Source organism: Leguminivora glycinivorella, chromosome 8, assembly GCF_023078275.1.
Source record: "Leguminivora glycinivorella isolate SPB_JAAS2020 chromosome 8, LegGlyc_1.1, whole genome shotgun sequence".
Taxonomy (NCBI): domain Eukaryota; kingdom Metazoa; phylum Arthropoda; class Insecta; order Lepidoptera; family Tortricidae; genus Leguminivora; species Leguminivora glycinivorella.
The window spans coordinates 22,819,918-23,108,275 of NC_062978.1; the positions used below are offsets into that span (position 1 = coordinate 22,819,918).

A 288,358-nucleotide genomic window follows, 5' to 3' on the forward strand; every position below is an offset into this window, starting at 1 on the left:
TTGAAAAGTTATTTCTATAATGTAGGTGCATCAACTTGTTTACAGAGGGTCTGTGGCCTGTGTTGTATCAACTACGTTTGACGTATTGCTTCCTCTTCATCGGAAAAACTGTCATTTCATAGAAATATTGTAAAAACACTAAACAGAGAATGTGTCGAAGAAACGAGAGCCATAAGCAATATTTACGCGTCTAGCGACCGTCATGATGCAGAAATTTAAGGTTTTTGATTAGTAGTTTACGTTTATTTGCCATAATTTGTTAGTTACTAAAAATACCGGGATTCCGATTACAAAATTAAATATCGGTTTTGAAATCTACCCCAAAAATCCCGAGATACTGGGATCCCGGTATTGGAAGCCCTAGCTGGACGTTGGTAGCCGCTGGCATCGCGGCGGCGCTGCGCGGGCGCGGCGTTGGCGCGGCGTCAACGCCGCGCGGACGCCACTGTGACGTCGACGTTCGAGAGGCGCCGCAACGTCGCGTCGGCGCTGCGGGAGCGCGGCGTCGTCGCCGCGCCGGCGTTGGAGAGGCGACGACGTTCGCGAGACGCTAGATGTGGGGGGACCCTAAAATGACGGACGGTCCTGATGTCGTGGGTTCGATCCCCGGCAGTCGAAATGAACTTTTTTTGGTTTTTATTTTTATTTTATTTTTCTTTTACCGCCTTTTTACCCCCTTTATTTAAAATATTGTTTTTTTTTGTTGTATATAACATTTTATTTAATGCTGTGAGTAATTTAGGTACAGTCAAGATATTTAATTCCCTGCCATTTTAAAATGTTATTAGACACATGTAATGCAATAAGGTCGAAAACTGTATTTCAGTATTAGTATTGATTGAAGGTAACCTAAGGTTCAACATCGTTTCTCCCCGCAACCGCAATACTCTGCCTTAGCTAACCATCGCTAGACGTTATGCCCTTGTAATAAGGATTACAAATGTACAGTGACAGTTGTCCGGTATGACTCATAGATTTATATATTATTAAGCTAGATTGAGTTGTTAGGCCAAAAAGTGTGTCCACATGAGAGGGTAAAGTTGGGGCTGGTGTCCCTCTCGCACTTATTGCCACTGTCAAAATTATTTGAATGACGTCATCACTGTCATTATTTGGCGATACCAGTCAATATTCAAAGTTACTACCAAATCTACTAATACCGAAATTAAAGGTTTTTTTTAATTGCGCAAATCTTTGGTTTTATGGCTTCATAATAATGACTTACCAATTTGCTACAAGGTATTAATATCCTTGCCTCGATATAATACAAAAATCATTTAAGAAGTTTATTAATTTAAAAATCGAAAATAAGATGTCATATATTAAAGAAAAAATGACGAGCACCACCAGTGGTGAAGGCCGGATTCGAACCGGCGTCTTTTAGCAATCCGGGCCAAACGCCATCACCCCTAGGCCACCTCGCCACATGCGCCTCGCCTTTAATAATTTAGTTATCATACAGGTAAAAACACTACTACTATAGTAATCTCTTTAACACTGGTCACACGTGCGAGAGGGACACCAGCCCCAACTTTGACCCTCTCATGTGGATACACTTTTACTATCCTAATAAGAACGTTTTTCTGCACCGGTGATAAAGTTCAATTTATTATGGCAAAAAAAGTGTGAGCTCAGTCCCTATTTTCAATATGGTCCATGGTATGACTCAATGAAAAATTGCCTAAATAGTAATCGGAAAACAAGCAAAAAGGGTAGAATATATTTCTATAAGTTATTTCGTTGGATTACATTACAAAATGAATGTATAATACATTATAATACTCGTTGTAATTGTATAGATTTAAATAAATAATTTTATTAGTTCAAATTAATGACCGTCAAGGAACAAAAACTAATTGAGTCGCTATTAGACCGTTTTCACATTATCCGATCCGATAACGGATGTCGGAAGGATATCAATAGATGAATCCAAGATTCCGCCTGTAATGTATGGGATATCGGTCCGACATCCGATATCGGATCGGATAATGCGAAAACGCACTTAGGTCTACATTTTACCCTTTTGAAAACCAAGATTAATTAGAGTCAGTTGTATGTTGTATGGTCGGTATGTAGTGTAAATAAAAAGTCGAAAAGTAGTAGGTTCTTTCTGTACTTTTTGCTATGTATTTTATATTTCAATAGGCAGACTTCTGTACCCATATTACAGTACTTTCAATATGTGCTGTCCTATAATTAAATTCGGACACTCGCGTAGACACTTCTAATATTATTTGAATGGCATTACCAACATTAAATCTCCTTTTGAAAATAAATTTTAAAGAATATCCCACTATCAGATCAGAGCCACTGGTATTTAATTTAAAACAAATGCCTATAATAAATAAATCCGATTAACCTTTGGGTTGTCTGCTGTCGAATTTAATTATTTTCATAGAAAATATTTTAATTTGTATCCTTCCAGCTCGAGATTCTTGGAAGCCCTGTAATTTTTTCTTTGTGACAACAAGATATGACATGTCAGGAAATTTACACATACATACATTACATACATTTATTGTAATAAACGTAGTACAAGTGACCAAGATAAAGATGATACAGTAGGGTATTTTTAAAGTTTATGTAATGAAGAAGTAAAATTGCGGCCTTTTTTAGGTATTTCTATTTATGGAATAAATTGGAAATATCTAATACCTACATACTTATTATATATTGGTAGCGGCTCCATTCGTTCAATATTCGTTCGCAATTCATTTTGACATTTAAGTCATTTGAGCATATTATGACAAAAGGTATTTTGATACAGAGTTTTTAGTGTGTCGCAGTTCCATTTGCAATTTTGATACCTAGGTCTTTATACACTAAGTTGGTTATGGCATGAACGATTTTTTTCCTAAGCAGATAAGAAGTTAACGTTATTAGCATCAACAAGAATGTTATAAATGCAATTTAGACCCAGATTTTTAAAACATTTTTGTTATGAATTGTGCGTCCTTGTATTTAATGTCATTGCAGTAGCTTGTACTTATCAACTTATAATATAAATAAAACATAAAAAAATGAATTAAAAACGCTGGAATATCTACGACCTACGTATGCGACGACTGAGATTTGAACCCGTGACCTGTGGCTTGTAAGTCTAACGATAATCGCCGGGGCTATACCTGGCCGTGACATATGGGTCGAAATTAGACTTTGCATAGCTTTCGCGTGTTTGTCACAAGCGTTGCTTCAACGATTCTGAAGAATGGAAGAATACATTTCACAAGATGACGGAGATCTGTCAAATGGTAGAAGAGAAAAACGTGAGATAGATGTATGTACTGACAAGTATATACTCTTTTCGACGACTGTCAAATCGCATGCCTAAAATAAATATGTAATTTTTTAAATTACTTTGGACTTTATTATCGGTGGGAAACGTCTGTTTTTAATCTACCTAAAATATTACTTATGTAGAAATAGGCATATAATGAGGAGGAACACTCAAAGGATACGACAGATGGCGCCACCCTATTAGTCCGTGAGACGTGAGAGCGAGAAGCTGATAATTATGTTTTTTTCTCTCTCTCTCACATATGAATGACAGTGACATGCCTAGACTCTTGCATAGGCGCCGCCTGGCGGGGTAAAATGTCAAGTGTGCTTCCTCATTTACGTTAATGTGTAATAGAAGAACAGAATAAAAAGCATGCGACACGGCTCATCACCTACTCTCGGCCCAGCTCCACTGGCGTGGTGGTTTGCCATATGGATTCCTAAATGTAAGACACTAAGGTCCAAACCAAACCACGCAAAAAATGTAAATATATTATTAAATTAAAGTATTAAATAAAGGTCAAACTTATTGGGTGGATTATCATGCTGTTAATATTGTTAAATAGGGACAGTAAAAGTCAACCTCGTACTATTATCTGTTCCTAATTTGCCCGGTCAAATATTTAGATTTTTTATTTCCATATAAATATATTGGTGGTTTTTATATGCTAAATATCTGAAATATTATGTGCTATTCATTTCTGCTTAAAAATATCTGTTGTTATATTTGCTCTAGAGCACGTAAGAAAAAATTCAAAAATTCTATATCATTAAAAAAAGTCTTATTTCCCGTCATATATTTAGGTGGCTTCGGGTTGTAAACCTTAAAACTGATTTTTTTTTACATGTGTCCACCATTAAATTACTGTGAGGTATTTTGCTGAAAGAAAACGCTTATTTTTTGGGCGTAGTTTTTTTTAATATCTTCCATTCCAAACTATTGGTGGATTCGAAAATATAGGTTTTTTAAATTGCGATTAAACGCTGTATATGAAAAAAAACTACTGTTGTAGAATTATTTTCAAAAATATGGCACCGTTCTTAGGCTACTACCTAAATGCCGCTGAACAAAATGTTGGACAGTTTGAAAAGTGCCTACAGCTTACACTCGGTACCTATACACTCAGTTCAACCTTACTTGTCCAATCATGTATACAAACACTGCTGGAAAACATTATCTCACTTTTCTCTGGAATTGCACATTAACCATCACTAAAAATGTTATTATACACTTAAATAAACTCACAAAGTATTGAAATCAATCAAAAAACCACTGAAAAATATCATTTCTAAAACGATTTTCATCAATAATTGTAATTACGAACGGATGACATCAAAAACTCCTGACATTACGAAGTCTAGATTGTCTATGAGTCATAATGTTGGGATGACAACTTATCGTTATGAACGATCGATATTAACGTTTGAGTTTGTATAGCTTGGAAAAAATGCGTTGATATTAATTACAATAATTTTATCAGATTTATTAATCGACTTCTTTACGTTTAATTTCCTACCAATAATTTACATCAATATTTTAGTATCAGTATATTTTTTGTTGTATTAATTAATGTTAATGTTAGGTACTATAAAATGAAAACTGTACTAGCCTTTTCCATAGGATTGTTGCAAATGTGACGAAACCTACATAATTAAATGTTGGTTTATACATAGATATTGTGTGACGTAAAATTGAAAATCCTCTGATGACGTTAGCAGCGTTTATTTACAAATTATCGTTAATACATCATTTTATCGACATTTCCAATCACTTTGATCATATTTGACGTTTCGTTTGTTTACATGATAGGACAAGTAAAGATGAACCGACTTTACAGGGGTATACGTAGGTGGAGGTCAAATAACGTTAAATTAAACTTCAAACTCAAACAATCCATTATTACTAGTCGAATGATTTCAAACAATTTAAACCAGAGTGTATACACTGAGAGAAATTTGCATTGTGAATTTAACAAGTTCGACTTGTTGCGGTTTATCCGTTTGAATCAGCCAAACGTATGTTTAAAACAATATGTATCAGGTTGTTTTTATAAAATCGACTTGTTGATTCAAATATATTGCCGATTCAAATGACAAGTAGCTTGTTGTTTGAACCAAAGAGCACGTAGGCGCTATTTTAACCAAAAAACTTGTTGAACGAACATGAAAACTGGTTGTATTTTTTCTCAGTGTAATTTTCAGTTTAATTGGAATGGGGAACTTTCCTGTATAGTGCGGGCGGAAACGGCGAATTAGTATGAATGTATAATCCCTGCTGGCAGAAAGCATGAAACTTGGCATGATATACCTTATAGGTTTATAAGAAAAAATAGAAGTAGAAACACGCCGAGGTGTCAATGTTTCCCCTCTTTCCTCTCATTTTCATATCCCTCTTTTCAGTTTTTAAACATTTTAATGAAAACCGTAAAAGCTACAATAATAATGTCTAGGAGAAGTATATTTTTCATAAAATTCTCTACAATATTGTCGTTGGAAATATAGAACTTATAATTTTCAAACTATCCTCATTTTCGATTTGCAATAATTGCGTTTGGTGGCCAGTAAGATAAGTAAGAACAGCGACTTTGCTCTTTTGCCTGTGGTGATGCTGCTTCGCAACATTGTTCCTTGGGTCAAACTAATCCGATTTAGCTTATTAGTTATGATATCGCACGTGACTATTCCCCACAAAGAGAAGGGGAAAGGGCCAGTTCCCTCGGTGAAAACTATGCAATACTTCTTCTTGCTCTTAGCGACTAGGGCAAATCGTATATCATTTTCGTGTAATGTAGGGACGAGTTAATCATTTCTGAAAAAATCGTTGAACCTTTTCATACAAAAATAACGATTTTGTAGCAAAATAATGATTTTTTATGTGTTTAATTGCATCAAAAAAGTAGTCGGGAAGCGAGGCGCGACTGAGGTTACGGGGTGGCCCAAAGTGAGGCCTAAGGTCACGATGTTACCTTGCTGAATTCCATCTAGCACGATTAGATTTTGAAATATTGAAGTGGTCCAATCAAAGCGCTGGTCCAATGATCGCAACCTTCCCCTACTCGTAATAATAATTCAGTATGGAATCAAATCGGGGACTACTGCCAGTCACCGAACATCAAATGCTGTAAAAGGTTTCATTCTGCATATGGAACCTGTTACAATATCTCTCCTCTTACTAGAGAGCTCCCCATGGCTCCCCAGGTTGGGGAAAATTCGAAATAAATTACCATTCCGAAAAAAATTAGGGATAATAACTGGGCGACTACATGTCGCACGATATGTTTGTGTCACCAGTGTCACCTGGAAAAGTACTTTGCCCTATTTATTTATCTAAAATGCCTAGTGAGAGCTAAGTCCAGTTTGCATTGATTTTGACAACTCCGCTAGAGCATGCGTTATTTTAAACATCCACCCTCTATTATTTTTATTAAAAGCTTTTATTCTACTTCACTTGTTAGTATGTTAGTGTCCATCAAAACGTAGAAGCTAAATTTGACCCACTTCCCGATTTCTGATTAAGCTGAAACTTTGCACACATATCAAAACCCGATGACAATGCAATATTATGGTGACTTGAAGCTGATCTGATGATGGAGACTGGAGATGCTTATGAGTACTCTGTGATAAAATAGCGTAAACGTACTATGTTTGGGGTTTTTAAAAAACGTCTCGATGAGTATTTGTTGCTCGTGGAAAAAAAAGTACAGTCAGCGATAAAATGAATCAACCATTTCTACCTAACCGATTTCGAAACAAAACTTTAGATCTAAGTTTGACCAACTTCCCGAATTCAAATTGAGCTGAAGTTTTGCATACATAATTATGTATATTGGATGTCAATGAATCGTTATGATAAGTACAGTCAGCTGTATAAATAACTGACCATTTCTATTTAACCGGTTTCGATAAAATTTGATATGAGTGTAATTACTGTGTCATTTGAATAGTCTTGACAAGCACTCTTGTGCTACATGACAGCCAGGGTCTTAAGATGGAGTCGGAAGGTGGCCATAGGAACTACTAAACTAAACAAGAAAACCATCGAGTTTGGACTCGTTGGAATAGTCGTGACAAGCACTCTTGTGCTACATGGTGGCCAGGGTCTCAAGATGGAGTCGGAAGGTGGCCATAGGAACTACTAAAGTAAACAAGATAAAACCGTCGAGTTTGGACTCGTTGGAATAGTCGTGACAAGCACTCTTGTGCTACATGGTGGCCAGGGTCTCAAGATGAAATGAAATGAAATGAAATGAAATGAAATGAAATGAAATATTTATTTTCCAAGTAGGCATATTACAATGCGCTTATGAACGTCAAATAAAACTACGCCGGCTCTAACCCTACGCCTCAGCCTCGAGAAGATTTCAGTCCCCCCTCAGTTGGAGGAGGGTATCCACTATGGGACCGGCAAGAAACTCGGCGGGCCACTTCTTTTCAAAACATTACATCTTATATTTAACATGCATTAAAAAAAAACAAGATACAATTTAATAAGCAAAAGTATTCATAAAAAAAAATATTAACACAAGAAATTATACAAAGTACAAAGCTATTATGATTATTAATAAGAGATGTTAGAGATGTATAGAGTCTCTAAGTGTCAAAGTACATCTAAAAAAATTATACATGAAGAAAAAAACCGAATAACTAAAATAACTTTAGAGTTGTAAAAGACTCTTGTTGTCTTAAGCAAAGGAAAAAAAAAAAATATATGTATACTTAATCTACTTTTTTCCTTGGAGATGTATATGGTCTCCAAGAGTCAGAAAGAAAAATAAACAAACAAGGACCGAACAGAGTGCCTCAACGTAATCTCATTCAAAATTAATGTTACATAGAATAGCATAGCCCCTATTAGCTGAAACAGACCGGTCTTCACAAACAGCACCCGTTCACGAATATGGCGCGCATCTCGTTGGAATAGTCGTGACAAGCACTCTTGTGCTACATGGTGGCCAGGGTCTCAAGATGGAGTCGGAAGGTGGCCATAGGAACTACTAAAGTAAACAAGATAAAACCGTCGAGTTTGGACTCGCTGGAATAGTCTTAACAAGCACTCTTGTGCTACATGACAGCCAGGGTCTCAAGATGGAGTCGGAAGGTGGCCATAGGAACTACTAAAGTAAACAAGATAAAACATTCGAGTTTGGATTTGTTTGAATAGTCTTAACAAGCACTCTTGTGTTACATGACAGCCAGGGTCTCAAGGTGGAGTCGGAAGGTGGCCATAGGAACTCCTGAACTAAACAAGATAAAAACGTCGAGTTTGGACTCGTTTGAATTATCTTAGCAAGCACTCTTGTGTTACGTGATATTCAGGATCTAAAGATGAAGTTCTCAAGAACTCTCTCGTAGTTACGAAGTTTTGTAAAGATCGGTGAGATAGGCGTCGATAGCATTGGTCTGCAACCTGTCTAGGAGAAGGAAAACTCCGAAATCAAACCCGGACTCGAATTTCCGTCAGGCGCAAGTAAGGTCCAACCAGAAATAAGCGGCGATATGAAAAGCACCCAAGTGAAGGTGAGGCCGTGCTGATGAACTGAATGGCAATAGGGTGTTAAATAGTATATTGTTGCGAACGAACCACCTCAGGGAACCGGGGCGCACCCTGTTGTAACGAAGCCCTTGCCCTTCCATAGGAGGGTTGACGGTTTAAAAAGTATGATACTCGTGGGAACAAAATGTCCTAAACCGGGCGCCTCCTCATACTTAAAGAGTCGGACGAAGCCCGACGTACGTAGTCCTAAACTCATTCTTAAATAGTCGGGCGAAGCCCGACGCACGCGGTCCTAAACCGGGCGCCGAAGGTGCCCTCGTACTTAAAGAGTCGGGCGAAGCCTGATGCACGCGGCCCTAAACCGGGCGCCGAAGGCGCCCTCGTACTTAAAGATTCGGGCGAAGCCCGATGCACCCGGTCCTAAACCGGGCGACGAAGGAGCCCTCGTAACTTAAGAGATTTAAGAGTCGAGCAAAGCTCGACCTATACTGTCTAGTCTAGAGCCGGGCTACGAAAGCGATTTCATAGTTAAAGAGTCAGGCGAAGCCCGACGTGCGCAATTACAAGACGGAAGCCGGGCCGAAAGATTTCTCATACTAAAAGAGACAAGCAAAGCCCAACCTCCAGTCAAAAGCTGGGCGCCAAAGGCACTTTCATACGTAAAGAGAAAAATCAAGAATTATGAAAAAAAGTTCGCGCTCGCTTCGCTCGCGGTTGTTTTCATTCTAGTGTCCTGTAAATAGCTTCTTATATCAGATCGCTCAAACAGTGTGAACATTTTCGTAATCGCTTCGATCTTATCGTTCAGATTACGTGATAATTCTAGAACAAATTACGCTCTCACTTCGCTTGTGGTCAGTTTCATTCTGGGGTGCTGTAAATCAAACTTCTTATATCAGATCGCTCAAAGAATGTAAATATTTTTGCAATCGCTTCGATCTTACAGTTCAGATTACGTGATACTTATGGAAAAAAATTCGCGCTCGCTTCGCTCGCGATCATTTTCGTTCTGGGGCGCCCACAAAAGTATTTCATTTCTACCTTAGACAACTAAAAGCTAGAAAATAAATTAAATAAAAAAAGTTTTTTAAGTTAAAGCTTTTATTTCGTCCCCAAAATGAACCAAAAAGTAGAAAATAATTTTAATAAGTTACTAATATTTTAGAGTCCCATGTTTGAAGACTGGTTGTAATGTACTCTTCTGGAGTCGTATTCTAAACACCACTTTTTGACACTATGTCAGTGGATTAAGTACTAATGGGAAGCTTATCGCGGACTAAAATAAAAGCGTGGGGCGTTAGTATTCCAAAATATTGCGAAAAACTAAGTTAAACATATAATAATTATAATGCAATGTGAAGCTTTCCAAGGCATAGAGGAGAAAAAGTTACCTATAACTTTATAATTTTCAACGATTATGTATAATTGTTTATGTCGCGCCCCACGCTTTTATTTTAGGCCGCGATAAGCTTCCCATTAGTACTTAATCCACTGACATAGTGTCAAAAAGTGGTGTTTAGAATACGACTCCAGAAGAGTACATTACAACCAGTCTTCAAACATGGGACTCTAAAATATTAGTAACTTATTAAAATTATTTTCTACTTTTTGGTTCATTTTGGGGACAAAATAAAAGCTTTAACTTAAAAAACTTTTTTTATTTAATTTATTTTACGTTTACAGGCGCGTACACTGTAATCACTGTCTACAATGTCTACATACCGGTCAGTATAAGTCAAATCTTGGTTCAAAATATATGTTTAATGGCAAAATAAGAGTACTGTAAATATGCAATCCTATATATAGCAATCCTATCCAACTCTTACGGAACGCGAAACGCCGATAAAATTATGGGTGTAAGCCGGAAGTTGACCAAGTCATCTAAACTCACTCATGTCATGGGTCCCACCGTCTACAATACGTTGCCAAAAAACATTATAGATATAGATGCTCCAAGCTTGAGCAGCTTTAAATTCCGCCTAAAGCAGTGGCTTATCCAGCAGTCATTTTATAGCTATAATGAATTCATAGCATATAAGGCATGATACGTCCAGCGTGAAAATAAATTTGTAACTTCTAATTATCATACATTTATATTGTATTGTAGTTAATTACTAATTATGTATTATTGACGTGTAAATTGGTTTTACAAATAAAATATTATGATTATGATTATATATAGGTACAATATTAATATTATTCGGATACGGTAGGAGGTAGGGCATAGCGAATGATATTCTGCTTTGTGTGGTAGGGCACAGCACAGCGGATATCGTCTCGCTCGAATCTAGAGTAGAGCCCAACTGGGGTAGTACCTCCGCCTTACAGAAGACCGCAGCCAAATAGCACTAGACCCTACTCATAGTGTTGTGTTCCTGCCGGTGAGTAAGGCTGCCAGGGCTCAACGAGGGTGTGGTGTGCTGACGACAGGAGGACTTACGGAACTAACTTGTTCCGTCTGTTGTCCTTTGCGTCGTTGGCAACCCGAACCCTCCTTAGAACTTGTACACTCCTTTTTGCTGTGTACTTAACACAGCAAAAGTGTACAAGTTTCTAATGGGGTGGCAACGCGCATGTGACACTGTTTGAGTTGCAGGTGTCCACAGGTTACGGTGTCCGCTTTACATCAGGCGGGCCGTATGCTTGCTTGCCACCGACGTAGTTAAAAAAAAAAAATATTTAAGCAGAAACACTCTTTATGAATGCACGACTAACGAGGGATTGGATTACCATTGATATGAATATCAATGTTTTTGTTTCATTATAGCATTGTGGATTCATCACGGCTGATTTTATGCTGACTTTCATTAATTCACAGGCTTATGAAATCAAATTTGCGCCACGTAATACACTGAATAAGAGGTAATTTATTTTGACACATTTTTAAATTAAAGGATAAATGGAAAAGTTCACACCTCCGTCAGGAGTCGAACCTGCAAGATTGCCGGTCTTGCAGCTCTGACCAACTGAGCCACGGAGGCCTGCTGGACGTGTACGAATCTTTCAGTGCCTTCCCTCAATTTTTAAACGCCTTACGGCTTATAGCGACATCTATACGGCATCTAGGCACTGGAGTTTCTTTCATTGAGTTTTCGTCAGTAACAAATGTAACAATGTGCTAACCCGTACTAAATTAGTTTTAACCCCCGACGTAAAAACGAGGGGTGTTATAAGTTTGACGTGTCTGTTTGTCTGTCTGTGGCATCGTAGCTCCCGAACGGATGAACCAATTTAGATTGTGTAACACCACTAACATAATACCACTAGCGCCATCCTGTGCTGAGTAGCGGAACTTCACCTTAGAAACGCACATCGCGAATATAAAGACACCGAGAGATGGCGCTGACGACTAGATAGATGCCGCTAACGACTGTGCAACATAGAATCCATAAGTAGGGACGGCGATTTTGTTCGTCATTCGATCTTCAGCTGATCTCTAGTGTAGACGGTTTCCCGGCTCTCTAGTTTAGATCTTACCACTGAGTGTTGCGTACGGTTCCCGAACCTTCACTTAGTACCCGGTGTATCTAGTTATCTCGTTAATTTAAATAAAGATACGAACTTACTATCCCGGTTCGTTTTACTACTCTCCCTACGCCCGAGCCCCGGTTACAATTGAGTTTATTTTGCTTAAAAACTGAATTAGTTAGTCTGAGTCACAGATGTCATATATACCATAGATCAAGCAAACGTATCTACTTAGCGTGTCAAATGAACTCATGAGTTGTCCGTCTTTACTCGCAGCTTGCAGCTTTCGGGCGTCAATTTTTGTAAGTTGAAGTCAACCAAAACATAAAAAATGCCTCGTTACGTGATATTCAATTGCAACAACACAAAAATTATGAACAATCAAGAGCCTGAAACATATTTAAAATTACAGGCAAGAATCAACGTCAGTACAAAATTTGACACGCTCGGCCCCTATACAAATATATGAATTTGTTTCTTCTATCTAAATTAAGTTCTGTGGTCTGAGTGATCTTAGCTTAATCGACGCTGGAAAGGCTAATTGACTAACGTGCATTTTGCAAACTTTACAGGAGAGCCAAAATAAACTTTTTTTTTTGGAAAAAAAATCATAACTTTTTATTTATCTATTATACAATAAAACGACGTACTACGAAGTTAGAGGTCTTTGTGTTGTTTATTTGATCAATATGATTGTATTCCGATATATGTACGTATTTACGAAATAAAGTGCACGTTAGACAATTGTCATTTTTTCAAAGCCAGGATAAAGTTCTAACCACCATATTCATAGTATCTTAGGGAACGGATACTTAACTTATGCAACTATTAGCTTTAAAACCCCACCCCAAAAGAACATATAATAAGACTATAAAACTCCCGTGAGACTCATACATATTTAAAAATATTTTAAGCGGGTTACTCACGTATTAAGTCGATATAGCGTTCGACATGTTTCGGTTCAATTTCGAGAACCTTTCTCAAGAGTAGCGACACCCCGCCTTTACATGTCGAGAGCGCGACGCATACTGCGGGCGCTTGCTCGGTGCGCGCGGCTGCTGAGGACAGGCGCAGGGGGGGTCGGCGGCGCGGGCGACGTCACCGTGGCGAGATCGGAGCTACCCACTATGTTACTTTTGTCAAAAGCAGGATTGCACACAACACTTATTACGTCACTTGTTAAGGGTGCGTTTACACTGGGGACCGACGTAGTGCCTAGAACTGTTTTCCAACTAGGTGGCACCGACCAACCACTGTCACGATTGAAATTAGGATGACGACTAATTTCTATAGCTTCCCGTATTTTCCGCTGAACGAAGAACTTTTCTCGCGCCAGTACGGTTCTGTCACCGCAGAGCTGTGGGTGTCCCGGCCCTTCATACTACGTATGTGTTCAGAAAGCCTTGTCGAGATGTTCCGGCCGGTCTCTCCAATGTATGACTTCCCACAGGAACACGGGATCCTGTACACCCCGGGAACATTTAAGGGCTCCTTGTCTTTTGGCGAACGCATCCATTTCCTGAGCTGCGTGTGAGGACGGAAAATCGTCTTGATGCTATATCTTCGGCGTAACAAGTGTCCGATCTTATCCGTCACTCCCTTGATGTATGTAGCTTTATTTGACGTTCATATGCGCATTGTAATATGCCTACTTGAAAAATAAATATTTCATTTTCATTTTCATTTTCATTTACGGCAAGTATAAGGGCAGCCTTTCCACCGCCGGTGGTCGTGGTCGCGCGGATGCATTCGCAATTCGATTACTATGCCTCCAGTTGTAACCGTTACTTTCCAAAACACCCCTAACATGACTCAATTCCCGGTTTACGTGCTGAGGATCACACAAACTCAAGGCGCGGTTGATCAATGTTCTCGGTACAGACGACAAGTGAGACGGGTGGTGGTGTGAATCTGCCCTTAGGTATCTGTCAGTGTGAGTTGGTTTTCGATACACTGTAGTATGTAACCGTCCCCTGGGATCTCGCATGACCAATACATCCAGAAAGGGCAACTTCCCATCTAACTCCCTCTCCACCGTGAACTCGACTTTAGCGTGCAAGGTGTTGATGTATGCTGTGAAATCATGTAGGCAATCCCTTGAGACAATCGCAAACACGTCATCTACATACCGCCACCAACATTTTGGTGCTATTGGCGAGCTATTTAATAACTTTTCCTCTAGCCATTCCATAAAAATGTTGGCAGCAACGGGAGCTATCGGCGAACCCATGGCCACTCCATCAACCTGAAGATAATAGTCACCATGCCACATCAGATATCCAGATTTCAGACACAACTCAATAGCGTTCAAGTACACAGTAGGTAAATCAGTAGCAGCCAAAAGGTCTGATATTATCTTAATAGTCTCATCCACTGGTACGTTCGTGAACAATGATGTTACGTCAAAGCTCACCATAAGTTCGTCTTCACACAGTTGAATATCCCTCAGCAAATTAATGAAGTGCCTCGAATCTCGTATGTAACTCGCGGTCTTGCCCGTGAAGTCCTGTAATATCGACGACATATGACGGGCAAGCTTATAAGTGGGCGAGTCAATCTGACTCACTATCGGCCTTAGTGGCCAATCAGGCTTATGAATTTTAGGCAAACCATAAATTTTAGGCGACGTAGGGTTATGTGGACGCAGTCGTGTTGCCATACATTTATCTGGTAAATTCTGCAATAGCTTATTAACTTTGGCCGTCACTCTCGCCGTAGGATTATAATTAACCTTATGGATGCGTTCGCCAAAAGACAAGGAGCCCTTAAATGTTCCCGGGGTGTACAGGATCCCGTGTTCCTGTGGGAAGTCATACATTGGAGAGACCGGCCGGAACATCTCGACAAGGCTTTCTGAACACATACGTAGTATGAAGGGCCGGGACACCCACAGCTCTGCGGTGACAGAACCGTACTGGCGCGAGAAAAGTTCTTCGTTCAGCGGAAAATACGGGAAGCTATAGAAATTAGTCGTCATCCTAATTTCAATCGTGACAGTGGTTGGTCGGTGCCACCTAGTTGGAAAACAGTTCTAGGCACTACGTCGGTCCCCAGTGTAAACGCACCCTTAACAAGTGACGTAATAAGTGTTGTGTGCAATCCTGCTTTTGACAAAAGTAACATAGTGGGTAGCTCCGATCTCGCCACGGTGACGTCGCCCGCGCCGCCGACCCCCCCTGCGCCTGTCCTCAGCGGCCGCGCGCACCGAGCAAGCGCCCGCAGTATGCGTCGCGCTCTCGACATGTAAAGGCGGGGTGTCGCTACTCTTGAGAAAGGTTCTCGAAATTGAACCGAAACATGTCGAACGCTATATCGACTTAATACGTGAGTAACCCGCTTAAAATATTTTTAAATATAATAAGACGTTTCAAACAAAAGTAGAATCGAAGAAAATGCATAACAGCCACTAGCTAACATTATGAAACACTGGTATAACAGCTTAAAAGGCACTTCACCAAAAACTAACACCTGTTTTTAGAAACTGTCATACTGAAAACTATTGTATTTGTCATGAAAGAATCTTTAATTAAGTTAAACTTATTTGTGCAAAATATTGTAAGTGTATTTATGCACTTTTGAAACATAATACAACAATTTCACTTAAAAAAACAGCATTGTGTCATACATTCAAATTATTTATTAAAAAAATATAAAATTAGAAAAGTGTTTATGTAAACCACCTAAGCCACTATTTCGCCGGTTGGGATAAACGACTAACGTGCAGTTTTTGACTGCCGCGGTTCTGGTTAAACGGCTAACGAGCAGTTCTTTACTACCGCGGTTCTAGAAAAATGGTTAACGTATAATCATAACATTTTTTGATTCCGGTAAAATGCCTTATAAACTAAAACATATAAAATTACACTAAACGTAATTGACTAACATCCAAACAAGTGTTTTTGGCTTTAACATAATTCGATACCTTTGGGTTCAATTGGCGTAAAGGACAAAATGCAGGTTTTCAGGAGAAGCAAAAAACAACTTTTTTTTAGAAAAATGTTTATATCTTTTTTGTTTTTTGACCTATATTTGTGACGTATATAGAAAAATATGTAGATTTTTAGTATCCTTAACCTAGTGTAGCAACCGTAGTGATAATCTAAACGGTTTAGAAGTTAGATGGTTGTAAAGGACACGTCAAAATGCTATGAACGTCCTTTACACCCACGATTTTTTTGAACAATTAGAGTTGATAGGGTCGTAAATGACGGTCTTAGATGATTTTTATACAAATTCGGGGCGTAAATGTAACCGGAATGGTACAAATGGCAACTGTTTTTAGCTTAGTTTACAATTGAGAAACTTGAAAAATGTATCAAAACGTAGTTAATATGGCATAGAATAGCCACAATAGTGTTACAGTGTATATTTATCTAAATATTTAGCAAAGACAAAGAACAAGACTATTTTATATCCAGTTTTGCAATAAAGAAACAACATTTGCTTAAAAACTATCTAATATTTTGGAAAGTTATTATTTTAGTACTCGCCGCTGTCTCAATAAGTTACGCATTCAGTATTTAATTCTAGCAGGGAAACGCTTTCGTAGTTTAAGTAAATATAAAAACACTAATGGTAATCACGTAAACTTTAATCAGCAACTGTGAACAGTAGACTATATTAATACGACAGTAATTTTAAGTCTAAAGTAGAAAGAAGTTCTAAGAATAACTAAAGAGTTAAGTACCTATTTATAAACGCAAGTTAGGACACGTATACAAACTGTGACCAACTAATAAATAATAGTAACTGTAGTCAAGACTACCTACTATGTTGATTCATATTTTTGATAATTTTAAAACAGGAGATTGTTATTTAGTCTAAAACCTGTTAAATAAGAATAATCTTAATTATGAGTTCAATCCTAGAAATATTATAGTCAATGCTTTAAGTGCCTGGGTACATAGCCAAGTCACTAAACGCTAACGCTCATTCGCTAGCGAAACGCACCTGTTATTGTCGCACTAAATGTTAGTATAGTCTACTGTTAAAGTTTACTGCCGGCGTAGCTGAATGGCAATCGGCGACGCCAGACGCCGACAAAAATGCAGTCTGGTGCAATACGCAAAAGCGATAAAGATATATAGCTACGAAATAGATATTATCGTGAGCGTTTGTGCATTTGGGTACGTACCCTGATTACCATAGTGTTTTTTTTATTACCTACATCTCGCCGCAGTATAATAATACTACGAAAGCGTTTCCCTGCTAGAATTAAAGGCTGAATGCGTAACCTACTGACTATTCAGACAGCGGCGAATACTAAAAAAATAACTTTGAATTTGTTGCCAAAGTATTAGATAGTTTTTAAGCAAATATTGTTTCTTTATTAAAAAACTGGATATAAAATAGTCTTGTTCTTTTTTGTTGCTAAGATAGCTTAGATAAATAATACACTGCATTAAACTAATGTAGCTATTCTATGCCATATTAAGTACGTTTTGATACATTTTTCAGTTTTTAATTGTAAACTTAGCACAACATTTGTAGTACCATTTCGGTTACAATTACGCCCCGACTTTGTATAAAAATCATCTAAGACTGTCATTTACGACCCTATCAAATCATGGGTGTAAAGGACGTTATAGCATTTTGACGTGTCCTTTACAACCATCTATCTTCTAAATCGTTTAGTTTATCACTACGGTTGCTACACTAGGTTAAAGATACTCGTAATCTGCATATTTTTCTTATACACGGCACAAATATAGGTCAAAAAAACAAAAAAAAGTGGGTTTATCTTTCTCTTGGAAACCTGCATTATATGTCCTTTACGACAATTGAACCCAAAGATATCGATTACAGTTGCGGATAAAATATTTTTAGTGCTGGTCGTAAAGGACGAAGAACACAAAAAAACTTGTCCTTTACGCCCAACTTTACCACACTACTATAGAAAGTGATCCTTAAAAAGTAAGGGCTTAAAGGGCAACAATATATATCAAGGTGACATACGACTATATTTTTATTTGTAGATTTACTTTACGACACAAATAATTTATAATTAATGACTTGATATTTACGCCCCTTCAGAAAAGCTATTTTTGCAAGTCCATAGTAGAAAATCTTGGTCGTAAAGGCAACTTTTTAAGAGATATCGAAATTTTAACTACACAGATCGATAGCGCTTGAAATTCTGAACAAAACTGTATATATAACTCATTTTCGCCAAAATGTCCTTTACGCCAATTGAACCCAGAGGTATCGATATAGCCAGTATCTCAAGAATTTGTCAAAAAAGTGGCTTGTTAGAGAAAATGTTTTTAGTAAATTGCCTTTTTCCAAATTGCTAACAAGCCAAAAAAGTCTTCAGATCGTTTTGAAACCCGGCTCGTTAGACACAAAAAAAATCGCTGATTCCAATGATGTATATAACTCAATATGCCCAAAAATGGTCTGTTAGTCAATTAGCCTTTCCAGCGTCGACATGTTTGATGCAAATCGGTCCAATGAGTCGGGACTCGTGGGTTTTTCAAAATTTAAATTTTGTGGTTACTTCTGCGATGTTACCTGAGATGTATGTAATAAAAACTTGCCAACAGGCAACAACGTTATGAACTACATATACACCCTGTTTTTATTGAATTCCGTTAACTTTAAGGGAAGATTCTTTAGTTCAAATACAATCAGAATCAGAATCAGAATCAGAAATATTTATTGTTTAAACTGTGTAGGTACAGGAAGTAACACAAGGTACATTTTTCAGTGAGAGTATCAACAGTTTTACCCTTTTCGGGCATACAATGTATTTGACTTAAACTAAATTTTTAACTTATATCCTATACTAAATTTTAATTTAGGTTTACATAATTATAAAATTCTTTTAAATTATAGAAAACTTTCTCTAATAAAAAGTTTTTTAAAGATCTTTTAAAAATATTTCCTTCGAGACTTTTTATATCATTAGGCAAATGATTAAATACATTTATGGCAGATATGAGAGTACTTTTTCTATAAATGGAGGTACTGGCTCTCGGAAGTACCATATTGTATTTATATTGTGATCTAACATTTTCTTTGCATGAACGCTTTGTGAAATATTCCGGATGATTCTTTACAAATAGGCACAATTCTAATATATAAATTCCGGTAAGTGTCAGAAAGCGCTTTTCCTTAAACACATCACGGAGCGAATCATCTATGTACATTCTAAACATAGTTTTTAAGCATCTTTTCTGCAGTATAAATGTTTTATCAACATCAACAGAACTGCCCCAAAAAATTACTCCATACGTTAATAGTGGGTACACTGTTCCATAATATGCACTGATAACTATGTTTTCGGAACAGGTTTCTGATAATATTGATAAAGCATAACATCTGCTAGAAATCTTTTTGTTGATCTCATTTATATGCGCCTTCCAGTTCAAATGCGTATCTATTTCAACACCGAGAAAACGAACATGGCTTACGTCATCTATTGTTACATTTGAATTTGACACTATAACAGATTCTGGCGCAGCTTTATAATTTCTAAATTGTATAAGCTTAGTCTTTTCTAGGTTAACATGAAGGTTGAGGCTATTTAGCCAATTTAATATAGTCTTTAACACCCTACTTATATGTTCTTGCATGCTTTCAGAGGTATTTTCATTTGTGAACAATAAAGTAACATCATCTGCATATAGGGTACATGGTACGTCAACTATGTTTGGAAGTTCATTGAGGTAGATTAAAAACAGGAGTGGTCCGAGGATACTACCTTGGGGAATACCAAAATGAACTTTTTCAAAAGATGACTGTACATGTACAACAGCTTTTGTGTCAGAATTAAAAGTCACAATTTCTACAGCTTGCTCTCTGTTGGACAGATAAGTATTAAATAGTTGAAGAGCAATCCCTCTTATTCCAATATGTTCTAACTGTTTTAGAATGATGTCAAAGCTTACACAGTCAAAAGCTTTTGACATGTCGATCAAAAGAGAAGCACAAATGTTTTTCCTATTTACACTCTCCCAGACCAGCTTTAACGTTTCGAAAATAGCTGTCGTGGTAGATTTTCCCCTTTGAAAACCAAATTGGCACGAGTTCAGTATTTTATTTTGATTCAAAAATTTAGTTAATCTAATGTGTATCACCTTTTCAAAAATCTTGGAAAAACTAGGTAATAAAGCTATTGGTCTATAGTTGCTCATATTGGTTTTGTCTCCTTTTTTAAAAAGTGGTCTTATTATCGCTTTCTTAAGGTCATCGGGGAATATCCCAGTTTCAAGCATTAGATTTACAATGTGCGTAAGGGGGTCTGAAATATAATCTATACATGACTTAATTACTTGAGTTGGTAAATGATCATAACCCGAGGACTTTTTATTTTTTAAAGAGGTTACAATGTTTTTTATTTCGTTACGATCAGCCGGAGCTAAAAAAATACTATGTGGGATACAGTTCGATTTATATTTATATTCTTTGGGGTCAAATGTATTTAATATATTTTGTGTTGTATAATGTTTATTAAATGCTTGCGCTATGTCCTGGGGGTTTTTTACTATTTTCCCGTCTTTTTCTATTTCCGTTAACGTATTCGGTATAGAATTCGTGGAACATGTATTTAATTTTATTAAGCCCCATGTAGCTTTCTGCTTATTTGTGCTATTCGAAATGTATCTATCGTTTGATATAATTTTAGATTTTCTAATAGCATTTCTTAATATCTTAGAGTATTTTTTGTACTTTAACAGAGTGAGTCTATTATTCTTTGTTTTCTGATTGGTGACGTGTAACTTTCTTTTAGTTTTGCTGGATTTTAATATACCTTTCGATTTCCAGTTAGGCTTTTTCACATACGTTACTTTAGTTATTTCTAGTGGGATACAGAGATTAAAAACCAGCGAAAACACTTCAGCAAAAAGTCTGTAGGCTGCGTTTGGATCTGTTTCTTTATAAATTTCCTCGAAGTTAATTTGAGCAATATATTTCTTAAATATGTCAAGGTGATAGTCAATTCTTCGTCTTTCAACAAACCAGTACTTTTGGTTATAACTATAATTCGTTGGTAATTCAATGAGTTGACCTGTGTGATCTGAAATTCCTAAATTCATTACTCTAGATGTATATTTGTGGGAGTTTGTCAGCAGATTATCAATGCATGTTTCTGAAGTAGGAGTTATTCTTGTAGGCTCATTTATAAGAAACTATTAGCCTCTTAAGTGCGTTTTCACATCCGATATCGGACGTCGGACTGATATCCCATACATTACAGGCTCCATCTTGGGTTTTTTCTATTGAAATTCTTCCGACATCCGATATCGGATCGGATAATGTGAAATCGGCCTAAAACTTGCGGTTATCGAATTATTAAAAAAAATACTGAACACGTGTGTGGCATCCCTTAGCACTTCCTAATGTTATTTGTTTTGACATGTGCCGTCAAACACTTAACAATGACATGACTTTAATGTTATGATTAAGGTCCTCTCACACTAATTAATCCATTTATTATGTATGGAAACAAAAAAAAACATTTTTCGAATTTAAAAAAAAGCGATATACAGGGTGCAGGAACCACCCTATGATGAACCTAACTGCGTGTCGAATATACCGGAAAACACAAAAAAAAAACACTGTGTATATACCAGCGGATTTCGCTTTGATGCAAAACTTCCAATAAGGTCAAAGTGTTTCCTTAGAATGTCCATCAAATTAAGGCGAAGACGTTTTTGTCGACCCACATCCACGTCGAAGGTTCGCCGCACCTGTCAAACTATACCCTTGTGTGATTACGACCCCAGGGTGCGTAGCCGAATGGCACAAACGCTCACGAAACGAAACGCTAGTAGATATCTATCCCTATCGCTCTTGCGTATTGGCGCGACAGAGCCGGATTACGTTTCGTTTTCGTTTGGCGTCGGAGAAATGCCATTCGGCTACGGGGCCTGAAGAGGAAAGACACTACCAAACCACTTTAAGACGCTACAGGGGGCCGATTTTTGAGTCTCACTGTCACTAAAATACCGGTTGAAAACGGTGAATTGCCTATTATTTTCAGTGACAATGTTCTGAATTCGAACGCCGTGAGACTCAAAAATCGCCCCCCGGAGCGAAAATATTAAAATGGAAAGGAGGGCTCCTTTCAATTTGGGAGTTTTAGTTAAATATACTAGTGTTTTTAACTAGATTTATCGAAAAAAAATTGTCCATTCAGAACAACTCAGTTAAAAGATATTGCGAATTTTTTTTTAAATCGAGGTTCCGCTCTCAACTGTTTCCTCCTTCATAACTTAATCAATCGTAATGAAATTTGAGAATCTCAATAACAATGAAATATTTAATTTAATCTGTGTCGGACCGTTAAGTTTTTTTTTGGATAATTGTTACCAATTTTGAATACTACACCTTTTTTTGCGCCAAAATCATAATCAATAAGGTCGATTTTGGAAATGCTTGATGGGCTCTAGCGTCTTTAAAAATAAAAATATCAAAAAAATCAAAATGGTCCGACACAGATAAAAATAATAATAATCTGTGTTGAAAAAATCATTGCTCTATCTTCAAAAACCAGGAAGGAAATAGTCGAGAGCGTTTGTGTAGAAAATTTACCCCTCCTGTATCGTCTTAATAGAAAGTAGTTATACCCCATTTTCCTCTTCGACAAACATTGATGACCAGTGAGGCAAGGGGTGCGATAAACTACTGGAAACTATGGAAAGGAGCCCCCCTTTTAACTTGCTACTACAACTATGTTTTTATGATTTAGTGGATAACTAAAACTTAGTTAAAACAACTCTGAATTCTTCTCATCTCAACTCATAAACTACGTTTTTTTAAACTTTAAAAAAAATAATTGTATTTATATTTTGACGCATAGGTTTCTCTTTTTTTAGCAATTCCTTAAAAAAACTATTAAAATAGGAGCTTATTATCCAATGGAATACGTAAGATCTTCATTAATTATTTACTTTGTTTATTCGGTAAATATTCGGCAATGCAACCGAATAATTCGGCCGAATACGAAAAATTAAAAACTTGCCGAATATGCCGAATACTCGGCCCATCTCTAGTGTCAACGATTGTCAGGTCACTGGGAGTGAATGTGTTAATAGGTATTTACTATATTTATGTAGTAAATACCTATTAACACAATTTAAATAAAAAAATCTACAACAATACATTATGAAATAACACGGCTCGAAGACCCTCGTGATTCCCGCTGGGAAAAATAAATTAAGTACAAGATATGCAATGCTCGTTGTTATTAAACTGCATACTTAGTTAAATTACTTTTTATATTACGCAATTTAACCAAGGGCAAATGTTATAAAAAGTACACACAGGGCAAAAAATGTTGTTCAATTATTCTAGTTCATCTGCACTAGCAGCGCTCATTAATCTGAAACTTCGCTAAAAACAAAACAGTAATCGGATTTGCAAGTTAAAAATGTAAAATGTATGTTACCTTTAAATAAAAAAAAAAAAAAGTGCTAAGCCAATTCGAACGCGGATATCACATATACCAACACAGATAACGTAGGTATGTAGGTATCAGAATGAAATAATATTATTTATGTCATTTAAAGCTAGGTTTAGACGAAGCCAGTGCTGGCTGCCAGTCTCACGCCGTGTCTTGCGTGGGCACAGACCAACCCCTATAGACATCTATTACAAGACGACTCGCGGTGGCCAGCCTTCCTAGTATTTGCACTGATATAAGCGCGGGCACTCGCCGTGCCCGATCAGTATCGACCAAGTAACAGACCCGAAAGCAGCGCGTGTTTTTCGCACTAAAAAATTGGAAAAGGGTATTTTGATGCCTTAAAGATGTCCACCTGTAGTGTGAAATGGTGTGGAAAGGTAACAAGAAGCTCAAATTTAAAAACAGACGGCATTACATTCCACAAATAAGTCATATTTATAATTTATTCAGAGCCGGCATAGGTCAACTTACATTGGCCACTTACGCGTCAGTAGAGGGACAGTCATACTTCTGTCCCTTTTCATCTGGCGCGACTGCCCGCCGTCCTTGAAACGGCCAATCACAGCGCGCTTAACACATTCCCCGCCCGCTCCTCGCACCCCAAACACTGGTGACTCGTATCGCGAACCAAATATACAAGACTGCCACTCTATAGGAGGTTCTCTGTGTGCGTGGGCGACGGTCGCGCGACCGTCGCCGTCGCGTCTCATCGCATCGTCTACTTCCATATCGATAAGGTTTGATTTCGTATGCCGTCGCGCGACCATCGCGCGACTGTCGCCCACGCAAGCCACGGCGTCACTAGAAGCCAGCGCTGGCTGCCAGCACTGGCGGGAATAGAGCGCCAGCCTATTTTTCAAACCAGTGACCCCCGCCCGCATGCCCCGCAATCAAGTTAGTTCGAACTTCTCCGAACGGCCCTAAGTCTTCCAAGCATGACAATAAGATTTTCGCAAATTTACGCCTGATTACATCGAATACGGACCAAGCTACGCGATTTCATGAATGACATGTCTTTAATACGTGGTATGAAATTAGTTCGAACTCTTCGAACGTTTCATTCAAGCATGACAATAAGATGATTTTCGCAAAGTGACGCCAGGGTGCCGTAGCCGAATGGCATTTCTCCGACGCGAAACGAAAACGAAACGCCGCGAAAGGTAGTCTGGCTCTGTCGCGCCAATTCGCAAGAGCGATAGAGATAGGTATCTACGAGCGTTTCGTTTCGTGAGCGTTTCGTGAGCGTTTGTGCCATTCGGCTACGCACCCTGATGCCATAGAATATGTACTAAACCACACATCTTCACGAATGGCCCAGTCTATACGTCGTAGTAAGTTTGAACTCTTCGAACGGCCCTAAGTCTTCCAAGCATGACAATAAAAATATTATGATGAGCATGATTTCCGCAAAGTGACGCCTGATTCCATCGAATATGTACCAGACCACACGTCTTCATGAATGGCACGGTTTATTTATACGTAGTAGTTAGTTCGAATTCTTCGAACGTTTCATTCAAGCATGACAATAAGATGATTTCCGCAAAGTGACGCCTGATTCCATACAATATGGTTCAAACCACGCGTCTTCACAATTGGCACGGGCTATACGTCGTAGTTAGTTCTCTTCGCCCTCGCGGCAGTCTTCCGCCGAATGCCGCGCTGAGAGGACGCGCGCCCGCCGCCGCATGTGACTTATCGAAACTTTTCACTAGTATGCCATGTTCGGACTTTGAGGTGTTTGCCGAAAAAGGTACTGTGTTTTAAGGTTATTGACTAAGTTGTAAGTGATAGTGAGACAGCGACGCATTTTTTACGTAACTGTATCTGGGGGCACGGCAGTGCCCCCGCCAAGTCGAGCAAAAAGAGGCACGGCCGTACCTTTAGTCTTTTAGGGATGATTAGGAATAAATAATGAATAATTTTTCACTAGCCGACACGGCTCCGATTAATCTTAATAATGAGAATATACCTATTAAAGTTGGTAACATTACTGTCTTGAAAAGGGTGACACTATTCGTTTAGGTAATAGATATACTACAATAAAATAAAATGTTAGTAAAAAAATAAAAATCCACCGCTGAGAGCTACAAAGCGTAGCCGGCAACAGGGATTTCTCGGAACCTTACAAACAAAGCTTCGTAGAGGCAAGGCAAATTGACAAGGAACATGTCGCAATCAGTAAAGGATTGAATTGACACATTGAGTGCCCGCGCGTGCTACGCGCTACGAACGTAACCGATAACACGCAAAATCGTGTAAAGGAAAGATCTAAACAAAAGAATTACGCATAAAAAGTAACAGTAGACATTTTTGGGTAAACATGCTTCCTAGACTGTATAGGCACTTTCCATAGGTGAGATAGTGGACAAATTATTTAACACTTTCGAAACCGGGCTCTACGCGGCGCTACGACATTTTCGCTACATACGGGGAAACCCATGTAATCGGCTACGCTTCTACGAGCGGTGTACCCGACAGTCGGGTTCTTGGTAGCGAAAGTGTTCAGTTTTCTATAAACTGTGGTTTTTTTGTTTTCCGTTAAATTCGACACGTCGTTGGGTTCGCTATTTGGAACCACCCCGTATATCACTTTTAAAAAAATTAGCCAAAAAAAATTTTTCATCCTTTTTATACATAATAAGTGAATGTCTTAGTGTGAGAGGCCCTTAAGAATTACATTCTCGCTAGTGTCAAGTGATTGACGGCACATGTCAAAACAAATAACATTAGCATACATCGGGGTTTTGGGAGCGGGAATGATTTACACTAGCCCAAAAAGGGTGAAAACGATGAACAACAGACATTACTATAACATTTCTAGGTACATTTGGAGCCAGATACATAGTTTAATCTATATTTCAGTAATTCAAGTTACTATAAACAGAGTTATAAATACACAAATTCATTCCCGCTCCCAAAACCCCGATGTATGAACATTAGGAATTGGTAAAGGCTGTCACACACGTGTTCAGTAATTATTTTAATTTTTTTAATAACTCGATAACCGTAAAAGTTAAGACGCTTGTTTCTTAGAGAAATTAATTGTAATTAATCTAAAGAACCTTCCCTAAAAGTTAACGGAATTCAATAATAACCACAAAAAAAAAACCCCGACTGCATCATAGCAGACCGATTTTCATGAAACATGGCTAAGAACACTCCCGACTAACTCAGCTTTCAGACAAAAAAAACTAAATCTTAATCGGTTCATCCGTTCGGGAGCTACGATGCCACAGACAGACACACAGACAGACAGACAGACAGACACGTCAAACTTATAACACCCCTTCGTTTTTGCGTCGGGGGTTAAAAAACAGGTATAAAAAAAAGTTTCTGGCGGTGAATGTGTTAACACGTTTACTGCTGTGCTACGACGGTTGTATCGTACGTCGTCGTACGTCGTAGGGGGATAGCATTAATTTTCTTGGTATGTAGCGAAAATGCTTCGTAGAAGCAAACCGTGTCATGACTCGCGTTTAGGTACTAGTTTTCTAGTATTCTAGAAAAATAGAACAGCGTAATTGTTGCAATTAAAGGTCTGCTCCATTGGCATCTAGAAGTAAAAAAAAACTGCTGTCTCTAAACAATAATACTAATAATAAATAAATATTATAGGACATTGTTACACAGATTGACTGAGTCCCACGGTAAGCTCAAGAAGGCTTGTGTTGCACAGGTACTCAGACAACGATATATAATTATAATATACAAATACTTATTATACATAGAAAACATCCATGGATCGGGAACAAATATCTGTGCGCATCAGACAAATAAATGCTCTTACCGGGATTCGAACCCGGGGGACCGCGGCGTAGCAGGCAGGGTCACTACGCGCTAGGCCAGACCGGTTGTCAAAATTTAAAAGAATGGCATCGAAATGTTTAATATGAAATTATGTAAGTGCTTTCTTAACGGCCTAGCCACGACAATGGTCTAAGGCGTCTTGCGGCAGCGGCAAGCGGTAAGTCACAAGAACAAAAACGCAGCGCGCGCGAGGCATGCCACGACCTTGCCGCTGTTCGAAATCGCGCGCAGGTTTTTACGGGCCTACCCGCGGGAGCGGCGCGCGACTCAAACAACTGTAGCGCGCCGCGCGGGCACCGCCACGACATTACAGCGGCGCGACCGGCCTAGGCGGCTAGATGGGGCTAGCGATTCCGCGCGAAACAAAATATTTTGTTTTTATTATGAGCGTCTTGAACCCGAAACCTTTATTTAATGAAAATTGAATTGTACTTTCGCGTATGTAGTATGTAATAATGTTTTCAAACATATTTTTGTATAGTATTTATTCGTATTTACTGTTAATTTTTTTCTAAGTGTTTATTTATATTAAGTATCATTTAACTAGCCATAAAATAAATTCCATGTACTTAGTCATCACACATATTCTCTTGTATAAGACGTAATTGACTAATTAAAGCATTCTTATGCACTTTAGAATCATATTCGACAGTAAAAAACGTTTTTAAATATGAAAACGTTCTGGCCGCTCCTAGCCCTGCCGCCGCTTCTAAAAGTACGTGGCATGGCTAGCGCCCGCGCGCGTTTCCCGCGCAGCCCAGCCGCCCCGCTCGCCGCCTTAGACCATTGTCGTGGCTAGGCCGTAATTGTACTTTTGCTTGAATATCATTGCAAAACAGTTTGGTAAATAAAAAAAAAACGAAAAATTAAAAATCTTAACGGATTAAAGCCCAATAGCCTGGAAAAAGTTATTAAAAATTAAGTCATAGAATTCATTCAGAACGGTTTTAATATGCGCAGAATAATTTAAAACAGAAAGAACAACAAAAATACCACAAAAAGGAAGTTTTTATTTTAAAATCAACATACAAACAATACAATAGACACTTAAATTAAGACTTACCTACAATCAAACTTATAAATAGAAAATTTGGACCAGGTCTTGCTCGTTGCCCCGCTGGATAGCTGGATAGCAATATTGACCAGCCATAAAAGTAGATACACATATTTACCACGAGATTGTATTATTATTGCCTCGGTTCATCCGTTCGCAAGCTACGATGCCACAGACAGACAGACACGTCAAACTTATAGCACCCCGTCGTTTTTACGTCGGGGGTTATAAAACACGGCAGGCGCACTGTGCCACTAGTAAAATTACAGATGATTATGATTATTATGAACTTAAAATTGTCAAAATGTGCTGATCACGTCTGTGTCCCAAATATTTCACGCGCAGAATTTTTCATTTCTTTTTCTCAAAGGCCCTTTATAAACCAACGAGCCTCAGGGGCTTTAAAAATGTGATAAAATCGTTAAAATAACTTGATTGACACTTGAAATCTTTTGCTCATTTTATGATGAAAATGTTCTAATGGCAACAATTTCAGTTAGTAGATATTATTTTCATAAAACTGGTTAGTTTTTGGCATATTCCAGCATCTTACAAGTGTCTTGAGTTACAAACTGAAATAGATACAATACACGAGAGAAAAAGCGACCAATTCCACCGATGATGGCGGTGACAGAACCGACCCCGGGTCTGGTGAAGACCCGGGTTCGATTCCCGGCTTAAATCTCAGAGCACAAATTTAATAACACTAGAGAGGGGACAAATCAATATCATCGGCAAAACGAAAACCCACAGACTGCGACAGTTCGGTCACTTACTTAGAATGGGAAACGATCGAGCTGTCAAGAGAGCGTTCTTGGGTCGGCCGGCTGGTGGCCGTCCGGCGGGTCGACCCAGGTATCGCTGGGAGGACAGTGTGGTGGCGGATCTGCATCGGCTTCAAGTCAGTGACTGGCAAGAGGCTGCGCAGGATCGGGGCAGGTGGCGATCTCTCGTTTCGGAGGCCAAGGTTCACTTTGAATCACTGAGCCAAAATAGTTAGTTAGAGGGGGAACAAACCGCCGGCGAACATGTCACAGTTGTTAGCTCATGATTAAACATACAATTGTTGTGTATACAATTGTAAACCTTGAGTATTGCGTAAAGACTGACTTTATTTCACAGTTCCATACCAATGATACCTATTTAAGTCCATAATACTTAATACAGATTTTTTAAATTATAAATTTCAATCTTAATTTTAACTTAAATTTTTATGTGTATGACATTATTTTCGCATTTTTAATTATTAGTCCATATATAGTCCAGCCCTTTTTTTTTGTTTTGTAATTCCTATGACATGTTTATCCCTAATTTGTAAATAATTTTGATGTATAATTGTATAGCCTCATATTGTAACATTTTATAATAAGTCTCTTTATATGTAAGTTTTCTGTAGTATGGTGAAACTCTATTACTATTAGTAGCGAGCCAAGCCAATATACAGTGCATTGTACACCTGTATAGGTAGAATCTTGGAGATTCGAATATAAAATATTGTACCTAACACCTATTAATGTAAACCCAATATTCACATGCAAATAAATAATTCATTCATTCATTCATTCATACACTATTTAGCACAAATATAACTCCTCACATATGCTTTGTGTGGGTTCAAGAACTTCCGACAGGCTTATTCAATAAAAACGCCAGGTAGGCCGCCTTACAGAAGACCGCAGCCAAATAGCACTAGACCCTACTCATAGTGTTGTGTTCCTGTCGGTGAGTAAGGCTGCCAGAGCTCAACGAGGGTGCGGTGTGCTGATGACAGGAGGACTTACGGAACTAACTTGTTCCGTCTATTGTCCTTTGGAGTCGTCGGCAACCCGAACCCTCCTTAGAGCTTGTGACACTCCTTTTTGCTGAGTACTTATCACAGAAAAAGGGAATGTACAAGTTTCTAATGGGGTGGCAACGCGCATGTGACACTGTTTGAGTTGCAGGCGTCCATAGGTTACGGTGACCGCTTTACATCAGGCGGGCCGTATGCTTGTTTGCCACCGACGTAGTATATAAAAAAAAAAGGTATGTCTTCTTCCTTCCTTCCTACATCTATAAATAATATCATTATTTACACACCTATCAGTTTGCCAAAGTAGAGTAGTTAAACAATTTTAACAAACACATTTAGATTGGGACCGTGCGCGACGACAACGCCACGTGACAGTGACAATATTGTAACCGCTGCCAAGCGAGAAGCATGTAAACATTGTGAAAAAATTAATGAAATCTTGTGCTATTTTACTACATTAGACAATTTTAGACGATGGTGGTTACAACATTATCGCCAATAACATTAAAATCGTTTTTTTTCAGTGAGAAATTAACAAACTGGTGACTAAAACGGGGTTTCGTGCCATCGCTTCGAAATAATTTTCCAACCTGAGACGATGAATAAAGGCAATAAATTGGTGCTAGCTGGGCATTTTCTACAGATTGAAGACATTATTCCACCATTTGTACCTATGTGCAATAAAGTATAAATAAATCATTGGCTTTTGAAATAGTTGATCAATTCACTGCTATCCTGTCATTTTCATAGGCTAAATGTAGGTATTATTAGGGTACAGGGTTTATTGTAAAATAAAAACAAACCAGCTATAATAACGTTTAATTATAATATACATTACAAAAACTTGTTCATTTACTTGAAAATATTGGAGGTTTAACAGATATCACATCAAATACAATGAATGCGATGAAATAAGTTCTCAGGAATTTTATTTAAAATGTGATAAGCCTTCATTGGATGGACTGCTTCTGCTTCTATTGTTCTCGTGCTCCTTCTTCCCATTGCATTGAAACCTCGATATTTACGCATTTTCGTCAATCCGTTTCGATTTGTAAACAGGAGCACAGATGAGGAAACAAATAAAATGATTTTCGAACATAACTGGGATTGGCTTCCACGTCGGCTTTTCTACCTCCAATAAAATTTGCACTACAAATTCACCGTAAATTCAATTCAATACTTGTATCAAATGATTACGCACTTTAAGTAAAACTTCAGAGATTGGACGACACTTTTCTTCTTACGGCAACTATTCACTTAAACGGTGGTTTCGTTTCCACCACGGTCTTGGAAATAGCTAGAATTTAGTCGCTACTTTTCTTGGAGTTATTACAATTCACCATAACAAATTTTACTGGGCCCGTATTAAATTTATCTCAAAAACGACTTGAAAATGTTTACTGCAATATGGATTTGACAGCGCAAGTCAGCGACTAAGATGTCAATTTTGGCCGTAGTGAGCGCTGTGATCGTTTTAGCTACCCCCTCCACCCGCTTTGCACCCTGCCAATACCATTAACGTGTTTACTTACCTCAGCCAAGGACGCGACTTCTCAAAATATTTACTTGTAACTTTATAATTTCGGCGAATTCGTCCCGAACTCTAATTTGACTGAAACAGTACAAACAATTTTAATTTGACAAGGTATTTTGTTTACTTACGTAGGCGTTTTAATTCTGAAATGATTAATGTTTGAAAACTAAATAATACGAATAATAAAGATTAGATCAACAGTTTTGTAAAAACAGTTTTTATAATCAATCCTTGGCAGCTTCACAATGCATCTATCAGTAGAATTCTTATACTTATTAAAAAAAACCGACATAGTTGACCGATTTCCATCAAACATGACTAAGAAGCTAAGGAACACTCCCGACTAATTAAGCTTCAAAACGAAAAAAAAAACTAAATTTAAATCGGACAGACACACACAGAGACACAGGCAGTCACGTCAAACATATAACACCCCGGTGTCTTTGCGTCGGGGGTTAAGAACTAAGAAATTATTTTCTGAAATGTTCATGTACCTACTTGTATTAAATTTTTCTGAAATTGAAAAAAAAAAATGTTCTACTGTACATACACTATATTGACCCCTAATGAACGCATAAGAAACAAAACGTGTAATTTTCCGGAATTCTCAATAAGACAACACCACGTGTACTTAAATCAGCCTTGGCGTGTACTTTAATCGTATTGACAGCCTTCGCCGCGAGTTTTTGGCAATGAATATAATTTTGCGTGACGTTGAAGCTATCGAATAACAGACGTCAACTACGCAACGAGTCTCAAAAATAGTTATTTGTTTTACAAGAGGGCAAAGTTCGTACTGTACGTGCAAATATTGATACCCGAGCAAGCGAAAGATTCCATTATTTAACTGCGAGCGAGTGTTTCAAAAAGTGGAATCTTGAGCGTTGCGAGAGTTTCATGGCACGAAGATTAAACACACTTTGCCACCGAGTGAAATACAAAATTTTTCACCACGCCAACACACAATGGAACCCATTGTCCACAGTAGACTTTTAAGACATCTACGGGAAGATAAAGATAAACCCCTTAAATTCATAACGTGTCACTACACGAGGGTCGTTTATGTCATGATCATTCGCTTTCTCTTATCCCCGTCACTTGGGGTCGACGCAGCATGGTCTTCCTCTTCACATCTTTATCAACCGTCATTTCATCATTACTGTTTATGTATGTATGTAAAAACCGGCTAAAAGCGTGTCGGGCCACGCTCAGTGTAGGGTTCCGTAGTTTTCCGTATTTTTCTCAAAAACTACTGAACCTTGATAGGTTCAGTGGTAGGTGATAGGTTCAACTTGATAGTTAAAAACAATTTTCCTAGAAAGTGTTTATAACGTTCTACTTTTGTGATTTTTTTCATATTTTTTAAACATATGGTTCAAAAGTTAGAGGGGGGGGACGCACTTTTTTTTCCTTTAGGAGCGATTATTTCCGAAAATATAAATATTATCAAAAAACGATCTTAGTAAACCCTTATTCATTTTTAAATACCTATCCAACAATATATCACAAGTTGGGGTTGAAATGAAAAAACAAATCAGCCCCCACTTTATATGTACGGGGGGTACCCTAATAAAACATTTTTTTCCATTTTTTATTTTTGCACTTTGTTGGCGTGATTGATATACATACTTGTACCAAATTTCAGCTTTCTAGTGCTTACGGTTACTGAGATTATCCGCGGACGGACGGACGGACAGACGGACAGACATGGCGAAACTATAAGGGTTCCTAGTTGACTACGGAACCCTAAAAAGCGTCATTCACATATCGTTAACGCACACATTGACAGATAGACGGACGCCCACACGAGTCCGCGGGATGACATCAAAGCGTTCATTTTCCTTAATTGGTGTGAAATGGGACTTTAAGAGAGCGGAAAGCGACCAAGTTTGTCAAAGCAGGTGTAGAGGCGCCATTGATCACCTCACACAGATTCCGTTTGGTACATTTAAGTGACCGGCCACACCAGAGCGTCGCGTGTCTCGGGGCGCGCAACGGACGTCCGCGCCACGCCGCCTCAGTGTAATTCAAAAAACGTGTACCCATTTTTATGTATACTTATGTGAAAGCATGAATAAATGAATATGAATATGAAAACGTCTCCTCAGTACATTTTGTATAGGAAGGACGTAATACGCGCCCCAGGTGGCGTGGCGGCGGCGTGGCGCGCGCCGCGCCGCTTGGCGGCGCGCCTTACGTCCTTCCTATACAAAATGTACTGAGGAGACGCTTTTTGAATTACACTCAGGTGGCGTGGCGCCGACGTCCGTTGCGCGCCCCGAGACACGCGACGCTCTGATGTGGCCGGTGCCTAAGACGTTACAGGAGCGAAAATGCTAAAATGGAAAGGACCCCCCTTTAAATTTGGAATTTTAGGTAAATATAATAGTAACAACTCAGTTAAAAGATATTGCGAAATAGTATTTTATGCAACTGGTGGTTAAAAGAGGTCAAAAAAGGTGAGTGGCGTGGGTAACAATTAGAGGAGAAGCCGAAAATTGTTAATAAAGACGCCACAAGCATTTTTTTGACTCAGTTAAACACTGTTGCATACAATACTTTTTCTACGACCAAGCACTTACTTACTTAGAAAGAAAATTATAAATTCAACAAATACCTACTCTATAGCCGGAGCAGCCGGCGTATCATGCTTCTATTTTTATCACTTATCTATCTGTCACGCTTTGGCAAGTATGTCAGTGTGAGAGTGACAGATGTGTTTATCCACGTATATTAGTGATAAAATTGGAAGCGTAACACGCTGGCTGGATGCTCTGTCTACGGTAAAGTGGTCTGTAGACTTGTGGAGGCGCTAATTACAGACTAGGCCGAGCTCCAAAACGCTTCACTCGACCTGAAAAGAAGTTTTTTGCTTCACTTTTCTTGCTAGCTTTTTGAACTTTCAAATTCTGATCTTGATTAGACAGCTGTTCGCAAATACGTACAAAAGCAAAGTATAATTTCGGTCTTACATTCGACATCGCATCGGAATGTTAAAATGCACTAAAAGTACAAAATGAGCTCCAAATTATGTTACTCTTTTTCACAACTCGTGTGGTGACAGGTTAAGATATTCATCACCCCCTTTCCTCCCGTGGGTGTCGTAGAAGTTGACTGTGGGATTCAACTGTTGTGTGGGCAATGATCTGGCATGGGTCCATATTGGCTCATATAAAATTATTTGTTATAAAATTATTGTTTATACCGATTTGTGCTCCGAATGATCATTTCTCATAATTTTACTTATCATAATTTTGTTTCATTATTATCAATAGTACTACTATCACTGTTCATAATAATCATTTAGTCGAAATTTTTTAATCATAAATTCTATACAAATATTTAATAACATTCATAATTTTGTGTTTAAGAAAATCATTCATCATAAAATTATTTAAAAAGTTTTGGGGAAGTTCTATGAAAAACTTGTGCCATTTATAGAAGCGCGCTTGAAGATTTTACAGTGACATTTACAATTTACATTAAAAATTCGTTTCTGGTTCGCTCACGGTCAACCTAACACGCTCCTCCTCGCTACGCTCGTCGTCGCACCTAACTGGACTGTCACATGTGATGTCTGTTCTGTTAACAATAATATAACGATAAATTATATTACTCGCAATCGTTATGATCAATAAGTATATAAACATAAACATTAGTATAAAACGTATTTATGATGAATGACATTATGAACATAAGTCCTTCGAAGTTACGATAGTTATTAACATAAAATTGTTATAAATAATGATCATTATAATGTAAAATTGTATGAGAAACATTTTCGGACTACCAATAATCTATATAACAATTTTATATGAACTTTGGCGCACCCATCTGGCATCCTGTCCCTATAATATCACAATTAAATAAAGCCTGTGTACGTAGCCGAATGGCACAGACGCTCTTGAAACGCTCGTAGATATATATCTCTATCGCTCTTGCGTATTGGCGCGACAGAGCCAGACTACCTTTCGTGGCGTTTCGTTTTCGTTCCGCGTCGCAGAAATTCGGCTACGGCACCTGATCAGAAATATATAACTACTCGCCATGTTGCGGAATTTCATAAGAACCATTTTTAACCCCCGACGCAAAAACGACGGGGTGTTATAAGTTTGACGTGTCTGTCTGTCTGTCTGTTTGTCTGTCTGTCTGTGTGTGTGTCTGTCTGTGGCATCGTAGCTCCCGAACGGATGAACCGATTTCGATTTAGTTTTTTTTGTTTGAAAGCTGAGTTAGTCGGGAGTGTTCTTAGCCATGTTTCATGAAAATCGGTCCACTATGTCGCGGTCGGGGGTTTTTTCAAAATTTTAATTTTTCTTCATACTAAACTGAACTGCACCCACAGAGGTGGGCAAAAATTGCCACAGTCTGGGTGCCGCAAGACGGGCGAGGATCTGGCAGACCTAGGCGGAGATGGCGGGATGACCTGGACGCATATCTTAGCGACTGGCCGGAGATTGCTTAAGACCGTGACGGATGGAGATCCATGGGGGAGGCCTTTGCCCAGCAGTGGGACACCATGTAGGCTATTAATAACTAAACTGAACTGTCACCCCATACATCAGAATAACAGTGCTCTACTGACAGTAGTCATATATTTCTGGTCAGGTGCCGTAGCCGAACGGCATTTCTGCGACGCGAAACGAAAACGAAACGCCGCGAAAGGTTAGTCTGGCTCTGTCGCGGCAATACGCATGAGCGATAGAGATAGATGTTTACGAGCGTTTCGATTCCTGAGCGTTTGTGCCATTCGGCTTTACGTTTTATTTCAACCCTTTCAATAGCGAGAACTGGAAAAAGGCAGATGATTCATTCCTTTCCCAGTGTGTGGTGTGTAGGTACATACTCATAATCTTCAAACGTCCTCTAAAATATAATAATTTAACCTTTCCCTTCGTTTATTTTAGACGTATTACAAAAGTTAGACTTTGATATCCAACTTTGCTTTTTACGTACAGATGTAATGAATTTAATCCACTGAACATAACAAACTTTTAGGTGTGTTGACATTAGGAATAAGCCTGTATCATTACCATGAGTTTACGCTGACGTTACTCGCTAGCGTTTGCGTAAATGATTTCTATGGAGAATAGTACAGCGCCGTCGGCGGTCACTCATGGAAGTAAAAAAATAAAATTTTGAAAAACCCCCGACTGCGACATAGTAGACCGATTTTCATGAAACATGGCTAAGAACACTCCCGATTAACTCAGATTTCAGACAAAAAAAAACTAAATCTAAATCGGTTCATCCGTTCAGGAGATACGATGCCACAGACAGACACACACACACAGACAGACAGACAGACACGTCAAACTTATAACACCCCGTCGTTTTTGCGTCGGGGGTTAAAAATCGGCACACCGCCGGTAGTATGAGTTCAACGGTAGCGATTACTTTTGGATAGGTATTTTACTTAGCTCGCTAGCGACTAACATTTTGTAGGGGTTGAGAAATCTATTCGAATCGCGTTTAGACGCTAGCGAGCGTAGTAACGTAATGTAAGTTTTCGATAGCAACTCATGGTAATGCTACTGTTCCATTTGGGAGCCTAACGTATCGCCGTATTCGAAAAATGTTTTCACAGCGGTACCATACCGATATGTCAGTGTCAAATGATGTTTCGTTAAACAAAACTTTTGGATTTGGATGTCGGTGTAGTATAATTATTGTCTGAATGGATATGATTTGTCTCAAAATACGAACTTGTGATGCCAGAGAGAATATTCCAAGGAATATTCCTGGTGGGAATATTCCCATTCCCCCGGCACATCACTAGTTACAAAGTCGACGTCCGTTGAAATTGTATATCTATTTTTTTTTTCGTTGTTTTTATAATAACCTCTTGTTTAAAAATAACACTGTAAACATCTTCAAATCTGTAAAACCTTTCAATATTTCTAGAACAAAATAGGAAAAAGTTTTATATATTTACAAAGGATTTTATTTCTCCAATCATGAGAGGCTACTTAAAAAGGGACAGTCAGTTGTAAAAAGGTTGAATTTTCGTGATCCAAAAAGGACCTTAGGTAAGTGTATATTTATTTTTGTAACTAGATTGATCACGTCCTTTGATAATAAAGAAGGAGAATATTGAATTATTATAATTCGCGGTAGGGGTCACAAAACCGTAAGTATTTTCTAAAACCGGGTTTACGGTTTTCGTATAGCAGCAAAACCGGTTTTCCGGTTTTTTCGGTGATTTTTCGGTTTTACATATAAAATGTAAGAAAACTGCAAATTATAAGTTCAAACTTTAATAGAGATTCATTTAACGACATACAAGGCATTTCTTATGAATCTAATAAGAACTTATCAAGTCTAGCAACGAAATAAACACTGTAAAAACAAAACATTCCTCTTCTGGAAATAATACTGCATTGCAGAATTTGCAGATTTGTTACCCAGTAAAGTAACCATAGAATAGAAACAAAACGTAATGTTAAACTTTAAAGAATATTAATTGAGATCAGTAATCATTATTTCTAAATTAGAGATCAAGAAAGTTATTATATTCCCAAGAAAGTTATAAGATTTTAAAAATCTCAATTTTTCTTGGGAGATGTATATTGAGATCGTAGCATCAAGAGAACGTCTAAAGTATCATCACTCAGCGAGGTTCTCAGATGATGGCATAATAAACCTGCTGACGAAAACACTCTCTCACACTCTACGCTCGTGGGAGGAACATTTAACAAAGTGTTGCACACTTGTAAAAGGTACTTGCCCTTGACACCTTCGTTCTCATACAGAGCCATCTCCACTTTGATCACAGAAATCAAATCATCTTCAAATTGTCAATGTGTCAAAACAGAGTGATTGACGTTAATGGGTCCGAATTGTATTGAAATAAAAACTTGATTTTAACAAAAACACTAGAAGTCATGGTAAAATTATAAAACATGATGTAAAACAATACTAAACTAAGTTAAGTCCAAATTCAGTAAACTGATTAAAATGGGCATGTTTCTGTGTCAGTTGCCCGTGAACACCGAAACTGGCCTACTACCGTGAAGTACTTTGATTTGATCGTTCGTTCGTCTATCTGCCTCTTTATCGCTCGCATAGAGTGATAGAGAGGTAGACAGGACAGACAAACAGACGGTCGAAGTGCTTCGCGGTAGTAGGCCTGAAAAGGTTTCGAAACGTCCGGTTTGAACTAATTAAATCATAACGCGAATGTATTAAATAATTATATTTTAATACATTTACCTGATTTACCCAATTACACGCTAGATGTTGCTGTACAGGGCACAAACAAATCGTACATACAACGCGGTGTTAAGATTTTTCCTGAGATAAGGACCCAAAAAAATATTGAAATAATTTTATGCTATATTTGTATAAATATTAAAATATTGATAATAAATACATTAAATACAATAAAGATCTGTCTAATACATATATTGTCTTCAAAAAATTGCTATCTAATCTACGTGCGGCCACATATTATCTTATTCAGAGTCTGAATTAAGATCTTCAATTCTTCATCGTTCGTAAATGTATGAAACTGACAGTCGATAGATGACAGCTATCAACTGTCAGTTTCATACATCCACGATCTTAATTCAGGATTGGATTGAGAGGATAGATTGATGTAGATGACCAACTCAACGATTTATATATGTACAAGTCTAAAACCGAAAAACTCGAAAAACCGGTTTCCCTAATTTGAAAGCCGGTTTTGAAAATCGGCCGCCAAACCCGGGTTTTCCGGTTTTTTCGGTTTCGGTAAAACCGGTTTTGTGACCCCTAATTCGGGGTATTGAATTTTTATTAAGTAGCCCTCTGTAGCCTTGTCACGAGTTTGATACAAATTTGCTAGCGTCTGCGTAACCTTCATTTTTAACCCCCGACGCAAAAACGACGGGGTGTTATAAGTTTGACGTGTCTGTCTGTCTGCCTGTCTGTCTGTGTGTGTGTCTGTCTGTGGCATCGTAGCTCCCGAACGGATGAACCGATTTCGATTTAGTTTTTTTTGTTTGAAAGCTGAGTTAGTCGGGAGTGTTCTTAGTCGTCGGGAGTGCCATGTTTCATGAACATCGGTCCACTATGTCGCGGTCGGGGGTTTTTTCAAAATTTTAATGTTGTGGTGCGACATAGTGGACCGATTTTCATGAAACATGGCTAAGACTCCCGACTAACTCAGTTTTCAAACAAAAAAAACTAAATCGAAATCGGTTCATCCGTTCGGGAGCTACGATGCCACAGGCAGACACACACACAGACAGACAGACAAACAGACAGACAGACAAACAGACAAACAGACGGATAGACAGACAGACAGACAGACACGTCAAATTTATAACACCCCATCGTTTTTGCGTCGGGGGTTAAAAACTCTTCCTTCGTTCGTGTTTTAATTTATCGCCACTCGTTTCGAACCTCTTTTCCGTACTTGTATCATAATGTACTATTCCTTGTTTAAAAATATGTACTTAATACATATATGGCGAATATCCCCTATTAAAAACTCGGAGCGGTCGTCGGGATATAGGGAGCAATTTAGAGGGATTTATTCGATACACTCTTAGGGACCTCTAGTTCTCATTGATAACATGAACGCAAGGTCAAATTGGACTTATTATTATGCGACTAGCAATGGACCGAAGAAGTTCCTTAAATTGCGTATGTTCCTATGGAAAGTTCTTAATTTTGTTCTTTGCACATTTATTGCCAATTTTTAGAGCCAATTTCAATGGCATTAGATGAGTTTGGTAACAAACGCCAGTGTGTAACTCAAACATCATATGAAGCGATCATCAACTATAAATTGAAATAGATATCATACACGAAAGAAAAAACGGCAAGGCCCACTTGTAGCCGAGCCGAAAAACGAACCCGGGTCTTCAGCTTACGCGGCTAACGTCTTTACCACTAGACCACACGCCCGCCCATCAACGATCATCAACTGTTGAGAACATCACGTAAGATACAGCTGAGTTTATACGTGTGTATTATATTCTTTGGTTTACACCAGCAAGTTATTGCTGCAAGTTTTGCGAACGCAACTATCGGTAAGAGTGAGTGGCAAATATCTGCATCTCTTTCTTGCATATACCTCTGTTTCAAAACTTGCAGCAATAACTTGCAGGTGTAAACTCAGCCAACGGGGCAAATCTCGACTGCTCGGCAATTGTAACAGTTCCATTTTTTCTATTATTACACTATTTAGATGAGTTTCACATGTACCCCGCGGTCCCGGGTTCGAATCCCGGTAAGGGCATTTATTTATGTGATGAGCACATATATTTGTTCCTGAGTCATGGATGTTTTCTATGTATATAAGTATTTATATATTATATATATCGTTGTGTAAGTACCCACAACACAAGCCTTCTTGAGCTTACCGTGGGCCTCAGTCAATCTGCGTAAGAATGTCCTATAATATTTATTTATTTATTTATTTATCCACTGAACACGCGTGTCATATAATATAACCAGTGGACATTCTAATTAATAATGCTCCCCGGGATGTCCTACTCCCCGGGATGTCCCCTCCTCGGGATATCCCCGGCGTTCAATTCTTGTGGATAAAATAGAGGATATATCTCTAAATTCCCAATCCTCCGACCAAAAAAAAAATGCAAAACATGGAAAAAAATTGATCAGTTTCCCCCAGTCGAAACTATCCCGCTGTGCCTTAATGCATCCTAATCATGAAGAGAATGTTCTCAATGGCAACTTGCATAAGAATTTTGACATTGAAAGTTTCCAATAGGTAGGTAATTTGCGGATATTATGAGAATGTTCTGCAATTTGAATATTGCTAACAATTTGTGTCACAAAACCTGATGCGAAATCGGATTCAATAACTATTATAAGCTTACAGGTGTTGTGAGCCCGCTCCATGGACGCTTCTGCTACGCAATACACGCGCATCATTTCCATGTCTGTGTAGGTGTACATGCCAGCGACCAAGGTGCGTAGCCGAATGGCACAAACGCTGACGAACGCTCGTAGATATCTATCTCTATCGCTCTTGCGTATTGACGCGACAGAGCCAGAATACCTTTCGCGGCGTTTCGTTTTCGTTTCGCGTCGTAGAAATGCCATTCGGCTATGGGGCCAGTTACGTATATCACTCGTGTCATCCCGCACGCACACAACGACAACTGTTAGCTCAATGAGTTAGGCACTGGTCGCACCGCGAGCTAGTCAGCTATGAGCTATCGGCTATAAAAACGAACAAAAGGTAATCACTCCCACAAAGAGACACGGCGATGTTTATAGTTACTCGCTCAGCGGTGAGCTATCAGAAACGCCGTGTCTGTTTTATTTGCACGGGGGTGCTTATCTTTTGTTCGTTTTTATAGCCGATAGCAGAGCTCATAGCTTACTAGCTCGCGGTGGGACCAGCTTGCTCTCTCTATTATTAGATGCTCAGAGAGTGTGGCCTTCTGCCACACGCATTAATTCACACTTTACCTACGTGGTATCACTAAATGCCCCATACCCCTGCAAGCGATGTAAATAACGCTCGCAGCAATCGACCCTCTCTCTGACGGATTTACATTTACTCTACACGGTTGACAGGGGGTTTTTACACATGGGCTTAAAAAGGTCGAATTAAAATTGTTAAACGGGAAGAATACGAGATGTGGATAAGGTGGAAGTGATGGGTCCTTTTTCAATGTCACTTCACATTTTGTTGATTTAACGCAAAATTTGACAGCGTTTCTGGTCTTATGTGCTTTTCAAACGTTTTACTCTTTTATATTGATTTAAACTAACACGATCTTCACTCATATTATTAAATTAAAACGGGACTTAATCGCGTAAAACTTACGTTTTATATTTAACCCGACGTTTCGGACATGACATTACGTCCGTGGTCACGGGTAGACTGGCTGGGAGTTGTATCAACATCTTCTAGCTGTACGAGTTTTTCGAACTACCCGCACTTGATTGTCATCAGTCACTTTTACGCTAGGGTTGCCACTCTGCCTACATACAACACTCACGACATCCGATGGTATGAGACGGGAAGTTTTCTCACGTTTACACTTGCCAATCACTGGATTTCACGAAGATGAAATCCCTTGCCCTTCATTTTGATTGAAATTACGATGTTTCCGATGTGTGTTGTAATATTTAAGAAAATAATTTGATTTGTCACATACTTATTCTAATTAAGTTAATCTTAAAAAAAAAACATAATGTAGGTACTGGAGTGAAAACTGAGTGTCTTGGTAATAGCCACCTACACACTCAGTTATATGTGCCTTGGTAATAGCCACCTACACACTCGGTTATATGTGCCTTGGTATAGCCACCTACACACTCAGTTATATGTGCCTTGGTAATAGCCACCTACACACTCAGTTATATGTGCCTTGGTAATAGCCACCTACACACTCAGTTATATGTGCCTTGGTAATAGCCACCTACACACTCAGTTATATGTGCCTTGGTAATAGCCACCTACACACTCAGTTATATGTGCCTTGGTATAGCCACCTACACACTCAGTTATATGTGCCTTGGTAATAGCCACCTACACACTCAGTTATATGTGTCTTGGTAATAGCCACCTTACACACTCAGTTATATGTGCCTTGGTATAGCCACCTACACACTCATTTATATGTGTAAGTGGCCACCACACCACAGAGTATGCACTCGCATTCTAGTCCAGTGTATGAGGAGCTTAATCCATATCCCACAGTCGACTTCTATGACTCCCACGGGAAAGGGTGGTAAAATTCTTAATCCGTCAGTCCGTCACCACACGGTGAAAAAACACGATGAAGGTGTATCAAAACCGTAAAATGTTCTAAGAACAAATTAAATTATTTTCATAGGAAATATTTTAATTTGTGTTTTTTTAGTAGACACACTAATAATTAACTATAAACTGAAATAAATGTCATATACAAAGAAAAAACGACCAAAGCCCCTACACTGACACTGCAATTGACACTTGTAGCATTGGACACTTGGAGGCCTTGGTCATTTTTTCTTTGTATATGACATTTATTTCAGTTTACCGTAAAATGTGCTCATTAAATCTGCCTCTTTATGTGTTCGTTCTTGAAGACTTCTTTTGAAACTATATCTGTCTCTTTCTCAGATGAAGGCGTGGACTGCGACAGAGCAGGACACATCGTTGCCCTGCTGCCGCACGCTGCACATCAAGCATGCAGCGTATGCGAGCGCACTCTATACTTTGGTAAGTTCTTTACTAGTCTTTATGTCACAATATAATAAAGAGTACTATCCTACAGTATGGCCTCCACGCTGAAAGTGCCACCCACCCGCTCTCGGTTACCTAACAGTTACCGTTTGTCAAGGTACGCCTTCGCTTACACGAGCTTAGACTGTTTCGCGTTTCTTTCATATATTGAGGTGTGCTTATGTAGTGTTCTCCCGGGCAAAAGGCCTCTTCTAAATGTAACGGGTACAGTGAGCTGCAAAATTGCATGAAGAACTTATGAATGAATTCATTGATAAATTTGCCATGCACTTTTGCAGCTGATAGTACTCAATCACCTATAAAAAAAACATATTTTGCTGAAAGCGTCAAGTTTCGACACGGTGCACTAGACCAGAAATCGCTCCGTTGACGAGGAAAAAATGTTGAAATAATGTAATCCTCAGATCTCGTTTTATCAAATGATAACTGAAACATTTCTTACTTCACTCCCTGTAATGTACCTCTAATCCAGACCACTCTAAAGAGAATAGTTGATTATGTAATGTCTCATTGCGGGGTAAAAACATCGTTTTTTCTGCTCGACTCTCAAGCCACTGGTATTTCAGAATTTCGAGTAAAATACGCCCACGGTATACCGGCATCTCATCGGACAGACCAAAAACTGCCTGCACCCTGGCTTTCACCATCTCAGCAATTCCCGAAAATTTTGTACATTTGGATCACGTCTCCGATTTTGACCAAAATTGGTAGGCTGAGAAAGTCCATGATGCTGAGCAAGATCCACTAGAAAATGTCCTGGGTAGTTTGTATGAAACTTTCCTTTTTTAGGGTTCCGTTGTCAACTAGGAACTCTTATAGTTTCGCCATGTCTGTCTGTCCGTCCGTTCGTCCGTCCGTCTGTCTGCGGATAATCTCAGTAACCGTTAGCACTAGAAAGCTGAAATTTGGTACCAATATGTATAATTGTATATCAATCACGCCGACAAAGTGGTAAAATAAAGTGTGATATATTGTTGGATAGGTATTTAAAAATGAATAAGGGTTTATTAAAATAAACTTTTTAACAAAAAATAAAACCGCCTTCAAAAATAAGCGCGTTACAAAACACGGAGAAACTAAAAAGCCAAAAATAATAAACCTTTCAATTCAGATTTCTTATCATATTGCAATAAGCTAAACATCCAAATTATAAACAAATCAATTATTTTTGTAGTCGGTACCAGACCTATTCGTCGCCTTGCTATTGCCTGTTTGCCCCACCCAACCATACACAGGCTGGTACCGACTCCAAAAATAATTGATTTGTTTATAATTTGGATGTTTAGCTTATTGCAATATGATAAGAAATCTGAATTGAAAGGTTTATTATTTTTGGCTTTTTAGTTTCTCCGTGTTTTGTAACGCGCTTATTTTTGAAGGCGGTTTTATTTTTTGTTAAAAAGTTTATTTATTTGTTGATTTTTAGTGGTTTAATATCACTATATTATATGTATCAGTCCGAATACATGTACAGTAGTGAAAGAATTATCCTTTAACTCCTAACCATTGAGGAGTTGACCTTCCATCATCAGCTCAGCCACATAAAATTATTACCATCAGACGTAAATACTGGTGTACCTTTGCAAAATAGACTAAAAACATTACATGTGCCTATAACATTTGAAGAGTTCCCTCGATTTCTCCAGGATCCCATCATCAGACCCTGACTTGGTGCCAATGGGACCATCTCGGGGTAATACCGGTTCGATCAAAAAAAAAATTTTGAAAATCGGTCCACGATTCTCGGAGATATCGAGTAACATACGTACAAAAAAAAATAAAAAAAAATAAAAAAAAAAATTCAGTCGAATTGAGAACCTCCTCCTTTTTTGAAGTCGGTTAAAAATAGTTTTTTGATAATATTAATATTTTCGGAAATAATCGCTCCTAAAGGAAAAAAAAGTGTGTCCCCCTCTAACTTTTGAACCATAATTATGTTTAAAAAATATGAAAAAAACCACAAAAGTAGAACTTTATAAAGACTTTCTAGGAAAATTGTTTTGAAATTGACAGGTTCAGTAGTTTTTGAGAAAAATACGGAAAACTACGGAAACCTATACGGAGCGTGGCCCGACACGATCTTGGCCGGTTTTTTGTTACTAAAAAATGTATAAAAATCTGGTAACAAAAACTGCTCATCTATGGTATTCCATTGGCCCCCTTAATCATCATTCTAGCCCAGTTTCCCGAGTGCATCCCTATCTTAGATCAAGATCTTACATCAGATGTAGATATCGCAACTCAAAACCACTAATTGAGATTAAATAGAACCTAAACTTTTAAACTTCGGACCGCAGATTCAGCAGTTCGGAAGTTTAGTTCTATTTCTAATTCCATTAAGTTGGTTAACACTTAAGTCGTAGTTCCCTTTAGTCCTTCTGTTATAAGATCTACACGGGAGTATTTTCAATAATTATAACATTCTAATAATTAAATATCAACAAACGAAGTCAGGTATTTCAATTCCAGGTATTTAATTATTATTGTAACTGAATCAGTCAATACAAGCTAGTAATTATTGTCGTTTGGCTTACGCTTAACCTTGTTATTAACTTCCGGTGTTTCGGGTGTCCATGGGCGTCAGTGATCGCTTACCTTCTTTGTTTGCCTCCTATCGCATAAAAAAATGTACCTTAAAATCATCCATTAAACATACTTCTTCACACCACACCACAGTAATTTCGTCAAAAATTCTCGAGTGGCACATACTAGCGCGCCGGAAATTTCAAGTTTAAGCTTGAGCGACTCGGCCCTCGCGATATTTGTACATGCCTTGGCGTCTAGATGTAGGTACAGCACAGACATATTGTGACATTGCACATTTTAGCTTAACAATTTAACAACGGCAGTTTTAAATTTGTCCCGAACGTAATTACTTTTTGCGCATAGCAAGGTCTTTATGTGATCTAGCAACTGGATCGATACTGGATGACAGTTCGATTATCCAATCAGAATCAGCTGTCAACAAAGGGTGTTGCCAGAATACAAATATGCACGATTTTCACAATTATTAATTATTTAGAATTTACAATTTAAATGTAATTAATAAATCAGAAAATAGTCACTTAATTGTTGGGAAATTATATGGAATTTTGTGCACTAGGATTTTCAGTTGGTTGAAATTTATTTCCGCAGAGGACTGCTGAGGTGGTCATTTTAGATGTTATCCCCAAGCCTCTCAAGGTCGTTAGGGCTCCTGAGATCATTTCCTGCACTTGCTAGCTGTCTCCGGTCCTGTTCAGGCCTCCAGTGCCTGCTTTTATTTATCGAGTTTCATCTTCGATCCAAAAAGTGATCAGATTGATGGAGTGCTAGCGGTCAATCCTTGTGTAGCCTAAGGGCATTCTGGAGGAATATTTTCCCACCATGAATTGTAAGTAGAATATTATGGGTGTATTAGGTTGATCACATTATTGTTCCTTGCCTCAGTTTAATTTGACCACGTGTGTCTATTTCCAGTCTTCTGGTGGACTATGTGGAGGGAAGGGTCGTCAGAGCTGAGAAAATGAGCTCTCTCAAGTTCCAGCTGGTAAGGAAATCAGAATAGTAATTGTCCACATTTAATAGGTTAGACCACATTCACTTTTCTAATGATGTCTTGTTTTCCTTTTCAGCTGACTGGGAACTAAAACTACAACTAAAACTGTGTTTAGGCCTACTCCAGGCGAAGAAGGTGCTCTCAACTTGCTGATGCGTCGGTTGCGGTTGTGCTTCATTGTGTCACAGCACCTGGGGCGACCAGCTTCAGCTCGCAGAAGGAGGGCTTACACATTGTATTAGCGGTAACTTCTGGCTTGAAGGTTGGTGTCATTTTCTTTCTTCATGGAAGGCAAGATTACTTAGTTTAGTTAAGAAGAATTCCTATTATCTATGTTGGCACTGATAACTAGGGACTAACAGAACTTAGGAACGCTTGTAAATCATTTAGAATTGAACTATTGCACGGCCCAGCTCTACCGTCTGGCAATACATATTAAGGTGCTAGCTTAAGCTTAGAATAATGATTTACTGGCTATAACTTGCTTTGTGTCCATTAGACAATAAAACTGTGTGTCACAATCTAACCGTTTTCTTTCCACCCAATTAGAGACCTGAAATCTTGAGGAAATCGTAGTGCACCTTAAGTACTTTTTTGATCTTTGTCGTGGCGGACGATCCGCCAAAGTTTTAAGACTCATTTTGTGTAAATTTATTGTCTGGGGTTTTCCCATACTTTCCCCTTTTGCCGGGCTGGGAAAAGTCGACCATGACATTTGGGACGAAGCCGTAAGTGTTGTTGTACAATGCTGTTCTTACTTGAGGCTTGAGGCACTGGTCCCACCGCGAGCTAGTAAACTATGAGCTATCGGCTATAAAACGAACAAAAGATAATCACTCCCGTGCAAATAAAAGAGACACCGCGATCTTTATAGTTACTCGCCCAGAGGTGAGCTATCAATATCGCCGTGTCTCTTTTATTTGCACGGGTGTGATTATCTTTTGTTCGTTTTTATAGCCGATAGATCATAGCTTACTAGCTCGCGGTAGAACCAGTGCCTGAACCAAGATTAAAAGTCGAGATTGCCCCCTTGTACGTTGAAGACTAATGTTGAGAGATCGAAACTCTAAAATGATTATTGGCAAAATGCGAAAGAGAAGTGGCACTGTCACAGACATGGCGTAGTTTAATTCCTGTGTATTAATTGTAGAATTCCCCCAAAAATAGGACAGAATCTGTAACGTTTATGAAAAAAAAAACCGGCCAAGTGCGAGTCGGACTCGCGCACCGAGGGTTCCGTACAAACCTTATGAGGAAATGGGTAGTAAGGTTAAAATTATTTAAAAAAAATATATTATGTGATGTAACTAAAAATTTATGGTTTTCGTAATTTTTCCTTTATCTATGCTATAAGACGTTGCTTCGTACCAAATTTCAAGATTCTGAGTTCACGGGAAGCACCCTGTAGGTTTTGATTCCCTTGCAAGTGTCGAAAATTTGCGGCATAAACGGCTGTATCTTTTGATTGCGTTGGCTTAGAAGTTTGATTTTTTCACAGCTTCAAGGGACAGTAGACCTGAGTAATTGATATAAATTTCAGCTTCATACCTCCACGCGTTCCTGAGAAAAAGGGTCTTGACAGACGGACGGACGGACGGACAGACGGACAACAAAGTGATCCTATAAGGGTTCCGTTTTTTCCTTTGAAAATGAAAATGAAAATGAAATGAAAATGAAATATTTATTTTTCAAGTAGGCATATTACAATGCGCATATGAACGTCAAATAAAGCTACGCCGGCTCTAACCCTACGCCTCAGCCTCGAGAAGATTTCAGTCCCCCCTCAGTTGGGAGGGGGGTATCCACTATGGGACCGGCAAGAAACTCGGCGGGCAACTTCTTTTCAAAACATTACATCTTATAACTAACATGCATTAAATAACAAGATACAATTTAACATGCAAAAGTATTCATCAAAGAATATTAACAGACTAGGTACTCTATGGCAATTAATTTCAATAAATTATATTATTGCTTAATAATACGTCGTTCTTCTTCAGAGAAAACATATGAAATTGTCACAGAAGAAAAAGATAATATGAATCTCAATATTATTAAATATGTAATTTACCTACACAACATAAAATATAAAATATTTGATGTGCTTTCTTATCTGAACTGTGTCCTCTATACATAATACAATTATTTTAATTGCTATTCGTTTTTTGTAGTTTCTGGTTCGGGCCATGCATGTTTGTCTGTCAAATAGTCCTCGACTCTGTAATAAGCCTTTAACATCAATGATTTTTTTAAGTAGTTCTTAAGAGCTGGGAGGGGTAATCTCAAAGCAGTGTCAGGTAACTTATTATAAAAATGAATGCATTGCCCAACAAATGACTTCTGTACTTTACGGACACGAAACTTCTTTATGGCAAGCTTATTTTTGTTTCTAGTGTTATAATTATGGATATCAGAATTCTTAGTGAAACAGTCTAAATTCTTAACAACATAAATTATACTATCATAAATGTATTGGGAAGCTACAGTTAAGATATTAATTTCTTTGAAGAGTTCTCTTACTGATTCACGTGTTCCTAAGTTGTAAATAGAACGAATGGCTCTCTTTTGTAATACAAAGATAGTCTGTATGTCAGCTGCTTTGCCCCAAACCAGAATACCGTATGACATTACACTGTGAAAATAACTATGATACACTAGGCGAGCTGTCTCAACATTAGTCAGTTGCCTGATTCTCCTAACGGCGTATGCGGCTGAACTTAATTTGCTTGCTAGTTTCCTTATATGAGGACTCCATTGTAGATTTTTGTCCAATGTTAAGCCAAGGAACAGTGTTGTATCTACCATCTCTAAGCATTCATCATTCAAAAGTATTTTTGTATCGATTGGTTTAACATTCGGCAGAGAGAATCGAATACATTTGGTTTTCTTAGAATTAAGAAGTAAATTGTTGACAGTAAACCACTGCAGTACATCAGCTAACGTGCTATTAATTACATTGTAATCCGTAGATTTTCGGTCAACATTAAAAAGCAGTGATGTATCATCAGCAAAAAGTACTATTTCACAAAAGTTTTTTACTATACATGGCAAATCATTTATATAAACCAAAAACAGGAATGGACCTAAAATTGAGCCTTGTGGCACTCCTAATTGGACAACAGTCCCGCTAGAGCGAGTTTTGTTAACAACTACTGTTTGTGTTCTATTGCTAAGGTAAGAAGACATAAAGTTTAGGGCATTTATAGACAAACCATAATGTTCTAATTTCAAAATGAGCGTTCCATGATCCACACAATCAAAGGCTTTTGAAAGATCACAAAACACCTTTTGAGGTACGGAACCCTAAAAAACAATAGGTATTTAAAACACAATGACAACCGTTAACCCTAGACGCCGATCGAAACGCAGTCTGTCCCTGTCGCGCCAATACGGAACATAGCTACGAAAAAGATATTATCGTAAGCGTTTGTGCATTAGGCTACGTACCCTGTGGTTCCAAATAACCTGGGGGCCGATTTTTGAGTCTCACTGTCACTAAAATACCGGTTGAAAACGGTGAATTGCCTATTATTTTCAGTGACAATTTTCTGAATTCGAACGCCGTGAGACTCAAAAATCGGCCCCCTGCACCAAAGTCTTTCATTCTGGCAAGGGCGTGATACAAGCGTGTTCTATTAAGATATACACCTGTGTGGGCACACTTTGTACTTACCTATTTGATTTTATCTCTGAACGCGTATTCCGGGCGTGGCAATTGAAATCCATGCATGAATGAGTTTAATAGCTTTCGCGAGTAACGGTAGTTTAAATTAAACGGTTATTACCTTTGTGAGAACTGAGAACTTGTATGTAGGTAAATGTATAGGTATTAATATGTAAGGGACCAACACTCTCCTGAGGGTGATTGCAGGAAGGGTTGATAGCTTTCTTATTACTCATTGGATGTCAATGCATGTTCGAACCAATGAGCATTATGCTTTCTACTAACATTAGCGTAAGATTTTTTTTAAATTGTTTTGTTTAAATATGGATACCCGGTGTTTGAAATAAATATTTTATTTTTCATTTAATTTTTCATTTTCAATCAACAATGTTCTGCCTTTTGTTGCGCAGTTGTAAACGAAGTAGTTGTCGCTTTAAAGCTCCGTTGACGAAAAATATTAAACTCTAGAGCAGTAACTGGAGTAATTAAGTCTCAGATCTAAAGTTTTATCAAAAAACTGATGTGTGAGATGTTTCTTACTTAACTTCCTTTAATATATTTGAAAACCATCCACAAAAGAAGTGTCAAATATTTTTAACAAGTTATTTGTGCAAGTTTATTAAAAAACTTTGAATCTTGTAAAATTAATCCTATCCGTTGAATAAGTATCGATAATGTTGGTCCATTTATTGTAAGCAATGTCAGTAATTTTAATTTCCACTGCCAGGAAAATGTTAAAATTGGGATGATGATAAAAATGCCAATGTAATTGCACAAATGCCAAGGGATTTATAAAAAACAAAAGAAAGAGCTTTTGAATTCCGGAGCAATATTTCCTAAAATAATTTAACTGAAACAAAAACCGATATTGGATTCCTCGAAAATTTGGGAATAGAACGAATATTGGAGCTTTTCCAAAAATGAATGGCACCATACAAAACGATATCGGAATGAATAGTCAGTAGGTAGGTATGAAGGGAACAGAAATGACTTTGATTTTGAACATCTTCTCTAAAACTATCTCATCTTATCTTATGTCTGTGCAGGTTTTTACGGATACACTTCGACCCATTGTAATCTTTTGTAATGTTTTGTTTTAATTCAGGAGCTTCTTGACCATTTCCATTCCTGTCCCTCGGTTCCAGGTTATCTGTTCCAAAGTTCTTCATTCCTTGTCGGAGGATGGTGACATTCGCACATAGGTATTTAGTTGTCTCTTCGTGCAAAACTTCGTCAGTTTTCCAATTTTTTACCCCTAAAGTAATTCCCAAATTGTAAACAAAGTGTACCCAATTTTGTAAAACAATAGATTATTATGCGCCATACTTTTTTAAATAACTCAGTCCCTGCAAGTGATCCAAAGTTGGTGTCATACAACAAAATAATGCTATTACCTAATAAGCTCTTTCAAACGAGCCATGTCCCATCTGTATACATTAATGGGACAAAATGCCCATTCTCCTTTAGTGCCGATGCTGAATGGAAACTAAACCAAACGTATAGACTTCCATTCAACTACACATTCAATAGCTTGCTCTAGTAAACCTTTTCACACCTTTCGAGGCTAGCCTTTGGAAAACTAATTTCATTTGAGCTTATAGTGGACGCCACGTGTTGACTTGATTGGTTACGCTACGTGGTATTTCGCTCGGTCAAATATATAGGTATTAAAGGACATTCTTACAAACTAAGTCCGCATTAGTTACCATATTTGTTATGGTCCACGATAACTGTTTAAGCACAGTATAATAAAGAGTACTATCGTACAGTATGGCCACACTCGCTCCTCGCTGAAAGTGCGGCTCACCCCCTCTCGGTTACCTCACAGTTATCGCCTGTCAAGAACGCAAACACCAAACAGTCGACCTGTTATATTTCACTGATACAAGCATAGTACGCGTTCACATACACGAGCTTAGACTGTGTACTTGGAACGCCCCTCTTTCACATATTTGATCGCCAGTGTCCGAGGTGTGGTTTAAGTTTAGTCTCTTAAGTCAAATACAAACCTATATACCTTCCTTTCTGGGATAAAACTATCCTATGTTCTTTCCCGCTACAAAAATCTCAGTACTAAATTTCATTCGTTGATGCTTACAAATTTCCACCGTTTTTTGAATAGGTATTTTAAAGAATGATTCTTGATATAGGAACCACCCTAACTCGTTCTACTTCGGGACTCGGGAGGTATACTTTAACAAAATTGTAATTAAATTGGGTTCCGGATAAAATCTACCCGAGCAATTACCACAGAGTAAATAATACACCGTTCAGTAAATAATAATACATATATAGGCATGTACTATTCTCGTATCCCATAAAGTAAAGGAACATAAATTTCCTGCGCCGTCAGCATTCGATAAGCGTACATAGACGTATTAATTAAGGTAGGCAAGTCAAACGGTTATCGCTAGATGTCGTATCTGGGCAGCCATTTATTATGTACATTCCGAGCGTTAGGTATTTGAGGTACCGGGATGATTTCCCGCCTTCGAGAATTGGAGCGCACCTTAGTTCAAAGGTATTTGAAGATTGTATTTTGCAGTTAATTTATAGGTAGGTCTATACAGCGCGTAAACGTAATAAGGGCGATAAATGAAACCAGGCGTATAATTCAATATTGTTATCATTAATTAAGAGGTGTTTTTGATTTACTCTTAATTTTCACCCCATAATGAATTTTTGCAAAAAATCTCAGCAGCAATGTACTGTAAACGTGGTTGCGATGACAATCAATGACAACTGTCAACGAGCGTTTAACGGGAGTGTGTTTGCATTACGTTGCGGGCCGAATTAATTTGTATGGATAAAAAAAATATTTTAATTTTAAGTAAAAGTTATCTAATTACATTTTATACGTCCTATACTCACCACCGTTAAGAAGTTCGCCCGTATTAGGTTTACACCCTGTATAGATTAACCCTTTACCGCATGGATTTTTTAATCTCTACGAATTAAATATATGTGATAAAATAACATAAACGTAATAAAATAAAAAATATGAAAAAAATCTAAATTCAACCTAATTATAAATATTAGTAAAAAACCACGAGTTCCAGATTAGGAATTATATGCATCAATGGCTACGCCGTGTCCCTGGTCTAATTTGGAACAGTATGCGGTAATATGTATGGGAACGAAGATGACAAAAAAAATACAGTTTCAAAAAACGTTTTTTACTTTTAATAATTTCGCGTGAAAAAGAAAACCAAAGCACTTGAAGACAATATAAAAATAAACTTTTTACATGAAAAACAATGTCGTCAATAATTTTACGTGAAAAATCTGGAAACAATTGCGGTCTTTGTTTAGGCAAAAATAACATCTGCATTTGTGGCAATATATATGCGATTTCAGGCTACAATGTTTGTAATACGATACCTAAACTGTAAATTTTAAATTGTTGATTTTTTTTGGAAATAGACTATTTTTTATCTTATTTTAAAATACTTTAAATAAAATAATATATGTACGAAACACTGACTGCATGAAGTTCCATATTTGTCAAACTCACAAAAAAACCACTAATGCATACAGTTCCACATTAGTCTAATCTATTTTACCTATAACGCATAGTGTTCCATTTTAGGAACATACTTTAACGACATCATACATAGTAATTTAAATATAAATACTTATGCGTTTTACCATAAAATCATGCGGCATCCATTGTTTTAATAATTACTACTTAAAATATATTTATTACACTGAATACAATCACGAAAATCGTATATCAAAGTTGTAGATCGCACTTGCAACTAAAAATTGCCGAACGTCGGTAGAAATGAAAACGTTTCATGGACCACTAACTAGATAGAAGTCATAACGAGTACAGAAAATGTTCCGTAATATGCATACTTTATACCCGGTAGAAGTTGAACAAAACAAATGACATTTCAATTGATTTACGAGGAAAATAACATTACGTTCCAAATTTGGAACCATATGCGGTAAAGGGTTAATAGATCCAAATTAGTACAGAGTGAAATCCAGTGTTTAAAATGTGTTCATTTAGTGAGTAAGTACTTAAAATATTTCATGAGCACTTTTTATAGGACCAAACTAGAAATCGCGGAAAAAATGTTTCTATGTCGCAATTTCGTTTTCTTTCAACCCCTCAATTGCCAAGAGTGGCACTGAAACTTGAGTAGTTTCATGAGCTTTGTACAGGCGAAATTGTATGTATATTTTCCGTGGGAAAGTAAATTTTCAGGTCGCGTTGCGGTTCGGTTGTGTGTTAGCACTATAGACAATTGACAGGTAATTGGTTTGATTTCACAATTTGTGCGTAGGTACCTAAGTAAAGTCAACGGTAGGTACCTACACTTTTGCATGTCGAACAGGGGGCAGGGTAGCCATCAGTCCTAGTATAGAGGGAGCGTCCGAGTGGGGTTTCAGTTTTAGTCCGGGTTTAAAAAGGTAATGGGTTTTCAAATGTAAACCAAGACATTTTTTACTGTTTTTTATAACACTGACTATATTAAAAGAAACCGGTTGACTTATCCGAGTTTTGGGCTTTAAAATCCGGGGTTTTGGCGAGTTTTGTCCTGGTTACCAAATTTTAAAGATGGCAACCCCAAACAGGGGTCGTATACATAGATTAAAACGCTACTTGAAACTTGAAAGCTCATTAAGAGCGTTCCGCTCGTAAATATGCAATAAAAAGGCCCTCCCGCAAACTTGTGACAATGACCACGACGTGCCAATTTTACGAGCCCTGATAACCTATAAAACGTACACGTAATAGGCGGGTCCACTTATCACCAAGGGCACACCTCGGACACTGGCGATCAAATATATGAAAGAGGCGCATTCCTAGCACACAGTCTAAGCTCGTGTAGGTGAACACGTACTATGCTTGTAGGAGTGAAATATGACAGGTTGACTGTTCGCGTTTTTGACAGGCGGTAACTGTAAGGTAACCGAGAGGGGGTGGGCGGCACTTTTAGCGAGGAGCGGGAGTGGCCATACTGTACGATAGTACTCTTTATTATACTGTGCCAAGGGCGTACTTGGGTTGACCAAATGTACTGTCCTGTTGGTCATATTTAAATATAACGTTAGGTAGGCATAGAGGTAGATTTTCGTTAGCCTGGCGAAAGCTATAGTCTGTATTGGCGTTTCAGAAATGCCACTTGGCTACGGGGCCTGGATCACTTTGTGGTTACGAAGGCAAACTAGGTATTTGAAAAAAATTCGCTGGAGTCGGGAGGCTCCACGTTCGCGTTCCAATCAATTTTGGATTCAATGGGAAAATTGGAGATTGATCAAAAAGTAGAAATTTGATGCGTTTTACATATTGATGTTTGTTCCGTCGAGGAACAGAGATTTTTAGTTTTTAATTTCTTTTCTTGATATAGTTAAATAGTTATTTCATTTTCATACATACAAGGCAACACAATTTTGAGAAAGAAAACTTGTTTCCATGTATATGTAGCACAGTTTTTTGGAGCTGGCAATTACAGAAGTCCCAAAGCGACTTTCCGGTGCCCCACCACGCCACCTGGCGGATATATAAAAAAAAACTCTCTCTTCGACCGTGCGAGCGCCATGATCTGCGCTCCCGTTAATACGAATTAAAAAATAGTTATCGGTGCACCGGCGCGACATAAACGTGAAAATTGACATTTTAAGTGATATTCCGACCAGTGACCTAAGCTTCCGTTTATATGTGACAATCGTTTTAGTGTGAGGATTTTCCCAAAGTGTTTCCACGTGGCCCCACAAGCGCCTCTGGACAAATGTAAGTAGCCTCACCAATTAAACGCCGCTACATATAGTTTTTTGATCCGTTCGATCCGGATTTTTCTTTCTCACGTTGTGTTGCCCGTGTATTTTGCGGTATTACGTACCCATCATTCCAATTACATACGTTTGTAGTTCAATTTTTCATTGTAATTTCCGCCATCTTTGCTCACGGCAAAATGGTACCGAATCCTACAGACGGTGTCGAAACCGACACATCGTGTATGACACAAGATTTATTCGAGCGAGATCTAATTCTCGACGAATTAAAACGAACATTACAGTTCGCAGCAACGAATATAGAACAATTTCGTTCAAGAACTTCCGATTTAACAGCGCACCAGCGAAAGTTTACCAAAATTCAAACTAAGATCGAAAAGGCATTAATTAAGTCTAATAGCTTCAACAAAGAAGCCAACATTAAGATTCGAAATGATTTCAACGATTTATATTACGCGATAGTTACGCATTTAAATAACCTAAAGGAGGTAGATGTAGAAAAGCGGCGAGCGAGCCGCATTCCTGTGCCTAGCCAACACGACACGTTTATGAACGACCGTCGAAACTTGCCTAAATTGTCGCTTCCTGAATTTCACGGTGAAACTACTGGCTGGCCCGCCTTTTTCGACTTATTTCAATCGTTGGTCCACAACAACAATGCCTACACTGACGCGGAAAAGTTTAGGTATTTACTACTTTCGGTTAAAAACGAACCATTTAATTTAATTAAATCAATTCCCATAACGGAAAGTAATTATTCAATTGCGATCGATGTTCTAAAATCCCGTTATGACAACAAACGCATTATTGCGTCACAACATCTAGATAAATTATTCGATATCGATTCTTGTTCCGCGCGCTCATCAGTTGTTGCTATGCGAAATTTGCTTAATGTTTACCACGAAAATATTAAAGCACTTTATATTTGGAGTTTCCGGTTAAAGAATGGGACTTCGTTCTGTTAAATTTATTATTACGTAAAATTCCCGTTAATACGCGAAAAGAATATGAACGTTCTTTAACCAACCCAAGTGAAATACCTAAAGTCCAAACCTTAATAACATTCTTAGAGCGCGAACTTACGGCGGAACAGATGATTACAGTTTCCCATATACAGTCCACAAAAAATAATTCCTTAAGTACAACAAATAAAAATAATTTAAATTCAAATCAAATTACACCTAAACGGGTTTTAATTACGAATACGTCAGACCAAACTCGACCGTATGTCGATACGAATAAGGTTCGATCTTGCGTGAAGTGCAAAGGCTTCCATTCACTTCACAAATGTTTAGAATTTTTAAATTTGTCTACTAAAGATAGATTCACATTTGTTCAAACAAATAACATTTGTTATAATTGTTTATGTTCCGGACATGACTTACGTAATTGTAAATCAAGTTTTAAGTGTCGTAAGTGCAATAAGAAGCACCACACCTTAATTCATTTAGATTCGGACCTTACGCGTACGCGACCCTTCCCGGCGAACAATGAAGCCGCGGAACTAGTTGCCGTCTCGCTCGCTCTAACGGAGCAGTCGCAGCCCGGCGCGGGCGCTGTCCCGAGCCCATCAGCTGTTCACGGCGTGAATCAAAATAATCTAGGTTTAGGTAGTGAGCCTCATACGGTGTTACTGTCAACTGCGTTGGTTGACCTTTATTACGAAGGTAATAAAATTGCTACAATTCGTTGTATGTTAGACGGGGGCTCACAAGCAGCTCTTATTACTGAATCGTGTATGCAACGATTAAATTTACCGCGACGAAATGTCAGCGAGCCGTTGGTAGGTGTCGGTGATTTACCGCTCAACCCTAGGGGTACCTTCGTGTGCTCAATTTCGCCCAAGGGCAAACAAAGTCCAAGTATTCCTTTGGAGGCTACTATTTTGTCAAAATTAACCCGTCAAATGCCTAGTGTACCACTAGCACCGTACGGGGAATGGCCTCATTTGCAAGGGCTCGCTCTAGCCGACCCTGAATTTCATAAACCTCAGCCGGTTGACATGATACTTGGCGAGGACATTTTCATGGATGTCATTCGCGAGGGTATAGTCAGGGGTAAACCTGGCACACCCACAGCAATCAATAGTGTATTTGGTTATTTACTAGGGGGTAAAGTCAACTTTACTTCTAATATTTCGACTCCACGCCATACTTGTTTTACGTCGTTCGACAACGACAATCTCGAGAAGTTTTGGGAGCTGGAGTCAGTTCCAGAGATGCGGAGTTACACTCCCGAAGAAAAGCTATGCGAATCCCTTTTCCAAAGGACGCATACGCGCGATGAGACAGGGCGATACATAGTTGCTCTGCCATTCAAGCCCGATGCACCGCCCCTCGGCGAGTCTCGGCAAATTGCTCTAGCACGTTTCCACAAACTGGAATACCGTCTAGAACGAAACCCCCAGCTGAAGGCGGAGTATCACGCGTGCCTCCAGGAGTATGTGGATCTTAACCACATGGAGCTCGCGGACGATAACCCCCCCGCTGGCGCGAGTTATTACATCCCGCACCACTCGGTGTCGAAGATTTCCGACACTACCCGAACTCGTGTTGTCTATGATGCTGGTTGTCGCACAACGAGTGGCTACGCGCTCAATGATGCGTTGCTAAAAGGGCCTAAGTTACACTTAGACATAGTAGATGTACTTCTTAAATTTCGAGTACATAAAGTTGCATTTTGTTCTGATATTAAACAAATGTATCGGAATATTCTTGTACGTGAGAGTGATAGGGACTTTCAGCGCATCCTGTGGCGCAAGTCGCCAGAGGAACCTCTGCGCGATTATAGGCTGCGTACCGTTACTTTTGGTATCAGTAGTTCCCCTTATCTCGCCTTGCGCACAATTAAACAGCTCGCGCATGACGAAGCCGAGCGTTTCCCGCTCGCCTCGCCAGTCCTCCTAAATGACGTGTTCGTCGACGATGTGGTGACCGGCGCAGATACCTTAGCCGAAGCCCTCAATCTGCAGCAGGAGCTGATAGGTATTTGTGCCACGGCCGGGTTCGAATTGCGAAAGTGGCAAAGTAACTCGCCAGCCATTCTCGCTGCCACGCGACCGACAGAGTTTCATGGTGAGCGGCGCGAAAATGTTCATTTTGCCGAAATGGAAAATGACAAAGGGGTCAAGGTCCTTGGACTTCAATGGAATCCAAGATCTGACGCATTTAGTTTCAAAGTTCAAAGTTCTTCGCAGGCCTGTACAAAGCGGGCGATTCTTTCCGAAATTGCAAAAATTTACGACCCCCTCGGGTTATTATCTCCGGTGACATTGTTTGCCAAACATTTAATTCAATTGCTATGGTTAGCCAAAATTTCCTGGGACTCAGAACCCCCTATCGATATTATTAACTCATGGACGAGTTTTATTAACGAGCTACCGCTCCTATCGCAAATTTCTTTTCCTCGTCATATTTTCAATACTGACGACTTCGATTCAATCGAAATTCACGGATTTGCCGACGCAAGCAAAATTGCATACGCAGCATGTGTTTATATACGTCTGACGGACAACACCGGGCGAGTTCAAACCTATTTAGTCATGGCTAAAAGTCGCGTTGCACCTCTTCGGGTATGCCTTACTATACCTAGAATGGAATTGATGGGTTGTGTAATCCTATCAAAATTAATTGAAAGAGTTATGCATCTTTACGGTGGTCACATTCACCCCGATCAAGTGTACGCATGGTCTGACAGTTCCGTCGTGCTCGCGTGGCTTCAGTCACCCCCGCACGAATGGAAAACGTTTGTCTCGAACCGCACTAGTGAGATTTTGTCCCGTGTCCCGGCGCGCTGTTGGCGTCACGTCCCGTCAGCTGATAACAGCGCTGACCCGGCGTCTCGCGGTCTGCTCCCCGCCGCGCTCGTACAAAATGACTTGTGGTTCCATGGTCCTACATGGCTCCAACAAAGTCGCGACTCCTGGCCTATACCAAAACCGGTGGTAAACACGAACGAGGAAAAACGCAATACACATGACTCGGCAAGTCTTAGTTATGCATGTGTGTCCACATTGCCTCCTTCCCCGGACGACGACACTCTTATAACGCGATTTTCGTCGCTAGGTAAATTAGTTCGCGTCACGGCAGTCATATTTCGTTTCTACAATAAATGCAGGAAACATAAACAAACATTCCCAAAGTACGTCACCGTACCAGAGTACAATTTTGCATTAAATCGACTAATATTGATTACACAACAAAAAGTGTTCGAAGACGACATTAAGAGGATTTCGTCAAATAAACTTCCGTCAATTCGTTTGCGGCGTCTCACGCCCATTATAGATAGGGATGGTTTGTTACGCGTCGGCGGACGTATTCACAAATCACTTTTACCTTTTGAATCAAAACATCAATTGATTTTACCTAAAAGACATCCTCTTACAAATCTTATCATTGACGATGCGCATATAAAGGAACTACATGCCGGTTCGCAGTGCGTGCAAAACTCGCTCTTACAGCGATACTGGATTATCTCTGGTCGTGATATTGTTCGCCTCCGCGTACATCGTTGTATCAAATGCTTCCGCGCTCGACCGACTCGCTGCCAGCCGCGCATAGGAATGTTACCCTCGGTTCGGCTACGCCCCGCACGTGTGTTTAGTAAAACGTCTTGTGACTTTTGTGGGCCATTCTACGTACGCGCTAATAAGGTTCGTAATGCAAAAATAATAAAATGTTACGTTGCAGTTTTCGTATGTATGAGCGTTAAAGCTGTACATCTTGAGTTAGTTTCCGAACTTTCCACGGAAGGTTTTTTAGCTGCGTTGCGACGTTTCACGTCCCGTCGAGGATATTGTACGGATATATATACCGATTGCGGACGTAACTTTGTTGGTTGTAATAATTACCTTCAAGAGTTATATACTTTTTTACGTAATGATTCGGTCATGAGTGCCCTTAATCAACAAACTTTAAAACAAGGATTAACTTGGCATTTTCAACCACCTTATGCTAGTCATTTCGGTGGATTATTTGAAGCAGCTGTTAAGAGTTTCAAAACTCATTTACATCGCGTAATAGGTACACAAACGCAAACATATGATTGTATGCACACTTTGACGTGTCAAATCGAAGCTGTATTAAACAGTCGTCCGCTCTGCGTTCTAAGTTCGGACTCCGCGGATCCTTTACCTCTTACGCCGGCCCATTTCTTAATCGGTGAGCCCTTAACGGCCCTACCGGACGTTTCTCTGATAGACGAGAACCCTAATCGTCTTACACGTTGGCGCTGGATACAGCAAGCTGTCCAGCATTTCTGGCGTCGATGGAGTCGTGAATATCTCCATCAACTGCAACAAAGTACAAAGTGGCTGCAAGACCGCGGTCCCGCCGTTCGTGAAGGTACTGTTGTTGTGGTATGCGACGACCACCTGCCGCCGCTGCAGTGGAAACTCGCGCGCGTTCATGCTGTCCATCCGGGCAGCGATCAAGTTATTCGCGTCGTAACATTGAAAAGCGGGAACACGTTGTTCAAACGACCTGTTGTGAAGGTCTGTCCCTTACCTTTAGAATAAACTTATACAATCGTTACGACTCTTAATGTTAAGTTAAATATAAGTTTCATAAAATATTTTGGTATACTTTCGTATGGTTTCCTTTTTTATTTTCTTTTAAAAGTCACTCCGTGTCTTTTAAGGTGAGCGGCATGTTCCGTCGAGGAACAGAGATTTTTAGTTTTTAATTTCTTTTCTTGATATAGTTAAATAGTTATTTCATTTTCATACATACAAGGCAACACAATTTTGAGAAAGAAAACTTGTTTCCATGTATATGTAGCACAGTTTTTTGGAGCTGGCAATTACAGAAGTCCCAAAGCGACTTTCCGGTGCCCCACCACGCCACCTGGCGGATATATAAAAAAAAACTCTCTCTTCGACCGTGCGAGCGCCATGATCTGCGCTCCCGTTAATACGAATTAAAAAATAGTTATCGGTGCACCGGCGCGACATAAACGTGAAAATTGACATTTTAAGTGATATTCCGACCAGTGACCTAAGCTTCCGTTTATATGTGACAATCGTTTTAGTGTGAGGATTTTCCCAAAGTGTTTCCACGTGGCCCCACAAGCGCCTCTGGACAAATGTAAGTAGCCTCACCAATTAAACGCCGCTACAATGTTTTATTTGATATCTGGCCCCGTAGCCGAATGGCATTTCTACGACGCGAAACGAAAACGAAACACCGCGAAAGGTAGTCTGGCTCTGTCGCGCCAATATGCAAGAGCGATATAGATAGATATCTACGAGCGTTTCGTTTCGTGAGCGTTTCGTGAACGTTTGTGCCATTCGGCTAAGTACCCTGTTGAGTTCGTAAAGAACATTCCGTTTTGTAGATCGAATGTTTCCTGGTAGACGGGTATTTTAAGAGTTTTGTTAATATTCGAAACGGAAAACGAAGCTAACAAAAAAAGTAAGTGACATTTACTTCAAGTATAAGAAATCTGATAGCAGATTCAAAAGTATGAGGACTCACTAGATGTGGTTTCTGATGACCAGCTTATCAAGGGCGCCGCCAATACCTCGATAGTTGGTGTATAAATGATATAAATCCATAGTCTGCATGGCATGTTTAAATGTTCTTGTGATACGACTAATGCAGTACCTATTATTCGGTTTTGAACAATTAATATCTCAAGCTTGCTCAAGGTTCTTCATCAAGCAGCAACATCTGCAATCTGCAACATCTGTAAAAGAAATCAATTCTCCCATATCTCTCCCAAACAATTCTTTTCCGCTATTAAAGCTAACCATTATGTAACTGACTGTCCAAGACGCAGATCGCAGCGATTTCATCCGAGTACGCAGCGTATTCGTTGCGCGCTCGCGACGAAATCTCCCTCGGCGAATTCGTTATGGGGTCACGACATACCTATTCGTACTCGCTGTAAATCGCGTGTGTTAAGGCCAGAAGTAATGACCAACATAGCACACTTGTTTCAAAATGTATTATTACATAGGTAATACACCTGTCAGATATTGTAATTACTAAAATCTCTGCTTACTATGCAAATATATGCATGAATACGTTGATGTAATTACTATTCAATAATAATATATGGTGATTTGCGTTGAAATAAGTTCACGCCCATATTGAAATTCGCAATGTGGGGTAATGGCACTAGTAATAAAATTGAGTTTCGATACGAGTAGTAATGACCGTCATTTTGATACTCATACTCATACTCATACTCATTTATTTATAATATTGTTACATATTACACGTCACAATTGATTTAGGTACATAGTTATTATATGGTATATTAAAATTAGTATATAACATTAGTTTCCTTTTTTGTTTATTTTAGAGAGCAAAAATCGTATTAAATACCAGAATAATAATATATCCCGTGTGGTGACGGGTTAAGAATTTCACCACCCCGTTTCTTCCCGTGGGTGTCGTAGAAGTCGACTGTGGGATATGGGTTGAATTGTGGTGTAGGCGAGAGGCTGGCAACCTGTCACTGCAATGTCACAATTCGGTTTTCTTTCAGCCTCTATTTGCCAAGAGTGGTCCTGGAAGTCAGTAGTTCACTATGGGGTACAGGCGTGATTATATGTATTTATGTATGTAATTATAATATTATATACTTACAATATGCAGTGTGTAAATATAATACGAGCAAATCTCTTAACGGTGGTTTGTATAGGACGTAAGAAATGTAGACAATTAGATAACTTTTAAGTAGAATTAAAATTTAATGCCAAATCCAAACACAGGCAGTTACTTTTAAAAGCATGCAATGTCAATATCTGTCATCTCAACCATGTTTACAGTAGGTACATTTCTGCTGAAAAAAAAAAAAATATGGGGTGAAAATTAAGAGTGTCTTAAAACACCTCTTTGGTAATATTGATAACACCAGGAACGATTTAATACTAGACTGACAAAGCCCATACAAAAAAACCGGCCAAGAGCGTGTCGGGTCACGCTCAGTGTAGGGTTCCGTAGTTTCCCGTATTTTTCTCAAAAACTACTGAACCTATCAAGTTCAAAACAATTTTCCTAGAAAGTCTTTATAAAGTTCTACTTTTGTGATTTTTTTCATATTTTTTAAACATATTATGGTTCAAAAGTTAGAGGGGGGGGACGCACTTTTTTTTCCTTTAGGAGCGATTATTTCCGAAAACATTAACATTATCAGAAAACGATCTTAGTAAACCCTTATTCATTTTTAAATACCTATCCAACAATATATCATACTTTGAGGTTGGAATGAAAAAAAAATCAGCCCCCACTTTACATGTAGGTGGGGGGGGGGGGGGGGTTCCCTAATAAAACATTTTTTTCCATTTTTCATTTTTGCACTTTGTTGGCGTGATTGATATATATATTAGTACCAAATTTCAGCTTTCTACTGCTTACGGTTACTGAGATTATCCGCGGACGAACGGACGGACGGACGGACGGACGGACAGACAGACATGGCGAAACTATAAGGGTTCCTAGTTGACTACGGAACCCTAAAAAGCGTACCTCGGAAATGTGCCTTTTAGGCTTAAATTAAATGATGGCGCTCTTTCGCAGCCTGAAAGTGACCAAAGTCATATATTCCCTAAACATTTTTGCGTGTTTTTATTTTTTATAAGAACAAATGACATATTTAAAGTCACACACAGGTCGAACGCGATTAATTAACATTATTTTTACCTTTTTTCCCAACGTTTCGGCCAGGTTGCACTGGCCGTGGTCGCGGAAGACTCCCGTGTACAAAGCGCGAGAACTTAAAGTGTTATATAACAAATGACATATTAACACGCTTTTATTAGGTCGTCGTGTATGTAACTATGTATGTAATGGAATCTAAGGAAGCTAATTTAACCATCTTCCAGGAGTCGTAGCGTAATGAAAATTGGCAGCTATATGTAGTTCCGATGACAATACAATAATATGGTACTGTTGAGCTGATCTGATGATGGAGTCGGAAGATATGAACTGGAACTACATGATGGAACATCGTATCATAGCCGTTTTTGGGTTTCTTAGAAAAGTCTTGTAATGAACTTTGACTACAATTAGGTTTCAAGGTCTGATGATGAAGCCGAAAGATATGAACTGGAACTACATGATGGAACATCGTATCATAGCTGTTTTTGGGTTTCTTAGAAAAGTCTTGTAATGAACTTTGACTACGATTAGGTTTCAAGGTCTGATGATGGAGCCGGAAGATATGAACTGGAACTACATGATGGAACATCGTATCATAGCTGTTTTTGGGCTTCTTAGGAAAGTCTTGTAATGAACTTTGACTACAATTAGGTTTCAAGGTCTGATGATGGAGCCGGAAGATATGAACTGGAACTACATGATGGAACATCGTATCATAGCTGTTTTTGGGCTTCTTAGAAAAGTCTTGTAATGAACTTTGACTACGATTAGGTTACAAGGTCTTATGATGGAGCCGGAAGATATGAACTGGAACTACATGATGGAACATCGTATCATAGCTGTTTTTGGGCTTCTTAGAAAAGTCTTGTAATGAACTTTGACTACGATTAGGTTTCAAGGTCTGATGATGGAGCCGGAAGATATGAACTGGAACTACATGATGGAACATCGTATCATAGCTGTTTTTGGGCTTCTTAGAAAAGTCTTGTAATGAACTATGACTACGATTAGGTTTCAAGGCCTGATGATGGCCCCCCGCATAAAAGAAAGATTAACGTTGTATTTAAAATAAGTTGGGTTAAGGTTTTCTTGTGATCCTTAAGAGTAAAGAAAAGGGGGGCTCGGGGGGCGAAGCCCCCCGCATGAAAGAAAGATCAACGTAGTATTTAGAATAAGTTGGGTTAGCGTTTTCTTGTGACCTTTAAGAGCAAACAAAGGGGGGCTCGGGGGGCGAAGCCCCCGCATAAAAGAATGATCAACGTAGTATTTAAAATAAATTGGGTTAGCGTTTTCTTGTGACCTTTCAGAGCAAACAAAGGGGGGCTCGGGGGGCGAAGCCCCCCGTATGAAAGAAAGATCAACGTAGTACTTAGAATAAGTTGGGTTAGCGTTTTCTTGTGACCTTTAAGAGCAAACAAAGGGGGGCTCGGGGGGCGAAGCCCCCGCATAAAAGAAAGATCAACGTTGTATTTAAAATAAGTTGGGTTAGCGTTTTCTTGTGACCTTTAAGAGCAAACAAAGGGGGCTCGGGGGCGAAGCCCCCGCATGAAAGAAAGATCAACTTTGTATTTAAAATAAGTTGATTTAGGGTTTTCTTGTGACCTTTCAGAGCAAACAAAGGGGGCTCGGGGGCGAAGCCCCCGCATGAAAGAAAAATCAACGTAGTATTTAGAATAAGTTGGGTTAGCGTTTTCTTGTGACCTTTAAGAGCAAACAAAGGGGGGCTCGGGGGCGAAGCCCCCGCATAAAAGAAAGATAAACGTTGTATTTAAAATAAGTTGGGTTAGGGTTTTCTTGTTACCCTTAAGAGTAACGAAAAGGGGGCTCGGGGGCGAAGCCCCCGCATAAAAGAAAGATTAACGTAGTATTTAAAATAAGTTGGGTTAGCGTTTTCTTGTGACCTTTCAGAGCAAACAAAGGGGGGCTCGGGGGGCGAAGCCCCCCGCATGAAAGAAAGATCAACGTAGTATTTAAGATAAGTTGGGTTAGCGTTTTCTTGTGACCTTTAAGAGCAAACAAAGGGGGGATAAAAGAAAGATAAACGTTGTATTTAAAATAAGTTTGGTTAAGGTTTTCTTGTGATCCTTAAGAGTAAAGAAAAGGGGGGCTCGGGGGGCGAAGCCCCCGCATGAAAGAAAGATCAACGTAGTATTTAGAATAAGTTGGGTTAGCGTTTTCTTGTGACCTTTAAGAGCAAACAAAAGTATTTAAGATAAGTTGAGTTAGCGTTTCCTTGTGACCTTTAAGAGCAACCAAAGGGGGGCTCGGGGGGCGAAGCCCCCGCATAAAAGAAAGATAAACGTTGTATTTAAAATAAGTTGGGTTAGGGTTTTCTTGTTACCCTTAAGAGTAACGAAAAGGGGGGCTCGGGGGCGAAGCCCCCGCATAAAAGAAAGATTAACGTAGTATTTAAAATAAGTTGGGTTAGCGTTTTCTTGTGACCTTTAAGAGCAAACAAAGGGGGGCTCGGGGGCGAAGCCCCCGCATAAAGAAAGATCAACGTTGTATTTAAAATAAGTTGGGTTAGGGTTTTCTTGTGACCTTTAAGAGCAAACAAAGGGGGGCTCGGGGGCGAAGCCCCCGCATGAAAGAAAGATCAACGTAGTATTTAAAATAAGTTGGGTTAGCGTTTTCTTGTGACCTTTAAGAGCAAACAAAGGGGGCTCGGGGGCGAAGCCCCCGCATGATCAACGTAGAAAGATCGACGTAGTATTGAAGATAAGTTGGGTTAGCGTTTTCTTGTGACCTTTAAGAGCAAACAAAGGGGGGCTCGGGGGGCGAAGCCCCCCGCATAAAAGAAAGATAAACGTTGTATTTAAAATAAGTTGGGTTAGAGTTTTCTTGTTACCCTTAAGAGTAACGAAAAGGGGAGCTCGGGGGGCGAAGCCCCCCGCATAAAAGAAAGATTAACGTAGTATTTAAAATAAGTTGGGTTAGCGTTTTCTTGCGACCTTTCAGAGCAAACAAAGGGGGGCTCGGGGGGCGAAGCCCCCGCATAAAAGAAAGATCAACGTTGTATTTAAAATAAGTTGGGTTAAGTTTTGTTGTGATCCTTAAGAGTAAAGAAAAGGGGGGCTCGGAGGGCGAAGCCCCCCGCATGAAAGAAAGATCAACGTAGTATTTAGAATAAGTTGGGTTAGCGTTTTCTTGTGACCTTTAAGAGCAAACAAAAGTATTTAAGATAAGTTGGGTTAGCGTTTCTTGTGACCTTTAAGAGCAAACAAAGGGGGCTCGGGGGCGAAGCCCCCGCATAAAAGAAAGATAAACGTTGTATTTAAAATAAGTTGGGTTACCGTTTTCTTGTGACCTTTAAGAGCAAACAAAGGGGGGCTCGGGGGGCGAAGCCCCCGCATAAAAGAAAGATAAACGTTGTATTTAAAATAAGTTGGGTTAGGGTTTTCTTGTTACCCTTAAGAGTAACGAAAAGGGGGGCTCGGGGGCGAAGCCCCCGCATAAAAGAAAGATTAACGTAGTATTTAAAATAAGTTGGGTTAGCGTTTTCTTGTGACCTTTAAGAGCAAACAAAGGGGGGCTCGGGGGCGAAGCCCCCGCATGAAAGAAAGATCAACGTAGTATTTAAGATAAGTTGGGTTAGCGTTTTCTTGTGACCTTTAAGAGCAAACAAAGGGGGGCTCGGGGGCGAAGCCCCCGCATAAAAGAAAGATAAACGTTGTATTTAAAATAAGTTGGGTTAAGGTTTTCTTGTGATCCTTAAGGCAAACAAAGGGGGGCTCGGGGGCGAAGCCCCCGCATGAAAGAAAGATCAACGTAGTATTTAGAATAAGTTGGGTTAGCGTTTTCTTGTGACCTTTAAGAGCAAACAAAAGTATTTAAGATAAGTTGGGTTACCTTGTGACCTTTAAGAGCAAACAAAGGGGGCTCGGGGGCGAAGCCCCCGCATAAAAGAAAGATCAACGTTGTATTTAAAATAAGTTGGGTTAGGGTTTTCTTGTTACCTTTAAGAGTAAAAAAAGGGGGCTCGGGGGCGAAGCCCCCGCATAAAAGAAAGATCAACGTTGTATTTAAAATAAGTTGGGTTAGCGTTTTCTTGTGACCTTTAAGAGCAAACAAAGGGGGCTCGGGGGCGAAGCCCCCGCATGAAAGAAAGATCAACGTTGTATTTAAAATAAGTTGGGTTTAGGGTTTTCTTGTGACCTTTCAGAGCAAACAAAGGGGGGCTCGGGGGCGAAGCCCCCGCATGAAAGAAAGATCAACGTAGTATTTAGAATAAGTTGGGTTAGCGTTTTCTTGTGACCTTTAAGAGCAAACAAAGGGGGCTCGGGGGCGAAGCCCCCGCATGAAAGAAAGATCAACGTAGTATTTAAATAAGTTGGGTTAGCGTTTTCTTGTGACCTTTAAGAGCAAACAAAGGGGGCTCGGGGGCGAAGCCCCCGCATAAAAGAAAGATAACGTTGTATTTAAAATAAGTTGGGTTAGGGTTTTCTTGTTACCCTTAAGAGTAACGAAAAGGGGGCTCGGGGGCGAAGCCCCCGCATAAAAGAAAGATTAACGTAGTATTTAAAATAAGTTGGGTTAGCGTTTTCTTGTGACCTTTCAGAGCAAACAAAGGGGGGCTCGGGGGGCGAAGCCCCCCGCATAAAAGAAAGATCAACGTTGTATTTAAAATAAGTTGGGTTAAGGTTTTCTTGTGATCCTTAAGAGTAAAGAAAGGGGGCTCGGGGGGCGAAGCCCCCCGCATGAAAGAAAGATCAACGTAGTATTTAGAATAAGTTGGGTTAGCGTTTTCTTGTGACCTTTAAGAGCAAACAAAAGTATTTAAGATAAGTTGGGTTAGCGTTTCCTTGTGACCTTTAAGAGCAAACAAAGGGGGGCTCGGGGGGCGAAGCCCCCCGCATAAAAGAAAGATAAACGTTGTATTTAAAATAAGTTGGGTTAGGGTTTTCTTGTTACCCTTAAGAGTAACGAAAAGGGGGGCTCGGGGGCGAAGCCCCCGCATAAAAAAAAGATCAACGTTGTATTTAAAATAAGTTGGGTTAGCGTTTTCTTGTGACCTTTAAGAGCAAACAAAGGGGGGCTCGGGGGCGAAGCCCCCGCATAAAAGAAAGATCAACGTTGTATTTAAAATAAGTTGGGTTAGGGTTTTCTTGTGACCTTTAAGAGCAAACAAAGGGGGGGGGCTCGGGGGCGAAGCCCCCGCATGAAAGAAAGATCAACGTAGTATTTAAAATAAGTTGGTTTAGGGTTTTCTTGTGACCTTAAGAGCAAAAAAGGGGGGCTCGGGGGCGAAGCCCCCCGCATAAAAGAAAGATCAACGTAGTATTTAAAATAAGTTGGGTTAGCGTTTTCTTGTGACCTTTAAGAGCAAACAAAGGGGGCTCGGGGGCGAAGCCCCCGCATGAAAGAAAGATCAACGTTGTATTTAAAATAAGTTGGGTAATGGTTTTCCTGTGACCCTTAAGAGCAAATAAAGGGGGCTCGGCAAAAAATAAATACTTAAATTTTGTTTGAATTAGTTGAAATGTGACAATATTTTCTAATCGAGTCAAACAAAATCCCACTAGCTGAGAGCTTCAAAACAATGTATGGCGAAAGTATGTCTCTCTAATGTCTTCAAAAAGTCCGCGATGGCACATGTCTATATTGTCTATCTTTTACGGATAACTTACTAGGTATAAACATTTTTATGATAATACCGTAATAAGAAGGTAGCCGCTAGTTATTATTAAGTAGCAATTAGCAATAAGTACACGTTAAGCCACAAATGGCATGTAGAATCCGCCTACTTGAAATAAATTTATGTATAAATGTTAAAAGTATTTCATTATTAATGACTAAAAAGTATAAAATAAATTAATAGTTTAAAAAACACTATAAAACACGCTTTTATAAATGCACGTAAAAGCCAAAAATAAATTATGGATCGTTCAAGTTGTCTCTATTTGTTAGCTGAAGTTTAAAAACTATGTGCTTTTAATTATAATATTTGATTGTAAAAGCGTGGGGCGCTGGAACAGGAAAGACTTTCTTGTAAACAAATACTAATCCGAACTTCCTGGCGAATGAAGTTGCATAAGAACATAACGTTTACATATGCCGCCTAAGGGTTACCAAAGAGAACCAAAGATATCTCGTCCACGAACAAGAACTCTGCATCCTGTCACTGTAGACACTTTCCCCTTTTGTACTTTGATTACCGGAAAAAAGCGGCGTTCTAAGTGTCGGTGACTGTCGACTCTCCTCGCTACTAGCGCATATTTTGTCTGAGTTCGACAAACTGGTACCTACTTTGAACACTGACTTTTAATTGATTTGACTGTTTAATGTAGAACCTACTAGTCATGCTGCAACTCCAGTTAGCGCGTCAATCTGTGTAACCTCCTTCCCGTAACATAGCATAATTTGATTTATCAGCAAGTTATACAAAAAGTCTTTCCTGTTCCAGCGCCCCACGCTTTTACAATCAAATATTATAATTAAAAGCACATAGTTTTTAAACTTCAGCTAACAAATAGAGACAACTTGAACGATCCATAATTTATTTTTGGCTTTTACGTGCATTTATAAAAGCGTGTTTTATAGTGTTTTTTAAACTATTAATTTATTTTTAACACGCTTTTATTAGGTCATCGTGTATGTAACTATGTAATGGAATCTGCGGAGGCTAATTTAACCATCTTCCAGGAGTCGTAGCGTAATGAAAATTGGCAGCTATATGTAGTTCCGATGACAATACAATAATATGGTACTGTTGAGCTGATCTGATGATGGAGTCGGAAGATATGAACTGGAACTACATGATGGAACATCGTATCATAGCCGTTTTTGGGTTTCTTAGAAAAGTCTTGTAATGAACTTTGACTACAATTAGGTTTCAAGGTCTGATGATGAAGCCGAAAGATATGAACTGGAACTACATGATGGAACATCGTATCATAGCTGTTTTTGGGTTTCTTAGAAAAGTCTTGTAATGAACTTTGACTACGATTAGGTTTCAAGGTCTGATGATGGAGCCGGAAGATATGAACTGGAACTACATGATGGAACATCGTATCATAGCTGTTTTTGGGCTTCTTAGGAAAGTCTTGTAATGAACTTTGACTACAATTAGGTTTCAGGGTCTGATGATGGAGCCGGAAGATATGAACTGGAACTACATGATGGAACATCGTATCATAGCTGTTTTTGGGCTTCTTAGAAAAGTCTTGTAATGAACTTTGACTACGATTAGGTTTCAAGGTCTGATGATGGAGCCGGAAGATATGAACTGGAACTACATGATGGAACATAGTATCATAGCTGTTTTTGGGCTTCTTAGAAAAGTCTTGTAATGAACTTTGACTACGATTAGGTTTCAAGGTCTGATGATGGAGCCGGAAGATATGAACTGGAACTACATGATGGAACATCGTATCATAGCTGTTTTTGGGCTTCTTAGAAAAGTCTTGTAATGAACTATGACTACGATTAGGTTTCAAGGCCTGATGATGGTGCCGGAAGATAAGAACAGAAAAAAAGGGGGGGGGCTCGAGGGGGGAAGCATGAAAGAAAGATCAACGTAGTATTTAAAATAAGTTGGGTTAGCGTTTTCTTGTGACCTTAAGAGTAAACAAAGGGGGCTCGGGGGCGAAGCCCCCGCATCATAAGAAAGATCAACGTTGTATTTAAAATAAGTTGGGTTAGGTTTTCTTGTGACCTTTAAGAGCAAACAAAGGGGGGCTCGGGGGCGAAGCCCCCGCATAAAAAAAGATCAACGTAGTATTTAAGATAAGTTGGGTTAGCGTTTTCTTGTGACCTTTAAGAGCAAACAAAGGGGGGCTCGGGGGGCGAAGCCCCCGCATAAAAGAAAGATCAACGTTGTATTTAAAATAAGTTGGGTTAGCGTTTTCTTGTGACCTTTAAGAGCAAACAAAGGGGGGGCTCGGGGGCGAAGCCCCCGCATGAAAGAAAGATCAACGTAGTATTTAAGATAAGTTGGGTTAGCGTTTTCTTGTGACCTTTAAGAGCAAACAAAGGGGGGCTCGGGGGCGAAGCCCCCCGCATAAAAGAAAGATCAACGTTGTATTTAAAATAAGTTGGGTTAAGGTTTTCTTGTGACCCCTAAGAGTAACGAAAAGGGGGCTCGGGGGCGAAGCCCCCGCATGAAAGAAAGATTAACGTAGTATTTAAAATAAGTTGGGTTAGCGTTTTCTTGTGACCTTTCAGAGCAAACAAAGGGGGGCTCGGGGGCGAAGCCCCCGCATGAAAGAAAGATCAACGTAGTATTTAAATAAGTTGGGTTAAGGTTTTCTTGTGATCCTTAAGAGTAAAGAAAGGGGGCTCGGGGGCGAAGCCCCCGCATAAAAGAAAGATAAACGTTGTATTTAAAATAAGTTGGGTTAGCGTTTTCTTGTGACCTTTAAGAGCAAACAAAGGGGGGCTCGGGGGCGAAGCCCCCGCATAAAAGAAAGATCAACGTAGTATTTAAAATAAGTTGGGTTAGCGTTTTCTTGTGACCTTTCAGAGCAAACAAAGGGGGCTCGGGGGCGAAGCCCCCGCATGAAAGAAAGAACAACGTAGTATTTAAAATAAGTTGGGTTAAGGTTTTCTTGTGATCCTTAAGAGTAAAGAAAGGGGGGGGGCTCGGGGGCGAAGCCCCCGCATGAAAGAAAGATCAACGTAGTATTTAGAATAAGTTGGGTTAGCGTTTTCTTGTGACCTTTAAGAGCAAACAAAGGGGGGCTCGGGGGCGAAGCCCCCGCATGAAAGAAAGATCAACGTAGTATTTAAGATAAGTTGGGTTAGCGTTTTCTTGTGACCTTTAAGAGCAAACAAAGGGGGGCTCGGGGGCGAAGCCCCCGCATGAAAGAAAGATCAACGTAGTATTTAAGATAAGTTGGGTTAGCGTTTTCTTGTGACCTTTAAGAGCAAACAAAGGGGGGCTCGGGGGCGAAGCCCCCGCATAAAAGAAAGATCAACGTTGTATTTAAAATAAGTTGGGTTAGGGTTTTCTTGTGACCCTTAAGAGTAACGAAAAGGGGGCTCGGGGGCGAAGCCCCCGCATAAAAGAAAGATCAACGTAGTATTTAAAATAAGTTGGGTTAGCGTTTTCTTGTGACCTTTAAGAGCAAACAAAAAGGGGGCTCGGGGGCGAAGCCCCCGCATGAAAGAAAGATCAACGTAGTATTTAAAATAAGTTGGGTTAGCGTTTTCTTGTGACCTTTAAGAGCAAACAAAGGGGGGCTCGGGGGCGAAGCCCCCGCATGAAAGAAAGATCAACGTTGTATTTAAAATAAGTTGGGTTAGGGTTTTCTTGTGACCTTTCAGAGCAAACAAAGGGGGGCTCGGGGCGAAGCCCCCGCATGAAAGAAAGATCAACGTAGTATTTAAATAAGTTGGTTTAGCGTTTTCTTGTGACCTTTAAGAGCAAACAAAGGGGGCTTCGGGGGCGAAGCCCCCGCATGAAAGAAAGATCAACGTAGTATTTAAAATAAGTTGGGTTAGCGTTTTCTTGTGACCTTTAAGAGCAAACAAAGGGGGGCTCGGGGGGCGAAGCCCCCCGCATAAAAGAAAGATAAACGTAGTATTTAAAATAAGTTGGGTTATCGTTTTCTTGTGACCTTTCAGAGCAAACAAAGGGGGGCTCGGGGGCGAAGCCCCCGCATGAAAGAAAGATCAACGTAGTATTTAAAATAAGTTGGGTTAGCGTTTTCTTGTGACCTTTAAGAGCAAACAAAGGGGGGCTTCGGGGGCGAAGCCCCCGCATAAGAAAGAACAACGTAGTATTTAAATAAGTTGGGTTAAGGTTTTCTTGTGATCCTTAAGGCAAGAAAAGGGGGGCTCGGGGGCGAAGCCCCCGCATAAAAGAAAGATCAACGTTGTATTTAAAATAAGTTGGGTTAGGGTTTTCTTGTGACCCTTAAGAGTAAAAAAGGGGGGCTCGGGGGCGAAGCCCCCGCATTAAAGAAAGATCAACGTAGTATTTAAAATAAGTTGGGTTAGCGTTTTCTTGTGACCTTTAAGAGCAAACAAAGGGGGGCTCGGGGGGCGAAGCCCCCGCATGAAAGAAAGATCAACGTTGTATTTAAAATAAGTTGGTTTAGGGTTTTCTTGTGACCTTTCAGAGCAAACAAAGGGGGGCTCGGGGGGCCAAGCCCCCCGCATGAAAGAAAGATCAACGTTGTATTTAAAATAAGTTGGGTTAGGGTTTTCTTGTTACCCTTAAGAGTAACGAAAAGGGGGGCTCGGGGGCGAAGCCCCCCGCATAAAAGAAAGATTAACGTAGTATTTAAAATAAGTTGGGTTAGCGTTTTCTTGTGACCTTTCAGAGCAAACAAAGGGGGCTCGGGGGCGAAGCCCCCGCATGAAAAAAGATCAACGTAGTATTTAGAATAAGTTGGGTTAAGGTTTTCTTGTGATCCTTAAGAGGTAAAGAAAGGGGGGCTCGGGGGCGAAGCCCCCGCATGAAAGAAAGATCAACGTAGTATTTAAATAAGTTGGGTTAGCGTTTTCTTGTGACCTTTAAGAGCAAACAAAGGAGGGCTCGGGGGGCGAAGTCCCCCGCATGAAAGAAAGATCAACGTAGTATTTAAGATAAGTTGGGTTAGCGTTTTCTTGTGACCTTTAAGAGCAAACAAAGGGGGCTCGGGGGCGAAGCCCCCGCATGAAAGAAAGATCAACGTAGTATTTAAGATTAGTTGGGTTAGCGTTTTCTTGTGACCTTTAAGAGCAAACAAAGGGGGGCTCGGGGGGCGAAGCCGGGCATAAAAGAAAGATAAACGTTTTATTTAAAATAAGTTGGGTTAGGGTTTTCCTGTTACCCTTAAGAGTAACGAAAAGGGGGGCTCGGGGGGCGAAGCCCCCCGCATAAAAGAAAGATTAACGTAGTATTTAAAATAAGTTGGGTTAGCGTTTTCTTGTGACCTTTCAGAGCAAACAAAGGGGGCTCGGGGGCGAAGCCCCCGCATGAAAGAAAGAACAACGTAGTATTTAAAATAAGTTGGGTTAGCGTTTTCTTGTGACCTTGAAGAGCAAAGACAAGGGGGGGCTCGGGGGCGAAGCCCCCGCATGAAAGAAAGATCAACGTTGTATTTAAAATAAGTTGGTTCAGGGTTTTCTTGTGACTTTTCAGAGCAAACAAAGGGGGCTCGGGGGCCAAGCCCCCGCATGAAAGAAAGATCAACGTAGTATTTAAGATAAGTTGGTTTAGCGTTTTCTTGTGACCTTTAAGAGCAAACAAAGGGGGGTTCGGGGGGCGAAGTCCCCCGCATGAAAGAAAGATCAACGTAGTATTTAAGATAAGTTGGGTTAGCGTTTTCTTGTGACCTTTAAGAGCAAACAAAGGGGGGCTCGGGGGGCGAAGCCCCCATAAAAGAAAGATAAACGTAGTATTTAAAATAAGTTGGGTTAGCGTTTTCTTGTGACCTTTCAGAGCAAACAAAGGGGGGCTCGGGGGGCCAAGCCCCCCGCATGAAAGAAAGATCAACGTAGTATTTAAGATAAGTTGGGTTAGCGTTTTATTGTGACATTTAAAAGCAAACAAAGGGGGGTTCGGGGGGCGAAGTCCCCCGCATGAAAGAAAGAACAACGTAGTATTTAGAATAAGTTGGGTTAAGGTTTTCTTGTGATCCTTAAGGGTAAAGAAAAGGGGGGCTCGGGGAGCGAAGCCCCCCGCATAAAAGAAAGATAAACGTTGTATTTAAAATAAGTTGGGTTAGGGTTTTCTTGTTACCCTTAAGAGTAACGAAAAGGGGGGCTCGGGGGCGAAGCCCCCGCATTAAAGAAATATTAACGTAGTTTTTAAAATAAGTTGGGTTAGCGTTTTCTTGTGACCTTTAAGAGCAAACAAAGGGGGGCTCGGGGGGCGAAGCCCCCCGCATGAAAGAAAGATCAACGTTGTATTTAAAATAAGTTGGTTTAGGGTTTTCTTGTGACCTTTCAGAGCAAACAAAGGGGGGCTCGGGGGGTCAAGCCCCCCGCATGAAAGAAAGATAAACGTTGTATTTAAAATAAGTTGGGTTAGGGTTTTCCTGTTACCCTTAAGAGTAACGAAAAGGGGGGCTCGGGGGGCGAAGCCCCCGCATAAAAGAAAGATTAACGTAGTATTTAAAGTAAGTTGGGTTAGCGTTTTCTTGTGACCTTTCAGAGCAAACAAAGGGGGGCTCGGGGGCGAAGCCCCCGCATGAAAAAAAGAACAACGTAGTATTTAAAATAAGTTGGGTTAAGGTTTTCTTGTGATCCTTAAGGGTAAAGAAAGGGGGCTCGGGGGCGAAGCCCCCGCATGAAAGAAAGATCAACGTAGTATTTAGAATAAGTTGGGTTAGCGTTTTCTTGTGACCTTTCAGAGCAAACAAAGGGGGGCTCGGGGGCGAAGCCCCCGCATGAAAGAAAGATCAACGTAGTATTTAAGATAAGTTGGGTTAGCGTTTTCTTGTGACCTTTAAGAGCAAACAAAGGGGGCTCGGGGGCGAAGCCCCCGCATAAAAGAAAGATCAACGTTGTATTTAAAATAAGTTGGGTTAGCGTTTTCTTGTGATCTTTAAGAGCAAACAAAGGGGGCTCGGGGGCGAAGCCCCCGCATGAAAGAAAGATCAACGTTGTATTTAAAATAAGTTGGTTTAGGGTTTTCTTGTGACCTTTCAGAGCAAACAAAGGGGGGCTCGGGGGGCCAAGCCCCCCGCATGAAAGAAAGATCAACGTAGTATTTAGAATAAGTTGGGTTAGCGTTTTCTTGTGACCTTTAAGAGCAAACAAAGGGGGGCACGGGGGGCGAAGCCCCCCGCATGAAAGAAAGATCAACGTAGTATTTAAGATAAGTTGGGTTAGCGTTTTCTTATGACCTTTAAGAGCAAACAAAGGGGGCTCGGGGGGCGAAGCCTCCGCATAAAAGAAAGATCAACGTTGTATTTAAAATAAGTTGGGTAATGGTTTTCCTGTGACCCTTAAGAGCAAATAAAGGGGGCTCGGCAAAAAAGAAATACTTAAATTTTGTTTGAATTAGTTGAAATGTGACAATATTTTCTAATCGAGTCAAACAAAATCCCACTAGCTGAGAGCTTCAAAACAATGTATGGCGAAAGTATGTCTCTCTAATGTCTTCAAAAAGTCCGCGATGGCACATGTCTATATTGTCTATCTTTTACGGATAACTTACTAGGTATAAACATTTTTATGATAATACCGTAATAAGAAGGAAGCCGCTAGTTATTATTAAGTAGCAATTAGCAATAAGTACACGTTAAGCCACAAATGGCATGTAAAATCCGCCTACTTGAAATAAATTTATGTATAAATGTTAAAAGTATTTCATTATTAATGACTAAAAAGTATAAAATAAATTAATAGTTTAAAAACACTATAAAACACGCTTTTATAAATGCACGTAAAAGCCAAAAATAAATTATGGATCGTTCAAGTTGTCTCTATTTGTGAGCTGAAGTTTAAAAACTATGTGCTTTTAATTATAATATTTGATTGTAAAAGCGTGGGGCGCTGGAACAGGAAAGACTTTCTTGTAAACAAATACTAATCCGAACTTCCTGGCGAATGAAGTTGCATAAGAACATAACGTTTACATATGCCGCCTAAGGGTTACCAAAGAGAACCAAAGATATCTCGTCCACGAACAAGAAACAAGAACTCTGCATCCTGTCACTGTAGACACTTTCCCCATTTGTACTTTGATAACCGGAAAAAAGCGGCGTTCTAAGTGTCGGTGACTGTCGACTCTCCTCGCTACTAGCGCATATTTTGTCTGAGTTCGACAAACTGGTACCTACTTTGAACACTGACTTTTAATTGATTTGACTGTTTAATGTAGAACCTACTAGTGATGCTGCAACTCCAGTTAGCGCGTCAATCTGTGTAACCTCCTTCCCGTAACATAGCATAATTTGATTTATCAGCAAGTTATACAAAAAGTCTTTCCTGTTCCAGCGCCCCACGCTTTTACAATCAAATTAAAAGCACATAGTTTTTAAACTTCAGCTCACAAATAGAGACAACTTGAACGATCCATAATTTATTTTTGGCTTTTACGTGCATTTATAAAAGCGTGTTTTATAGTGTTTTTTAAACTATTAATTTATTTTATTTTAAAATCATGATATCACGTATATACAAAAAAACGTAAAGTTGTAGGCATTATCACTGTATTTATGATAGTATTTAATAGGTGGCGCTAAAAAATCGAGGTCCGATTCTTAGTATGAAGTATGTAAAAATATATATATTTTTTTATACTACGTCGGTGGCAAACAAGCATACGGTCCGCCTGATGTAAAGCGGTCACCGTAACCTATGGACGCCTGCAACTCAAACAGTGTCACAAGCGCGTTGCCACCCTATTAGAAACTTGTACACTCCCTTTTGCTGTGTTAAGTACACAGCAAAAAGGAATGTACAAGTTCTAAGGAGGGTTCGGGTTGCCGACGACTCAAAGGACAATAGACGGAACAAGTTAGTTCCGTAAGTCCTCCCGTCATCAGCACACCGCACCCTCATTGAGCTCTGGCAGCCTTACTCACCGGCAGGAACACAACACTATGAGTAGGGTCTAGTGCTATTTGGCTGCGGTCTTCTGTAAGGCGGAGGTACTACCCCAGTTGGGCTCTATACTAATAATATAAATGGAAAAGTGTGTGTGTCTGTTTGTTTGTCCGTCTTTCACGACAAAACGGAGTGACGAATTGACATGATTTTTTAAATGGAGATAGTTGAAGAGATGGAGAGTAACTTAGGCTACTTTTTGTCTCTTTCTTATTCGAGTGAAGCCGCGGGCAAAAGCTAGTCCTATATAAATAGTCCTTGATAAAATGATAACACTAATGAATTCTATGTCTGGTTTAATTTATCGCCCGTATACGGCATACATAGTGTATATCTAAAAAATAATGTGGGTATTTCAGTCTTCAACCCATATCCTCTTAAATTAGGGATACAGGAAACCAATTCAACTCCATTTCAAATCACAGAAAGTACTATCAACAATAAAATTCAAATAAATTTCGTTTATTGTCGAAAGAAGGGCTCTCAAATAAAACGCAAATTGTAGATAGCATCTGAATTAGGCGGAAAACCCTCATGATGAAACGCGGAGGCACAAATATCTCATTATTAAAAGTGGCTGCGTAATAAGCTTAATATTTAGGTTTTTTCAACATGATAGCAATTTGTGTCGCTGCTCGCATCTCATATTATACAGAAAGATTTTTATAAAGATTAGAATGTTGAATAAACCTCCGACTGCGACATAGTAGACTGATTTTCATGAAACATGGCTAAGAACACTCCTGACTAACTCAGCTTTCAGACAAAAGAAACTAAATCTAAATCGGTTCATCCGTTCGGGAGCTACGATGCCACAGACAGACAGACAAACAGACAGATAAACAGACAGACAGACAGACACATCAAACCATCTGCCATCGTTAAAGCGTTCGTTAAATTTTATTGTATGGGAAGTTTCATAGACATCTGCTGCGTGACGATGATGTGTCTAGCAAATGCGGTTAAACTGACAAGCATTTGTTAAATGAATTTAAACAATGTGAAACCGGGTCATTCACGTAAAATTGTCGAAGATCGCTCGACATGTCCTCGTTACGGATCGAAACATGAAGACAGGAAGCCAAAAAAGTTAAATTTGGTAAAAAGCTGCGTAGTTACCTCATAAATTGCGTATAGAAATAGTTTATTTTATAATATAAGAGAGTAGAGACTGCACGATCCCACAGTCAAACCGTGGAAACTGTTTTGTGGGACGCTGTACTTGTATAAGCTGTATACGTTTATTTAATAAAAAAAAAAGCTTCCGAAAATCGATGTTGTCGTTGTCACAACTTTCTTCTGTCACCACTCACCTCGGTCTCCTCTACGCATGGTCATAAAATAGCCGAGGCAAAGGCATGTTAAATGACTGAATCGAATCACATTTTAAAATCTGAATACTCATCCGTTACAACATTTTATTGGCTTTATATTTCCTCGTCCAAATACCGGTATGTCATTCGGAATTTCAAATGTGCTATCGTATTATCCCTCTCGTTCATCTCCTTAATTATTATAATTTATAGCCTTAATTGTTCTTTTATCATTTCAGCGCTTCTCGCAATTTACGTTATCTCATGCGGGAGGTGAATTTATTTTATTCAATTAAGATTCGTAATTTTCACTGTGGATGATTTTAACTGTAATTGGAAGTAAGGTCGGTATTTTGGTCTAATAATTTGTGAAAATTATACCCTTCCAACTCGTCGACAAGTGGACCACTTGTCGACGAGTGCCTAATAACATTGAGTGATTGATGAAGAAGCTAAGAAAATGGAACTAAGTACTATTGATAACAGATTTATCTTACCGATGTAGGGAACGAAGTAGGGCGGTCGAGGTGGTGTAACGGTTTAGCACGTCAGCCGCGGTAGCTGTAGACACGGCTTTGCCACCAGTGGGCTTGATCGCTTTTTCTTTAGTGTATGGTACCTATGTCAGTTTAGATTGATCTTAGTTTGAATAAATGAGCCCTTTACTGGACAGTGCCGCGGGCCGGGCAGATGTTTACAGAGTGCATAATGTTTTACCGTCGTATTTTCGAATACGTCTACTGTTAGTGCTTTTTTCTACTCCCGAACTGTTATTCGTCATTTACGGGGTCGTGCATAGATCTTTAAGTCAATTCCCCAAATCCTGCCCCCGCCGGCTTCCCGCGCATTCGCGTCGTAACGAAAAAATTGAAAACGAATTGTTTGGCTATGCAACAATGGCAAGCATTGTTATAACGTTACTGCGCGAGAAGCCGGCGAGGGATGGCTCAAGCGCTGACAATTTCACGAAATTTATTCTAGAAAACTATTAATAGCTAAGTGCATGGTCGTAGAAAAAGTACCCACGGCACGGGTCTTTTTTGATCTCCTTTAAATGCCGGTTGCATAAAGTACTATTTGTAGTAACTAAAATAGCACCAGTTGGTATAACGTAACCAGTTAATTCTAGCCAAACTTCCATGAATATTTGTTTTTTATCACGCAGAAACGTCTGCGAGCGATATTACATATTTTTAAATTAAAGGAAAAATGGAAAAGAGATAGGTCGCAGGTTCGAGTCCTGCCGGAGGTGTGCATTTTACCATTTTTCCTTTAATTTAAAAATATGTTCCTTGAATATGTTCAGTTGTTTTTTTAAATCGTTTTATATTAAATGTACTTAAACTATTAAATCAATTATAAGATGCTATTGTAGTATCAACAGTTAGTTTGTCTAGTCTAGCTTGAAATATAACGTCAGAAATTAGTTTCTCCGCTAAAATCCTTTGCGTATTATTTGTGTCCGAGGTCTACTAAAATCGTGCGAAAACTGACATTCCCGGTTACGACAGGCCTCGGCAGGTCCTTAACAATAAGGCGTATTAGAATATTTTCGACAACAAAAACGTTAATGCTAGTATAATTTGTCAAAATTTTCCTCGACTAATTCCCAGAAAGGTCCTTTAATTTGAAAGTATAAATAATTTTATGAATTAGAGTCTATTGTTACGTCTCTGGCAATGAATAATCATAAACTGTAGGTAAAGTGTAGGTACGATAATTTGTACTCGTACTGAGTTTAGAATTTTTTATTTATTAAATATATAAAGGAAGAAAGTGACTGACTGACATATCAACGCATAGCCGAAACCACTGGCCCTAGAAATTCCAAAGGGACGTAGATTCTTTATAAGGTGTACTGGACTGGAGCACTAAGAAATATTTTTTCAAAATTCACCTCCTAAGGGGGTAAACTGGGGGTCCAAAGTTAGTATGGGAAAACAAGATTAGTTTGACTATTTTATTCGAAACATCACAGGGGTATTCCTAAATAATTATATTATGACTTTGGTACGCTGGCGAAGCGCAAGTTTTTAAACATGTATTTTTTTTATAACGTGTAAATCACCTTTATTATGAATAAATAATTACTTTTGATGACAATACATTTTCCGTTAAATTCTCTCTATTGAGTAACGTATTTTGAACTCCTAGCCACAAATGTATTTATAGTCTCAAAAGTCTTGTTTCTTTCAATAGGTACCTGACTTGACTTTGACGATGTTTTTCTCATTAAGGCTGGTAACAAGAGGCCATTGTTATGTAAATTTCAAGTGAAATGTCATGGAAGGAATATTTTTTGTGAATTATTATTAATTTTGACAAACTTTCATTGACCAATTATAGAATATTTTTAAGTTGTAATATTCCTTTATGGCAATTTTGTTCGGGTAAAATCAAAGAAAATAGATTATGTTATAAATACAAAATTATTACTGACTGGAGAATTAGCGCAGTTGTATGATTAGTCGCGTAATTTTGTATATCTGAATGATTTTTATTCCGTTTTTTAGACATTAAAAATACATGAGAAAAGGCGTTAAATGCATTAAAATACGATTTAATATTGCTAATAAACAAAAAAATTAAGGACATTTTTTTACATTATTTGTGTGTGGGTCAATGACACCTTTTCGAGAAATTTATTTACAGTAGTACAGGCCATATTTAGTAATAAGAATAAGTTAGTGTCTTAAGTTTGTTGGAAAATGTGACGTCGCTGGGTGCACTTCTGATTGCGATAGGTAATGCGTTGAATAATTTAGCCCCCAACACACTGACGGATTTCTTGGCTTTGGCAGTATTATGTGGCGGGATCAGAAGAAGACTTCCACCGCGCTTACAATCCAGCACGGGTAGCATGGTCACGTGATAGACGATAAAACATCTGGCCGTCCCTATCGCACTATTAGTAAGTGCGATAGGGACGGCCAGATGTTTTATCATTTATCGAGCGACCATAATTGCCTGCCTGAACACGGCGCGTGTTTATACATCGGTTCACTACCGCCGTACCGACAGCATGGGCCCTGCCCCGCAGCACCCTGGGCTAGATTTTTATATTGTGTGTATGTCAAGAACGATTTAATACGGGACTGACAAAGCCCATACAAAAAAGCGTACCACTGAAAAGTATGGGCATTTTAGGCTGAAAACTAGATGGCGCTGTTTCGCAGCCTGGAAGTGGTCAAAATCATACTTTCCCCAAATATTTTTGCGTCTTTTAATTTTTTATGGGAACAAGTGTATTTATTTATTTTAATATCATAATATCACGTCAATACTTCGGCACGGGTACACTACACCTGCCAGAGGTTGTGGTCATGTTTGCCGCTCCCGTATTGGCTTACACAGCCATGAAAAACGTTGTTGCCCTACCTGACACTGCTTGTATAGTCTGTTAGAGACTTGAAGGCCGATGATGACGTCAATACATATATTAAAAAAAAAGTGTGGGCATCATCAATTGTGTAGTTATGATACTATTTAATAGGTGGCGCCAAAAAATTGAGGTACGATTCTTAGTATGAAATATTGAAATATACTATACTGTTCTGTAAGTGTTTTTATATTTTACTTATAATTAAGCTGGCTTAAGATCTCAAATGAATAAAGCATTATAATTAGTATCACCACAAAAATCTGCTATAAAATAAGATTGTTGTAAATATAAAGTTTCACAGCAATTTGGCTATTAGTTTTAAAATTAAAGCGTTACTAAGTTTACTCCAAGACCGAGGTTGAGCGCAGCCTCATAATGAGAGTTTGAAACTGTGTTCGAACTTATTGGATAAACTTTATACTACAGTAGTAGCTCTGTGACCTCGCAATAAGTTTAAAAAGGAAGACAGGGGTTTTCAAAGTGTGGGGCGTGCTCCCCACGGGGAGCGTGTGAACATTATAGGGGACCACGGGGCCATGGGAGAAGTGAAAAACTAAATAGTTCAGTAATGTCAATCATTTGTCATTTAGTTTGTGTAGCGACCGTTGGCGCTAGTAACATGCGAACGCTTAATGTCAAACCACCCTGTGTCCGACCGGACTATTGCAGGTTCGATTGCCACATCTATTATTATTATTGTCAATGTTTTATTTATAACTATTGTATGCTGTATGTTTCGTTATTTTTGTATTTTGTTCTTTATGCCTTGTGTTTCTTTAGTTTTGTCTGTTGCCTTCCGTGATTTTTCTCACTTAATGGTCTCACCGGAAGACCAGCGCTGGAAGTCGCCAGCAATATGCTGACGTGAGGCCGTTTCGTGGCACTTTATTCTCCTATGTCATTCATAAATATTGTTTATTGTCTGTGTGTGTTTACGAATAAAACTTTTCTATTCTATTCTATTCTATTCTAATGTGTCCACTTATCATACGGGTGGGGGGCGTGGACATTTCCTTTTAGGCAACAGGGAGGAGCGTTTAAAGCTCCTCGTTTAATAAAGTTTGGGACTTTGACGGTCAATAAAATATATTTTTTTATACCACGCACGAAATAAAGCATCAGATAAGAAAACATTAAGTAGTACTTATTTTCAAACCCAAGTCGGATAGAAATAGGTATACAAAGTAATTGAGTTGACTGTGACGTCACTAGACACGAATTCATATTAATTCAGTGCAGCAGTGTAGGATTTATTTGTTTATTTAATCGTACGGCACGAAAATAGGCAAATAACAAGTCAAAGAGAATCCAAATAGGATAAATGCAAGGAATATGTCATTTTCTCTAAGCGATTGTATTTTTCTTCTCATGTTTTTTTTTAAATTGTAATTTGTTTTAAAGGTATATCTCTTTGTTTCAGAATATATCAATACTAGTGGTGCTGTTATATAGCTGGAGGATTGGCGTGAATGCCAAACGGTATAAGGAGTTGGACGATGTATATTATGGTGAGTAATCATAATAATCATAATCATAATCAAAATATTTATTCGTACATACATACATACATACATACAATCACGCCTGTATCCCATGAAGGGGTAGGCAGAACACATGAAACTACTCAAGTTTCAGTGCCACTCTTGGCAAATAAGGGGTCGATAGAAAACGAAAGTGTGACATTGCAGTGACAGGTTGCCAGCCTCTCGCCTACGCCACACTTTAACCCATATCCCACAGTCGCCTTCTACGACACCCACGGGAAGAAAGGGGGTGGTGAAATTCTTAACCCGTCACCACACGGGCTCGTAATAAACTTAAAAACAACACAATTATGCATAACATTCAGAGTGTAACAAAAATGGCGGTGATCCGTTTAAGGGCGTACTTAGTATCGTATTCTTATCAGGAAAAAGTAGAAGAAAATTTTTTTTTCGCTAAAAAAAACTTCACTTTTGTATGAGCCGGGCCGCGCGAATCGGTCGAATCTCCATACAAAGATAAAAAAATATATTGCGAAAAAAATTTTTATCCTACACCATGTATGACTAAAACTTCAAATGTACAAGGGATTGGTAAGTTTATCACGAAATGGTCCCGTCTCAGCATAATACCGTTTCAGTGCCAATTGCAAGTGCCAAGGAATTGAAAGAAAACGAAATTGCGACATTACAGTGACTGTGGCTGCTAGCTCATCGGCCACAAAAATTGAACCCATATCTTTATTTACTCTTCTTCTTCTTCAACTTAGCGTTTTCCCGGCCTAGCGCCAGGGTCCGCTTTCCTGCTCAGCCTTCTCCGCTTTACCCGGTTTTCGGCATCCTGAGGTGAGAGATTGTGCTCTTCCATGTCCGCTGTCACGACGTCCAGCGCTTCTTCTTCAATATTTTTTTTTGACGACCGGTCTGGCGCAGTCGGTAGTGACCCTGCCTGCTGCGCCGCGGTCCCGGGTTCGAATCCCGGTAAAGGCATTTATTTATGTGATGAGCACAGATATTTGTTCCTGATTCATGGATGTTTTCTATGTATATAAGTATTTATATATTATATATATCGTTGTCTGAGTACCCACAACACAAGCCTTCTTGAGCTTACCGTGGGCCTGAGCCATGCAATCTGTGTAAGAATGTCCTATAAAATTTATTTAATTATCTCTATTTACTACTATTAAAAATTTAAATTAAGGTAGCTATCCCACTGAGGGCATCTATCCTGGAATTACCCTTAATTCCATATTAGCAAACCGTTGAAATTCGTTTTGAGAGTAATTAAAAAGAAGCTGATTTGACTAAAATGTGATTAGCCTAGTTTATCAACCCCGAATTTTTGAAAAACTTCCAAATTATGGTAGTATTTATGTGTTTGATATCTACTAAAGGACTTATGTGACAAAATGACCTACATTTCGCTCAATTGTAGATGAAAGTGATGAGGTCATCTTCAAAGGTCAAATATGGAGGTGCCTGAACAAAAGACTTCCTTTGACAGAATTAACCTTTGTGTTTTTCAGCGACGACGTCTAATAATATGTTCATAATTATTTATGACAAGTTAAATTTGGTATTATTCTCAATGAAATCAAACAGTCCAAACCTATAAAAATACCGTTTCTATAATTGAATGGCTCATGGAAACAGTTCCATTAAAAAAATGTCAAACTCGGTATGAAATAAATAAGTCTACTGAAAATAAAGACTTTGAATGGCTGCAAGGTCAATACGGGTAAGTGTAGCGACGGGGTAAGTGTAACTTATCTCCTAAACCGCGCAAAAATAACCTTGGCGGGAAATATGGGGTTACCCGCCTCAGACCTATCCGGTCTCGCTTCGGTCGTCCGTCTATATGACTTCGACCGGCAACCCCTTTTGTCCCGGCCTCTAGTAATGTACTGTAATGTAAAGTTATCTGAGGGCCCATTTACACGAACAACACGGTACGAGAAGTCGCATGTAAGTTTCATTACATTTAGGTATTTGATTAGTGTAATGTAAGGACTGTATCGTTAATTATAGGGACAAAACAAACCTCGTCTAAATGTTGACATGTGCATAATTTTGTATTATTATGGTCCGAGAGTATGATCTGAAGGTATTGGTAAGTACTATTTGATATAAGAAGGTCTGATATTTTTTTTTATTTTAGGGACTTTATGGTACTTTCATTAAGGTCTAGTAAATAAATTTCGGACAACCCCTAATCTGGCTTAATTTGAGAATATCTCAAAGAATCTTTGTACGATTTCGACAAACAAAGGTTAATATGCTGCCAAAATATATTTTTTAAGAGTCCTCTTCATGGTTGTTCAATTGGGTACTTGCAGAATAAATGCGGTGAATTTATATAATTTAAAAAAACGCATTTTTGAGTAACGTTCCGGATTGCCGTAAATTTTTGATACAAGCAGGATGAGAGAAATAGATAAAAAAAATTAGGCTTAGGCCAATGTCTAATAGACATTCATGGTGTTTGAACAGTGCCTAAACCAGATCGATATAAACAGTGTATGATAGTTAAATTCGACATCAAAGTCGGAGTTAGCGTAAGCGCCATGCCATATTCTCTAAATGGCCGCCATACACAGATCATGAACTTTATTTTTTAAAAATAACAGTGGCTAGACTATGTCTAGATATCCTGCTTTGTGGATCATGTGTCCTTGAGGTTCGCACTGTACAATTTTTTTTCGCAATTGTGTCGTCTTGTAAGCACTTTGTGAATTTTCTTGTAGCATTTGTCCGAAATCGTAATTGGTACTCGGGAGGATTAAGTCAATGCTGTCTAAACCACATGGTTTACGTCGAGTTTCTAGGACAAAATGCGTACCTTATTATGTGCCTTATTAAGCCCATGTCTTGTTATAAGAAAAAAATATAATAGCAAATAAATACGGCTACTCAAAGTTGTATCCATATTTAACGATACAGTCTTTAACCTCTGAAAGGATAGGATAGGATCGTGGTGTAAGAAGAGCATATGTAGGACACCCAGGTGGAAAACGTCTGCGTCGCCATCCCAGATATCGCTGGTGCGAGGAAGCCCTAAAAAACCTGTCCGCACTCGGTATACCCAACTGGCGTGAAGTGGCGCAGGATAGGGCAGAGTGGCGATCTCTTGTGTCTCTGACTTTTTGGGTCACTGAGCCAGTGAAATATTAGTAGACGTAACCTTAACAGTCCGCAATGTTGCTATAAATCGCATGCGAGTTCGTGTGGCATCTATGAGCCTTTATATTTTACATCATTTACGTGTTTTCCTCGTGCCATTAAAAACACACACAAAAAGGCTTTTCCTTTCGTCAAACGTCGCTGCTGACTTAACAAGCTTTAAAAATTCCGCAGACTCTGTCTAATAGATTCCTTATTTGCTGACAATATTTTTAGGGCCGATACAACCAGGGGCCCATTTCTCAAAACTGAAAGTTACAAGTTACAAGCGGAAGTCTCTTTCCAACTTGTCATATTACCACATGTAAATTGTAACTTGTAGCTTCGAGAAATGGGCCCTAGGTCACCAGTGTCACCAACACCACTATTTTTGCCTAAACGTCACAATATGTTTGGAAGCGAATGTTAATTTAATCGAAATGATTCATATCTTTTCACGGCTCGCGAAAATTGGTTGCCTTGGGTAGGTACCTACTACCTAGTTATGCACTTTGCAGTTTGCGCTGGAAGTCGCGTCCAAGTTAGAGTGATCATCACAAAATAATTGTGTCGCTTAACTTGAAAACTGGGTAAATCCATTCTGCTATAAGGTTGAATATTTTTCAGATCATATTATATTTTTTATATATTCAACCTTTAAGCAGAATGGATTTACACAGGTTTGAAATTAAGCGACACAATTAATAAAATAGTACTTTCTAGGAAAAATAACACCCCTACAAAATACTTATATTACGAGTTTAGAAGCAGATGATCTGTGCTGTACACAAGCGGCCAACAAAGGTGATTGCGGCCCGCAATTTGTGTATTTTCCTCGCACAATTTCTAGGCCCGATTGATCGATGACCGAAAGAACTCAATTGGTCTGGCCCTTTTAATATTTTAGCCTCAAGTATTCAGGATGGTTTGGGAGATCTGATTTTTTTTGAGAATTGTTATTTTCTTATTTTGGAGAACTAATATAACATAAAAATATTGTCAATCGTAGGTATGATTGGTTTGGATGTGAGAGGCATGGCATTGGCCGGCTAAGTATGAAACTAATAGGTATTATAATTTTTAATAGGTACACATTGTAATACCTAATTACAGATAATGTAATACGGACATTGTCTGTTAAAAAAATTAAACCGTAAAATACGTTTACTATCAAAAACTCTTAACTGAAACTAATATTTATACCCTATATGGCCTATACCAAAACCAAAACCTCTACTAGTAAATAACGAATATAAACCTTATCTTTAGGCGTTGCTAGTTTTTAGGCGTTCTTGACGGTCGAAGGGTTAAAGAAAGGTTCTTTTTAGGTATACGCACTAACTACATTCGAATAAATGATCCGATCTCCGTCATCCGATTTATTTTTGTCATTCTTCGGATCTAGTTACAGTTACATTAGTAGTAGTAGTAGTAGTAATACTCGTTATTGTAAAAAATAAAAACACATATAACAGGGAAAAAATAAAAATAACACACACATCATTTGTACAACAGGCGAACTTATACCATTAAAGGATTTCTTCCAGTTAACCTTAGAGCAATTAAGGGAGAATTGAAGACGGTAGACTTTCCTAAACCTATACTTAACCTACAAACTATAGCAATAGGTATAGAAATTATATCATATATACATAATACAGTTTTATGACTACCCTACATATACACAAACTACCTAACCGCAAACATCTTTTAGATTAAGATGAGTCCAAAAGCCATAACTTTTTTAAATTCGCTTTAAGCGATGCGACCGATTGACACTGTCGAAGGGAAGGTGGCAATGAATTCCATAGTTTGTCAGAATAACCTGTGAAGGATTTGTCATCTCGCAGAGCGCGCGACCTTGCAGCGAGCGGACGTGTGCACGGTATCCTCTGCGCTCCGTACAGTTGCCCGGAGAGACGCAATATTTTATATTGTTATACCTACGCTCGTATGAGTGTCGGATCTACGGGAGGGCCCCCGGGCCCTCCCGATAACAGTGAAACTAGTGAAATGGACACGGACAGCATAGCTGCAAACAAAGTGAATGATAAGAACAACAGTGACTATAAATTAACTTGTGCAAGTGAACTTATACCGGATTGTGATGGACAATACACCGTTGCTTGTTGGCACTGCGAAAACATTAATTTAATTAAAAATTTCCACGAGTGGCAAGGCCTCCAAACAAAGATTAAACAGTTAAATTGTAAATTTTGTAACAAGAAAAGTGCGGTTAAGTGTTTTCTGAAAATCTCACCTAATATCCTAAACGGACACCTAGTGAGCAGTGTAAATGAAATTAATATCTACGCGTGTAACATTAATTTCTGTAAAATAAATAAGAAAGACTGTCGTAAATGCCATAAACAGATAAATGTGAAATACATGCCAATTATGGGACTTCAAAGTGAAGAAAATGTAACCTGTGAATGCAGCATAATAAACAAAGTAATATCGGAATATAAACAAATACCCGATACCCAATCAAGTACTACGCCCGCGACAAGTGGGTCCCACTTTGTCAATCGCCGGCAAACATTATATAGTGGATCGACTAACAAGACCCATACGCCCGGCGCTGCGACCGCTATCGCCGCGCGCAGCACCGATGTACCCGCGTACCCACGTGAAAAAAATATCAACACGAACGGCTCGACGATAATACGCACCGACTCCAAGTTAAGGCCGCCGCTACGCGCCGATACCAAGTTAAGGCCGCCGCTATGCGCCGATACCAAGTTAAGTCCGCCGCTGGCGCATTCCGGCTCCAAGTTAAGGCCGCCGCCAATGCAGGCAAGTGATGACTCCAAGTTAAGCCCGCCGCCGACTCAGGCACGCTCCGACAACCCAACCGTCGACTCTCAGCGACCGTCCGGTATAACAATAAATAACCGTTTCTCCTCGTTACCTACTGAAGAGGAGCACTACGATGATTTGGAAAAAAACGCCTTAGTGACTATTACCTCACCGAAACGCAAGAAAAGAAAAAGAGACGCAATCACTACAAATGCTGTAAAAACCCAGAGACCACCGAGAGTAATCACACCATCCACTCACATCCCCGACATAATTATAACGGATGTCAAAAAAATCAATGATCCACAATACCTTAATAAAATAAGAAAGATCAGCACAGAACACGGAGCAAGACACGTTATGGCTCCAAATAAAAGGACCATCACGATACGCGTATACACCGCGGATATAAGAAAAATAATCATAGAAGAGCTGAGGAAACTTGACGACAAACTCCGCTTCGTGGCTCGTGTCCCTAAGGCCCAGCAGACTCACCAAACAAAAGTAGTGCTCAATACAAACATCTACTACGAGACAAACGAGGCATGCCTTGAAGAAATGGAGAGATGTATCGGTGTAAGACCAATCAAGATGAGAACCATCAAAGGTAACTTACACTTATTTATCTTTGACGGTTCCCTGTCATACGAAGAAATCGCCACGCTTATGAAGACAACCAAGCATGCGTACTTCGGAGCCTTCAGTATAAATCCCCAGGAATATAAAGACGATCCGAAGAGAGTGGTACAATGCAAGAGATGTTTTCTTTTCACGCATGCGACATCCGCGTGCCACGGTGAACAGAAACAGCCCACCCTGAAGTCCTCAAACGAAGAAGGCGTCGAGATCGAAATATGCTCAGCATGCAAAAAACCGGGGCACGGCGCTAATCAAGCCAAATGCGAGAAGTTCCAGAAGGCAATAGAGCGCCAAATCACACAACATGAAGAAAAAGAAAGAAGACAAAAAGAAGCTGCTGAACCTGCGTTCAGTGCATGCCTGCACATGCAGTGCAAAAATACCGTCAGAAAAACTACTCGTACGCGAACATAACCTCCACTTTAGAATTTCCACCACCGCCTGATCAAGCGCCCCAAGCACAACCAAAATATCAGCACCCAGTGCAGCCAGAACAGATGGCAAACCAGGTCAATGGCACGACACCTCCTGAGCAAGAGCTACATACAATTATGAAGCAAGTATTACTCCAGTTACAGCTACAACACGATATTCTCATAAAAATTCTCAACAAGTAATCGCAGACATCAATATCACAAGCTGCGTATAATGCACCTAAATGCGCAAGGACTCAAAGGTAAATTTCTCGAGTTAAAATCTCTAGCTGATCGCCACAAGCCACATATAATCATAGTCAACGAATGTCGTGTGGACTTTTCCAAAACCCACATGAATCTCTCGAACTATGACAAGATCACTCACTCGATCGCATCGCATCTAACCACAGCCCTTTACGTGATGCGAGGTTTACGTTGGAGCCAGACCGACGTCACTCCAGGTACAGAATCAGAAGACCGCCTCATCGAAGGCGTCGCCATCAACCTTACCTACGATCACGTAACTGGAGATTACCTGAAAATAAAAGGAATATACATACCGCACAGATCTGAACACATTGACGCCACAGCACTTAAGGACGAGTTAGAAGATATTGTTACCGAAGCCCCGAACATAACCATAGGAGACCTCAATCTCAAAATGACCGCACTAAACCAAACGAGAGACGAAGGAGCGGGAATACTCATCCGTGATCTCTGTAACTCTGACGTCTGCACTATACACCACACAGGCCTACCTTCACGACCAAACAGTGCGGGCTATGGCATTCTTGATGCAGCAATAATCTCATACGAAATGGAAGCCTTCGATACAGTAACATGCCGACAAATATCATGTGTTGGCTCAGACCACATGCCGTGGCTACTAGATATAAATATATTGGTGGATAGAGAGAAAAATATGATAAGAAACACCCGTACTATCGCAAGTAACGAAGAAACCAGACAACAATTTCAACAAACTTTATGGCTCAAAACCACTCAGCTACCAAAAGAAATCACATCTGATTCAGAATGCGAGGAATACATAAAACAACTAGAAAATGCTATTACTGAATCTCTGGATGAGTATGCGCCACTGCATGAGTACAACAGACGAGATCAACTTCCAGATGAGATTAATAAATTAATAGACGAAAGAAACAAAGCAAAAAGTAAAGCGTGGCGACTACGCTTTAACCAGGACAGAATAATGGAACAAAGAACGACCTACAACCGTCTGAAACGCCTGGTCAAACAGGCGCTCCAGGAGTATAATGATCAGAAATGGGTGAGAATGGTAAATGACCCACGACACAATAGAGTTCAGATGTGGCGAATCCAACGCAACCTGAAAGCACCAGCTCAAAGACTCCCCCACATCCAGGGATGCAACAGTGAGAGAGAGACTATCGACACTTTAGTCGACGCAGCGATCGTAACAGAAGCCGAAATAGATAATAAGGACAAGAGCACAGAGAAAACCACGCCCTTTCAGCCTCTCGACGCTACATCTACAGAGGAGATTAAGATAGCTCTAAGACGTTTTAAAAATAAGAAGGCCCCAGGTCCGGACAAAATCAAGGCAGATGCTCTGAAACTCGGAGGCAACCCCTTTCTCATCCGGTACAAAGTTATAGCCGATTACCTGTTACTGACAGGGTACTATCCCAAAAGGTGGAAAATCGGAGAATGCATCTTCTTGCATAAAGCTGGGAAGAACCACCGCGACGCCAAATCATATCGGCCCATTACCCTTCTTAACATCATGGGTAAATTGTACGAGCGCTTACTTCTTTCACGCCTGCGACAAACGACTGACAGACTCCAACCGCCGTTCCAGCATGGTTTTACTAAAAATAGAGGAACAGGCACGCAAATACTTCGTACCGGAAAGTTCATAACGGATGCCCTAGAAGCACAGGAAAGCGTGGCCTTAGTATCGACTGATCTTTCGAAAGCCTTTGACTCCATAAACCACGAGGGTCTGACGAAGAAACTTCAAACAGCAAACGTTCCAAATAACATCATCAAAATGATAGAAAATTACCTGAGCGGTCGAAAAACCTATGGACGTTTCAGAACCACCAACGGCGAAGAGAAAGCGGTGCCACACGGAGTCCCACAGGGCTCTATACTGGGCCCAATAATCTTTAACATGTATGTACATGACGTTTGGGACGAACAAAACCGGATCCGCGGACTAATGCTTTCTCAATACGCCGATGACCTGTGTATACTCAACAGGTCTCCCGAACCAGACAGTGCGACGACCCGAGCGGGCTGGGCCACCGAAGCTGTCATCGATTACTACCATCGTTGGGGACTAAAGTGCAATATAGAGAAAACCGAGTGTGCTATGTTTACTCACAAGCGGAAGTACCGCAGAACCATTCGCATCAAACACGAGGTAATTGAATATAAAAACAGCATAAAATATTTGGGTGTACACCTAGACAGGACCATGACCATGAGTAAACATACGGACTACGTAGTGCAGAAAGCACGACGGGCGCGCGGTGCTCTAGCTCCCATTATAGGCTGGCACGCTAAGACGGATTTGACGGTGAAACTCGCTGTCATTCAGGCCTGTCTACTCCCAATACTGGATTATGGCGTGGTACAATTACTCTCACGCTACAGTAAGAACAACCTACTCAAAATTGAACGTCAATATCGAATGGCACTTAAGACTAGTGGACAGTTCCCAAAACGCCTAGATACTTCAGTACTGTGGGAGATGCTCGACTGGGATCCATGGCATCTCCGCGCACAAGATTTAAATGAGGACATGCTGAGCCGATTCCGCGAAATGCACATTGCGGATCTAGATACCCCTGGTAACACCTACATCAGACACGGGCAATACAACCCTCTACTAACTAACACTAGATTAGGAGAAATTAATTATGTGCCAAAAAAAGACAGGAGTCGGCAGCTCAGCAAGCGAGCGACCGCTCCACGTCCCCATAGATTATAGGAAATTAGTTATAAGTTGTAAAAATAGTATTAAGGTAGGATAGGACAACATGAAACTACATTTAAATTTATATAAATTTATTCTGTACGCACACACTAACAAGCACACAGCACACACAACATGACACTTATACAGATCTTCCAGACGAACATAAGTATAGATTGTAAGTAGCTGACACACCCACAGGCCGAACACACAACCGACCTGATGGACATAATTGTAAAACATATTAACTAGAGAAATAAACACCTTTCTATTCTATTCTATTCTATTCTATTCTATTCTATTGTCATCTCAGGATCTATGTTTGTGAGGCGGGATTAGTACAATGTAAATAGTTCTACGGCTATCTACTGTGGATCTTATTGTCACGGATTCCGATCGGACATAGTGCGAAACACCCCGCCGAATGGCATATCTGCGACGCGAAACGAAATCGAAACGCCGCAGAAAGGTAGTCTGGCTCTGTCGCGCCAATACGCAAGAGCGATAGAGATAGATAGCTACGAAAGAGATATTATCGTGAGCGTTTGCGTATTCGGCTACGGACAATACTCTTATACAGTCAAGTGTAAAAATATGGGTGCGTACAACTTATCAAAAATATGTCCCATAACACTTTATGTCGGCGGAATAAGGTCTCGGTACATATTTTTGAGCGGATAAAATCGATACGTATTTTTGCACTGGACTGTACTAAGAAAATGGCGCCCTTCATGTATATTTTAAATTGGTCTATCCGACTCACACTTGACCAAACTGTTGTTTGAATTTGTCTATTCAAAGATGACGTGATTGATAACATGTTACAATGATTTATTGTACAATATCTAGATCGATTTAGGAGTTTGCGTGCAAGTTACTTACTTCAAACATGCTAGAATGTTAGGTATTCTCTTTTATCATCTTCTAAACCATTATCATGATTAATTGCATATCCCTAAGCCGTCCTAAAGTCCTTCTTTATACTGCTCTTATTTTCTCTTGAAATACAATTTGAGTTAAGTTACTTGTATATGTAAGTAGGAATGTACTTAAGCGACTTTACAAGCCTAGACGAGTGACACTGCATGTTTAATATAAAAAGTAAAATAATGACTAAACATAACCTAACCACTAAATTAAAATTTTGAAAAAACCCCCGACCGCGACATAGTAGACCGATTTTCATGAAACATGGCTAAGAACACTCCCGACTAACTCAGCTCTCAGACAAAGAAAACTAAATCTAAATCGGTTTATCCGTTCGGGAGCTACGATGCAACAGACAGACACACACACAGACAGACTAATAGATAAACAGACAGACAGACAGACAGACGGACAGACGGACAGACGGACAGACAGACAGACAGACAGACACGTCAAACTTATAACACCCCTTCGTTTTTGCGTCGGGGCACAGAATATGTGCAATTCCCGTTAAGTTTGTACATTTGTCTTTTACCTTTGTCCTCTGTAGTTTAAAACCTATAATTAATTCTGAGATGGTTAAATATTTACTCTTATGAACTTAACCGAAACAATATTTTGTTCTAATAATAAAGTTCTAAAAATAAGTCTCTTTTCGCCTTCAATTCAAACTGCAGTTTGGTGAAAATTTAAAATATGATTTCTGTATTGTGTTTTCTGTAATAAATTAAAAGTTAAATAAATAATAAATTAATAAAAAAAATTTTTTTTGTATTATCATCTTAGCATCCTGGATTTTTCACGAATATAATATTAAAGTAGTAGTAGTAGTAAACTCTTTATTGTACAATTAATAACAAAAACAAAGTAACTACAGTAAAGAACAGTACAAAGGCGAACTTATCCCTTTGAGGGATTTCTTCTAGTTAACCTTTGAGTGAATGAGAGGATAAAAAGAGATGAGGGTGACAAATGCAGCAACATGTACAACGTTAAGGTACCAGAAAGACAAATAATTAAATAAATACACACATAATTTATGGGAATGAACAAATATTACATAAAAAAAAGGAATGGAGAAATTACACTAAAAATGGGAAAAGAACAATTGAGAATTTAAATAATACAGACATTGAGACAGTGAGACAACACAACTCATAACCGATCGCTTAGATTAGCCAGCCATAGATTTTTCAATTCCGAAAAAAAAAATATATAAATTTAAAAATACTACATATTTATTTTATTTAATATTATAAATTTTAACTAGAGGTTGAACCAGGTAACAGGGCATCTAGGAAACGCCACAAGCTTATACCTACGCCTCATACGCGTATCTTAGCTAGATCTCCTTATTGGTTGCCAACCAGACTTCGTTTCGAGCGCCACTTAGCGCCAACGCTTGTCACTTCGGCTAGGCCTTGCTGCTCATTTCTCTAAAAGATTGCTTTATAATAAGTACCTTTAAGAAGATACTGAGTAAATGAGTGATAAAAAGTTACTAAGATAATTAAGTCTCAAACTTGTGGTAAGGGTAAACCAGTACCTAGACAATAACATTTTATTCACAATATTTATTTAATAACTAGCTTTTGCCCGCGGCTTCGCTCGCGTTAGAAAGAGACAAAAAGTAGCCTATGTCACGTTCCATCCCTTCAACTATCTCCACTTAAAAAAAAACACGTCAATTCGTCGCTTCGTTTTGCCGTGAAGGACGGACAAACAAACAGACACACACACTTTCCTATTTATAATATTAGTATGGATTCACAAAACTTTACCCAACCAATACAGAATTTCCATTAAATAAGATTTGAAAGGATTTATGGCCCCAAACCCACGAATAAATTTCCCTGTATAGGGACACATCTATTTTCTCTGCCGATACAATACAACGCTTAAAGAAAAGCAATTTTGCTTGAAACGAGGATGCTTAGTTTTACCGAATTTTGTGGGACATCCCCCTCGTCTGCTACTGGATTGAATCAGGTACTATCAGCTGCAAAAGTTCATGAAAATTTATCAACGAATTTATTCATAATTTCTCCATGCAATTTTGCAGCTGATAGTACGTACCTATTTAACCTTTTAACGGACAAGAGTGAAAATAATTCTCAATTCAAACTTCATCCCCATCTATACTAAGGGTGTTCCCTGAGCCAATGACCTTCGATTTGAATCCATCGATATTTATGATTTTTTAAACCAATAATTTTCACATCAAGTGCACAACGTATCTCCGAAGACATTTTTATATATTGTAACCAAACGTACTACTTTATTAATTCAGAAATAAAATTAATATCAGAGGTTTCCATGATTTCACGTACAACCAAAAAAAATATCTCTCTTGTCTTTAAACAAAATAGTATCTCATAATTACTTCACAGCTCATTGTTTCTGTGATATTTGCCATCAAAGTTGAACAATTTCTGGGTCAAAAACTGTTTTTTAGTCATAACGTTTTTTTAATTATTTTAAAATTAAAATCTCCCTTGAATTTTTAGAAAACTCAAAAGTAAATCTTAACATGTCGATTTCATGTATGTAACACCCTTCACTAAAATAAAATTTCGATAATAGTACATTTCGATACAAGTGCGAAAAAGAGGAAGTTCGAAACGAGTGGCGATAGATTAAAACACGACCGAAGGGAGTGTTTTAAATCGACACGAGTTACGAATTTCCTCTTCGCACGTGTATCGAACGACGTTTTTCAGTACAGATGAGCCTCCGAAGTTTCGACCTGTTATATAATGAACCACTTCTCGAACTAGTGCGTAAAAAAACGACCATCTGTACTGAAAAAGTATTTTTAGACCATGTTCATATAAAATAAGATTTTTTTTCAGAATATGGCTCTTACGACTAGAGATAAAAGATTGAAGAACCGAAGGCCTTCGGTCTTATAATTTTATTTGTCGTGCAATTTAGGAATTTCAACTGAAAACTTGTCAAAAATCGATAAAAACCGTGTGGAGCCCCTTAATATGACTTTTTCAGTACAGATAGTGTTTTTTTTACGCACCAGTGCCAAAAGTGGTTCATTATATGCCAGGTCGGAACTTCAGAGGATCATCTGTACTGAAAAACGTCGTGCGATACACGTGCGAAAAGGAAATTCGTAACTCGTGTCGATTTAAAACACTCCCTTCGGTCGTGTTTTAATTTATCGCCACTCGTTTCGAAGGTTCTTTTTTACGCACTTGTATCGTAATGTACTATTCAAATTATATTCTAAATATACAAAATTACCTTCTTTCCTAAAGTGTCCCGTGACGTTAATGCTGTCGAAAACATTAAAAACGCATGGTCTCAGGAGATCCAGCGTGCCCTTAGTGGAAGGTCACAGAGAACCTCTTCTTGTTGGCTTTCCACACCATTTCACACTACAGGCAGGGGCGGCTCACTCTGCGATTCCATCGCCGCGCTACAAGTACATGCGGGCGGCCGCGAGTTCGCGGCCTAATCAGGGGTGGCTCGCATTCTCACGGAACGCACGTTCGCACTTTCTATTGTTACTATACGACGCGAGTTTTTTTAAAGGTTCATATGCGATATCCGCGTGTGGAATGGCTTAATAATGCTTAGTTAAATAAACATCATGAATAAAATAGGACAATCTTACACAGATCTACTATTGATTATGTCATTCATGCCCCACGGAAACGTTCAATCAGGCTTGTGACGTTGGGACTTAAACAAAAATATATAAATACTGTATATATATACCTAGAAAGTACCCAAGACTTGAATATAATAGCATAACATTTTATTTGAGTATTAATTTTTTTTAATCCATAGGCAACCCTGACGTCCGACGCTGCGCACGTGCGGCTCGTTTCTTTGTAATCATTTTGTAGGCATTTAAAAAGGCGGCATTTCGTGAACTTCAAAGCAGTGGGCCTTCTGTACTTGTACTATTATATATTCTGTGCTACAGGTGGACATCTTTAAGGCATCAAAATACCCTTTTTAATTTTTTTTATTGTGAAAAATACATGCGTTCGGGTCTGATACTTGGTCGCAACTGAACGGGCACGGCGAACGCCCGCGCTTATGTCAGTGCAAATAATAGTCGTCATATAATGGATGTCTATAGGGGTTGGTTTGTCCTTATACTTACCAAATAGGATCGAGTATTATAGAGAATTACTGTCGAAGTAAAATGTGTGCATAGACTGCCAACTCTTGACCACAGTATAATAAAGAGTATTATCATACAGTATGGCCACTCCTGCTCCCCGCTGAAAGTGCCGCCCACCCCCTCTCGGTTACCTCACAGTTACCGTCTGTCAAAAACGCGAACAGTCGACCTGTCATATGTCACTCATACAAGCATAGTAATCGTTTACCTACACGAGCTTAGACTGTGTGCTAGGAACGCGCCTCTTTCATATATTTAATCGCCAGTGTCCGAGGTGTGTCTTGTCTTGACACAGGTTTAAAACTTTTAAACCTCAGTTTTGACAATTTGGCCCATATTCTTAGCTTGATATGTGTTAAAATGTCAAATATTAATATTAGCGCCATCTAGCTGAGCGTACCCCAAAGGTGTAATGCCATCTAGGCCACCGTACCTTTTTCTGTATGGTACTGAGGTACGTTTTTTTCTTAGGCTTTATCTGTTTACGGAGTTATATATGTATGTCTTTGCACTTACTTATTCAAAACCCGCGGAAGCTGTTTTGAAATTCAAGACGCAGTTCGGTCGTAAACCACGCTTCACCTTACATCAATATGTGCATAGGAAACTTTGTTGGACTTGAGAGGATTTAAGCTTTACAAACATGGGCTTGGTTGGACAGTGTTTATAGGCGGTAAATTAGTGCACGGCTATAGGCGGAAGCGAGACAGCGATACCTTTCTTTCCCGCTTATGGCCGCCGTCGCGCGATTTCATGGAGATGTCTCATAGTTATCTCTCTATCGCTGTTCTGAAATTAATGACCTTGCCGGGATTCAAACTCGGGCAGGACCATCGGCTATTCGCAAGTATGGTCACCACCCACTATGCATGCCGTTCTTCTAACCTGAACGAAGTGCCAAACGTTGCGACCGAAACGCTGTCTAGCTCTGTTGCGCCACTACAGAATAGGGATAAAGAAAACTACAGGTCGGCGCAATCAAGAAATATGTTGAAAAATGTGTTGAACTCATATAAAACGTTAGTGCTTATATTTTTATTGAACTGTGTAAGAAAAGTGGTTTATCTTGTTATACTTTGTTTAAATAGCTCTGTTTACGGTTATGTAAGTAGATTTTTTTACTGAACACGATGTTTAAATAATTTCTTTAAGGAAACTGTAAGTCTAGTTTTAATAGTTATTTGTTATACAAGGGGGCAAAGTTGTATTTTAACGCCGAGTGTGGAATTGAAAAACGAGCAAGTGAAAGGATTCTGTAGTTGAACCACGAGCGAAGCGAGTGGTTTGAGAATAGAATCCTGAACTTGCGAGTTTTTTAACACACGAGAAGTAAAATACATTTGCACCCGAGTGTAACACAAAACTTTTCCCCTCACTATAGAGAGGAAACTACAACGCAAAAAATGCGTTTACCATTGCTACCAGTAGTTCCACAGGTGATAAATCATCTTTATTACCAGATTCACCTACTTTTATAAATTTTAAAGCAGTTAATTTGCCTTTATTCAAGGTCAAGTTACTTTACCCACTAGTGGATAAAATGCGTTTTTACCGGCTGGTATTAAAGGACAAAACACGTGTTTCCGAGCTAGTGAGGGGAAAAAGTGTTTATATACAACTATAAAAGACTGTTTGTTTCTTACTTAAATAAATAAAATAAATAAATAAAACGCTTACGAAGTGAGTGACCTATGCACCTAGAGGGATGAAAACTTGGGCCAACCCTCCATTAGCTTGCATCAATACTAAGCCAGACGCAGCCAAATTCGAAGCGAACATATTTTCACCACTGCCAACACACCGCCACACCTCGGACACTGGCGATCAAATATATTGAAAGAGGCGCAATCCTAGCACACAGTTTTAGCTCGTGTAGGTGAACGCATACTATGCTTGTATGAGTGAAATATGACACGTCGACTGTTCGTGTTTTTAACAGGCGATAACTGTGAGGTAACCAAGAGGGGGTGGGCGGGACTTTCAGCGGGGAGCGGGAGTGGCCATACTGTATGATAGTACTCTTTATTATACTGTGACACCGCTCTAATTCAATTGTCTTTTCAGCCCTATTTTTTGCTAGAAAAGTTTCGTTAAAACATATTTCAGCCCTCACGCCTCATACATCACAGGATTATGGAAATGAGGATGATGTATCGGAGACTTTAAGGACGAGAAAAAATAATTTGCGGAGCGAGAAATGTAACAAGTTTTTGTATAATTTAAATCTTTTTACGGTGAGATGGGTAAGCTACGAATTTGTTGTTGTACATTGTACAACAAATATGCGGAGACCAACGGGCCGCGTGAAATCATATTTTCATACAGTAGTCCTAATTTAATTTCTTGGATATTATTGAAAACAGTTTGATACAATTAGATGCATATTGACACAGCAATGCACCTATATTTGATTTTATGGAATTGTATGTTGATTCACAAGTAACTAAACATTGATATTTTTGTGAATGTTGAAAAAATGCAGTGTATAGCCACAGTATAATAAAGAGTACTATCATACAGTATGGCCACTCCCGCTCCCCGCTGAAAGTCCCGCCCCTCTTGGTTACCTCACAGTTACCGCCTGTCAAAAACACGAACAGTCGACGTGTCATATTTCACTCATACAAGCATAGTATGCGTTCACCTACACGAGCTAAGACTGTGTGCTAGGATTGCGCCTCTTTCAATATACTTGATCGCCAGTGTCCGAGGTGTGGTATAGCCCCGACTACATTTACAGGGCAAGAATGCTTTGAAGAAATATTCATATCAGTTTGACACCTTAAATAAATATTGATTAATTACCTTAAATAAACAAATATTGTGCATTTTCTTAGAACAAATTAAATTATCCTCATAGAAAATAATTTTATTTGTAATTTTAGTAGACACACTACTGTTTTAACTATAAACTGAAATAAATGTCATATACACGGTGTTTCCGGTATCACTCAAAACCTCAGACACCCCAACTGATTTTTATTTTTTTAAACTCATCTAGAGTATTCATCTTTTAATCTGATCGTTACTTTTTTTTTATTGAATTTTTAATTTTCTGTACAGCTCTACTTGACTTTTAGCTCTACACTCAATAAAATAATTGCTAACTACCATCATAAACCATAAGACTATTTATTTGTGGACGTTACTGCAACGACATAAGGTTTACCAATAGACAGCTAAGATGTCACTGTAAAACACTTTAAAGCTTTGTCACAGTAAACTTCAAATTGGACAGGTAATCGCAGTAAGCAAATAAACTCAATATTCAAAATGACAAGGTTGTAATTAGGTACGAGTTCAATTTGTTATGACTTATTTCTAAACATTAAGATTAAACTGACAAACAACGTCAAACTAGTAGCGGAAAAAAGAATCGTCCAAGTAACCGGCCAGTATTAATACCCCTAAATACTGAAAAAAGGTAAACAACCTCTAGCAATGCGATATACACAATGTTGTATTACGAGTACAATAGAATGGGCACGTAAAAAATAACTAATAATACTAATTTAAATAAAAATATTACCCCCATCAAGATATAGCTCAATCGATTCTACTCTCGATTCTGAACAAAGTGTTTTCAGGTTTTTAGTGTTAAGTGAAACACGGTGTATAAAGAAAAAAAAAACCGAATGGCCAAGTGGTTTGAGGCATCCGTCACGATAACGGAGGACGCTGGTTCGAATCCAGCTTTGGACACTTGGAGGCCTTGGTCGTTTTTTCTTTGTATATGACATTTTTTTTTTTTTTTCCTAGCCTATAATTGTGTCCCACTGCTGGGCAAAGGCCTCCCCTTTCTTCCGCCACTCATCCCGATTTGCCGCCTGCTCCGGCCAGTCGCCGCAAAATGCGTCGAGGTCATCCCGCCATCTTTTCTTTGGCCTACCTCTGCCCCGGCTAATCTGTGGTGTCCAGTCGGTAGCCAATTTGGCCCACCGATCTGGATGCATTCGGCAGACATGTCCTGCCCAATCCCATTACACATTCACATCACATGACATTTATTTCAGTTTATTGTGCATTTTGTTCGTGCTTACTTCCGGCCTAGCTGAAGTGACAGTCGTTGACGATACGTGTCAATCGGAACGCAGTCTGGCTCTGTTGCTCCACTACGATACGCTAACAAACTATACAAAGCGTAAGCGAGCGATGTTGATGTACCCTACCATACCTACATGATATGTCGTTAGGTACCCTAGCACAGTATTATCATACAGTATGGCCACTCCCGCTCGCCGCTGAAAGTGCCACCCACCCCCTCTCGGTTACCTCACAGTTACCGTCTGTCAAAAACGCGAACAGTCGACCTGTCATATGTCACTCATACAAGCATAGTACGCGTTCACCTACACGAGCTTAGCTATATTAGACTGTGTGCTAGGAACGCGCCTCTTTTATATATTTAATCGCCAGTGTCCGAGGTGTGACCCTAGTCAGTTCGTAGTGGTTTAGGGTTATAAATTATTTTATAGTGTGAACCACAACGACGACATTTTTACATTTGACAACTTAGCAAGGGTCTGTCTCAGTAGTGCTAAATATTAATCGGTTGTGTCTATAGTCTTGTGACCTTTGTGTAAAGGAATTACTTAGGTACGTACGTACGTACGTACTAAGGCGTATTCAGATTTTAATAATTAATAATAGTTTCAAAATTAGATCATGAGAATGTTTGGGTGAAGAAATAGCAGTATTGCCTACTGCCAGATTAAATATCTATGTTGTTTTAGTGTGACTTTTAAGAAATTTTGATACGTAAACGACTTCATGAACTAAATGACTTTCATTGTATGGAGAAAGTGAACAGTGCTCCCATATGGTTATTTATTAGAACTAATAACCTAACCACAAAATTAAAATTTTGGAAAAACCCCTGACATAGTAGACCGATTTTTAGGAAACATGCCCAAGAACACCCCTGACCAACTCAACTTTCAAACAAAAAAAAAAATCTAAATCGGTTAATCCTTTAGGGAGGTACGATGCCACAGACAGATACACACACCGACAGACAGACAGACAAAAACAGACAGACAGACACACACATCAAACTAATAACATCCTTTCGTTTTTGTGTCGGAGGCTAAAAATGACATAGGTATATTTCCACGTTTACGCTATCGAGTAGATAACGTGTTAAAAGCTTCAGAGACATAAAAACGTTCTCGACTCAATATCGCAGTATTGTGTCTGTAAACAAGGAGACAAAGACAGAGAAAACAAACAGTGTACCTGACACGTTGTTTTCTTAAGGGTATTGAGAGTGGATGTTCAAAATCGGTATCGTGTTGCGTAGGATACGGACTAGGTGTAAGCGGCGAGCGGAAATGAAAGGTCATTCAGACCTTTGATTGAGCGCAATGGATGCCATAACCCACAACTCTCGCTCAGCAGCTCTGCAGCATAAACCACAACCTTGATGAATCTGCCAAGAAAAGAACTGCATGGCGCCGCATCACGAGGGAAGCATCAGTGGCGCAAGACTTGACCAACACAATGTGTCAATGTCATGACTATGGCCGCTCTGATAAGGGACCCACAACGTTCTGTCCGATTTAAAAGTCATAACGCAAAAACATAGACATATATTCTTCATCATCAATAAGTCCTAGTTTGTACCCTTCGGGTTGGCGGGTCAGATAGCAGTCGCTTTCGAAAAACTAGCTCTTATCTTAAAAGCAAACCTCGGGGTTAGTTGTCAAAGCGTACTAGGGTACGGGTACTGATGTGCCGATGGAAAGTTTCCAAAATTCTGAAATTTTCACATAGGAAAACATCGGAAACTTTCCATACTTTGTATGGACAATTGTATGGATAGAAACTTTCCATTTCATAAATTTAAATTCCTTTTAGTTTTCATGAAAGTTCCGAGAATTTTTCATGAAATTTAAGATTTTTTTGGAAAGTTTCCGCAACTTGCACATCCCTAGGTACGGGTAGGGTACGGTTTCCATGAGACGTGGGTTGTGGCAAATGCCGGGATAACACCAGCAGGATGATCAGCGGAAGCAATTGTAGGACTCACTTAGTATTCATGAAACATATTATGAAGAAAAAGGGGCTATTCCTGTGGAAGGAAATAATAATAAATGTTATTTGATGGAGCCGACCTTACCTGGCCCCGTAGCCGAATGGCATTTCTCCGACGCCAAACGAAAACGAAACGTAGTCTGGCCCTGTCGCGCTAATACGCAAGAGCGATAGAGATAGATATCTACTAGCGTTTCGTTTCGTGAGCGTTTGTGCCATTCGGCTACGCACCTTGGATGTATTAAATTTCCACGAACTTAGCTCGGGCGCCCCTATTTGGAGATAGTTATTTCCTTTTAATATAGCCATTTTTCTCCTTCACACTCACTCGCGATTTATTTAATAATTTACTTTATACGTTCACGTTTATAGCGGAATGATATTCTGCGAATGACGTATATTTAATTTTAGTCGTCTACAGAGTGGGGCCTGTAACAAAGGCGAAGAATTGAACTCTAGGCTATTCTCCTTATACTGATCAACATTTGTTCGGCGACTTTTAAAAATAACTTGTATTTTGATTTTTATCACCCTTGAAAGTTTTTTCTAAGAGGTAATGTATTGCGAATTCTATTAAGTCTAAAGTGTGACAGACAACGTCAATGACAACAATAATGGCGTACATTGAAGCTAATATTTATTTTGTATGAAAAATTAAAAATTTAAAGACTTCATACTTTTTAAAAGTCCCTGAACAAATGTTGATCAGTATAAGGAGAATAGCCTACAGTTCAATTCTTCGCCTTTGTTACAGGCCCCACTCTGTATATTTTATTTCCGAAGGTTGACAAAGCGGTAACATACATTAAATAACTTAAATACTATTAAGTTTGGATATCGTTTCATGTGCTCTGCCTACCCCTTCATGGGAGGCGTGATTGTATGTATGTAGTTTGGATACTTTTGAAAGACAAGCGAGCGAGACGGATGATTTAGAACGATTATAAAAGAAATAGAAATACCTACACACATTTTTAATTTTATAACAAAACCATACAATAAATACATAGGTACCTACATAATAATATAGGTACCTACATTCAGGTATCTTCAAAACAGGAGTGTACTGGTTCCTAAATTGTCACCGCTAGAGTTGCAATCGTCCAAAGTCTACGGTGACTACGGGCTGTATGATTGTTTGAACTGCGATATTAAAACATTTGTGTAAACTATTGCAGTAAATAAGCAATTTAACATAATAATTTCGGTAGGTAATAAATAGGTTAGGTGGGCCATTTTTTTTAACCCCCGACGCAAAAACGAAGGGGTGTTATAAGTTTGACGTGTCTGTCTGTGTGTATGTCTGTCTGTCTGTTTGTCTGTTTGTCTGTCTGTCTGTCTGTGTGTTTGTCTGTCTGTGGCATCGTAGCTCTCGAACGGATGAACCGATTTTGATTTAGTTTTTTTTTTCAAAGTTGTCCACCCCACTTTTTTTTTTATTTGGAAAATTTTATGTGGTTTCCATTCAATATCGCGAGCTCTTTCAATCCTAATAGGAAAAAAAAGTGTCCCAAGGTTTTTTCCCATTCCGTTACCATTTTTTCATACTTTTTATGTGGCGGTAACGGAATGGAAGGTATGAAAAATTTATGGAAATCTCGGGACATTTTTTTTCTCCTATCAGGATCGAAAGACCCCCGAAGAATGAATCCCGTAAAAAAATACCCATGCTACAAAAAGTGGGGTGGACAACTTTAAAAAAAATGGTCCAGGTAATAAGTTTCAGGAAAAAATGCGATTTTTAAATCTTTATTTCGTCGCTGCGCGTGCAAATTTCGCTATGTGTTTTTAACCTACTTTACAGGAGACACAATAAACTGTTTATTTCGGCAATTATTGAACATAAATAAATAAATATTTTTATGGCATAAGTATTTTCACTTTTGCATACATTAAGAAATAACTTGATATTTTATTTCAGTTATTATAAGGTTAAAAAAATATTTTTTCATAAATATGTTACATAGCGATTATAATTTGAGTCATAAAAAACCGGTATGTGTCTTACAATCACTTAACTAGATTTTATTCTTAAGGAACAAAATACAATTTGTGCACTTTATCGTCACATGGTTATTTAATCATATGATTTGAATTAACTATGTTGTTGTTTATTTGTAATTTAGCAATCCATTTTCGAATTAATTATTTCAGAAAAAACACGATTTAATACTAAGCTTAATACACAATACTATAATAAAAAACTCGATTAAATTAATATATTACTACCAATATATTACAACTATAATAATATATTTTTTCCATTAATTTTTATGAATGGAGGTTATTTCAGTTACAAAGTTGCTCAATGTGGTATTATGTAAACATTTATGTATTGAATAAGATTTCATTATACATTTTTTAACTTGAAAAAACTGTATAATGCTAGTCTGGCTCGAACACCGAAGGTTACGTGTATATTTTACTATTTTTTTTTCTCACAACTATATTAATAATCATGTATGGTGTAATACGATTTATTTTCCAAATTTCATAGTTTAGGTCAACCGGAAGTACCCTATTAATTTTGACTTCCTTGAGAGTGTAGATTTTTTTTCAACTCAATTAACCTATGTTGTATTTACTTAGAAATAAGGTTTTTTTACAGCTTCGAGGAACGGTACAGTACACTTGAGTATAGGGTTTTTCCGAAATAAAGAATATTGACAAATTGATAAACGGATTGACAAGAAAGTACATAATTGTATAAGGGTTCCATTTTTCTTTTTTGATCCGAAAACGATAAACAATCTTTGTCACTCAAAACTTTGTGTGATTTCTCAAGTCAGCTTTTTTTCATTTATTAAACATTTTATTTTCATTTATTTATTTTAAAATGTTTCCAGAAAGGATAGATAGATCTTATCACACAAAATTTCATACAAAACGATGTCTTACCAATGCAATGTTAAATCACTTGCTATTTTTTTGAGTTACTTAGCATAACTTTATCGTATTTCGATAGTTTGTAATATACGTTTACACGCACTGAACCCTACACGAAATTTGTCAGTATACTAAACACTAATAAATTTCTGACAGTTAATCTTAAAAATCAATTTGAAATGATTTATTAACACGCTTTTATTAGGTCGTCGTGTATGTAACTATGTATGTAATGGAATCTAAGGAAGCTAATTTAACCATCTTCCAGGAGTCGTAGCGTAATGAAAATTGGCAGCTATATGTAGTTCCGATGACAATACAATAATATGGTACTGTTGAGCTGATCTGATGATGGAGTCGGAAGATATGAACTGGAACTACATGATGGAACATCGTATCATAGCCGTTTTTGGGTTTCTTAGAAAAGTCTTGTAATGAACTTTGACTACAATTAGGTTTCAAGGTCTGATGATGAACCCGAAAGATATGAACTGGAACTACATGATGGAACATCGTATCATAGCTGTTTTTGGGTTTCTTAGAAAAGTCTTGTAATGAACTTTGACTACGATTAGGTTTCAAGGTCTGATGATGGAGCCGGAAGATATGAACTGGAATTACATGATGGAACATCGTATCATAGCTGTTTTTGGGCTTCTTAGGAAAGTCTTGTAATGAACTTTGACTACAATTAGGTTTCAAGGTCTGATGATGGAGCCGGAAGATATGAGCTGGAACTACATGATGGAACATCGTATCATAGCTGTTTATGGGCTTCTTAGAAAAGTCTTGTAATGAACTTTGACTACGATTAGGTTTCAAGGTCTGATGATGGAGCCGGAAGATATGAACTGGAACTACATGATGGAACATCGTATCATAGCTGTTTTTGGGCTTCTTAGAAAAGTCTTGTAATGAACTATGACTACGATTAGGTTTCAAAGCCTGATGATGGTGCCGGAAGATGAGAACAGACAAAAGGGGGGGGGGGGGGGCTCGAGGGGGAAGCATGAAAGAAATATCAACGTAGTATTTAAAATAAGTTGGGTTAGCGTTTTCTTGTGACCTTTCAGAGCAAACAAAGGGGGGCTCGGGGGGCGAAGCCCCCCGCATAAAAGAAAGATCAACGTTGTATTTAAAATAAGTTGGGTTAAGGTTTTCTATAGATCCTTAAGAGTAAAGAAAAGGGGGGCTCGGAGGGCTAAGCCCCCCGCATGAAAGAAAGATCAACGTAGTATTTAGAATAAGTTGGGTTAGCGTTTTCTTGTGACCTTTAAGAGCAAACAAAGGGGGCTCGGGGGCGAAGCCCCCCGCATGAAAGAAAGATCAACGTAGTATTTAAGATAAGTTGGGTTAGCGTTTTCTTGTGACCTTTAAGAGCAAACAAAGGGGGCTCGGGGGCGAAGCCCCCGCATAAAAGAAAGATAAACGTTGTATTTAAAATAAGTTGGGTTAAGGTTTTCTTGTGATCCTTAAGAGTAAAGAAAAGGGGGCTCGGGGGGCGAAGCCCCCCGCATGAAAGAAAGATCAACGTAGTATTTAAGATAGGTTGGGTTAGCGTTTTCTTGTGACCTTTAAGAGCAAACAAAGGGGGGCTCGGGGGGCGAAGCCCCCCGCATAAAAGAAAGATTAACGTAGTATTTAAAATAAGTTGGGTTAGCGTTTTCTTGTGACCTTTTGGAGCAAACAAAGGGGGGCTCGGGGGGCCAAGCCCCCCGCATAAAAGAAAGATCAACGTTGTATTTAAAATAAGTTGGGTTAAGATTTTCTTGTGATCCTTAAGAGTAAAGAAAAGGGGCGAAGCCCCCCGCATGAAAGAAAGATCAACGTAGTATTTAGAATAAGTTGGGTTAGCGTTTTCTTGTGACCTTTAAGAGCAAACAAAGGGGGGCTCGGGGGGCGAAGCCCCCGCATGAAAGAAAGATCAACGTAGTATTTAAGATAAGTTGGGTTAGCGTTTTCTTGTGTCCTTTAAGAGCAAACAAAGGGGGGCTCGGGGGGCGAAGCCCCCCGCATAAAAGAAAGATCAACGTTGTATTTAAAATAAGTTGGGTTAGCGTTTTCTTGTGACCTTTAAGAGCAAACAAAGGGGGGCTCGGGGGCGAAGCCCCCGCATGAAAGAAAGATCAACGTCGTATTTAAAATAAGTTGGTTTAGGGTTTTCTTGTGACCCTTAAGAGTAACGAAAAGGGGGGCTCGGGGGGCCAAGCCCCCCGCATAAAAGAAAGATCAACGTAGTATTTAAAATAAGTTGGGTTAGGGTTTTCTTGTGACCCTTAAGAGTAACGAAAAGGGGGGCTCGGGGGGCGAAGCCCCCGCATAAAAGAAAGATCAACGTAGTATTTAAAATAAGTTGGGTAAGCGTTTTCTTGTGACCTTTAAGAGCAAACAAAAGGGGGCTCGGGGGGCGAAGCCCCCCTCCTAAAAGAAAGATTAACGTAGTACTTAAAATAAGTTGGGTTATCGTTTTCTTGTGACCTTTCAGAGCAAACAAAGGGGGGCTCGGGGGGCGAAGCCCCCCGCATAAAAGAAAGATCAACGTTGTATTTAAAATAAGTTGGGTTAAGGTTTTCTTGCGATCCTTAAGAGTAAAGAAAAGGGGGGCTCGGGGGGCTAAGCCCCCCGCATGAAAGAAAGATCAACGTAGTATTTAAGATAAGTTGTGTTAGCGTTTTCTTGTGACCTTTAAGAGCAAACAAAGGGGGGCTCGGGGGGCGAAGCCCCGCGCATAAAAGAAAGATAAACGTTGTATTTAAAATAAGTTGGGTTAAGGTTTTCTTGTGATCCTTAAGAGTAAAGAAAAGGGGGGCTCGGGGGGCGAAGCCCCCCGCATGAAAGAAAGATCAACGTAGTATTTAGAATATGTTGGGTTAGCGTTTTCTTGTGACCTTTAAGAGCAAACAAAGGGGGGCTCGGGGGGCGAAGCCCCCCGCATGAAAGAAAGATCAACGTAGTATTTAAGATAAGTTGGATTAGCGTTTTCTTGTGACCTTTAAGAGCAAACAAAGGGGGACTCGGGGGGCGAAGCCCCCCGAATAAAAGAAAGATTAACGTAGTATTTAAAATAAGTTGGGTTAGCGTTTTCTTGTGACCTTTCAGAGCAAACAAAGGGGGGCTCGGGGGGCGAAGCCCCCCGCATAAAAGAAAGATCAACGTTGTATTTAAAATAAGTTGGGTTAAGGTTTTCTTGTGATCCTTAAGAGTAAAGAAAAGGGGGCTCGGGGGTGAAGCCCCCGCATGAAAGAAAGATCAACGTAGTATTTAGAATAAGTTGGGTTAGCGTTTTCTTGTGACCTTTAAGAGCAAACAAAGGGGGCTCGGGGGCGAAGCCCCCTGTGAAAGAAAGACCAACGTAGTATTTAAGATAAGTTGGGTTAGCGTTTTCTTGTGACCTTTAAGAGTAAACAAAGGGGGCTCGGGGGCGAAGCCCCTCATAAAAGAAAGATCAACGTTGTATTTAAAATAAGTTGGTTTAGCGTTTTCTTGTGACCTTTAAGAGCAAGCAAAGGGGGGCTCAGGGGGCGAAGCCCCCCGCATGAAAGAAAAATCAACGTTGTATTTAAAATAAGTTGGTTTAGGGTTTTCTTGTGACCCTTAAGAGTAACGAAAAGGGGGGCTCGGGGGCGAAGCCCCTGCATAAAAGAAAAATCAACGTAGTATTTAAAATAAGTTGGGTTAGGGTTTTCTTGTGACCCTTAAGAGTAACGAAAAGGGGGGCTCTGGGGGCGAAGCCCCCCCGCATAAAGGAATATCAACGTTATATTTAAAATAAGTTGGGTTAGCGTTTTCTTGTGACCTTTAAGAGCAAACAAAGGGGGGCTCGGGGGGCGAAGCCCCCCGCATAAAAGAAAGATCAACGTAGTATTTAAAATAAGTTGGGTTAGGGTTTTCTTGTGACCCTTAAGAGTAACGAAAAGGGGGGCTTGGGGGGCGAAGCCCCCCCCGCATAAAAGAAAGATCAACGTAGTATTTAAAATAAGTTGGGTTAGCGTTTTCTTGTGACCTTTAAGATCATACAAAGGGGGGCTCGGGGGGCGAAGCCCCCCGCATAAATGAAAGATCAACGTTGTATTTAAAATATGTTGGATAATGGTTTTCCTGTGACCCTTAAGAGCAAATAAAGGGGGGCTCGGCAAAAAAGAAATACTTAAATTTTGTTTGAATTAGTTGAAATGTGACAATATTTTCTAATCGAGTCAAACAAAATCCCACTAGCTGAGAGCTTCAAAACAATGTATGGCGAAAGTATACATGTCTCTCTAATGTCTTCAAAAAGTCCGCGATGGCACATGTCTATATTGTCTATCTTTTACGGATAACTTACTAGGTATAAACATTTTTATGATAATACCGTAATAAGAAGGTAGCCGCTAGTTATTATTAAGTAGCAATTAGCAATAAGTACACGTTAAGCCACAAATGGCGTGTAAAATCCGCCTACTTGAAATAAATTTATGTATAAATGTTAAAAGTATTTCATTATTAATGACTAAAAAGTATAAAATAAATTAATAGTTTAAAAAACACTATAAAACACGCTTTTATAAATGCACGTAAAAGCCAAAAATAAATTATGGATCGTTCAAGTTGTCTCTATTTGTGAGCTGAAGTTTAAAAACTATGTGCTTTTAATTATAATATTTGATTGTAAAAGCGTGGGGCGCTAGAACAGGAAAGACTTTCTTGTAAACAAATACTAATCCGAACTTCCTGGCGAATGAAGTTGCATAAGAACATAACGTTTACATATGCCGCCTAAGGGTTACCAAAGAGAACCAAAGATATCTCGTCCACGAACAAGAACTCTGAATCCTGTCACTGTAGACACTTTCCCCTTTTGTACTTTGATTACCGGAAAAAAGCGGCGTTCTAAGTGTCGGTGACTGTCGACTCTCCTCGCTACTAGCGCATATTTTGTCTGAGTTCGACAAACTGGTACCTACTTTGAACACTGACTTTTAATTGATTTGACTGTTTAATGTAGAACCTACTAGTCATGCTGCAACTCCAGTTAGCGCGTCAATCTGTGTAACCTCCTTCCCGTAACATAGCATAATTTGATTTAGCAGCAAGTTATACAAAAAGTCTTTCCTGTTCCAGCGCCCCACGCTTTTACAATCAAATATTATAATTAAAAGCACATAGTTTTTAAACTTCAGCTCACAAATAGAGACAACTTGAACGATCCATAATTTATTTTTGGCTTTTACGTGCATTTATAAAAGCGTGTTTTATAGTGTTTTTTAAACTATTAATTTATTTTTAACAAATATTAAGAAATAACTATTCGGTCAGAGTGAGTACTTTCAGACATAGTCTCAATAAAAAGGGAAACTACACTCTCTGTCTCATTTATAGAGGTTATACTTGACTACAAACCCACCTACCTTACACCATTTAAACAAGTTTTAAGAGAGTAGGCTAGATTTTTATAAGAAAAGCCTGCTATGTGACGCAAAACACACGATCTGGAAACATTCACGATTTCTACAAATAGTACAAAATTATCGCTGTGTATGAGATTGTACAAATCGGGCACAAACATCTAACACATCTTTTTATACAATATTTCCGAAAATATAGCTATGTGTCATAATTCACATAGCAGGCGCAATTTAAAAACTGCTGTTATAAGAAGATAATGTAGTTATGTGATTTATTGCAGTTAGCGATTATAGGAGGAACATTCAATGTATGGGCATCACATACCTTCTTTTGATAAAACCTGTAATACTAAAATGAGCTCGACGCTGTTTTTGGAGCATAATATATGTATTTAGAAATAAGGTTTAAAATGGCATTGAAAACGAAAAATCGTTAATAATCACATAGCGAATTTTGCACGCGCAGCGACGATTTGTTTCATTGCTAGCGTATACTAGAAAAGCGCAAGGGCGGTGGGAATACTGGGAATATACTTACTTGCACCCTTGAGTCTGCAATATCGCGTTATTGCACCAAGCTAGCGGTTGTACACACAAATACGAAACATGTTCGCTCGAAACTCATAACGAAACTCGAAATTTTTATTTCAAGTAACAAATATTATTACCAAAATCTTAGCCATAACTTTTAAACGTTTTAACCCAAATACCTTTACAAATACATTTACAAATACATACTTTATAAATACATTTACATAAAAATATATTGTGTTAGTTCGTCAGATTGGTATTCAGTTGATATCATGGAATAATTATATCAAGCATCGCTGAAATCGTTTTCCCAACTTTTTGGCCAATTGACCAAGATATTTGACAACAATCGCCAAAGAGTTTGTCAACGAGTTTGACGAGAGTTTGACAATCTTTAACTATCTATGATGACTTTTACCCAAATATGTAAAGATTAAAAAAAAAACCGGCCAAGAGCGTGTCTGGCCACGCTCAGTGTAGGGTTCCGTAGTTTTCCGTATTTTTCTCAAAAACTACTGAACCTATCAAGTTCAAAACAATTTTCCTAGAAAGTCTTTATAAAGTTCTACTTTTGTGATTTTTTTCATATTTTTTAAACATATGGTTCAAAAGTTAGAGGGGGGGCACGCACTTTTTTCCTTTAGGAGCGATTATTTCCGAAAATATTAATACTATCAAAAAACGATCTTAGTAAACCCTTATTCATTTTCAAATACCTATCCAACAATATATCACACGTTGGGGTTAGAATGAAAAAAAATATCAGCCCCCACTTTACATGTAGGGGGGGTACCCTAATAAAACATTTTTTCCATTTTTTATTTTTGCACTTTGTTGGCGCGATTGATATACATATTGGTACCAAATTTCAGCTTTCTAGTGCTTACGGTTACTGAGATTATCCGCGGACGGACGGACGGACGGACGGACGGACGGACGGACGGACGGACGGACGGACGGACGGTCGGACGGACGGACGGACGGACGGACGGACGGACGGACGGACGGACAGACAGACATGGCGAAACTATAATGGTTCCTAGTTGACTACGGAACCCTAAAAACGATCTATGATATTCTAGATAGTTATAACTGTCGTTTCCTATTTTATTTCCTGTTACGGTTTTGGCTTAATCTCCTCTATTTTCCCACGTTCTCAAAGAAATCAAAATTAAAAGGATACTTCCCGTTTGCCAATCTTTAACTATCTATGATGTTCTAGATAGTCATAACTGTCGTTTCCTATTTTACCCCCTGTTACGGTTTTGGCTTAATCTCCCCTATGTTCCCACGTTCTCAAAGAAATCAAAATTAAAAGGATACTTCCCATTAACGCAAAACTTTCAAATGCGGCAAAAAATATAGTCTTGTTTTACTATCTCACGAAATAACGATACATTATAGTATGCAGGTAAATAAACAAGGTAAATACTCTTATATCATTCTTGTGACCTACATTTTGCCAATCAGTGTGATTCATTTGCGCAAATATTTCGAAGCTATTGGGTTGGTACATATTAACTACACATGTTACGTTGATGGTATTAATTAGGCTATATTAATTATTGGCAATTTCCGAAAGGGCGTTCTATTTAATTAGTTGTACACACTATTACCAAAGCGTCAAAGTGTGTACTCTGATATTGGAAGAGCACATTGCCCGTTCCGATATACTGGGTTGATTACTGTACCAAATAGCGTTATGTTACAAACGCATAAGAATCTTGGCTCTACTTAAAATTAAAACGGTACTTAATCGCGTTTTTAAAAGCAACCTACGACGATTCAAGGACGGCATTGTGGTCTCGGAGCAGACTTTCTTTAATGTATGTGTAAATCGTAAATCGTAAAAATCGTAAAAGTTTAAATCAAAACCTTGTCTCTTATCATAATCATCATCCTCCATGCGTTATCCCGGCATTCCACGGCTCATGGGGTCCACTTTGATAACTTACATACCACAAGAATTTGAGTTAGGAACTAGATTTTAGCGACTGCCATCTAACCTTCCATTCCAACCCAAAGGGCAAATAGGCCTTATTGGGTACTAGTCCGGTTTATTCACGATATTTTCCTTCACTTCATAAGTTCCGAAAAACTCATTGGCGGCTGGGATTCGAACCCACGACCGGATTGAAATTCGTAAATTCTTATCATAACAATAAAAAATAGTTGATGAAAATTAATGAAAAATATAATTTTCACCTCACTACCTCGGAAAGGACTTTTTTATTCTTTAAAAACAGATAGCAAAATCGCATTTTATCCACAAGAGTGCAAAGAATATTTGAAATCCGGACGTGTCATTAGTTACTTTTTTAAATATAATTTCTTGTAAAGGCATGTCCCAGACAGGACAATTTTCTCCCTGTGCTTAAATTGTCTTAACGCGTCATGTGATGCGAACGTAAAAATAATTTCATATCGAATTGTATCCGACTAAAAACATACAATTCAAACAATTTTATAACAAGATTTTACCATAAGACACTTGAAATCGTACAAAAAATTGTATTTTTGACTCTTCCATTGTACTTATTCAGAACGCACCTTAAGTAACATTGCAATCTCAAAACGCGTGGAACGGAACGCACCCAAATAGATTTTTCTTTTTGATTCTTAATTTGAAACTTTTGTGGTGCGGTCGGTGCTTCTTGGAATTGTAGTAAACGCAAATTGACTTATTTCTGTGCAATTATGTTCCACTTGTTTTTATTGCGTGTTTCCTCGCTTTAGTGAGGTGAAAAGTTATGTGTTACACACGGGATGCAAAGTTATTTTAACTCGTGTGTATTGCAACACTCTCTATGCTCAGGATTCTATTTTTGAACTACTCGCTTCGCTCATGATTCTATTTTCGAACCACTCGCTTCGCTCGTGATTCAACCATAGAATCCATTCGCTCGCTCGTAGTTCAACCCTAGAATCCATTCGCTAGTTCGTGTTGCAATTCCACACTCGGTTAAAATACAACTTTGCTCCCTTGTATAACAAATAACTATTGTCAACTCTGAATACGATTCAATACTTTTAATAAAAGGTTTAATTCATCATTATAATGATGAAATATTTTGAAAGCCACGTTGATTGATTTATTTCAATTTCTGTTAAAATTTACCGCTTTAAGATTAATGGAATGGTTCAGGTGTTTAAATCAAAACTGATTGAAAAATAATTGGTTTTGTTTAATTTTGGTAATCAACAGAGTATTTCACTCAACGGAATAAGTACGTATAGTACCAATTTTACTTAATAATTAATAAATTAGACAGTTAATTATGGACCATTAGATGAAAGCTTTGGACTATATGAGTATAATTGGGGACGGTTCTAAATTTTTATGGCACAATAAATCGGTATATAAATAGTTTTAATTTAAGCATACAGTGGCTATTTTATTATATTGATGTCCAAACAATAAATTATTAACTTTGAATTGCAAATTTCAGAATATTAAACTGAATTTAAATGATTTAAATAAATCTAAACTAGATTTCCTTTTAAAAGAAATGTGAGGAAATTCTTCGATCGGCACCTGAGGATACCAGTAATCAGGAATTCTCATTAACGAACTGCCTCTGAGGGACACACTGTACACCGAAGTAAGACGAATAAGATTTAACAGAAATTTGTAATTAATTCCCAAAAATAAGTAAGGTATAGCGGGGAAAATATCGCCTGGGGGCAAATGTAACTTGTCCATTTTTTCCATGTTTTACAATGTTTGCATTATTAAATAGAGTGCCCACCGGTTATATACAGGGTGTCCCACGGCGATGCCACATGGAGGGAAAGTACCTTAAATATCGTAGATAGCATATTTTGTTGAAAGAAGACTTTATTTTATTTTCAAAACTTAGTAAAAGTGCATTATTATTTTTTTAATTTTTACTATGAGGACTTATACAGGGTGTATTTTGATAGCGGGTCAGTAAGGCCGGTATGAGATCCCGTAGTCCTACATGAAAATAGTCTAAGGGGACCATCCATCAATTTCAAATTGATGAAAAATAGCATTTACAGATTTTGGAAAAAACATACAGGATGCGAGAAAAAGGGCATTTTTGACAAACTTTTTTTTTTGACGCCAATCGATCCCATTCCTATACAGTATCAAAAGATTGTATGGAACCAAAAAAAAATTTCCAGCTAGAAAAGTCACAAATCACGAAAAACTTTTCCCATACAATTTGTATGAATTTTTTTTTCCACATGGTATTTATATGATGCCAATCGATTCCATTCCTATTCAGTATCAATAATTGCTTAGGGGTCAACTCACGACAATGCACCAAAAAAAAAAGTTTGTCAAAAATGCCCTTTTTCCAGCACCCTGTATGTTTTTTCCAAAATCTGTAAATGCCATTTTTGATCAATTTGAAATTGATCGATGGTCCCCTTTAGACTATTTTCATGTAGGACTACGGGATCTCATACCGGCCTTACTGACCCGCTATCAAAATACATCCTGTATAAGTCCACATAGTAAAAATTAAAAAAAATTGAATGCACTTTTACTAAGTTTTGAAAATAAAATAAAGTCTTCTTTCAGAAAAATATGCTATCTACGATATTTAAGGTACTTTCCCTCCATGTGGCATCGCCGTGGGACACTGTATATGGTAGGCGTGTTCAGTGGATACATTCCAAAATCAAAATAATTTATTGAGCAAATAGGCCACAGGGCATAACAATAATTCTCATTGTCCCTATAGTCGTTTCAGCGAACGGTCTCATAGCGAAGAGTCTCGATCACCATCTTAAGAGACTCTCGCTAGGTGGCTGGATCAAGGGCCAGATGCAGAAGGCGGTGATCTTGGACACGGCGCGTATAGTCCGACGGTTCCTCTCTCTGCAGCCCTAACCACCGGCAGCTTGGGCCCTGCCCCGCTGCTGGCGGCACCCTAGGTTAGGTTTTTTATAATGTGTTTATATATTTTGTATTGTTTTGTATGTGGTTTTGTATTTTACTTTTATAATCATATTATAAAATAACCTAATCTAAGAAGCAAAGTAAATAAAGAGAATAATAATTCTGCTACGATTAATTAGAGATGTATAAGATCTCTAAATGTCGAATTACAACTAAAAAATACACTTAATATAAAAAGTACAAATACACCACACAATATCACCTATTATTAGGTAAGCTGATTTTATTTGATGTAAGTTTATTCAGTAAAATTTTTCGATATTTTGTACTAGAGCGCTTTTGCCCTAACCCTCTGTATTTCATACGAAACTCACTTACTTGGATTTTGCGATAACCCAAAATGAGTCTTGGCCTCCAACACAACAGCAATGCCACTCTTCTCAGTCTTGAGCGGTATCGCGGCAGCTTTCGCCGACGCCGAGCTCCCAACGATGTCTTGGAGTGACCAACAGGACGGCGTCCATTTGGTCAACCCAATTAGGTCCTTTTGACTGCCCGATATTCACCTATCCTCGTCGCCAACGTAGATGTACCTAATTTGGTTTTACTTGTTATATTTGGCTCCACTATGGGCTACAGAATCTTTCATGAATTTCCTACGATACGGTGTTAAACAAGGTCCTCTTTAAAGCGATACGCCGCTAGTGATTTTCAACGACATTGTTTTCGCTCAATCTTCTTTCGCTCGCTATTTTGATAGACCATACACTGTTCTAGACTTTGACAAACATTTAGTTAGATAATGAGAAATGGATAATGTTAGTTATTTAATGTGAGTGATAATGAGGCTGAAATTCTATAAGACTGTTCTAATTAAACAATTTGGAAATTTATCCATACTTCCATACTATCCATACTTCCATACTAATATTATAAATGCGAAAGTAACTCTGTCTGTCTGTCTGTCACGCTTTCCCGCTTAAACCACGCAACCGATTTTGATGAAATTTGGAACAGACAATCTTTAGACCCTGAGACAGAACATAGGCTACTTTTTATTTCGAAAAAAGGGATGAAGGGGTTGAAAAAGAGGTTGAAAGTTTGTATGGGATTTCTTAATTTTAAAAGATAAAACCATGAAACTTTATATTTTAGCACTTGATAAGAAATCATTGAACATCTTGATAACGGATAGGGATAGGGATAGGGATAGGGATAGGGATTGGGATTGGGATAGGGATAGGGATAGGGATAGGGATAGGGATAGGGATAGGGATAGGGATAGGGATAGGGATAGGGATAGGGATAGGGATAGGGATAGGGATAGGGATAGGGATAGGGATAGGGATAGCGATAGCGATAGCGATAGCGATAGCGACAGCGATAACGATACGGATACGGATACGGATAATATGGGTATCGTTAGAGGGATACGGATAATCGGTCGGCGGTCTCTTACAATCAATGTGCTCTAAGACGATCGTTGTTTGCTTGCTTGAAGATTACGTTTGCGATAAGTATAAGCAAAATGTAAAAAATTTTAAGGGAAAAAAAAATATTTGGGATTTTAATAGAAAAAAGTACTTTTTACCCACCGATTATAGTGTCGAAACACGGGCTATATGGGATGTTTATAAAGGTTTCCCCAGCGTATATAGAATTACCTACGCTGTGGTCGATGTGTAATATTTCTACAATCATTGCAAGCAAAAGTATTATGTGCAATCGAAATAATCTCAGATAAATATACCTACAGAGAGACCTAAGGATCCAAATGAAAATCTTAATGAATACTTTTATTACGCGGGCGAAGCCGCGGGTAAAAGCTAGTTGTTCTATAATTATCTTATCTCTGAAGGGTGAGCACCTTTGACCAACAATGTGTGCTTGCACCTCCTATATAAATCCTTTGCAGGATTATGATATAGCGATAAAGCCACATGATAGTTAAAACTAAATCGAACCCGAGTTATGAGCTAAAGTGGCCAACTTATTACAGCTGTACCGATCCCTAAACTTTTAACTAGTTTAAGTATGCCTTTCCCATCACGGAACAATGGTGTTCCGGACCTTTGGGAGGCGTGCGCGGGGCCGAAGCCAACGCGTAGAGGCCCTTTTGACACTTTATTGAAATGTAAGGGATACACCGAGCGGATCTTGCCCTTGCCCGTATCATGGGATACACGCAGAGGCAACAACCGCCAGGGTGTAAGGACTATTTACAGACAGACATTAAGGACAGATATTTGTTCCTGAGTCATGGATGTTTTCTATGTATGTAAGTATGTATTTATCTATTTAAGTATGTATATCGTCGCTTAGCACCCATAGTACAAGCTTTGCTTAGTTTGGGGCTAAGTTGTTCTGTGTAAGGTGTCCCCAATATTTATTTATTTATTTAGTTTATTTGAGAGAATGGAATCTAAAATGAACTGGGCTATTTGATGAAAGTACTGGACTAAATACTAGGCTATGGGATAAAAATAACTAGTTTAAGTTATTGTTATATACCCTGTTGCATTTCCAAAATGTCTTCAAAAGACGCATTTACTAGTAAGTGACGCAGCAAGTTTGTGACTTATGACATATCAGACCTATTACTTGTTACCTCAGAAGTATTCCTTATATTATAAGATTATACCAGATAAACTCTATTTGAAACAATAATTATTGCTATAAATTATGTAGCTCACCCGCCCTTGCAATGATAAAGTTGTTATTTAAGTGGGTGTTGCCGCTATAATATTCATAGTCATGCTTAATAATATATTATACTCGTACAAAGTTCTGATCGACCTACCAAGGTTAAAATTCGAAATGAATTTTAATATCAGATGTCACATTGATTTCAGAATGCATGAGAAATATAATATTTTTTAATAATCACGTTCAACAAAATGAAAGTACTTAATTTAAAAATGTGAATACGTAATTTGGTTGTAACATATGAGAAAAAAGTTCAGACCTTGATTCAATATTGTTATTTCACTACCTAGAGATGTAGAAAACATCGCTTTTTGGCACTGGTACCGCGAGCTAGTAAGCTACGAGCTATCGGCTATAAAAACGAAAGACAATCACTCCAGTCCAGTGTAAATAAAAGAGACACGGCGATGTTTATAGTTACTCGCCCAGCGGTCAACTATAAACATCGCCGTGTCTCTTTTATTTGCAGGGGAGTGCTTATCTTTTGTTCGTTTTTATAGCCGATAGCTCATAGCTTACTAGCTCGCGGTGGGACCAGTGCCTTTATCTTGCACGTTTATCTCTGTTTCACTCTTTTCTTACATTCAGATGTGCAGAAAAGAGTATATTACGTTTTATATTAGCATTGGTCTTATTTACTGCCTACTGAGAAGTTGAGGAGGCAAACACTCAGGAGAAAATTGAGATCGACTTTCATTTTATTTCCTATTGGAGGCGAGCAATCGGCTCAAGAGTAATGTAAGTTGCGGGTTCCATGGGCCGAATGTTTTTCTTATTTTTTAACCCCCGACGCAGGTTGACTTGTCTGTCTGTTTGTTTGTCTGTTTGTGTGTGTGTACCTGTCTGTGGCATTGTTACTCCCGAACGGATGAACCGATTTAGATTTGTTTTTTTTTTGTTTGAAAGCTGAATTAATCGCGATTGTTCTTAGCCATGGCCCATGTTTCATGAAAATCGTTCCACTATGTCACGGTCGGGGGTTTTATTGTCACATGTCTCATGGTAACAAAATCATCCTGTATTCAACACGGGGTGTTGAGAATACTTACGTAAATATGATAATACGAATTAACCAAGTCCCACCTGTAGCACAGTAAGCATTGTGTTGTGAATACAATTTACATACGTAAATATACATATAATATATACACCTAGTTATTTATTCTACAAGGGGGCAAAGTTGTTGTTTAACTGCCAATGTTGAAACCCGAGCAAGCGAAAGATCTAATATTTTAGTATTAGGCATATTTGAAATGCATAATTATAAAATACCCACGACGTACGAGTATGTGATAGAAAAAAAAACTGCGCTCATCACACAAATGCCCTGTATCAGAATTTGATCTTGGGACAGTTGGTCATAGCCAAGGTCAATAACCACTAGGTCACATAATATTCTGACGCTTCCTCGCTATATCGTTGCCATAACAACGGGGCCAGATTTGTTCTCGCTCTTAGGAATCGATTTCGTTTCAAGTCTCTTTGTTCGTTTTAAAATGCTGTGTGATGGACCAGGACCAGTTAAGAGGCAATTGACTGTACAGACTTTAATAGGCAACTTAACTGTAATTAAATTAAATTATTTTATACCATGCACGAAATAAAACATCAGATAATTATAAGAAAAAAAGGGACAGAAGTTATTTTGAACACCAATTTATATATTATAAATCAGATAGAAATATATAAAGTAAATCAGTTGACCGTGACGTCACTCAATTCGATTTCATATTAATTCTTACTCTTAAAAAGAAGCTGATTTGACTAGGAGGAAAAGTAGCCTATTGTATCCACAAGTATGATTGATATATTTTGTTTTGTTTAGAGCCCCCTAGGCCCTCTGTCCTGTTAAAACATATTGAATAAACAATTTTTTGAATTTATACCGAATAGTAGGTACATTACGATACAAGTACGGAATAGAGGAAGTTGAACACGGCCGATGAGTGTTTTAAATCGACACGAGTTACGAATTTTCTACTCGCACCTGTATCGAACGACGTTTTTCAGTGCCGTTTCGACTTGATATGATGAACCACTCTACGCGCGAGTACCCTGATATTTTATTTTTTTCATTTTTGATTTTTTGCAGTTTGTCGATTGGTACCAAATTTCAGCTTTCTAGTGCTAACGGTCACTGAGATTATCCGCGGGCGGACGGACGGACAGACATGGCGAAATTATAAGGGTTGACTACGGAACCCTAAAAAAGGTTTTTGTTCCATTTTTTTTTCAAACATAAAGTAATCAATTCCATTTTATTATTTGAAATTAAATCTTAATTTTATTTCCCGAAAAAATTTTTGTGTGAAATCTGAACCACAGAATACATACTTATTAGTACAAGTATCTGAATTTTGAACGACAATTCTGGCCGAAATAAAATAAATTAATCATTTTTAGATGAGTACCGTAAAGATAATATGTTCTCGTACCTCCTTAATGTATAATCCTTTTAAAGGATAAAAAAAATCTACTCATTGTTGCCAAGTAATAATAGCATTTTTGAACTTTACATCACACTCACTCACACAACAGTAAGACTGTAAAAGAGCCGAGAAAAAAGTTATAAAAATAACATTAGATAAAATATAGGTACAAGAGCTTTCTTCCATTGTCGAGAAATCGCTTTAAATATGTGAAAGCGCTCCAACACACATTAATTATTAGTAGAGGCCAAAGGCTCTACCTGTTGATTCTAAATGGAGTGAACTTTGTGATGTTTTCATAAAGGTCGCTGAAAACAGGCACCGTAGCCGAATGGTATTTTTGCGACGCGAAACGCCACCGAAATGCCGCAGAAATGTAGTCTGACTCTGTCTCACCAATTTGTAAGAGCGATATCTGAGATATATATATATATAGCTACGAAAGATATTATCGTGAGCGCAACGCACACTGGGTATCTTACCAACGTCGCAATCGTAATTTGTAAGGATAATATGTTTCGTAAACGTTCTCTTGAAAGGTGCGCTTAGTTTGGCCAATATACACACTTCCACAATTGTGTATTGCATCAAGACTGTACACACGCCGACTGTGCACAAGTAGCAGGCAGGCAATTATGGTCGCGCGATAGATGATAAAACATTGGGTCGTTCCTATCGCACTTACAAATAGTGCGATAGGGACGGCCTGATATTTTATCGTCTACCGCGCGACCATGCTATCCGTGCAGGTCTTTTACGAAGCTCTAAGGATGCCATCCCGTACCAGAATCCCGGGGTCTACAAGATATAATGGAGTTGTGGAAGTGTCCAAACTAAGCGCAGTGTTCAAGAGAGGGTGAAGGAACACATAGCGGCTGTTAAAAATCGCCATATAGGTACACAAATCCGCAATAGCCGAGCACTTGCTTAGGACGGAAAAAAATCACTGGGTGATACCTAAGGGCAAACAAATGATGGCGGGATATTAGGCGAGACGACTAAAAAAGACTAATTAGTCCTTCAGTTAGATTATCAAAGAATTTTAGAAACGTATTTTTTCTTTTTTCTCGTAAACGAAAAATGACGACGGTACAGTGCGTTGAAGTTTCGCGTGACGTCACAGTCAAGCCCCCACGCCGGAACTTTGATGCTCTATATCTTTGTCTTTTTTCATTAATTAGAAAAAGCGAAAAATATGTGTTCAGCATTTTTGGACGATCTAACTGACGGACTAAACAGAATGCCATTTTTTATGTAGTCGTCATCCCTATGATGTTAGTAATGGTCAAAACGTAGAAGATAAATTTGACCCACTTCCCCGTTTTCGATTGAGCTGAAATTTTGCACACACGTAAATCTCATGACAATGCAATATTATGGTATCATGGAGCTGGTCTGATGATGAAGCAAGGTGGTCATAGGAACTCTGTTATGAAACGTCATTTCCCCATCAGTATAGGATTTTTAAAATAGTCTCGGAGAGCAGTAGATGACTGTTGAAAGAAAGGTACAGTCGGCGATGAAAGCTTAAGCCAAAAATGAAATTTTGCAAAAAAACTTATTTTTAATTATTTATATCAAAAGAAAACTTAACAAAAGTACATAGGGTACACAAATTTATTCTCCGAACTGTGAACAGTTTGTTGGTGAAAATTGCGCTCTAAAATAACAAAACAAGTGTGTGAAAGCTGGAACATCATTATGCTATTTAAGTGTAAATTATTATAAAAAAACAAAATAAATTCTAAGATACGAGTTGACAGTTCATTAAAAGAAGATTGCCAGTCAAGCACATACATGCACTTGATCACTGATCATACGTTTTTTTCCAATTACTTTCTCGTTTGCCTGTCTAACTTTGATGTGAAAATTTTCATTTCTGAGCTAAAAAAATATGGTATGAAAGTTCGGCAAGAATTCCCAGTATTCGTTTAAGGCAACATTAAAGTCAGTGAGGACTGCACTTACTAGACTAGATGCCATAACAGACACTTTGAAAATTCAATGAATTCTCAGCCGTGTTACTGTGCAATAGATTCCAAAAAAAACGGCTGTATGTGGTGGTTACGACTTTTTTTAATACGTGTACGAACGTGTGACGAGAATGCCGTGGAAATGTGGAATTATGTCATTTGGGCATGTCACGAATATATAATACGATCCTTACCTGGAATTGGATATTAAAAAAGTTTCAAGGCGACTACGGTACGCAGCCAAACGCATAAAGGTTACGATAATATCGTTATCTAGCTATCTCTATCGCTCTTTCGAGTCTTTCGTGATAGCGCGACAGAGCCAGACTGCGTTTCGATCGGCGTCTAGCGTCAACGATTGTCGTTTCGGCTAGGGCACGGCGGCGGCTGATAGCGCGATGACATATCGTCACTACTTTGAAAAAATCTCGTATCTCATGCTTCTCCTCAAAGTTAAAACGCAGTAAGTCTATATACATTCCATACATACTTACTACAATTTTCTTTTCATTGACAGAAGAAGATACCAGTTTTTTTTTAAAGTAGTGCGATATCTGAAAAGTTACGGAAATTAATGTGAATAGTGACTGAACTGTCTTTGAAGTTTAGTAGGTTAAATTCAATTGGTAAGTATGTGTTTGATGTGTCATTTATAATAATATCAATTTGATAGATGCAGCACTTTGTTGCTGCCCCCATTATGTAGGCATTTCCATCTTAAATCTTGTGGAGTCAATTAATTATAAACACGAACCTTAAAAAACAACACACCCTTTTTTAATACAGTTCAGTAATAAAACTCTTTTTAAAATGCAATTTCAAGTGTTATTTGACTTATAAATAATAAGTAGCCTAGCACTTGACTGTGGTTAGTGGTATAATAATATTTCTCTTTTATAAAAATACCCAAAATCCTTTAAACTATACATACCATAATGTTCAACTGATTACTTTCATAATTGACAGGTTGCAAATTAATTACACCAACACTACAATGAATAAAATTACAGCATAAGGGCCCAACCATAGGTAAAGGAAAGTACTTCAACCCTTAATATTCAACAATTTCTAAACTCAATCAACAAGTACCATCCACGTTCCAACTCGACTTAAAATTACATTTATTTCGCCGATATATTTCATATCCCGCCAATTACGGAGCACATGAAGCTTCGTATCGTATATATCTTCATTAAAATGATCACGTTCACAACACGAAATTTATTGTAACAAATATTACTTGAGCTCTGAAAATACGACTTCGGTCTCTTTAAAGTAAGAGTGCAGGCCTGAGTCGGCGAGCTGTTTTATAGTACATTTCGTTATAAGTGAAGAATGACATTCTCGCACGTGTGACCAACGACGTTTTTTAATACAGTTGCGAAAAAACACTACTACAACGAAATAAAACGTTAAACAATCCGAACTCCCAATTTTCGCATTGACATTGACGTATCTATCTTTGAAGCTTTTAAACTTGCGTTCATATTTTCGATTTTGCTATCCATCCAACACAATTTATTTAATCCATTGTGTGCCATAAAAACATAAACGTTTACGATTTGGGACGATTGTTTAATATATACCTACATTTTAATTCAATCGACCATTTATGCCTCGAAGTATTGCAAATAACATAAAATAATTATGACAAATGGCGTAACATATTAAGGTTTTTGAACGTGCTTGCATTAAGTTGGTAACATTGGTAAGACGCCACTACTTTAAATGACAGACGACGCGTTTCATTCCATTTCACGTTCTGTTTACACGACTCATTATGAGCCACGAGCCACTGTTTCAAAGTATAAACCATTTTATAAATTATGTTTAGTATGACTAAAAATAAACAATTACATATGAAATATCAGTGTTTTAAACGTTAATTACTTAATAGTATGTTTATAGTTTTATTCTGTCTTAGTAAAATATACTAATATTAAAACAGCTCGGTATGTAGTCGTAAAATGGAACGCATACTTCTCGCACAACTTCTCGCACGCTAAACAGCCAAAAAACGGGCACTTTTTGAGCAACTGTATTAAAAAATATTTTACATTGCTATTTCCTCAAATTAATGAAAAACAAACATAAACCTATTTTGCACTCGATCTAATTAAACCATTCCACCATTCTGGGCATTCTGTTCTGTCACTCACTGGGTAAATAAGTGAATGAATGGAATGTGGAAGTCGCGTTGAGACAGAATGTTACGCGCAGAGTGAGTGGCATTTCACGCAAAGTATCAATGACTGAGTGTTACCCGCTAGACCAGGAAAAATAGCTTGACCTGGACATAATTCGATAACCGTAATTTTCTTTTTCTGTCGTATAAAGTATCATTAGTGATAGTTAAAATACAAATTATTAATCAAATTAGGGTTCTGATTCAATTTAAAAAAAAATAAAAACGAACTTTGAATAATTTTTGATTTTATAACTATAGTATTTTATGCAACTGGTGGTTAAAAGAGGTCAAAAAAGGTGAGTGGCGTGGGTAACAATTTGAGGCGAAGCCGAAAATTGTTAATAAAGACGCCACGAGCATTTTTTGACTCAGTTAAACACCGTTGCATACAATACTTTTTCTACGACCAAGCACTTATTTTGAAAGAAAATTATAAATTCAACAAATACCTACTTTCAGTCATCTTAGTTATCTAGGTGGACCGTCTACCATTTTGAATATGCAGTTTGAGTGCAAACATGAAAATAAAACTGTCTATGGTATGGTTCTTTGAAGCCTGGCCACTAAGACGAATCGAGCCGAGTTGAATCGAGTTCTATACATTTGAATGCGATTCGACGCGTCGCCAATGAACGCAGCAGAAAACGAAGGAGTCTCGACTCTGCGAATTGGTTTGTTAAGTTGGTAGCAATGTATTTACTAAACTGTAAAACAGCTATATCGTGCGACTGCTACTAAATGTTTTCAGGGTATAGACTAGATAGACTTGTCCTGACATCTTTTATGTAGGGTTTTAAAGTTCTATGCACGACCTTGTAACTCACGAATAACAGTACGGGAGTAGAAAAAAGTATTAAATGTAATCCGGAAAAAGTGCTTGTATTATGTTGTGACACCTGCATTTCATATAAAAACATCTAATTTTTATAAATAATTCATACAGAACTATCATTTATAAAGAAGGTTTAGTAAGTTACACATTTTCAGGCGTATTTCACTAGAAAATATTGTTAACCGTAATCCTGCAATTTATTATGAATATAATATTACGTGTGTTGATAAATTATTAAAACTTATACCAATACTTTTGGCGCTTGTTCAAAATCTTAAATATTGATAATTTTAGGAAAGGAAAAATACCTAACTAAATTGAAAAATGGTAAATTTTGCCGTTAATATATTCTTAGTACTATACGAAATCAATTAAACAACAAATATGTAAGATTCATTACTTAATTGATATTTTTCTTACTTGCGCTTTAATATGAACGTTATTACCTGCAGAATAAGGTCGTGCACAGAGTAGGTATAGCTAGTATAGTAGTAGCGGGAACGGGCGGCGAGTCGTCAACACGTGTTTTGCTCGGCGATATCAAGGGCGCCGCGTTTTCAAAACGCTTCGATAACAAATATTTCACCGTCCAGTATAAGAGAGCTCCCTTATTACAAGTGACAAAAGTCATACAAATCAATTAGTCCGATAGGTCACGTTGAACTGGTCAAGTCGTTAGCTCAATAATAGTACCTATCGAGCTTGACGAGATGCTTGGATCACAACAACGTAATATGTATGAAAGCTTGCGGCGCTTAAGACTGTATTCTTTCGAGTCGTGTGTAACGTATTTTGGCGAGGCAAATTTGAAGCACAGTGCGTGTCTGTCTCACTCACTCTTACGGTAAACCTAATGAACTGTTTCACTTTCAGAGGATTTTTGAAGTAATTTGGGTAATGTGACATTGTCGCGGTGAGGTCTTTCCGGTACAAATTTATCGGTGGATCTTTTCGGATTTGTGGACGATGAGCCGATGCGATGTCGCTTCATTTTGAAGTGTCGACTCTCGCGAGGGAGTTCTTAGAGGACCGCGAGGAGCGCGTGTGACTGTTGAGTTTTTGAATGATTAGAAGTTTGTGAATGATTTTATTTTGTGTGTATTTGTGTGGGCATGAGGTGTTTGTGTTGCGAGAGTCAAATCAATAATATGAGTGGTACAAATTTTATTAGGGGGCCTCATGTGTGAGAAACTCAACACTCGAATGCTGCGTAACAATGCGAGCCGAAATCGCCTAATCGGAAGTGTCCGACTTGGTATCGACTAATCTATACACGTTGTAACATGAGAAACCAGAAATCAAAACCTGGTTTCTGGTATCTGGTACCCGGTAACCGGTAACCGGTATCCGGTATCCTGTATCCTGTATCCGGTATCCGGTAACCGGTATCCGGTACCCGGTAACCGGTATCCGGTAACCGGTATCCGGTAACCGGTATCCGGTAACCGGTATCCGGTAACCGGTATCCGGTAACCGGTATCCGGTAACCGGTATCCGGTAACCGGTATCCGGTAACCGGTATCCGGTAACCTGTATCCGGTAACCGGTATCCGGTAACCGGTATCCGGTAACCGGTATCCGGTAACCGGCATCCGGTAACCGGTAACCGGTAACCGGTGACAGGTCTCCGCTATTCGGTGACCGGTAACCGGTAACCAGTAACCAATGACCGTTAACCGGTATCCGGTAAACGGTGACCGGTAACCGGTAGACGGTAACCGGTATCCGGTAAACGGTAGACAGTAACCGGTAACCAGTATCCGATATACGGTATCCGATATCCGGTTAATTTCCCGTGTTCGGTTTCCCGTTTCTGGTTTGGTTTTGGTTTTGGTTTTAGTTTTAGTTCTGTTAGTTTAAACAAAAACAAAACTGAAAACGAAAACGGAAACCGAAACGGGAATGGAAACGAAAACCGAAATCGAAACCGAAACCGACACCGAAACCTACACCAAAACCGACACCGAAACCAAGACCAAAACCGAAACCGAAAAAAATATTTAAGTTCCTAGAAGTAAAGAGTGACAGAGATAGCACTATAATCATTTAAGTTCCTGGTAGTAAAGAGTGACAGAGATAGCACTCATGTTTTAACTATAAAACTCCCGTGAGACTCATACATATTTAAAAATATTTTAAGCGGGTTACTCACGTATTAAGTCGATATAGCGTTCGACATGTTTCGGCTCAATTTCGAGAGCCTTTCTCAAGAGTAGCGACACACCCGTGTGGGCGAGCATTGTCGTGTAAGAAAAAACTTTACATGTCGAGAGCGCGACGCATACTGCGGGCGCTTGCTCGGTGCGCGCGGCTGCTGAGGACAGGCGCAGGGGGTCGGCGGCGCGGGCGACGTCACCGTGGCGAGATCGGAGCTACCCACTATGTTACTTTTGTCAAAAGCAGGATTGCACACAACACTTATTACGTCACTTGTTAAGCGACGCACCCTTAACAAGTGACGTAATAAGTGTTGTGTGCAATCCTGCTTTTGACAAAAGTAACATAGTGGGTAGCTCCGATCTCGCCACGGTGACGTCGCCCGCGCCGCCGACCCCCCCTGCGCCTGTCCTCAGCAGCCGCGCGCACCGAGCAAGCGCCCGCAGTATGCGTCGCGCTCTCGACATGTAAAGGCGGGGTGTCGCTACTCTTGAGAAAGGCTCTCGAAATTGAGCCGAAACATGTCGAACGCTATATCGACTTAATACGTGAGTAACCCGCTTAAAATATTTTTAAATAAGCACTCATGTTAGTCAAACTCGTGGTATGTGCACTTCCCGCACACAGTAAAGAGTGACAGAGATAGCACTATAATCATTTAAGTTCCTGGTAGTAAAGAGTGACAGAGATAGCACTATAATAATAAAATTTATGTTCCTGGTAGTAAAGAGTGACAGAGATAGCACTATCATAATTAAAGTTCCTGGTAGTAAAGAGTGATAGAGATAGCACTCATGTTAGTCAAACTCGTGGTATGTGCACTTCCCGCACACAGTAAAGAGTGACAGAGATAGCACTATAACAATTTAAGTTCCTGATAGTAAAGAGTGACAGAGAATAGAGATATCACTATAATAATTTAAGTTCCTGGTAGTAAAGAGTGACAGAGATAGCATTTTTGTTATTTAAATTTCAGTTAGTAAAGAGTGACAGAGATAGCACTATTGTTATTTAAATTTCTGTTAGAAAAGACGTAAAGAGTGACAGAGATATCACTCACGTTGGTCAAAGACGTGGTTTATGGACTACTATTTGGGCCCCCCAATGTCACGCTTTTTTAATCCTTTAACATGGATTGTCACATTTAGTATGACGTAATATATGAATGACGCCTAAAGATTGAGAGAGACAGCAATATTGTTCTTCAAATTCGTGGTAGTGAGAACAGGGTGCGTAGCCGAATGGCACAAACGCTCACGAAACGAAACGCTATAGTAGATATCTATCTCTATCGCTCTTGCGTATTGGCGCAACAGAGCCAGACTGCGTTTCGTTTTCGTTTCGCGTCGGAGAAATGGCATTCGGCTACGGGGCCTGAACAGAGACAGCACTATGTATCGCGCGGCCGCCGACTACGCAAGTCACCGCGTAATTATAATAACCGTTCGGCTCCTTTTTAGATCGTGTACAGTCAACAACACAGCTGGCAAGACAAAGTGCCAAAAATATGTATAGAGTATTTTATTTCCTGTACAAGTGTTGGTACTTGGTACATTAAGGTGTGTGTATACATATATTTGGCACTTTATCTGTATTCACAGCTGAGTTGCTGACTGTACCAATAACGATCAACTATGAACTTTTGTGGTTTGTTTTAAATAGTTCTATGCAGATATAGATTAGAATACCTATTCTATCGGTACTTTTTGTATAGGTTATTATAATAACTGGACAAAATAATTATAATCAGTGCCGGCGCACTCCGCGATCACGATTCTTTCGCCGAGCTACAAGGCCTTGATATATAGGATGTATTATTTTATCAGCAACAAAAATATGTGATGATATTGAATTAAGGCAAAACAAGACATATAAACGCTCTCCATTATTTCCTCCCTGGTTTATGAAGCTAGAACAATGATTTTTAACACATACGAAATTCGTACACTGAAATAAAGTGATGATACTATAAATATACTCGACATTCAAAGTCGATAATCTAGTGACGTGAGAAGTTATTGATATAACAGAATTTTGCACAAAATAGGCTCACCCTTTGATGTTGAAAATGCCGCCACTCTATAAAACAAACAGACCGCACACGAGCAGCCGACATTAAATTCTATTGCACGGCGCGAAGATCGAAAGCCGCGCCCGCACCTGGGCGTAGGTAGCGAGATCGGGTGCACGTGCGCTTACCTTTGAAATCGCCGACACGCAGGTGTCGCCGTTCGCCCTCTCTTTTCATTTATGTTTCTGTTTCAATCGGTTAGCCGTTTGCCGGCCGGCAATAAAGGTTGTTTTTTTAACCGACTTCAAAAAAAGTAGGAGGTTCTCAATTCGACTGAATGTTTTTTAGGGTTCCGTAGTCAACTAGGAATCCTTATAGTTTCCCCCTGTGTCTGTCTGTCCGTCCGTCCGCGGATAATCTCAGTAACCGTAAGCACTAGAAAGCTGAAATTTGGTACCAATGTATCAATCACGCCAACAAAGTGCAAAAATAAAAAATGGAAAAAAATGTTTTATTAGGGTACCCCCCCCCTACATGTAAAGTGGGGGCTGATTTTTTTTTCATTCCAACCCCAACGTATGATATATTGTTGGATAGGTATTTAAAAATGAATAAGGGTTTACTTTTACTAAGATCGTTTTTAGGGTTCCGTAGTCAACTAGGAACCCTTATAGTTTCGCCATGTCTGTCTGTCCGTCCGTCCGTCCGTCCGTCCGTCCGTCCGTCCGTCCGTCCGTCCGTCCGTCCGTCCGTCCGTCCGTCCGCGGATAATCTCAGTAACCGTTAGCACTAGAAAGCTGAAATTTGGTACCAATATGTATATCAATCACGCCAACAAAGTGCAAAAATAAAAAATGGAAAAAAATGTTTTATTAGGGTACCCCCCCTACATGTAAAGTGGAGGCTGATATTTTTTTTCATTCTAACCCCAACATGTGATATATTGTTGGATAGGTATTTAAAAATGAATAAGTGTTTACTAAGATCGTTTTTTGATAATATTAATATTTTCGGAAATAATCGCTCCTAAAGAAAAAAAAAGTTCGTCCCCCCCCCCTCTAACTTTTGAACCATATGTTTAAAAAATATGAAAAAAATCACAAAAGTAGAACTTTATAAAGACTTTCTAGGAAAATTGTTTTGAACTTGATAGGTTCAGTAGTTTTTGAGAAAAATACTGAAAACTACGGAACCCTACACTGAGCGTGGCCCGACACGCTCTTGGCCGGTTTTTGATCATATTAACACTTTCGCTACCAAGAACCCGACTGTCGGGCACACCGCTCGTAGAAGCGTAGCCGATTACATGGGTTTCCCCGTATGTAGCGAAAATGTCGTAGCGCCGCGTAGAGCCCGGTTTCGAAAGTGTTAATATTTTCGGAAATAATCGCTCCTAAAGGAAAAAAAAGTGCGTCCCCCCCCCCCTCTATATTTTGAACCTTATGTTTAAAAAAATATGAAAAAAGATCAAAAAAGTAGAACTTTATAAAGACTTTCTAGGAAAATTGTTTTGAGAAAAATACGGAAAACTACGGAACCCTACACTGAGCGTGGACCGACACGCTCTTGGCCGGTTTTTTTTGTATGTATGTTACTCGATATCTCCGAGAATCGTGGACCGATTTTCAAATTATTTTTTTTAATCGAACGGGTATAACCCCGAGATGGTCCTATTGGCACCAAGTCGGGGTCTGATGATGGGATCTTGGAGAAATCGAGGGAACTCTTCCAATGTTATAATAAATAAATAAATAAATAAAAAAGCTTTATTTATTTCCACACACAATTATATACAGTTGGTAACAAACATGATTAAGGAACTTTAAAATGTGTTTTTTTTTTTTTTTTTTACTTAAATTTATTATTAAACAAACTATTAACTAAAAATCAACTATGTGTGGACCCCTTCTGGGTAAAAGCCTCCCCCAAAGTGTTCCATGCGTCTCTGTCTGTGGCTGTAACAAGCCATCCTTGTCCTGCTGTCGCCACTATCTCGTCTGCCCACCTGGCGCGCGGACGGGCTTGAGCACGTTTGCCCAGTGGTCCAGGCCATTTTATTGCTCTAATGGTCCATCTGTCATCTGTGTATCTGGCTACATGGCCCGCCCACGCCCATTTTCGTCTCAGTGAGAAAATTAGGGCATCCTTGACCTTTGTTTTCTTTCGGATAAGCGTATTCTTTATCCAATGTTATAGGCACATGTAATGTTTTTAGTGTATTTTTAATAGGTACACCAATATTTACGATTGATGGTAAAAATTTTAATGTCGCTGAGCTGATGATGGAAGGTCAACTCCTCAATGGTTAGGAGTTAAAGGATAATTCTTTCACTACTGTACGTATATAATATCAATAGGAACCACTAAAATCAATAAATAAATAAATTTTTCTTTAATATAAAACCGCCTTCAAAAATAAGCGCGTTACAAAACACGGAGAAACTAAAACGCAAAAAATAATAAACCTTTGAATTCAGATTTCTTATCGTATTGCAATAATCTAAACATACAAATTATAAACAAATCAATTATTTTTGGAGTCAGGGCCAGCCTGGGTATGGTTGGGTGGGGCAAACAGGCAGAGGGAGAAATCTGAATTCAAAGGTTTATTATTTGCATTTTTATTTGACATTTTATAAACTGTACGAAAAAGATCCGGATATTCATGCAACTTTTCCATGGTTTCGAAATATCTGTAATGTTCGGATAATTTTCGCATAGGGTGAACCCAATATCTCCTGTGCCTCTGCATATTGAGAATTTGCAGCAAGGCAAACGCATCTTCATTATCGGACGAGGAAGACGTTTCCGCAACGAAATCAGCCTGTATAATGACGCATCGAGCCGTGTTTTCACCTCTTGTGTGTAATTTAGATTGCGTCCGCGCCCCGTCCGCGTTGTGTTTATTTTAGACGTAAGACGCGCCCCCAGGCGGCGCGGCGCGCGCCACGCCGCCTGGGGCGCGTCTTACGTCCTTCCTATACAAAATGTACTGAGGAGACGATTTTTGAATTACACTCAGGTGGCGTGGCGCGGACGTCCGTTGCGCGCCCCGAGACACGCGACGCTCTGGTGTAGCCGGTACCTTACGTCCCTAACCTATTAACCGATCCGCCGCGGTGACGCGGCCGGTGCGCGGCGCGCTCTCCCAGGCCCGCGCCCCGCGCGCTCCCCCGCCCCGCGACAGCCGCTCTACGACAACTTTGCACCCTTTTAAATTACTGACATTTACAGTTTCTTAAGCGCGACCTTCACAGTATTAATTTTGATAAAATCATGATTATAGTACACAAAAACCTGGTCTTAAGCAAAAAAATCTCAGTTACAATTTATACCTACTGAGAAATTCATGTTTATTTAAGCGTTAAAAATATATGTTTAAGATCGGTGTTAAATGTCTATATATACTTAATACAATGCAAATTGATATGTATATCATGGTCACCATTTTTACCTACCTAGATATTCACATTAAATGAAAACGGTAAAAAAAAGTACACAATCAGATTTATTTTCTGTGTAATATCGCTAATAACTGATCGCATCTGAGTGCACCACAAAGTTAATCTAACAAAGTTTTCGGTTAACTATTTTGCTGTTAGCGAAAAGTGGGATAATGTACTTTATCTCATGATTTTTATAAGATATGAATACGATCGTCTTTTTTTTTATCTATGTACATAATTACTATTTGATGCTTAATAATAATACCCAATAAAATATCAAAAAGGACGAGTTATTGAATTATGTCCAGGGTACTGTTAAAGGGGAAAACACCAGACATCATGAAATACAGGTTTTAATACATAACACTTAGAAAACAGAGCGTAGCTTGGTACAATTCACAGCACGACGCGGTAATGGCGGACGATCCTCTGACAGCTCCACCCGCGCCAACTAGTGACGCGACACCGACCGTAGGGCTTGACGCAGCAAGCACCACAATCGGTTATTAGCTCGGCCTCCCTGATGAGAATTCTTCGCCCACGAAGACCAGCAGCAGCACCACAGAACTCCTGCACCTTCTGCGCCTTCCAAGTCGTTCCATCAGACTTGTGTCACAGCCGATTGGAGCTCAGCATATCCGATAGCTTCTAAGACAAAAGAAAACGATACCAATTGACATCTCTCACTTCGAAAGTAATCTCCTAATGTTGAGGCCACATCAGAGTTACGATTTTATTACTGTTGGCCCTTTAAAGACTACAGTGTGGTATTTTTTTTTTTTTCAACTGGTGCGATATTATCCACTGCCAAGTGTTTGGCCTAAAAGGAAAACATCATGTAGGCGAATATCGCACTCACAGCCAACAACTTTTAAGAAAGGATCATAGACATTTAAAACAACTTCCTATTAAATCAAATATCAAAGTCTAAAGGATAACATCACGACATTAGACTAATGGCGGCTGTCTTAAGGAAAACATCATGTAGATAATACTCTGCTTTTAGAGTAAGCTTCATGTAGACAACTATTATTATTTCATCAAGAAACATAATTAAAACAAAAACAACCAGCAAAAGAACTTGTGCTCTTTAAGCTGCTATATAATCAGTTTTGTACAACAATCTCTTTAAAGTTATTAAGATCACGGGCTCTTTAAGAATTTGTATCCTAAGCTCTTTAAGCTGATACGTCACATAGGCTCCCAAAGCATTAGTATCATAAGCTCTTTAAGCTGATACCTCACATAGGCTCTATAAGCTAAATTATATATGGGGCTCTTTAAGCTAATTAATATATGGGCTCTTTGAGCTAAATTACACATGGGGCTCTTTAAGCTAATTTATATATGGGGCTCTTTAAGCTAATTTAAATATATGGGGCTCTTTAAGCATTTGTATCATAAGCTCTTTAAGCTGATACCTCACATCTCTTTAAACTAAATTATATTTATGGGCGCTCTTTAAGCATTGGTATAATAGCTCTTTAAGCTAATTTAAATATATGGGGCTCTTTAAGCATTTGTATCATAAGCTCTTTAAGCTGATACCTCATATCTCTTTAAATTAAATTGTATTTATGGGGCTCTTTAGGCATTGGTATCATACCCAGGTAGCATTTATACGTCTTTATGACGTCCGTTTACGGTACTGCTCGACGTAAGAGACGTCATTTCTTGACGTCGGGGGGTCCCAGCAGATGACGTCAATTTGTCACAGCCTCAAGACGTCAGTTTACAGACCTAAGAGAGACGTCATATACCGACTTCATGGGGACGTCACTGGGACGTACATTAGGGCAGCCACTGACGTTGGAGTGACGTCATATACTAAGTTCATGAGGACGTTACACGGACGTACATATTAAGGCAGCCATGACGTTGGAGTGACGTCATATACTGACTTCATAGGGACGTTACTGACGTTGGAGAGACGTCATATACTAAGTTCATGAGGACGTTACACGGACGTACATATTAAGGCAGCCAAGACGTTGGAGTGACGTCATATACTGACTTCATAGGGACGTTACTAGGCCGTACATATTAGGGCAGCCACTGACGTTGGAGAGACGTCATATACTAAGTTCATGAGGACGTTACACGGACGTACATATTAAGGCAGCCAAGACGTTGGAGTGACGTCATATACTGACTTCATAGGGACGTTACTAGGCCGTACATATTAGGGCAGCCACTGACGTTGGAGAGACGTCATATACTAAGTTCATGAGGACGTTACACGGACGTACATATTAGGGCAGCCACTGACGTCGGAGTGACGTCATATACTGAATTCATAGGGACGTTACTGGGCCGAAAATATTAGGGCGGCCGCTTTTTAACCTTTTGAACACCAGACGACGAAGAAATATGCCGTTGCCCTGATGTCACGCTATCGCATTTTTTGTTGAGCGCAATTGAACTTTGCGGAATCCCCGTAGGTGTCTATTACATTAACAAAGCTGACGTCCTTAGCCGTCGTTGGCGTCCACAGCACGATTTTCCGACGTAAGTCATAACCGTCTTTGGCGGTCAAAAGGTTAAGTAAGTTATGTTAAGAGCAAAAATGTGATTTGTTTTGGATACTAAATAAAACCAATGACTTTTTAAATTTGTTTTTATTACACTGTAAAAACCGAATTTACTCATACAAAGTAATCGTAAACTAGAACTTTCCTTTGCTAATCCGCGAATAGATAACGTGCAAGTCAATCAGTGCTAACCTGTTATAATTACTTGCGTATTTTTTACATGCAATTAATTTTCCCACCCTCCCACCGCAAAAATAAAAATAAATACGCAAATAAATATAACAACCCACCACCAAAAATACAAAACTCGACACGTGTTTCGCCTCTCTACGAGGCATCCTCAGGAGCTGATGTTGACGGTCCGAAGTCCCGCAACTGACTGATCGTCCCCAGAATGGTCGGCCATATTTATACTTTGTCCACCCCCCTACCAAGCAAGTTAGATGGAAAAATTCGTAATAACGGCGATGACGCAACATTCAACTGCTCATTAAGGATTAACCCCCTATTGTTGTACCTAATTATCTCCAACTGTTCCAGAACCCCCAAACGCAGCCCTTTCTCACATACATGTAAAACATCAAAAGAATGATTCTCTGATACAGTATGGTCACTCTCTATCAAATGCTTTGCATAATTGGATCTCTCTGGATGGTTGTGCCTGTATGATGCCATATGCTCCTTATACCTAGTAGTGAAATTGCGGCCCGTTTGGCCCACGTACACTTTGTTACAAACATCGCAGCTCAACTTATAAACCCCAGATTTTTTCCCTTTCTCGATCCTATCTTTGCCGTTACAAAGCTTGGAGTGCAAAGTGTTATTCGTCCTAAAGGCCACAGGAATGCCGTTTGACTTCAAAATCTTATAAATGTCCTCTGACTTCTCCTCCTCCTCCTCTGAATTCCTGTGGCCTTTAGGACGAATAACACTTTGCACTCCATGCTTTGTAACGGCAAAGATAGGATCGAGAAAGGGAAAAAATCTGGGGTTTATAAGTTGAGCTGCGATGTTTGTAACAAAGTGTACGTGGGCCAAACGGGCCGCAATTTCACTACTAGGTATAAGGAGCATATGGCATCATACAGGCACAACCATCCAGAGAGATCCAATTTTGCAAAGCATTTGATAGAGAGTGACCATACTGTATCAGAGAATCATTCTTTTGATGTTTTACATGTATGTGAGAAAGGGCTGCGTTTGGGGGTTCTGGAACAGTTGGAGATAATTAGGTACAACAATAGGGGGTTAATCCTTAATGAGCAGTTGAATGTTGCGTCATCGCCGTTATTACGAATTTTTCCATCTAACTTGCTTGGTAGGGGGGTGGACAAAGTATAAATATGGCCGACCATTCTGGGGACGATCAGTCAGTTGCGGGACTTCGGACCGTCAACATCAGCTCCTGAGGATGCCTCGTAGAGAGGCGAAACACGTGTCGAGTTTTGTATTTTTGGTGGTGGGTTGTTATATTTATTTGCGTATTTATTTTTATTTTTGCGGTGGGAGGGTGGGAAAATTAATTGCATGTAAAAAATACGCAAGTAATTATAACAGGTTAGCACTGATTGACTTGCACGTTATCTATTCGCGGATTAGCAAAGGAAAGTTCTAGTTTACGATTAACATGGATTTCCGCAAAGTAACGCCTGATTCCATCGATTCGTGAATAAAGATCCTTATTTTTATTTTACATTAAGGGAATAATAAAAAAAAACATTTACAATTAAATCTATATGTGACTCAGTGGAAGAGACACTTTTTTCATACAAAAGTGAGGGACAGCAATGTCCACTGGGTCACTGCTATATAATATATAGCAGTATAAACTAATTACACTAAATACAAATTAAATTTTCTGACCACATGTAGTCGAAGTATGCGTAATTTTGCTGGCAAAGAAAAGTTGATTCACCCCTTTATATTTTTAGTAGACCGGCCAGCGAAAGAAATCTTCTAAGAATCGATTTTCGCTCATGTTGTTTCGGATATGGTGAATATGATATCGATGTATTCAGTGTAATGCCCTGAACACAAATATATAAGATGACAAGCGCGAAAGTGGTGGGAGTAGTTGCTGTGACGTCATAAATTCGGCAGTAACTGTGGATTGTACAATTTTTAAACGTATTCTAATAATTTGTTAGACCAAGTATTGAAAATGTTACAGTATGTCATATATTTGTGATCTACTCAAAGACCTTTCATTGGGGGCCCCACATGTTATGTTTAAAAGAAAAAAGTTTGTACTGTCGACTTTAGTCACAGCAACTACCCCAACCACTTTCGCGCTTGTCATCTCATATATTTGTGTTCAGGGCATTATACTGAATACCTCGATACTATATTCATCCATATCCGAGACGACATGAGCGAAAATCAATTTTTAGTGAGCGTCAGGACCCCTGGACCACTACAGATATTTGATGTTTAGTACATACTAAAATTTAGTACCTACTATTTAGACATTCTGACGTCAGGATGTCTGGACCATTGGACATCGTTATTTTTGTATGATAAGGTGCAACGATTTTTTTCAGAAATGATTAACTCGTCCTTATATTACACGAAAATGATATACGATTTGCCCTAGTCACTAAGAGCAAAAAGATGTAATGCATAGTTTTCACCGAGGATTACGGCCCTTTCCCCTTGTCTTTGTGGGGGGTAGTGACGTGCGATTTCATGACTATTGAGCAAAATCGGATCAGTTTGACCCAATCAACAATTTTGTGAAGCAACATCGCCACAGGTAAAAGAGCAAAGTCGCTAGTCTTGCTTATCGTTCAGGGCACCAAAGAGAAATATCGTTAGGGGAAAATGAGCATAGTTTGAAAATTATAAGTTCTAGCTTTATACTTCCAAAGACAATATTGTGGAGAATTTTATGAAGAATATACTTCTCCTAGACATCGTGATGATAGCTTTCACGGTTTTCATGGAAATATTAAAAAACTGAAATCAGGGATACAAAAGTTGGGGGAAAGAGGGGAAACATTGACACCTCGGCGTGTTTCTACTTCCATATTTTCTTATAAACCTATAAGCTATATACATGCCAAGTTTCATGCTTTCTGCCAGCAGGGACTGTACTCTCATACTTATTAGCCGTTAAGAACTCGGACTAAGAACCTTGGAATACAATTTCAGATTGAGAATTATTATATGAAGTACATGGCAAATTAACTAAGGAAGAGGATGCACTTACAGTTGTAGTACTCTTTTTTAAATTTGAAATTACATTTAACTGTGCTTCTTTGGCTCTTCTCAATAATTGACGTTGGCCAACTATGGCTTTTCTCGAATATTTTATTTTCTCTGCCATGTTTATTGTTGTTTATTAATCTTCTTCAATCTTTCGGGGGCATGTTTTAGCCAAATTTTAATGGAATCTTCTACGTCTTTAGCTGTAGACCCAGATGTAGTGGTGACAACTCCTTCTATAAAGATAAAGATATAATACATTTGTTAATGTTATAACATTACTACTGAATGGCAACCTAATAATTCAAATCAAGGATCCGGCAGACCCCGCCGACAGTGGCGAGGCGAGTTTGACTCCTTTCTAAAAGTACGGCCAGAGACTGCTCAAGATAGGGAACAATGGAAAAAGTGGGACGGGTCCTTTGCCCAGCAGTGGGACACTATAGGCTCGCAATAAAAAAAAATATAACTATTTATGCAAACTAATAAGTTTTTACTTCATCTCCAGATTCTCCAGCATACAGATTGCTTTTTTTACAACTAACCATATTGTACGAGGTAATTAGGTAGGTCATATTGAACAACTTTTTCTATGGGACGTGGACCAACCCCAAAATCCTAAAAAAATTTACCACAAGTTATGAAACAGCCAACTTACCCACGATACAATCTCGCAGGCGCAGTTGGCAGAAAGGCTTTTTGTTCGATCTCTTTCCATAAAAGTTGTACTGTTGAGCCAGCTGGTCAGTGAAACAAAATTTCATTAGCCGAGACACTGCTCGCAATATCCCTGCCTCCAATAGTTCTCATGTATGAATCCTGTAACAAACAAAATAATGTATAATTGAAAAATAGCAAATAAAAATTATTGTTGGTCAGACTAATTTAGTACATACATACATATAATCACGCCTGTTTCCCAGAGGGGTAGGCAGATATCACGGATTTCCATTTACTACGATCCTGACAAACCACTAATTGAGTGAAGATTATAGCAATATGTGAAATACATTTTTTAGCCGAGTTTAGACGTGCAAGTTATAAGAGATGCAGATATTTGCCAGTTTTGCCACCCACTCTTACCTATAGTTGCATCTCAAAACTTGCAGCAATAACTTGCTGGTCTAAACTCAGCTTTACAAATGTTGTATTACTACTAAATAAATAAATAAATTGCACCCTCTTTTTCAAGATGTTCCTTCCTTCTTCCTATGAATGTAATAAGCTGTCTGAATGAGATAGCTTTGAAGCTACAAGGCCGCCTATTGGTGCAAATATTCTCCATTTATCTTTTTTCTGTAAATCTTATTATATGGTGTTCAATAAAGAGTTATTGTAGGTATTGTAACTTACCAAATTGTCATAATTTTCTTTTTTCTCTATTAATAATTCAGTTGTAGTTAATTCATCGGCATTTTGAATTGGGAATTTGAATTCCGGTTTTAGGCTACCTTTCGATGTGCCTGCATGTTTTAACAGACTTATTATTTGATCATTTTGAGTTTTGATACATGTCAACATTACAGCACTTTTGTTTGGTATCCTAAAAATAAATATAAAATAAAAACAGTGTAAGTGCAAAGTGGTCAAATATATCGGAACAAGACTTGAGAGCGTGTACATTGGCCGCTGCGATATAGATACATGTTATGCCGACTGTACACACTCGCCGAGACAATAGTAGGGGAAATTAGCTAAAATTACGGCATAATTAATGGAAGGTTTTTTTTTAATTGAAATATGTACGTTATAGACCGAAATTATTTTTCATCAACCCTCCCCACTCCTCCCTCCTCTGCGTCACCCTCTACCCTTCCTTAAAGTGCCGAAAATGCGGTTTTTCTCGATTTCTGACAAAACTGTTGAAGATACAGAAAAAGCGCGTAGGAACGAAGTAATCCTTAATAAATTTACTACAAATCATTCATTAACACTTTGGTTCTAGCATTTATAGTTTACGCGTGATCCGTCACGAAAGTTGGTCCTTTGCTGCAATTTTCTTTAGTAAATGTTAAGTTTTCGCCCAAAATGCATACGAAATCGTCGAAATTTGTTTGATATAACTAAAATATTGTAACTCATGACTAAAATAATATTAAGGGGAAAAAATCACTACCATGGGTGGAATTTCCAATATTTCTTGGAATTCCAGTAACTATTTAAGACGTAATATTTTCACGGTAGTAGTCGCTAGAGTACCATTGATCTATATAGTATATCTATGACTGGGGATGAGCTTTTGGTAGCTGTTGGTAGAGCCCTGGAGTATCAATCCAGTAGCCGTGAGTTCAAGTCCCACCCATGGTAGTGATTTTTCCCCCTGAAATTCATTTTCAGTTTATAATATTTTAGTAATATTAAACAGATTTCGTAAGCAATTTGGAAGAAAACTTAACATTCACTGAAGAAAATTGCAGCAAAGGACCAACTTTCGTGATGGATCACGCGAAACCTATAAGTGCTAGAACCAAAGTGTCAATAAACGATTTGTAGTAAATTTATCAAGGATTACTTTCTTCCTACACGCTTTTTCTGTATCTACAACGGTTTTGTCAGAAATCGTGAAAAACCGCATTTTCGGCTATTTAAGGGGGTGAAGAGGGGTGACGCGGATGGGGAGGGTTGATGAAAAATAACTTCGGCCTGTAATGTACATATCCCAATCAAAAAAAAATCTTCCATTAATTATGCCAACATTTTCATACATAACTTTCCAGAAGCAACGGACTACAACGCGAGATGGGCACGCCATTTCAGTCATCAATTCTAATATTATAAATGCGAAAGGAACTCAGTCTATCTGTTAGCATTTGACGGCCTCCTAGCCTACGCCTAGTTCGTAGTGCAACTGCTTACATAGCAGGAGATTCTGGGGTCGAACCCCGGTAAGGGCATATATTTGTGCGTTTATCACAGATATTTGTTCTTGAGTAATAGATGTTTCTATGTATACAGTATACCATTGGACAAAGCCTTAAATCCACATAGGGTTATTTCTCAGAAGTGCTCTAACGCCATTATTTTTTAATTCATAAAAAGATTTTTCCAATAACTGACACAACAACAATAATCATACTGTATTAGTAGTTATTTGTTATACAAGGGGGCAAAGTTGTATTTTAATGCCGAGTGTGGAATTGGAAAACGAGCAAGTGAAAGGATTCTATAGTTGAACCACGAGCGAAGCGAGTGGTTCGAGAATTGAACTTGCGAGTTTTTTAAAACACGAGTCAACCTATAAAGGTTCCTAGTTGACTACGGAACCCTAAAAAGTACTACATCATAGTCATCCTGTCACTGCAATGTCACAGTTTCGTTTTCTTTCAACCCCTTATTTGCCAAGAGTGGCACTGCAGCTTTAGTAGTTTCATGTGTTCTGCCTACCCCTTTATGGGATACAGGCGTGATTGTATGTATGTATGTATCATAGTCATATATAGTATATTACCTACCTGTTAATCCCTGAACTCTCGATGGCGTTGCTGCTGGCTCGTCGCTGCCGATATTCGACGGTTGTTCATATCGGCACCGGGGACTAACTTGGCGTGCAAAGGGAGTTAACCGTCCGTCGCCGTCTTCTGCCAAATCTGACAACATACAAATATAATAAGTTTTTGGCAAAAAAATATATTTTTGGTACAAGCTCTTATCGCTGCATGACTGCACTTTTCTTACGACAGACAACTAATACTCATCGAGACAATTCTAAGAAAAACCATTTTATGACGCTATGATCCTTGGAATTTACATACAGGTCGACCTAATATAAAAGCTTGTTACTATAAAAATAAAAGCGGAAATTTTTTAGTACCTACCTATTAATAAATAAAGATGAATCCAACAAAAAATCATCCTTGCTGTTTACAGCAGCCTAGCAGGGAACACAGTAATGAACACCACACACACACATACATGATGATGAAAGTTAAAGCGCCGCATGGGTTAAAATATATAAACATGGATATCTTACCTTGCAGTCTGTTGTCACTGTTTGTCAAGATGGGAAGCTCATCTGCTACAGTCAGTAATGAGAGGGTTCCTGTTGGCAAAAAACATTTAATTTAATATGAATTATATTTACACCCCCAGGTTAGCAATTTATTTAAACTCTAAAGTTGGCCTTAGTATGTAATACATTATAATTTATAATTAGTATAATTACAGGGTTTGACAAAAATGACTATTCACTTGTAAGCCGTTAATCAGGTATTTTGCGTGCCTGAAGAATCTATTTTATTATAGGTCAAAGGTTACCTTGCCCAATTACCTTTTTAAATGTTATGCATTTTTATGAAGCCCTACCCAAATCTAAACTTTACCAGGTAAGAGTATAATATGTGTTTATCTATTATTTATTAATTATAATTTACTTACTTTCTGCTATTGAAGCGGTTTCTTGGGCAATGTTTGGCTGAGCTTGACGACTATCTGCACAAAACATAACATATAATTTTTGAAATTAGGTACTTCGGAATTACATCATTAATATCAACTAAATTACTACATATTCATAACAGCACGGGAAGCATGGTTGCGCGATAGACGATAAAATAGCAGGCCGTCCCTATCACACTATTTGTAAGTGCGATAGGGACGGCCTGATATTTTATCGTCTATCGCGCGACCATGCTTCCCGTGCAGGTGTTTTGAATATAAAACCCACCTCCATAATCTCCTTCATTGTCAGCAGCTTGAAGTGGTTGTTTATTTCTTTTTCACTGTTCATCTTCGTCACTGCTGCTAGAAACATATCTTTTTTGCATTTTACGTTTAAGACTTGGTTCTGTTTCGGCTTCAGTCTGTAAGTCTGATGTATCCTCAACCAGTTTCAGTATTTTTTTTGCTTTCTCTAGGTCATCTTTAGGTACATGCAAATAAAAAAATACACACAATATGCAAAAATAATAAATTAACACAAAATAATGCATCCCCTAGTAAACAAGGTTATTAAGTAAACATATAGGATGGACTTGCATTAGTAGGAATAATCTGAAATTGTACGGTCAACCAATTTAATTAGTAGGTCACTTTGAATCTTTGCAGGATTCTTTAAAATGGAAACAGCTTTTACAACTTTTATGGAAGAAGCTTTTACACAGAAGGGGTCTACAGAAGAAAATCAATAATGATTAAAAAACAAATAATCGAAAAGGAAAATCTTTTATGTAGAATAATAAAACTTAAATAAATAAATATTATACGTTAGAATAGCTAGCTCAGTCTATTACTAAAAACAAACACAAATACCTAACTTTAGAGCATATGGGTGAGTCAGTGATTCTGGTACTAGAAGACCGGGTAAAGGGTAAATTTATTAATTAAAAAATGATAATTTATGCTGGGCTCCTTTTAAAAATACTAAAACGAGGCACGCCTTGGCCGAGGCAGACCTTGACCTTGGTGACATGTAACAGAATTTAGGGAGGTGGAAGCTGCAGCTACAGGAATGGAAGCTCTTCCATCCCAGTCGCCACAGCCTCCTGTCCACCGGTTCAGGCTCGGGAAGCATCAGCTCCGCGCTACCTTTGAACGTAACCTCCAAATCGAAGAACCCTGAAATAGGTTTTAAAAGAAACAATGACCCTGAGGCTTTTACCAACCCTTGGCGAGGGTTAAAATCATGGGCGTACAAATGTGAAACATACCCAACGCAGAAAAGAAGCCGGCTTGTAGTTCCGTGCATTCATGTCAATGGAAGGGGTCCTCAAGTCATTTTATGAAAATAATGTCTGAAAATAATGGACACAAGAATTAGCACTGAACGTATTACAACAAATTTTATTCGAAGATGGGAGAAAATACTTACGATTATACGAAATAGGTACTCGCGATTTCAAATTAGCATGGCTCGATCACTGGCCCTTAAAGAATTTCTCTCTATTCAATATGGCAGCCTCGTGGACCTTCGCCAATGACAAGTGTATTACATAGATATAAAAAAACACCGATGTGTGCATGGATTAGGCCTTCAAGTTGCACTGGAGGATAGCTGGAGCAGCAGTACAAAGCATGATGGCGGCCGGGACCACGAACTGCCGAGTGATGTCCGTAGAATTTGATATTCGCATCTCCTTGGCGTAAACCACTGGTTGTTCACTAATGATACGGTTCCGCCGTCTTTTTCAGTAAATTTTATCACCGAGTACATGTTTTCGCTTTTCCATGAAACGAATAGGTGTTATTATTAATCACATAGAGCACAATCACGGAGGACGCGTACGACACAACCACAGGACACAACAGGCGCCAAACGAAAAAGGAGGGAAAAACAGTGTCACTTGAAGTGACATTTCGTTACTTCCAGGGAGAGTAGAGATAAGGAGGAAAATCTGTCGAAGTAGAACAGTCGCAAAAATGACCGGCTGAGGCATTGTAATTGCAGTTATAAATCTCTCCGCTTGGAGCGCATGTCTCGCTCAATGATCAGCGATGTGAGATGACATTAGACGTTCTTTTCTATAGGCTGATTTCGTCAGACTGAGCAAGTCAAGGTAATAGTGCGCTGGCTTCGTACGCAGATGTTCTCGGGTTCGATTCTGACAGCGATCTTTTTAGGGTTCCGTAGTCAACTAGGAACCCTTATAGTTTCGCCATGTGTGTCTGTCTGTCGTCCGTCCGTCCGTCCGTCCGTCCGTCCGTCCGTCCGTCCGTCCGTCCGTCCGTCCGTCCGTCCGTCCGTCCGCGTATAATCTCAGTAACCGTTAGCACTAGAAAGCTGAAATTTGGTACCAATATGTATATCAATCACGCCAACAAAGTGCAAAAATAAAAAAATGGAAAAAAATGTTTTATTAGGGTAACCCCCCTACATGTAAAGAGGGGGCTGATATTTTTTTCATTCCAACCCCAACGTGTGATATATTGTTGGATAGGTATTTAAAAATGAATAAGGGTTTACTACGATCGTTTTTAAATAATATTAATATTTTCGGAAATAATCGCTCTTAAAGGAAAAAAAAGTGCGTCCCCCCCCTCTAACTTTTGAACCATATGTTTAAAAAATATGAAAAAAATCACAAAAATAGAACTTTATAAAGACTTTCTAGGAAAATTGTTTTGAACTTGATAGGTTCAGTAGTTTTTGAGAAAAATACGGAAAACTACGGAACCCTACACTGAGCGTGGCCCGACACGGCCTCGGCCGGTTTTTACTTTTTGTTTTTTTTTATGCATTAATTTTCTTTTTTGTATTTTATTTGTGTTTATTTATTGTTTTATTCATAGAAATGTTAACTTAAGCCCTTTAAGATTCTTCGGTAATGTTGTAAGCCTTGCGAATGAAATTTCGAAAAGTTATAACAAAACAAAATATTTTTGGACATTAAAAAAATAAAATAATTCAAGAAAAAAAATAGTAGAAAAAAATAAAAAACCGGCCAAGAGCGTGTCGGGCCACGCTCAGTGTAGGGTTCCGTAGTTTTCCCTATTTTTCTCAAAAACTACTAAACCGATCAAGTGCAAAACTATTTTCCTAGAAAGTCTTTATAAAGTTCTACTTTTGTGATTTTTTTCATATTTTTTAAACATATGGTTCAAAAGTTAGAGGGGGGGGACGCACTTTTTTTCCTTTAAGAGCGATTATTTCCGAAAATATTAATATTATCAAAAAACGATCGTAGTAAACCCTTATTCATTTTTAAATACCTATCCAACAATATATCACACGTTGGGGTTGGCATGAAAAAAATCAGCCCCCACTTTACATGTAGGGGGGGGGGGGTACCCTAAGAAAACATTTTTTTCCATTTTTTATTTTTGCACTTTGTTGGCGTGATTGATATACATATTGGTACCAAATTTCAGATTTCTAGTACTAACGGTTACTGAGATTATCCGCGGACGGACGGACGGACGGACGGACAGACAGACAGACATGGCGAAACTATAAGGGTTCCTAGTTGACTACGGAACCCTAAAAAGGTCTCATCAGGATTTGAACCCGGGACCTCTTGTTCTGTAGGCGGGGTCACTACCGAGAAGGCAAAGAGATTGTCAAACCCTTATGCAGCAGCGATTGCAGCGCCAACTATCTTTTCTTTTATATGTGCACTTCTGATACTTAAGGCTGGGCGCACACGGAGGCGACAGTTGCACGGCGACATTTTTTGTCTCTGTCGTTACTACTTGCGTCCAAGACAGAGACAAAAAATGTCGCCGTGCAACTGTCGCCTCCGTGTGCGCCCAGCCTAAAGCTTTCGCTCCTTATATTTCTAATCTCAATAGTTACTTCAATCAAATCAAACTAACAAAATGCGTTTCGTTCCAATATATTTTCTAAGCTTCTTTTTAAAAAATGGCGTTTTTAAGTTTATTTTGATGTTATTGTTTAAAAAACCTTTAATAATTTACCTTATAGATATTACTTCAAAGACTTATATTGACCGGGATATAGACCGTGATTACCTTTTTGATTTTTGTCGAGCTCCCGATATTTCGACGCAGTTGCATGCATCATGATCACGGAAAACATTGCATGCATCATGATCGGGGTTTTCCGTGATCATGATGCATGCAACTGCGTCGAAATATCGGGAGCTCGACAAAAATCAAAAAGGTAATCACGGTCTATATCCCGGTCAATATAAGTCTAATGAAAATAACCGTGAATCATTCAAAACTCTTATTACTTCAAAGTTACCTAAAAAGACTAAAATTTTTTTTTTACTTTATTAATGATTTACAACAAATGATTGACAAATTGATATCAAGAAACGAAACGCGTTATTTTTTTTAAGTCGCATCATGTCGCATCCATTGATAGAATAAGGTCGCATCAGTAGAAAAAGGCAAAAAAATTGAAAAATGTAGGCGCAAAGGGATAATAATTATCCCTTCGCGACAAGATTTGCTTGACCATCTATTTATCAGGAGTCCGAAAATCCGGATAATTCGCTGATTTTGCGATCCGTTTCTAAATCCGGATTTTAAAACCGAAATCCGGATTTTCGAATTTTTACTTTTACGTCGCAATTTCAACCGAAATAAAGGACACAAGTTATGTTTACTAGCAGAAACGTCTGCAATCGATGCCACTAAGCTTAGAATAAATTTAAAAGTGGAAAATGTGAGTTCAAGTCTCACCCAAGGCAGACATTTTCCACTTTTAAATTTATTCTAAGACAAGTGTTTATGTACGTGGAATCCAATGTATAAGCAACTGTAAATAAAAAAAAACATCCGTTTACACGTCATCAGATGTCTTGAGAATGCAGGCAAATTTAAGTTTAAATAGTATACGAAAAATGTCCATAAATACAGGGTGTAATGTGATTCCTGGTATCTATAATACTTATGTAAACCACTTTGTATACCATGGTTTGCAATAAATGCTTATATCATTAGTAGACGAACCAAACATCCTATTGTTAATGAATTATATTAAGTAGAATTACAATCATAACCACATAACAACACTGTCATCAAAGTTGGTTATATGTTAGAACTGATGCACTTCAATACATACTATAATTATGCTGTCAAAGTCGATTAGGCTAAGTTTGAACTGCGACCTCAACAAAACTTGTTCAATGTTAATGTAGAAATTTGACTAAATTGGCATATTTATAAGATAAATGAATAATACTAAATGGCTTGCTGCCTTCATATTCGGAAACACTATTACTGTCGTAAAACATATTTTATAATATGCTTTTCATCACACTCTCTCGAAAACGGTGTTATTACATTATGATACTTAATGAACTATTTTACCGCCCTGGGGCGGTAAAGTGAATACCAGGGTGGGACCTTCCACGACCTGTCAAAAATTACAAGATGGCGGACGAATGTTCAAAATGTCAGCGTAGATATTTCAATACAATAGTTTAAAATTTGGTTATTACTTCGCGAGTGTGATGAAAAACGTTGTGTATATCACGGGCGGCTGAAGGCTTCACTTTCCGCCCTCAATCTTAATACACAATGTACGATTATTCAATGCGTATTGTTAATTACAGCAATATAGATAGATTGTGCAAAAATGACGTCTCAATAGTAAAATAACGGCAAAATACGAGAAATTGTCACGTTGGAAACGACAGGCTAAATATACACGATGTGTTAGTGTTACTCGTTTAAGTCCTGATTTAGTTTAAAACTGAGTGAAAGTCGTAATTCAATTCCTCACGTTGGAAACGACAGGCTAAATATACACGATGTGTTAGTGTTACTCGTTTAAGTCCTGATTTAGTTTAAAACTGAGTGAAAGTCGTAATTCAATTCCGCGCTCTTAACCACTTAAATCAATATTTTCCTGGTTCTGTTGTAATGCTGTGCCTAAGAACGTAGAATTGACTCTACACTTGACGCGCTAATATTTTTATGATTTCGTTGTTTACTGGATGTATATAATCCTGAATGTAAAAAAAAACTTTACCTCGTTAATAGAATGATTAACTGCCCACGTACGTAGCTTATATAATCAGTAAAAACCGGCTTGCCTGTGTGGTGACGGGTTAAGAATTTCACCACCCCCTTTCTTCCCGTGGGTGTCGTACAAGGCGACTATGGGATATGGGTTAAATTGTGGTGTAGGCGAGAGGCTGGCAACCTGTCACTGCAATGTCACAGTTTCGTTTTCTTTCAACCCCTTATTTGCCAAGAGTGGCACTGAAGCTTTAGTAGTTTCATGTGCTCTGCCTACCCCTTTATGGGATACAGGCGTGATTGTATGTTGTTATGTTGTTGTTTAAAAACCGGCCAAGAGCGTGTCAGGCCACGCTCAGTGTAGGGTTTCGTAGTTTTCCGTATTTTTCTCAAAAACTACTGAACCTATCAAGTTCAAAATAATTTTCCTAGAAAGTCTTTATAAAGTTCTACTTTTGTGATTTTTGTCATATTTTTTAAACATATGGTTCAAAAGTTAGAGGGGGGGGGACGCACTTTTTTTTTCATTTAAGAGCGATTATTTCCGAAAATATTAATATTATCAAAAAACGATCTAAGTAAACCGTTATTCATTTTTAAATACCTATCCAACAATATATCACATGTTGGGGTTGGAATGAAAAAAAATATCAGCCCCACTTTACATGTAGGTTCCCTAATAAAACATTTTTTTCATTTTTTATTTACTGTTTACTTCTTAAACTCTTGAATTTTGCTTTATTTACGGTGGTAACTAAAAAACCCTAAAAATCCGCATTTAATCCGGAATCCGGATTTTTCCTACAAATAATCCGAAAATCCGGATTTCCCAACATATAAGCGGATTTGCAATCGCTATTCACTATGATATGAATTAGTCTGAGTAAAGGAAAAGTATAAGATAACTAACTATAGTTTTGTGAAAGGTCTGTCTCATTTCAAATTTAGACAGAGAGAATATAGTCATACTAGTTATGAAAAAAAGCTGCACTTTGAAATGGAAGCAAGCCGCTTTGCATGGTGATAGTAGACATCAAAGTAAACGATTTTTTCCGAGGATATCGAAATTTCATCCTTTAGGAAGCCGAGCGTAGCGAGGTGTTTTATGAAAATGAAAAAAATATATTTTTTTATTGTATCGTCCGATTTTGACAAAACGTATCTCAAATTCGAACAATGCTAGCAGAGACAAGTTACCAAGTTTGACAAGTTAAAATCGAGAACGAAACGCAGCGATGACGGATTGTCTCAGAGCGTAAACGGAATGTCGCTGTCAGTGTCAAATCGATCAGTTGTCAATTTATCAGATAAACTTACTTCCGTGAGATAAACAACTCACTGCGTGTGAGTTTTCGGTTCTGGAAAAAGGTCTCTTATGAGGACATTATCGTCAGTGTGGAAGATTGTCTGGTGAAGAACAATGTAGGCAAGGAAGAGTTAGAGGCTATACGCCAGGATGTCTCGTCTTTGTTACGGAGAGCGAATTCCCCAAGAACAAATTTACCTAGGGATGAATTTGTCGCTTTAAAAAAATTGGATGAGGATCCGGACATAACTGTTCTTCGAGCTGACAAGGGTAATGCGGCCGTTGTACTTAATATTTCAGATTACAACGAGAAGATAAGGAATCTTTTGGCGGATACATCAACATACAAACATCTAAAGAGGGACCCAACTACGAAGATCCTGAAAACCACGACACGACACGACAAAGACTGCATTGAAATTGTCAAAAAGAGGTTGAGAGAGCAGAACATGTCTGAGAACTACGCCAAGTTGGTGGAACATTGCCTCACATCGGGCTACTTGCTATGGAACGGTGAATTCTCGTCGCCGACATCTTCATGGAGGATTTCAAGGAGAGAGCGCTCTCATTGGCTGCCGTCCAGCTGAAGATATATAAAAGATACGTAGATGACACTTTTACTATACTTCCTAAAAGTAATGTTTCAACTTTCTTAGACCATTTAAATTCTATCCATAGTAAAATACAATTTACTATGGAGTTGGAAAAAGAGTGTTCTCTTCCCTTCTTGGATGTTCTCATTTTGAGGAATCCTGATAATAGCTTAGGTCGCACTGTGTATAGAAAACCTACTCATACTGATAGGTACTTAAATGGCAAATCCCACCACCATCCCAGTCAACTAGCTACTGTAGGCAAATCTTTGTTTCAGAGAGCCCAAAGGATATGTGACGACCAGCATTTGGCAGCGGAGCTTCGACATGCCAGGCAGGCGCTGTTGGCGAACGAGCTCAAGATACCGCGTGTCAAGCAGAAGGCCCGCTTGAAGATCCCTACAGTCAAGCGCCGGCCTGCTATTCTGCCTTTTGTTAGAGGGGTCATGGATAGGATCAGCCACATCTTGAAACGGGCTTCTATTAAAACTTATTTCAAGCCTATGAAGAAGATGTCCCAATTCCTGAGGCCTGTGAAATGTCAAACTCCTCTATAAAATGCGGGAGTGTAAAGACTAGACTGTGAGTGCGGCCTGTCATATGTGGGACAGACGAAATGAAGTATTTCCACACGGGTGAAGGAATACATAGCGGATGTCAAGCACCATCGACAAAGGTCTGCAGTCTCTGAACATGTCATGGATAAAGTCAATCATGCTATAAAGTTTGACAAGCCTCTGGTTCTTGCTAAGGAGAAGCGATATATACCCAGAAATATCCTAACTTTAATAGAGAAGATGGCTTTACTTTACCACCGGCTTGGGATCCAGTAGTACATCTGATAATGGAACTAGCATGACGAAGGCTGTGAGGCATTTGTGTTGTATGGTGTTGGACATTTGCAGTTTGTTCTTTGTCAATTTTGTGTAGATTAATTGGTTAATTATTTTTTAACATAGTAATGGTAATTTTCTGAATATTGTATAACTAGCTTTATTAATAGTCTTTGAACCTGCCTTAGAAATCTATATTATTTATGGTCATGGTTCGTTAATATTTCTTGTATGTGGGTAGCTTTTGCACATTGTAATTTTTCTTCAGTCACCCGTTGACCACGAACGCTGTAAAGAGTTCGAAACGTCGGGATGTATTCTAAATTCATTATACGCGATTTAATACGTTTCCATAGTTTTATTTTATATTTTCGTATCACACTGAATAACTGCAAATAACGGTAGAAATAATGTACAATAATGTCGAGAAGTAAGTTTTTAATATTAAAGACAAATAAATTCATGATTATAAACTAAAAACCGAATCGAAATCGGATCAGTAGTTTTTAAGATACAAGTTGCCAAATTTGGCTTATTTTGTTTATATACATTTTTTAATTATTTTTTTTTTTTTTGTGAGATTTTTTCTTCTATTTTTTTTAAGTTACATCATCGATTTAAACTTCCGGTAGTTTAGATCGATGCGTTACATCAATAAATCTCTTTCAACTGACATACTTTTTGTCAAAATCAGATGATCCAATTAAAAAAAAATATTTTGTTTTTTGTAACAGACCTCGCTACGCTCGGCTTTCTAAGGGATGAAATTTTTATATCCTTGGACTAATAATACTATGTTTGACTTACACTAGTACTAGCACCCTAAAATAAAGGATGCCTATCCACTCAATTGCTGGTTTGCAACCGTTAATAGTGTCGATTTGCAACCCCAAATAGACGTCAGTGAAACGTCCATTTTTAACCGCCGCCCAAATCTCTCTTCTCTTTTCTCTCGGTTCTGTGACTAAAACGGTACATCCTGATAGTGACCCCAAAAAGACGACAGTAAAACGTCGTATTTGTGACCAAAAAGGTACGTCCTGGTAGTGACCCAAAATAGACGTTAGCGAAACGCCATGTTTCTAACCAAACAGGTACGTCCTGATAGTGACCCCAATTAGACGTTAGTGAAACGTCAACTTTGTGACTAAAATGGTACGTCCTGATAGTGACCGCAAATAGACGTCAGTAAAACGTCGTATTTATGACCAAAAAGGTACGTCCTGATAGTGACCCAAAGAGACGTCAGTAAAACGGCGTATTTGTGACCAAAAAGGTACGTCCTGAGAGTGATCCCAAAGATACGTCAGTGAAACGTCGTATTTGTGACCAAAAAGGTACGTCCTGATAGTGACCCCAATTACACGTCAGTAGAACGTCGTATTTGTGACCAAAAAGTCACGTCCTGATAGTGACCCCAAAGAGACGTCAGTAAAACGTCATATTTGTGACCAAAAAGGTACGTCCTGATAGTGACCCCAATTAGACGTCAGTAGAACGTCGTATTAGTGACCAAAAAGGTACATCCTGATAGTGACCCCAATGAGACGTCAGTAAAACGGCGTATTTGTGACCAAAAAGGTACGTCCTGATAGTGACCCCAATCACACGTCAGTAGAACGTCGTATTTGTGACCAAAAAGGCACGTCCTGATAGTGACCCCAAAGAGACGTCAGTAAAACGTCATATTTGTGACCAAAAAGGTACGTCCTGATAGTGACCCCAGTTAGACGTCAGTAGAACGTCGTATTAGTGACCAAAAAGGTACATCCTGATAGTGACCCCAATGAGACGTCAGTAAAACGGCGTATTTGTGACCAAAAAGGTACGTCCTGATAGTGACCCCAATTAGACGTCAGTAGAACGTCGTATTTGTGACCAAAAAGGTACGTCCTGATAGTTACCCCAAATAGACGTCAGTAGAACGTCGTATTAGTGACCAAAAAGGTACGTCCTGATAGTGACCCTAATGAGATGTCAGTAAAACGTCATATTTGTGACCAAAAAGGTACGTCCTGATAGTGACCCCAATTAGACGTCAGTAGAACGTTGTATTTGTGACCAAAAAGGTACGTCCTGATAGTGACCCCAATTACACGTCAGTAGAACGTCGTATTTGTGACCAAAAAGGTACGTCCTGATAGTGACCCCAATAAGACGTCAGTAAAACGTCGTATTTGTGACCAAAAAGGTACGTCCTGATAGTGACCCCAATGAGACGTCAGTAAAACGTCGTATTTGTGACCAAAAAGGCACGTCCTGATAGTGACCCCAAAGAGACGTCAGTAAAACGTCATATTTGTGACCAAAAAGGTACGTCCTGATAGTGACCCCAATTAGACGTCAGTAGAACGTCGTATTAGTGACCAAAAAGGTACGTCCTGATAGTGACCCCAATGAGACGTCAGTAAAACGTCGTATTTGTGACCAAAAAGGTACGTACTGATAGTGACCCCAATTAGACGTCAGTAGAACGTCAACTTTGTGACTAAAATGGAACGTCCTAATAGTGACCATAATAAGACGTCAGTAGAACGTCGTTTTTGTGACCAAAAAGGTACGTCCTGATAATGACCCCAAACAGACGTCAGTAAAACGTCGTATTTGTGACCAAAAAGGTACGTCCTAATAGTGACCGTAAATAGACGTCATTGAAACGTCAATTTTGTGACTAAAAGGTACGTCCTGATATTGACCCCAAATAGACGTCATTAAAACGTCCTCTCTCGACGAATAAATGACCGACCTTATTATGACCTATAAGTGACGTCGCCTGTGCGTCGCTGACGTCAGTTTGCTACCTGGGTAGCTCTTTAAGCTGATACTTAACATGGGCTCTAAGATAATTTTATTTATTGGGCTCACTAAGAAACATTCGTATCATGGCTCGTTAAGCATTGGTGTCATAGCTCGCTAAGCTGACACTTCTCACAGGTTTGTTAATCATTCGTATCATAGCTCGCTAAGCTGATACATCTTACAGGCTCGCTAAGCATTGGTGTCATAGCTCGCTAAGCTGACACTCCTCACAGGTTTGTTAATCATTCGTATCATAGCTCGCTAAGCTGATACGTCTTACAGGCTCGCTAAGCATTGGTGTCATAGCTCGCTAAGCTGACACTCCTCACAGGTTTGTTAATCATTCGTATCATAGCTCGCTAAGCTGATACGTCTTACAGGCTCGCTAAGCATTGGTGTCATAGCTCGCTAAGCTGACACTCCTCACAGGTTTGTTAATCATTCGTATCATAGCTCGCTAAGCTGATACATCTTACAGGCTCGCTAAGCATTGGTGTCATAGCTCGCTAAGCTGACACTCCTCACAGATTTGTTAATCATTCGTATCATGGCTCGCTAAGCTGATACGTCTTACAGGCTCGCTAAGCATTGGTGTCATAGCTCGCTAAGCTGACACTCCTCACAGGTTTGTTAATCATTCGTATCATAGCTCGCTAAGCTGATACATCTTACAGGCTCGCTAAGCATTGGTGTCATAGCTCGCTAAGCTGACACTCCTCACAGATTTGTTAATCATTCGTATCATGGCTCGCTAAGCTGATACATCTCACAGGCTCGCTAAGCGTTTGTCCTCATGGGCTCGTGGTACGTGCAGAGTCACACTGCTCCGCAGGCGAGCAGACTCACACCGCCTCGTAGGCGAGCAGACTCGCACCGCCACATAGGCGAGCAGACTTGCACCGCCTCGCAGGCGTGCAGACTCGCACCGCCACATAGGCGAGCAAACTTGCACCGCCGCGTAGGCATACAGACTCGCACCACCGCATAGGCGAGCAGACTGGCACCACCGCTCAGGCGTGCAGACTCGCACCGCCGCATAGGCGAGCAGACTGGCACCGCCGCTCAGGCGTGCAGACTCGCACCGCCGCATAGGCGAGCAGACTGGCACCGCCGCTCAGGCGTGCAGACTCGCACCGCCGCATAGGCGAGCAGACTCCTGCCAGTATATTCTGTAACCACAATTCTTAGGCAATAACTGTGTTCGTCATAACATACTATGTTTAGATTAGTCGCACAAATTTAGGTAAGGTTCAACCCTTATTTTTTTTATTATAAATGTAATTTATCTATGTCTCTTTAGAATTAATTATATATATGAATCTCGAGGAGAGAGACCTGTGCTCATCTATGAAGCATTTTATAGGTGTAATAATGATGACAGCTTCGAACAGATTGATACCTATGCAACCCGATGAACGACCATGAGATAGGTACTCAAATTCAGATACTCTATCAAGAATATTGATATCTTTTTTTTTTAAACATGTGCTCACAGTGTTGACTCTAGGTATTCCAACATGGTTTAGCTATACCAAGATATCAATTGTTCTATAAAAATCACTTCCATTTCAAGACATGTAATTGTTCTATGCAAATTGATACATCAATATTTTATTGTGTATTTATCTTTTTACCAGTTAGTAGTACATTCGTTGCACTTGTCCCATGACATTGACAATTTTATACTTCAAATTATTCAAACAAAGAACTTTAGTTAAAAATTCTCAACTTGTGTCAGTCTTTGATGCTGTATCATCAAACTTGGCAACCATTAACATTTTACCTTCAGTTGCTTCTCATCAAATATTTACTTCACTGCCAATAATTCCTTGCACCATACAGTTTGGTGACAACTCCCATCATGCAGCTGGAGCAATGTGAAGCTATTTTGAATTCTAACAACATATAACATTTCACATAAATTAGATACAAATATAATTTGTCAAAATTAAATAAGTAACATTATTTTCCTTCACTCATTAACTTGATTCTCTCATGAACGCTTGAAGCTGAACTTAGATGTATCATCTACCCTGGGGCAATGTGATTATAGATAACCCAATAATTTTCATCACTAATCAAGACTTTGCTCTCATACTAAAAGGAAATATTAATTTTCCATCACAACATCATATGACCAACAATTAAGGTTTAGATGTTCTGCAAAAATCATAACATAATCATGTTCCCTGTCTATTTTATTCATTCATATTACTGCCTGATATAGCACTGTCAACATTAACAGTTGGTACCTGACTCAAAGATGACAAAAGTGGGGATAAGTCAACTCACACACTCTTTTATATCCGTATGCCACATTCTAGCAAAACAGTATAATAAATCAATGACATGAGTGACATGATCTTGTTAACAATACATATCACCTCAATCCTTCTACTTGTACATCACAGGCCCTTGGTGGTCATGCTAGCCTGTTCTATTTTATTTCTAAAACATTGACACATTAGCTCTATTTTAGTTATTCAGTGTCCATGTCCACTCATATCTCTTGGGAAGTCCAAGAGGCTCATATAATAATTTGTATGTGAGTTTTATATTTGATCAGTAATAAATTGACATTATTTTAACCATGAACTACTATTTATTACTTCAAATTACATATGTGAATATCAATCACATAAAAGTGAAACCTCATATGATATAATTTGACCTTACCATGTTCAATTTTGTCCCGCTTACTATATTTTATGTACCTCCATTTACACAGAACAATATTACACATATTTGTGCAATCAAAATGATTCCTGCAAAATGCAGGAACTAGGCTTCTATTATGGGTGTGCAGATTGGCAGACACCCATCCATCTTGTTCATCTCTCTGGTAAATTATAACCTCAGGATAACATGTTTATTCTGTGAACATACAATTGAAGCAACAACTTTTCCTGAAATTACATTTATTACCAACATGCTTCCATAATTAATAATGCCACACTTCACACAACACTCTCAATTTTGTGAAAAGAGAAACATGCTGTTCAATATCCCATGACAGCAATGCCGGTAATGCATAAATAGGTATTTAAGATTCCATTATATTATTAATTGCAATAATAACATCCAAGGAGTAATATTCACACACCACACAGGTAGTTCTCAACTAATTACTTACAACCATTCAGTGCTTAAAATATTTTTAGTGACAATAATAGGTAAGTACTCAATATTAAATCACCGAACTCTCATAATGGTAACTTATGGGGTAATTAATAAGCAATACTTTTTGAAGTTAAATTATAGAATCCAGTAATATTGGTAAAAACCATTAGATTTAGACAGTGTTCTAATAAAGCTCAATAATAAATCAGAAACCTTAGCTGATAAAATATCATAAGCATTTCCAACACAACTACAGAATTTTCTGAGCTTGTTACCGATGAATGGATTTTATATGATTAGGATTCAGGGCAATTATTATGGTGCCTGACTATGATGTTATTGTAGTCATCTAGCTGCCATAGTTGGCATTCATAGTCCAATATTATTATTACTGTTCTTTGAATATTATGAAGAGTAGACTAAGAGTCAATGGCAATAAAATTATTAATGACATCTGTCCATGTCAATAAAGGTAAGAATTAAGAATGCTGCTTATGCGCAATAGGTAAAAACTCTTCTTTAACAAGTGTATAACATAACCTTTCACAAGTTGTCCTTGATTGCTTAATGATATTCAAGATCTCATACAGTAACATTCAGTTCTTGAACTTGTCACAACATATATAAAATTATAACTTACGTGACTTTACATCGTTCCAACAATTGAAACTACATGATAAAGCTTACCATACTCTGTAATTCTACCACCTTTTTGTATTGTATCCAAGTCGTATAACGACATGGCCTTCAATCACGTACTGGATCATCAGTAACTTACTTAACCTTTTCTTCTCGAAAATATGCCTTACCAAGGCTTTACCGATTATCTGTTTTCAGTATTCAATGATGAATGGTGCCAGAAGTATAGTAAATTCACAAGAACCGGCGTTACTTTCGTGAACAATAATGAGTAGGCAAATACGGCTTTTACGCCAATTACAATATATCGCACGTGTAGTTCACGGATCTCACTTCTGACCTGTTAAAGGGGAAAACACCAGACATCATGAAATACAGGTTTTAATACATAACACTTAGAAAACAGAGCGTAGCTTGGTACAATTCACAGCACGACGCGGTAATGGCGGACGATCCTCTGACAGCTCCACCCGCGCCAACTAGTGACGCGACACCGACCGTAGGGCTTGACGCAGCAAGCACCACAATCGGTTATTAGTACCTTACTTTTACTCCACTACGCTGCCAGTTGGAAGTCGCATTAGAAGTTTCACTTCAAAAAAACTTTGTTCCGGCTTGTAAGAAGAAAGTACCTACCTACAGCTTGGCAAAAAAGAGTAGAAATGGAACTTTTTTTTTTATAGCAACACTTACTTTTCTCATACAAAAGTGACTCAATAGTTGCCACATGCAAAACATTTTACATAGACGGTGACAACCCTATTATTTTCTACTCTTTGCCAGGCTGTATGTGAAAGAAGAGTTGAATAGAGTACCTTACAATTTGACAGAAAATGAAAAATGAAATGAAAATGAAAATCTTTATTGATAACAATTGTTATATGTCCATATTTTGTTGTTATAGGTATGTCCACTTGTTAGGTATATGTCCACATTCTTACAATTTTTATATGTCCACAGAAAAATGATACAGCAAATGCTTTCTGAGTAAATAGTCGCGTAGGCTTTTGCATTTTAGTACCCATTTTTTGCCACCCTATATATAAACTTACATATATCGGCAGGTTTCAGCTATAGCTCACTCTTTTTTTTTCAAATTTAAAATTATATTTTCGATAACAAAATAATATTTTCAGTATCGTGAAAATCATTCTTCTCTTTAAATGAAACCCATTTGTTTTGCGTTTGTAAATGTAGGCGTAACATATTTATGCGTATATTTCATACATATACAGTTCATTAAATGTAGCTTCGCGTTTCGCAGCAAAGACTCTCCGTTACGTCTTTTTGTGTGCGGCGGGGTCGTCAAAGGCTTGAGGGCGGTAAAACCTTGTTTGCGTTTTGATAATTACTTCCCGTTTTAAAATTATGTAGAAATTGTATCTGTTACGATGCTGTTACACGGAAAATACAATAGGCGAGACCATTAAAAAACTAATTAGTCCGTCAATTAGATTATCAAAGAACATATTAGACACGTATTTTTCTTTTTTCTCGTAAACGAAAAAATACGACGGTACATTGCGTTGAAGTTTCGCGTGACGTCACGCCTAGGTACAATTTTTACTTAGAAGTGACGTCACAAGCCCCCACTCTGGAACTTTGCTCTATATCTTTGTATTTTTTCATTAATTAGAAAAAGCGAAAAATATGTGTTCAGTATTTTTGGACGATCTAACTGACGGACTAAACAGAATAACGGAAAAAACTGGAAAAAATAATAGAGAAATCTTGATGACTTCTGAAGTTATAGTTAAAAATCATATTTTTACTTTTTCATTTAGCTCCATTCATTGAGTATATAAATCATAACATTAACAATTTTAAAGGTGGATTAATATATAATGTGAGTTTACTAAGAAATATACTAAAAAAACTGTTTATTAAGTATATTGAAAACTAGCTTACACTTATTTATTTTATTTATTTATTTATTTTCGGAACACCAACAGCTATAAATAACATTGTGCTAATTTAAATAATAACACAAAGCCAATTACAGGTATTCACAGATAGAATTTGAATGGACAATATATAAAATGTACGCGCAAATTCGCACATAGCTATTGTGAAGTATGACATTAAGGAAAGGAAAGAAAAAAAAAACTATGGCACAAATCTCGAAATATGCTACTCAAGGCTTAACTAAAACTAACAAAACTACTACTACTTACAACAATTTTCCACAAAGAACCCGGGCAAATCGAAAACCTGTTATTTGTGCAGACAATCTGATCTTAAATTCCATACAATTAAGTTCCGATTGGGTTAAAAAATAGATTGGCTAATTTTCGCTTCACTGAAGGAATGGAGCTATTAAATACATCAACGTCTAGGTTTTTTGATAGAATATTTAGATTACGACTAGCACGACAGAGAAAACTATTTTGTCTGTAATTGGATGAAGTACGCTTGAGTGAGATGGGGGAACGTGACGTTTAGATCGGGCGGGGGTATTGAATGAGAGTTTGGACAGCAGTTCCGGGCAATCAATATATCCACTGGTAATACTTAGAATGTAGGCAATATCGGCAATCTCTCTCCGTTTAACTAATGGTATAAGATGGTGTTTCCTACATATATTTTGGTAATTAGAGGAGTCGAAGGGATGTTTAAGTTTGAAGCTTAGGTGTTTAAGGAACTTTTTCTGGATTCTTTCGATTCTGTCGATATAAATGGCATAACAAGGATTCCAGATTTGGGACGCATACTCAAGCTTACTCCTAACCAGTGAGCAGTAAAGAATTTTCAGCGTCTTTGCTTTAGTAAAGTAGGCAGAGTTCCGTAATATAAACCCTAGGCTTTTCAAAGCACTACTAATCATCTTTTCAATGTGCATATCGAACATAAGTTTTGTGTCATGTATGACGCCCAAATCCTTAATGGAATTGACTTTATTCAAAGTTTGACCCTTAAGCATATAGGTGGTAGAGATTAGTTTGCGTTGGCGTGTAAACGTGATTGAATAACATTTAGATGGATTCAGATCTTACTTATTTATTCGACAATAATCATCCAGCCGCGAGAGATCTGATTGAATCAGTATAGAGTCTTCAGCAGACTTTAACCTTCGGAAGTTTTTCATATCGTCTGCAAAACATAATACTTCCGAATGCATAAAGCATTTGACGATGTCGTTTGCAAAGATGTTAAATAGCAAAGGGCCCAATAGCGAGCCCTGAGGGACGCCACTAGGTACTGTTACCCAGCCGGATATGTAGTTATTTAAAACAACGGCCTGGGATCTATTCTCTATATATGATGTAAACCATCTAAGCAGATCCCCACTGATTCCCATTGCACTCAGCTTCGATAATAAGATTGCATGATCGATCCTGTCAAATGCCTTACTGTAATCGGTGTAAATTACATCCACCTGATACCCATCGTCCATCGCCTCAGTTACGTAATCATTTAAAATAATAAGGTTGGACACTGTCGATCGGCGTTGAAGGAAGCCATGCTGGTTTGGACTAAATGAGTTCTTGAGAGTCTCATAGACCTGATTAAATACCAATTTTTCTATTACTTTGGACAAAATACATAATTTTGAAATAGGCCGGTAATTGGATATTTCTGTCCTAGATCCCTTTTTGTGGACTGGAGTGATATAGGCGCGTTTCCACAGGAATGGTACAGTACATTCAAAGAACGAGCGTCGGAATAGCAGCGAAATGGGTGTCACCAAACTGTAAGCGCATTTGATTAAGAATTGCGCAGGTAAATCGTCAGGGCCGGCTGACTTAGACGGATCAAGTCTTAATAAAATATTGACCAATTCATCCGGCTTAACTTCAATGCTAGATATGGTGGCAGAGGGATCTTCATAATAGCTAGAAATTTTATCTGAAGCCCTAACACTCGACGCAGAAAAACTGGCAAGAAAGTAATCCGAAAACGCATCGCATATGTCAGAACCAGTATTTACCAACATTTCACCATATTTTAGACTACTGGGTGTACCATTAGTGCCGGTCCGCGATTTAATAAATGACCAGAACTGCTTCGGATTTTTAGCTATATTTTTTTCCGTCCTGTTAATGTACACTTCAAAACAGTCCTGTTCAAGTCTCCTGTTCAAGTTATCAAAACTAATACTCAGTTGAATCATGTAAATATATTAAAGTAGGTACTTAGTAATGTTTACTTAAGGAATAACCAACAATCCCGTGTGGTAACGGATTAAGAATTTCACCACCCCCTTTCTTCCCGTGGTTGTCGTAGAAGTCGACTGTGGGATATGGGTTAAATTGTGGCGAAGGCGAGAGGCTGGCAACCTGTCACTGCAATGTCACAATTTGGATCTCGTTGAACCCCTTTTTGCCAAGAGTGGCACTGAAGTACTTAGTAGTTCATGTGATCTACCTACCCCTTTATGGGATACAGGCGTGATTATGTGTATGATATATTATTTACATAAAATTTATAATAAATTATAAAATTTACAATTTAATTACATATAATTAACCATAGAATGTTTGCTAGTTTACAGCTGGTACAGCGACATCTAGCGAAAAATTTGGACATAAAAAAATACTTATACATTTTACGACAACAAGTCATTAGCCAGTTTGCGGGGGTAACAGTGACATCTAGCGAACAACTTGCACTACGGCATATAATTGTTTTTCACGCCCTCGTTAACTTTCCTAAGCATATCCTAAGTACATCGGATTTACTATTTCCTTTGACTGAAAACACCGTGTCGAAACCACCCTGTATGGTTTATTGTTTTTTTGTCTCGAACACGTTGCAGCCGCTTTCATCGCAAGAAGAGTGCTTCAATTTTTGAAGCGTCGGCTTCATTGTAAAGCTATCGCGAAATCGTTTGAAAGATAGCCAAGGGCTTTTCATTTCGTCATCGGATTTTTGACGAACGCTTTCGGAGATATTTTAAATTTTCTGCTACTTTTTAAATGGCATGTGCTTCAACGACAAAATTCAAATGGAATGTAGTTTTAATTATACACCCTGTTTTTATTGAATTCCGTTAACATTAAGGGATGACTCTTTAGATCAAATACAATTAATTTCTCTAAGAAACTAGCGTCTTTACTCTTACGGTTATCGAGTTATTAAAAAAATAAAAATTAATACTGAACACGTATGTGAGTCTTCCCAATGTTATTTGTTTTGACATGTGCCGTCAATCATTTGACATTAACTTGGATATTATTCTTAAGGATCTAAATTAATTCACTAATTAATTCATTTATTATGTATGAAAACGATGAATTTTTTTTTTGCGAATTTAATTAAAAGTGTTATACAGGGTGATTCCTGATAACGAACCTAACGACATGTCGAATTTAACGGAAAAGAAAAGAAACACGGTGCAGAATTTTTAATATTTCATAGTATGTATGTGGATACGATATGAAAGATTTGTAAAGTTAATAAAAAAAGAGACATTTATGCGTCCTTTAGGCATCCGAATCCTTACATTAGGTATCTCGAGTTACAAACGGTCCGCTTCAAAGTTTAAGTCTATTGTGAAAGTAATTGTACGTCAGAAACAGGCAGACACGGGTATCACCATGTTTTACAAACAAAGTTTTCTTCGAATATTACATAAACCCCAGAGGTTTACAATAGTGGCACTTTTGTAAACGTAATTTAAGAAAAAAAACTTACAGTAAATAAAATAAAATAAATATAACGTCATTGACTGCAGTTCATCGAAATTTTATTGTTGGCAACATTCTTGTTTCGGTTAATGTATGTAGGTTTTTTTCCTTGACTATGGCTGTCATGGCGTGTCATCTATCTCGCGGAGACATATCCTATCGACAATCATGTGCTAGCCCTACTGGAATGGAATGACATCGATTGTCATAAACTTTAACAAAATATCCCTTTTGTCACAACCTGTATTTTTTTAAATTTGTAAACACCAATATTTAGTAACTGAAATCTAGGGAAGGTCTTCTAAGACCGTTTTTGCATAGCAGCACGGTATTTGGAACCTGTCCTTCCTGACCAGTTATCAGAATACACCCTATATATTATTATTACATTTAATGTTTTTCTAGTACAAATTTGTAATAATTATATTAATTTGGTATTTTCTATTGTTTCAGGTGTACAGATAGCGTATTTTGCAATTATAGGAACCCAAATGTTCATGATTGTGCTCAGCATAATCTTGTTCTACGGGATTTATAAAGTAAGTACTTACCTACCAGTTACCACCTAAGCATAAAAACCACAGAGCATAGAAAACTTTCCTTATTTATTGTATGTCTTAGGCTAGGCTATTTATAATATGAATATAAAAGTAAATTACAAAATCACTTACAAAACACTAAACGTATAAAAATATTATAAAAAAACCTAGAATAGTGTACTTAAGCTGCCCGGTGGTTAGGTTTGCAGAGAGAGGTACTTGATCCTATACAAAATAGTAGATGGACGCTCCTATTGCCTTATCCTAACTTAATACTCCCTCATTCACACATGAACCTACAATTCTATGGAAGGATAACTCCGAAGAAAAACCTGTGATTCCATCATCCACATTGATAACTTTGTCTATGACCTCATCCACTAATCTCCCGTCAGTCGGATCGAGGCGCCCGTGGCGAAAACATCTCCAGAAAAATAAGAAAATATGCCTACATACGTTGTCAAATTGTGTAAAAATGACAACAATCGAAAGAAAAAAAATACGGAGCAACTTTTCATGCGTAAATTAATACTTTATCACGTACATAATCGTAAACCAACAAACTGCAAAACAAGAGTGTGACCAGTATTTTTTTAAATAGTGTTTGCACACGGAGCACTGAGTCATTATTATTTGTTAAAAACAAGGTATTTCTAAGTTTCAAGTAAAATAATAAATTTTTGATAACTTAAGTCAAGAATTGATTTTCTTTTGACCTAAATTATAATTATTTTGATTTTAAATCGTGTTTGCACATCGCAAACCGTCTGCCATTGCTGGCTTGAAAGGTCACCAAGCCATAAAATAAAATTAAAAAAAAAAAACGTCCACCACTGTTGGGTCACAACCAGTCTTCAGTGAGACTCTCTCTGTTCTATTACTACTCTGTGCATTCACACCTACTTTTTCATTATTATTAAAAAGAAAAAAAGATAATATCTTAAAGCATAATATATACTCGTAAATAAACAATAAGTAGACTATTTGAAGAAAATCCCAACGGCAGTGAGTTAAAATGTTGTCATTAACTAATGGCTCAGTTGAATACATAGTTACAGAGACTTTAGCAAGTTTCTTCAATAAAAATCAATTACATTTAATACCCAGTCTTAAGGGAAACGGCCTATTGAAATAATTACTTAGTCCGTGGAGATAGGTAATGGACCTTTAGTGTACAGTCAACAACAGAGCTGTGACTACAATGTGCCAAAAACATGTATAAAGAACTTCTTCTACTCGTCGACTTTAATCTGTCAATTAGGACACCATAGATTAAACTATAAGTGCTGACTTTTCAGTGTTGGATAGTGTTTGACACTTAGTCAACTATAATATTTCATTACACTTCACTTTTAGTTAACTATAATAATTTCAAAAATAGAACTTCATACAAGTTCTTTACTAATTAGCGATACCTGGCAAATTTTTCTGCATCTGAAACACGTTTTTTTTTATTCTATCGCGTTATCGACCAATCAGAGACCGTTGTTACAAACCATTGATTGCCAGGTAATTCGATGTTGATACAACAGTGAACGACGCTATTAACATTAATTTTAACTTGAATGATGATATTTTTCGTCCATTGATGATGAAAATGATGACTCATAGAAAAAGTATTGTATACAATAGTGATATAATTAAGCTTTTCACTCTCGTACCGTACTATTAGGCCACTCAGCAAGCTTCGTGGCCTAAACATGGTACTCGACTGAAAAGCTTTGTATTATATCACGATTGTATAAAATACTATTATTGCCTGTACATTAAGGTGTGTATACCTACACATTTTTGGCACTGTGTGTATTCATGTGTTGTTGACGGTACTGTTAATTGAGATAGAGTTGCCTAGCGTAATCTGAGTTTTCGGCGTTCGTTTTAGAACATAATATTCGAAAGCATAAACTTTACAAAAAATAATACTTATTGTATGGAGAAAGTGAAAAGCGCCCTCAAATGATCACTAAAACCAAAAGTTATAAATATTTTTGGCGATCACGCTATCAAACAACGTATTCTAAATTCTAATTCTTATTCGTGCGAGCGGCGCGGGCAGTGCACAGAGTGTAGCCGCCGCGAGCACTCCTATATGTCGGAAAAGAAGACGGGCCTCCTATGGCCTGAAACATGTCGCAAAAGTAGCGATATAATAACGTAAGTACAGCCATTGATTCATAAAACGTCAAAAAATTCTGATAGAGGCTCTTGGATAGTGCAGTCAGCATCAATAGTAGTGGATTAAACAACGTATTAGTAAGCTATAACATAATAATAATAAGCGACGCGGGGGCAGCTTGTGGCGAGCTGACGGTGAGTGGCGACACCGCGGACCCCTATTCCAGAGGGCACTTCCATCTAGCCCTCGCCTCTGCGCTTGCCTTAACCGGCCGGCCAGAGTGGATTCGCAAGAGCGGGACCTATGCTCCAGGTTGGAAGTGTAAAATGTCATAACGCCGGCGGCCTGCTGAACGGATCACCGGGATCTGGCTACCGCAGTCTCACCTCTCGACAACCTTTCAGCCACTCTTCAAGTGTTGCTCTGTTGTCGCACCGTGCGTGCGGCCGTTTTGCAGGGCCCACTCAATGAGTTGGCGAGTCACCGCCTGTCTTTTACAATCCTGAGACTAGTTGTCATGGCAGGTGTCCGATAGTCTCCCCCCATAGACCATTATCCAGTCCATCCAACTTGCACAACAATAGCCTATGACCTTAGTTCCCATCGCAGCACAAAAGTGCTGCACTGAAATAGTCTTTACACCTGGCGGGGACCATCTCCGGATGTATCATATTGTGCGCTCGGGGATGGTATCCGCCACGTGTATCCCTTGCCTTTAGATTAAAGTGTCTAAAAGGGCCTCTGTGATGTTGGCTTCGGCCCCACACATGCCTCCCAAAAGTCCGGGACCCCATGGTCCCGAGATATGGTAAGACATACAAATAATAATAATAATAAAAAAATAAAAAAAAAAAAACCGCTGACACTGACGGACGTGTCTTTGGATAAATTTTCACAATTTTATTTATTTTTATAGTATTTTTATCGCCGTTCTTGGTTTTTGTGGTTCAGTTTTTGTGTATTTCTGACGCTATATTAAATCATGTACAATAACAAACATGCAACGATACAATTAACTAAATACACGGATATCAGCATGAACTGTCAAACGGCGATAAGTGTATTGTGAAAATGTTAACAAGGTCACGCACCAGAGCGGCACAAAGAAACGCACGCCCACCATCCCCGCCCGCCTCGTCCAGCTCCCCATCCGCATCGTCGTCGGGCGACGAGTTCGCCACGGCGCCCGACACCGACGGGTCCAGCGACGAGAGCGGGCCGCCGCCGCCGCCGCCACGACCACCTGCGCGACGAGGGCGGCCACCGCTGCCGGCACGCTTGGGGCCTGCGGGACATCCTGCCCCGCCCACGGCTCCCGCTGCCGGTGGTGTAGTGCGTCGCATGACGTGGACTCGACAAATAAACGAGAACGTCATGCGCGCCTATTACGGGGCTACAGAGGGGGGAACCCGGCTATCCGCGTACCGTTCCAGGATGCTACCTCTGTTCCAGGCACTCGAGCCATCCATCACCGTATCGGAGCAGCGTCTATCGGATCAGGTGCGCGTCATTCAGCGGTCAAAGCGACTGGATGACGCCACACTTGATCGGCTTCGCCAGGAAGCTCTCACTGCTCGCGCGGACCCCGCCTCGGGGCGGGATTTGCCCGCCATATCGCCGGACCCGGTGCCCGAACCCGACCTGGCACCGGAGGCGCCGCGGGTTGATCCCGGTAACGACGGCGGGGACTTCGCGAGTCAGAGCGTGAGTGAGCCTGCCAATGAGCAACTGAGGAGGTCTTTGGAAGAGGCGATTACGCAGTATCGCTCCACAAACAACTCTAGGCCGCAATTACCACGTCTGCCCATGAATAGACGCAATCTAGCGCTAATAGGAGCCTTAAATGCTTTGCTAGAGCCATATATACGGACTAGTAAAGATCTAGATGATACACACTCGATCATGTACTGCGGGGCCATCGCGGCGTGCCGTGTTGCTCGAGTCAAGTTTCCGGACGCTGACCGTGCACCTAGGACCGTCGCAGGTGTCCCTGCATGGCAAGTACGGATCGAGCGTCGTATCAGCTCGTTTAGGACTCTCATTGCGAAGCTGATCTGCTTTAGGGGGGGTAACAATCGCCCCCGAGTAATGCGCTTTGTGAACCAGGCGTTCGCGGGGACGGACATCAGACCCCGCGACTATTTGGCCAATGTCACAGAGCGCATCGACTTTCTGAAGCAGAAAGTCTATGCATGGGCAAGCCGTATTCGCCGCTACAGAAAGCGAGTGGACCGATTCCAGCAGAATCGTCTTTTCCAAAGCGACCAAAGGAAGGTATACCGAAGGTGGGAGGAAGCCGACCCCCGCGTGTCTGACGTGCGGCTGCCGGATGCCACTGCCATGTCTGATTTCTGGCGTAGCATCTGGTCGGTGCCCGTTGAGCACACGGAGGGCGAGTGGATGACCGTTGTCGAACGTGCATGTGAGAACATTGAGCCTATGGGGGCCATCACCATCAGCCCCGAAGACGTAAGTTGTGCCATCCGTACGGCCCAGAACTGGAAAAGTCCTGGACCGGACGGTTTGCACAACTTCTGGCTAAAGTGGTTTCAATGCTCGCACTCGCGGTTGGCAACGCAATTCCAACAAGCCCTTGAGCTTGGTTCTCTCCCACCTTCCCTAACAACTGGTGTTACCTTCCTGCTCTATAAGTCCGGTAGTACCACGGAAGCAAAAAACTACAGACCCATTACGTGCTTGCCTACACTCTACAAGCTCCTTACATCCATTTTGAGAGCAAAAATTAACGCGCATATTGTCGCAAACAACATTTTGGCCACCGCTCAAAATGGATGTAGGGTTGGGTCCCGTGGTACTAAAGAGCTCCTCCTCATAGACATGACCATTTGCCAACAAGTTCGGCGGAACAGGGGGGCCATCTCGGCCGCTTGGATTGACTATAAGAAGGCCTATGATTCGGTGCCTCACTCATGGCTGAGGCGGATATTGGAGCTGTATAAACTTGATACAGCTCTAATATCCTTCCTGGCCGCATGTATGAGGCAGTGGACCACAGTCCTTCGTCAACCAGGAGGTAGGGATGCCCCCCCTGGTCCGCAGGACTTCATAAGGATTGAGCGAGGTATATTCCAGGGTGATAGTCTGAGTCCTTTATGGTTCTGCCTAGCTCTGAATCCCCTCAGCACCCTGCTGAAGGATTCTGGGCTAGGTTGCCGGCTTCGGAGAGAGGGTGAAGTCATCTCTCACCTTCTGTACATGGACGATCTCAAACTATTTGCACCGAACACCCAAGACCTGATGGTGCTACTGAAAACCACAGAAGTTTTCAGTACCGCCATCAGAATGGAGTTTGGTGTCGATAAGTGTGCGGTCATGCATGTACAGCGGGGGAGGTTGTAAATTCAGAAAATTTACAACTTTCTGAGACGATGTCGTTCAGATCTATCTCTGAATCAGAAACCTATAAGTACCTTGGTATGTCACAGTCGTTGGGTATTGAGGATGTTGGCATTAGACGGTCGGTGAAGGAGCGCTTTTTCAGTCGGCTGACAAAAGTCCTTAACAGTCTTTTGTCAGGAGGCAACAAAGTGCGCGCCTTTAACGCCTGGGTAATGCCTCTACTCACATACTCCTTTGGCATACTAAGGTGGACACAGACCGAGCTGGACGCCCTGGATCGGAGGGTCCGGTCACTGCTTACCACACACCGTATGTTACACCCGCGCTCGTCTGTTATGAGATTGTACATCCCACGGAAGTGCGGAGGTCGAGGCTTCCTAAACGCCAAAAATCTCCACAACCGTGAGGTGTACAATCTCAGGAATTACTTCCTTAACAACGAGTGTGGGATGCATCGTGATGTGGTGGCAGTGGACGGAAACCTCACGCCGCTCTCCTTGGCGAAAGAGAACTGGCGCAAACCTGTGGTACTAAGTACTGCGGACCGCAAGGCGGTATGGGAGAGCAAGCAGCTACACGGGCGGTTCTACAAGGCCCTCACGGGACCCGATGTAGACCTGCTCGCATCGGTGAACTGGTTACGATTCGGGGACCTCTTCGGAGAAACTGAGGGTTTTGCCTGTGCAATTGCGGACGAAGTAATGATGACGAACAACTACCGGAAATATATCCTGAAGGACGGCACGGTCGACATTTGTCGGGCATGCCGCCGTCCCGGAGAATCACTCAGGCATATCATTTCCGGTTGTTCTCATCTTGCTAACGGTGAGTACTTGCACAGGCATAATCTCGTAGCCCGGATCATTCACCAGCAGCTTGCTCTTCAATACGGCCTTGTGGACCGCGAAGTACCGTACTACAAGTACTTACCTGCGCCAGTTCTTGAAAATGGCCGTGCCACGCTCTATTGGGATCGATCTATTATCACTGACAGGACTATTGTAGCCAATAAGCCTGACATTGTGATAATAGATCGACCGCAACGCCGGGCCGTGCTCGTTGACATCACCATCCCCCATGATGAGAATCTCGTGAAAGCCGAGAAGGACAAGTCCAGTAAGTACCTAGACTTGGCTCACGAGATAACCACCATGTGGGATGTTGATTCAACGATCATTGTCCCGATAGTCGTTTCAGCGAACGGTCTCATAGCGAAGAGTCTCGACCAACATCTTAAGAGACTCTCGCTCGGTGGTTGGATCAAGGGCCAGATGCAGAAGGCGGTGATTTTGGACACAGCGCGGATAGTCCGACGGTTCCTCTCTCTGCAGCCCTAACCACCGGCAGCTTGGGCCCTGCCCCGCTGCTGGCGGCACCCTAGGTTAGGTTTTTTATAATGTGTTTATATGTTTTATATTGTTTTGTAAGTGTTTTATTTTATTTTACTTTTATACTCATATTGTAAAAAACCTAATCTAAGAAAAGAAATAAATAAAGGATATAATAATAAGATGGATAATAATAATAATAATAATAAGCCCGCGGGGGCAGCTTGTGGCGAGCTGACGGTGAGTGGCGACACCGCGGACCCCTATTCCAGAGGGCACTTCCATCTAGCCCTCGCCTCTGCGCTTGCCTTAACCGGCCGGCCAGAGTGGATTCGCAAGAGCGGGACCTATGCTCCAGGTTGGAAGTGTAAAATGTCATAACGCCGGCGGCCTGCTGAACGGATCACCGGGATCTGGCTACCGCAGTCTCACCTCTCGACAACCTTTCAGCCACTCTTCAAGTGTTGCTCTGTTGTCGCACCGTGCGTGCGGCCGTTTTGCAGGGCCCACTCAATGAGTTGGCGAGTCACCGCCTGTCTTTTACAATCTGAGACTAGTTGTCATGCAGGTGTCCGATAGTCTCCCCCATAGACCATTATCCAGTCCATCCAACTTGCACAACAGTAGCCTATGACCTTAGTTCCCATCGCAACACAAAAGTGCTGCACTGAAATAGTCTTTACACCTGGCGGGGACCATCTCCGGATGTATCATATTGTGCGCTCGGGGATGGTATCCGCCACGTGTATCCCTTGCCTTTAGATTAAAGTGTCTAAAAGGGCCTCTGTGATGTTGGCTTCGGCCCCACACATGCCTCCCAAAAGTCCGGGACCCCATGGTCCCGAGATATGGTAAGACATACAAATAATAATAATAATAACACCCAAGACCTGATGGTGCTATTGAACACCACAGAAGTTTTCAGTACCGCCATCAGAATGGAGTTTGGTGTCGATAAGTGTGCGGTTATGCATGTACAGCGGGGGGAGGTTGTAAATTCAGAAAATTTACAACTTTCTGAGACGATGTCGTTCAGATCTATCTCTGAATCAGAAACCTATAAGTATCTTGGTATGTCACAGTCGTTGGGTATTGAGGATGTTGGCATTAGACGGTCGGTGAAGGAGCGCTTTTTCAGTCGGCTCACAAAAGTCCTTAACAGTCTTTTGTCAGGAGGCAACAAAGTGCGCGCCTTTAACGCCTGGGTAATGCCTCTACTCACATACTCCTTTGGCATACTAAGGTGGACCCAGACTGAGCTGGACGCCCTGGACCGGAGGGTCCGCTCACTGCTTACCACACACCGCATGTTACACCCGCGCTCGTCTGTTATGAGATTGTACATCCCACGGAAGTGCGGAGGTCGAGGCTTCCTAAACGCCAAAAATCTCCACAACCGTGAGGTGTACAATCTCAGGAATTACTTCCTTAACAACGAGTGCGGGATGCATCGTGATGTGGTGGCAGTGGACGGAAACCTCACGCCGCTCTCCTTGGCGAAAGAGAACTGGCGCAAACCTGTGGTACTAAGTACTGCGGACCGCAGGGCGGTATGGGAGAGCAAGCAGTTACACGGGCGGTTCTACAAGGCCCTCACGGGACCCGATGTAGACCTGCTCGCATCGGTGAACTGGTTACGATTCGGGGACCTCTTCGGAGAAGCCGAGGGTTTTGCCTGTGCAATTGCCGACGAAGTTATGATGACGAACAACTACCGGAAATATATCCTGAAGGACGGCACGGTCGACATTTGTCGGGCATGCCGCCGTCCCGGAGAGTCACTCAGACATATCATCTCCGGTTGTTCTCATCTAGCTAACGGTGAGTACTTGCACAGGCATAATCTCGTAGCCAGGATCATTCACCAGCAGCTTGCTCTTCAATACGGCCTTGTGGAACGCGAAGTACCGTACTACAAGTACATACCTGCGCCAGTTCTCGAAAATGGTCGTGCCACGCTCTATTGGGATCGATCTATTATCACTGACAGGACTATTGTAGCCAATAAGCCTGACATTGTCATAATAGATCGATCGCAACGCCGGGCCGTGCTCGTCGACATCACCATCCCCCATGATGAGAATCTCGTGAAAGCCGAGAAGGACAAGTCCAGTAAGTACCTAGACTTGGCTTACGAGATAACCGCCATGTGGGATGTTGATTCGACGATCATTGTCCCGATAGTCGTTTCAGCGAACGGTCTCATAGCGAAGAGTCTCGACCAACATCTCGAGAGACTCTCGCTAGGTGGATGGATCAAGGGCCAGATGCAGAAGGCAGTGATCTTGGACACAGCGCGGATAGTCCGACGGTTCCTCTCTCTGCAGCCCTAACCACCGGCAGCTTGGGCCCTGCCCCGCTGCTGGCGGCACCCTAGGTTAGGTTTTTTATAATGTGTTTATATATTTTGTATTGTTTTGTATGTGGTTTTGTATTTTACTTTTATAATCATATTATAAGTAGCCTAACTTAAGAAGAAAGATAAATAAAGATAATAATAATAAAATACTTTATTGCACACTACAGAAGAAAAAGAAACATAATTCAGAACAGATACAACGTGGTAGGTAACAACAGGCGGTCTTATCGCTAAAACAGCGGTCTCTTACAGACAACCTTCAGATAGTCGAGTGGCGATCGGAATAAAATTTACGGGTGGTGCAAAAAAGAATAACAGAAGGCTAGTACCTAAATGTACAATATAATAAAATACATATACTACAAATATAAAAACTATGATAGACTACATATACTAATAAATACAACAATATATGAGATATAACAATGGAGACCATTTCAACGACATGAAATTTCTTGGAAAACAGAAAGTTTATGAAGTAGACAAATAATGATCCTTCAACATTTTTTTAAAAATGGGTAATGAAGTTGCACGTCTAATATTAATGGGCAGATTATTCCACAGTCAAACCGCACGAAAACTGAAAGAGTTGTTGTAGAATTTTGAAGTAACATAATGTATTCAAATGAAATATCTACTGGAGGATGGATGGTACGGCCGTGCCTCTTTTTGCTCGACTTGGCGGTAGATAGAGTACCTAGTCTGTTGATATTGTTTGATGAAATACTCTTGCATTTTAAATTGTATTTTGTTATTTAATGCATGTTAATTATTATATAAGATGTAATGTTTTGAAAAGAAGTGGCTCGCCCAGTTTCTTGCCAGTCCCATAGTGGATATGGATACCCCCCTCCAACTGAGGGGGATTGAAATCTTCTCGAGGCTGAGGCGTAGGGTTAAAGCCAGCGTAGCTTTATTTGACGTTAATATGCGCATTGTAATTTGTCTATTTGAAAAATAAATATTTCATTTTTATTTTCAAAAATTAAGTTTCCTTAAGCTTACCGTGGTGTTAGTCAATCTGTGTAATATAAGTAATGTCCTATAACATAAATTAAATATAAGATCTTACCATCCCATACATTCATTAAAATGCGACACATAGCGCCACAAAAAATGTCTTGTAGCTTTTGATTATACTTGTAGACGGCGTGAAGTGTCACTTTTGATATATATTTATGGCTCGAAAGTGACACTTAACGCCAATCTACAAATAATCGATGGCAACAACGCATTCTTTGTTGCGCCATATTCTATGTGAGGTGTAGTGTATGCGCGTTATTAGGTGGTCGCATTTTAATGTATGGGATGGTATGATCTTCGGTTTAAAGATATTTATTTGTCTCAAAAGAAATATTACATTTCACTTATTGAGATAAGTACATACAATTGTAAAAAATTAAATTATGCTACTGAACATTAATATTTAATATCTTCTATCTTCTTAATATTATTTAATCTATTGCCTATAATTATTTATTTACCTATATATTTATTTATCTACGAAACTAACCTTGAATTCTAAACTCAAACTTATATCTTCTGTTCAGTTTATTTTAATAGATTCTTATTGGCTTCTTATAAGCTATTGGAACGTATTGAAAATATATTTACGCGGTGCTCGTCAGCATTGCGAGAGATTTTAACAGCATATATGACATTTTAAGACTAAAATAAACTTTTCTGGATTTCACCTACTTTTAGAGTTGTAAGTATTTAAAACAATAACAATTACTGATACTTACTTATTAAATTATTATTTCTCACAACAAAACGCTGTTTTATTGGCGATGATGCCGTTTTCGGACATAATCTAACTATCCTCATTGATAGATATCAAAAAGTAACTAGTGACTGAGTAAGTTTTAAGTAAATTTTTATTTTAAGTGCCAGTTTTACTATTAACATTTACTTTCTATGTAAAAATACATTAAAAAAAAAATTACACTAAAATTTTTTTTTTCGAAATTAGCTTTATATAATGTTATCTTTATTTTGCCCTCAGAAATGCGTAGTTAAAATCTCTCGCAACGCTCACGAGGTCCGTGTATATTTAGTAGCTACTTGTCTCGGAAAGTCCCTCGAGTACACATGATCCTTTTTGTAACGAAAAAACTTTGTGTGAGTAATTGTACCCTTGCTTTGCTTTGGTGATACATTTTATCCAAATCAGAGCACATTTTATGTTTTAGTTTCTTTCTTTTAATCTTAGTACATATAGGTACGCCCAAGTAGCAGAAGATGCCAAGACAAAAGTAGTAATCATTTTGATCGGTCAAAATGATTATTTAATAACATAAAGTTGCAAGTTATGGAATGTGCTTCCACCTGAGGTGTTTCCCTTGCGCTATGACATGGCCCTCAAAGGTCGGCAACGCATAAGGCGTTAGGCGGTAATGATTGCTTCCCATTACAGGCCTACGAGTATAATGTATTGCAATAAGCTAAACATCCAAATTATAAACAAATCAATTATTTTTGTAGTCGGTACCAGACCTGTTTGTCGCCTTGCTATTGCCTGTTTGCCCTACCCAACCATACACAGGCTGGTACCGACTCCAAAAATAATTGATTTGTTTATAATTTGGATGTTTAGCTTATTGCAATACGATAAGAAATCTGAATTGAAAGGTTTATTATTTTTGGCTTTTTAGTTTCTCCGTGTTTTGTAACGCGCTTATTTTTGAAGGCGGTTTTATTTTTTGTTAAAAAGTTTATTTATTTGTTGATTTTTAGTAGTTCCTAGTGATATTATATGTATCAGTCCGAATACATGTACAGTAGTGAAAGAATTATCCTTAAACTCCTAACCATTGAGGAGTTGACCTTCCATCATCAGCTCAGCCATATAAAATTATTACCATCAGACGTAAATACTGGTGTACCTTTGAAAAATAGACTAAAAACATTACATGTGCCTATAACATTTGAAGAGTTCCCTCGATTTCTCCAGGATCCCATCATCAGACCCTGACTTGGTGCCAATGGGACCATCTCGGGGACCCATAAATTTTGAAAATCGGTCCACGATTCTCGGAGATATCGAATAACATACATACAAAAAAAAAAAAACATTCAGTCGAATTGAGAACCTCCTCCTTTTTTGAAGTCGGTTAAAAATAAACTTCATCTTTCTTTCCGTGGGCGTCGATAGAAGTCAACTTTGGGGTGTAGGTACATATATCAACTCAAAACAAAAAACTTCGCAATCAGTTAAGACAATACGGTAGGGGTCAATTCTCCATACAAACGCTCTCGACTATTTCCTCCCTGGTTTTTGAAGATAGAGCAATGAGTTTTTCAACACGGATTGTTATTATTTTTATCTGTGTCGGACCATTTTGATTTTTTTTATATTCTGCTTTTTAAAGACTCTAGAGCCAATCAAAAATTTCCTAATACGGCCTTTTTCATTGTGGCGCAAAAAAAGGTGTGATACTCAAGATTGGTAACATTTAACCAAAAAAACTAAACGGTCCGACATAGATTATTTCATTGTTATTCAGATTCTCAAATTTTGTTCCGATTGATTAAGTTTTGAAGGAGGAAAGAGGAGAGCGGAACCTCGATTTTAAAGATTTTTTTGAAATTACTTTTGACTGAGTTGTTCTTAATGGACAATTTTTTTTCGATTAATCTAGTTAATAACACTTGTATATTTAACTAAAATTCCCAAGTTGATTTTATTTTAGCATTTTCGCTACCGTATCCTCTTAAGTGTTAATTTTAAATCTACTAAGGAATATAAATTTTATTCTCTGTTGTAATTGGTACTAGTAATGAAAGGGCTAATAAAAGTAGTCTCTCTAACAAACACAAGTATAATAATGATCCAATAAATGTCTCACGGGGGTTAGATAAAGTTTTAAATTACCCTTACTTACTCAACGCTTAGATGTCCTAATTGCTTTAAAAGCGTTGTTTAAAACCATTTTTAATAGGTATATATTTGTACGTGGATTATGTCACTACAGGCAAATTTGTTGGGTTTTAAACTGAACAGTAAATGGTAAAAATTCTGCGAAACGGCCCCAAATTTTACCTGCGTATAAAAGTACTCTTTCGCAAAAGTGTAAAAAGGTTTTCACCAAAGGTTCAACACACAGATTCTCCGAAACCGGTCGTTCGGAAAACTGAATTTGATTCAATTAATACGAGTAAAAAACAGGCAAATAAGAGTCATTTTAGTTTCGAATACAACATTTCTAGCACAAAATGGGCCCATTTATATCCACGGTACAATCATTTCCGAGTAATGGTTAGTTTTTCTCTACCTAATTTACCCGATTTTTACGGTATTTCAATTTCATACTTTGTAAGTGAATAAGAATAAGGTAACGGACCCAATCATGGACAGTTTAAGAAAAATTTTAGCCTGTTTTTGATATTTCACTAATAAATGTAAAAATTCTACCGCTAAGCGTGTTAAATCTTTAATGTCCTACCCTTCTTTTACATTTCAAGCGTATTGCAGAATAGAGACTCCTATTGGTTTCTTCATAGTTAACAAATTAAAACTAGGTGTTTTTTATCCAATTATGGATGGCAGTTCTCCAGTAATCCCCCATTATGGACAGTGAAATAAGTTTAAAATTTTACTTTTAAAGCCAACTTTGGGTTATTTTAACATAGGATTGTTTCTTGTAAATTTTGGTTTTGTAAATTGTTCCTTGTCCATTATAGGACGTACGCTGTTTTTCGGTTCCAGTAATGGACACTCGCAAAATAACGCTATTTCTTTATATCTTTGGAGCAACGAACTAGTATGTTTTATACCATTTAAGTTTACACCGAGTATTATTATTTTATTATTTTATACATGAACTCAACTCTCTTAGCAACATTACTAAGAATTCGTCTTGCTATTTTTTTTAGTAAACTGGTGAATTTTATATTGTCGCCAAATCTTTCAGAAATAACCGAATTAATTGAAACTTCAAAACGAAACAGCTCTACAACTATAGTTTATGGTACATTGCCGTCAGTTTTTAGAAACTAATTTTAGACACTTATTTTTAAGGATTTGTGTTTTTTTGTCCATAACGGCATCACCGTCCATTATAGGGTATTTTACATTAAGAGTTATTTAAATGGGAAGTGTGAAAGTGATTAAGATAAAATAATGATGGACCTGTACAAATTATTATAGTTGGAATCGTTCCAAAATAAAACCTCTGCACCATATAGATACACTGAGAAAAAATACAACCAGTTTTCATGTTCGTTCAACAAGTTTTTTGGTTAAAATAGCGCCTACGTGCTCTTTGGTTCAAACAACAAGCTACTTGTCATTTGAATCGCCAATATATTTGAATCAACAAGTCGATTTTATAAAAACAACCTGACACAAATTGTTTTACACATACGTTTGGCTGATTCAAACGGATAAACCGCAACAAGTCGAACTTGTTAAATTCACAATGCAAATTTCTCTCAGCGTAGGTTATATAGTTTTAAGACTCGTGTTCTCGTTCGTAATATCATAGTTTTTAGGCTTATATTTGACAAATTTTCTTGTTATCCTGAATTACACGACCTTATTAGTACTTACCATACATTTCGTTACATCTCGTCGTTGGTCCCATCCTGTCTTTGACCTTACACTCAGATTTCACATCACAAAATATCGCTACATATTCCAAAAAGTCTAGCATCAAGGCACCCATAAGATGTGCAAACCTTTTCAGTGACGTTTAAAATTTTCATCACATATTTTTGATAAATTGTATTGTTAAAGCGTACTGAATAAAATTTATTCTAATATGATCAGCTTAGCGATGAGCTTTCAGTCAGTATTTCATGTGAAATTTAACCTTTGTTTCCAACCTCAACATTAGTGTAATTACTTAACGAAACACGTCACGTTATACATATTTCATTAACATTTTGCCACGCCTTCGGCTGTAAAAAGATCATATAACTAGTCTCTTTACTACCATTTTTAGGGTTCCGTAGTCAACTAGGAACCCTTATAGTTTCGCCATGTCTGTCTGTCCGTCCGTCCGTCCGTCCGTCCGTCCGCGGATAATCTCAGTAACCGTTAGCACTAGAAAGCTGAAATTTGGTATCAATATGTATATTAATCTCGCCAACAAAGTGCAAAAATAAAAAATGGAAAAAAAATGTTTTATTAGGGTACCCCCCCTACATGTAAAGTGGGGGCTGATATTTTTTTTCATTCCAACCCCAACGTGTGATATATTGTTGGATAGGTATTTAAAAATGAATAAGGGTTTACTAAGATCGTTTTTTGATAATATTAATATTTTCGGAAATAATCGCTCCTAAAGGAAAAAAAAGTGCGTCCCCCCCCCTCTAACTTTTGAACCATATGTTTAAAAAATATGAAAAAAATAACAAAAGTAGAACTTTATAAAGACTTTCTAGGAAAATTGTTTTGAACTTCATAGGTTTAGTAGTTTTTGAGAAAAATACGGAAAACTACGGAACCCTACACTGAGCGTGGCCCGACACGCTCTTGGCCAGTTTTTATTATTGATAGTAATAAAGTTATAATTTCATTTCACTGGTAACCGGTCTAGGACTACTAAACTTAACCGAGTGAGAGTGTCTGATGCCGATCCGATTCGTATCTTATACTTTTAAACGAGCAATTCTTGTATATTTATTTATTTATTTATATATTTATTTACACTGACGATCTCGGAAACCGCTCTAACGATTTCGCTGAAATTTGTTATGTGGGGGTTTTTGGGGGTGAAAAATCGGTCTAACTTATCCTTAGGTCCCGGAAAACGCGAATTTTCGAGTTTTCATGCGTTTTTCTTCGCGCGCCATCTCGTGTGCAGTAGTTGTACTGTTAAGACAGAATTCTTTCGGTCGATGTAAGTACTATTTATTGCAAACACTAGATGGCGACACAGGTCAAGGCTAAAACGAATAGAAAAATACACTATTTGAGTTTTTGTGGCGAAATGCGCGCCATCTCGTGTGGAGTAGTTGTGTTGTTAAGGCTGAGAATTCTTTCGCTCGATGTAGGTACTATTCATTTTTGAACTAGATGGCGACACATGTCAATGATACGAAACAGAACAGAGCGAAGCTCGGTCGCCCAGATATTTAATACTTATAAGATTAACTTCATACAAATTTCTACCCGATGTCCATAGTGGGCTGGTAAAATTGACGTCTATATGATAATTTTGCATCATAAATGTTAAATTAATTAATGGATTTCATTTATCTTGATGTTTCACAGTTAATATTATGCTCGTGTTAGTGTGGTAAATTTTGTGAATCACTTGACAAAATTTATTCAACCTACGTGCCTTGAAATCCTCTCAATGCTCCAAATTCCTCAATATTGGAATCTTTCGCTTGGTAAGCATGGTAAAAAAAACGGTTATTTGTTTTATATGACCGCAATGGGAAATGGTTATTTGTTTACGGTATCTCTAAGTAACGTAGTATAAATTGTCATTAATTTGTTTTTTTTTTTTTTTTCAGGAAAACGTGGCGTTCTTGGTCCCGTGGGTGGTGGGCTGCATGACCTTCATGGCATTAGAAGCCATGGCTATGGTTTACTCCAACATACTAAGAGATCATGTGAACAGAGTAAGTATTTTACTAGTATTTTTTATACTCATCCTGGGTACTAGCGGTGGCAGCAGCTCCATACAGGCCAATTCTCAACGACATTTCTCACTACATACCGAGTATCCCTAAAACCCTCGTATCGCCAAAACGAAAGGGGGTAATATGACATCTCAGTAGGTATAACATTAAGCGAATCCCGATTTCCCGAAGCGGACACCCAGTAGATATCATTATATATCTACTACTCGTACATAGCCAAGCCAGTTAGCCAAGGTCACCATCGCTTACGGTCATGTCGATACCTCTAGGTCACTTTATAGTTCTTCTGTATTCACACAACAGGATACCTAGCCAACCTCACAATCGCGTAGGATTCGTAAGCGTTTCGTATACTCTATCGCTCGTCACAGAGCCAGATTGCGTTTTGATCACAGCTTAGAGTCAACGATTTAAAAAACACGATACGATATCTCAGAATAGACGTCAATTTGATCCTTTCTAGCAAAGTAAAATGTGTTATTTTGATCCTTTCTAGTGCGGAAGAAAAATATATTTTCGAAAGTGGGAACGTAAGAAGGAATTCTTTCAAATACTTTATTAATATACATTTAAACTGTGGTGCAGGATATTGTTGCTATTGAAACTCGACGTAAAATGTTTTCAGAAAATCAGCACAATTGAAAGCAATGAACGTGAATCGCTTAGAGCTGGGAGCTTGAGGATATAACGTTTCGTTATTAAGCAACAACCGTTATCGCATAAAAAACGTTGTGAAGTACACAAAAAATGGTATTTTATGATTTCCTTCTTTTTTGGAAGTCAGAAAAAATTTCGTTTTCGTTCTTTTTCAATAAATATACAAGTATAAAATATATTATTATATATCTATTTGATTGCACATACTAGTGGTCAGACCGGTTAATTTTTAAAAGTATAAAACCATAATGATGATGTTACAAAACATAACCAGAAAGAGTAATATAGGTGCTTCGAAATGAAAAATCATACTTATTCTAATTAAATTGTAATCAAGTTTTTCGAAACTGTTATTTTAAAAAGAAATAACGTTTCGTTCCTCGAAAGAATTAACGTTTCGTTTAAATGGGCCAGCTATACTGTTTTAGAATTTGTGCAGTATTCCGTATGTTGTTTCAGCACAACTCGGTTAGTGTTGTTATTATTGTGTTCGCTACGAAGGACCAATCGAAGCTTACCTACTGCAGACGGTATTTACAGTTAAATATATGTCAAAGAGAATAGGTAGGCGTGTATAGATGTTTATGTCACAGTGATATTTGTAGTCACAGTGCATTTAGTGCCATCTTTAGACCACGGCTTTAGACACAGGCAGGTCTACGTCACTAGCTCGCGGTCGCGCGTTAAGTACCTACACGCTAGCCGTTCATTCGAATGAACAAGTGGCCGAGGGGCGTCACGCGCTGCCTGTGTAGTCGCGTGGCACGTACATACTATTCTTCTGAGTTTTACGTAGTCTAAGTCTTAACTCATTAGTATTAGTTAAATAAATTTGTCATTTTGCGGGCAAGTGAAGGATCTGTTAAGTTAGTAACTTATTAATACACAAGGTTAAAACTTTACATTATTTTTGATAATTTGACCCATTTACTTAACCTGATATGTTTTAAAATTTTAGATATGTACAAATGATACAATCAGTTTCGATATCTAACCTAAATAAACGCTATCCAACCAAAGGTGTGGTGCCACCCGAACGAGCATATTTTTTTTATATTTTTCCGTTGAGTTAGGTATATTATTATCTTTTCCCCTCACTAGCTCGGAAACACGTGTTTTGTCCTTTAATACCAGCGGGTAAAAACGCATTTTATCCACTAGTGGGTAAAGTAATTTGACCTTGAATAAAGTCAAATTAACTGCTTTAAAATTGATAAAAGTAGGTGAATCTAGTAATAAAGATGATTTAACACCTGTGGAACTACTGGAAGCAGTGATAAACGCATTTTTCGCGTTGTAGTTTCCTCGCTATAGTGAGGGGAAAAGTTTTGTGTTACACTCGGGTGCAAATGTATTTTACTTCTCGTGTGTTAAAAAACTCGCAAGTTCAGGATTCTATTCTTGAACCACACGCTTCGCTCGTGGTTCAACTATAGAATCCTTTCACTTGCTCGTTTTTCAATTCCACACTCGGCGTTAAAATACAACTTTGCCCCCTTGTATAACAAATAACTATTGTATATACAAGACATTATTAAGGTTCATGTCAAACGATGCGCTAACCTTGCATAAGAAGTTCCAAAAGTTATTGAGACTTGCGAGGGTTTCAATTCAAGGCGGTGAAACAAAGTTGAAAATGAAAATGAAAATAGTTTATTGATACAGTGAAACTTATGATTAGACATAATTATGTTACAGTATTACTTATAGTTAAACACTGCTAAATACTTATTTAAAATGTAGATGTTGCCTGTAACACCTGCACAAGGCTATGCTTGAATCGCAGGATGTCACTTTTTCTGAATTGCCAATTAAAATGATTATGCGCTAAAGAAAACTAAATTAACTTAGTTATGTAAATTAACTTAATGCAAGCAATACTAAGTCTACTACAGAGACAGTAAGTATACTATGCTACAAATTTTGTGTCTATTACTATACTAATAATAAGGATGTTTAACAAAACTAGATAGGACAGGGAGAGGAACCTTTAGAAAGATGGGTATAAGTTACTTTTAAAAGTAAGAATGTGTGTGTGTAATGTGTGTATGTGTGTGTGTGTGTGTTTGTGTGTTTGTGTGTGTATATGTGTGTGTGTGCGCGCCCATATGTGTGTGTGTTATAACGTTAATATTTTTTCTGTTTCACCATAGTTCAAAGTGCTTAACCATATTTTAACTTTAATTTGGGCTTCCTTTTTATATATCGATAAGTGTTTGTATAAGCCGAATCTTTTTGCAAAGTGAGTCTTAAGTACAGGTAACGAGAAAGTAAAAATGCGCTTTTCCAGTAGTTGTTCATAATTTGGCATATTAAGTACATATTTGTGTGCTATGGTCGAGCTACGCAATATAAACAGTTGGCGCACAGTAAGGACCTCACTTTCTGTATGCAAGCATTGTGTTGCGAATCTTCTCGATTTTGAAAAAATTACCTTTAGTAATGAACGCTGGGCTCTCTCTAGAAGTATTAGATATGTACTAGCTGCGCTACCCCACACTGATATGCAATAGGTAATAATAATGGATTGAGCTAGGGCAATGTAAGTAGATTTGAGCAGAGTCTTATCCATGACATTCCGGAGATTTTTAAAAATGTATATCAGTTTTCTGATACGGTTCGCCGTAGTACGAATATGGTCTGTAAAATTGAGTTTTTCATCTAGGATAACGCCTAAGTATTTTAGAGACGAGGCTCGCGCTATAGTTTGTCATTGAGACATCCTCCTAGCGTTATCCCGGCTTCACGGCTCGTGGGAGCCTGGGGTCCGCTTTGACAACTAAATCCCAAGATTTGGCGTAGGCACTAGTTTTACGAAAGCGACTACCACCTGACCATCCAACCCGAAGGGTAACTAGACCTGCTACGAGCCGGGGTTCGAACCCGCGCCCTTCGGATTGAAAGCCGCATGATCTTACCGCTACGCCACCAGAGCTTTAATCGACACCGAGAAAAACATAAAATTCTTCACCACACCAACACAAGGAATATATTTACTATAAAACATCAAAAAAACCAACCAAATTAAATGTAAAAATGTATTATTCATAATCATCAACGAAAAATTTAATCTACCAGCTTCAGATAACAAGTTAAACTGTACCAGTAAACGGTACGTGTATCAAAATAATATTGCTCGTAGTTTCTATTGTCGTATCAATTGTGCAACAATCCGTATAGTGCACAAACAACACAACTCGGTTAGCGTTCGTTTGTGTTATTAGTTATTATTGTGTTAGCTGCAGTCAAAGGGTTAAATTGAAGTTAGACGCCTTGCTTAAAGTTTCATGTGGGTACGGTTCACACTACACATAGTTACTGCATGAAGCCAAGGATACACTAGGGGACAAATGTCCCACGACACGTGTCGCCAGCGACGTCGGGTGAAGTAGCGCGACATTGTCAGACTTCGCTCGACATGCCTGGCGACATCGCGCGGCACGTGTCGCCAGTGACATCGGGTGATGTAACGCGACGTTGCCGGACTTCGCTCTATATGTCTGGCAACATCGCGCGACACGTGTGGGCAGTGACATCGGGTGTCGCGCGATGTCGCCAGATATGTCAGGCGAAGTCGTACGACTTCGTTAGACATCGCTGCGGATATAAGTCGCGCGATGTCGCCAGATATGTCAGGCGAAATCGGCCGGCTTCGCTTGACATGTCGCCGACACATGTCGCGGGACATTTGTCCCCTAGTGTATCCTTGGATTGGTATAGACAGAAAAAGAGTAGTCGTTCTGTGAATAAAGATTTAAATAAATTATATATTTGAGACTTAAGATTATTATTATTTAAAGCTGATATTATCGTAATTTATAATTTATGGTTATTTATGGTTATTTCTAAATATTTTAAAGACGAGTATGGTGCAAATAAATACAATTAATAAGTGGATTGAGGAATACCCCGAGCTTTGTTTGTATGGTGAATTTTAGGTTGCAGTAATAAATGTCATTGAAAAATATAATTAAATAATATTGTACATAATGCTATTGATTTTGTTCTATTGCAGTCTTGCGATTGTTTTGCGATGACTTGTCCGAGCACTGGTCATCAGTCATTGACAGATCGGTTAGTTCAAAAAGTGACGTCGCCCAAACCCTTTTTGTTCGATACCTATCGGATACAAATAGAGTAAGTAAATAAATACATGCATTGTCTGATCGGACCTCAGAGCATGTAATACTAGAGAGCGTAGAGAGCTGACAAGCCGCCGGCAGACGTGTGACAGTAGTTCATTCACTCATTGAACATACAGTTCTGTTGTCGTGTGCGTGCGGCGTGCGTGATGTCACGACTCGGTGGTCGTTCGCATGGACACAAACATCATCCTCCTTGCGTTATCCCGGCACTTGCCACGGCTCATGGGAGCCTGGGGTCCGCTTTGACAACTAATCCCAAGATTTGGCGTAGGCACCAGTTTTTACGAAAGCGACTGCCATCTGACCTTCCAACCCGGAGGGTAACTAGGCCTTATTGGAATTAGTCCGGTTTCCTCACGATGTTTTCCTTCACCGAAAAGCGACTGGCAAATATCAAATGACATTTCGCACATAAGTTCAGAAATGGACACAGCATGGAAATGATATTCATATATTGCGCAATAACCCCAGTGGGAGTGTCCATCTACAAGCGTGTCTGTGTGTAGGTTAAAAAGCTTGCGACAGGTGTATTCAATACAAATCGTCAGGCATGTCTGATCTCCTCCTTTCCTATATCTCTGTGACAGCTCCAATAAACAGTCAAAAACCTGTCAACAATTCAAGCGTTAATTATCAAATTATTGTCGTTTAGTACTTCAGCCAATTAAATATAGTGTAACGTAATTAGTGAACTTGTCAATGTCAAAACGATTATGGAGCCGCGAGCGGCGGTTCTCTAACATCGATCTATTTACTACTAAGCTACCATGAGTTTAATATACGTTACTCGGTTAGAGTTGCAAGTAGAAAAAAAAACAGATGTTTTTTTTAGAATAATGAAAAAAAAAAAAACATGAAAAAACCTATCATCACTGTTTTTTTCTAAATATGTTTTTTTTTCTTCAGATAAACAAATTGTACGGTTTTTCGTGATTTGTAACGTTTCAGTAACAATAACGTACATTTTAATTCGATAAAATTCAGTATACAATCATTTATTGGGGAATCCCCGATGCAGCGTGGAGCGTGGAGAGGCGGTGGTGTTGCCAACAGTAAATAGCGATAACTACTAACTACAGATTTCGTAAATGTTAAAAATTATTTATTTCATACAGTCTAAAAAACCGTATTAAAGTATTAACAACTGAAAATTTTTAAATTTCGACCTTTAGAAAAAACATAATTCAGAAAAAAAAAACTGTTTTTTTTTCACGGTTTTTTTTTCATGTGTTTTTTAAGTGCCTGTGTGATGACGGGTTAAGAATTTCACCACCCCCTTTCTTCCCGTGGGTGTCGTAGAAGGCGACTATGGGATATGGGTTAAATTGTGGTGTAGGCGAGAGGCTGTCAACCTTTCACTGCAATGCCACAGTTTCGTTTTCATCTAACCCCTTATTTGCCAAGAGTGGCCCTGAAGCTTTAGTGGTTTCATGTGCTCTGCCTAACCCTTTACGGGATACAGGCGTGATTGTATGTATGTGTTTTTTAAGCTAAAAAAAACAAACCGTTTTTTTTTGCAACCCCTAAACTATAACCTTACAGCAAAAAGATGGCCGACGGGCCGAACTAGGTAATATGCAGACATTAAACGTCGATACAAACTGTATTACATTGTCCCAAAGTTTCATCCTTGAGAATTTGAGGAAGGTCTGGCGGCTTTGGGCTCTTAGTCTATAAGTTTTTAACTACAGCATGTCACCTTGCTTCAAAGATAAATGTCCGTTTCATGGCGGATCTCCCCTACACATTTTAACAAAGCACATCTGAAGCCAAAACAAGGAAAAATGTAGATTAATATATTTTTTAAAGGTACAAACTCCAGAAAAAAATAATTTTACTTTAATCTTGAAATAGGGAGAAATGTCCGTTTCATGGCGGATCTCCCCTACACATTTTAACAAAGCACATCTGAAGCCAAAACAAGGAAAAATGTAGATTAATATATTTTTTAAAGGTATAAACTCCAGAAAAAAATAATTTTACTTTAATCTTGAAATAGGGAGATAAGTAGATCGATAGGTACCTACGTTGTAAAATTACGTTTTCTCAAGTTATACCGAAAACAAAATAATGAAAATATTTGAAAGATGCCAGTCAACTGGGCATCCCGGATAAAATGCGCGGTATCCGAAGGACATCGGAGTATCATCAAATTATTTTGTGGAATATCTATTTTCTTATTTATGTAATCACATCACTATATCTATATGTCGCAGGGAAATGGCCAAAACAGAAATTTCATCAAATCTCTAAGGGATTTGATCAAGATAAAAGATAAGATAAAAAAGATGAAAAATGTTTATTGCACAAAAAGACACAAATGAGATGCATTCTTACATAGCTTACAATTACCTACGTGCATAGCTTAGTTGGTTTACCGATACCTCAGGAGTCCCCGCACTAGGCTAGGCCTGTATCGCGGGAGACCAGATGCTTAAGTTGAATGTCATGCAATGACGATGAAGGAAAGAAAATATATATTACGGATAGATACAGTAAATTACAGAAAGTTACAATTATGTTAGTTGGTATACATTCAATTTACATAGTTTACCTATTAGACTATATGTGTAGTAAGTAACCAGGTAGGCTTGACATTTTAGCAATTTTCTTCCAATTTAGTTAGTTATATTTATTACATGTGTGATAATATTAAACAATTTTCAAGAGTAATGTCTCAGTCTCGTTATAGTCGAGTGATAACAACCAGTTATAGAGTAATCTTTTAGCTACATGCACAGTACAACCAATCAAATCGCTCTGGAATTTTACGGCCGTGTTGTATATAAGAGAGCTGAGGACGTCACCAAAACGACGCCCAAAAGCAGTGTTAACCCACGGGATTGGCAACTTGATTGGCACGGGATTGGATCAAATCACGCAGGATGTCAAAATGGCGAATCCATTTCATCATTTCTCTAGAAAATTTCAGTCATTTGACTAAATCCCTGACTCTGTCTAGTGAGATCACAAAATCGGCCAATAGACTCGCCACGTTTTGTCATTTCACTAGATTAGTTTAGGGATTTGATAAAATCCCTGAACCACGACAGTGAGTTGACGAAACGAACTCAAAAAGTCAACTAGTTTTTACATTTCCCTAAACAAATTTAGGGAAATGATAAAGTCTCAACTGGTGATTTGATCAAATGTTGGAACTGGTTTCGTGAAATGACAAAGCCAAGAATCTAATATATCCAATTAGATTTATTTAGAGTCTTGTTTTTGTCACTTGATTTGACTGAATCCTTAACTGGATTAGTGAAATGGTAAAATTGAGTCCGTTTTTAAGACTTTTTGGTTTTCTATAAATAGGAAAAAAAAATAGAATAAGTGAAGAAACAAAGCTAAAAATGTTTCATTTTAAATTATTTTCATATTTATTAAAACATTATGTCTTTTCACTGAACTTGTTTAGCGTAATGATAAAACTAGTTGACTTTATAAGCTCGTTTCGTCAACTTACTGACGTGGTTTAGGGATTTTATCAAATCCCTAAACAAATCTAGTGAAATGAAAAATGTAGCGTGTCTATTGGTCGATTTTGTGATTTCACTAGACAGAGTCAGGGATTTAGTCAAATTACTGAAATTTTCTAGAGAAATGATAAAATGAATTCGCCATTTTGACATCCTGCGTGATTTGATCATATCCCTTAGTGATTTGATGAAATCTCTGTTTTGGCCATTTCCCTGCGACATATATATGTATATTATCTTCTATTTCTTCTATTCTTTATGTCCGCTTTCCATCAGGCGGACCGTATACCTGTTTGCCACCGACGTGGTTTAAAAATAATTGTATGTTAGAATTAAAAAAGCGCTGGTACTGCTGGTAGCCTAGCGGTAAGTGCCTACCTACGTGCGACTTTCGTTCCAGAGGTCGCGGGTTCGAACCCCGACTCGCACCAATAAGTTTTTCGTAATGTGCGAGATGTCATTTGATATTTGCCAGTCGCTTTTCGGTGAAGGAAAACAATGTGAGGAAACCAGACTAATTTCAATAAGGTCTAGTTACCCTTCGGGTTGGAAGGTCAGATGGCAGTCGCTTTCGTAAAACTAATCCAAATCTTGGGATTAGTTGTCAAAGCGGACCCCAGGCTTCAATGAGCCGTGGCAAATGCCGGGATAACGCAAGGAGGATGATGATGATGATGTTAGAATGGACTAGATAGCACAGGGACTAAAATTAATTCCATACGATAGCGTGATGTAACCTTGAAGTACATAATATTGTGGCTTAATAGCACCCTTGACCTATTCTTATCGACCTCAAGTGAACTTTTATATGAGGTATGTGGTCAAGATTGTTGTTCCGCATTTCAAGGACAAAGATACGGTCAGCCAAGAAACTGGTTTACCACTTTTCAACTCTATTTGAAACACATAAGGTCGAAAAGTGGTAAGGCACGGAGGTACAAATCTCGACTGGGGGGAAATTGTAACTGATCCATTTTTTCCTTTATTACACTATGATGTTGAGTTCTATATTTATGTATCAACTGAACACGCCTACCATAGGTATATATAGCCGGTGGACATTCTATACACTGTAATAACTACTAAACTAACCACTAAACATTATAATACATGGAAAAAATGGACCAGTTACATTGCCTCCCCAGTCGAGATTGTCTGAGTCTGAAGCCGGAGGGGGGGATCGCCTCGTGTGTGGCGGCGTTTTCGATACGACCGATCGTTCACGATATATCGCAACAGATTGATCGAAGCGGATCGCACCGTGAATGTGGCACTTAAGACGTTACAGGAGCGAAAATGCTAAAATGAATTCTAGTTTAATATACCAGTATTATTAACTAGATTTATCAAAAAAAATTGTCCATTAAGAACAACTCAGTTAAAAGATATTGCGAAAAAATGTTTAAAATTGAGGTTTCGCTCTCGACTGTTTCCTCATTTAAAACTTAATCAATCGTTACGAAATTTGAGAATCTAAATAACAATGAAATAATCTGTGTCGGACCGTTTAGTTTTTATGGCAAATTGCCACCAATTTTGAATACCACACCTTTTTTTGCGCCATAATCAGTAAGGCTATTTTTGGTAATTTTCGATGGGCTCTAGCGTCTTTAAAAATAATAATATCAAAAATGTTAATCTGGGTTGAAAAAATCATCGCTCTATTTTCAAAAACCAGGGAGGAAGTAGTCGAGAGTTTGTATGGAGAAATGACCCCTCCTGTATCGTCTGAGTGGACAATCTATGCAGCGTCGAGTCAGGACACTTGTATTCAGCTTCAATTGTTTGACATGCACGCCGCACCCCCCACCCCGTTGCACGCCCAATATTTGAGCGTCTCAGGCCTTGCACTAAACGGAGATCGTTATTAAGTTTCGTATCGTAGCTAGCGATACGAAACTTAATAAGTCATTGTGACGTTGGCTACGCAGCTAAAACGCAACAGCTGGCTCTGTCGAATGCGGAAGAGCGATCAAGAGAGCTAGCGTGATTGTGGCGTTTGTACCTAGTTAGAGAGAGAGATAAAAGATGGTAACGTCGTACTTTGATAGTAGACACCCCTAGGTGCTGTCATGTATATGTGACTTCACACATTGACGTCGTTTTTTTTTTTTTTAATTTATTTATATCATAAAGAAAATTACAAAAATCTTAAGAACTAAGATGCGCCACAGAAACTTGTAAGAAGTTTATGCGTGGTGCAAATGCATCACTCCGCTCAACTGCACAGACAATTAGTAGGTACCTATAGGTTACGCTGAGTAAGTAATTGGTATAATGCCCCAAGGGCTTATTCTAGGATTAGGCCAGCTCTTAAGTTTTATGCTTAGATTTAGTTTCTATATGTGGTGCATTTGTTACATAATAAATAATATGTAGGTACGTATTACAATTTCAATAAAGTAAGATATCTAGGTACCTACTTAACAAGCATATGGCAGGTGGTAACACCTGTCCTCACACGCCTGTTATTTAATATGAAATTTCTTAAACGCGTTTTTACAACTATGTTTATTCCCTAGGCTATTTAAATATATATCTTCAGGAAGATTATTTATGTGACGTCATTATGGAATTGTCCATTACGATAATACCCATATATGTGACTGTGCTTAGTAAAACGTCCCACTTTGTCGGTTACCAGTAAGGCGAGATTTACTTGAATCTTTATATGAATAAACTGAGAAAGCGGCTTTATAGCAATCGACAAAGTGGGACGTTTTCCCATGCACACTCACATATTATGATTGATAGCCAGGTGATCACCAAAAAATTGGACAGAAAAAGTGGTACCATGCAACTGATTGAAGATCGAGCAGAGTAGTATTTGTCTTTTTCAGTATAATTATGGTGCGCTTCATGAGAGTGCAGATATGCCCCCTCATTATCCGATATCCCTCGGTCTATATTTTTCTTATGTCTATGGGTAACGACGTGCCTTTGTCATTTCTGACATGGGCTTTAGGCGTACTTGAGTATTGTTTTGATGTTTGGAAGGACTTGCTGCCCTCCGTAACTTTCAGACTCCAAATCACAAATTTTGATATGGAATGAAAATCGGGTTTTAATTGTTATTTACGGGAACGAGAAGGTGAGACACGTGTATGAAACCTAAATTACAATTGTATTAGAATAATTTGTGAGTTTTCATTCGCGCTGGCGTTATACATACATATATCTAAGTACTATACTCTAAATAATGTAAGTTTTGTGTTATATAATAATAGTTATATAAATATATGTGAATGTGCACGGGAAAAGTCCCACTTTGTCGATTGCTATAAAACCGCTTTGTCACTTTATTTATATAAAGATACAAGTAAATTGTGGGTAGTAAATGGGTTAAATTGTGTCGTAGGCGAGAGGCTGGCAACCTGTCACTGCAATGTCACAATTTCGTTTTATTTCAACCCCTTTATGCCAAGAGTGGCACTGAAACTTGATTAGTTCATGTGCTCTGCCTACCCCTTTATGGGATACAGGCGTGATTGTATGTATGTATGTATGTACAAGTAAATTTCGCCTTAATGGTAACCGACAAAGTGAGACGTTTTACTAAACACACTCACATATTATGTATTGTGTGAAATAATATCTACGCAGAGGCGTCACATAGTAGGTACAGTACCTTACTGGCAAGCAGACTTCCAGTAGTTTCACTTTTAATATACCTACATACCTAATATCTTCAAAGTAATTATTAATTTTATACTCGAATTGGTCCTACGGCTCGATTGCAGTTTAATATGTGTAAAATGTTAGATCTATAGATTCGATAAAAAATATCAATCGTATAATGATGTCAAAATTGCGTTTTTGTTAGATGAAATATATCAAAGTAATATCTTACTCACGTGTTCAAAGCATCTTCGTCGGCGTTCGCTACGCAAATACACGTAGAATCGCTACGGCACGTAGACGTAGACACGTAACGTGTGCTACACGTCCTACAATAGCTTACGTGATCTACGGGGACGAATAAGCAGGTTTGCTGACGTGCTACAAGGAGATGATAGGTGGCGTTCCACACCACTAGGGTCCGCGGGCTACATCTACAATAGACGATTACTAGATAATATTAATTGGTGTAATTTTTATAACAATCAATATTTAAGGGTGGATATACTTAAGATATATTATACTTAAAAGGAAGCTCCCACCTATAACTAAATATGATTAGATTAGATTAGATATATTTATTTCACAACATGATTACAGTACACATTACATTTAAGTCAATTTATAAGAATTTATATTGTGATCGTCAAAAAAATATAGAAAATAATATCAATATAATTAAAATAAGTTAAATTTACATAATATGAAATGATCACCAAAAAAGGATCGTCAAGTAATATCAATAAAAATAAACACGACAATGTCAGGATAACAATAGGATAGTGAGTATAATAAATTATGCAGTTATGTCAAAAAATTCACTTATTGAATACTGTACAGTGGGTTATCCAGTAAAAAGTTTCTTAATCGACGCTTGAATGTTTCATCCGATCCGACATTTATTATCGAAATAAATATTTTTCATTTTCATTATACAGCTAACACAGAACCCAAATCACAAAAAATTTTTCCTTATTTATGCGTAACATTTTCATAAAATTCTATTGATTATGTACACCAAGCGCGCGGCGGTGCATTAGTGTCAAAAATCGTCCTAATAAACATAGCTAAAATTGTACTTATGATGCGCACAAAATATCTCTAAGTCGTGTTAAAATCAATTTGACCACACTTTTTGTTTTTGAAAACAAAATTAGCGCACTAACAAAAACTTAACATTAGAAATCAGACCTTTTTGTGTTCACGCCGTGTCTTGCGTGGGCGACGGTCGTGCGACCGTCGCGCGACCGTCGCCGTCGCGTCTCATACTTCCATATCGATAAGGTTTGATTTCGTATGCGTCGCGTCGCCGTCGCGCGACCATCGCGCGACCGTCGCCCACGCAAGCCACGGCGTTAAACGTGTATTAAAATAAATTCAGTTCAAATTATTGACCTTCTAAATCAAAGGTGAACAAATACAATGAACTTTTCAAATCCATCAACAGTTTTAATGAGCTAAAATTATCGTTACAAAAGCCCAATTGTTGTTGTTCAAGGGCCAAGGGTATGAAATTGTTGATCGATAAACGCTTCGAAAGTTCACACATGGATAATAAATGTGGGGTATGAGGTATCTAATGGCAGCAATCACTTTGCTTACACGTCATAAGAAAAGCCTTGACTTGCCTTAGATACATGTGATCAAATGAAAAAAATACTGTAAAAAAGTTCATGAATAATATTCTTCAGTACAGATGGTGTTTTTTTATGCACTAGTGCGAGAAGTGGTTGATTATTTGTCAGGTCGAAACTTCGGAGTCGATACACGTGCATAATACTACATTACGATACAAGTGCGTAAAAAGAAGGTTCGAAACGAGTGGCGATAAATTGGAGTGGAGTGTTTTAAATCGACACGAGTTACGAATTTACTTTTCAGTACAGATGGTGTTTTTTATACGCACTAGTGCGAGAAGTGGTTCATTATATGCAAGGTCGAAACTTCGGAAGGCGATCTGTACTGAAAAACGTCGTACGATACACGTGCGAAAAGGAAATTCGTAACTCGTGTCGATTTAAAACACTCCCTTCGGTCGTGTTTTAATTTATCGCCACTCGTTTCGAACTTCCTTTTTTACGCACTTGTATCGTAATGTACTATTTTTTTTATTTATACTAACTCGTAATAATTGATGATGAATACTTTTGTATGACAAAGTGTATCTTGTTATTTAATGCATGTGACGAACGGTCTGGCGCAGTCGGTAGTGAACCTGCCTGCTACGCCGCGGTCCCGGGTTCGAATCCCGGTAAGGGCATTTATTTGTGTGATGAGCACAGATATTTGTTCCTGAGTCATGGATGTTTTCTATATATTTTCTATGTATAAGTATTTGTATATTATATATATCGTTGTCTGAGTAGGTACCCACAACACAAGCCTTCTTGAGCTTACCGTGGGCCTGAGTCAATCTGTGTAAGAATGTCCTATAATAATATTTATTTATTTATTTATTTATTTATTTATTTATGTTAATTATAAGATGAATGTTTTGAAAAGAAGTGGCCCGCCGAGTTTCTTGCCGGTCCCATAGTGGATACCCCCTCCAACTGAGGGGGGACTGAAATCCTCTCGTGGCTGAGGCTAGAACAGGTTAGAGCCGGCGTAGCTTTATTTGACGTTCATATGCCTGCTTGAAAAAAAAAAACATTTTCATTAATTTATGTTTCTGCTTGAAACATCGCTCCCTGTGTCACCGAACAATGCGAGCCCTACTAGGGGCGGTGCGCTTGTCTATGGTAATAGGACCAATTTGTCTTTAGCTAAGTGGAACCGGCAGAAAGTCACTGGCAATGTAACCGGCGAATGTAGATGTTGCTTCAATGAAAAAGGAAATTTACGAAGGTTAGAGGGGCCTCTGACAATCAATACTCAGTACGTAGCGCTTTAGAATCTGGTGGCCTAGCGGTGAGAGCGTGCGACTTTCGATCCGGAGGTCGCGGGTTCGAACCCCGGCTCATACCAATGAGTTTTTCGGAACTTATGTGTGAAATGTCATTTGATATTTGCCAGTCGCTTTTCGGTGAAGGAAACATCGTGAGGAAACCTGACTAATTCCAATAAGGCCTAGTTACCCTCCGGGTTGGAAGGTCAGATGGCAGTCACTTTCGTAAAACTAGTGCCTACGCCAAATCTTGGGATTAGTTGTCAAAGCGGACCCCAGGCTCCCATGAGCCGTGGCAAATGCCGGGATAACGAAAGGAGGATGTACGTAGCACTTTAGCCTATAAACAGGTATATTAAGCCGTGTATACAAATAAATGATTTTGAAAAAAAAAAAATTGAAATATAAAAAGAAAAATATGTAAATATGTTCATGTAAATAAAGATATTAATCAGTGAGTATTAAAAAAATAAAAAATAAAATAAATAAAAAAATAAATAAAAAACGTCGGGTTAAATATAAAACGTAAGTTTTACGCGATTAAGTCCCGTTTTAATTTAATAATATAAATAAAAAAAAGTCTAAAAAAATTTAGGTACCTCAGAATCATCAAGAGAAATGTACAGTTGCCTAGATGGCTGGCGCGCTACACATTTGGCTGACTGTCGGCTAGATGGAGCTAATATCAATTTTTGATAATATTTAACCCCCGACGCAAAAACGACGGGGTGTTATAAGTTTGACGTGTCTGTCTGTCTGTCTGTCTGTCTGTCTGTCTGTCTGTCTGTCTGTCTGTCTGTCTCTCTGTCTGTCTGTCTATCTGTCTGTTTGTCTGTCTGTGTGTGTGTCTGTCTGTGGTATCGTAACTCCTGAACGGATGAACCGATTTCGATTTAGTTTTTTTTATTTGAAAGCTGTGTTAGTCGGGAGTGTTCTTAGTCATGTTTGATGAAAATCGGTCCACTAGGTCGCGGTCGGGGGTTTTTTCAAAATTTTAATTTTGTGGTTAGGTTATAAAACATATCAAGTTAAGGTTATGGTATGGTATGCAAATTGTCAAAACTGAGGTTCAAAAGTTTTAAGCCTGTTTCGTGAGACGGCAGTCTATTCACTTTGACAGTAACTTTCTGTATCCTCGATCCCACAGATGTCATATATACCATAGATCAAGCAAACGTATCTACTTAGCGTGTCAAATGAACTCAGTGAAATCCACTGAGTTGTCCGTCTTTACTCGCAGCTTGCAGCTTTCGGGCGTCAATTTTTGTAAGTTGAAGTCAACCAAAACATAAAAAATGCCTCGTTACGTGATATTCAATTGCAACAACACAAAAATTATGAACAATCAAGAGCCTGAGACATATTTAAAATTACAGGCAAGAATCAACTTCAGTACAAAATTTGACACGCTCGGCCCCTATACAAATATATGAATTTGTTTCTTCTATCTAAATTAAGTTCTGTGCTCGATCCTCTTTTGGCCTGTCAGTTAGAAGTACGTACAATTTAACAACGCCGAACAACTGACAGGCTGGGTGACTGATTGTATATGGGCTAATAAACAATACTATAATTATTTATCATCCAACAATACCGAGAATATCGATGAATCACTTTTTGTTCAATACTTGTCACGTACTGGACAACGAAGTATGGAAATCTAAATTAATGTAAGAACGAAGTATGGAAATCTAATGAAATAATAGGGGCACCACCGTCTATGATAAAAAAAATGTTCATTTGTTTTAATACCATGTCGGTGGCAAACAAGCATACGGTCCGCCTGATGGAAAGCGGTCACCGTAACCTATGGACGCCTGTAACTCAAGGAGTGTCACATGCGCGTTGCCAACCCATTAAAAATTTGTACACTCCCTTTTGCTGTGTTAAGTACACAGCAAAAAGGAGTGTACAAGTTCTAAGGAAGGCTCGGGTTGCCGACGACTCAAAGGACAATAACCGGAATAAATTAGTTCCGCAGGTCCTTCCGTCGCCAGCACACCGAACCCTCGTTGAGCTCTGGCAGCCTTACTCACCGGCAGGAACACAACACTATGAGTAGGTCATATCTACTCTTTTATGCCACTCTGTACTTGCATACCTTCAAATCTGGTGAACAGGCATCTTCTGGGCGAGCTTACTCCATCGTAGGCCACGTCTTTGCCTTTGGCTAGTCTGTGGCCAAGAGTAAGCCCAATTTTATATAATTAAAAAAAAAAAACGACAAGCAAAATAGTGGGATATTTTCTCCAGACACCACCTACATAGAACAATCTTCTAGTTTGCAGACATTTCAAAGTTTTATTACAACATTTGCTTTGTAGAAATGAAATTATGAAGTCTGATAAAAAAACTTTGTTTTTCTTTTGTTTCAGCAATTCGACGCTATGTGCAAAGCAGAGATATCCTTTTTAATACCAAGAATTCTTCTAAATGTAAGTTTTTTAGCATTTTATTTTTTAGCTTAGAGTTTCCCAAAACCTATCGACATGGAATCAGCTCGTCGACCAAAAATCGCTCATTAGTATGAAGACAATTAGTGCGTCTTCACATTATCCGATCCGATATCGGATATCGGACCGACATCCCTTACATCACAGGCGCCATCTTGGATTTTTTCTATTGAAATCCTTCCGACATCCGATATCAGATCGGATAATGTGAAAACGGACACGCGTCGTCGTCGCTGCACGATTCCGCGTCGATAGATTTGGGGAGACCCTTAGAAGCGAATTAAAAGCGGATTACTAAATTAACGGTTTCAAACGTGTTTTGACCTTTTCCGTTGAATCATTGACCTATATTCTGTCGAGACTTTTGATCGTTTAAATTAAATTTAATTTACAACCAGTTACAAAAGGTGTCAGTTTAGATAATAGGAGTCCATGGTGAGTCATTCAACAAAATTAAATTTATAAAATTAACTGAATATTAGTATTAAGTTATCCAAATTGTTTAATACTTAAGTATCTACTTCTTTTATAATTATCATTTAAGAGTTTTGAATGATTCACGGTTATTTTCATTAGACTTATATTGACCGGGATACCTTTTTAATTTTTGTCGAGCTCCCGATATTTCCCGGAAAAACCGGTGAAGTCATAATTGAGCAAACGTAGTGACACTGTGAGTGTAGTATGTTTGGACAGACCATCGAGTGTGAACGCGACCAGTGGTAACGCTGAAAGTGAACGCAGCCGACGCACGCGAAGGAGGGTAGATCGCTGTCTACGTAATCACATATTTTTTGCGTGTCCATTATATAACCATGACAGCTTTTTTGAGGATCTTTTAAAACTCAAAGTCTCTTTCCCCACTCATATTTTGGAGTTAATCCATGTTAAGGATAGGGACATCCTTATGGCCCTCACTTCTTTCTGTAAGCTTAATAACTTAAAATTTTAATTTTTATTGTTATATTACATGTTAATACAATTTTTTTTTGCTTTCTATTTCTTCTCAATGTCTAATATTACTAATCCAGTAGTTGTGTTTCGTTGTCATCTAACTCTAACTAACCCCACTAAATTTTAGAATTGATTAAATTTATCAAAATGGATTGATAGCTATTACTTCGAACAAAATTTATTTAATTAAAAAATCGACATGACACTGGCAAATCATTTGGAAGCCAATAAAAAAAAAAAAAAAAAACTTTGACATTCACCCGCCTTCGTCAGTTTCCCGTGATCATGATGCATGCAACTGCGTTGAAATATCGAGAGCTCGACAAAAATCAAAAAGGTCTATATCTCGGTCAGTATTAGTCTAATTGTCAGTGTCAAGGTCACTATTTAATCTAACTTTTCCTTTTTTCAATTTGCATCGTGCATCCAGCAGGCTCCGTAGCCGAATGGCATTTCTGCGACGCGAAACGCCACCGAAATGCCACAGAAAGGTAGTCTGCCTCTGTCACGCCAATACGTAAGAGCGATAGAGATAGATAGCTACGAAAGAGATTTTATCGTGAGCGTTTCGTGAGCGTTTGTGCATTCGGCTACACACACAGACCACTCTGGTGACCAGATTATCATATATTATTGCAGCGACATCTTATTCGCAGAACTTGCGTTATAGGTAATTTTTATATCTTCAACAATAAAGAAAATGAATATAAGAAAAAAATAGAAAAATTCACCTCCGGCAAGAGTCAAACTTACGATTGTACGTACGATTATATATATTTTTGCACGTAGTATCGCACGCAGACGTTATTGATCCAAAAGTTCTTATCGAGAGAGGAAAAATAGGGAAATAGGAGATACGTTTGTATGGGAAACCTGTTTCTGTTGTCATCCTTTGTCATAAAAGTAGGTTTAATGAAGTTCCAAGAAAGGAAATATTCCTTATCTTAATCCACGGCAAAGTTTCTGAAAGGTCTGTTGGCAAGTAAAAAAACAAATCGAATTAAAACATTTACGAGAATAAGAAAAGAGAATATTTTAAGTAATGACCAGTGTCTTTAGATTACAGACTTGGCCGAGAGTTGGAAGTTCTTCATAAAGATGTTAATTTTAATCGTGAATTAATTTATCTTGAAGTTTTTATGAGAATTACTTTAACCCTTGATTACTTCTTCTTACTCAGGACGGCTGGGTCAAGGGAAAATAAAAGTAAGCAATAATGGGGGACACTTTACATACTTACATCGTTTGGTTTACAAAAATACTTAAAAATATAGAATCGACATGTGCTCGCGTCTTTATATAGGTATTTTAAAACAGTTTTTTACAAAAAACCTTGTTAGAGTGTTACTAAAAATCAATCAGGGCAAAAGTATCACTTTGTGGTGGCTCCCCTGTCACCGCCAAAGTCATGCCACGATATTCTAACAGATGGCGCTTAACGTCTGCTAGTACTGTAGGCAAGTGCCGTGTACCAATCCTACAACGCGCTAACGGAGTTCAAAAAGTTATAAATCATATCATAGTAATAAATCATATCTTATCTTATAGACACAACTTCAGTCAATCTCTCGCGGCCCCAAAACTATCTCCACCTTAATCCACAACTTAAAAATGTTTGTAAGTGATTTTTCAAACTCCTTGTTTCTTTCAGTGCCTCTGCATCTGGTGCGTGCTTCGGCTGTACCACCTGCTTCGAGCCGGCGTCACTTGGAAGGGCGCCGCCGCCATTGAGCTGTGACTATTGGACGAAAACTCTCCTAGGGGGCCTCGCGAGTCGACCTTACTACTTGGAGGGGCTGAGAGCGACACTGACGCTAGTCTGCACTCGCTATGACTTAGTGTCTTTGTGACGTTGATCTGTAAATATTGGACTAAAACCAACTAAAACTAATCATGTTTGTATAATCGAGGTGTGACTATTGGACGAAAACTCTCCTAGGGGGCCTCGCGAGTCGACCTTACTACTTGGAGGGGCTGAGAGCGATACTAGCGCTAGTCTGCACTCGCTATGACAGTGGCTATATTACGTTGATCTGTAAATATTGGACTAAAACCAACTAAACTAATCATGTTTGTATAATCGAGATGTGACTATTGAACGAAACCTCTCCGAGGGGACCTCGCGAGTCGACCTTACTACTTGGAGGGGCTGAGAGAGATACTAGCGCAAGTCTGCACCCGCTATGACTTAATGGCTATATTACGTTGATCTGTAAATATTAGACTAAAACCAACTAAAACAATCATGTTTGTATCATCGAGATGTGACTATTGAACGTAAACTCTCCGAAGGGCCTCGCGAGCCGACCATACTACTTGGAGGGGCTGAGATACTGACACTAGTCTGCACTCCCTATGACTTAGTGTCTTTGTAACGTTGATCTGTAAATAATGGACTAAAACCAACTAAAACTAATCATGTTTGTATCATCGAGATGTGAATATTCAGCGAAAACTCCCCAAGGGGGCCTCGCGAGTCCTCCGTACTACTTGGAGGGGCTGAGAGTGATACTGACGCTAGTCTGCACTCGCTATTACTTATTTTCTTACTAACTAATATTAGACAGTTTGAGAGCAATGACTATTGGACGAAGACTTTGACTCGTTCTGTATTTGTACCATTGAGTAGTAAATATTGGATAAAACTACCTCCAAGAGCTTCACGACATCTTCTATAACCTAACCACAAAATTAAAATTTTGAAAAAACCTCCGACTGCGACAGTCTAAGAAAACTCCCGACTAATTCAGCTTTCAGACAAAAAAAACTAAATCTAAATCGGTTCATCCGTTCGGGAGCTACGATGCCACAGACAGACACACACACAGACAGACAAACAGATAGACAGACAGACAGACAGACACGTCAAACTTATAACACCCCGTCGTTATTGCGTCGGGGGTTAAAAACAATTAGGAAAACGTTATCTTGACGATACCAAACCTAAGGCTTTATATTGTTATATATGTATACAGGATAAAGATAAACAGTACACAAAATATTATATTAAAGCCTAAAGGGAAAGAATAAAGTAAACATGGAAGTAAAGGGTTATCTAAATATAACCCTTGCTGGTTCAGCCTAGGGGTTAGACGAGACAATATAACAAGAAAAAACATAAACATTTGTTAAGCTTAGCTTTATCCATATCAAAGTAAAATTTGTTTTTTATTACTTACTTTCAAAAGTTGTGCATTGTTGTAACCTTCACACTGTATAAAAAATTGTAAATACTGTTTGTCTGTAAATGTTCCAAGCTGTATAATATAAGTTTCTTGTTGTAGATATTTGTAGCTTACTATTAGGAAAGGGATCTATTACTTCATGGACATAAGCTTAAGCTTACGGGCATTTCCATCAGAACACGTCTTGCTTCGTTGTAATGGGAATTGGAAACGCATGTGAAAAATTAGGAACCTTTTCTAACAGAAAGTCACGTTCGTGTAAGTTACACGGAGCGGTATTTTTGCCGCCCGAGCTTTGCGCGTGTAAATACAGTGGCGAATATTGTTACTTTCTAAATGTTAATGCCTTGTTTTTCTAAAAAACGATGATTTTAAATCATACTCTTGTTGCTATAGACCGTTTTAGGGCCGGTTGCAACAAACCATCTGTTACTGTTAAAGCGCTCGTTAAATTTTATTGTATGGGAAGTTCCATAGACGATGTGACGATGATGTGTCTGTCAAATGTGGTTGATGCCCAGTACCCTTAGTGTTTTTTTTTACAGTGATGAAAATAAATTGTATTTAAAGAATAAAATGATAATGTCTATGGGATTTATGTATGTATGTATGTATGTATAAGCTTTATTGTACACAAAGGAAACAAAAGAGACACAGTTACAGAGTCAGTAATATACAATGTAGGCGGACTTATCCCTTAATGGGATCTCTTCCAGTCAACCTTTGATTTTTATATAAGGTCAATACGGGGATATTAATTGTCTTTGGTATTTTTTACTCATTTCATTGTAATAATTTTCTTGCGAGTTCATCCATTTGATACTAGCTACTTCGCTACTCGCGTTTAGTAGGGAGAGCGAATTGAGTTGTGACAGAGGAAAGTTGTGACGACGTCGATTTTTGGGAACTTATTAACTACATATTAGCAAAATCACAACGCGCAGGTTCTTTCAAGCTTTCTTTCAAGTCTACTAGCACTAACTGACAGTTCAGCAATTCCCGAAAAGTTGGTACATTTGAATCACGTCTCCGATTTTGATAATAATAGGTAGACTTATAGAGTCCATGATCCTGAGCAAGATCCACTAGGTTTCCCAAAATGTCCTAGGTTGTTTGTATGAAACTTTCCTTTTTTGTTACCGAATATGTATAAAAATATGGTAACAAAACAGGAAGTTTTCATACAAACTACCTAGGACATTTTAGGAAACCTAGTCTACCACTACCATCCACCTACCATCAGCCTACCAATTTTTATCAAAATCGGAGACGTGATCCAAATGTACAAACTTTTCGGGAATTGCTCAGTTAATACATTCCCAAAAATCAACTTTGACACAACTTGCCTCTGTCACATTTCACCTCTCTAGTAAATTCATAAACTCTTAATAACCAATAGTTGTAAACAAGACAAATTTGAAGGCCAGACACACTTCTCTGTAACATGACAGACTTACCCGTACTGACCTTATGAAAAATTACAAAATGTAAACATTGAAATATATTTTCTAAAGTGCCGTTACCCTGTTAAAATTAGACATTTCATGTATTATATAACATTACGGGTTCAGAGAAATGTAAGTAATAAATGTCTATTAAAATTAATAATAATTTTTCATTTATTGCAACCTACTAGAAAAGTCACTATGCAAAGTTTGAACGGTCCTTTTTATTTCACCCTGTACGATCTGCGATTCCTAGACTTACTAATTTAGTAAGCGTATTTAACCCCTCGTACCAGGGTGGCTAGCCGAATGGCACAATCGCTTACGAAACGCTCACGAAACGAAGCGCTAGTAGATATCTATCTCTATCGCGCTTGCGTATTGGCGCGACAGAGCCAGCGGCGTATCGCTTTCGTTTGGCGTCGGAGAAATGCCATTCGGCTACGGGGCCTGGCCTGTCAAAGGGCGTGCCAGGATAAGATAAGCTAAGTGATTCTGCCCCCGACGAATTTGGGCTTATAATTTTTATGGTTGGTGTGGCTCTACACCAGTAATTAATGTGCAAAATTTGAGCACCCTAAACTTTATAGTTTATGTAAAAAAAAAAACGAAAATTCATTATCCTTTGATAACTTTTTTCTAGTTAACCGATTTTAGTATAATTTACATATGTTGTACATTGAGTCATGATAATTATATGACATAATAATATTCTCATTGTGTCATAGCAAAAAATAAAAAAAAGCTGACTAAACTTTTTTTTAATTACATACAGGTTAGAGACCGCTCTAGTTTTTTCGCCATTATACTAAAATCGGTTAGCTAGAAAAAAAGTTATCAAAGGAAAATGAATTTTTGAATTTTTTTTTTACAAATACTATAAAGTTTAGGGTGCTCAAATTTTGCGCATTAATTACTGGTGTAGAGCCACACCAACCATAAAAATTATAAGCCCAAATTCGTCGGGGGCAGAATCACTTAGCTTATCCTGGCACGCCCTTTGATAATTGAAAAAGTGACCCTGACATTTAAATGTAGATTGAACTTCCCGCGCACGTATCCCTGGTTATACATACGAGGGTTAAAAAGGGTCAAGATATATCTTATTTTGATAGTTGATGGTAAGAAAAGTGGCGTTGGCTAAAATTGTGATCCATGACCTTGACAAAATATTTATTCAAAACACTGATTTAAACTTTCACGATTATTACACATAATTATTTTTAAAATCGGTACTTTATCGCGTATAACTACATATTAAACTGACCTCCAACGTCAAAAGTCTTCTCCGAGACCACGGGGACAACGCCATCCTTGAAACGTTGGAGGTCAGTTTAATATGTAGTTATACGCGATTAAGTCCCGATTTTAAAAATAAATATTTATTCGAATTTTGACACGCTGTCAATAAAGTCAAAAATGCATGATGCATATATACATCACCATGCATTTAAGGGTTAACTTAGTAAACCGAGTTAAAAAATGAGGGTTATACGCAAAAAATTGAATGGCATTGGTTAAATAAATAAATATTGGGAAACTTACACAGATCAACTGAGCCCCAAAGCACACAGCTTCTTGAACTATGAATTTAAAGATACTAGGTGTACAGATATATTATAAATAAATATATAAATACTTAATACTAATACAAATACAAACAATGTATTAATAAAAATATAATTGTACAGTGATTGTTCTTAAAGACTAAGAATTGTTATACATATAAGGGCCACTTGCACCAACGAAAATGGAGGGTTAACCCGAAGGTTAACCCACCATTTTATATGGAATTTGACAGATGACAGCCCACTAACCCTGAGTTAAGTAGTTGGTGCAAGTGGGCCTAAGAGATGTTTTATACAAATGCCTGAGCTAGGATAGTTCCTGTGTTTCAGACAAAAGAAGCACTAAATTGTTGATTTATTTTTAACTAGCGACCCGCCCCGGCTTCGCACGAGTACTATACCTACATGTAAACCTTCCTCTACAATCACTCTATCTATAAAAAAAAACCGCATCAAAATCCGTTGCATAGTTTTAAAGATTTAAGCATACAAAGGGACATAGGGACAGAGAAAGCGACTTTGTTTTATACTATGTAGTGATGCGTGTGTTCGCGGGTTCAAACCCCGCCTCGTACCAATGAGTTTTTCGGAACTTATGTGCGAAATGTCATTTGATATTTTGCTAATCGCTTTTCGGTGAAGGAAAACATCGTGAGGAAACCGGGCTAATTCCAATAAGGCCTAGTTACCCTTCGGGTAGGTCAGAGGGCAGTCGCTTTGGTAAAACTAGTGCCTACGCCAAATCTTGGGATTAGTTGTCAAAGCGGACCCTAGGCTCCCATGAGCCGTGGCAATGTGCCGGGAAAACGCAAGGAGGATGATGATTTATGCATAGAAAATTGCTTGGACTACGCCGTTTCGGGATTAGACAGTGATGTGCAAGTTGCGGAAACTTTCCTAAAAAAATCTTAAATTTCTTGAAAAGATCACGAAACTTTCACAAAAAATAAAGGGAATTTAGATTTATGAAAAGTTTCCATCCATATATACAATTGTTTATTCAAAGTATGGAAAGTTTCCGAAGTTTTCCTATGTCAAAATTTCAGAATTTTGGAAACTTTCCGTCGGCACATCAGTATTCGAAATACAGGTTTATTTGATTTTCATAATATGTTACATGGAAATGTTAATGTACTTACAAGCTTTTGAACAGAAATAATCACTTACTTGTCCCTTGCCAGAACCGCTAAAGCTGTATGTTTCATCTAGGGAATAAAGTCTAGAAAATATTTGTAGAGTTGTTCCTAATGTACCTAATGCTAACAAACCGTCGGGAATAGTGATGTACTGTTTGGTAATATTCCCAAAAATAATTTAAGTAGTACCCGTATATTAAATCCGCCGCTCAAAGTCCACTCCTAACAGAGTCAGTAATAGGGATGTCACGAATGTCGCATGTGTCACATTCGCGAATGCGAATGCGAATATTCAGAATGCGAATGTGCGAATGCGAATGCGAATATCGCTGAATTTCATAAAAAACCCAAATAAAAACTCAAGCAATCACCAACATCCCGCTAGGTAAAAAATTTAAAATGCTTACTATTGGTCAAAATGCCGAGTACGAACTTCACGCCGTACGAATTTGACCTATCTGCGCATGCGCGAGTCGACAGTCGACAAGTAGCAATTGGAGCGGCCGGCGCGGGCGAGGAACAAGCTGCGACTTGCACACATTCGCATTCGCAAAACATTCGCATCGTTTGAAGCGAATGCGAATGTCAATGCAAATGTTTAAAAGAATGCGAATCATTCGCATATGCGAATGCGAATGCAAATATTCGTAACATCCCTAGTCAGTAATCAAAATAAGTAGGTATATACTACTACTAGCTTTTGCCCGCGGCTTCGCTCGCGTTAAATTCGAAAATTGCAGAATGCTCCATACAAACTTCCGCCCCCCCCCATTTAAGGGAAGTGGGCGATTAGAAAGAGACAAAAAGTAGCCTATGTCATCTCTCCATCCCATTTACATCAAGGTGTTAATTACATGGATAAAGCGCCAAATATCAAATGACGTCTACTTAATCTAGTTTTACTCAGGCATTCTTCTGTAAATGCTTCTGTGATACGTGATACACTATTAGACTTATATTGACCGGGATACACTATGGTTACGTAGTCAATTTAACGCATTTTGCTTCTCAGATTCACAAAGTTCTTTTACGATCCTACTTCGGGCTAGAAAAATTCATTCTAACTAATGAAGTGATTAACATTATCATCAAATGCCGTGTGAAATTGTCACCAGCAGATAACAAACACGTCTTCATAAAGCGACGCTGTGCTTTCCAAAGGCACATAATATAACCGTTTTACATAACAATAAAACGATTATTATGTGCCGAGAGAAAGCACAGCGTCGCAGGAAGTTTCTTCCTGGTGAAATACGCATTGACAAGTCTAAAGCGCGCGCGCCTTCTGGTGACAGACAGTTCATTCAGAAACGCTAAAAACGTTCAGAAATTGAACAAAAATATCTGACAATAGGTGAGAAAATACATTGCATCTTCATAAAGCGACACTGTGCTTTCTCTCGACACATAATAATCGTTTTATTGTTATGTAAAACGGTTATAATATTTGGTGACAGTGACACTTGACAGTCAGACACCTCGGACTGTTTAAGCTGACTGTTAAAACTTTTATTTTAGGAATGATTTTGTCGTTTTCTTAGGTGTATGAAACAACACATGTAACGTCATTAAGTTGAGTCTTGACGTTTGTGACTTACGCTCTTTCTGCTCGAAGTAGTAATAAAAAGGGATTTTCGCATTGATATAGCAGTTTTTTTGAAAAATAAAAAAATACGTGTATCTTTTATTATTGAGTTCATTCAAACCAAACAATAAAAAGTAGTACCCAAAAATATTAAATGTTGTCATTTATAGACATAGAATTTACCTACCTAATATAAAAAAATAAACCATAAAAATAACTTCTGACAGGAGGGAATATTCCTGTCAGAAGTTATTTTTACAATAAAATTATTCTTGAGACAACACTAGTGCAGAATATATATGTTAAGTAAATATGCTTTTGTTCGTAATTAGAACTCTCATTAAATTCCCGAAGGAGATAGATACTTATATCTCCGTTCAACATAATTTTACACATGTGTACCTATGTATATTCATCATCCTCCTTGCGTTATCCCGTCATTCGCCACGGCATCTTGGGATTAGTTTATAGTGCGGCGGTGCGGTGCGGCGGAGGTATAGTTATAACCCTAGGGATATAATTATATGCCGTAACATAGCTAAACGAAAGCGATTCCTTACCATCTTACTAGGAATATAATTATAATACGTTACTAGTTTAGTTATATAATTATATCACTTGATTAAACTTAGTCTAGGAATATAATTATAATACGTCTCTAGTTAAGTAATATAGTTATATTACAGGATTAAGTTCAGTAGTATACTTGTAGCAGTGTAGTGCAGCGGTGCAGTGGAGACGGGGGCGGGGGCTTACCCGCTACCCGCTACCACAAGGCAGTCGTTCGGCATCAGTTGTTCACGTCACGGTTGCGTTTTCGTGCATAATTATTTATTGAATTTACGCCACTTTTTCTGTGACATCGTTATGTTACGGCATATAATTATATCCCTAGGGTTATAACTATACCTCCGCCGCACCGCCGCACTCCTGCCTACAATCATTTCACTAAACTGAATCCAGTCATATAACTATATGACTAAACTAGTAACGTATTATAGTTATATTCCTAGTACGATAGCAATTAATCGCTTTCGTTTAACTATGTTACGACGTATAATTATATTCCTAGGGTTATAACTATATTATTATAACGGCTTTATCTATCTTACTGCGACATATATACATACATAATACTTATAGTGAAATATGGGAAGTTTCAACTCGCAAAGCACATGGAACGTTGCCTTCAGATCTTTAGGTAAGGTACAGCTTAGCAAATCTCGACTGGGGGACAATTTTATTGTAACTAATCCATTTTTTCCATTATGATGTTGAGTTTTACATGTATCCACTGAACACGCCTACCATATATAACCGGTGGAAACGCTATTTAATAATGCAAACATTGTAAAACATGGAAAAAATGGACCAGTTACATTTGCCCCTCAGTCGAGATTTGGCCCGCTGTATCTTATAAATTTTATGAATGTGCTTTTAATAGTTTTTAACAGAAATATAATTTACGTAACACATTTTATTTGAATTTTAAAACTTTGTTAAATAATAAAGAAGATGGTGCGACGACCTTGAAATTTTTAATTCCAACTGGTGGGGAAATAGGAGTGGAGGAAGAGAGGGGAGGCCTTTGCCCGCAGTGGGACACTAACGCAGGCTAAAAAATAAATAAACAATTCACGCAACGTACCTATCATATGCAACGTGTCATTTTTGTTAATTAAATTGTAGTTCAGTTAATTAACTTTTATATTTTTGGTTTAGAATAACATTTGTATGTCTTGCCCGTCATGGAACAACACCGGTGTGAGATGAGAACTCAAGGGTGTCGAGAGGTGTACCCCGCTTTCTGCCCAGTGGCTGTTAGTGCGTTTTCACACTATCCGATCCGATATCGGAAATCGGAATGATTTCAAAGGCAAAAATCAAAGATGGCGGCTAAAATGTATGGGATATCGGTCCTACATCCGATATCGGATCGGATAATGTGAAAAAGGCCTTAAGAGACTCGAGTCGAATAAGCTTTATTATTACATTTTTTGTGCATGTTAACGAGCCTTGATTTTGCGGTTTAACAATAATTAACACTTCATCATTAGTCGAAAACGAAGAGGAAGAGACTTACTACAATATAACCTAACCACAAAATTAAAATTTTGAAAAACCCCCGACCGCGACATAGTGGACCGATTTTCATGAAACATGGCTAAGAACTCTCCCGACTAACTCAGCTTTCAGACAAAACAAACTAAATCAAAATCGGTTCATCCGTTCGGGAGCTACGATGCCACAGACAGACACACACACAGACAGACAGACAAACAGACAGACAGACAGACAGACAGACAGACAGACAGACAGACAGACAGACGGACAGACAGACAGACAGACACGTCAAACTTATAACACCCCTTCGTTTTTGCGTCGGGGGTTAAAAATAAGGAAACACGTGTAATATTAATAATAGGCAATCAGTCCGCCTGGATAAATCCATCCAATTCAGTATATAATACGGAAACAAATACAGCGACATAGATTAAATAATACTAAGGAATATCAGATATTAGGTTTCGAGCTGCGCAATATTGAAGTAAACTGACAATTTTATTCATGAAAAAAAAAAATTAAACAAACGGACCATGTATCATGCTAAGTGGCGTCAGTATAAAGTCACTCTCTGTCCTGTCTAATCATATCAAATGTTTTCGAAGGTTTTTTTGTAGATTGGCAACACGTGTTACACCGTACCAGAGGCAGTGGCGACATCTATCCTAACCTTTCAGCGTGCTTCCTTGTAATTGATTTAAGTATCACAGTCATCCGGGACCTTTGTATGTATCACACATCACACCCAATCTTTCTTACAGTTTAGATAACAAATTCATCCACAATTGCCATAATTGAATGGCGTCGTAAGGATAGTTCCAATGCTGCACGAGCGCTGGCGGCCTATCACAGGCCTGTGGGATCGGGGTCGTCATGACCCGAACCCACGGGTCCTACCAGATTAATTTTGTTTTAAATAAATATATAAATATTATAAGACATTTTTCCACAGAGTCAATCTGTGGAAGCAAGCCCCACGGTAAGCTCAAGAAGGCTTGTATTGTGGGTACTCAGACAACGAAATAGATATGATATACAAATACATATATATATACATAGAAAAGATCCATGACTCAGGAACAAATATCTGCGCTCATCACTCAAATAAAATGCCCTTACCGGGATTCGAACCCGGGATCGCGGCTTAGAAGGCAGGGTCACTACCCGCTAGACCAGACCGGTCGTCAAGTGTTTTATTAATTTCAATTGTAATTTTAATTTAATTTATTTATTATGTTAAAATAAATTAAATTAAAATTACAATTGAACCTACAATACAATTGAAATTACATATGGAATGTATTTCCGGACATAAATAATTTCATTTCATTTAACTGATATGGAAGGAAGAAATAACGTTATTTACCAAGTAAAAGCAACTGTAGTTTTACTCCGAGTCTGAACCTGGCGTATTTACAAACAAAAATTTTTTTGTAACATAATTTGGCAGTTTCCAAAACCTTGAATCTCAATTCTCAGTGCCATATTTCACGTTGTATTATTTAATCTATGTCCAAGATCCGTTTCAATAATTGCAATTTCCAGCTTAAACAAAATCCCTAATCGTTTTTCCAAATTGCAGACCGTCATTCCCGGGCACGTAGCCAAATGCACAAACGCTTACGATAATATCGTTATCTCTGTCGCACTTCCGTATTGGTGCGACAGAGCAAGACTGCGTTTCGAGCGGCGTATAACGTCAACGACTGTCATTTCGACTAGGCCGAGTGGTCCACTTTTTCTGTCTCGATTTTCAGTCGCTATTATCATTTCCCCCTTTCTGTACGTTACAGCCTACAAAAATGTGAAATTGTTTTTTCGTACACAGCTAGAGATGTGACCAAATCTGGAAACATTTTTTTTGTGAGTCCTTGTTCCCAGAGCTCTCAAACTGGATGAGTGGAACCTATATTTGACAGTTATGGGTCACATGAACTTAACAACCGCCATAAAATTAATGTGTGCTAAAAAACACAAAACTTATGTTCAAACATACTTACATACATAAACTGACTTATGGACTCCCAAATTTGGTGGGCAAAGTATATGAATCTGCTAAGTCTCAGTGCTACTCTTAGTAGGTGATAATAAAAAAAACTGACTTGATTATGACAGTGACAGGTTGCCGATTGCACACACCACAACTAAACCTGATAAGTATAACCCATAGTCAACTTCTATGACACGAACAGTAAGAAAGGGGGTGGTAACATTCTTTACCCGTCACTAAACGGGCTTGCTTATAATCACGAATAAAATGTGACGTTATCTGGTAAAGGGACCTTATTTTCGATGGCGCTTACGACCTGCGGTGTGGTATTTGTATACGAACGTCGCTCATAACTCCGTGAGCGCCATCGACAATAGGCCCCTTTACCCAGATAACGTCACAAATATTCCCATCGATTTGAGAACGGGAATATTCCCGCCGCACATCACTATGTGCACGGCTCCGTTGACATGTCATTACAAGCGAATAATTGCATGGAGTCGCGCAAAATTGGATTCACACAGCTTAGGGTTTCCTTTTGAGCTGTGTCCTGGAAATGGCATGGTACTTTCATGATAAAAGGTTTGGTCGCAACATTATTTGTCATAGTATTAAAAAGAGAAACGGGACATAATGAAAACCCGATGTTTTCAACGCTACATTGCGACTATTACGAGACAGTCAGTGGCCGGTACGGATGCCGCTGCCAGCGCGCGTCTTTTGTTTATATGGCCAGATTTTTTGTCTCGAACTGTCAATGAGGCACAAACGTATCGTTTACACATACTTTTGTAAAATATTTGTGTAAATAGCCAGCTTTTTGTATATATTCTTTGATTTTTCTTGTATGTGATGTGTACATAATTGTATTACTGTATATTTTACGCGTTTTATTCACCACCGGTGGCCCGACAGCTTACAAGTATATTTAGTTCACAAATTAGGTGTCACTCGTATTCCTATAAATTCTATAATTCAACATATACTAGTTACCTGTACTTTTTTTTTTTTTCGATTTTTTCCAAAAAAATCGAAATAATTTATTCGAAATAGGTATCTACATACAACAGTAGGGTCTTATATTTATTACAATAATGACATTAATACGTATCAGTCTTGTGGCATGTGACATACCTACAAACAAACTCTTTAATTTACCGATTTAAAAAGTCCTTGAGCTAAGTGTTGTACGTAGCGCTAATTACATTAAAATCAATAAAATTGTAACAAGAGAGGTTGTCTAACACCCTCGAGGTTATTCACCAGAGTTGTAAAGGCAAAGTAATTTTTCAAATAATAAACAAACATCACTGTGTAAAACCTCTTTCCATATTAAACTACGTAATCAATCTCACTTTGAACACGCTCTCAGGGAACGTTAAAAACCACTTAAAGTATTAATCCTCGCAAAATGGGTTCTTAAAATAATTGAAAAAACGTTTAAAGAAACATTCTACAACATTGTAGCAAAATTGTAGCCCAACTATGGTGTAAATTGCATTGCGGCTTCGTGCGAAGTGCATGGAGGGGGTAAGCAAAGCGATCGCAGTGCTTGCGGTGGTCAAAATTGACACTGATTGTGGTTGTCATCTATCAAAACTCATAAAATATAATACAATGTGTAATGTTTCATATGGGGTATCAATGTTGTTTCGTTGTTAATTGTAAAAATAATGGCATAAATAGTCATTGCACGTTCTATGCGTTTCTTAGAGCACACTGGAAATTGGATCAAAGAACTAAATGGATAGCTACGGTGAAAAGAAAACGTAAGTGACATGTCAAAACAAAACATTATAATAAATTATATTTAAGCTTTCTTTACCTAATATTGTTCAATACGCTGTTAGTATTTTTCCTACCGTAAAAGATTATGCTTAAAGATTCAGGCCTAGCCTGGGAATAGGCCCGTGTCGGATATTTCTGCGGCCGCGGACATGACTAGGTACTTACGTTTAGATTTGTTTTATATGGCATTAACGGGACGGAGGTTAAGCGAATACCATATCACTAGCTCGAAAAACTTGTACCATTACTCCTATGTTCTTCAAGATTCCTTATATGCCCTGCCAGCACCAATTTATTGACTCTTTCTGTAGTCTGGGGTTGAAAGTTTATACCGTGAGTAATGCTTTGGAAACTGATTTTTGGTATTAATATCCTTGTCTTTATAATCTATCTACCTGAATTACACTTGAAATAGTAGCTCTTGTTATTCGATTTATTTAAAATTAACGAAAAATCGTTAAAATATAGTGTTTGTTTACATGTCATTTTTGGACATTTTCCACTTCAAGTTCACATGGTAGTGGGCGTAATTGTCGTGCACGTAGCCAATTGGAAATGTCAAGAATATCATCAGGGGCCCATTTCTCGAACGATATTAGACTAATAATATTAGTCCACAAACTGTCAAATCGTATGGGTTGTCATGACGACACACTAATATTATTAGACTAATATGTTTCGAGAAATGGGCCCCAGTATCTAAATATAACTAACTAACTAATATGGCTCTGCGATCCAAAGAGGATCTTGGCTTCCAAAATGAAAGCACGCCACTTATCCCGATCCTGCGTAGCTTCCTGCCAATTATCGGCTCGTAGCTGACACAGATCCGCATCTAAATATAAATGAGTAAAAATACTGCCTTCAATAGGACTTGAACTCACGGCTCCGGGATCGATATCCCAGTTCTCTGCCACCTGAGCCGACAAGATCTTATCAATAAGTAGCGGAGGACTTTTCCGCCTAAGAGTGGTACCTACATATAATTATATTTTATGCTTGTTAAAAAATAGTATCTGTATGAATGAATACCCGAGGCATTTTTAAATTCCCTGTCATCATCGTCATCATCCTCCTTGCGTTATCCCGGCATTTGCCACTGCTCATGGGAGACTGGGGTCCACATGTTGTAAATATTTTTGCATGTTTCTATTCAGTAAACTTATTCATTTGGTTGCCCTGAAAACCAGCGCCATGGCTAACTTAGTTAGTCATCGGCAAATGCTGAGTGGCAACCATTTTGGTGTATAAAGTGTTATTAAATTAAGATGTAATAGGTTAAGTTTTCATTTATTTTTATACGCCAAATAAACGTTTCTTTCTTTCTTTATTTCTTTCTTTACTTTGACAACTAATCCCAAGATTTGGCGTAGGCACTAATTTTTACGAAAGCGACTGCCATCTGACCTTCCAACCCGAAGGGTAAACTAGACCTAATTGGAATTAGTTCTGTTTCCTCACGATGTTTTCCTTCACCGGAAAGCGACTGGAAAATATCAAATGACATTTCGCGCATTAATTCAGAAAAACTCATTGGTGCGAGCCGGGGTTCGAACCCGCGACCTCCGGAACGAAAGTCGGATGTACTTACCGCTATGCTACCAGCGCTTTTTTAAATTCCCTGTAATCAAAATAAAATGCTACAACCATCGAGATATTTCAGAGACAAATAGCTTCAATTATTTCTCTCAAATGCGTAATAAAGTAATTTTAGGGTACCTATTTATTTTCACCTGGCTCAGATGTAATGGAAAAAGATAAGCTTGATGTACTGGGCCGCATTTATTGTGTTGATCGGACCGGGAAAAAGGAAATGATTTCAAAAATTTTGTTCATGATAATGGAGCGGACGGGTCACGCATATTTTATAGAATAGCCCTCAGGCGTGTTTCAATTTTAGGAACCCAAATCCTTGGTAACATAAAAATAAGTAGTTGGGTGAGAGAGACAATTATTGGCCGACACTACTCAAGTAGGAAAAGGTCACTCTACTATATAGAGGTTGGCTTATCCATCTTATCTAAATCTTGTGTTAACGCCATAACTGGCAACACTGTCCAGGACAGCCAACCTCCGGACGCCCAGGCTGGACCAATGAGCGACGGCCAGTCTTTCGACCTGCCTGCCCAATAAGAATGAAGACTGAAGCGCCACAGTTTCCCCTGCCGTCCCTATGAAAGCGAGGAACAAGGCACCGGCGTTCCCTTTTTTCTAATCAAACTTATCCGTCTCCAAACGTGTGTCCGCCGACTAGAACTTAACCTATTCTCCTGGATCCCTGGCAAATTTTTGTGCTTTTGAATTTAGAACTTTCTTTTATTCTGGACCAGGACCAGGACCCAGGAGGCTATCATTGTACAATTGTACATTTAAGGTCCAATGGTAAATATTCAAAGCTGTTTCTTTTACTGCTTAGGCCTCGGCTCAAACATCTTCCTTTGTCTGCCTAACGGAATGGCCAATTACTATTTCAAACACCTTATACTCTTCTTCTTTACAGTCACTTCTTCTGTGTGATCTGAGAAATTTTTACTTTACTACCTCGAAATTTCTTTAGATACATTTGAAACTATATCAAAGGATGGTTCGGACTGCTAGGACACAGGCGGGCAGGTAATTGGTTCGACGCTCGTATCTCTCAATAACAGCCCGGAACACGTTGGTGTGGTTCCGATCGCCTTTCTTATTACAAGCTTTTATTCAACTTGCCTTGTTAGTATGTTAGTTTTGGTCAAAACGTAGAAGCTGAATTTGACCAACTTCCCGATTTCCGATTGAGCTGACAATTTGCACACATGTAAATAACGTGACAATGCAATATTGTGGTATCATGGAGCTGATCTGGGTGGCTAGCCGAATGGCACAATCGCTCACGAAACGCTCACGAAACGAAGCGCTAGTAGATATCTATCTCTATCGCGCTTGCGTATTGGCGCGACAGAGCCAGCGGCGTATCGCTTTCGTTTGGCGTCGGAGAAATGCCATTCGGCTACGGGGCCTGATGATGGAGCAGAAAGGTGGTCATAGGAACTCTGTTATGAAACGTCGTATCCCCATCGAGTAAAATGGGTTTTTAGAAACGTCTCAGAGAGCAGTAGATGACTGTTGAAAGAAAGATACAGTCGGCGATAAAGGCTTGTGACAAAAATGATGTTTTTGCAAAAAAGCTTATCTATCTAATACCTTTAAACGAGCAATTCTTATATACTTAGGTATTTATATACCGACAATCTTGGGAACAAGAGTGTTGAATGATTCACAGTTATTTTCATTTGACTTATATTGACCGGGATATAGACCGTGATCCAACCCATCCACCGTGACCGTACCATCGAGTTTGAATTCGACTAGTGGTAACGCTGAAAGTGAACGCAGCCGGCGTGAGCGAAGAAAATACGCAACTTTTACATCCACCCGCCGCCTTCTTCAGAAGCAGGCCCCATAGCTCGTTCCAAAGCCACGGACAGGAAAGCAAAGTCTATTTTGGACTAAAGTGTCTAAGTTTACCGCACACCCGCCCATGGTCACATTATCTCCGTACCAAATATGGAGACGGCCGCTATATTTTGTATGGCCGCTATTTAATGGAACCGCTATCCCAAAAACTTGACAAATAATCCACAGCTCTCTAACCCATCGCAACATAACTCAATCACCAGCCGAGCGAAAACACTCCTTCATCAATAGACTTACAGTCTTCTTTTGAAGTAGTTTATCCGAGTATCAAAGGATCGGGATCGGTTTTACACGGTCAAATTGATAACGCCGACAAAGGTCTTAGAGCACTACTGGGCTTTGGAGTCCCTTTAGGCAGTCTTCACACTGGTTAGTAGCGAGTCTAAAACGTAAAATCCACAATTACCACTGCCACTCGAATTTTGAAAATATGCTAGACTGATGCTAGGAATGTGCCAAGTAACAAAAACGTGATAGTCATTTGAAAAAATGTTTTTAAGATTATATTACGAAGTTTCACTTCTTCCACACGGAGGGATTCTACGCAAAAGCAAAATGTTTTCCAATGTTTTGTTTGTTTACTTGTTCAAGTGGTAGCGAGACTTGAATTTGCCAAGAAAAAGATTAAAAACTTTTGAAAGCTTTTTATTTAAACCGTTTCTTGGCCAGTTCAGGAAGAACGCAATGACTTGGTGATTATTATACAACTAATTTTAATCCTCGCGTTTTGTACACATAATATTAAAAAATGACTAAATGGGTAAAAGTTGTGAAAATTTCGTGAAAGCTTAATAAGAAATATAGCAAATTTTAAATTCTGAAATAGAGTTTCAATCTTCCTAAAAAAATAATATTTCAAAAAATGTATGTAAGTTTTAATAGTTTTCGTCGGTACACCCGTAACAAAAAATCAGTGTGATAAACGCGTTAGGCCAAATAATGCCACATGTTGGGACCATTTCACGGGCCGGTAAACTGTCCGTGGAAGGGTCAGGGGAATTAAATTTTCACGGTTTAGAAGAACCTTTACGTGGAATCGTGTAGTTTAATTCTAATTTACTGGTCAGATTCGGAGGTCTTTAGCTATCGTGGTTAATGCTCCTAAACCCTCGACACGGGTACTCCATCACCAGAAATTAATTATTTGTTTCAAATACAGGGTGTAAACCTAATACGGGCGAACCTCTTAACAGTGGTGAGTATGGGACATAAAAAGTGGAATTAGATAACTTTTACTTAAAATTGAAATATTTTTTTCAGTACAGCTGGTCGTTTTTTTACGCACTAGTTCGAGAAGTGGTTCATTATATGTCAGGTCGAAACTTCGGAGGCTCATCTGTACTGAAAAACGTCGTACGATACACGTGCAAAAAGGAAATTCGTAACTCGTGTCGATTTAAAACACTCCCTTCGGTCGTGTTTTAATTTATCGCCACTCGTTTCGAACTTCCTTTTTTACGCACTTGTATCGTAATGTACTATTTTATTCATACAAATTAATTCGGCCCGCAACGTAATGCAAATTAACACACTCGCGTTAAATTCTCGTTGATAGTTGTCATTGATTGTCATCGCAACCACGTTTACAGTACATTGCTGCTGGGAAATTTTTCAAAAATCAATTAAGAGTAACTCAAAAACACCTCTTAATTGATGATAACAATATTAAGTTATATGCCTGGTTTCATTTATCGCCCTTATTACGTTTACGCGCTGTATTCTTAAACATTTAAATCAATTGGCTACAAATCATTCTTTGATTTGTTTCCAAGGTCAGACGTGTAACTGCAGTCGTGCAACTAGAAATAGACTGGGTATGGCTCTGGGACTACACGGTGGTAAACAAGCATACGACCCGCCTGATAGTAAGCAGTCGCTTGCTGTAAGGACGCTTTACCAATCATTCGTATAAATACACAAGCAAACCTTGTTCCTCATTGTGGTAAGCGGTAAAGTAGAATCTTCCACACAACTTCGAAACAAATAGCAATTCGTCAAAAAAATGCTAAGGCACTGCACTGGCTCAGCAACCCGAAGTAGATCTTGGCCTGCGACACTAGATTCCGCTATTCGCTCCTACCTTGTGCGATCTGACGCCACTTTAAAAAAACCGGTCAAGTGCGAGTCGGACTCGCTCACCGAGGGTTCCGTACAAACTTTCAATAGTTGAATCATCAAAATGTTATTCATAGAACTCTACAGATTTGACTAAATCCCTCAAGACTCAATTTCCCACATAACAAGTAATATTTTAATATACAATTTTATTGTTAGACAACGTCCAAATAAAATCAAGACTATTCGACTTCAATAGTTTACGACTTACGACATGTCGCATGGACGCTCCTGAACCAACCTCATTATATCAGGAAAAACGCGATGTAGGAAATGAGCGTTCAACGTACAGCGACATCTATCGGCAAATTAAGTAAACTAATGCGCGCGAGCTAGTATGGAAGATGATTTTTATAGAATAATTGTTTATTGCGTAAACCGATTTTAACCATTTTGCCTCTATTTGAAAGCAGGTAATTTCATTGTTATTTTGTTAAAAAATACAGGTACAATAAACACCTGCAAGGGTGTTGAAATATAAAATGTAAATCTGAAAGGTTTTTTATAAATTAAAAAAAAAGTTTTCAATATACGTGTACGATTTTATTTTTAATGTAATGTTCATTATAATAGCCATGTTTGGTGAAAATTTCATAAATTTATGTTGGTAAACTTCGGAGATAAGGGGGGGGAACGGTATTTTTTTTTACATTTTCCTTCAAAAAACATTTTTTTTTCCACAACCAAAAAATTATAAAAAATAGTTTTGATATGTACAGTTTGAGCTCTTTCTAACGATACCCGACTTGACCTAGTTACTTGAAATTTTCAGTTTGACCCCCTTTCATTTTGGCCATTTTCTATCATTTATACTTAATTAAAAAAAAAAATTCTGTCAACTTGTAGAGGTTCACAATGTTTATAACTATTCCAAATTTCATATCGATAGCATAAGTAGTTCTCGAGATATTTAACAATGTGACAGACGGACAGACAGACGGACAGAGTCGCACCATAAGGGTTCCTGTTGTACCTTTTTGGTACGGAACCCTAAAAACACAGTCATATAAAATTTATAAAAAAAAAACATTCAGTCGAATTGAGAACCTCCTCCTTTTTTTTGAAGTCGGTTAAAAAAAGGCTACCATGAACTCTTTGAAGCAACCGAGAAAGCTTGTTACGAAGAAAAAAATTAAAAAAAGATCAACGGGATTTCATAAAAACAGGAAAAAATGGCTCCGCAATCAGGCTTATTTTGTCACATCAAGTCGCAGACACTTGGAAGATGAAAAGGGTTTGTTAAAATTCTCAAATTACTTTCCTTTGAATGTCGTTGACAGGAGCTTCTACCATTTTGACGTTTTGGAAAAGTCGATAGCGTGTAGCGTCAAGGAAAATAACATTAATTGTATGGAAAAATTAACTGCGTCTTCAAACAGTTACTCATCATCCTCCTTACGTTATCCTGGCATTTGCCATGGCTCATGGGAGCCTGGGGTCCGCTTTGATAACTAATCCCAATATTTGGCGTAGGCACTAGTTTTATGAAAGCGACTGGCTTCTGACCTTCCAACCCGAAGGGTAACTAGACCTTAATAAAATTAGTCCGGTTTCCTCACGATGTTTTCCTTCATCGAAAAGCGACTGGCAAATATCATGACATTTATAAGTTCCGAAAAACTCATTGGTGCGAGCTGGGGTTCAAACCCGCGACCTCCAGAACGAAAGTCGCACGCACTTACCGCTAGGCTACCAGCGCTTCCAACAGTTACAGTTACTAGTACCAGAAAATAAGTAATATATATTTTTTTTGACATTTTCTATAACAACGTATTTTGGTGAAAATACCAACTGATAAAAGTTTTCTTGATTCTTCAAAAACAAGCGAGAAAATTTCATTTTATCCACAAGAGTGAAAAGTAATTTCATATAAATTTTAACTTCACGTAACGTAGCTAAGCTGGCTGATGAAATTGACCATTTGAGAAATTGATGGATTTAATTAAGTTTCGTGACATATAGTTAGAATTTTCCTCGTACAATTAGTTTTAGGTACTTTTGTCCCTTGAAACCCATAAGTTTCACTTTTCAAACCACGTGCACACTGGCATGTGCGCTTGAACAACAACTTTGTGTCCTTGTAAAACAAATAACTGTAATACTCATGGTAGAGGGTAGAATCAACTTCATCCTGTTGATTCTGACACTTTGCCTGGGGACTGTTTATGTTTAATTAGTTTTTGTTTTGTCCTTTGAATTTGACAAGCAGGGTTTTAGTTTTTATTTTTTTAGTTTTAGCAAGGTTTTAGTGAATAAATCATTAACAACATACAATATAAAATAAAACTATGGAAACGGATTAAATCGCGAATAATAAATTAATAAAAAAAAACCCTCGTGGATGTCAGCTGCCGCTTTGTTTGGTGGATTGAGAAACTTGAATCAGCCCGAAAAACATGTTTATTTTTTTTTAATTTTCGTGACGAATAATAAAAAAAAACATGTTTCTCCGACTGATTATTTAATAAGGGTCAGGAAGACAATTTGTAATAGGTAATTTAGTGCAGGTAGGTGTTTCTACACCCTGTTTTTATTGAATTCCGTTAACTTTAAGGGATGGTTCTTTAGATCACTTTTACGGTTATCGAGTTATTAAAAAAAATAAGATAATTACTGCACATGTGTTCCCACACAAGCCTTTACCAATTACTTATGTTATTTGTTTTGACATGTGCCGTCAATCACTTGGCACTAACTTGAATGTAATTCTTAAGGGTCTCTCACACTAATTAATTAATTCATATTGTGTGAAAACGATGAACATTTTTGAACTAAAAGTGATATACACGATGGTTCCTGATAATGAATCCTGACGTGTCGAACTTAACGGAAAACAAAAAAAACACGGTGTATACATATATTTTTTAAACTGTCGGCCGAGAAAATAACTTGCGGAGCGAGATTATAATTAATATTCCGAAACTTTGCAATTTTCCTGAGCAACAAACTTCCAAATGAACTTGAGTATTTTGTCGAAGAAAGCAAAGAAACCACAGTCATCATAAGCACATTGCGTTCGCTTACCAAACTTTGTGGCTCCCTTACTCGGCCCGAGAACTCACACACGAGTTTCATTACATTGCGGTATTTGATCATCGCTAAATTGTATGTTACCTCAACACTCCGCAATGTAATTAAAATCGCATACAAGTTCGCGAAGGGTATTTAATGAGGTGGAACGGCGGTAAATGCATATTTTATGTCGATGTCGATATGATTGATCACCTCTGCCGGCCTAGTCGAAATTACAATAGTTGATGCTAGACGCCGATCGAAACGTAGTCTGGCTCTGTCGCGCCAATACGGAGGAGCGATAGAAATAGTAGCTACGATAACGATATTATCGTGGGCTTTTGTGCATTTGAGTATGTACGGCGCTCGTAATATAAGCGCACCTTTGTTTTGAGAATAAGCTGTGCAGAGTATGTAATTTTTAATGTAATTTAGTTCCTCTTGCTCGTAATAAGCTCACCTTTACTTGGTGAATATAATTACTGTCGGTAATGTAAGGTGCAAATTGTTTTAGAACTCATGTACATATTGCTAGTCTGTGGGCGTGCTATATGCAAAACAATACTGTTGGGGACATTACCGGGTTGATGATGAAAACTATTACTTGTACCATCACTTTACTTTATTCGCTTATAACAAACATATTAACAACCAATTTACAATAAATAATTCAAGACTTCTTCACTACAACTCGTCTGTACTCGAACTGGCCACCGTCACTGTATGTCCGCCATTTTTATAACAATCCAACATGGCGGAAACCAGTGACTAGTATGAGTCAATTGATATTCTTTAATACTTTCATCATAAATAACAGTAAGATAAATCAAAATATAAGGCATTAATAAATAATTACTCTTACAATACAACGCTCTTTGTATTCAGTATAACAACGCCTTTTGGGGTGTTAATGGTACTACCTCGTTTTTGTAGTGCATCGGGGATGTTCGCGGAGGCCAGGGTAGATTGTTTCTACATTACAATGAGGAAACGCTGTACGACTGTACGTGTAGTCGTGTACATCCCTGGTGCACAGAGTTAAGTTAAGTTTTAAGTATGATAATTATAATTTAGCTCTAGTATATTTTAATATGATTAATAAACTCTTTATTCACATGAACATATTTACATAATTATATAAGAAACTAAGACTAAACTTAAAAGCTAGCTAATGTCTAAAATAGGCCCTTGAGGCATTGTACCAAGGATACTGGCGACATTTCCTCGCTGTATCCCAATGCTGATACGTTGAGCGAGGAAGTCGCCAGCTCTTCAGTCACCAGTTACCTCAACCATATGATTAATTTGATGTATTATAATTTTAATTTTAATAATATAATTATGATCCTATGTTAATCGTAGAATAAATAAATAAAATGAAAAGAAATGAATGAATTATCCGACATTTCGTACCTTGAAATTGTAGAGGTAGATTAGTCGTATTTAAAAGTGACAGAAAGATAGGCCCAAAAGAAAGCAACAGCAGAAAAAATATACACCCTTATACACCCATGTCTCAAACACACAGTCATATCTGTGCTCATATACAAAATGGTACATTACTATACGACACTACATCGCCACGTGGAAACGAGTGGCGACACAATAAAACACGTCTGAAGCGAGTGAAAGAAGTGTTTGTGAACTATCTTCGCACAACTACTTATCGTCCAACTCTTTGTAAGTGTAGGCGGCCCTTAGAAGATTCGAGTTGAGAAGAAAATAAATATAAAAAACCGGCCAAGAGCGTGTCGGGCCACGCTCAGTGTAGGGTTCCGTAGTTTTCCGTATTTTTCTCAAAAACTACTGAACCTATCAAGTTCAAAACAATTTTCCTAGAAAGTCTTTATAAAATTCTACTTTTGTGATTTTTTTCATATTTTTTAAACATATGGTTTTGAACCATATGTTTAAAAAATAGTTAGTTAGAGGGGGGGGCGCACTTTATTTTCCTTTAGGAGCGATTATTTCCGAAAATATTAATCTTATAAAAAAACGATCTTAGTAAACCCTTATTCATTTTTAAATACCTATCCAACAATATATCACACGTTGGGGTTGGAATGAAAAAAATATCAGCCCCCACTTTACATGTAGGGGGGGTGTACCCTAATAAAAAAAAACCATTTTTTATTTTTGCACTTTGTTGGCGTGATTGATATACATATTGGTTCCAAATTTTAGCTTTCTAGTGCTAACGGTTACTGAGATTATCCGCGGATGGACGGACGGACGGACGGACGGACAGACAGACATGGCGAAACTATAAGGGTTCCTAGTTGACTACGGAACCCTAAAAACACCATGTAAGTTCTTAATGAATAAATGAAATGCCCATCGGTATTGTGAATTCATATCATACCTCTAGAAACAGCGTGATTTTTTAAGTGAAACTTCTAATGCGACTTCCAACTGACAGCGCGTAAAACTCAGTCATTGTTACTTTGCGTGGAATGCCGCTCACTCAGCGCATAACACTCTGTCTCAACGCGACTCACTCATTCCATTCATGTACTTATTCACTCAGTCAGTGACAGAACAGAATGCCCAGCATGGTTTTAAATGGTGGAATGTGTTTGTTTTATATTTAGATCGAGTGCAAAATGAGTATCATTTTGAGCAAATAGCAATGTAAAATATTTAAAACAATAAAAAGGTGGACGTAACTAAACGCAAAAACGTGATGGTCACTTGACAAGATGTTTTTGAGGTTATGTTAGGAAGTTTCAAGGACCCCACGCACTGTTTTTTTTTTTTACGTTTTATAATTGGTCTCTTCCCTCTGTGACTAAATAATTTGTTATATAACTAAAGCTTAAGTTACGAGGTAAACAAAACTAAGTTAACGGCAAAGTAATCAATCATGAGTACATAAATAAAATATACGTCTACGGGGCTTTTCCGCCTCATTAGAACGTAATCGTATATTTTGGACCTTACCAACAGGTTACAGTAGGAAGTTTATGTAACTGTGGGCTATGTTACTATGGAATAAAGTACATTTTAATTGCAGATAAACTTTTTGTATAACAATTTAGTTATGAGCAGTAAAGTAAAATAGACGTATAAGCGAGAAGAATCAAAGAAAATATTGTGATAAATGAATACGTAGATCCAAGGACACGGACTGCTTATTTTTTCATTTTAGCAAATATTAAAGTGACCGATAATAAATTTTTTGTTAGTAATAAATGCAGTGTCCGTAGCCGAACGCCCAAAAAGCTTCACGATTCGCTCACGATTCGTGAGCGTTTCGTAAGCGTTTGTGCATTCAGCTACGCATACAGGTATTTAATATTCCTTCTTTGTCGCATGTAACTGCGTCGAAATATTGGGAGTTAGACAAAAGTCAAAAAACCGGCCAAGAGCGTGTCGGGCCACGCTCAGTGTAGGGTTCCGTAGTTTTCCGTATTTTTCTCAAAAACTGCTGAACCTATCAAGTTTAAAACAATTTTCCTAGAAAGTCTTTATATTTATTTATTTATTTAAACTTTATTGCACAATTGGAAAAAAGTACAAATGGCGGACTTAATGCCTTGAGGCATTCTCTACCAGTCAACCATAGGGCCAAACAGAAATTCGCGAATGTGGGTGCAGTGAGAAAAATAAATTTAGAAAGCATGACAACTATTGACAAGTATAGCAATATTATTTACATACAATCAATATAATACATAAATAATACATTCATATCATTACACGTATACTTATACACAAATATAAATACAAATATACATACAAATAATATATTATAAACATTATGCATATGGGCGAAGGAGAACTAATTAACTTGTGCCGCACTCAGCAGATGCTGGTGCAGCATGCGTTTGAAAATTAACTTACTTGGGGCCTGTCTTATAGTCAGGGGAAGTGCATTCCAGAGTCGAATAGCTTGTACAGTGAAAGAATTTGAGAGGATTATAGTGTTCTACTTTGTGTTTTTTTCATATATTTTAAACATATGGTTCAAAAGTTAGAGGGGGGACGTACTTTCTTTTCCTTTAGGAGCGATTATTTCCGAAAATATTAATATTATCAAAAAACGATGTTAGTAACCCCTTATTCATTTTTAAATACCTATCCAACAATATATCACACGTTTGGGTTGAATGAAAAAAATATCAGCCCCCCACTTTTCATGTAGGGGGGTACCCTAATAAAACATTTTGTTTCCATTTTTTATTTTTGCACTTTGTTGGCGTGATTGATATACATAATTGGTACCTAATTTCAGCTTTCTAGTGCTAACGGTTACTGAGATTATCCGCGGACGGACGGACGGACGGACAGACATGGTTAAACTAAAAGGGTTCCTAGTTGAGTACAGAACCCTTAAAAGGAAATCTAATCACGGTCTATATCCCTGTCCATATGCCTAGTCTGCATATTATACTGTCTGTGCATATACTGTTCTTGGCCGTTTCACTTATCAGACCCAGATATAGTAACAATTCCCTGGAAGTAGTAACTCAGTTGCGCCTTATACTTTTAATTTGCATGATCTAGTTTGCGGGAACTGTGTAATTGCCATAAGATTTATTCCCAACTTAATCGTGGGCTTTGCCTCATAAAGAATATTACAATTTTGTTGCGGAATGCGGAGCGGTACCTATGCGTTTTTATTATGGCTTGGTTGCAGAAAGTTTGACACACAATAGCTTAGAAAGCAGATACCGTGAGTTTTCTCATTGTAGAAAACGTTCCTAAATAGCGTAAATGACATGTAAAGTGATTTTTGGTTCCAATAAGGAACCGTTACGGCCATGTTCACTGTCTCCATGCAATAGAAGTATTTTCCGTAACTTTTATAGTTCATACTATCCGGTGATGTATTCTGATAAGCCAAAAACCCTCGATTTCCAAGAGAAAAATGTTTCAGCACTGTTCTCACGGACGCTGGTAGCCTTTGGCCTAACGCTTTGGATCTCCGCATTTAAGTACAAAATGTTTTTCACAGTGACGCATGAACGAGAAATACGAGCGTTTTCGAGTAAATCTGACGGAAAACTATTATGTACTACATCTGTAGACACATGAGCGCCAATCTCCCCAAACGCTTCGGGCTTTTGGTCCTTTGCGGAGCTCGGCCTTTACATTTAGACACTTGAACTATTGTTCAGTTCTCATAAACATCGCTCGGCCATGAAACATTTTCATAATCATCATCATATCATAGCCGAAACACGTCCACTACTTAATTGGTTGAGGCCCAAGCATTCGCAATATCAGCCAGATCGAGTTGAAGTTCAGTTGCAATTTTGTAAGTAGATTAATTGGCGAGAAGTTCGCGCTGAGCTGCTTTGCGGGGCAGTTTACGAACGTGCGGGATAATTGCTCGTAAAACTACACGCGGCACACTGTAAACGTACCCGGGTACCGTCAAGGTAGGTATTAAACATGGACACGGACAGAGCGTAGAAATTATGTGTCAATGATTTACAATCTTCACACTAAGATTGCGCCACCTATTAAATACTATCATAACTACACTGGTGATGCCTACAACTACAAATTATTTTTTTGAAAATTGTGTATTGACGTGATATCATGATATTAAAATAAATAAGCATGTCATTTGTTCTCATAAAAAATAAAAATATTTCGGGAAAATATGATTTTGGCCACTTCCAGGCTGCGAAACAGCGCCATCTGGTTTTAAGCCTAAAAGGTCCATACATTTCAGGGGAACGCTTTTTTGTACGGGCTTTGTCTGCCCCGTGTTATAATTATCGTCCTTGATAGGTACTCTACTTTAATGTGTATTTAGAAATAAGGTCGTGTAGGAATAAATGTTTATATATCTGACACCTTGCCCGTGTCCACATTTATTACCTTGATTATCCAAATGCACAAACGTTAGCGATAATATCGTTATCGTAGCTATCTCTTTCGCTCTTCAGAATTGGCGCGACAGAACCAGACTGCGTTACGATTGGCTTCTATCGTCAACGATCGTCTTTCGACTAGGTCGGCTACTTTCAACATAATTATAAGACATTTCTTCCTCAGTCATGGATGTTTTCTATTTATAAACGTATAATATTATCGTTGTCTGAGTACCGACAATACAAGCCTTCTTGAGCTTACCGTGGGACAGTCAATCTGTTAAAAAATGTCTTATACACCAGAAGAAACAAGTTCATCTATTTGTATGGCGCCCGAGCGTGTCAGATTTTGTACTGAAGTTGTTACTTGCCTGTGATTTTATATATGTCTCAGGGCCTTTTGTTCATAATTTTTGTGTTGTTGCAATTAAATATCGCATAACGTAACGAGGCAAGTTTAATGTTTTTGTAGACCAACTTACAAAAATTGACGCCTGAAAGTTGCAAGCTGCGATTTAAGACGGACAATGCAGTGGATGTTACTGAATTTGACACGCTAAGTAGATGCGTTTGGTTGATCTATGGTATATATGACATCTGTGGTCCTGTTAACGCCATGACTGGCAACACTGTCCAGGACAGCCAACCTCCGGTCACCCCGCTGATCCAATGAGCGGCGGCCAGCGCCTCGACCTGCATGACCAATAAGAATGAAGACTGAAGCGCCACAGTTTCCCCTTCGCGTCACTATAAAAGCAAGGTGCACGGCACCAGCGCCCCTCCAACACCACGCCCACGCTAGCCCAAGCTGCCGGTCGCCTTCACTGCGGCCCCGCTCCCCGCCTCTGACCTGGCCCCGCTCAAATGGTATCACCAGGATAGGGGTCGCGGGGTTGGATAATGGCCGGTAGCGGTAGGGCTAGCCATCACCGGATCGCCTAGCCGTCCACAAACATAGACGGCGTCAGACCGCCCCACATGGATGGGGCGCGCCCCGACACAGCCCCCACAGCGCCCAGCGCGGAAGGGGCCACTCACACCCCAGTAGGGGTGTCGAATGAAGACACACCACCACCAGCGCCCATTCTTTTCTAACCAAAATCTCTCTCCGCTAATTGTGACTTTAGAACCTGTTCAACTCATTGTATTGAAAATCCATTAAAAATGGTAATATTTTATAGCTGTTTTATTTAATGTTTGGGTTCCGGCTCAAACAGGTCCTATAGGTAATATTTTTTAATTTTATTTACTGAGCGCTTTATACTAAACCCATGCACCGCCTGTTTTAAACTAGTGAAGTGAAAACACTCGCCAGTAGGTCCTCGTATATTTATAGACTTCATATATCAGTGGGGTGTGAGGCTTTCGCGCCATTTAACCCTCCATTGCTTGTGTGGAGTGACCCTTTGTTTTCTACATTAGCTTCAGGGGAAGAGATAAGTTAAGTGTAAAGACTTTCAGTCAGTGAAAAAGCTTCTTTGCGCTACGTTTCAGGACTTTTGGTTATACACGGTGTAAGAAAGGAAACCGAATAATTTTAACAGCGTATTCGTCATAATATTAGCAAATGAAATGTCATATATTTTTTTCTGGATTTCGCCTTCTTTCAGAATTATAAGCATTTAAAAAATAACAATTACTTATTATTTCTCAGAACAAAATGCTGTTTTGATTGCGTTGTAGTTATCGGACATAATCTAACTAGGTAACTAAGTATCCTCGTTGATAGATATCAAAAGCATCTAGAGCAGAGCCCAACTGGGGTATATAGTACCTCCGCCTTACAGAAGACCGCAGCCAAATCGGCTGCCCTAAGCAGAAATCAAGTATCTGGGTTTTGTCAAATTTTACAGTAGAGCGAAAAAACGATTTTTTTTTATTTTTCCTCTTTACATGCTTATTAATTAATTGATAGCCTTTAAAACAGACGAACTTTATTATACTAGATATCATTAATAGTGTACTATAATTATTTTTTCAAAGCACAATCATTTTAAAATACAAAAACAGCTTTCTGCGTAGAATGCGATAAGAAAATTTTAAAGCTTTTCTACAAGAAAGCAAGTATCTTGGACTGCTTTCATTTAGCTTTGGTAGGCTTGTTATTTTTAACTGTATCTAAAACAAAAACTACAGAACGGATTTTCATGCGGTTTTCATCAATGAATAGAATGATTCTTGGGAAAGGTTTTGGTATATAATTTGTTGAGATCATGTTTGAATTGGTTGAAATATGTAAATTTTTGCTAATCAAGTCGGACAAAATTCTGCTGGCTGAGAGCTTTAATCGAAAACGCTGCCCAAACTGTTTGAGCTATATCAAAACAATGTATGGCAAAATTGTATCTTTCATAGACATACAAAAAAGTCCGTAATAGCATATGTCTATCTTTTAAGGATAAATTACTATAACCATTTTTATGATAGCCCCGTGCGCAGCCGGAGCGGACCGCTAGTATATGTATACATTTTAGATAGATGCCTTTAATGTAGTGTATGTCATGCTTGTGTAAATTAGGTTTTAATATAAATGCAAAATTCGAGTAATCCACGGAAAAGAAGCTCTGGTTGTGTTTGAATGCAAGTTGTCTTAAGATTAGGTATAGGTTTAAGCGGTTTTTTTTTATCACGAAGAGTTCAAAAATACTCATTAAACTTAATCAATTACTTACGTTGTAGGACACTATTTAAATAACAAAAAAAAAAACGTCGAAAGCGATTTCCCGTGGAACGCACAATATTAATTAAGTAGGTAGGTGCCTAAATACTCGAAGACAGAAAAAAATAATAAAAGTTATAGTCTTCCTTAATTATAATAATAGGGAACTGTAGTTAAAATAAAATGTATACCATGCACGAAATAAAGCATCAGATAATTATGAGAAAACATGGACAGCAGTTATTTTTAAATCCAATTTCTACTTAATAAGTCAGGTAGAAATATATAAAGTAACTGAGTTGACCGTGACGTCACTCAATTAAATTTCATATAAATTCTATATTAGCAAGTCGTTCAAATTGGTTTTGACAGTTCTTAAAAAGAAGCTGATTTGACTAGGAGGCAAGTAGCCTATTGATCAACTAACCAACATGCAATAATTATTAAGTATGTTCGTTATATGTATTTTCGAATTTTGTATAAAAGAAGTTACATATTAAATAAGACAAATTCCTCGTGCTTTTACTGTTTACATCTGGTTGTTTTTAATACTAAGACAATTTCTACCTTAAACCCAAATTAATACATGTATAAGTAATTACAAGCTTTTGACATCATCATAAAATGATAGACGCCGAAGTCAAGTAACTTCGCAATCAATATCAATAGTTCTACGCTGAAGTCAAGTAACTTATCAATAAATATCAATATTTCTACGCTGAAGTCAAGTAACTTCGCAATCAATATCAATATTTCAACTCTGAAGTCAAGTAACTTAGCCATCTAATATGAATTGCAAGTATCTTTCGCAAGATACTCGATTTCAAGATAGAAATAGGGTAGATACTTGACTTTAGCGTAGAATACCCCGTTAAAAAAAGATACTTGAATTTTTTAATGTTCTGTATTTTGAAAAATATACATTACTAGCTTTTACCCGCGGCTTCGCCCGCGTAATAAAAGTATTCATTAAGATTTTCATTTGGATCCTTAGGTTTCTCTGGTATATTTATCAGCGATTATTTCGATTGCACATAATACTTTTGCTTGCAATGATTGTAGAAATATTACACATCGACCACAGCGTAGGTAATTCTATATACGCTGGGGAAACCTTTATAAACATCCCACATAGCCCGTATTTCGACACTATATGACCGGTGGGTAAAAAGTACTTTTTTCTATTATCCCTTACAATGTTTTACATTTTGCTTATACTTATCGCAAACGTAATCTTCAAGCAAGCAAACAACGATCGTCTTAGAGCACTTTGATTGTAAGAGACCGCCGACCGATTATCCGTATCCCTCTAACGATACCCATATTATCCGTATCCGTTTCCGTATCCGTATCCGTATCCCTATCCGTATCCCTATCTCTATCCCTATCGCTATCGCTATCGCTAACGCTATGGCTATCGCTATCCCTATCGCTATCCCTATCGCTATCCCTATCCCTTATCAAGATAACACTAAGTTCTCGCGCTTTGTACACATATTTAAAGTCACATACAGGTCGAAAGCGATTAATTAACATTATTTTTACCTTTTTTCCCAACGTTTCGGCCAGGTTGCACTGGCCGTGGTCGCGGAAGACTGACGTCCCAGCAAAATGTCACCGGAGATGTAAACAACACAAAACTACCCGATATTAATTTATATAAATGTTCGGGGTAGACAATTAAATATAATCTACCCGCATGTAATTATTTACGACATCACATTAGAAACCTCAAAAATAACAGTACTTCTCCACTATTTAATGGATGTTATTATACATATAAACCTTCCTCTTGAATCACTCTATCTATTAAAAAAAACCGCATCAAAATCCGTTGCGTAGTTTCAAAGATTTAAGCATACAAAGGGACATAGGGACAGAGAAAGCGACTTTGTTTTATACTATGTAGTGACATCGCTATCCCTATCGCTATCCCTATCATTCATTCATTCATTCATTCATTTATTCCTTTATCAAACATAGTTTTACATGTCAACAAAATTACATATAAATACATTCTTCTTTGTTATTTTTTGTTATTAAGTGTCTACAGTCGGCACTTATAACTTACATAGTTAATGCAAACATGCTGTCGAAGATACATTTCAATTTTATAATTCAAAATGGTTGGTATAGTGAACCAGTTCAAGAGTGCACGTCGTTGAAAAATTCGTCAACAGTGTAATACGCTTCAAGCATAAGTTTATTTTTAAGTTTATTTACGAATTTACGATTATCGCTATCCCTATCGCTATCCCTATCCCTTATCAAGATAACACTAAGTTCTCGCGCTTTGTACACATATTTAAAGTCACATACAGACAGGTCGAATGCGATTAATTAACATTATTTTTACCTTTTTTCCCAACGTTTCGGCCAGGTTGCACTGGCCGTGGTCGCGGAAGACTGACGTCCCAGCAAAATGTCACCCCATGTAAACAACACAAAACTACCCGATATTAATTTATATAAATGTTCGGGGTAGACAAATAAATATAATCTACCCGCATGTAATTATTTAAGACATCACATTAGAAACCACAAAAATAACAGTACTTCTCCACTATTTAATGGATGTTATTATACATATAAACCTTCCTCTTGAATCACTCTATCTATTAAAAAAAACCGCATCAAAATCCGTTGCGTAGTTTCAAAGATTTAAGCATACAAAGGGACATAGGGACATAGGGACAGAAAAAGTGACTTTGTTTTATACTATGTAGTGATAAAAATTTCAAAAAAATACTGAAAGATGTATTTTGAAAAAATAAATCGAATGATGTAAAAAAACATTTTTTGGAAAAAATTGAGATACTTGATTTCTGCGTAGGGCAGCCGAAATAGCACTAGACCCTACTCATAGTGTTGTGTACCTGCCGGTGAGTAAGGCTGTCAGATAAGGGTGCGATGTGCTGATGACGGGAGGACTTACGGAACTGACTTATTCCGTCTATTGTCCTTTGAGTCGTCGGCAACCCGAACCCTCCTTGGAACTTGTACACTCCTTTTTACCGTGTACCTCTATTTAACACAGCAAAAGGGAATGTACAAGTTTCTAATGGGCCACCCCATTAGAAACTTGTACATTCCCTTTTTACCAATAAAGATCTGTATTCTGTAATATAGCCTGCAAAAATATAAAAAATGTGTTCTTGATAATAATAGAAAATAATAGTGACACTTTGCTCCCTATGAGGGAGCCCCAGAGAAGAAAAGGCCGCTTTCCAAAGTGTAAAAAATATGATTATTTTTCTTGGGCATTAACACTTGAAAACCTCACTATTCTATTTTAGAATCCCTCGCTACGCTCCGGATCCAATTTACGCTAACGCTATAAATATGTAATTTTGCTTCCTTGTAACGCAATCTACTATTACGAATAGTTTTTCTCTCTGTTGTTTTTATAGTTAAATAGTCCCACCAGATATTAAGATGATATGTGGTTCATCATTGAACCCTTCCTTTGTTATAATGGGTAGTGTAGGGGTCCTATTGTTCTAACTAACGCCGTCGCGCGACCGTCACCGTCGCGTCTCATACTTCCATATCGATAAGGTTTGATTCTGTATGCGTTGCATCGCCGTCGCGCGACCATCGCGCGACCGTCGCCCACGCAAGCCACGGCGTTACTTTAACCAATATCAAAGACATGTATCTGTAAATAGGTATGATGCTGCTGTCTACGGTGGATCACGCTTACCTATGAGATACCCATTACCTACCATCAGGTGTGATCGTGGTCAAACGTCTACCTATTCATACTGAAAAAAAAAATGTAACTCCGTATAGACAAATAAAGTCTAAGAAAAAAACTTACCTAAAACCGTACAGAAAAAGGTACGGTGACCTAAGTGGCGATACACCTTTGGGGGACGCTCGGCTTGATGGCGCTAATATTTGATATTTTAACACATATCAAGCTAAGAATATGGGCCAAATTGTCAAAACTGAGGTTCAAAAGTTTTAAGCCTGTGTCGAGAGATGGCAGTCTATGCACTGTGATTACACATTTTACTTCGACCGTAACTCTCTATAATACTCGATCCTCTTTGCCGATATTAATCCTAGGCCACTCTAGAACCTTGTCTTATTTACACCGTGTTCTCTTTGGTATAGAAGTCACATTGACGTTTACTATGCAAAGGTAAGGCTGCCAGAGCTCAATGAGGGTGCGGTGTGCTGGTGACGGATCGACCTACGTACGGAACTAATTTATTTCGTCTATAAAAAAAAACTGCAGGACAGTTTGTTGGCAGAGGGGACTCCCTTACATAATCTAAGTGGGTAGAACTATCTGAGTAAAGTTTACGCTAGGTACAGTTTCGGTGTATTGCTTACAGAAAATTTTAACTTTAATTTATCTATGAAAAATAAATATCAAAGTGGATACATTCTAGGTACAGCTTTGATGCAATGTTTACACTTTATAGTAATTTGTCCTTTGAGTCGTCGGCAACCCGAACCCCCCTTGAAACTTGTACACTCCTTTTTGCTGTGTACTTAACACACAACAAGTTTCAAGTTTCTAATGGGTTGGCGACGCGCATGTGACTCCTTGAGTTGCAGGCGTACACAGGTTACGGTGACCGCTTTCCATCAGGCGGACCGTATGCTTGTTGTCACCGACGTAGTATAATAACCACAAAATTAAAAAAACCCCCGACCGCGGCATAGTAGACCGATTTTCATGAAACATGGCTAAGAACACTCCTGACTAACTCAGCTTTCAGACTAAAAAAAGAAATCTAAATCGGTTCATCCGTTTGGGGAGCTACGATGCCACAGACAGACACACACACACATACAGACAAACAGACAGACAGACAGACAGACAGACAGACAGACAGACGGACGGACGGAGCGACGGACGGACGGACGGACGGACAGACGGACAGATGGACAGATGGACAGACGGACAGACAGACAGACAGACAGACAGACAGTCGTTTTTGCGTCGGGGGTTTAAAAAAAAGGTTGTACAATGGCCTAGTAGTAAACTGTACACGGTAATGCGACGTCACACGAGTAGGGGAAGGTAGGGCGAGATGGGGTACTTAATAGTCACAATGGGCACGAAATGGGATATTTAGGGTTTAAAGGCCATATCTAATGTTATTTTCACTTCATTACACCTGGTTATATTTAACGGAACTATTGTTGTCGTTAGCACTATCTGTACCTTTGTACTATCAGCTGCAAAAGTAAATGGAGAAATGTGAGTGTGTTTAGTAAAACGTCCCACTTTGTCGGTTACCATTAAGGCGAGATTTATTTGTATTTTGAAATGAATAAACTGACAAAGCGGCTTTATAGCAATTGACAAAGTGGGACGTTTTTACTAAACACACTCACATTTCTCCATGTACTTTTTCAGCTAAATGAATTCATTGATAAATTAGCCATGCAGTTTTGCAGTTGATAGTAAATAAATAAATAAATAAATATTATAGGACATTCTTACACAGATTGACTGAGGCCCACGGTAAGCTCAAGAAGGCTTGTGTTGTGGGTACTCAGGCAACGATATATATAATATATAAATACTTATATACATAGAAAACATCCATGACTCAGGAAACAAATATCAGTGCTCATCACACAAATAAATGCCCTTACCGGGATTCGAACCCGGGACCGCGGCGTAGCAGGCAGGGTGCAGGATAGTATCTGCAGTAATAAACGGGTATGGGTTTTAGGAATTGTGTCGTTAACAATTGGGTGATTGCTGAAAAAAAAAGACGTACAGTCTTCGATAGTAGATTGAGATTGTACTCGATTTTTTTGACAAAATATACATACATACATACTATCACGCCTGCATCCCATAAAGGGGTAGGCAGAGCACATGAAACTACTAAAGCTTCAGGGCCACTCTTGGCAAATAAGGGGTTAAAAGAAAACGAAACTGTGGCATTGCAGTGACAGGTTGCCAGCCTCTCGCCTACACCACAATTTAACCCATATCCCATAGTCGCCTTCTACGACACCCACGGGAAGAAAGTGGGTGGTGAAATTCTTATCCCGTCACCACACAGGCAAAATATTTATTTACTTAATATTTTATGTTCTGAATTACACCTTTCCTTTACGAACTGTTTAACCTACCTGTTGCAATATCTATAGCAGTTTTGGTTACTAGTTACAGTTATTATTTATTTTTGAGCTACTGTAAAACACTATCACATCCAAAACGCTAAATGTGCGGTCTATGCTGGTAACATATATACGTACATACATACATATAATCACGCCTGTATCCCATAAAGGGGTCGACAGAACACATGAATACTAAGTTTCAGTGACACTCATGGCAAAAAGGGGTTGAAAGAAATCCAAATTGTGACATTGCAGTGACAGTTTGCCAGCCTCTCGCCTACGCCACAATTCAACCCATATCCCACAGTCACACATTAACATAGTTTAGCAATACGGCTGATATTTTTGCGATTATTGTAAAACGTTAAAATCTTATTCTATGCTTTAACACTAGACGCACTGAACACAAGTAACATATTTAAAGAGAAAAAATATAACAGAGCCCTAAAGCTATCTCGATATTTCCTCTACCCCTGAATGTTAACTTCGATCTACAGAAAAAATATTATAAAATTCTTTCCTTACAGTTTTCTCCATATTTTCATAAGTCTATTGTTTTCTTATAATTATAGGCAGTGGAAGCGAGTATGCTAATAGCCAGGGGTCGAGCTGAGCTCACCCTTTTTATAAAGGTCACGTTCAAGACCGAAGCTGACAAGGTTGTGTGTTTCTGCATTGCAATGTACGGTTTCGAAGTCTATAATATAGTGTTATTTAAATATTATATGTACTGTGGGGTCGGAATTTACCTCATAGTTTGTATTTTGTAAATTTCCGTAGTTAAGTAATTCGGCACAACAAATAATGTATCAAAAATTAAGTATACATTTAAATTGTATTACTCGCGGACAGACCGACCTTTTTATTATATAGATAGCCTCCCGCAGGCGCAGTCGGTTCTTATGGTATCTAGGATACCGTTGTTGACTTTTTTCCACGTCAAACAGATAGATACATTTAATTTTCTTCTCGATGTTATTAATCTCCATTCTCCTTCTATAATATTGATGTGTAGTAAATAATAAACCGCGCTACATTCAAGTTATTCAGTGCATATTATTTACCCTACCGCATCTACACTGGTGACCCCGACGTGATCCGAACACGCAACCTTCTGATGATTTCCGTCCCTACAGTACTATCAGCTGCAAAAGTGCTTGGCAAATTTATCAATGTATTCATTCATAATTTCTCCATGCAATTTTGCAGCCCACTGTATTGTACGATTGTAACTTGACTGTAGGTTTAGGCGTCAAATTTAAATGGGCCATAAATTATTTTATCAAATGTATGAAAACTTGCGTATGCGTCACGACACAACTCAGCACGAAAAAACTAAATGTGAATCCTGCTTAAGTGCATTTTCACATTATCCGATCCGATATTAGATGTCGGACCGATATCCCATAATATTTATGCCGCCACCTTTGATATTTTCCTTTGAAATTCTCCCTACATATGCTATCGGATCGGATAATATGAAATAGCCTAAGGGTTACCAATAAAGTTAGGAAATTACCAGTAGTTCGCCAAACGGTTATTCCGTTTCCAAAAAGTAAACTTGAATAAAAGTCAAGCTTTAAGTACCTACGAACTAACTTTTTTACAGTAACTAATTAACTATCCTCCCCTATTAGTGTAGTTATAACAAAATGTGCGAGCTTTATTGAATCATATTTCACGCAAAGTTCTTCATTGTTAGAGATAAAAGGCACTTTTGCCTACTGTACAGCAATCTGTACTAAAATATCAATTTTTCATCAAAGACGAAAAAAAAATAACATAAAAAGTCGCAAGTGTCGTGTTTGATATTTGTTATCAATGGTAATTTATATAATTAATAGTACATTACGATACAAGCGCGTAACAAAGGAAGTTCGAAACGAGTGACGATAAATTAAAATACGAGTTATGAATTTACTTTTCGCAAGTGTATAAACGTTTTTCAGTAGGTACCCCTCCGAAGTTTCGATCGAATGAACCACTTCTCGCACTAGTGCGTAAAAAAACACCGTCTGTACTGAAATAGTACATTACGATACAAGTGCGGAAAAAAGGAAGTTCGAAACCAGTGGCAATAAATTAAAACACGACCGAAGGGAGTGTTAAAATCGACACGAGTTACGAATTTCCTTTTCGCACGCGTATCTTTCGACGTTTTTCAATACAGACGGCCCTGCGAAGCTTCGACCTGACAAGAAATGAACAACTTCTCGCACTAGTGCGTAAAAAAACACCATCCTGTAGTACCACCTGTCGTAGTACTCGTAGTGCTTGATTGTTCAAAAACTGATGAGAAAGTTGAGTTTTGTTCACAAGTGGGGCAAAGTAATCTGGTGCAGATTTTGAGTAGTTTTATTTATGTTAAGGTTGAGTATTATGCTACGTAATTAATGACATGTTGATTGGATGATTTTGTTTGATATCTTAAATTATTCCCTCCGGTTGCGGAGAAATCCGTATTAGTTTAGAGTGGGAACTATAATAGCCCTCTCAGCGGCGAGAGGAGGCCTAGGGCCAGAAGTGAGACTAAGGGCCGGTTGCATCAAACCATCTGCCATCGTTAAAGCGTATGTTAATTTTTATTGTATGGGAAGTTCCATAGACATCTGCTGCGTGACGATGATGTGTCTATCAAATGTGGTTGATGCAACTGGCCCTAAGTATATCTACATTATCTACGTGGTCCGAACGGTGACGCACCAGCACTACTCTCCTTGAATGGCTCTTTTAAATTAAATTTTAAACGTTGCACCAGAATGCGATTTGTGTAATGATAGAATTAGACAACTACGCTCTCGTTTTATACGCTTCTGTGAGCTATCTTTTTAATAATGCTGTATTGTTTTATTTGTGTGTGTGTGTGTGCTTATACTTTTTCTTTATTTTAATTATAATATTAGTTTAACTCTTTCAATTTTAGAGCGCATTAGCCTATATATAAATAAGTATAAGCTGTAATGTTGTAAATTTTTCTTTGAATAAAAAAAAAATTAAACAATCATTATTATTATTAATATGTCGTGGTAAAGAAAAACAGTGCGTGCAGTCCCTCCGCACGGAAGAAGTGAAACTTCCTAACATAACCTCAAAAACATTTTGTCAAGTGACCATTGTTTTTGTGTCCATCTTTTTACTGTTTTAAATATTTTACATTGCTATTTGTTCAAATTATTGAAAAAAAAAAAACAAACATTAACTCGTTTTGCACTCGATCTAAATGTGTACATACATTCCAACCAACCATTCCACTATTCAAAACCATTCTGGGCATTCTGTTCTGTCACTGACAGAGTGAATTAGTGAATGAATGGAATGAGTGAGTCGCGTTGATACAGAATGTTACGCGTTGAGTGAGCGGTATTTCACGCAATGTAACAATGACAGAATGACCTCGTAAAATATTCCACTATTAAACTATTGCTTACTCGAGTAAATATCAGCACGAGCGTTAAAGAACTTTGCCTTCTTGTAAAACAAATAACTATTTCCATTTTTAGGGTTCCGTAGCCAAAATGGCAAAAACGGAACCCTTATAGTTTCGTCATGTCCGTCTGTCCGTCTGTCCGTCTGTCCGTCTGTCCGTCTGTCACAGCCGATTTACTCGGAAACTATAAGTACTACAGTGATGAAATTTGATGGGAATATGTGTTGTATGAACCGCTACAAAATTATGACACTAAATAGTAAAAAAAAGGAATTGGGGGTGGGGCCCCCATACATGTAACTGAGGGATGAAAATTTTTTTTCGATGTACATACCCGTGTGGGGTATCAATGGAAAGGTCTTTTAAAATGATATAAAGTTTTCTAAAAAACATTTTTCTTAAAGTGAACGGTTTTTGAGATATCAGCTCTCAAAGTCGTAAAAAGTATGTCCCCCCCCCCTCTATTTTTATAACTACGGGGTATAAAATTCTAAAAAAAATAGAGGTGATGCATGCTAATTAACTCTTTCAACGATTTTTGGTTTGATCAAAGTATCTCTTATAGTTTTTGAGATAGGTTGATTTAACTGTAATTTTGGTTAAGTTATTGGTTTATTATATTTGCTGCTACGAAACCCTTTGTGCGCGAGCCCGACTCGCACTTGGCCGGTTTTTTATTTTCAAATACGGACTCCGTAGTGGAGGGACTTGAAAGGGCAAACGGAACAGTCGTTTTACCCATAATGAGCGCTCTTTGTCCCATTATAGGGGAAGTTTCATCCGGCAAACATTTGACTGTCGTTGGCTTTGCAAAAAGTATTTTTGCGAAACCAAAATGTGAATGCAGAGGTTGAAACATTGCGAAAAATCTTTATTTTAAAAGGACCGTGTTATACAATAGTACATTACATCAGAGGCCGGGAAAATGAGGATTTCCGGCCAAGTGGGTATATACGGCTGAGCGAGCGTGCGAGCGAGGCCGGATAGGGATACGAGGCCGGGAATCCGTTTTCACGCCGAGGCATGTATAGTGCTTTTCTCAAACATACAATGAAATAAAAAAAAATGCTCTAAAGGACAATATTTTATAAAAAAAAGTTACTTTGCAGGCCTAGGCCTGAAAAATAATATGAAATCCCTTTACAGTCCTCTCGAGTTGTTGCGCCCAAAAAGCGATACTTCCCAGCCCATTTTAAGGAACGTAAAGACAATATTTCATTGTATGTTTGAGAAATAGTACATTACGATACAAGACCGAAAAGGAAGTTCGAAACGAGTGGCGTGTTTTAAATTGACACGAGTTACGTCCTTGACATGGACCCTATTAGGGCGTGGCTTCTTCTTCTTTAGTCGTTCCCTCAATGCTGAGGATCGTGACATCATGTCATTCTGTTGAAGACTAAGTCCCTCCATAGGCGTCTGTTCCTCGCCAAGCGCATGGCAACTTATTTATATGCTATACTAACTATACACTAACACAAAAAACCGGCCAAGAGCGTGTTGGGCCACGCTCAGTGTAGGGTTCCGTAGTTTCCCGTAGTTTTCTCAAAAACTATTCAATCTATCAAGTTCAAAACAATTTTCCTAGAAAGTCTTTATAAAGTTCTATTTAAGTGATTTTTTTTCATATTTTTTCAACTTATGGTTCAAAAGTTAGGGTGTCACCAACCTATCTAAGAGATATGCCCGGCTGTTGACATAATACCTAGGGTTCGGGAAAGAATAAAGAAACACCAGTATTTTATACAAAATTCTTTATTATGTACACCCTAAATAAAACCTAACTCAATAACTTGGTAGAGCAAGATTTGTTTCGTTAAACTGTTATTTACATCAAGTTCAGTTCGATCATAAAACCTAGGAAAAACACATCCTATGTGTAACACCATCCATAGATAAAACTAATTTTAAGATAAACCTAATATATAGATTAAACCACCACCAAACAAATTGTTGTAAACAAAAATTATTACTCAGTAAATGTGTGACTCTAAATGCTATACCTAGAACTTGAAACTAAAACTGGATCTGGCAAATGTGCAATCATGTGATAGGCTTTCAAGTATTCAGTTTATGGTTATTAACTTTTGAATAGAAAGGATTTAAATTAAGATTTTAACTGTAAAAAGAAACAAACCAAAAGGTAAAACCAAACCTAAAAAAACCAATAAACCAATAAAAACCAACACAATAGGTACCTGCTATCTCTGAAGTCCCCGAAGAAACACTCCGTTCCCGGCTCCGGATTCATTAGTGAAGTATGAACATTCTCCTCCCCTACAATAGAAATAAAATAATAAGAACCACGTTTATAAGCTAAAGAATTTCCCTACTCCTTTTAAGATTGAACTATGGTAACACTTACCGGAAAGTACTTCAGCAGACAAGCATTAAAATTATTAGATATCGGCACAACCATCGAAACGCCAACGCATATCAGCAACAGCTGCAGTGCGTAGTCTGAGGACCTATTGCTCCTGTCCTCGATGATGGAACTATGCATTTCCAAAACACCAAATTAAAACTTTTCCTTATTATGCATCTATAAACTTCCTCGAGATGCTTTCCATGCCAATAAACATTATTATTATCTTATAAAATTAATTTCTGTACATATTTAATCAGAAAACGCCTTTTCTTCACGTCCAGAATTTTCCATCTCCCCATTCATTTGTTCTTTCTCTATCCAAATTCAAATTCCCCACCATAGAGGTAACTAGCTAAAAAGTTCTGAATAAACTAAATGAACAAAACCTTTATGCTGAAACTATAAAAATAGACTGAAAGTATAGGAATATAATTTTATTAATTTAACTAGAACATATTATTTATTTATAAGAAAAATAAAATCATAAAAATACATACCACGTTAGTAACACAGATACTCACTAGGTGTCGCTACGTGACAAGGGGAGTCCCCTTTTCACATTTTTTTTTACTTTTTCAGGATCGATTATTTCCGAAAATATGAGCATTATCAAAAAATGATTTTAGTAAACCTCTATTCATTTTAAAATACCTATCCAACAATATATCACACGTTAGGGTTGAAAAAATAAATCACCCTAAAAAAATTTTTTTTTCCCACTTTTTATTTTAGCACTGTGTCGGCGTGATTGATATATTATATACATACATATTGGTACCAAATTTCAGCTTTCTAGTGCTAACGGTCACAGAGCTTATCCGCGGACGAACGGACGGACGGACAGGCTTGGCGAAACTATAAGGGTTTCTAGTTGACTACGGAACCCTAACAATTGTTTTAGGGTCTTACAGGGATAATACTTACCTAATTAAAGAAACAGAACTTTAAATTAACTAGGTAGAAAAAAAGAGTATTTTATTCGATACCTACCTCGTGCCCGATTTTCGTAACCACTGGACTGTTCGCCGGGAAAGAGCAAATTACTGGCTTGTGCGGTAAAGTTGCCTCCGGGAAAATCTACGTTAAGGTTTATTTAACCTAAATTACCTAACTTAATGCTGAATAAATCTTATGAAGTCGATTTAGAATTTAATGTGAAAGAGTTCATTTAGTTGGTACAGTGAGCTGCAAAATTGCAAGGAAAAATTATGAACAGATTTAATAGAACAAATTTATTAGTTTCGTTCGACAGATAATATTAATTATTAGGAAAAAGTTGTGCAACTTCTTTCAGCAAAATATCCTATCATAGTATTTTATACAATCGTGATATAATACAAAGATTTTCAGTCGAGTACCATGTTTAGGCCACGAAGCTTGCTGAGTGGCCTAATAGTACGGTACGAGAGTGAAAAGCTTAATTATATCACTATTGTATACAATACTTTTTCTACGAGTCATCATGGACGGAAATATTATCATCATTCATGCAAGTTAAAATTATTGTTAATAGAGTCGTTCACCGTTGTATCAACATCGAATTACCTAGCAACCAATTGTTTGTAATAACCGTCTCTGATTGGCCGATAACGCGACAGATAAAAAAAATGTGTTTCAGATGCAGGAAAATTTGCTAGGTATCGCAAATTAGTATAGAAATTGTATGAAGTTCTATTTTTGAAATTATTAGTTAACTAAAGTCAACTATAATGAGCTTATTATAATTGAGTCGGAACTGCCATAGAGTATCCAACACTGAAAAGTTAGCACTTATAGTTTAGTCTGTGGTGGCCTAATTGACAGATTACAGTCGACAAGTAGAAAAAAGATATTTAAGGTACCTTCATCCTTCTACCTTAATGAAATGCTCGACGTTGATGATGATTGTTCCGTGATATAACACCCCCATTTACATCAGCTGACGCGTGATGACGTCATAATGGCGCCGTTTCCTACTGATATGTGTACATTTGCATGTTTCTACCAGAGACATGTATATAGTAAGGTTTGGGTATCATTACTCAATGACCTTTTCTACACTGAGAGAAATTTGCAATTGTGAATTTAACAAATTCGACTTGTTGCGGTTTATCCGTTTGAATCAGCCAAACGTATGTTTAAAACAATATGTTTTAGGTTGTATTTATAAAATCGACTTGTTGATTCAAATATATTGCCGATTCAAATGACAAGTAGCTTGTTGTTTGAACCAAAAAGCAGGTAGGCGCTATTTTAACCAAAAAACTTGTTGAACGAACATGAAAACTGGTTGTATTTTCTCTCAGTGTATAGGCTTAATTCAAGTTACAATCTTCAAAGATACCATAGAAATGTTATTTAATATGTACTAAATCAATGAGTTTGATAATCAATAAGTACAACACTTTGAACACGATCTTTGATCTTTGTTAGTTATTAGCTTCTCCGGCAACAATTTTTATAACACTTTTTATAATAGGTATGTTTCTGTTACACTCAAAGGTTGAAAAATTTTTATACATTATGGGCTCGATTTTGTTTCATGGTTGGCTGTGTGCTGTTCCATTTGACAGATAGCTGAGGCAACCGTTGCAGCACCGATCGATAAAGACCATGTAAACTTTCTTCGTCAGCAATTGTGTTTCCAGACCAATAAAAAGCATTCGCGAAGCCGAAGGCTATTATTTTAACACTTTTTTAATGTTAAATTTTATGGAATCCAATTAGATCCAATGGCTACCACGAGCGTCAATGTCTGACATTCCATAAAATTACATGTACCTATTTTGTCTCTAAGCCCTCATTACCGATACCATTCATCCTCCTTGCGTCAACTCACAAGAGCCTGGGGTCCGCTTTGACAACTAACCCCAAGATCTGGAGTAGGCACTAGTTTTTACGAAAGCGACTGGATTCGCTCTGATTCCTCACGATGTTTTCCTTTACCGAAAGGCGTCTGGCAAATATCAAATGACAATTCGTACGTAAGTTCCGAGAAACTCATTGCCTATTCCAGCAACCGTTGTCTTTATTATGAACTAGTCGCTTATTCCACATATAACGAGCGCACACGTGTGACTGATAGCCGTCAGCTTTAACCTAGATTGTTTTGGTGAGATACGATTTAAATATTACGATACAGCGTGCACAAGTCGACATAAAGTATTCGGATTCAAAATATTTGCCTTACAATTGCTTACAATATTGTCTCTACTCAGGTTGGAGCGATAGTTACTCGTGATCATGAAAGAAAACAGTGAGAGTCACCGTCTCGTTAACCATGAACGCTGTAAAGGGTTCTAAACGTCGGGATGTATAACGTATATATACAGTGGAAACTGGATAAGTGGAACCTGGGTAAGTGGAAAACCTCTTTAAGTGGACCCAAATTCGCGGTCCCAGTCCCTCAGGACCGAATTACCTCTATAAGAGGAATTTTGGGACCTCTATAAGCGGAATCCATTTTTTCGTAAGTTTCTTATTTTTACCTCTGCAACTGGAAGCAGTCGTCTCCGAAACCTCTATGAGTGGAAAAGCTTGGCGTTATAAAATTTGTATTTTTAATAAACCACCACAAGGAGGGTAGTTTATTTCGTTAACATTATGGTTTGTGTTTAAACTATATATCTCTGAGATTACACATCGTTCAGTTTAGTTTTATCTGCGGTGCGGTACCGTGCTGTTGGATAAGCAATGCCTAAGCACACAATCAAGTATTTATCTCTTCGGGATAAATTAAAAAAAAAAACAGATTTTTTCATTAAAGTACAAACGGTATATTGATTTATTTAACCATACTGGTTTCTCTTGCATAAATAAATATTAGGAGTGATTTTGTGTATAAGTTACTAGAAAACAAAGGAAAAATATTGTTTTGTATAACAGTATTGTAGGTTATTTACAGTATTGCTTTTTTAAGTCAGGATCACAAACCTATTTTTTGTTTATTTATATCTACATGCATATTAAATAAAATATACATATTCATTTGACCTCTATAAGCGACATTACTAGCACCGACAACTTCTATAAGCGAGAGCCTCTGTAAGTGAGAAAACGTTTTATTTGAACCTGGTTAAGTAGAAAACTGGATAAATGGAAAACCTGGATAAGCGAAACTAAACAGCCGGTCCCTTGCGATTCCACTTATCCAGTTTCCACTGTAATACATTTATTATAGTTTTATTTTTTGCCTGATAGGTAAGTAACCTAAAAGCACAGTATAAATAAGAGTACTGTCGTACAGTATGGCCACTCCCGCTCCTCGCAGAAAGCGCTGCCCACCCCCTCTCGGTTACCTCACAGTTACCGCCTGTCAAAAATGCGAACAGTCAACCTGTCATATCTCACTCATACAAGCATGGTACGCGTTCACGTACACGAGCTTAGAATGTGTGCTAGGAACGCGCCTCTTTCATACATTTGATCGCCAGTGTCCGAGATGTGCTAAAAGTAAGGTTGATACATTGCAGGCAAAGCACCGGCGAGGTTCATTTATTTTATCAAGCAAAGCAATTTAACAGAAGCCACAGTTACTGATGCCCTGTCAAACGATATTGTAATGGTGACCACTATGAGTTCGTTAACATTTATAATTATTCACTGTACATGTATTTTGTTTGTTCTGTACAATATAGTGTTTACTACTAAGACTACTACTACTACATTGTTTTAAAAACAGTCACGGTCATTGTTTTGTAGTAAATAAAGATTAGAAGAAGCACTGGTGGCTAGGCCACCTATAAGAGCGCGATCGCGGGTTCGAACCCCGGTTCGTACCAATGAGCAATGAGTTTTTCGAACATATGTGCGAAATGTCATTTGACATTTGCCAGTTGCTTTTCGGCGAAGGAAAACATCGTGAGGAAACCGGAAAAATTCCATTACGGTCTAGTTTACCCTTCGGGTTGGAAGGTCAGATGGTAGTCGCTTTCGTAAAAACTATAGTGTCTGCGCCGAATCTTGGGATGTTGTCAAAGCGGACCCCTAAGCTCCCTTAGCCGTGGAAAATGCCGGGACAACGCAAGGAGGATGGAGGATGGTATGAAGATCAGTATGGTCTTGTATGTAGGGAGATACCTAAGAAACAGTACCTAAGAAAGAACATTAATCCTGTAGCTTTCTTCATTAAAGTAGACATTGCTAGTGTGCGGTTTACGGTTAAATTTATAGCCCCCTGTGGCCTCTGCGGGGAGATATTTCTTTTACACAACGAAAGGGTGATGATTTATACACTTTTATTTATATACAAACATATGTATGTATGTATACTAACGCCTGAAGTTCCACAAGGGGGAGGGAAAACCTCGTGAAACTGCTCAAGTTCCAATTTCAGCAAATAACGGTTGCGGGTTTTAATTTACTTAAAAAAAACAGCCCTCAACTGAGTTACATCGACATAACTGAGCATTCTGTATATTTATTATCTTAAATTGTGGGAAAACTATCGACGAGGCGAGACGACGACAAGTATAGACGTGCATACTTATAACTGGCTAGTTTCCTATACATATTTTTAAATTAAAGGAAAAATGGAAATATTCACACCTCCGGCAGGACTCGAACCTGCGACCTTGCCGGGGCCATTAAAAATATGTAGTATCGCTCGCAGACGTTTCTGCATGATAAAAAACAAATTTAGTTTCCTATAATTAAAATAAAATATTAAATACAGTGCACAAAATAAAGCACCACATAATTAAAAGAAAAATATGGACAGTAGTTATGTCTAAACATAATTTCTATTTAATAAGTCAAAGAGAAAGATATAAAGTAAATGAATTAACCGTGACGTCACTCCTCAGTATTTCATAGTAATTCCGTATCAAATCGTTTTGACAGTTTTTAAAAAGTAGCTGATTTGACTAGTAGGAAACTAGCCTATTATAGGCGAGTACAATCGACCATCCCACCACACGACCATCGACCATCGTACTTCTCCAAGCAGGGCACATACCCATTGCTTTGCCACTTATGGTTGTGACCCTTTGAACCATCACTTATTTACCTATAAGTATCATAATCTGATCACTACACCAGCCACACTGTCATAGAATTTTTTTTATTTTTTTAAAGTGAGGAAATGCGTTATGCATGACATCCCAGGCGCAGAGACCGGCCTCGCTAATGAGACCCATGGTTTACCCATTAAAACCCCTCGATTGTCACCGCAGGAGAAAATCCGGCCCGGACCCAACCCGGTTTAACATGAATCACCCCTTACCGTATAAAAATTATCATGTTTTACCTAAGAAAAGGCATTTATTTCAAGTTTCTTCATTACATAGAACGGAGTAGGTTACCGTACAATTTATGGTCCCTAGAGGCGACTGTTGGAAGATATTTCTTTACGCCCACTCCCACTAGCCGTTTAAGGGGATACCTATAAAATTCAGAGTTAACTTTTGTGTTATGTTTGTGGTTCTTATTTTTAGATAAATTGGTACTTAAAGCGAGACAGCACATCTTTTTTACAGATTTGGAGGGTCGTTCGTTTCGTTTATAACTTTTACTGTCTAAATTTTAAGCAGCCTTTACTTTCTATCTATGTATGTACATGTAGGTATGAATATAGGAGATAGAGTAACGGATCATCTGGCGGCACTTCCACTACGTCCCTCGCAATTATTGGAAGGAAGAATAACAATCGCGCATGCCACGCCATGCAGCAGTCTAGTTCGCCACCATGCGTATAAATTTGTAACATTTCGTCGTACATATGGATTGTGACCGTGTCAGCACAACCTGGATCGTCCACATTTAGCGTCATGTCCTGTTTGATGCCACGTAGTCCAGTCCGTCGCCATGTCACAAGTGTGAACCCAGCTGCTGTAGGAGAGTAGAACACTTTTCAAACTTGCTTCCAATCAACTTGAGCTAGGAACATACTACGCGGACGTCCGCGGTCGCGCGACCGCGACCGATCAGTGTGCACGGTCTTCGGGACGTGGCTTCGGCTGACCAAAACATCCAGCGAGCCAGATTTCGATCGGACGTCCGTGCGCTCAAGGCCACGTCCACGACCGACGACCGATAGTTTGCATGGTTAAGTGTAATATTCATTGTCTAGATCCGCGTCCGCGGTCGCGCGACGGCGGACGTCCGCGTAATATGTTCCTAGTTTTATGCGCACAAATGAGGGTTAGACCACGCACTGTCTGTCCTTTATCGCGTTGTCTGAACTTTTATATCCACCCGCCATCTTCAGTTGCCGTGACCATGATGCTTACATCACTTACATGCAAATGCGTTAAAATATCCGGAGGTCGACAAAAAAGGTAATCAGTCTATCCTCCTCCTCCTTGCGTTATCCCGGCATTTGCCACGGCTCATGGGAGCCTGGGGTCCGCTTTGAAAACTAATCCCAAGATTTGGCGTAGGCACTAGTTTTACGAAAGCGACTGCCATCTGACCTTCCAACCCGAAGGGTAACTAGGCCTTATTGGAATTAGTCCGGTTTCCTCACGATGTTTTCCTTCACCGAAAAGCGACTGGCAAATATCAAATAACATTTCGCACATTTCCGAAAAACTCATTGGTACGAGCCGGGGTTTGAACCTACGACCTCCGGGTCGAAAGTCGCACGCGTTTATCGCTATCACTAGGCCAGCAGCGCTTACGGTAATCACAGTCTTATATACCGTTCAATATAACTACTTACTTACTTACTTTGTTGGCGCGACGACCCAAAGTGAGTCTTGGCCTCCAACACAAGAGCACGCCACTTTACGCGGTCCAGAGCGAAGTCATCAAAAAACGTGTACACTTCGTTCATAAATAATATAAAGCAGAAAGCATTTCCTGTCACCCTAACTCGATAGAAGTAGATTGAATTCCAAATTCCGCTATTGATTGACATAGACACCGCTCCTTCCCTTATTAGATTATTATCCGTATATTTAGAAGCCCTGACAACCTTTCCTGAAATTCACCCTTCTAACTTTCCCATACAAATGGATAATATTTACCTAAATTTTTATTATAATGTTCACAGCTTATAAAATAAACAAAATAGACAAAAAAAAATGTTATGTTGTATCATAAATTAAATATAAGTAGATCATACCATCCCATATATTAAAATCTATGTGTGGTGTAGTGTATGCGCGTATCTTACGGCTCAGCCACGACATTGGTCTAAGCGCGACAGCGGTGAGCGGCTTCCATACATTGGAGCGAGACACAGCGATGGGACTTTTCATTCGCACTATGGCTGCCGCTCGCCGCTGCCGCGCTTAGACCAATGTCGTGGCTGAGCCGTTAGGCGGTCGCATTTTAATGTATGGAATGATATGATCTTGTATATTTTAATATATGGTTGTATGAAGATTTAGACGTGTTTAGCCTTCGTGATGAATACCTAAACTATAAAAGTCGTTAGGCTGACAGGAATATTTATTCCTTATCCTATTGTATATGTACATATAAAAGTTTCATATCTATTAAAATGAGATTATTTGTATGGCGAGCCGAGTTTAATGCGGACCCTTAACTATAGACCTATATAGCTGAAATAAAATTAGGTCGTATCGCATCCGAAAATTCTTGAGAATTCTTGGATTCTTGCTACACAGATTAAGTAAATAACAGATACAACAATTTGCAATTACAATGCAGACTCATCTTTGCATGAAATGATTTGATAAAGTAATTGATTTTTCATCACAGTGATTGGTAAACTCTTTGCTATTCGAAAACAGATAGCAACATTGCATTATATCCACAAGAGTGCAAAATAATTTCATACAAATTTTTACCTAAATGTTGATTTTGAATCATAAATATTGTCACTATTTTGTGCATGTTGGTGTGGTGAAAAATTTTGTGTTTCACTCGGTGGAAAAGTTTGTTTAACCTTCATGCACTCGCAACGCTGAAGATTCCACTTTTTGAACCACTCGCTAAGCTCGAGGTTGAATATTGGAATCTTTCGCTTGCTCGGGTTTTTCTTTACTGAATGAATCAGATAATGTCAGTATCAACAATTTTACTGTCAAATTTTTTTGAATAAAAAAAAAAACAACAAAAAATATTCAAACTTAAAGTCAATGTTGACAACGAGATATCCCGCACATATAACCGTGCCTAATATGACAAAGTGAAAAAAGACAATGTTGTACAGACCTAAGTTCGACGTATCTATTCTTAGTGATGTGTAAGTTGCGGAAACTTTCCAAAAAATCTTAATTTCTTGAAAATTTCACGAAACTTTCACGAAAAATAAAGGGAATTTATGAAATGGAAAGATTCCATCCATACGTCCATATAAAGTATGGAAAGTTTCTGAAGTTTTCCTATGTGAAAATTTCAGAGTTTTGGAAACTTTCCGTCGGCACATCTCCTCGACATAAGGAATCTGTGCCGTCTCGGAACACACTCCGTAATTCAGTCGGCAAATATCATTGGACGTAGATCGATTGTTCCACTTTCCATAATGATGCTTCGCACGTTGGTTCCCGTTCCAAACCATTTTACTCATAACCTGACTTCGTATATCCTCGTCCTGCCCAGTAGTATTTATAAAGGACAAATTCCGTTTTTTGCAAGTTTTGAATTAATGGTTCGCGGGATAGGCTAACGTTAAATTGAAAGTTGTTTTTAACACAATTTTATTACATCGACCTGTATGTAACTATGTTATGGAACTTATGGAATCTAAAGTAACTAATCTAACCATCTTCCAAGGATCGTGGCGTAATGAAAATTGGCAGCTGTATGTAGTTCTGGTGACAATACAATAATACGGCGCTGTTGAACTGATCTGATGATGGAGCCGGAAGATATGAACTGAAACTTCATAATGGAACATCGTATCATAGCTGTTTTAGGATTTCTTAGAATAGCCTTGTAATGAACTTTGACCACGATTAAAAACGTTATTAGTTTGATTACTATTAAAGTATGTTTTTTTTACTATAATTTATTTACTGAGAAGGAAAAATTTTATTTATGAAATCATTTGGTTTAAATTATACTGGCTTTATTCAAACTCAAATGGAATTGGGCGGGGCATATTGCCAGGCAGAGCGATAGCAGGTGGACCAAAATGTTGTACGTTGGATGTAAGAAGCGCATGGCATCCGTTGGCTCGTTGGGTGGACGACATTCGAAAAACTGCGGGGCACCTTCTCGATGAGATTAGCCTATGACCGGACTAAGTGGCGTACACGAAGGGAGGATACATACAATCATACAATCACGCCTGTATCCCATAAAGTGGTAGGCAAAACACATGAAACTACTAAAGCTTCAGTGCCACTCTTGGCAAATAAGGGGTTGAAAGAAAACGAAACTGTGACATTGCAGTGACAGGTTGCCAGCCTCTCGCCTACGCCACAATTTAACCCATATCCCATAGTCGCCTTCTACGACACCCACGGGAAGAAAGGGGGTGGTGAAATTCTTAACCCGTCACCACACAGGCCTCACCACACGAAGGGACGATGATGATGATAATGGCTCTAAGTGGGTTGGGCGTAGTTTTACCTCCATAGATAGTTTGTTCGGAAAGAGAAGAGTCGTGTAATGAATTGAATTGAACCCCATACATTTCACGGCTCTTACTACTATACACTCGCAGTTCGCATTTTGACGACCGGTCTGGCGCAGTCGGTAGTGACCCTGCCTGCTGTGCCGCGGTCCCGGGTTCGAATCCCGGTAAGGGCATTTATTTGTGTGAGGAGCACAGATATTTGTTCCTGAGTCATGGATGTTTTCTATGTATATAAGTATTTATATATTATATATATCGTTGTCTGAGTACCCACAACACAAGCCTTCTTGAGCTTACCGTGGGCCTCAGTCTTACACATAAGACATGTCCTATAATATTTATTTATTTATTTATTCAGTTCTATAAGTCCCTCTCTTTCGGTCATTATTCACCCCGCCTCACGTCTAGTAGACACTACATTCATGCAGTGACCTAAAAATCGATGGAATCGTGTATTCTTGCAGTGTCTCTTGCATAATTGATAATGTGATCGCAATTCAAGCCTGTCTTCATATCTGACACCAACACTAACTCAAATTGAATATTTTCTTATACTTTTACTCTAGTATTAATACTTTCGGCGTTATTTACAATATCTAAATATAAAAAACAGTTTCTGAGGATAAGAAATACATGTTCACTTACTCGTTAATACAGTGTAAAATTAGAAAATACCTTTTATCATATTAGGAATTTAATGGGAATTTTTGTTGTAAGAAACACGTAAGAATTCCTATTTTCGTTCTTTCGGTTTGATAGTCAGTTAGTTGCCCAATGCCCAATGCCCATAGTTATTGGCTCACTATACATAGTTTTAGATTTCGCACTTTAAATTTAGGCAAAACGAAAAAGGTAATAATGTAGAAGTATTATATTTTAAAAATAGCGACCCGTTCCATCCGAAAAAAATGTTGACTGTAAAACATGAACAATAGTTACTCGTATTTGTTTTACAAGGGGGCAAAGTAGTTTTTTAACCGCAAGTGCCAATATTGATACCTGAGCAAGCGAAAGATTCCAATATTGAACCGCGAGCGTAGCGAGTGGTTCAAAAAGTGGAATCTTGAGCGTTGCGAGGGTATCAAGGCACGAAGGTTAAACAAACTTTGCCACCGAGTGAAACACAAAATTTTTCACCACACTAACACGAACAAAATATTGACTATAAAACATCAAAATAAATCAAATCCATCAATTTATTCAATATTTATGATTCAAATTCATCATTTATAGGTAAAATCTAGCAGCCAGATTAAGACATCGAGTTAAAATTTGTATGAAATTACTTTGCCCCCTTGTGGATAAAATGCAATTTTGCTATCTGTTTTTGAATAGCAAAGAAAGCCTTTACCAGTTGGTGTGGTGAAAAATGTTTTTTTACATTTATGATTTAAAATCAACATTTAAACGTCAATTTTACCAGACAGCTTTGGAGCTTATATAAAAATTTGTATGAAATTACTTTACTTATTTTTTTAAATGAAATTACTTTGCTCTCTTGTGAATAAAATGCAAACTTCTGATTTGTTTTTGAAGTACCAAAAGGGCAGCAATAAAAATACAAAACACCCTCTTATATTCCGTTCTCTGGGTAAAGTTTGATGACATCGATTTTATTTTCCTTTGCTTTGCCAAGATATTAAAAACACGAAGCGGTAAGTCGTTCCAATCTAGCCTAGTCCAAGATTGCTTCTGTAACTTTCCGGCAATATTGTCAATGATAAGTGTTTTATTTGTTGTTTTCTTAGAACTACGGTGGTTTTATGAAACTAGATTACTAGTAGTAACTGTGCTTGAAAAATATTGGAAACAAAGAAATTATTATAAGTTGTAAGACTTTCTACGCGGCGCGGCATATGCTTTTAATATTTTATTGATTCGTTTATTAAAATCAGTAAGACGAGAACAAAGAAACAAATCTGTCACTTAAAAATCCAAATAAGATCATATTATTATATAATAACAGAGTCATATATTTAAGAAAAAAATCACAAAACAAAATATTTGTTAAAAATAATTTGATTTGTTCCCATAGTTGCGAATCTGCTTTTTATTAATTAATCTGTATTTATGTGAGTGATAAATATTAAAGCATAAATAATTAAACAAAAATAGTTCGTGATCAGCAGCGAAGGCTTCGTCAAGTGGACATAAAACAAATCAGCTACAGGCTTTGTCATCAATATATATATATATATACAAATGAAGTAATCCGCAACAGGCTTTGTCAAACTTAAACACTAAATAACTTTCCTACTGGTGCCACCCCGGACCGCAGCTGGCCCAAATGTCTCCATAACGGCTCAGCCACGACATTGGTCTAAGCGCGACAGCGGCGAGCGGCGGCCATACATTGAAGCGAGACACAGCGATGGGACTTTTCATTCGCACGTATGGCTGCCGCTCGCCGCTGCCGCGCTTAGACCAATGTCGTGGCTGGGCCGTAACACTGGCCGCATTGCCCCGTTGTACAGCCAGGGAAATTTGTTGGACGAGGTAACTGGCAGCAAAAATTAGTGACAAGAAAGTACACTGTATTGCTGTCGAATATGCACATCACAAGAACTGCCGGGCCAAACTGGATACAAGTGGCCAAAGATCGAGATACATGGAAGACTTTGGAAGAGGCCTTCACCTGTGAAAACGGGGTTCTTGAATAATTTAGTCATATCTTTTACATTCATATAAATTCGAGTCGACTCCCACAGTGGGACATGGGTTAAATTGTGGCGTAGGCGAGGGGCTGGCAACCTGTCATTGCTAAGTATGTCACGATTATGATTTTTTTCAACCCCTTTTTGCCAAGAGTGGCACTGAAACTTGAGTAGTTCATGTGCTCTGCCTACCTTTTTATGGGATACAGGCGTGATTATATGTATGTATGTATGTAATATAAATTAAGCTTATAAGAGAACATGCAGATATTCGAGAAATAAAATGCTTTTTATTTTATTTATTATATGCACATCTAGTAAGAACAACTGCAATTCCGCATCGCGTCCTCAAAACGGCATCATGCAAATACAGCAGTCGCGTTTGCAGGACATTTTTACCTCTTGGGGATTTCTGGTGTGATTTACGAACGTTTTATCTTTTCTGTGGCATTTTAAAAGAATAATGGGAAAATTTACCGCTTTTTACGCTAAAGTCACAGTTAAAGCGAGGAAGGAGATTTAGGAGATACGTCATGCCGAGCGATTAGTATTGAATAAGCCTGTCGCAAGTTCTTGAACCCACATACACTTATAGATGGACGCTTCTAGTTGGCTATTATTATGGGCGTAACCCCCCCCTCTCCTCGCCACATCTCGTCTCGCGAGCGTAGCGTCGGGCCAACTGTATGGCAAAGCCGGACGCCGCGTCGGCCTTGCCACACAGTTGCCATACCTCAGTCGCACCTGATGGAAAGTGACTACAAGGCCGAGGTTGTAGGTGGTTCAGTAATAGCCTAATTTCCAACAAAATGTGGACTATACAGTGTTTACTTTTCATTAATTCCCGCAGTGGGCCGTAATTCTGATATTAATGTATTTGTATAAGCTGAGCAAATGTTGGAATCATATATTAACATATTTATACATACACGTGTGGGACCTAGGTACATGTATGTATGGTAACTATACTCTGTCAAACAAGTCTGTCAGTAAATAAGAACTAAGAAAACTATAGGTATCCTTTTCTCTTGCACCCTTAATAAAAGGATGCATATAGTTTTCTTTGTTCTTATTTACTGACAGACTTGTTTGACAGAGTATAGCAATGTACAAGTCAAGGATAATTTATATAGGATTTACAACCTTCATACTAATAAATAATCGTAGCTACCTCAAGTGTTTAGCGCCACCTATACTTATACTATTATAACTACATTGATGATGCCTATTAATTTTTTTTTAAATGTGTATTGTCATGGGATCATGATATTAAATTAAGAAATAATATGTCATTTTGTTATTATAAAAAATAAAAACACGCAAATATATTTGGGGAAAATATGATTTTGGCCACTTCCAGGCTGCGAAACAGCGCCATCTAGTTTTAAGCCTAAAAAACCTATATATTCCCGTCAGTCCCGTATTATATGCATGGGTACAAGCCAAATAAATTGATTGCATTCACAAAACATGTTACACAGCACTTTACAAAATATATCCACAGCACAGGTACCGTAGCCGAATGGCATTTCTGCGACACGAAACTAAAACGGAAACGCCGCGAAAGGTAGTCTGGCTCTGTCGCGCCAATACGCAAGAGCGATAGAGATAGATATCTACGAGCGTTTCGTTCCGTAAGCGTTTCGTGAGCGTTTGTGCCATTCGGCTACGCACGCAGGCTTCGTCAAAGTTTGTTACACTATGTCAAATGGGTCCATGGGTACGTAGGTAATACTCGTATGTTTGGCAACTTGTACCTACATAGGTACAAGTTGCCAAACATTTTCAAGATTTCCTTATATTAGAAACTGGAATTGGAATTTATTCAAGTTGCCATTGAGAAGATTCTCTTGAAGATTAGGATGTATTACTTACGCAATATTCTTAACATAATACAGATACCAGTCACAAAATAAACGTAATAACTATGTCAGAAACATTGCGTTTTGTTTCGCATCGCAGACAATATTAACATTTTAGTATTGTAATAACACTGGACCAAACTATTTAATCCCAATGGCATGCGGCCAGAATTTTGTATTAGATCCAAAACTATGCTTTTGAACTACAAAAGTTGAGCCTGAACTATTGTCGTTCAAACTTGCTGTTATGTTTTTCACAATACGTCACGAATGCCTTTAAATGGAAAAATGTCTGAGACAGAAATTAAAAAATATCGGTATACGGGAATTTTTTTTCAAAGTTGTCCACCCCACTTTTTTTGGATTAGGAATTTTTTATGTAATTTCCACTCAGAATCGCGAGCTCTTTCAATCCCAATAGAAGAAAAAAGTGTCCCAAAGTTTTTTCCCATCCCGTTACCATTTTTTCATACATTTTATATGGCGGTACCGGAATGGACGGTTTGAAAAATGTATGGAAGTATTGGGACATTTTTTTTCTCCCATCAGGATCGAAAGACCTCGCGATTCTGAGTATGAATCGCGTAAAAAATACCCATTTTACAAAAAAGTGAGGTGGACAACGCGTTACAAAGAAACAGAAAGTAGCCTATGTCACACTTCATTCCTTCAACTATCTCCACTTAAAAAATCTCGTCCATTCGTCGCTCCGCTTTGCTGTGAAAGACGGACAAACAAACAGACACACACACTTTCCCATTTATAATATTAGTATGGATAATAATATAATAAGAAAATTTTAATAAAAAATAGTATGGATAAACAAAAACGTATTTAGATCTAGATCGAATTTTTCAGTGTCAAAAAGAAATTGATGTTTTTAAAAATGTCAACGTATACGATACTATGAGTAAAATACTATGAGTATATATAAACGGAAAATATAATACTATGAGTATATATTACGTAAATACTTAAATAAATAAGTAAATAACCGTTTGGGGGCGCTGTTCCTTTCTCCATTATATAAGATATAGGTATCATTTATCCAAACATTTGGATAAATGATAGGATAGATTAAACTCGTCACTTATAACCCCGTTATAAAGTTTATAAACAATCTATCATGCAACGTGTTCTAAAACGTAAATTCACGGTACAAGTTACTGTTAAATTGTTCAATTTCAAGTTACATGCTTTTGCCACGTCAGCTCACAGTGGAACGGACGACCGCCGCACTAAATGGATTACAGCCGGCCTAGCGTAGTGACAATCACTGACGCTACGCCAATACTGCCGCCTAGGCGATATGACAATTGTTGACGCTAGTCGCCAATCGAAACACAGTCCGGCTCTGTCGCGGCAATACGTAAGAGCGATAGAGATAAAGATAACGATATACTATCGTAAGCATTGCATACCCTGTACAGAAGAGAGACGGGGACAGCTAGCTACGATACGCTTACGAAGCGTAAGCGATTGTTACGTAGGCTGTCCCTGGTGCCATGTTGGGAAATTCAAATGTAACTTTAATCGGTTTATTTAACCGATCGAGCAAACATTTTCGTTTCAACTTGACAAAATGTATTCGTATGTCCGTCTCTACAGTTAGTAAGCTTACCACGTATTTGACTGTAATGACGCCCTCGGAGTTAATGTGTGATTTTGTTGTTTTGTGACAGAATTTGAAGTGGAACTTCTAGTGCGACTTCCAAATTGACGTCGTTTAACGTTCAGTCAGTTGCCAAAACGAATTTTGAAAAATAAATAATGCTAGACTGATGCCAGGAACATGTCAAAAATGGGCCAATTTTTGAAGCGAAATTCTTGAAGTTGTAAAATAGTATTTAAAACGGCAGCCTAAAACACTTACAGCCAAAAATGTGACAGTCACTTGACAGAATGTTTTTAAGGTTATGTTATGAAGTTTCACTTTTTTTCTTTTTTTTTATACTACGTCGGTGGCAAACAAGTATACGGCCCGCCTGATGTAAAGCGGTCACCGTAACCTATGGACGCCTGCAACTCAAACAGTGTCACATGCGCGTTGCCACCCCATTAGAAACTTGTACATTCCCTTTTGCTGTGTTAAGTACACAGCACTTCCGCGTGGAGGGATTCCACGCAGTATTCTATTTTTTTCTTTAAATATTGTTTACTGGTCTGGTACCGCGGGCCCAATTCTAAAAAATTGAAGTTACAAGTTACAAGTTACAAGCGGATGTCTCTTTCCAACTTGTCATATTAGACATTGACAACCGCTTGTAAATTGTAACGTGTAGTTTCGAGAAATGAGCCCCTGGGGCTCGTTTCTCGAAAGGTACAAGCCTTGTATTACAAGTGCGCGAACTGTCAAATCGTATGGGTTTTCATGGAAACACACTTGTAATACAAGGCTTGTACCTTTGGAGAAATGGGCCCCTGGTCTTAATAATTATTTATTTTATAGTACGGGTATATACGGCCGAGCGAGCGTGCGAGCGAGGCCGGATAGGGATACGAGGCCGGGAATCCGTTTTCACGCCGAGGCATGTATAGTGCTTTTCTCAAACATACAATGAAATAAAAAAAAATGCTCTAAAGGACAATATTTTATGAAAAAAAGTTACTTTGCAGGCCTAGGCCTGAAAAATAATATGAAATCCCTTTACAGTCCTCTCGAGTTATTGCGCCCAAAAAGCGATACTTCCCAGCCCATTTTAAGGAACGTAAAGACAATATTTCATTGCATGTTTGAGAAAAATATTTTTCTTACTACTTACACAGTTAAATAAACGTGGAAGATTTCGAATTCCCAGTAAAATGAATAATGCAAGAGTAGTCTCTGAAAATAATTTTAACGTCGAAGCCGCTTTCAGCTAATTTAACCCTTAATCTGCTTTGCAGATTTGCATTTTCCCGGTCGTGGGAACTTCGAGTTTGTGGTGCGTGACGGCGGGTTAACCTCAAGCTTTGGTAAAAGTTTGTAAATGGCTAATAAATACTAAATATCTGGGCAACCGAGCTTCGCTCGGTTCTGTTTCGTATCCTTGACATGTGTCGCCATCTAGTTTAAAAATGAATAGTACCTACATCGAGCGAAAGAATTCTCAGCCTTAACAACACAACTACTGCACACGAGATGGCGCGCATTTCGCCACAAAAACTCAAATAGTGTATTTTCTATTCGTTTTAGCCTTGACCTGTGTCGCCATCTAGTGTTTGCAATAAATAGTACTTACATCGACCGAAAGAATTCTGTCTTAACAGTACAACTACTGCACACGAGATGGCGCGCGAAGAAAAACGCATGAAAACTCGAAAATTCGCGTTTTCCGGGACCTAAGGATAAGTTAGACCGATTTTTCACCCCCAAAAACCCCCACATAACAAATTTCTGCGAAATCGTTAGAGCGGTTTCCGAGATCGTCAGTGTAAATAAATATATATATAAATAAATAAATAAATATACAAGAATTGCTCGTTTAAAAGTATAAGATATAAATCTTGTATTCAACCTTTATAAAAGTACTATAAAGGGGAATGTGCACTTTTGTATGGGCGGTGTCTCATACGTGTATAAGGATTAGACGTATCTTGTTTGAAAGCTCTTAACTGTAGTATTAATTCCTTCAATTAAGCCCTTTCAAGCGAGCTATGTCCCACCTGTATACACTAATGCGACAAAATGCCCATTCTCTTTTCCGTGTTAGCCTCAGCCGGCCTAGCAAAAATCATAAAATATTTAGGTTGTTCTTTTTATAAATTTTAAGTTATTGTTAGTTTGTTATACATTAGTTCTTAGTTTGTTGTTTCGTGTATTGAGGTGTGCAATAAAGAGTATTTGTATTGTATTGTATTGTTATTTTACTATTCACTATGTTATTACATTGAATCTCTCAACTTGACTTATTGTATATCTATCTATATTAGTTAAGGGGAGGGGCACTGTTTATCCTAAACCACAGGTTCCCCTGCTTAGGAAACAGACCTTCTGATTTACGTTTAAGAATCAATTTGTACAAGTTTTTTTTCGTTAAATTAAATAAAAAACCGGCCAAGTGCGAGTCGGACTCGCGCACCGAGGGTTCCGTACAAAATTAAAAATTTATGGTTTTCGTAATTTTTCCTTTATCTATGCTATAAGACGTTGCTTCGTACCAAATTTCAAGATTCTGAGTTCACGGGAAGCACCCTGTAGGTTTTGATTCCCTTACAAGTGTCGAAAATTTGCGGCATAAACGGCTGTATCTTTTGATTGCGTTGGCTTAGAAGTTTGATTTTTTCACAGCTTCAAGGGACAGTAGACCTGAGTAATTGATATAAATTTCAGCTTCATACCTCCACGCGTTCCTGAGAAAAAGGGTCTTGACAGACGGACGGACGGACGGACAGACGGACAACAAAGTGATCCTATAAGGGTTCCGTTTTTTCCTTTTGAGGTACGGAACCCTAAAAATTAACAATATTTCACCCTCCGTGGTGGCCGATACGCAAGCAGCTCTGTCGCCCCAATACCAGGCCTACGTCACTCGTTTGCGGTCGCGCGTTAAGTACCTAACCTATACACGCTACCCCGTTCGTTCGAATGAACAAATGGCTGAGGGGCGCCACGCGCCCGCCTGTGTAGTTGCGAGGCACGTACCTACTATTTTTTGTGTTTCACGTAGGAACTTACTAGTATTACTATTAGCCGAGGCGAAGACGTGGCCTAAGATGGAGCTCGCCCAGAAAAAGCCGGTTCAATGTATTCTAAAGAATACCAATACATGTATAACTTTTCCCGAAAATCAAAGGAAATAGCCACCTCCAGAGGTCTCTAAAAACAAAAGGACCCGCAGTAGTGCCGGTAAACCAACTTAGTTCACTCGAATTAGCATATTTTCTTCTCCATCCGGGATTTAAGTCCCGGGATTGGATTAAAGGTACCTAATATCTATTCTGTACTTATACCACGTTTTAGAATTCAATAGTTAAATAATTTTTGAGTTTTAGTAAACCGTTTGGGACAAGGTTTGGGGGGTTTCCATCATATACTTTTTTCATACAATAAATATACCATGACATATTTACGCTATTGAACTTTGTATTAAAACGATACAGGAGGGGTCGATTCTCCATACAAACGCTCTCGATTATTTCCTACCTGGTATTTGGAGATAGAGCTAGAATGATTTTTTTCAACACATATTATTATTACTTTTGTCTGTGTCGGACCGTTTTGATTTTGTCATTCTTATTTTTAAAGACGCTAGAGCCCATCAGAAATTACCAAACACGGCGTAATTGATTCTGGCGTAAAGAAAGGTGTGGTATTTAAAATTGGTTACAATTAGCCAAAAAAAAACTAAACGATCCGACACAGATTATATCATTGTTATTCAGATTCTCAAATTTAGTTACGATTGATTAAGTTTTGAAGGATTAATAAGTCGCTCTTGACTATTTAATCCTTCAAAACTTAATCAATTATAACTTCTCAATTTTAAAGATTTTTTCGCAATATCTTTTGAACTGAGTTCTGGGATACCCCCATTTGCCAGAATTTCATTTGCCATAATTTTATTTGCCACCCTGTTCAACAATCATAATATTGTTTCTCATAACATCTTATGCCATAATCATTGTTTACTATATTAATCAAGTGCCAGAAACTTTGTTTCCCATGAAGTCAGTTTCCATAATGTCATTTGTCAGAATCATCGAAATCAGTAATTACCACATTCCATACCATCATTTGTCATCCAAATTAGCGACCAGAAATGTCAATTGCCATAATGTCATTTGGCAGAATCATCGTAATGCGTAATTATCACAGAGACGACAGTACTAGAAGTACTAGAGAATGAATCTGCTATCATAAAATAGGTTAGGTTAGAACTGTGACCCCCTGGAAAATAAAACTGCTATTAGAAAGTAGGTTAGATTAGGTTAGAAGTGTGACCCCCTGGTAAATGAAACTGCTATCAGAAAGTAGGTTAGGCTAGGTTAGAACTGTGACCCCCTGGAAAATGAAACTGCTTGAAAAGTAGGTTAGGTTAGGTTAAAACTGTAACCCCTGGAAAATGAAAATGCTATCAGAAAGTAGATTAGATTAGGTTAGAACTGCGACCCCTTGGAAAATGAAACTGCTATCAGAAAGTAGGTTAGGTTAGGTTAGAACTGTGACCCCTGGAAAATGAAACTGCTTGAAAAGTAGGTTAGGTTAGGTTAGAACTGTGACCCCTGGAAAATGAAACTGCTATCAGAAAGTAGGTTAGGTAATAATATGGGCAACAATTAATATGGCAATAATTGCTTATGGCGTTTGAATATTATATTAAACCATATTATTGCACTTAATAATATGGCTAACAAATAGTATGGCATGGCATAACAAATAGTAACAAATAGTATGGAAGGTAATATTCGGATAAATATATAGTCCTCCTCACCGATTTCGGCGATGGCGACCTCAGCAACTATGGATTACGCCTGTTATGGGCTCTAATATGGCTGGCCAGGCCGAACTTCGTCTTAAAGACTCTTTGGCAAGTGCTACAATAGAGTTGGCCAGAGGTATTGTATGTATATACGTAGGAGGGCTTCGGTCTGTCTTTGCGTTGCTGGCGTTTGGCATCTAAAGTATTGAGGCGTCTTTCCTCGAATACTTTGATATTCTTAAAGATTGTTGATCGCCAAGATGACCTATCTGCAGCAAGCTCCTCCCAACGCTCAGGGTCAATGCTGCAAGCGTTCAGGTGCCGTTTGAGCACATCCTTATATCGCAGATGCTGACCGCCATGCTTCCGCTTGCCGTCCACCAATTCAGAGTAGAATACAGTTTTAGGCAAGCGGCGGTCATCCATACGAAGGACATGCCCACACCACCGTAACTGCCGCTGCATTAATAGAGCCTCCATACCATAGAGCCCGGAACGACGCAGTACCTCAGAATTCGAAACTCGATCTTGCCATTTGATTCTTAGGATGTGTCTTAAACATCTCAGATGATAAGACAAGTGTCCAGCTTTTTTATATCGGATTTGTAAAGGCACCACGTCTCTGAGCCATACAAAAGGACTGGGATGATTAGCGCCTTGTAAACACTAATCTTCGTCTCTAGCTTGAGATCGTGGGACTTCCAAACCCGGTTAGCAAGTCGTCCGAAATTGGCAGCGGCGTTAGCGATGCGGAATGGTATCTCCGAAGCCAAGGTGTTGTCATGTCGGATAGTACTTCCAAGGTATTTGAAGCGTGATACCTCTTCTAATGGTTTCCCGTCTAAATAAAGAGTTTCTGGATCAGCTTCAGTGCCTCTTTGTGGTTGCTTAAGTACTTGCGTCTTTGAAGCACTTATGACGAGTCCGAACCGCTGACAAGACAGATGTAGAGCGTCAACGTAGCTTCGAAGATCCGACATGCTATCAGACATGAGGCATACGTCGTCAGCGTAAAGAATCTCCATAATAGAGACCCTTCGCACCCTGGACTTTGCTCTAAATCTCGAGATGTCGAACACACTTTTCCCAGTCCTAACGTTAAGTTGGATTTGGTTGCTGCAACACTTGAGTGCGTCTCTCATGACTGCTGAAAAGTATATGGCAAAGAGTGTGGGTGCCAAGACACATCCTTGTTTTACTCCGCTAGAAATCTGGATCTCTTCAGAAAGCTCGTTATCGTGTTGAACCTGTGCTTTCATTCCAACGTGAAATTGGCGAATCAGGTTGATGAACTTCTTAGGAAAGCCAGATTTCTGAAGAACAAGCCAGAGGGCGTCACGTGGAACTCTATCAAATGCTTTCTCTAAATCGACAAAGCACATGTAGAGAGGCCGTTGTTGTTCCAGGCTTTTTCTTGGAGTTGCCTTACGACAGCGATGGCGTCAATAGTCCCTCTACTGGGACGGAATCCACATTGACTCTCTGGCAGGTGTCGTTCAGCTAGTTGGCTTAGGCGTGCGTTAATGATGTGCGCCAGAATTTTACCAGCACTGGAAAGAAGCGATATGCCCCGATAAGAGCTGCAATCGGAGACATCTCCTTCCCTTTGTACAGCTTACATATTACCGCATCCTTCCAGTCCTGGGGTACTTTTTCGGTACTCCACACTCTTAAAACTAGTTGGTAGAGCCTATTAACAATGGTTTTTCCACTGTATTTATACAATCCAGCCGGAAGTTGGTCCATTCCAGGAGTCTTTTGGTTTTTGAGGCGCTTTATTGCCGCTATGTGTTCCTCAAAGGATGGTGGGTCATCAAGGTGTTGACAGACTGGCAGTTCTTCAAGCTTGTTAATGTAGGACAGATCAGCACTGAGCGCAGAGGGATTCAAAACATCGTTAAAATGTTCCGCCCATCGCTTTAATACGGAATTTTTATCCGTAACTCGGTTCTGTCTGTCTTTTGAGTACATTGGCGCAGTTTTCTTGACCCGTGGGCCGAAAATGGCCTGTATGCCCTCGAAAAACTTCCCAGTTTGGTGAGTATCAGCACTGTGCTGTAATTCCTCAGCTTTCTCTTTCCACCATTTGTCTTTTCGGATAAATAACCAGTATGTCATACAATTTTTATGGTAAACAAATCATTCGGGCAAATGAAATTCAGGAAATTTAGATTCGGGCATATGAATATTATGTTAAATGACTGTCGGGCAAACAATAGACAACCCTGAGTTCTTAATGGACAATTTTTTTTTGATACCTAAATCTAGTTTATAACACTAATATATTAAACTAGAATTCCTAAATTGAAAGGGGGGCTCCTTTCCATTTTAGCATTTTCGCTCCTGTAGCGTTTTAAAAACTCCACTGACTGTGTCCACTGTGGACGCTAGCTATGTTTTAAAAGTATATTAAAATTCTATCATGTAATGCGAGGGATGAAAGTCATATGACCTGAGGAAGCTAAGTATTAAGAATGTGGAAGGAAGTAACGGGAGAGGAAAACCGAGGAAGAGAGAGATGGATGGACTGTGTGATGCATGAAACGAAAGCAAGTCAATGATTTGATGACGGGTGATAGAGATATATATAATAGATATAGAATGACAAGTTTTTATTTTGACCCTCGCCACGTTGCGGATTTCCAGCTGAACTAATTTCTTTTACTAGCAAGGATTACCATTTGACACCCGTCGTCGAAAGTCATCGAATGTTAGTGATGTAAACGAGAAGTGAATATTTTAAATTTTCTAACGGTTTTATCGCAAAAATGCCCAAAATAATATTTAAAAAGTGAAAATAATTATACTTAACGTGATAAATTACTTACAATAAAAAAGGATGAAGGATTTCAAAGTATTTCGATAACAATGTTCCGAAATCGGTTGATGACATGTCCGGTACTGAGAGTTCATAGTGCGGTTCTCCAGTACTGATTATTTGGTTTCGATTTAGCTTAATATGCTTTTTTTCCTTAGGAGGCCGTTACATCACTGACACCAGTACAAAACAAGGTCCCACGCAAAAAGAAAATAAACATCGACGACTTCGATAAAGGCACAAGATTAATGGATTTTAGGCAGTGCGGAAACCAGTAGCGAGTATTAAACCTTGCTTATTAAACTTTGATTCTCTAAAACCATGTTTTATTTTTCTACAAATATTAACGCGAAACCAGTACACGCTGTCCCCATTATATATGAAGTCCGCACATTATTGCCACATGAAGGCGGTTTGTGGCGACACTCTTTCAGGGTCAAATAAAATCTTGTTAGACTATAATTATATAGTGAAAGAGGAAGACATGCTGAGCCGACCCCAAGTGACAGGGATAAGGGCAAGATTATAAATGATTAAAAAATACTTATAATTAAAATTATAATAATACCGTTCGATTAAATTGAGTTTTCAAAACGTTTGTGTAGAAACTTCCTTCCTTGAATCGCGATCAAGAATTTCGAACCATGATCGACACAATACAAGAAAACAATTCCGACTTTACGACTTGACAGAAAGTAAATCGACAGCAATATTGTAGCGCCGACACAAAATACGACTTATAAGTCGTATTGCATACAGATTAGGTCGAAAATAGGTCGAATGTTGTATTGCAGCCGAAAGCGCAGCTGTTACTTTGTTTCGTACCCATAGCACGTTTGCAATATTGGAGCATGACGTAGCTCGATCAGCAGTACTGTAGCTTTTCAAGTTCACAATACATAAAACCTCAGAGCATATAATAATAAGGTATAGGGATGCGTAGGGATGTGACGACCCCATCGCCCATTGGTTTTACCAGTGCAATCAGTCAACGCAGGGCAGCTTGTGGCGAGCTGTTGGGGAACAGCGACCCCACGTACCCGAGTGCTCCTGGGGAGTCCTGTTACCCGTAAGGCGGGTGGGTGGGACAGTACTCTCTACCTCTGGCTTGCCTTGGCTGGCCGTCCAGAGTGGAGTCGTTAGGGCTACATACCCCAGGGGTGGAAGTGAAAATTTGCATAAGACGCGAGTTGGTGCAGTGGCTTCACAGCCATTGGGCAGAAAGCGGTGTACACCTCTCGACACCCTTGAGTTCTCACACCGGTGTTGCCCTTGAGCCATCTTGGATGTCGCTTTTTGTGGGGGCCCATCTTGTGGGGACGAAGTCACCGTCTGCCGGAAATAAAATTGGATACCGTTTTATTAGGCAGGCGTCCGGTTTTTTATCCATAGCCCAGTATTTAGTCCATCACTTTCATCAAAATAGACCAGTTCATTTTAGATTCCATTAACTCTCAAATAGTCCTTACACCCTGGCGGGTGTTGCCTCTGCGTGTGTCCCATGATACGGGCAAGGGCAACATCCGCTCGGTGTACCCCTTACATTTCATTAAAGTGTCGAAAGGGTCTCTACGTGTTGGCTTCGGCCCCGCGCACGCCTCCCAAAGGTCCGGAATACCATTGTTCCGTGATGGGAAAGGTATAGTTTTATAATATAGTTGTTTGCACATTAAGCATACAGTTTCCGCGCGGATTACAACATAAACTTCATACAAATTGGTCTTGGGGATCTCTCCACGTGGTTAGGACCACCATATCGTAACTGAAGTTACTATTGATGATGTATGATGTATAATGATATATAATATATCTCGAATGTTCGGATTGAGCCAGAAGGTACAGTATATCGGCGACGCAGATTTGCGCAAAATCAATCAAGTAGCTGGTCTCCAATGGGTGGTGCAGATTTGAAAAAAAAATAGCTTATCTTTATATTAATGTGGCTACCGCATATCGCGAATAACATGAGGCATAAAATTAGCCTCAAACTTCTTGTACCTACATAATTTACAAAAGATTTCGTCTCCCAGTTGTTATGTTTTCGTCACAATAAGCATTAACTTTCTTCGCGATCCCTGAATATCAACGCGACGGTTGGAAGCCATACGTTTCGTATAATTGCGAATTAATTCACCATAACGATATATTACTCCATTACGTTTACACGGTTTATATTTCATTCTCAAACTTAAGGTTGACGCTCACATGTCAGTTTCGAAACATGAATGGCACTGTTTTTAACTGCCAGCTGCGAAAAGAATCTCCTTCGTATTTTGATGGACGCGTACGAATATATATATATATATATATATATATATATATATATATATATATATATCTCTTTATTCTCTTTTTTCTTTTGTAATTCCTATATATGACATGTTTATCCCTAATTCGTTAATCATTTTGATGTATAATTGTATAGCCTCATATTGTAATATTTTATAATAAGTTTCTTTATATGTAAGTTTTCTGTAATATGGCGAAACTCTATTACTATTAGTAGCAAGCCAATATACAATGTACAATGCATGTACATCTGTATAGGTAGAATCTTGGAGATTCGAATATATTGTACCTAAGGGCTTATGTTTAACTGAGCACCTAATTTAGTAACATTTCACACCAAATAAAATCCATTCTAGCACCAATTAGTAAATGAGCACCAAAATCAGTGTACCAATTTAATGAAAAATGATAACCAAATATTGTAACTTTTGTTAAAGAAATAATAACTAATTACCCAAAAATTGTAAAATGATCACCAACATTAAAACACCATTTTAATGTAAATGGAAACCAAAATTGTAAGATTTTGCCGTGCTATTAAAGTACATAACACCCAAAATAATCGTTGTCAACCCAAAAATAATTAATGAGCACCAATGTTGTTACCGCATTTTATTACAAAATGATACTCAAATACTATTGGCCTAAAAGTAGTCTGTGTGGGGGGAGGGGGGGGGGGGGGGGGTCGCAGTTCTAACCTAACCAATCCCACTTATTGTAGCAGTTCGTCTGTATACGGGTCGCAGTTCTAAACTAACCTAACCCACTTTTTGGTAGCAGTTCGTCTGTGTATGGGTCGCAGTTCAAACCTAACCTAACCTACTTTTTGGTAGCAGTTCGTCTGTGTGGGGGTCGCAGTTCTAATCTAACCCACTTTTTGGTAGCAGTTCGTCTGTGTAGGGGTCCCAGTTCTAACCTAACCTAACCCAGTTTTTGGTAGCAGTTCGTCTGAGTAGGGGTCGCAGTTCTAACCTAACCTAAACCTAACCCACTTCTTGGTAGCAGTTCGTCTGTATAGGGGTCGCAGTTCTAACCTAACCTAACCCAGTTTTTGGTAGCAGTTCGTCTGTGTAGGGGTCACAGTTCTAACCTAACCTAACCCATTTTTTGGTAGCAGTTTGTCTTTGTGGGGGTCGAAGTTCTAACCTAACCTAACCCACTTTTTGGTAGCAGTTCGTCTGTGTGCGGGTCGCAGTTCTAACCTAACCTAACCCACTTTTTGTTGCAGTTCGTCTGTGTAGGGGTCGCAGTTCTGACCTAACCTTACCCACTTCTTGGTAGCAGTTCGTCTGTATAGGGGTCGCAGTTCTAACCTTACCTAACCCACTTTTTGGTAGCAGTTTGTCTTTGTGGGGGTCACAGTTCTAACCTAACCTAACCCATTTTTTGGTAGCAGTCCGTCTGTGTGTGGGTCACAGTTCTAACCTAACCTAACCCACTTTTTGGTAGCAGTTCGTCTGTGTATGGATCGCAGTTCTAATCTAACCTAACCCACTTTTTGGTAGCAGTTCGTCTGTGTAGAGGTCGCAGTTCTAACCTAACCCAACCCACTTTTTAGTAGCAGTTCGTCTGTGTAGGGGTCGCAGTTCTAACTTAACCTAATCCACTTTTTGGTAGCAGTTCGTTTGTATGCTGGTCGCAGTTCTAACCTAACCTAACCCACTTTTTAGGAGCAGTTCGTCTGTTTATGGATCGCTTCGCTGTCTCATGAGACTGGTCAAAAGCGCTGTGCATGAGGTGCGGTGTGCAGGGGGTTTATCGTGAGGAGCTACTAAATTTGGTGTTATTATATTTGGTAATATACCTATATGCATATTTTTTGGTAATCCATTTTTTATTTAGGTTACAAAAGTGCATTAATTTGGGGCTCAAAATCTGGTGCTCATTTACTATTTTTGGTGCTACTTTACTATTTAATGTAAACGGTTTACTAAAACTGGTGGCAGTTGTATAATTTTAAGTAACATTATTTTGGTGCTCAACTACTTTTTTGGTCGCAATGGTTGGGGTACCAAAACTTTTTTTGGTGCTCATTTAAATATTCACATGCAAATAAATGTCGTGCTATTTTAGTCAAGACGTACCTACTGGCACTGTCTGAGCAAGCATACTAACGTTTCCGTAAAAATACGAAGGAAATGCTTTTCGCACTACCTATGTAATTCTGTACGTGGCAATCAAAACTCAGCTGGTTCTGTCGCGCCAATACGAAAGAGCTAGCAATTTTTTTTATTACATTTGCAACTTTTTATTTCTATGATACGGTACGATGTCAAAAACATAATATACACATTTAAGAATCAATTTTTCACTTTTGAGTGACAGTTAGATGGTATTCCGAAATCTACCTTATGTATCTTTATAACTCTTATTAAGATAAAGCTTGTTTTGTCTAATAACTTCCCTACTATGTTATATCATATCATTTTAATTGAATTCGTTGTTGTCGTAACGTTGCTTGGTTTGACTCACAAAACTAAATTAATAACATAGAAGAATAAATGCAAGTTATTTGTAGTGACAAATAGCGTCAATTACGCGTCAAATAGCGTAAATTATCAGTACCACTACTCAACACTATGTGTCAACAATGTTGCGTTTGCCAAAAATGTTCTTGTTCGTCTTTAGACTTTTTGCTCGTCGCGAGATCTATTGACAAGTAGCAGTACCTACTGATAATTTACGCTAATTGACGCGTGACTGACGCTTGGATGACGCTAGATGTCACTACAAATAACTTGCACTTGCTGATGTATGGAGTTACTACTCTTTCCTTACTCATAAGGAATTCACGACCTTCAGCATTGGGGTGAACGAAGCAAAATGGAAAATTCATGAAACAGTGTACTTACAAGTGTGCATCAACCTTTACGCAGCAAGTTCTATTACGTTCTCCGTCTTAATGAGCCCCGACCGGAAAGGTCATATTTCACGACGAGCGTAGATAAAGAAAACTTGACTTACGGTTTTAACGTAAATATTTTGTACGTATGCTGAAGGGTACTTTTCTGTACGGATTCCGATTCTGCTTTTACAATTTTGTTATATAAATTGTGTTTTTAAATGTTAACGTTCCAATGAAAATGCTACGTAGCAATAAAGCATTGCATTCAATAAAAAAATACCCGTTTTGAAAATACTTTTTCTCAAGGCTACCTATAAGTACGAGGACAATAGTACTTTACATGCAATTCAATTCAATTCAATTCAATTCAAAATATCTTTATTCATGTAGGCCTAGTTACAAGCTCTTATGAATAGTTCATTACATAAATATATTATGATCTTAATCTAACCTAATTATCAGAGCAATTTATTGTTGTAAATTATTGTTCATAATAATATTGAGTCTATAATATACAATTTCATATAAATATGCCTCGGCGTGAAAACGGATTCCCGGCCTCGTATCCCTATCTTAAATATACCCACATGGCCGAAAATCCTCATTTTCCTGGCCTCTGCTGTGATGCACATTTCTGCATTGGAAAATGAGAAAATGAGTGACAGATTTACTATCTCTCGACTCTGCGAGCGTAATGTAAAGCGACGGAACAATTTTTGAGGACAATTGATAGTGACATTGTAACCGTTCCCCGTTGCGTTGGCTATATTGCAGTCGTTAAACGTAGCGATACCAGGCCCTGTACCCAAATGGCATTTCTGCGATGCAAAACGAAAACGAAACAAGGTAGTCTGGCTCTGTCGCGCCAATACGCAAGAGCGATAGAGATAGATATCTACGAGCGTTTCGTTTTGTGAGCGTTTCGTGAGCGTTTGTGCCATTCGGCTACGTACCCACTTCGTTTTAGTTTGCACGAATGCACGACGGCATCTGCACGAAATAGTACATTACGATTAGGGATGTACCGACTATTGATTTGGCCGACTAGGCCGAGTACCGACTAATCGGCGCTTGGGCGGCCGATTAGTCGGCCGACTAGTCGGCTAGTCGGCCAGAACCAAATTTTCGATAAATTCACATTTTGAATGTAATATTTGGTCCTTCGTTCGCGCTTTTCATGATTTTTTACAGATGTTCAAACGTTCATGACAATATTTATATACATTTTCCATTTTTAACAACCGGCTTGGCTTGTTGGGTAGGGATCCTGCCTATGAAGTCGATAATCCTAGGTAGGAAATTTATTTCTGTGGTGATAACAGATATTTGTTGTTTTGACAAAAAAGGAATTACTAATAGCTACATAATACAACTATAATTTTCATCTGGTAATTTAATTTTGTACTGTTTTTATATCACTAATGAAGTGGCGACTAATCGGCTCTTTTTGCCGACTAGTCGCCGACTAATCGCCGACTACAATTGTGGCCGGATAGTCGGCTTTCCGACTAGTCGGTACATCCCTAATTACGATACGAGTGCGTAAAAAAGGAAGTTCAAAACGAGTGGCGACAAATTAAAACACGACCGAAGGGAGTGTTTTAAATCGACACGAGTTACGAATTTCCTTTTCGCACGTGTGTCGTACGACGTTTTCAGTACAGATGAGCCTCCGAAGTTTCGACCTGGCATATAATGAACCACTTCTCGCACTAGTACGTAAAAAACACCATCTGTAGGTACTGACAAATCATTTGATGTTGACATTGAACAGCAACTGACTAGCGTTACCGCGAGCCGAATGGGGGAATGACGCGATAAGGACATTGTCCAACTTTCAACCACTGCAGGCAAAAATTTTGTAAAAGAACTGGCCAAGAGCGTGTCGCGCCACGCTCAGTGTAGGGTTCCTTATAAATAAATAATAAATATTGGGGGACACCTTACACAGATCAACTTAGCCCCAAACTAAGCAAAGCTTGTACTATGGGTGCTAAGCGACGATATACATTCTTAAATAGATAAATACATACTTATATACATAGAAAACATCCATGACTCAGGAACAAATATCTGTGCTCATCACACAAATAAATGCCCTTACCGGGATTCGAACCTGGGACCGCGGCTCAGCAGGCAGGGTTACTACCTACTGAGACAGACCGGTCGTCAAGTTTTCCGTTTTTGTTTTTTTTTTGCAAAAACTGTTTAACCGATCAAGTTCAACATAATTTTCCTAGAAATTCTTTATAAAGTTCTACTTTTGTGATTTTTTCATATTTGTAGAACATGGTTCAAAAGTTATAGATGGGGGGGGGGGGCACATTTATTTTTACTTTAGGAGCGAGTATTTCCGAAACTATGAACATTATCAAAAATGGTTTTAGTAAACCCCTATTCATTTTTAAGTACCCAACTAACAATATATCACAAGTAGGGTCGAAATGAAAAAAAAAACACTCCCCACTTTACGTACCTATAGGTAACTTAACTGTACGTAGATGGTACCCTAATAAAAAAAAAATCCACTTTTTATTTTAAGTACAACTTTATAGGCGTGATTGATATAAAGTATAAGGGTTCGCAGTTTACTACGGAACCCTAAAAATCCGTATACCGCATGCAGAGTGGTTAATAATGCATACAGGAGCTTACCATGAATGTTGATGTTTTTGATGTTTTATTTAACGTGCAATGCGGGTTTATAAACACCAATCTGTTGTATATTTACCTTATTTTTAACCGACTTCAAAAAAGGAGGAGGTTCTCAATTCGACTGAATGTTTTTTTAGGGTTCCGTAGTCAACTAGGAACCCTTATAGTTTCGCCATGTCTGTCTGTCCGTCCGTCCGTCCGTCCGTCCGTCCGTCCGTCCGTCCGTCCGTCCGTCCGTCCGTCCGTCCGTCCGTCCGCGGGTAATATCAGTAACCGTTAGCACTAGAAAGCTGAAATTTGGTACCAATATGTATATCAATCACGCCAACAAAGTGCAAAAATAAAAAATGCAAAAACATGTTTTATTAGGGTACCCCCCCCCCCTAAATGTAAAGTGGAGGCTGATTTTTTTTTTCATTCCAACCCTAACGTGTGATATATTGTTGGATAGGTATTTAAAAATGAATAAGGGTTTACTAAGATCGTTTTTTGATAATATTAACAGTTTCGGAAATAATCGCTCCTAAAGGAAAAAAAGTGCGTCCCCCCCCTCTAACTTTTGAACCATATGTTAAAAAATATGAAAAAAAATCACAAAAATAGAACTTTATAAAGACTTTCCAGGAAAATTGTTTTGAACTTGATAGGTTCAGTAGTTTTGAGAAAATACGGAAAACTACGGAACCCTACACTGAGCGTGGCCCGACACGCTCTTGGCCGGTTTTTTAGTATAAATCTTTAAGGACATAGGTATTAAGCATGTAAAATCGGGTAACTCACGTGACATTGTCGAAGATCGCTCGACATGTTTCGCTCCGTAACGAGGATCGAACTTAACAAACCAATCATTGCATCGTAGAAAATTTAAATATTGTATAAAATACATTATTGCCAACCTTAAAATGTCAGATAAAGCCTGGCATTCACAGAGTCGAGTCTCGTTCGTTTTCTGCAGCCTGCGTTCATTGGCGACGCGTCGAATAATAACAGTACGGGAGTAGAAAAATATAATTACGACTATGCACCATGTTGCGGAATTTCATTAGAACTATTTGTTATTCTTGTAATACCTACTTATTCAGTTCGCTTAAAGTCAAAACATATTAAATTGGAACAGGTAAATATGTGATTTATTTCGTGTATTTTTAAAACGAAATAAAATAAACTATTTACTCTTCTCTCTTTCTATAGTAAAATTATGTAAACATTTCTGAGGCAAATATTATTTTTTCATTTATATGGCGTCTTTTTCTCGTGTAAGTAAAGTTTACTTTGCTAAAAAAATATTTCACAAAACTACCTACAGCATGATGTGTCAAAGTAAGAAAAGCAACAGAAATAGGATTGAGATAAAACAAAGAGAGCTAAGTGCACTTTGTGTTCACTCAGTTTTTACGATGAGAATACGATATATTTTTCATGATATTTAGGAAACAAATTTTCACGAATGTTTTCAGGATGCTCTCAAAACTAACTTTTTAATTGAGAGCACACCACTTATTTTTTTTTGTGTAAAAGTTAAATAAAATGTAAATTTAATTTATTTAAAAATTTGCAACTTTTACCTAAATTGTAAAAAAAGGTCGCTCAAAGAATAATAATATAAAATGCCAGTCATGTTTTTTAGTACACGTTGGTATTCAAAAACAAAAGTAGAATATTTAACTCGGACGAATAGCACCACACCATTTAACAATTCACACGGTCCTTGCGTTATCCCGGCATTTGACGCGGCTCGTGAGATCCTGGGGTCCGCTTTGACAACTAATCCCAAGGTTTGGCATTAGTGCCATGTGATCTGACCTTTCAACCCGTATGGTGGTAACTAGGCCTTATTGCCGGTCTTAGGCCGGTTTTCTCACGATGTTTTCCTTCACCGAAAAGCGACTGGCAAATATCAAATGACGTTTCGCACATAAGTTTCGAAAAACTCATTGGTACGAGCCGGGGTTAAAACCCTGATTGAACAATTCACACTGTATAACCTTTAATTCATTATTTATATATTATGTAAATAAGATATATTCTCATGAATATAGTTTTTATTCCCTTGGTTAACAATCTGATGGCAGTTCCCAGTTTAAAATGCTTAAACTTGCCTCGAACCGATCTCGTCTCGCTGGGAGGTCGCAGTCGCCAATATCCGGGGCGGTCCAACTTGCCCAGCAATATCGGAGCGCTGGACCGTTGACTAGCTCCGAATAGATCTCTTTGGGAAAAACAAAAAGTTAAAAGGGTTTTTATTACAGTTATAATAAAAAAAATTACAAGGAACATCGCGTCGCATTCTTGCGACATTAATTTTGTTGACTAAATTATTGCACTTACCACTTGCAGCATTAGAATCACATCGATTTTTTTTTTATGGGATAGGAGGCAAACGAGCAGACAGGTCACCTGATGGTAAGCGATCACCGCCGCCCATGGACACCCGAAACACCAGAGGTGTTGGAGGTGCGTTAGGCCGGCCTTAAGATGGGTGTACGCTCTTTTCTTGAAGATTTGAAGGTCGTATCGGTCCGGAAATACCACAGGCGACAATTCATTCCACAGTTTAGCTGTGCGGGCAGGAAGTTTCTGGAGAAACGCACAGTTGAGGACTGCCAGCCATCTATATGATGACGATGGAAATATTGTCGCATAGGGCGATGGCGGAAAGAAGCGGGTAGGGATTAATCCGAACAATTCCTCGGAGCAGCACTCCCCGTTATACATGCGATAGAAAATGCAGAGCGAGGCCACATCTCAAATATAAATTTAGATGGTGCTCTTGCCTCAAATATCACAAATTCAGAGACTGTGATGATGCCATGATTTTTGCAGTCACCATTATCGTCATTTTATGTAGGTCATATATCCTGGCTCTGGGCTAGTCTCATTCAGAAGCGATTTGACGAAAGTCATCTCCCCTGAATGACAACCGCAGACACTGGGTAGTAGTGGTGCGCCCCCAGCGATTACTTAAATACTAAACACATTGGTAGCACTGCATGTGTTTAGTAGTTCAATAATCTAGCTACGCGCTACGACCGTAGCCGAGGAGATAAGGAGATGAAATTTGTAGCGAAGCATCTGACATCTGATCAGCGGTACTGAATGTGAAGAAGTGGCTGATGTTATATAAAAAGCCTGAACTGTGTCTATTCCTATTCAAACCATGCTCGAATGTAAGCCTGTTACATGATTGCCGCGAGAGTCATGTCACCGTGAGAGTATGGCGCACCTTCTAACTGTATTAATGACGAAGGATGGCTAGTCTATCTCGCGGCGACGTACTCTAGCGGCAATGGTGTGCTAACCCTGCTGGTGTGCCCGCATGCCCGCACACTGAGAGAAATTTGCATTGTGAATTTAACAAGTTCGACTTGTTGCGGTTTATCCGTTTGAATCAGCCAAACGTATGTTTAAAACAATATGTGTCAGGTTGTTTTTATAAAATCGACTTGTTGATTCAAATATATTGCCGATTCAAATGACAAGTAGCTTGTTGTTTGAACCAAAGAGCACGTAGGCGCTATTTTAACCAAAAAACTTGTTGAACAAACATGAAAACTGGTTGTATTTTCTCTCAGTGCATCACTGCTCGGAGTTCGATCTGAGAGACGCCACAGCTAGGGCTATTATCACTGCTACCTATTGAGCATCTACTGTATAAAAAAAAGGAACGTCGACACGATAAGAAGAAGAAGGTGTCTGTTCCTGAAGTAAGGCTGTATCTAGGCGCAGGCTATCGGGCAAAGATAGGGTCAAAACTTGGAAATGGAACTGAAACTCAATTCCTCGTGTGAGACACGGGTTCCAAGACGCTTCACTGCACTTTTGATTTCCACTTTCGCTTGGTTTAATGGTGTTTGAATTGTATAGGTCAGTAGATGGTCTGATGGAATAAGTTAGTCCATAATGATCCTATTGGGGATCAGTCAAAGACCCAAAAGCTGACGGAATGGAATTCTGTAATTCTGTGTTACATCAAATGAAATACGTACTACATTTGCCTGAATAGTCATTAATCAAATTTTGAGCAATCCCATTATATTGACTAATCCAGTTTATTGTTTGTAGATCAGGAAGTTATTACAGAAAACAATTCTATACTTTTATTTTATTTACTTACCTACATGCGTTTTATGGTCATAAGACTGGTTATTTTCTCAAAATTAAAAAATGGATGAAGATAGACGTAACGTAACGTCCTTCGGTCGGAACGGTAACTGAACGTTCTGGGGCCCATTTCACCGAAGCTACAAGTTTACAATTCACAAGTGGTTGTCTATGTCTAATGTGATTTATTATGTTGGAAAAAAGACTGTATCTTGTAACTTGTAACTCTCAGTTTTGAGAAATGCGCCCAATGCTAATTTAGTTAAGATAGATTTCAAGGATCGCATTATAATTACTAAAAATAAAACTGTTTCTCAGAAGAACATAATACATAAATGAATATATATCACGGAAAGAATTTTTTGCCTTAGACGAAAAATTCTGGATTTTAGCAAAAACTCAACTCAGTACAGTTATCAAATTCTTTGCATTTCAAGTGCTGAAACTGAAACTTCCTCATTAATTCTACGTCATTCAGAATAATGATAGTTTTCAAACACTTAATAACCCAACTCTTGAAGTAGGTAAACAAGGTATCCCCAAGGGGCTCAAAATTGGTAAGGGGGTTTTCACTCGGATGTGAAGACAATAGGCCGATCCGGTTTGCGGGTGGGACAGTGGACACCCCATAAAAAGAATACAGTCATGCAGAAACTTCATTATTTTCCCAATTTACAAATTACGAGATAAAACATTACACCAAGGCACTGTGTAAAAAAAATCATTTCCGTACCAACATCGCAACTTTTAATACCTTTCTAACATATACAGCATCCATACTTCTATTAAATATTTAATGTATCATAAAGATTAAAATTAGAACTAATTTTAAGTTCAGCACTTCCCGGTACTATATAGCAAAAAAATTAAACAATTAGAATGTTTTAAAGTTTTGTCGTTAATAGAAGTTCTTTACGGTCGGTTTTGCGATACGTGTAGGGTTTAGCCAACTAACCCATTGTCAAACGGTTAACCCTGGGGTTAACACTACAAACTACAACTTAACTACAGGATTTTGCGTATAATTTTGTGTTTGCGTTTAAGGAAAAAAATTGTAAGTGCTTACATTTGTCAACAAACTGTCATACAAAAATCGAAATAAGACAAATCAAAATATTCGTTTCAAAATAATTTGATTTGTTCCCATAGTTGCGAAACTGTCATGCCAGTTTAAGCGAGCACGTGATGTTGCTTCTTCTTTCTTATGCGCACTGCCAAGGAGTAGGAATTCTCTTGCCGGCGGCTATATTTCCGAACTCATGTAATCCGGCAACCTTCTAAGCTAGGGTGGAACACTGAACAGGCATCTTCTGGGCTAGGAATAATTAAAAAAAACTGTGAAGCCTTTTTATTTAGAGTAAACTTTGTTTGACTATTTCCTGAAGGTCACAAATGGCCCTTAGACCAATTAAACAAACTTTTTTACAATAGTTAAGTTAGTGTGATTACTACTTAATCCGGAACTACGGAACTTAGTTCCAGATTTGGATAAGTAATGCCCTTAGACAGGAAGGCCAAACCTGCCAAATACAAAACTTAGTTTCCGAACTGTAATAGCCTTGATATAAACTTAGTGAGGATGTGATGCATATTGGTATTCGTAAATGGCTTACAGGCTTTTCGAATGCGGTAGAATTTATGTTTTAGTAGTAAATAGAACAAACGATAACTAATATTAATTAGTATTGTGAGAGCTAGCTTCGGGTGTATATCACAATATATCAAAATAAGATCAAAATCTCAACAAGTTACTGCTAGGTATTTTCGCGGTAAAGAATCCAAAAAACTTTTTTTTTCTAAAATAGGTAAATCTTAATGTTTTTGCTCCTCTAGAATCACGAGCCCTTTCGATCCTACTTAGGTGAAAAAAAAAAGCGTCCCAAATTTAATTTTCCTACTTTGTTACAATTTTTTGAAACACTTTACACTGATCCTATGTACATCGGTTAGTGGAGTAGGTACTTAGGTAAAATAATAGAACATTTTGAGACCATTCTTTTTGTCCCTTGATTTTTTGTCCAAGATTCTCTAATCTGAGTAGGAACATCATAAAATTCCTCGCGAAAATGCCCTACTTTAGATCATTATTTAAATGTACACAACGATAGTCATTCTGATAAAAAACCACCGCAAATATATAACACAATGGTATGGTTTACAATAATGACCCAGCTCCCAAGCGATAATCTTTTCTTTTGCATCCCATTCACCAGAAATTACGATATTTATGAGGGTTGCAGAAAACGGGTCCAGCTTTTGTTCCCTGGATCCACCATTGTTTCAATTCTAATTAAGAATCGTCATTACAGATGGTATTGTTGAAATGCTTAAGTTATCTAGGCGCGAAAAAACAACAAATATGTTTTCGCAATCTAGGAATGTACATAACATGAAGGTATAAAAATAATCTGTGCTCGACACGCGAATGCCCAATAGAATGGGTCACCTGTGCTTTCAAAATTTATTGAAAATGCCTTAAGATTGAAAGGGACATCTACTGGGGACACTGTCGAGCACTGGTATAATTTACATTGCCTATCATAATAGACTCTTTAAGGACGTTTGGGAACTCGTGTGTGTGAGTTTATGTATTGCATGCGAAGTATATAAAATTATACTTGAATTGGAGTCTCAAACAGTGTTCAGAGCTGTTTCAAAAACAAAGATCATTTCATAATAAGTAAAAAAATCAGAACAGTTAAATTTTAAACTTGTAAATTGAAAAATCAATTCATAATTTATATAAAATTAATTAAAACTTCAATCAATAAATTATAGTTTCAATTTATAATTTTATATATAGTAGTGTGTGACTACTTGAAAAAGAACAATTCAAAAATATTCAATAAAATAATTTGATTTGATCCCTAGTTGTTTTAAACTTGTCCTAAGTTTGAACTTGCATTAAATTTGAGCGAATGTAATGTCACGTAATGTCAAGGATTATTTATATAGGATTTACATACTTCATAATAAGAATATTACACTGATTTTTTAGCGCCACCTATTAAATACTATGATAACTACACTGATGATGCCTACATTTTTTTTTTTTCAAAATGTGTATTGACGTTGTATCATGATTTTTTAAAATAAAGAAATATGTCATTTGTTTTATAAAAAACAAAAACACGCAAAAAATATTTAGGGAAAATATGATTTTGACCACTTTCCAGGCTGCGAAACAGCGTACGTACATTTCAGTGGGTACGCTTTTTTATGCTGGGTTTTGTCAGTCCAGTACTAAATCAGTTCTTATGCACGTTAATGAAAAAATTAAT

General features: G+C 38.5%; 1 protein-coding gene and 1 long non-coding RNA gene across 3 annotated transcripts; one reads left to right on the forward strand and one right to left on the reverse strand.

Moving 5' to 3' along the window:
* Positions 1–25,304: 25,304 nt before the first annotated feature.
* LOC125229205 lies at positions 25,305–208,054 on the forward strand. 2 transcript variants are annotated; one of them, XM_048133998.1, is made up of 7 exons: positions 25,305–25,401; positions 43,912–44,010; positions 86,187–86,274; positions 170,222–170,307; positions 186,938–187,045; positions 204,228–204,287; positions 206,911–208,054. In XM_048133998.1, the coding sequence occupies exons 2-7, from the start codon at positions 43,912–43,914 to the stop codon at positions 206,995–206,997; spliced, it is 528 nt and encodes a 175-aa protein (XP_047989955.1). In that variant the 5' UTR covers positions 25,305–25,401; the 3' UTR covers positions 206,998–208,054. The 2 variants fall into 2 exon arrangements, with proteins under 2 accessions (XP_047989955.1, XP_047989956.1); XM_048133999.1 differs by lacking the exon at positions 170,222–170,307.
* Positions 148,457–150,697, reverse strand: LOC125229206. The gene is made up of 5 exons (XR_007177371.1): positions 150,293–150,697; positions 150,132–150,215; positions 149,150–149,344; positions 148,861–148,914; positions 148,457–148,525 (listed from the first exon to the last, which is right to left on the reverse strand). It is a non-coding gene; the product is annotated as an uncharacterized LOC125229206 (long non-coding RNA).
* Positions 208,055–288,358: the final 80,304 nt, after the last annotated feature.

Bases quoted from the DNA above. Each gene is read 5' to 3' on its own strand.
- LOC125229205 (XM_048133998.1), top strand. From the start codon at position 43,912: ATGAAGGCGTGGACTGCGACAGAGCAGGACACATCGTTGCCCTGCTGC. The intron at 86,275-170,221 runs GTGAGTAATCAT...CTATTGTTTCAG, and splicing joins GTTGGACGATGTATATTATG to GTGTACAGATAGCGTATTTT. The intron at 204,288-206,910 runs GTAAGTTTTTTA...TGTTTCTTTCAG, and splicing joins TACCAAGAATTCTTCTAAAT to TGCCTCTGCATCTGGTGCGT.